The 286,264-nt window shown below is 38.8% G+C and overlaps 16 protein-coding genes and 1 long non-coding RNA gene across 29 annotated transcripts; 10 read left to right on the top strand and 7 right to left on the bottom strand.

Moving 5' to 3' along the window:
* The first annotated feature begins 3,503 nt into the window (after positions 1-3,503).
* Positions 3,504-8,317, top strand: col10a1a (collagen, type X, alpha 1a). Its single transcript, XM_041972939.1, has 3 exons — positions 3,504-3,633; positions 3,989-4,112; positions 5,851-8,317. The coding sequence occupies exons 2-3, from the start codon at positions 4,004-4,006 to the stop codon at positions 7,677-7,679; spliced, it is 1,938 nt and encodes a 645-aa protein (XP_041828873.1). The 5' UTR covers positions 3,504-3,633; positions 3,989-4,003; the 3' UTR covers positions 7,680-8,317.
* Positions 8,318-11,838: 3,521 nt separating this feature from the next.
* On the bottom strand, positions 11,839-14,816 carry marcksb (myristoylated alanine-rich protein kinase C substrate b). The gene is made up of 2 exons (XM_041972968.1): positions 14,432-14,816; positions 11,839-13,300 (listed from the first exon to the last, which is right to left on the bottom strand). The coding sequence occupies exons 1-2, from the start codon at positions 14,525-14,527 to the stop codon at positions 12,782-12,784; spliced, it is 615 nt and encodes a 204-aa protein (XP_041828902.1). The 5' UTR covers positions 14,528-14,816; the 3' UTR covers positions 11,839-12,781.
* A 2,804-nt stretch (positions 14,817-17,620) lies between these two features.
* LOC121631674 (tyrosine-protein kinase fyna) lies at positions 17,621-35,158 on the top strand. Its single transcript, XM_041972672.1, has 12 exons — positions 17,621-17,797; positions 25,226-25,482; positions 27,891-27,987; positions 29,216-29,314; positions 29,546-29,649; positions 29,825-29,974; positions 30,085-30,249; positions 30,521-30,700; positions 30,827-30,903; positions 31,800-31,953; positions 32,983-33,114; positions 33,624-35,158. The coding sequence occupies exons 2-12, from the start codon at positions 25,236-25,238 to the stop codon at positions 33,830-33,832; spliced, it is 1,614 nt and encodes a 537-aa protein (XP_041828606.1). The 5' UTR covers positions 17,621-17,797; positions 25,226-25,235; the 3' UTR covers positions 33,833-35,158.
* An 829-nt stretch (positions 35,159-35,987) lies between these two features.
* On the top strand, positions 35,988-40,266 carry LOC121631545 (E3 ubiquitin ligase TRAF3IP2-like). Its single transcript, XM_041972547.1, has 9 exons — positions 35,988-36,221; positions 36,317-36,432; positions 36,893-37,034; positions 37,176-37,363; positions 37,991-38,079; positions 38,162-38,230; positions 39,161-39,271; positions 39,577-39,651; positions 39,769-40,266. The coding sequence occupies exons 1-9, from the start codon at positions 36,076-36,078 to the stop codon at positions 39,937-39,939; spliced, it is 1,107 nt and encodes a 368-aa protein (XP_041828481.1). The 5' UTR covers positions 35,988-36,075; the 3' UTR covers positions 39,940-40,266.
* A 6,480-nt stretch (positions 40,267-46,746) lies between these two features.
* On the bottom strand, positions 46,747-61,512 carry LOC121631394. The gene is made up of 3 exons (XR_006008731.1): positions 61,432-61,512; positions 47,961-48,063; positions 46,747-47,276 (listed from the first exon to the last, which is right to left on the bottom strand). It is a non-coding gene; the product is annotated as an uncharacterized LOC121631394 (long non-coding RNA).
* On the top strand, positions 53,897-68,624 carry grhl1 (grainyhead-like transcription factor 1). Of its 4 annotated transcripts, none has more exons than XM_041972273.1 (16): positions 53,897-54,080; positions 56,156-56,345; positions 56,601-56,674; positions 56,990-57,123; positions 57,223-57,443; positions 58,022-58,098; positions 58,461-58,614; positions 58,749-58,860; positions 59,630-59,724; positions 61,451-61,703; positions 62,339-62,466; positions 64,303-64,331; positions 64,539-64,624; positions 66,268-66,353; positions 67,034-67,098; positions 67,285-68,624. In XM_041972273.1, exons 1-16 carry the CDS (start codon positions 54,061-54,063, stop codon positions 67,397-67,399), a joined length of 1,839 nt encoding a protein of 612 aa, XP_041828207.1. In that variant the 5' UTR covers positions 53,897-54,060; the 3' UTR covers positions 67,400-68,624. The 4 variants fall into 4 exon arrangements, with proteins under 4 accessions (XP_041828207.1, XP_041828205.1, XP_041828206.1 ...); XM_041972271.1 differs by having other exon boundaries at positions 57,208-57,443; XM_041972272.1 differs by having other exon boundaries at positions 53,898-54,080; positions 57,208-57,443; positions 61,451-61,694.
* Positions 68,625-76,713: 8,089 nt separating this feature from the next.
* LOC121630973 (Krueppel-like factor 11) lies at positions 76,714-80,566 on the top strand. The gene is made up of 4 exons (XM_041971544.1): positions 76,714-76,921; positions 77,708-77,998; positions 78,351-79,308; positions 79,532-80,566. The coding sequence occupies exons 1-4, from the start codon at positions 76,883-76,885 to the stop codon at positions 79,831-79,833; spliced, it is 1,590 nt and encodes a 529-aa protein (XP_041827478.1). The 5' UTR covers positions 76,714-76,882; the 3' UTR covers positions 79,834-80,566.
* A 3,404-nt stretch (positions 80,567-83,970) lies between these two features.
* Positions 83,971-86,860, top strand: dnaaf2 (dynein axonemal assembly factor 2). The gene is made up of 4 exons (XM_041971542.1): positions 83,971-84,019; positions 84,126-85,647; positions 85,696-85,950; positions 86,293-86,860. Exons 2-4 carry the CDS (start codon positions 84,160-84,162, stop codon positions 86,704-86,706), a joined length of 2,157 nt encoding a protein of 718 aa, XP_041827476.1. The 5' UTR covers positions 83,971-84,019; positions 84,126-84,159; the 3' UTR covers positions 86,707-86,860.
* On the bottom strand, positions 86,861-91,052 carry lrr1 (leucine rich repeat protein 1). 2 transcript variants are annotated; one of them, XM_041971546.1, is made up of 6 exons: positions 90,816-91,052; positions 90,489-90,699; positions 89,747-89,845; positions 89,085-89,337; positions 87,709-88,183; positions 86,861-87,620 (listed from the first exon to the last, which is right to left on the bottom strand). In XM_041971546.1, exons 2-6 carry the CDS (start codon positions 90,669-90,671, stop codon positions 87,365-87,367), a joined length of 1,266 nt encoding a protein of 421 aa, XP_041827480.1. In that variant the 5' UTR covers positions 90,672-90,699; positions 90,816-91,052; the 3' UTR covers positions 86,861-87,364. The 2 variants fall into 2 exon arrangements, with proteins under 2 accessions (XP_041827480.1, XP_041827479.1); XM_041971545.1 differs by having other exon boundaries at positions 90,489-91,052.
* A 3,789-nt stretch (positions 91,053-94,841) lies between these two features.
* On the bottom strand, positions 94,842-99,004 carry LOC121630972 (transmembrane protein 151B). Its single transcript, XM_041971543.1, has 2 exons — positions 98,364-99,004; positions 94,842-96,802 (listed from the first exon to the last, which is right to left on the bottom strand). The coding sequence occupies exons 1-2, from the start codon at positions 98,475-98,477 to the stop codon at positions 95,180-95,182; spliced, it is 1,737 nt and encodes a 578-aa protein (XP_041827477.1). The 5' UTR covers positions 98,478-99,004; the 3' UTR covers positions 94,842-95,179.
* Positions 99,005-99,580: 576 nt separating this feature from the next.
* Positions 99,581-101,739, top strand: LOC121631236. Its single transcript, XM_041972004.1, has one exon. The coding sequence runs from the start codon at positions 99,583-99,585 to the stop codon at positions 100,624-100,626; it is 1,044 nt and encodes a 347-aa protein (XP_041827938.1). The 5' UTR covers positions 99,581-99,582; the 3' UTR covers positions 100,627-101,739.
* A 655-nt stretch (positions 101,740-102,394) lies between these two features.
* Positions 102,395-108,539, bottom strand: LOC121631233 (cleavage and polyadenylation specificity factor subunit 3). 2 transcript variants are annotated; one of them, XM_041972000.1, is made up of 18 exons: positions 108,354-108,539; positions 107,784-107,847; positions 107,266-107,363; positions 106,983-107,111; positions 106,705-106,882; positions 106,513-106,602; positions 106,252-106,402; positions 105,876-106,051; positions 105,618-105,776; positions 105,279-105,425; positions 105,013-105,165; positions 104,202-104,310; positions 103,904-104,002; positions 103,719-103,813; positions 103,489-103,576; positions 103,331-103,397; positions 103,104-103,200; positions 102,395-103,012 (listed from the first exon to the last, which is right to left on the bottom strand). In XM_041972000.1, exons 1-18 carry the CDS (start codon positions 108,422-108,424, stop codon positions 102,911-102,913), a joined length of 2,073 nt encoding a protein of 690 aa, XP_041827934.1. In that variant the 5' UTR covers positions 108,425-108,539; the 3' UTR covers positions 102,395-102,910. The 2 variants fall into 2 exon arrangements, with proteins under 2 accessions (XP_041827934.1, XP_041827935.1); XM_041972001.1 differs by lacking the exons at positions 107,266-107,363; positions 107,784-107,847; positions 108,354-108,539 and having other exon boundaries at positions 106,988-107,078.
* On the top strand, positions 106,525-112,364 carry itgb1bp1 (integrin beta 1 binding protein 1). Of its 2 annotated transcripts, none has more exons than XM_041972003.1 (7): positions 106,525-106,610; positions 110,204-110,318; positions 110,399-110,477; positions 110,566-110,696; positions 110,800-110,892; positions 111,116-111,265; positions 111,387-112,364. In XM_041972003.1, the coding sequence occupies exons 2-7, from the start codon at positions 110,247-110,249 to the stop codon at positions 111,456-111,458; spliced, it is 597 nt and encodes a 198-aa protein (XP_041827937.1). In that variant the 5' UTR covers positions 106,525-106,610; positions 110,204-110,246; the 3' UTR covers positions 111,459-112,364. The 2 variants fall into 2 exon arrangements, with proteins under 2 accessions (XP_041827937.1, XP_041827936.1); XM_041972002.1 differs by lacking the exon at positions 106,525-106,610 and adding an exon at positions 108,630-108,893.
* A 2,602-nt stretch (positions 112,365-114,966) lies between these two features.
* asap2a (ArfGAP with SH3 domain, ankyrin repeat and PH domain 2a) lies at positions 114,967-168,064 on the bottom strand. 3 transcript variants are annotated; one of them, XM_041972012.1, is made up of 29 exons: positions 167,486-168,064; positions 151,670-151,742; positions 143,694-143,839; positions 142,845-142,919; positions 135,906-135,955; positions 130,479-130,608; positions 130,067-130,152; positions 129,913-129,988; positions 129,747-129,833; positions 129,357-129,365; positions 127,715-127,818; positions 127,279-127,348; positions 126,838-126,925; positions 126,019-126,067; positions 125,566-125,732; positions 123,801-123,934; positions 123,209-123,303; positions 122,619-122,808; positions 122,419-122,504; positions 122,151-122,266; positions 121,526-121,593; positions 121,316-121,423; positions 120,806-121,040; positions 120,062-120,214; positions 119,495-119,600; positions 118,978-119,036; positions 118,784-118,863; positions 117,670-117,789; positions 114,967-115,377 (listed from the first exon to the last, which is right to left on the bottom strand). In XM_041972012.1, the coding sequence occupies exons 1-29, from the start codon at positions 167,609-167,611 to the stop codon at positions 115,303-115,305; spliced, it is 2,961 nt and encodes a 986-aa protein (XP_041827946.1). In that variant the 5' UTR covers positions 167,612-168,064; the 3' UTR covers positions 114,967-115,302. The 3 variants fall into 3 exon arrangements, with proteins under 3 accessions (XP_041827946.1, XP_041827947.1, XP_041827948.1); XM_041972013.1 differs by having other exon boundaries at positions 117,670-117,786; XM_041972014.1 differs by lacking the exon at positions 129,357-129,365.
* A 12,497-nt stretch (positions 168,065-180,561) lies between these two features.
* On the top strand, positions 180,562-218,274 carry mboat2a (membrane bound O-acyltransferase domain containing 2a). 2 transcript variants are annotated; one of them, XM_041971233.1, is made up of 13 exons: positions 180,609-180,828; positions 196,278-196,423; positions 200,436-200,513; positions 206,285-206,380; positions 208,459-208,514; positions 210,982-211,036; positions 212,729-212,915; positions 213,259-213,451; positions 214,044-214,147; positions 214,296-214,360; positions 214,517-214,649; positions 215,378-215,529; positions 216,116-218,274. In XM_041971233.1, exons 1-13 carry the CDS (start codon positions 180,745-180,747, stop codon positions 216,291-216,293), a joined length of 1,527 nt encoding a protein of 508 aa, XP_041827167.1. In that variant the 5' UTR covers positions 180,609-180,744; the 3' UTR covers positions 216,294-218,274. The 2 variants fall into 2 exon arrangements, with proteins under 2 accessions (XP_041827168.1, XP_041827167.1); XM_041971234.1 differs by lacking the exon at positions 196,278-196,423 and having other exon boundaries at positions 180,562-180,828.
* Positions 218,275-219,715: 1,441 nt separating this feature from the next.
* kidins220a (kinase D-interacting substrate 220a) lies at positions 219,716-266,331 on the top strand. Of its 4 annotated transcripts, XM_041971229.1 has the most exons (32): positions 219,716-219,858; positions 223,401-223,559; positions 224,039-224,137; positions 224,802-224,900; positions 225,979-226,077; positions 226,333-226,431; positions 229,489-229,587; positions 230,989-231,186; positions 231,313-231,411; positions 231,749-231,847; positions 232,121-232,219; positions 232,329-232,506; positions 232,657-232,821; positions 232,941-233,120; positions 233,498-233,663; positions 233,920-234,071; positions 235,509-235,609; positions 236,030-236,215; positions 236,418-236,558; positions 237,591-237,828; positions 237,961-238,052; positions 241,531-241,675; positions 241,827-241,989; positions 253,720-253,898; positions 256,519-256,730; positions 258,323-258,436; positions 261,056-261,088; positions 262,223-262,339; positions 262,459-262,557; positions 263,573-263,791; positions 264,568-264,789; positions 265,169-266,331. In XM_041971229.1, the coding sequence occupies exons 2-32, from the start codon at positions 223,428-223,430 to the stop codon at positions 266,051-266,053; spliced, it is 5,109 nt and encodes a 1,702-aa protein (XP_041827163.1). In that variant the 5' UTR covers positions 219,716-219,858; positions 223,401-223,427; the 3' UTR covers positions 266,054-266,331. The 4 variants fall into 4 exon arrangements, with proteins under 4 accessions (XP_041827163.1, XP_041827165.1, XP_041827166.1 ...); XM_041971231.1 differs by lacking the exon at positions 258,323-258,436; XM_041971230.1 differs by lacking the exon at positions 261,056-261,088 and having other exon boundaries at positions 219,717-219,858.
* Positions 266,332-268,264: 1,933 nt separating this feature from the next.
* id2a (inhibitor of DNA binding 2a) lies at positions 268,265-270,446 on the bottom strand. The gene is made up of 3 exons (XM_041972663.1): positions 269,964-270,446; positions 269,611-269,671; positions 268,265-268,747 (listed from the first exon to the last, which is right to left on the bottom strand). The coding sequence occupies exons 1-2, from the start codon at positions 270,315-270,317 to the stop codon at positions 269,615-269,617; spliced, it is 411 nt and encodes a 136-aa protein (XP_041828597.1). The 5' UTR covers positions 270,318-270,446; the 3' UTR covers positions 268,265-268,747; positions 269,611-269,614.
* Between the last annotated feature and the right edge of the window lie 15,818 nt (positions 270,447-286,264).

Below are 286,264 nucleotides of genomic sequence, written 5' to 3'. Positions count from 1 at the left end.
CTGTGCCTTTGTGACTGGATTCTTCATGCCATGAGGAAATGTTTTCTGTCGGTAAAAGGTCTGGACTGCAGGCAGGCCAGATGAACACCTGGACCCTTCTCCTTGCAAAGTCATGATGGATGCAGCATGTGATTTCACATTGTCTTGCTGAAATATGCAAGGCCTTCCCTGAAAGAGACGTCTGGGTGGGAACAGATGTTGCTCTAAAACGTCTATGTTCTTCTCTGCATTGATAGTATCTTCACAAATGTGGACATTTCCCACTCCATATGCAGCTGTCTGTTAATAACAAGCTGGATAGTCACTTTCTTTCTTAGCCTGCAGGACATCGTGTCCAACATTTCCAAAAAGTAATGCAAATTTTGATTCATCGGACCACAGTAAAGTTTTCCACTTAGTCTTAAACTATTTTAAGTTAACTTTGGCCCAGAGAAGCTAGCAACATTTCTGGATTGTGTTTCCATATGACTTGTTTTTGCATGACAGAGCTTGTAGATCATACAGTCAAAATCTGTGCTGACAGACAGTAAATTCTGGAAGTGTCTCTGAGCCCATGGAGTGATTTTTCTGACTAAGGGCCTGAAGATCACAAACATCCAGTTTTTAACATTTGATATGTTGCATGGGGAATTATGATATTTGCAAATGATTGCATTCTGTTTTTGCATACATTTTGCACAGGGTCCCTTTTTTTAACTGGGGCTGTAAGTAGTACAGTATTTCTCTCACCCTACAGAGAAACCACTAGAAACAGGGATTGTCACACAACCCGCGCATAAATTAAACTGTGAAATCTAAACGCAGAAGGCTCGCCATCCTTTGTTTGCACTCAATGACTTTGGGTGTGTTTGTAATTAACCACATACTCACTTTAGTAAATTCAGTAATAAACATTTAATGTCATATGTCAAGTGTATGAAGTGTCATTAAAACTGAAAGCATGTGTGTGTTTTACAGTGAGGCGCTCGTGACAATATAAGAGCAAAGCAACGTCACTGGCTTCAGTTTAAGGCTGTTAACCTAATTTCTAATGGTTATTACAATGAAGCTTGCCAACCACATCAAGCTGTGGTGGTGCTTTAATAAGCAGAGCAGAGAGTGCTCTGCCATGGACTTTCACAGCCTTCAATTCAGACCTTTCTGCACATGGACACAGTCTTTCTCAAATAAGCGCAGTGGCGTGTTTCGAAAATACAAAATATGCTGTGATGTTATAAACAACATCCAAATTACACTGTTAATTTAAGTCTTCCTCAGGCCAAAGTATACTCTGCTTCCAAGACTCAACATGAATGTTTCTGTCTTCTGTGTTCACAGAGTGGCATGCAGATGCAGGCTGCTGTTTTTTCTGCATAAAGAGATGAATCATTGTTCTCAGAATATCTAACTAAAAACAGAGAACCTCTTTTCAGTGGTTTATTCATATTTAAAAAACATAGATAAGCTGAAATTATCTGAACCTATAACCAAATAAAATACAACCTCCACCCTCTTGCTCTGTCATTTCATGTCAATATGATTAAAGCTGTTAAGGCTGGGCCTCTTCTTTGGATAAAAGCATAAAAATGTATTAAAATAATACTGCATAAGTAAAAATGATAAAAACTGTTGAACTTTTGTCCTGCATCATCAGCAGTTTAGCCAGAACTGAAAAGCTGCTGAATTTTTTTAATTTTCCACAGATGATAAAGCAAAACCAAGCATGCATAATCAAAGTGAAAAATATGGCTTATACTGTTAACATTGACTTCACATGTCATGTTATGAGGCATATGTTGCACATGCAACTTTTCTGGATACTTTTCCTCCCATTTTGGTTATGAACAGAATTTCAAACATTTGACAACTAAGATCACAGATTGCCTTGTTTTTTATTTGACAGGAAGAGTGAACTTAAACAAAGCTTGTGAAATATGATTAAGTGTTTTAATCCAGGAAAGGTAGCACTTTGGAAAATTGCAGATAATTTGGTCTAATTTCCGAGGTTGGGGGGGGGGGGGGGTCAAATGAGCCATGTTGTAGAATCTTTAATTAAACTTGTGGTGAAAGATGCCTGTCACAGTCACGTGTGGTATAGACGCCCCATATAGAAACCTGGTGGAGCTTTCAGTCATGCAAATTATCATTTCTGCAAATATACACATTGCTAACATGATATATGTACATTTAAAGAACACAGGAACACCATTTATCATAAATGGATACGTGGTCAGAAAGATTTTGGGATGGGACATGAACTTCCCTACACATCGTTTATGGCAGCTTGTGTGTTTTAGAACATGTGATTATTTGGGTGTATGCATTTCCTATGTGGCTGAAGAGAAATTGAGAAATTACAGTTGGAAGAACTCAGAGTAAGCAAGGCAAAGTGGAGGGTGAGGGAGGATAACACTAGAGGAGAGAGCTGACTGAGGAAATACAACATCATGACAACCAACAGCTTTAATTCTAGGTATAGGCCTTAAACCTCTGATGATGTATATGCGCCGAGGGGGCCAAAAATAACTGATGACCACAGGGGTACAACCGCTTCTCTACAGCAGCAGCAGAACCTAACTTCATGTCATGTTGAACATCTGTAAAAACCTGCCCTCTGGTGTTTAAATTTGAGTATTGCATGTCAGAAGTGCAACACTGGATTGCACTCAAAAAGGCTGCAAAGAAACTAATCTAAATGTCTTCCCCAGTGCCTCTTTATATAGCTTTATTAGCTATTTTGAGGTTGAAGCACTTAATTATGCAGGTTAAGAAAAACTGTTTACCCTGAAATAGAGTGAAATCAAATCCACTTTGTCACCAACAAGCCACAATTTCTGTCTGAACAAATAATACTCAGGAAACTGATCCTACTCTAAATATTTGACACAATATTTAAATATCTTTTTTCATTTCTAGCTTAACGTAAGTTATAAACGCAATTATTTTATTCTGTATAAGGTAATTATTCTCTCGGTACCATTTTATCTATAGGAACCTGTCCCCCTGCTACTCCTGCTGCCCTTGTTTATTTTATTATTACAAGCATCGAGGGGCCCAGACAGTCAGGAAGGTAAAAGCAAGTTTCCTCCTGACTGGACAAGATTTAAATTTGGAGACATGTCTTCAGAACGTTCTCAATGCACGCTTTGTGGAGCAGCACAGGTGCCACTATAAAGATCAGATTTGAATATTTTCAGACACTTGTTTTCAAGCATGGAGGGGGGGCTTTAACCAAAAAATAAACTGTCGTTACTAAATCTTTCTGAAAATCTGAAAGTGAAAATGTGTCATCAGTGTATCCCTTCTACAAAGCTTGTTATTGTGTTCTTTGTAAATATTTATTTGATTTGCTTTTTTTGGAAGAAGACTGACAATCATGTGTCTGGATATGCAAGACATGGAGGCACCGTGATGTGACATGCCTGCTTTGGGCAGATCTGTCTGCTAATTACACCCTAGCTCTGAGAAGGGAGGTACTTGTGTGGTAGGGGCTTTCTTTTTTTAATGATGCGAGGGGTAGATATAGTATAAATACCCACATCATTGTACTGGAGGGCAGCATATCCTCAGTTGTGCTCCTACCCTAAGGATATACAGCAGCACCAGGAGCCCACTGGTGCTGAAGAAATTTGGTTTCCCTTTCTTTGGATGCTGGTATGTGTGATTTCTCTTCCTGTGTAAATAGTTCTATCTGTAGAGGAGTGTTCAAGATATAGGCTTGTTCAGGCCTTGATCAATCCTATGGTAGATTTTCGTCAGCTTGGTGCATTATAAAATGTTATTTATAATGCACCAAGGATCCATGATGCTCTCACTAAAAGAAAATTCGGAATTTACACTTTGTGACTCTAATGTAGAGTCAAGCTGACACAAACAATTCTTGCTTGCTGGCTATTGAATTTTGGTAATAGCCTGAACACTTAGATGAGGGTTGTTATACCTAAAGAATTTAATCTTTCTGAAAATTTGATCTTTGAGATGATTAACTTTGGTCTTCTCTCTCCTGCAGGTTTGATCCTGCAAGATGGACATTCGAGTGGCGAGCATCCTCCTCTTCATTGTGGCCTCTGCAGCAGCCCATGGAAAGGGTTATGTGGTGAAGAAGGTGATGGCCCTCCCTGTAAAAAGCCATGGTAAGAAAATGCAGCCGCTCTATAAAACTCTAAAAATATCAGCACATGCATAACTTACAAAGTCAGGTTTTCTACCATAAAGATGATCTTAAGAAGCTTTGTGTGACAGTTTAGTCATACCTTTGATTCTTAAGTTAGAAAATAAGGAACTTTGTTGTGGCTAATAGAAGCACCATATGGAGCCAGTAAGATGCTGGTCACAGCTGCATAAAAAACTGAACTCCACCTTACTCTGGAATAGTCTTGTCTTCTGATTGGCTGCAGCATTTTGCCTGCTTCTCCAATCACATTGTCCATATATACTAGCTACTGAATAACAAACTTATGCAGTGGAGATGTTTTCTAAGCTTTTCCAAAACATTTTTTTACTGATGATTCTTTTCCAGTAATTAAATGTTACTGTTTGAGCAGCTTATTCTATTTCAGGATGAGCACTTCTCTTAACAAGTGTATTTTTCCTCAATTTATTTTATCAGACGCATGCAGTTTTCATTACATTTGCTTTTTCTAAAAGATTCATTTTAGTCATTTTAGCAAAATGTTACTGGTTCATTTCACTTAAAATCAAGGCATTGCTCTGTCCATTTAAGTAACTGTGTTTATAAATATTCCCTCTGCAAAACAGAGCTCAACATTTCAAATTCAGAGTGCTGCAAAAACACCTCAAAAATGGGGATGTGGTTTTGACTCTTTCTTTAAAATCCAGTTCAAAATACAAACTATTATGCTTGTGTGAATCAACACATTCCTATATTTATTTGGGAAAGTAGCTCTTAGTGGATTATTTTTAGTTTGACACTGACAATTAGAGTCCAGTCACCCAGCAGTGTGGTTTGTCTGGGTGTGCCTGCTTAACACAGAAGTAGAAACATCTGTTTGGCTTTATCCAATTAAACTAGAGTTTGCCAAGGAGCAAGCCTGTTACACTCAAAGACGTGGGACCACATTAAGAGAGCAAATAAAAAGCTAAATAATAAAAACAACTCTTCATGTGTAGTTGTACTATTTCACAGTCAAGTTGCAAACTTGTACTTTGCATTGAATATAGCTGTAAAACAGGTTGCACATAATCTTTGTATGTTTTGATTTTTTTTATTACTGCTAAATATAAGCCCAAGTAGATAAGGGACATAAATATAAAATGAAATACAGTTGTCTACATTAACGCTCAAGAATTTGCTGCAAAGGTTAAGTTTTAATTAAGATCAATTCAGTAAATCAACATCAAGCAGTGACAACTAAAACATTAGAAATAAAGATGCCCCTACTCCAGGAAATAATAAAATGTTGCCAATCAACAAATAGTGTCCTATCCATGTTTACCTTTTAAGATAAAACAACCAATAAGAACATTTATATCTTAAAAGTTATAGTTTATTTCACATTTCATTGTTGAGCAGCCATGTTGTGAGGCATGATACTGCTAGAACTGACCAGAACATTCACATTATTGCATTTTTTTAAAGATAATTTGCCTAAAAGTACTGGAGTTACCAAAGAGACTTTATATGTTGCTCCACAAATGTGATGCACAGACAATTTCTGTGTACAAACAAATTAACAAAGATGTTTTGAATATCTACTTCAGCATATTCATTATATTGGAGCCAAGCTGTACTACACCATGAATATACTTCATGATGTAACTGAGAGTAACATGCAGCCAAATAATGGAGTTTTAGTTACAGCCTGCATTTTGCTTGTTTACTTATGATTGTTTCTTTTTTATTCTTCACAGTGGTGGCAGGTGAGCCTGGCATTCCAGGTGAGCCTGGTCCTGAGGGCCCTGCTGGCCCACCTGGGGCCCCAGGTGAGAATGGTGTGGGTCTGCCTGGACCTCAAGGACCTCCTGGAACTCCAGGAGCTCCTGGTCGCTCAGTTGCTGGCAAACCTGGAACGCCAGGTGGACCTGGCAAACCTGGCATTCCCGGAGCACATGGTGAAAGGGGGGATACTGGACCCACTGGCCCTCAAGGACCTAGGGGAGCCCCTGGGACTCCTGGAAGCCCTGGACCTGCTGGTCTATCTGCTACTGGCAAACCTGGACCTTCAGGTCTTCCTGGACCAATGGGACCTAGAGGAGAGTCTGGTCTGAAAGGACATCCAGGTGTGCCTGGGTTGCCAGGTGCAAAGGGTGACAGAGGGGTGGGATTTGCAGGACCTCAAGGTGAGACAGGATCTCAGGGACCTGTGGGTGCACCTGGAGCACCAGGTTCACCAGGAGTTGGAAGGCCAGGAAAACCAGGGGCACCAGGTGAGTCAGGAAAGTCAGGTATCCCAGGTAGAGATGGTGAACCTGGTCCCATGGGACCACAAGGACCTAAAGGACACACTGGTGCCCCAGGTGTTGGTCTTTCAGGTAAACCAGGTGAGAATGGTGCCCCAGGTCTGCCTGGTCCTGCTGGGCCAAAAGGCCACCAAGGATCTGCTGGAGCCCCTGGTGCCCCTGGAGTTCCAGGTTATGGAAAACCAGGTGCAAATGGCGAAAAGGGAGAGAGGGGAGCTACAGGTAGTACAGGTGCCACAGGTGCAAAGGGTGAGCAAGGTCCAACAGGATATACTGGTGCTACTGGTGCAACAGGCCCCATTGGTCCTACTGGACCTCAAGGTGAGAGAGGTTTCTCAGGTGAGCCTGGTGCTGTTGGCCCTAAAGGTGATGTAGGTGCCACTGGAGCTCAGGGACTTAAAGGACATAAGGGAGATCAGGGAGCACAGGGTTTCCAAGGTAAACAGGGATATCCAGGTGCAGCTGGCCCTCCTGGACCCAGAGGGGCTACTGGACCTTCTGGTGATAAAGGTAATGTAGGTGCCCCAGGTATTTCAGGTGCCCCAGGTATCCCAGGCCCTGCTGGACCAAAAGGTCATCCCGGCCGTCCAGGTGAGCCAGGTGCTTCTGGATCTGATGGTGCCCCAGGTCCCAGAGGACCTGCTGGCACACAAGGTCCCTCTGGTGCTCCTGGCCTTAAGGGGCACCCAGGTCTCCCTGGTGCTCCTGGCCCAGCTGGTTTGGCTGCTAAGGGTGTCCCTGGACCTCAGGGTTCCCCTGGTGAGCCTGGTGAGCCTGGAGTTGATGGAGAACCTGGCCCCTCTGGCCCTCCTGGTCCACCTGGTCCTCCTGGTGAGGTTGTGTTTGAGAAGGGCATGGGTCTGAGTGAGGTTATGGTCAAGGCCCCCATGTCTGCTTTTACTGCCGCTCTGGCCACCCCCTACCCTCCTGCTGGCAGCCCTATCAAGTTTGACCAAATAGTGTACAATGCTGAGAATCACTATGACCCAGAGACAGGCATTTTCACCTGCCAAGTTCCTGGAGTTTACTACTTTTCCTACAGCATCCATGTTAATGGAGCTCATGCCCTGGTGGCTCTGTACAAAAATGGTCAGCCCGTTATGTTCACTTATGATGAGTACAATAAGGGCTTCCTGGACCAAATGTCTGGCAGTGCAGTCCTCTTGCTTGATGTGCAGGATACAGTCTACATCCAGATTCCCGATGATGAGGCCAGCGGTGTCTTTGCTGCCGAGAATGTCCACTGCTCCTTCTCTGGGTTCCTCATCGCTTCAACGTGATACGTTGATTCAGTAGTTCCCAAAAGCCACCAACTCATTTTGCAATCTATTTCTCAAAGTTAACTCCCTGTTTATTTTCCTCAGTCCAACAGACAGGCAGTACAACCACCTTTGAGGAATAGTGGCATCTCGACTTGAAATGACAGGAAATAGGTGCTTTGAAGAAGGAAAATTAATTTATAAAAACAGGTGATCAGGGATGGGGAAGCAATCCACAATGGTCCAGTGAGCTTTTGTAACAGACAGAGACAGCATGTGAAATTGAGGTGTTATAACTGTGTTGTATCCTGACTTTTTATTTTCCACATTGTTCCTTTTATGCTGACTTAAACTGGTGACTCTTAATTTAGTGTTTGTCTGTTTTTGTTTATTTTTGTACAACCTTTATTTTGTTGTTTTGAGTGACCAATAACCTTGTTAGAAGTACAGCAATTCCTTTCTGTGCAACATGTTGTAACTAAATGTGACTTGAATATTTTGTGAAATGGTAATGGTCAAATTGACTGTTGTAATGAAATAAGTCACCTGAATACTGTTTTGCAAACACAAACTGTTTAACAGCAACATTGTTATAACCCTGGACATGCATTGTGTCATGTAAAGCAAAATGACCAAATTAAAATGATGTCTTAATGAAATTTTTGTTTCAGATACATTCTTTAAATGGGACTATCAGAAATTGAACAGATATTTAGAAATACAGACAGATAAATATGATGTGGTAAAATTCAATGCTAACCAATAATATTGTGAAAAGGAGAAAAGACAGCATAAAGTAAGTTTTAAATATATATATTTAAAAATCCATAGTAAATAAGATTAACAAATACACTAAAACCAAAATAATAGGACACTTTTTTAAAATCCATGCTAAATAAACTGGGTTTCAGTGTATGTTTAAAATATAGATTTTTTTGTGCCTCTCACATTCATTGGAAGGCTGTTTCAGCAGTCTGGAACATGAAGACTCAATGCAACACAAAAAGTTTTAATTGGGTTTAATGCAGCCAAACACAGTCAGAATAATGCATGCACATTCACTCTGACTGAAACCCATGCAACCTTTGCATGTGTTTTGTCATAGGTGAGATTACATTGCAAATAATATATATGTAATCATTAATGATAGAAATTAAATGGCAAACATAAGAGAATGAGCAATGAGTGAGTTCTGTAGGTAGCAAAGATAAATACCCACTTTTAATAAGATATAAAATCTACGAGAGAAAAATATGGGAAACCAGATTATATAAAGTGTTACTATGAGCCCCTTTCAGTGGGAGTCTTATTTTGTATGTATGTTCTCCAACATATAAACAAAAAATTAATTACAAATCTTTCATTTAAAGCAAATACTAATTGTTTATTTTGGTATCAGCTTCCATTTTATATTATAAAATTATATATAACAGCAGAATCAGCATATTTTTGTGACTTAATTAATCTTTAACTGCAGAAATGTACTAGTATGATAAAATTTCTAATGTGAAATATAGTTAGAGTAGTGTAAATATGGAAACAGAGAAATTAGAATGAAAACTGCTTATGTATGTTTGTTCCTATGCTTTACATCTCTTTACACTGAAAACTTCCAACTCTGTGCAGACCAAACAGATTGTGCAGGTTGTTGAATTGAAGATGGCATCCTTCCTCTGAAAAGCCCTTCTCTTCTCCCTGTTATCACTAAATAAGAAAAAATTCAACTGCTTCAGGAGGGCAGAAGATAAACACTCAAATGTGATTTAATAAGATTGTATTGTCCTGGATTAAAGAAAGACTGAAACCACAGCTGGAAGGGCTGTAAGACACAGACCTGTCTATAAGAGTTTAGTGTAACCTCGTTCTTGCAGCTTTTAAATTCTCCAGAGTCATGAGTCCAGCGTCCGTAAGTAAAGTGCAATTATTAGCTCTCACTTTAGACTATCTGCAAGTAGTTCCATAGCCAGGGGCAGGTTGATAAACATTTTCATGGGAAGGGAGGCTAGGCAGGGGCACAGTGTTATTCTGCACTGTATGGCTTTATCACTTCATCACTGAAAACTATTAAACTTCATTGATAATGAAAAAAAAATCACAAGTTTTATTAGTGTTTCTTTAGCATTACTGGCTATTTGATTTTGTCACATCTGGTGGTTTTATGGCTTTTACACCCTTTTCATAAAATGTAAACAGTTCACACAATATAATCACATAGTCAGTGAGATGAAACTATGGTATGAGTGCATGCATCATGATTAGTGTTGATTAATAACATATAGAGCACGGGGGCATTGCATGCTGTATTCACTTCCATGTGGGCGTCTGAGGTTCACACAAATAAAAGTCAGTTTACACTGAATATTTGTTAGAATTTGATTGTCTATTCTTGTGGTAGTACCTGGAGGGCCAGTCAGATTTTGGGGGTGCCCTGTGCCATTGTCCATAAAAACAACAACAAAACAAAACAAAATTTAAATATGGCTGTAAAAACCTTGTAGGTAAGTCTATGTATCCAAAATTAAACTCATGTTTGCACCAGTTTTGAAAAACTGGATTCAGCACAACTAACCGAAATTAGTCTTCCATCACAACAACAAAATAACCCAGTATTTTACTTCACCAAAATGAACTTTTCTACTTTACTTCAGTGAACCTTAGTTGTCATTTACTTTAACAAAGGGATATTCACTAGAAATTTATGGAGATTTGGGACTCGAAAGTTGAAAAATGTATGCAACACCTTCCCATAATTCAGTAAAGAACATAAATAAATTTACCTGGTTACAACAGATCCTTTATAAAAGCTACGAGGGAGGAGATCAATAAAATCTTTCTCCACTGATGGCAAATGGTTGTCTGCACTGTAGCCAAAGTTTAGAAAGGCTACTCTACTGTACAAGTCTAAGAGTGGGTGTGCTGAAAATAGCTTGGGTGTGGGATGAGGGACAAGGATGGTCATTGGCAGGGCAACATATGTTTGATCTTCCTTGGGAGAGGGCGAGACAGTGGTTAGGTGAGAGGCCCAAGGAGCAGAAAAGAGAGGAAACTGGTTAAAAAAAAACACAGGGGATTGCCATCTAAGGGCTCTAGAACTCATAGATGTGTTGTTGTATTGGGCTGTGGTTGGTGCATGAGGTGGGACAGACAGGAGCACAGATGGTGAGTGCTGCTTCTGGTAGACAACTCCTAAATTACCTAGACTTCTAAATACATGAGACATATATTAACTTAAAAACTCATGTTATATCAGTGATGAATATGTTTATTTGGAAAAACAGACTCAAAACAAAGAAGCATCTGGCAGTTTTGAGGATAGAGTGGCATGTGGGATAATGGCATATTTTAGAAAGTGCAGCACACTGGGGGACAAACTGAGCAGCAAATGCCTCAACAACCTGACCCAGCTTGACAACCAGACCAGGAAGCAGAAATAGAAATATTATGTGTAAAGCACACCCTTTTTGCGGTGGCCAGAGCTAAAGTACACAGGGTTAAACTGGGTGCAAAGGAAATAGATGGTTTGCAATGAACATGAATACAACTGCGGACCACTAAAAACACCCTGAAGAAGTCTGCAGCTATCCCCTGGAATTCTTGTGATTTCTTTTTTTTTAAGTCTGGTGTTTTATGGGGTTTTGAGGTTTTGTAAAGAATCCAAACTTGATGGTGAGCACAGACATCAGTAAGGTCTGCACTATAGTTGTTTGCTATACATAATAAACCTCCCTAGACATATTAGAAATGTCTTTTAAAAACACCATCATATCCCGAGAAGAAAATGTACAATTGAGTGAAGCAACACATTCTGAATCTATTAGCATAATTATTCTGCAATCCCTCAACATCTCATTTCCTGAAGAGGTTTTCTTCAGTAAGAATCAGTTAAATCTGATGCAGTTTGACACTTTATATTTGATTGATGGAGCAGAAAATGAGTACAGTTGCATCACTACTGAATAATTTTGGGACATTAGCGTTACAATTTCTAGATACCTGGTCCTGAGCATAATCACTGGTGGAAATCTTTTCATTCTGAGGTGGTCCACATGAGGGTGCTGTGACGCAAATAAAGAAAAGAAGATCCACCATGCTTATTTCCATCACTGTTTTAATTTTAAAAGAAATTCAAAGGAAGGTGGCTTGTTTTACTTCAAGAATAAATTAGCACATGGTACTGATACACATTTCATTGCTTTATTCGCCAGCAGAACTCAGAAATAAACTTAACACCTTGTCACCAGTATGCAGGTATTGTTACATTCCATATTGAATATTGAGCCTCATTGTATACAGAAGGAAAATGCCATTGAAAGACTACCTCTGACATGTGCTTTGTGTAGACTTGAAGTGGTTTCATAATCATCACAGCTTGATGCAGAATCTGCTTAAAACATCTCCCAATTTTATTTAATCTTACAAATGGTGAAAAAAAGAGAAAAAAAACTTCATTTACAATGGGTAATCAGGTAAAAACTTCAGTCATTAGGTACATCTCAGTCATAAAACCAGTAATATCAAAGTCTATACAACGTGCATTACTACAGAAATGAGATGGTGGAATCTATGGAACGTGATGAGCACCTATTTTTTTTTTTTTTTTTTTTTTAACCCTTTTTTGACAGTTAACTAAATCTAGTTCAGGAATGGTTTGTGTCCACAGGAGCATTGAGCTTAAAAGAGTTGTAAACAACTGTGCACTGCAAAGACAACATTTAAGACTTGGGTAAGGAATTTCCCTTTAAATATCACAATGTGTCAGATCTTGCAGACACAGCTTTAGCTGCTACATCCAATTGCCCAGCACCAAATACTTTGATTAAATATGTTAAATTCACCAACATGTTATGGTATCATGTAGAAAAGAAAAAAAAAAAATCCCACTCAAACTTGCACTCACACACCCACATCACACATGCAAGCACCAACACGCAGTGAGGAAGCAGCACACACTCTACTGCACCTCCTGTCCATCACTGCCAGGGTCATTGCAGTCTCTATGGATGAGATGGTTGCGGAGTAGTAAACAAAATGAAGAAAAAAAAAAATCCCTGGTTTTAGACAAGTCCTCTTATTCCTTCAGATGGGCTACATCATCCTTCATTCCGGTGTCTCATTGGGCAGGATTACTCAGCAGCAGTTGTGGCCTCTGCTGTTTCTGGCTCAGTAGGTGAAGCTTCAGCCGGTTTCTCCTCTCCAGCAGCAGCTTCCTCTGGCTTCACCTCCTCAGTTGCACCCTCCTTGGCTCCCTCCTCACCACCCTCAGCTGGCTTGGCCTCTTCAGTAGCTGCCTCCTCTGATTCAGGCTTCTCCTCTTTGGCTGGCTGTGCAGCTTCTCCTTCCTCTGCTGCCTCTTCAGACTCTTTCTTGGTCTTCTTGAAAGAGAAGCCGCTAAGCTTAAAGGAGGGTTTCTTGAAAGAGAAACGCTTTTTCTTCTGCTTGCCATCCTCACTGGTGGTCGGAGTGCCTTCCTCCGCCTTGGCTGAAGACTCTCCGTTCGTGGCAGCCTCTGCGTCCTCTACTTTTTCACCCTCTTCTTTTGGCGCCTCTTCAGTAGGAGTGCTTCCATTGGCCTGTACATCAGCTTTATTGGCTTCCTCTGTTGCAGGAGAAGCATCTCCATTGCTTTTAGCATGCCCATTCTCCTAAAAGAAGACAGTAAGATGTCACTTTAAACATGAGCATCATTGTGCAATGCAAAAGTTTGATGCTCTTGCTTGTGTTTAGACAGTTGAAGCCTACAAGGCTACCTTTGCAAGATATGGAGTACTGTAATACTTAATAAAATTCACAGAAAAGTAGTAACCAATAGGAAAATAGCCCAAAAACTGCAGCATTTTCTGTTACTAGGAGAATGACGACAGATCCCTGGCTTTCAGCAGTAGGCTAGTGGTTAAGACTGCAGTACAGTCAGAATCCACTAGGGGGCGGTTGTTTGAGAGTCGATGGAATCACAGGAATTTATTTTTTATTTTTTTTCCCCCGTTTCTTTTCTTCGTCTATTTAATCTGTCAATGTGAAATATTCTGTTTGAGACATGTCTTTGTTTATTTCTAAGGGATTTTTAAATTTTCTTGATTTTATGGGCCGTATCTGTGCAAAACAGAAGAAACGTGGCTCATTTCTTGAAACTGGCAACAAAGGCGTGGTACCGTTTTTAAAATGGCCATGCCTGTGAGGGCGACTACAAACCCCTGCTGCACACATTTCAACCGAATGAGCGAAAACAGAAGCAATATTTGTCCACTAAACAACAACTAAGATATCATTACACTCATAGCAAAATTGCCTTAATCTTACTTAGCCTTACATGTTAAATCTGTCCAGTTATTCTCCTAATATTGTTTATTGACTGCAACATTCCCTATAAAACCTTAAAATATGACATATGAGGGCTAATAGGGCTAACGATGTGTTGATTGTGAGAAAACATTTGAATCATTCAGAGATAAAACTAAGCATCTGTAGAATTAGTTGTGCAGTCTAACTCGTATTTCCAATTCATAAAGTATTTACAAAGTATACGTTAAGTCACACGCTTTTAAGTTAAGTCTTAAACCATATATTGCGATGCAGTCAGAGAATTTCAATGCAATGGAGAAATTTCTATTTCAATGGAGAAATGTGGATACATGTGGCCACTTTCCCTGAATGCCGGTGAGCGTGTGGATGCGCTACAGGGAACATGAGGCACGCCATTGACGCAACACATTGCTAAACGGAGACGAAATTATGATTATGCAATTAAGACTTAAATAATTAAACCCGCAGTTTACCTGTCCGTTCGTCTTTGACGCAACAGCTGCACCTTCTGCTGGCTTTTCCACCGCGGCTTCCTCTTTTCCAGTGGTTTTGGAGATTTGCGCTCCCATGCTTTTGTTCCAACAAAGGAACCCAACCGATCAGATGAATGAACAAAGACCGCAAGCTTCCTCCCAAAAATTCAAGGAACGCCGACGCCTCCTTGTGCGACTGAAGCCGAAGAATGGGCTCGAAATCAAAATGACCGCAAAGACACTAACAAGCACTTTAAAGCTTGTGAAGGTGCGAAAGAAATGCGAATTCCTCCAATTTTTTTTTTCCTTTTTTTTTTCTTTTTTTTCTTTCTTCGAGCGGAGCTTGTAGATGGAGAAATTGGCCCCGCCGCTAATGAGATGCGGAGTACAACGCCCAAGTCCGCCGATGAATGGGCAATGTGGTTATGACGACAAAGCCACACCGTCTCCACCAATCATAAGTCCGGATTCTTAAAGTGGGGAGGTCACGGAGCAGGGGCCGCGGACAATAGGAGAGACACAACAATATGGCCTACAACTTTGTGTCCCCATGTTAGTATACCAAAACACGGTTTGTCATTTTGTTTTATGTTTGTTTCTTGTTTTTATTTCACATAGCTTCAGACCTTTTCAGAATTAGATAAACAGAAGAATCTGAAACGCTGACTTCAAGATGAATTAGTAATTTGATTATCAGATTATTTTAGTCTGTTGGGGTCTTGTGGTGCAAAACTCTGGATGCAGCAAAACAACAAAGTGTGGCTAAATGTAAAATATTTCATTATTAACAAGGGAGTAACAAATCTGAAAACACAGCAAAACCAAACAGATAACACTTTAGACAAAACAATGTCATAAATCTTTCTCTTTTCTGTTTTGATGTCTTATGAGATGTATTGTGTGTCCTCCTGTTTTATATTTTGTTTGGCATCTCAACACCAATGCATTCAATGACAAAAATGTATGTATTTATTTATAAAAGAAACAAAAACCTTTTAAAAAGTGTTTGTTTTTACATCTAGTTATCTATCACTTTGTAATGTCTGTGTTTTTGTGGCTGTATACATAAACAACGTCATATGAAAAGACAGCCTTTCACAGTGGAACCCATAGTTTGTATTTCTATCCAATTCAAAATGTGTTTGACTATTTAAATTTGAGTTGTTCATGACAATGTTTGATTTATTATACGCCAACAACATGCTTTTAGGTGGCTGAGTTAAGCACAGTTCAGCTTGTCTCATGTTATATTATCATGGCATCATCCTGACATATGTGCCACTGAGTTAAGAGACCCCCCCTGTAACTATAAGCCCCAGCACCCATAACTTCTATCATCTCTCTTCTTGCATAATAGTGCCTTGTCTGCTTGTTGCAGCTGGAACATCCCAGTGACCCAGATATAATGAGAGTTTATGGCTCTCTACTGCTTCTGCTGTCTGCTCCGCCAGCCTGCAGTGTTTTTACTCCACCACCAGCCACAAGTCGCCTCTCTATTCCATCACTGCATGACCCACATCTCCGTGGCTACCAGTCCAAAATGGCTGCAAGGAAAGAGCTGCATGTTTGCTGCTAGGGGCTTTAGCGTTCATGACTTCTGATTGAGGAAAAGCAGGGTGAGCATGAGCTTCAGACTGCACAGCAACATTCACAACAGACTGAGGATTTGGGTGACTTCGTTCAGTCCCTCCCTACACTCAGCATGCTAACTAGGCCACGTTCATTGTTATGATATTCTGATTACATGCAAAGCTGTAATTATTATGGTGAGCTGCAATGAATATGTTAACCTGGGGACAAAGCCAGTGGGGCATGAAGTGGTTTCTAATAAAAACAAAAAAGATCAAGTTTGCTTTCATTGAGGTGAAAAAAAGACATGTTTTTAAAATGCTATTTTTAAACTAAAGACTTTTAAATTTTGTACATACATAAACACAAAGCAATACTAGGATAATTTGCAATAAGAAACTCACCAAATTCAGAATTAGGTAGGGCATTTTATAGCAGTCTTGTTAAGGCTGTCTTTGGACCACAAATACATAAAACATGAGATGGTCTACAGAGGACACAAACTAGGCACTGGAGCCACCATGCCAAAATGAACAATTATTAGTTCTCAGTTTTGGAAATGCGAAGACATGAATTAAAAGGTTGAGCTGTTAAATAAAAATGGCAAACATTAAAGGGCTTGTGACTTTTTTAAAAAATCATTATTATTTGACTATCTTCACATGAGGAATTTTAAGATGTTGCAGTACACTTTAAGGGGAAAATTTCCAGTGAGTAACAAATATTACATACATTTAGCTACTAATTTAATTCAAAACAACTTCAAAAGTGTAGAACATATGTTGGGGCAGTATCAAATTTAGTATTTTACCCATACTTGACATTGTTTAAAATCAAACCAGAAATCTGCCAGTTAAAGGTCCTAAGCTACACATGAGCAAAATAAAAACCCTGTAATAATCCTGTTTCTTTCAACTGTGTAAAAAATGTTTCTTACGTTCAGATACAAATATGGCACCACACTAAATGATCCATGACTTGAACAAAAACAAATAGTCAACATTGCCCCGTTTTTCAGCACTATCAAAGACAGGGAGGTGCCCCCGCTATACATTGTAGTTTAACATTGGAGGAAAGTGGTGTCAATCAAAGCAATCGGTCGGTTTGGATCTGCATCAGCCGTACGCAATAACATCTGCGTCAAAACAACGTGAGACGAACCGGATACGGCGTCTGCTCATCAAAACAAAAGCTTCATCTTTGCCAATGTAGTGTGTATAGCATAATGCTATAATGATAGCTTTAGTTGAGCAAAACTATTCTCTTAAAACACACACACACACACACACACACACACACACACACACACACACACACACACACATATATATATATAAATATATATATATATGTATATATATATATATATATATATATATATATATATATATATATATATATATATATATATATAAATATATATAAATAAATATAATATATATATATAGGCCTATATAACATTTATAAAGAAAAAATTAATAAATAAGTAAAAAATCCTCTTATTTTCACGCAAATTATGTTCACAAATAAACTGAGAAACGATGGCTTGACTTTGAAGTTGTTAACAGGAAGTTGCTTGTTGCTATGGTCGCCAACTTGACGCTGTTCGCCGTCGTCATCATCTGTACACACGGCGGCGACAGGCGCTCCGGAATCGGCAGGGACGAGTCTCCAACCGCTATTCTCCCTCTTCGCAAAAAGAATAGACAGTGGGGAGGGGAAAAATACACACACATCAGCGAATTCCTCCACAAAAGTCCCCCTGGAAACTCCGATGGATTAATCTGATTTTCTGTGGTAAGCATGATTTTTTTTTCTCTCTCTCCCTGTGTTGAATTCTAAGCGGTGCACTCGCCTTGTCCCCTATTTTGCACTGTGGGTTGAATCCATCACGGTAAAAGAGCAGAGGGAATAGAGAACACATTTGAGCCATCGCATTCAAATCATTCGTTCATGCAGTCGCTTTGCATGCGTATTTAATTAAAAGATAACTTTGGCCCTGCATAGGAAATACACAGTGAGAGCGCGGAGATTGTGGGTGATGTTTTTGCAGTGCTGCGATTCTGGAGAGGGGGCTCCTGTGTTGCAGCAGCAGGGATGGATGCGTTGCAGAACAGAGCTGACCATTGAGGCCTCGCTCATAACGCGCAGGACGACCTGCAGACAGCCTTATTTTGATTCACCTCTAAATTAATTATCATATTCTTTTAGCTAATTGCACTGCCACGTTGTTAAATATCCTATTAAAGCCGCTTTAATCGGGTTATCTGTTGTGTCTGGGGGTGCAGCCATCCATCTTGTAGGCAAACAGGGAAATGATGGGCTGTGTGTGTATAGCTGTGAGCTCAGTGTTACCCATGTGCAATAAGTTAGGGAATAGTTAGTGTGCTGGCTGACAAATGTCCACTCAGCACCCTGAAGCTGAGTGTTCAGCCTGTCCATGAACAACTGCGCAACTGTTGTGCGTGATATGTCACATTTGAATGAAAGGAGTTGCATAAAGTGGTTCGTGGACCATATACATTTACCTTCAGGTCTTCTCTGTCCATACATCCCAAAGCTGGCACACCTGAAAAACAATATTATAAAGTCAAAATGTTACTAGATCGCATTTATAAACTATTTATTTACAAGATATCAAATAGGTCAACAAGTATGACATACAGCAGCCAGTAGTGATTTGTTTAGTTTCATTATTCATTTAATTATTTAATAGATTCTGCTTCTTAAGCTTATTTTTAATCAATTTATCATTTAACAATTATTGACGATGCTTGTCAAATGTGAGGAGTTGCAGCTTTTCCTTGTTCTCACATTAAAAACTAAGTTGCAATTAGCAGAAAGCTTTGCTTGGAGTTGGAATTTAATCTGTTTCTTCTGTTTCATGGTAATCAGAAAATTAATCTATAACTTAATCAATTAGAAAAGATAATCTTCTAATCATTTGCTTTATTTATTGATAAACTCTTTGAAGAATGGGATGTCCCTAAAACGCTATAAATTGATCAATCTACAATCAGCAGTGGTAGTTTATTGTTATTGTTTTTAACATGAGGAAATTGATCATGTGATGTTGCCACATCAGAGATCCAGAGACCCTTGGCTTTTTTTTTTTTTTTAACCTAGCAGATTTTTCTTTAAAGCAATATAACGCAGCGACCAAAAGAAAATCTCCCCACAGATTTGTGACAATAATGAACTCAACAATTGTTTAAAAAAATAAGCCCTTTTAATCGTACACTTTGTCTCTCTTGCCCAGGTTTACACTTTTCATCACCTCAAGTGTGATTCAGTTCAACCAAAACACTTGGAGCCTCCATTGTTGCAGAACCACCTCATCAGTATTTCCAGTAGATATTTACACTGACCATTGCCCTCCACTGGCACAAGATTTGGAAAGAAATAATTAAACCTCCCTTTTAGACTCTCAGGCAGAATCCTACCTCTGTCCCTGGAAAAAAAAAATATCTGAATTTTAAACCCTCCCCCCCCCCCCCCCCCCCCCCCCCCCCCCCCCCAAATATGCCGTTTTCTCCAATTCTTCTACTAGGCACAAATCTCACTGACTGAATGGATATTTACAATGGGCTCAGTGATTTAACAACATGACTCAACACACTCAACTGTGAACATTGTAACACTAAAACGCAGTTGGGCTTAAACCCACGTACTGTATAAAGCTCAGCTGTGGGTTTTATAACTGGCTCTGTTCATTCAGTGTATGAAGAATGCTTTGAAAGCTTTAACACTACATTTCATTGTGTTCATAATCTTGTAGCAAAGTGAAATGTGGCCATTGTCTTGTTGTTGATACACTGAATGAACTCAGTTGTTTGACACAAGCAAATGTTGTAACTATTCAGAGAATGGCATAAGGAGGCCATAAGGAGGAGAGTGTCGGTGTTGCACCAAATCCAGTGAACGGAGCAGTGTGCTTCGCAAGTATTCAAATGGAACTGAAAACGATGCTCTTTTGCGCTTGTCTTTGTTGAGTGAACAAAAAGTTGAATTTTTGGCCTGAATAAGGTCGATACAAATGCGACATCAGTGGGAGGGGTGTGGGAAGTTCAGCCTTTGCTTGTGCCATGTTGGTGAAATGAATGTTAAAGGCCCACATCACTTTGAACAGGGCTGCTTTTGTTAGAACTGTGTAGAATTGCAAAATTATCAAATTCCTGAGACATTTCTAAGTTAAATGTGGTTAAATTATTAATATATTCCTAATAATGACCAGTTTTCACCACTATTTGTTTTATTATTAAGTATGGTAATGTAGTCTTATTTGCCCCCACCCTCTGGTATTCAGCTTGTTAGATCTGCAAGAATCCAAGGAGATAAACAAGGACTTTGATTAGTTCATTTGATTTAATTTGATAAATATAGCTTTTTTTCCCATAACTTTTTGTTTACTGTTTGTAAACAAAGTTTTAATCACTGTTGGAAAGCACATTAGTTGGCAAATTAATTGGAAATGAGAACAATTGTTAGTTACAGCAGTATTTCTTATTGAAGTGTTACAAGACAAAATGAGAGTGAAAATGGTTTTCAGGGTAATAAGAAATGCATGGGCAAAAAAAAAGAAACAGTCAGTTACTTTGAAAACATACATCAAAATAAAACCATACATTCTGCAAAAGATGAAAAATATAGTTTACATTAAAGCTGTATTATAAATATGTAAAATATAGTAGTTGTTTTACTGTAGATTATTTCCTTTTTCCATTTTGTTTTTAGTTAGAAATCAAATCGTTTAATCAGTGCAGCAAGTTAAAAGAAGATCCTGAGATTGTTCCAGTGTCACTCAACTTATTGTCCTCTTTGTTTTTCTAATGGCTCAGCCTCAGAGTGGACATATGTCTGGTTCTCAGGCCTGTCTGCCCATCTCCTGTTTAACCCTCTAAGGCCTGACCCATGAAAAAAATGGCAAGAAAAGTCAATTTTTTTAATATGTGGTCTTTATTTGGCCCTTTAACAAACTGTAACAAAAAAATTAACATTTTTTTGTGGGGGGGTATCTACCATTTATTACCATGTGATATTTAAAAAAATATATAATGTAGTTTTCTGCTTTTGGGTATCTATCAGGGGATAGAAGACAAGTATCAGAATGTGTTCAGCAGGATTTTGAGCAAACTTTATGACATAGATTGAAGCAAAATGTCTCAGAAACTGTATGTAACAAATATGTCACATCGAGCTCTTATGGGCCAATCCATTGATTACTCTGCGTGACCCTGATATTCCCATCCTTTTAATTTACTATATTGATCGCCACTTTTCTATAAATGACCCATTCTCTCATTATGGCTCCCAGCATTATGAGTGTTATTATAGATGATTAATCCTTGTGCCTGAACAGCATCAAAAAGCTGTCATTGCGGTAAATTAATTTCCAGTTGAGCCCAGTGGTTGCAGCTTCGAAGCTATCACGTGTTTTATGTGCTTGCAGTGTTGGCTAAGGATATTCATCAGATCAGAAGTAGTTATTACAGTCCTGACTATTTTTATGCCACAGTCCAATCCTCCCACTCTTTCATCACCTTTGCGTTTTACTGTTAACTCTTCCGACACATTTTGCAGCAGTGGTCTTGTCCCTATAGGACAATCTTTCTTATTACACCAGTATGTCCCTTTTTGAGGCAAGCTGTTCATTTGGGTATGAAAATAGCACAACGATTGTCCTCACTAAGACTGAGGTGGTCTTGCAATACCCAAGGAAAGGAACAAGTCCTAAGGCTGCAATGCCATCATCTGCTTTCTTTGGGGATAACGTTGTGCCGCAGGTCAGACACTGAACTGAGCATGCCATGTGTCTGTGTGTGTCTCTGCTACACTGAAAGGCTAAGAGATCTCTGACCCAGAATCATCATATTTCAGAGGTTTGTCTTGACATTTGGATATAATGCATTGCATTGTCGTCTGCATAACATAACAATAGAGTAATCTTCTCTTGGATTTGGTGAAGAATGCTTGTTAGAGTGCATTTATCTTACTGTAAAAACAAATGTTCAGTCTGCTTGATTGTTTCCTGTACTGAAACTTTTTGTCAGTCACAAAACACAATCACTTTCATGTTTGCCAAATGAGCATTGAGATATAGAAAAAGAAACAACAACAACCAAGCACTCTGGATCCTTATGTACGAATGGCCTAGATCCCGTATATGTGTATATGTTAAAGATACAGAAGCCCTGGCCTTTTTACTTGAAGAGCAAGAAGATTTTCATAATCCCTACAGGCAGCACAACGACACGAGATCTCCCCTCATTTACTCCGATCCCTCCAGGAGTGGAGGCAGTGCTATTTCAATCACTGCATATGCACCAGAAAACAGACTTTACTAGTTTAATTTTCAGACGGTTCAGTTAATATTTTCATGCCGTCACGCCACCAAAGCAAAGACATTAATATGTTACAAACTTTGTATTCATTAAGTGAGCGACTACACGCTGTCTGCTGAGTGTTGTGTAGCTGATGTTTGAAAAGGACTTTTCTACATTGATTTAATGGGCTTTTTTTATCAGTTGTAAAACAAAAATGTCTATAAAAGGTCAGGCAATACTATAAATGTCCGTCCAAGCGCTCATTAAAAGCCCACATCTTCAAACTACTTGAAAGAAAGAGTCAATTAATTTTTTTTAAGCTAAAAATACTGAAATTTGCTTATTTCTGGTTTAGGTACTTCAGCTGATTAGTTGAAGGACTGTGCATTTAGAAATTGTAGCCCAAACATGTGTTACCAAGCATTTTTAGTTCAAGTGTATCTGCAGTACTGTAGAGAAGGACTATGTAAACACCACAAGATTGGAAATGTAAATATTAATGTCCAAGCAGATTATTTGGTATCTTAAGGATTACTGGAGAAGCTGCAGTTCTCCTTCTTGTGTTTCTTTCTGCGGTCTCAGCTCTAGTCAGGGATCATACTGTAATGCTGCTGCTATAGCCTTGTTTCTTCTTCTGGGTATTTTATGGGGTTTTATTGGCAGTCATGAATCACAATGATCTCTGCAGTGGTTCCTTGTGTTAGTTAAGCCGAGTAGAGCAAATACCGTCCTGCCTGGAGAAAATGAAATCCTGCACAGGGGGTGATTCTATAGTTTGTAGGCATGCGTTTTCTGTTTCAGATTCCCAGAATCCTTCAGGGTACAGCCTTCTGGGGCTGCAGGTAACACGGCACTGATTTGTACCTGTCATCTGATTCGCCAAAGCCGTCATTTCCTATTATTTCAGTCTGTTGAGAGAGAGAGGAAAGACAACACAGCAGCGGTGGACAAGTGAATTTACTCAACAGTTTTAAGGCAATTGTTTTCGACTTGAATTCAACCAGGGGATAAGAAAACATAATCAAACTCAGTACTTGTTTGAATACAGTCACAACAGTGGAGTTACATCTTCTTAGAGTTATCATGAGAACCTTAAAAGAAGGTCTGGCTTTCAGTTTAGCTACCTTTGGACTAAACTATAATAACAAAAACTGCAAAAAATGAGCCACTATAATTAAACAATACATACTTATTTTTGTGTTAGTAGTAACAAGACATTAATGTCAATACTTAATACTTAATCTTGCATTGAGTGTTGAAAGAAGTTTTACACTTTATATGGGCTTCATCTAGATGAGAAAAAAACTAAACGACTGTATTTAAAAGGCTGGCAAATAAAAAGTGATATTCAGGAGTCCTTTTGAATTTTTTGTGTGTTCTATCTTTTTTTTCTCCATTTAACATAGCCTGTTCTGGCTAAAAGGAATGTTTTGGGGGTATTTTCAGCTCCCAACTAAATGTATTACTTGGTGAAAACCTGTTTAGTTTCCATTTTAATCAAACATGTAGTATTTTAAAATAAAGCAAAAGCATGTAAACTATGCCTTAAGCTACATGTTGTACTTAACTTGCTGGTACCACGAAGCTCACAGTGCAGAGCAGCCGACACATCTGTTCGCACTTTTTTCCTATGTTGGCATTTGCTAGTAAATGTAAAACAGGCCTAAAGGAGTCCAGCCCTATACTCTGTAGCTTTGCTTCTAACCATAAAAATTTATTCCTTCAAAGCAGTTAGTCTGATCCCAGCTCATTTTGGGACACAGAAATAGTTTACTTTGAGAAGGATCCAAAACAAAACATGAACTTTTTTAGAAATGTCCCTGGTTTGCAGTGTTGCTGCAAAATAAAAGGCTGCATTAAATGAAAACCTGTCATTTCGAGCATAAATAATAACTTTGCTTTCATGTCTGCAGTGTTTCCCCTTAGATTTTTGGCATTGGGGAGGAGGGAATACTGTCTGTCTATGACATTGGTAAAATAACATTTTCCACGTCATCATTTTTGAGTCCTGCCCCTGTGAGTCGATCAACAGTCTTAAGCCTTGAAGGGGAGGCATGATAGTTTTCTTTCTGCTGCAGGGCTAGCGTTTGCCACTAGAACCATGTCTCTCCAGCCTCAGACACTGTAAATAAGTATGTTTCCTATTAGCTGTCTCTGAAGTCAGCTGGCTGCTATCACTGATGAAAGACAACGCCGCTGTCAGTGGCCTCTTCCCAGCCGTGTTTTAACAGCCTAAAACCCAGCTTCAAGGGCTTAAAAGGGGTGCACCTTGAGTCTGGATGTTCATTAGTTTAACTGGCTCTATAAAGATGGTAAGGCTCTTTTTAATTGATGGAGCAGATTGCTTCACCCATTAGAGAAACTGGTTTGGCTTCACTTTAGTGTGGCCCTATGCTGCATGAGTCTTCCTCAGTGTTGTGCCAGAGAGTCTGCCTCTCTGGCCGTTTTTCCCATAGTGCTCTGAATCCATTGATGTGTGCGTGGCTTCTTGTAATGTAAACAAAAAATAGTGTGTGCAGTCTTGTATATGCAGTGTATAGGTGTGAATTCTTTTCAAGTGTTGTCATGCAGGTTCACCATGATAAGTAGTGCTGTTAAATTCTTTAAAGGTAAATTAGATATTCCCAGCCTGAAGTATTTAACATCCATAGTTAGGTGTGCAGTGGTCATACACAACCCTTTCACTTCTGTCACATTATGTTCTTCTGTTTAATTAGTAAAGAACTTTAAGGAATCCTTTTAATTTCAGCCTGACTGAAAGATTTTTCAGCAGGTTCTCCGTAATTCTCAAAGGAAACTCAGAAATAATGAAACACTGAATCAGAATTTCCCCAGTGGAGACGGCTTATTATTTCACCTACATGCTAATTCTGTCTCTGTGTCGTTGTCTCTCTCCCTTCAGACAGTAGAGAATGGGCTGTGTCCAATGTAAGGATAAAGAAGCAGCAAAACTCACTGATGACCGGGAGACCAGCCTTTCACACAACTCAGGCTACCGCTATGGGTCTGACCCAACGCCGCAGCACTACCCTAGCTTCGGGGTCACCACCATTCCCAACTACAATAACTTCCACAGCGCAGCTACACAGGGGGTGACAGTGTTTGGAGGTGTCCACACATCCTCGCAGTCTGGGACGCTTCGGTCTCGGGGAGGGACAGGTGAGGCTGGAGGGGTCTGTGCAGGAGGTTGGCTATCTCAGAATCTGTGTAAGATTTGGCTACAACTGGATTTAGTAGGCTGCTGTGATTCTGAGAAAATATTTTGAGCAGGTTTTCATCAGCATGCTTCTTTTCACTATTAATACTTGCCACATTGTGTTCTCCTAAAACTAAATGATATTCAGGAAGTTACATCATAGTTGTATATCTATAGTTTTGAGAGTTTGCAACCAGTCTTATAGCTTGTAAATAAAATATCGATAAATAACAGGCACTGTGCTTAGTCAGGCAATCAGTGGAAATTTTAGAGAGCTATTGCTACTCCTGGAGGAAACGCACTGAAGAAGGTGAGGGGGCAATTTTCAGCATTACCAACTTGAAAATCGGTTGCTAGATTTAGAGACTCCTCAGACCCCTTGACATAATTCTGGTGTCTTTCAACACAGACCTTAGGTAATTCATAGAGAAGATAGGCACCAAAATAGCCCTGCAAGAGCAGGATCTACTCATCTGTGGCAGGAGTGAAAAATAGTCTCAGTTCATGTTCGTGCAGCTAAGCCACAATGCCACCCGCATGACAGAGCAGAGGAAGTGGAAGGCAGTGTTTAGACATCTGTCACTCATAGAAAAGGTCTGAGACATTGTCTAAGTTATCGTACACGTGAATCCAGCCAAAATCACAGCACAGACATTCTCTTTAACTTAATTGGATGATGGTTTTGTCAAATAATACAATGCTTGAGAAAAAAAAGGATTTTATTACAGCAGAGCAAGCCATCTTGGAAGTGACTGCAAGTAAACACATTTTCTTAATGAGCCACATTTCAGTCACAGTTTCAGACTCTGCTTTCTGACAAAAGAAAGAAATGAAATATGAATGAGAGCAGCTTTGTTGGGAATTTGCTGTACTAAGATATGGTGTATTTAAGCACAGAAAGTAGAAGAGAGGGAAACAGTTCAAATCTGACACAATCACAATACAAATGTGTTTTTAAAGTAATGAATACGCTAATTACTGTGTGACATCCAGTGACCCTTTTAGCAGACTTTAGCCACATTCCATTGGAAAAAGTTGGCAACACTGGCTGTTTTCAGAGGTAATGCTAAGCTAACTGGCTATTGGTTAGCAAATGAATAGAAAACAGAGTGACCTGTTGGCAGGGCTCTGTGAGGCACATCTGACAAGCAGAACAGCCATACGCTGCATTACAGAGTGTAAAACTGCATCCAGTGCGGAGGAACTGACTTACAAGCCCCTGCTGAACATATTAAAGATACATATGATGTGCTAAGCATAAACAAACAGTATCTCTTGCTTTGATTGAAACTATTTTAGGCTTTAGTTTATATCTGCAGAGTCAGCACCAGCAATCTGTATGAATAAAAAAATACTCCCAAGAGGGCAGCTCGAAGAAACATTCATGCCTCAGCTTGTGAAGTGAGGTTAAGATAGGACATTTGGATTTAGATTTTTTTATTTGTTTGGACCTTGGCAGACATAATTCACTCACCATTTCTGAAATGGTGTAAAACAAGGACTTTAGTTGAGTGCATGGGTGGATGACTGGATATTCAGTTGTTGTTATTATCTTTTTTCTTTTTTTTTTTTTGGCTTCTGCTTTGGTGTCCCCCAACTCCTGCCAGATATTTTGCCTGTTTAGCAGCTGGTAGCTCCATTCTCCTGGTGTTTTATAAAGGACAATTGGCTTATCAAAGCTTTTTGACTGGAAATTGCTGCCAGCTGTGGCTGAAAAACCAGCACATTAAAGCTGATTTGGAAAACACACAAACAAAAATAAAATAAAAAAAATCTGGTGGTTGTAAATGACAAATAACCAACTTATTTGATTTAAACCGAACAACAGAAACATAACAATAGCAATGTTACTGAACACCACCAACTAAATAATGCATAGTATTTTTTTTCATATGTTTCCAGAGAGAACTCAAAAGCAACTTTATAGTTTAAATATTTAAATGAAAACCATAAACAGTATTAAATGTTGTGCTTTTTTTTTTTTTTTTTTTTTTTTCTAGTTTATTCAAGTCTCCTAAAAAGGTTTCTGTTTTCTTCTCTGAGGGCTGCCTAAATATAATCAATTTATATCTGCAAGTAAGATGTTAGGAAAGTTAAAAAGTGGGTAGTTCTCAGGTTGGTGAGTTTGAGAAGGTTAGTTATGTGGAAATAATTAATTTAGAAAGTGTATATTAAATTGACATTTTTAAACTGAATATGCACATATAGTGTAAATAATGAACATAATGGCAGTTGTTCTTATGCAGATGCATTAGAAGCAGCTCATGTGTTCAACAGATGAACACACTCAAACACAAAACCTGATTTGATCCATTTACTTTGCTTTCACCAACTCCAAACACCACATGTTACATTTTTTTATTTCCTGCAGGGGTGACTCTGTTCGTGGCTCTGTATGACTATGAAGCCAGGACTGAGGATGACCTCAGCTTCAGAAAGGGGGAGAGGTTCCAGATCCTCAACAGCACGTAAGTGTGAAAACATGTACATGACAGCATTGTGAGGGTGGTGGTCGTGTTTTCCAACCCTGTTTTTTGTCTGTCATCAACATCAGAAAGTTGCACTTTGGATGAAAAGTAACAGACAGAGGAGCAGTCTGTGTTAAAAACTTTGCCCAGCATAGATCAGATTTGTCTTCTTTCAAAGGTGCTACATTTAGGTGTCTTATATTTTACTTTGCTTTCTTTTTTTAATCCTTTTCTTAACTCATAGTACTGAAGGCTTTAGCTTAATTTCTCTGATTACCATGTATTCTTATTCTTACCTCAACCAGCCACAGTTTTTTTGCCTAATTCAGAGGCCAGTCAGGTAGCGCTGTCCAGTTTATCCTATTATTTGTCCTTTTTCTGACTTGAAAAATGTAATTTACCCTGCCTTGTCTTGTGTACCTTCAGTGGCATCATCTGCCCCTGTGAATCTCACCAAACACAATTAGGGACAGCCTGAGGCTAGCTGGCAATACCGATTGACCTTTTTATGTTTATTTCAGCATGCATCACAGAGGCAGAATGTTTAAATACGTCAGTTTAATTTAGAAATAGTGACTCTGAAATATGAATTCTCACTTTTTCCTGTAACCATGTACTACAAGGTGTCTGTTGCCATTGTATATGAATGCATTTGAAATGTACAGAGCTCAGGGTAGTGTTACCCATGGCAACAACTGACTGACGTCAGTCAATGTTCTGTCAAGTAGTTACCTGCCAATACATGCTTTTACCAAACATTTAACTTTACCCAAGTTAGTTATCTCTGCTGTGCTGAAGCAGAACCAAGTCCTAACCTCTGCCACAGTGTGTAGGCCATGCAGAGTAATTTCATTTGTTTTTGAACCAGGATGACTAAAGACCAGATTGTCCAAACTCAGACCTACAAAATAGACGAACTGGACAACTTCTGTCTGCTAGGATGTTTTGAATTAAAGTAAACTGTTCTCTCAGTATAGACAAACAATTCCCAAGTTAATCTGTAAATTATACAAAGAAAAGGTTTTAGAGTCCAACTGTTAGTTAAACATCTAAGTGATTATTCACAAAATGTTCAAGCACCTGCTAGAAAACTATTTCTTTAAATGTTAACGTAGTGCTCTTTTCTGGCTCTTAGACGAGGCATTCTGTAAATCTTTTCATCCACTTAAATGGTTCATGTCTTCTTTGCATGCAAATGTCCATCCACCGTCTGTCATCCTCGTTTCAGTGAGGGAGACTGGTGGGAGGCTCGTTCCCTTACTACAGGTGGAACTGGATACATTCCCAGCAATTACGTAGCTCCTGTGGACTCAATCCAAGCTGAAGAGTGAGTAAAAGTTTTTCAAATGAGCACACACCCTCGAACACAGCCTCACTTTGGTACAGCAGCTTCATCAACAGAAAAGCATATCATAAATATTTGAGAACCCACGTCACAGCTTTTCACCCTGTTCAACATATTTGCTTGACCACAGCAGGCTATTTGTAAAAAAAAAACTAAAAAAACATTACAAACAAATATTAGGCTTTACAGTTTGGTACTTTTTTTTCCCTCCAGCTGGTACTTTGGTAAATTAGGTCGGAAGGATGCAGAGAGACAGCTGCTTTCCAACGGCAATGCCCGCGGGACTTTCCTTATCCGTGAGAGTGAAACAACCAAAGGTATTCCAGACTGAGCTGCATCAACACACTGACATGTTGAATGCTTTTAAACTTCAGGAAAACTAACAAGTCTGTTTGTTCACATTGCATTCTATACCCATTAAAAACAATACCACAAAGTCACGAATGGTATAACCACTTATTTAAACAAGGCTATGTGTTGTCTTGGTTCCAGGAGCCTACTCACTCTCCATCCAGGACTGGGATGACATCAAGGGGGACCATGTTAAACACTACAAGATTCGCAAGCTAGACAATGGAGGCTACTACATCACCACCAGGGCCCAGTTTGAGACACTCCAGCAGCTTGTTCAACACTACTCTGGTTCGACGGCTACATTTATTAGTACAAAAACATCCTGAAGTAACACTTCTAGTGCTTGAATTTCTTCCCCTCTCTTCCACTAAAAACTCTGTTTCCATACGTTTCTCCAGCCAGGGCTGCAGGGCTGTGCTGCAGGCTGATTGTGCCATGCCACAAAGGCATGCCACGTCTGACTGACCTATCGGTCAAAACCAAAGACGTTTGGGAGATCCCGAGGGAGTCGCTGCAGCTCATTAAACGCCTTGGGAACGGCCAGTTTGGAGAAGTCTGGATGGGTGTGTATCTTTTGGCAGGAATGAAAAATTCAACAGCTGTGGACAGCATTGCACAACAGCTGTATGTGATAGACTTCAGTGAAAAGAGTTTTTTTGTTTGTTTTTTTTTTATTTTGCTATATGAAACTGTCTCTATCATTGAACAAAACTTAGCAGTTTAATGAAGTGCTTTTTATGTTCCCCATCTGAAAACAACTAAATATGTCTAAATATGTCATGAGTTGAATCCTAAGGTCAGTTTAACTGCTATTACTTTTTATTGTTTTGTTAGGTACGTGGAATGGCACAACCAAAGTGGCGGTGAAGACGTTGAAGCCCGGCACCATGTCTCCAGAGTCCTTTCTGGAAGAAGCTCAAATCATGAAGAAGCTCCGGCACGATAAGCTGGTACAGCTCTATGCCGTTGTGTCCGAAGAACCCATCTACATTGTCACTGAGTACATGAGCAAAGGTGAGTGTTAATATTCCATATCTGCATTCTTGCTCACAATGTTTTGATGATGTACAGATCAGTAATTACGTTAATTACTAAATGAAAACTAACCTAATTTTGATCTATTTACTTCTCTTTTTTTAGGGAGTTTGCTCGACTTTCTTAAAGATGGTGAAGGACGCGGCCTCAAACTGCCAAATCTTGTGGACATGGCAGCTCAGGTATGGTGCTAATTATTCTCAAAATGTTCATTGTGCATAGTTTTTTTTACCAAATATCATCCCTGCCTATTAACATTATATAAATGTAATATCACTTATAATTTTTTTTACATCCATATCTACTTTTGCCTCAATACCAGTTTTTGCATGAGGCAAATTCTTACTTTATCTGCCCAAAATGACAGTATGTTAAACTGCATGTGTTGCGTTGTTGTTCACTGGGATAGTTTGTTTGCCATCTTTATATTAAAACCAAATGGATGATTAAAAGATTTAAAAGTTTGTGACCAAAAACTAGATTAATAAAGGTGTTGTAGCTTGTATCATATCCCAAAACTCTAAATCGTCACTTTAAGAGTTGAAAACTAGTCACATGTGATACTGTAGTTTATTTCACAATAGAGCAAATATGTGATGTTTTTTTTTTTTTTCCAATAAAAGATATGGCCCAATCAGCGATAATACAAAAATTGTTTGCCCAATATTAGGTAAATCCCCATTAAACTCGAATGAGCCCATCAGAGCATGGACCATGGACCTCTGTGCGTGTGGAAAGGTTTCTGGGATGGGCACTTAGAGGTCCTTTGGTGTGAGGTCAACATAGATGTGGTTTGGTAGTTGATTCAGCACCTTTAATTCTTTGTCATTTTGAATGCAACAAGGGGGAAAGATGGGGTACAACTCAAAGCAACATGCACAGGAATGCCTCAGCCCAACATTTCCCAGGACAAGAATTTTATTCCTTCATGTCAGTAGTTTTGATCCTGTGGTAGATTGGTGTACCTCTCGATGTCCTGAATAAAACTACATGAAAAATCTTACTTAGCACAGATCTGATGACCTTGAAACTGTTCAATGATGTGATGTTTAATGAATAAAAGAACTCAATTTCCCAGGTGGCAGCAGGAATGGCATATATTGAGAGGATGAACTACATCCACAGAGACCTGCGTTCTGCCAACATATTAGTAGGAGACGGCCTGGTGTGCAAGATTGCTGACTTCGGTCTGGCTAGGCTCATTGAGGACAATGAATACACAGCAAGACAAGGTAAGCCTGCTGCCCTGAGTTGTACCAGCTTTTCATAAATCCGTCACCAAGTTCTTAACTTCTCGTTTACAAAGAAATTCTCTTGTCTTAACACTGCAAGTAAATGTGTAAGAAACATTTGTAGTTTGATCCAACTATGTGAAGTGCACAGGCTAAATTATATATTAGACTGCCAGTTCTTGTAAGCAACATTTTTTTATTCACAAAAAATATGTTTGCATAATTAAAGCTGTCAGCACCAGGTTTTGGCTCAGTCATGTTAATACTTAATAAAGTTGTCTTTGATTTTGACTCATTCTTGATACAATCCAACACAAACAGATAATAATCCAAAAACAATAATGAAAAAGAGCAGAAAGAAGAAAAATCTTATATAAATGATTAATTATTTTGTCATTTAGGAGAAACTTTTATACAAAGTGACTTGCAAATACACATCTTCGTCTGACTTGAATGTTTCTGTAGTACGATCCTAGTCTTCCAACCACAAAATCCTCTGAAAATGTCATCGTCAGAGGAAAAAGTTGGCGGGCTGGCAGATGGAGAATAAGTGCAGCAAACGAGCATGAATTTGTTTTGTTGAAACCAGTGGAAAACAGAAGTATGTGGTTAGATTATGGCTCAATAACAACTGTATATATACAGAGGCAATGTAGGATTTAAGACTTTTTAGTCACTTTTCTTTTTTTTTTTAAGGATGAGGAACAGGCAGTCAGACTGTGAGCCACAACACGAGGTCTTCCAGGCTCTGTCAACATGTTCACTCATTTGTTTGCAATTTAAATGTTTACTTGTTTAACCCCATCCAAGTGAAAACTGAGATGGGGATAGATAATGGAATTGTTCCGTTATTTCCCCAGTGGGATGGTATGATGTCTGCACTAATGGAACCACAGATGAAAGAAAAAATCTGTACAGTGACGACTGACCTACTTACGCTGCTGGAATCTCAACAGTGAAACAACAAACACGTTGCAGCAGTTTGAGAAACTGTGCCAGATTAAATGTCATCTTTTTGGTTGGTTTCAGGCGCAAAGTTTCCCATAAAGTGGACTGCTCCAGAGGCTGCGCTCTATGGGAAATTCACCATCAAATCAGACGTGTGGTCATTTGGTATCCTGCTCACAGAGTTGGTGACCAAGGGCAGGGTGCCCTATCCAGGTAAGACTGTTAAGCTCTGGAGGTAATGTAATCATATGAAAATTCCAGTTGATTGCATGTGTTTGATTAATGCTTCCTGTGTGAGAGTGTGTGTCTGAAGAGAAAGGAAAAAGAGGGGCATGTTCCATAATATGCTTGACTTTTTGCATTATGCAGAGAAATATTCCCAGTTTGCTGTGCAAGCATGTGAAAAGTTCCTTTTACCTGCTATTCAACACTAGATATAAATCAGTGAAGCATAATGAAATAGGTTATACAGGAAGTGGTTTTTAAAAGATATAATATAGTACAATGTGTGGTGTAATATGATTGTGCTTTGCCTTTGTGAAATTTTGTCTAGTTGATGTAATAACATGAAAATATTTCCCTGTGAAGCTAAAGCAAGATAATAAGGTCATAGTGCCAGCAATAATCTGTGAAGACATAAACTGAATGAACTGCTGAGCTATTAGCAGCTACAGATAGAATTAGACTGATGCAGTAATGTGTTTCTACTTTCCTCTCCCCAGGCATGAACAACCGTGAGGTTCTGGAGCAGGTGGAGCGAGGCTATCGAATGCCTTGTCCACAGGACTGCCCCTCATCCCTGCACGAGCTGATGGTGCAGTGCTGGAAGAAGGACCCAGAGGAGAGGCCCACCTTTGAATATCTTCAAGCCTTTTTGGAGGACTACTTCACTGCCACGGAGCCTCAGTACCAACCAGGGGATAATCTCTGAGCACCGCTTTCATCTCATGTCATTTCACTGGCTTTCCACCAGAGGGCGCAGTGCACCACTTTTTCCTCTTTCATCTGTTCAAAGCTCATTGACAGACTTTCGACTTCCAAACTTTATTCAAACAAGGACGGACAGCAGAAAATTCACAGGATGCTTTCGAGGAAGGGGGGGGGGGGGGGGGGGGGGGGGTTGGGGCTGAGCTTAAAATGACTGTCATGGATTAACGACGTGAATTGTGTTGTGCATTTTGTATGTAATGTAAATATGAATTGCTTGTTTACTTAGCTTTTTTGTTGTTGTTTAATTTTATATTACTTTTGATAATTTGGGAATGTGTGATTTTATTTTATTTTTTTTTTTAATCCAGGGTGAAAGGTGATTCAGATTTACGGCTCATAGAGAAATGTATGATGCTCACAGCTGGTTACAAACCCTCACATAATAATAACTGTTGGTTTGGTAATAGTTAGACATCCAAAGTGTCTCTGAATTTTTCTGGGAAATCACTGGCCTTTTTTTACGCGGATTATATAATATAAATACTTCTCTCCTCTTCTCAAGGAACTTAGCTGTACTATAACACCCGTTCTTGCCTTTTCATGTTTAGTAATATTCTTATACTGCAAGGGAATGCCTTCATGCTTTATACACACTAACTTAGTGCATCATGGACTTGTCTACCCAAACCGAAACTGTATGGCATCTGCACTAATATCATGTGCATTCATAGCATTTCAGCTTCGGCTAATTATTTTTAGATCGGCCTGAAGTAATTTTTAGTTCAGCTCTATGTAGTTGAAAAGGGGGCGGATTTCCCCTCCAGCTTTGACCATTGTTTAGCTGACTGCTTAGTATACTGATGATATTTTAAAGTGTATGTTGCATTAATGTATGGCAGCAGGCTGTGTAAGAATCTGTCTTTTTGCTTAAGCAGCCAAACAAACTGCCATTGACATGAAGAGAATGAAGGATGTGTACTTGTATTTGTCCCTCCATTATGTGTATTTTTAAATAACATGTTGTTTACAATGCCATTTTTTAAATATCTATTCTACCAGTGTTATTTTTCTATTCTTTTTGTTTTGTTTTGTTTTGTTTTCTTATTTTATGCCCTGTGAAGTCTTTGGAAGTCTTCAGAAACATTCTGCCATAATTAAAGATTTCTCTGTGTTCTTGTGTTGCTTTCCAGGGGTGGTAAGTTCATTTTGTATGACTTCTTTTACCCTAATTTATTAGGCATCAGGAATATTTTGTTTTTTTTCCCTTATTTATTGTCTGTCCATTACTTGTACACAGCTGGTTTTAAAATAAATGATCTTGCAATTATTCTGTTGGTGCACTGGTTTACATTGGTTTTAAAGCTTGTCTGGCGGTTAACGCTTTGACACTTCCTCATTTTTCCAGAATGAAGGAAAAGTTCCCATCATTTTGTAAATTCCACTGAAACGAGTGAGTGAGCCTGTAAAATTTTATGTTTTTCTCTCAGGGTATACGCATGAGTACATAGAAGTAACTAAATGATCATTAAACATAAGCTTAAGATTTCTTTTTGGTTTTCAAACAAGTCAATCTAAAAAAAATAAAAATCTAAGTAGCCTTTTGTATGGAGATACTGTTACTTTAAAATGTTTTTTTTTTTTTTTTTTGTCTAATTTCAGTTAAAATGATAAAATTGTCATTCAGCATTTAAAAAAACTGTCAGGGGGTTAGGGTTCTTTCTGATTGGATGGTGCCTAAGGACAGAAAAATTTGCATATAACAGGCTGCAACACACACATACCTTTGCAACCACAGGAGAAAAGAATCCAGCAGTGAACAGGTAGGCCATGGTGTCCAAGAGACATTTTTTATATTTGCATATATTTTCATGTGGCTTGTATTATTGCTGGTTTGTAAATAAGTAGGCAGGTATCTGATATGCTCTGTTTCTTGCAGGACTGTTGCTGTGCTAAAATGTGATGGAGAAATCTGAAAAAGCCCCACAACTAAGAGAGATTTCTACCACAGACAAGTCAGGAAATTTCCATCTACTTAGTTGCCCTGAAGTCTCAGTAAATTCCATATTTCATGCAAATCTGCATCATGATAAAGTTACCCCAACATGTTGTATGGATGCATGCAAGATCTGTCAAATCCCATGCAGAAGCGAGCATATGAACCAAGAGTGGAGGAGACAGCCAGCTCATGCTTTGCAGCATGTAGAGCAGAGGCAGAACAGAGAACCAAAACAACCTTCTGCTTGGATGAATCTTCCTCATCAACCTTTTGATGGCTGTTTACCTCATCATGCAGAAATCATGGAGAGTGGTGCAAAAGGAGAGTGCAGTTACTGGAGCTTTGGACCTGATCAGTGTGGAACAGTTGAAACTACAAACAGAAGTACAACCTGGTACTTGGGAAACCTGTGTTAGTTTTGTTAACAAACAAAGAATAATCCTCAATAGCTAATTAATGTTTGGTTATCTTTTCTTTAATGTTCTGAAGCGAAGATGAATACATCTCTCAGCCTCAGAGTGATGTTGAAGAGGAGCTTGAGCTTCCTTTGCCACTGAAAGCTGATGATGAGTGGCAAAGTCCTTTTCCACTCCCTCACAGCTACAGTAAGTAAATAAGCTTCTCTTTTGCCGCATATTTGCTTTTATTGGTGTCACAAGACTTTATTTTAAAAGTTTGCAAAACAAAATAGAAGAAACATTTATTTGATACATGTGAAAACAGCACTATGTCCAGTTTATTTTTTATTCAAATTTCTTTTGAAAAGTTGTTACTATCTGGAGTAAAAACAGCTGGAAAACACAAAGAACTGTGAGCTTTTCTCATTTTATATTTCTAACGGACCCACAGAGTGAGTGGCAAAGCATTGAGAAGAAGGTTAATAAAGACAGCAAGAAGACCTATTGTTAGTGAATGTTTGATAATGTGAATCAAGCATATGTATATATATATATATATATATATCAGACTTTATCTATCAGTGCTCAACTGCTTCCTCTAATTGTTCAAAGTTGATAGAAAACTCATATTCACAAATGTGTTTGTATGTCAACACTGTATCCACAGATTTTCAGCACATGATGGATGCCAGACATTTCTACTTTTCAGAGGAAGGGCAGTGCAACGTCAACCCAGGCATCACACATCCTCCTCGGTCATTTCGTTATTCAGCTCCATACCTTCAAAAAGGGAATGACCCCAGAAACTGGTAATTGACTTCAGAATTAATCTGAAATAAACATGTCTCACATACTTTAAAGTAATCCCCACCTTACTAGTAAGGGCTAAGCCATGATGAGACAGTTTTTTAGCTTTTGTTTATTTATTTTTTTATTTCTTGCTCCTTCAGGTTACAGCCCCATGATAGCTTTACTAATGATAGGGTGGCTCAGGGTGGTGTCTCAGTTAACGTGCCTCAGTTCTCGGTCCCACCAGTGGAAGGTCTTTCACAAGTTAGCGTGGAAAGGTTGAGCTCAGCAGCAGTAGTCTCAAATCCACAGGAGAAAAGAAGCGCCATCAGTCTGCCTGAGGAGTGCCGTGAGTTGCTTTAATTTTTCATTTAAAGTATTTCAGGGTTTCAGTTAGCCTTCTAAAAAGATGTAATAGCCAACGTTTTGTGGGAGCGTAGGAAATCATTAAATATGAAGCACTAAGAAGTATCAGAGGGGAGTTTTACTGTCATATATTAACCTGTTAAACCTGTTTGTTTTGCTTTTATTGCTGCTGATGGTGTTGATGCTTTTACATCATGCTGATTAAAAGCTTTTGTGATGTCAAAATTAATAGGGTGTTTTATGAGTGTGTGCAAAAGTGACCTAAAGTAATAAATAATACCTTTGCTAGTATCAGAATAAACAGCTTTGCCACCAGTATCTGCTAACAAAAACTGGATTTGTTACTTGTTCTGCAAATTTCTTTATTTGTAAAACAACACAAAAACATTTCTGCAAATTTGTCCATGTGAGTGTGCATACTTTTAGCTGACATCCTTTGGCATTTCTTTAAACTATGGAAAGCTAAAGGAAGAAGCAATAAAATGATGGCTTCACCCACGTTATATGCAGAGTTTCAGAACACAAGAAAAATACTGTAATCATCTCTTGACCCCGTACTATTTACAGATGCAAATTCATTCTTATTTAGATTTTATGATCTCCTTCTCAGGAAACGTGTTTATAACTTACTCTTCGGACGTGTCTTCAGAGATGGTCTCCTTTGTTGAATTCCTCACGAAACAAGGATTTCGACCTGCTGTAAGTTATCATGTCACCTTTATTTTGAAATTACTAAAAAACATCAAGCATGGTACTTACAGCATTAACTTTGATTTTACAGATTGACTTATTTGACAATCCCATTAGATGCATGGACATCAATAAGTGGAGTGACACTTACCTGAAAGATGTAAGTGAATGCCACAGATAGTCAAACTTTTCTAAAGCTTTGTAATCCAAAGGTTGTTTGTTACCTAAAAGCTATGCTAATTCATTCAGGTCACCACATTAGACATTTAAATCAATGGGTCATTAACAAGCTTGTGCAGAACTTAACAAGCAGTTGGAGAACTATTTTGTTTACATCATGTTGCAGCAGGGAGACATTTAAAACCAGCAGGACTGCAGCCCTCCTAGGCCAGGTTTCCCCACCCCTACATTATAGAAACACCCAACAGGAAATTATTCTAGTTGCATGATAGAAATTAAACATACCATACTGCTAATGAGCACATTGAAAAGCCTTTTTATCCAGTTCTTTTTCCTGAGGATGAATAATAAGACTACAGACTATGATGTTTAAAGGGGAATAGTCTGTGTCAGTCCTTTGATGGTGGCTGTCCGACTGGTTTTGGATGTTTCCTGCTATAGCATGCCTGAATCAGATTAATGGGTCAACATGCTTGGGCAGCACTTAACAACAAGGTGTTGAGGAAAAACATTTAATTTGAATCAGGTTATTGGTTCTTGGCGCAGGGTGGCATCTAAAACCAGCAGGACTGCAGCCCTTAAGACAGTGAGCTAAACACCTTTGTTGTAGAAGAAAAAGGTTTTGTGTTTTAGAAATAAAATAAGTACCACTTAATAAAATATGCCATCCCAGGACATCCTTAAGTGAGGCCAAAGTTCATAATGTCCAGAAGAAACCAGGAGCAACATTTCCTCAAAACAGATGAGATATGATTGTAAAATCTCAACTGAAGAATTGCAAAAAAATTTAAACCAAAGTATTAACAAATGTGGATCTTTTCTTATATACTTAAATAATTCTTTGATTTTTGTATAAAGTGTCTATTTGAAAAATGTCTAAGATGTTTCTATGTTTGTTTTTCTTTAAAAGCCATCAACCCTGATTATCATCGCCATCGGTCCCAAGTATAAAAAAGATATTAAAGGAAACAGCTCCACAGTGGATGGCCATGGTCTGCACACTAAATATATTCACTCATTGGTAAGAAAAGAAAACTGGTAAAAAATACTACTACGACTACTGTTACAGTCATCGTCATTATAACAGAGTAATCAGTAAATAAATAAATAATGCTAACAACAAGAACAGCAGTGATATTAACATAATTAGTAATTAAGATAAAAATTGTAACCATTTTAAACTTATCATTTATTTACAGTTTTTATAATAATAAATTCACTATTTTTATGTAGGTTTGTGGGAATGAGTGCAGCTTATGATTTCATTTAAAGCAGAAGTTTTTTGTTTTAAGTCGCATGACAATGAGAGAAATCTGATTTTTTCAGATGCAGAATGAATTCATCCAGCAAGGCAGCTTGAATTTCAGATTCATACCTGTTCTCTTCCTTGGTGCAATCCAGGTCAGAAAACATGCTAAAAATGACAGTAATGTTTGTTTCTCCAAATAGTCTTAAGGAGTCTTTTCTCTTAAACTTGTATTAACTTTATTAAAAAAAAACTCTCTGCACTCTGTACAGAAACATGTTCCAAGTTGGCTTCAGAACACTCACTTTTACCGCTGGCCGCAGGACACAGAGAACTTGTTGCTGCGGTTGCTGAAGGAGGAGAGATACGTCCCTCCTTCTGTACCAGGAGAGCTCTCGCTCATCATCAGGCCTGTGACCACAAATCCTGCCTATATGGTGTGACACTGCTCATGCTCATGTGTGCAGGTGTTCAATATTTTTGTATTTATCTCATTATTTTAGTGCACGTGTTTTTACAAATCTAGCCATAAAGCATCAGTTTTCCAACACGATACAGACACAGGCATGGAAAAAGTCTCCTTGAGGATTCTGAGGAACTGTTTACACAAATACCAGAAAATAAACAAAAAAAATTTTCTAACTTTGAGTCATTTCTCATGCAGTAGTCCTGAGTCTTCCCTCTGCTGTGGATCCAGTTTGTGCAGTCTGTTATTCCTCCAGCCTCTGTTGATATAAACCTATTTCAAAAATGTCCTTTCTCTTGCAAAAAAAAAAAAAAAACAGTTTATTTGCTGTTACGGGCACACTAGCTGTTTAATAAAAATTTTAGAAAGGATGTCATTCTGGTTTTAAATCATGTCATAGTACTCAACCTGCACTTTTATGTTGTTTTTTTTTTTTTTTTTGTCTGTTTGTTTTTTAACAAGGTTCTTTTAACAGGAATTTTTTCTAGGAATTCTGCTGTCAAATACTTTTAGACCTTAGGGGAAAAAAACGGACTGGTATAAACGGTACATGGGAACGAAAAAACAAACTGGATTACTGGAAAAAAAAAAAAATCTTCTTGGCCGTACAATACCCTTTGAAAGCAGACCATCTATAACGACTGTAAAACAGACCCAGTCGTACAAGCAGGAGGCAACCAGTCCAGTCACAGGTGAGTCAGATGAGTCATCAGCCAATCAGGAAGCCAATCCCATTGAAAAGGGGAACAGAGAAAAAGCAAAAATCAAAACCCAAAACATAGGACAACCCACAGATAAAGTACTTCCATCATCATCAAATAAATCTTAGGAGTGATTATTGAGAACTCTTATTTAGAACTTATGAGTTTGGATTTAAATACATATTAAAACTATGTGGAAAAATGAGGATTTTGACCTTTAAAATGGTTCTCAGATTACAAAGATGCAATTATAATATCCAGAATAATATATGTTATAATACTCAACACTTTCTGGTGTGAAAGTTATATCTCTCTAACAGCAGCTGTTAAGATTTATTTACCAGAGGCTTTGATCATGACAGGAAGAAAACTATGAGTTACAATACTGACAGTTTCTGCCAATGTATAACAAGAATGTACAAGCACTGTGATTCCAGATATAATCAGATTTAATGATGCTTGCATCTGTAACAACAGTTGTTAGGCTGCAACATGTTTTTATAGTGTAAGCTTCTTTAGAAAGATCAGATTCTGTTATGGATCTCATCTGGATGTTTTCTGGATTAAAACATCCAAATGTATCCGTAATTAGTTTCAATCAAAATCTTTTATTGCAGTTAGTGAGAGATCTCATACCCAGAACTGTTTCATTATGGCACAGAGGAAATAGTCTAAAGATGCAAGGGTCTGTAGTCAATTATTGTCTAAATCTGAATCCATACGAAAAATAAAGAGTCTTGGAGATGAAGCGTCAACAGAAAAGAGCCAGACAGAGAAAAGATTCCAGGGCAGTGTTTTGCCCCAAACAGTAATATGGCCACAAATCAACCTGGCACTATTTGCAGGGGTGCATTACATTACAAATCTGTTTCTTCACTGTGGCTTCTAGGCTTAAAATGAAGAATATTTTTCTGTCCACCTTTCTTTCTACAAGTGAAATCAGTTGTTTATATTCCACGTCATCTGTCAGAGTTGATGGTAACTGGGCTGCTGCATCACCACAAGATACAACAGGTGCTCAAACAAGCACGAACACACTTCAGAACCATGTCATCTAAAACTAACTTCATTTTCATATAATACTTGCTGAAGCTGAGTTTTTTCTAAAACTAAAATGTCAAATTCTGTTTGTGTTTTTTTATGTAAGCTTTGAAAGCAAAGGAAATAACAAGCGGTGTACTCTTGAGCTAGATTTGTTTGATTATCGTACCCTGTTGTGGGTGGGATTGTCACTAAGAAACTGCTGTGAATGCATTTCAAGCAACTAACATGCTGTTATTTAGCACACCAACATCTTACAAGTGCAAAGGATTGGAAGGAGGGACTATTATGTAAGATTATGTGTGTGTGTGTGTGTGTGTGAGTGAGTGTGGGAGTGAGCAGAAGAGAACGATCTTGTCGCTACACTGTCCTTCATTGTGTCCCGTTTACTGTTTCTTCTTCTATGTGGCCAGGAGGAGTATGTGTTGTCTTCATTTATCTGCATTTTTTTTAAATAGGTTCATGTATTTTCTTCGTCCCAGTGCCATATGTCCTTGTTGGGGATCTGAAGACATCCAGCAAACAAAAAGATGAAAACAGGAGACAGCTTTGTTGAGCTTCTCTGACTGCTGAATAATCTGCTCCTTCCTGCTCATTGCTGTAGTCTGTGTTTATTTGTTTTTGTGGTGATGATGGAGACCAAAATCTGCTTGCACACTTGGTCATAGGGATTTTCTATAAATGTAGAGAACAAAAATTTTCTCCACAGGAAAAAAGAAGGTGGTTTTGATATTTAAAATTTGGTTTAGCATCAGGGTTAGGTTATGGTTACTGTGGGTTTAAGATAATAGTTTGGGTTAAGATTTCAGTCATGGTTAGGGTGAGGGGGTGTGAAATGTATTGCCCCACAGGCATATGAGCCAAATACGTTTGTGAGTATGTATGTGAGACAGCAGCATCTTGCCTGCAGACAGAGCATAGCACAAAGCATGTTAGAACAAATCCCTGAAAAAGAACAATGTTAAACAACCTGTTAGTTAACGTTGAGAGAAGTTTATTGTTGTGTGCTGCCCTCTTCTGGCCATGAAGTCAAACTCCTTCTGAGGCTCAGAGGTAATAATCCATTAATACCCTGTTTTATTAAAAATATAATTAATTAATGGTAATTGACTGTTTCAAAGGGAAATAAAATTTAATTAGCTTAGTTTAAGACACTACAACTCAATTTTAAAAAGTGCTATCAAGTCACAATTTTTTTTTTTTTTTTTTTTTTTTTTTTTTTTTTTGTTTTGTTTTGTTTTTTTTTTTTTTTTTTTTGTATGTTTGTTTGATTTTTATTTAGTTTCTCGAACATCCTGCCTGAGCAGCTCTTTTAGTTACTCTGAAAGTTCACCAGCAAAGTTCACCTCCTGTTTCTTAGTCTGGCATTTGAATCCAACTCCAACTTAGTCTCTTTTCAACCATGGATTGTGGCAGGTATGCTAGATTTAAGAGTTGGATATCTCTCTGTTAACTGTTAAAAATCTACAAAGAAGAAATCTACATTTTTTTCTAAGTGAGTCATTTTTTTTATAAATTAAATGAAAAATTATATATTAACAAACCAATTTGTCAAAACTTTCACAATAAAGGTTAGAGAATGGCCATGAGAGGAGCACTGGAAAGTTTGGTGTGGACCTGTGTTACTGAAATGGAGATGTCACAGTTTAAAATAATGATCTGGTTAAATGTTATTTATATGTGTGGATTGCAAAGATTATCCTAGCAATTTTTCAGACATGCTGAAATGACATGTTATTGTTTATGTGTGACCTCTAGAGGTCATGAGAGCAACTGATAATAATTTGTAAATGCCGGTATTTTAGTCCTAACCATACTAATTTTCTAGCCTTATATATATATATATATATAACAATGATAAGAAGAGGTGTTTTACCTTTGGTCTTGGTTGTGAAACTGTGCTTATTTTGGAGATATGAAGATGAAAAATAAAAAGAACTTGTGTGCAACATGTCAAAGTTGGCCTTTAGCACCCTGTTGTCACTGATGCCTGCAGCTGCACCACTTATTTTCTACACAGAACAGCCAGTCGGTCGTATTTACTGATGAAGGTGACATCAATTCTAGAAGTTGAATTGGACATAAAGAAAAGAAAAGAAAAGAAAAGAAAAGAAAAGAAAAGAAAAGAAAAGAAAAGAAAAGACCCTTCTTATGTGCCAGATGGCCACTTGTCAGCTTGGCATATAAGAGGTTTAATGTAATAAATAAATGAATTGCTATAAAATAAAGTTCTTTATTTTGGAACTTTTGTATGTTGTGCTTTTGTTCTATGAAGTCTAAGTTACTCTCTGTTGCAGCCTCTTCTTAGTTGTTTTTCAGATTCACATTATATGAACAATTTGTGTAAAGTATGAACCTCACTACAACAATCATGTTTACATAGGTCATGTTTACCCCACACCCACCACAAAATTTGGCATTTTAGAGCAGAAGGGTTCCATTTTGATCTGAAAAGTAATTTAAACTAAAAATTCACTAAGTGGTTTTCACATTTCCCATGTTTCCCTCAATACATGCATTTTGCTGCAATTTAACAACTTTTTCTCAATCAAGTTTTGAAACTTCAATAACAGCCATCCTGATGTAATTTTGCTGAAACAAATAAACTATGTGAAAACCTCAAAAATATGTCAGTTAAGTGGCAGAGCAACTTTAGAGCAACTATGGGACAGACTGAGGGATTAATAACAAGAACATCTTTAAATTAAATGAAAAAAATAAAGTGTTCAGGATTCCTAAGATTTTCTTTGGAAAAACACAGTTATGCTTTGTATTTGTGCAAGTAACCCACCAACATAATCACACACGCAAAGTGAAACCTTACGTAAGGATACAAACAAAAACCACAGATGACGGTTTGTCAAATCCAGCTTGTCAACCGTTGTGATTTCTCTGCTCCACCCAGGGATGGACTGAGGACAGAGGTGTTGCTTGTTTAACTGGTCTGCAGATCAGTTAACAATAGACATCCATTTTAAGGTGTTTGAGCAGCAGTTTCACACTCCCACTGACCATGTGCTCCATTCAGTAAATGCTTTGTAATGCATGATGTGAACCAAAATGAAGGTCAGCATCAGGGCTCAACAGATTCATGGATAAGCAGCAGAGATCAAAACAGCAACAAAACCTATTGAAGTTCCAGCAACTTAAATTTGCTTGAGGATTAACGTAAATCGTTGTTAAAATGTCAAGTGAAAATATGCTTTATTTTGACACTCATTACATTTACCTATTCTGTATCTTGTTAGATGTTCAGGTTAATTTGGTGCAATCCCACTATATAACCAATATAAATCCTGTCATGTTACTTAGTGATTCATGTGTCTCAGGCCCTCCAGGCTGTCTTGGCTTTTGTTCAAGTGAAACTCCTTCTCCTGCTCTCTGTCCGGGCATGACGTTAACTTCGCTTGGCTGTCTTCTCTGTTGCCTACAACCCCTTTTTGGAGTTTACAACAAGGTGGGGGGTGCCTTTTTGGCATGCTTCACCAGAATAAATCACAATCAAAACAGTTTCCCCTCAAAAAGAAATACTCATGTGCCCTTGCCAACCATGGTGGATTAGAGAACACAAACCCAAGTGCCTTCACAAGAGGAAAAATTACAGTAAACGGCAGACAGTATTCAAGAAACGGTTGGCTTGAAAACAACAGAAACTCCTGCAGGTACATACATGCCCACTATGATCCTGCTGACTCTATTGCCACTGCGAAATCAAATATGGGACAATATTTGTGTGCATTAGTGTTTGATGAATCAAGCAGACAAGCCCTGCTTGATATTTCTGCTCTGCCCAGTTTTAACATTCTTCATTCATGGCAAGCACAGATAAGTTGGTTTTTACCCTCATGTGCAACATCTGCCCAAGTGGAGCCAAAGTTAAGTGTATAAGTTAAAATTAGGTCAGATTGTGTCTATATTGTCTGCAGAGGCCTGTTTTTCAGAATTGAATCTGTTAATGCAGAATAGCAAAGCTGACATCATAATTAACCAGCCTTGATTATTCAATATGAACCTCTAAAATTAAATCTTAAAGTCTTCCAAACATGGTGGTTGATGGTGGTCAACAGCATTAAGACCAGTTACAATAATATAACTAAGAGTGTTTGTCTTCTGCCAGTGAAACAGGTCTGATGACTCTTTGGCCAGAGTTGCAACATCTCAACCATCCGGAACAACATCATGTCACCTCTGTGAACTTAAGCATTACCAAACATGCGTAGTGTTACCTTCGGTTTCTCCATTCAAGAAGAAGCTGCTTCTTGTCATTTTCACAGCTGAGAAAGCAAATAAAACATAAAACCTGTCAATAGATTTTATAATGACTTTGGGGCAACATCAAGCTAAATCAAGACGTCTGAGTAGATTTTCCAGCAGTCATTTAGCTTTTTTTTTTTTTTTTTTTTTTTTGTCCTGCTTCCTCTTAAAGACACGTTTCAGGTTTGACTGCAGATCCACTCAGAGAGGATTCCTTACTGCTGAGTCTCTGTGACATTTTGGGTGGGTGACGCTAAATGTATGCAGAAGCTTAAAGGTGACCTTTCAGCAAACATGAATCCTCTGCTTGTTAGGCTGATTAGTTTTACAACAAACAAATAAATTAGGACTATTCTCTGAACAGCTTCTTTAAAGTGGACCTTGTATGATCATTTCAACACATTTAACTCTTAGTCTAAGGGACTTCATCATTAGCTTCGCACCTTCATCACTACAAATGGACTGTATTAAGTGTATTTGTAGAGTAGGTGGGCAAAGTGGTGATCATGGTTCATGATTATGTAGGCTATTGTGGAAAATCACTGGATGTTGTAAATGAACAGAAACTATGGATAAACACCTTAAATCCAACAGTATATACTTGAGCCAGAATCTGATCTAGAATGTGAAAATAAAAAGCTACAACAAAGATTACAGCAAGAAATCTCTATTTGGTAAATATGTTTATTGCTATCAGGTGTGCAACATTACAGGTTATGTTGTCTTCAAGTTCTTTGTGGTATATATATATATATATATATATATATATATATATATATATGTATATATATATATTGATTATTCACTCGGCACTGTGCTGGTGAATGATGGCTAACTGCTCGCTTCTGGAGAACAGCCTGAAGGAAACCAGACTGGAGAGTTTTATCTTACAAGGAAATCCAGCAATTAAATGAGATTTTGGACAGGTTGCTGTGAAAAACAGAAACAAGTCTTGCGAGTGAGTGAGAGTCCAAGACTCCTAAGTAAATTTCCTTCAATTCTAAGACATGCTTCTAACTCTTTTCTTGAGCATTAGATGATGTTAATAATAAGATACTGCAGATTTAGACTGCAGAAAACAATAAAACAGTGTGAGCATTTCTATGAAAGAAGAGCTTTGTGCAGTTTGCTTATTTGGAGCATTAAGGTGTGTGTTAACACAATGCCAAACAGGAAAGACATCAGCAATAATCTTGGAGACTCAGCTGTTGACTCATCATTAATTATTCACAGATTATACATCCATGTAAGTGCATAAAGTTGCCAATCCTCCCAAGAGTGGACATTATAAGGTCAGACCACGCAATGATCAGAGAAACTGAAAAAAAAAACAAAAAAAAAAACAAAAAAAAAAAAAAAAAACAAGAGTTACATCTTGACATGACATGACAGTGTAATCAGAACAAGTATGACTTGTTTGGAAGAGCTGCCAGGCTCCTTTCTCTCTCTAAAGACTTGGCTGCACAGCTTTGGTTTGCAAGTTTACATCTGAGAAAAACACAGGACATCTGGAGCAATGTCTTTTTGGGAATATGAGACCAAAGTGATCTTTTTTTGACTGTGATGCACAGCCCTACATTTGGAGAAAACCTATCATGGCATGCAAGCACAAACGTCCCATCACAACTGTAAAGCACAGTGGTAGAAGGGCGATGATTGTTGTGCAGCCACAGGGCTTGTGCCTTGCAGTTTAGTTAGTCTAAGCTAAAAATTGGCTGGAATAGGATCATGGAACAGAGTAATGATCTCACGCACTGCAACCAATTTACAACAGAAAGGCTGAAAAAGAAACGAATCACACTGATGCATCCTACATGGATATTACTGTTGCAGTCGAGGATGTTTGTAGTCAAAGTGACAGGCTGAGATTGCTGCTCTGTGGGTGAGTTATAATCAATCACAGCAGAAGCAAAACTGGACTGGGCAGAATGGGAGGCTCAACCAGGTAACAAGTAGAAGAGCTTGTTTAGCAGTCTCTCACGCTTCCCTCAACAATAACTACCTTCACTGAAGTCACCTCACCGGTCCCATCCACAAACATCTTCTAGCCCGTTCAGCTTCTGTATGAATACATACATTGTTCACTTCTTCTTCTTTAGTTGTACCTGCAATGAGTACAGTGGAACAATTATGGGTAAAAAAAAAAAAAGATGACTTTGTTTTACCATGTTTGTGTGTGTGTGTATGTGTGTGTGTGTCTGTAAACTCTGAAAACTGAGACAATAAGGCATTTGTTATGAAACACAGCCACACCAACAGAACTAGACAGAACACCCGATTCTCATCTTAGATCAGATCTCATCTCAACTGTTGAGCAGGAGAGGTTATTTTGCATAATCACAGTTTCTCACACATCAAGCATCCCTTTTATTAGTGTAGAGTCTAAAAGTACACAAATAGTTTTACTCTTGATATCTAGCAGTAAGCTGCAGTGAGTGGTTCAACCTGACACATTTTTTTCTGAACGTTGCAACTGTTTTGGTTATTTAATGTAAATCTCTGTCTGGATTTCAAACGCATATGACAACATTTCTCATGGTTATGGGAAATTTTAAGACTTATTTCCCATAAGTCTTAAAATAGCATTCTACGTCCATGACTGAACTGGAATGTTGTATATTCTGTTTGCCAGCATTCTTCAGAAACCAACACTGCCTGCACAGCTGACTTTAAAGGCTTTATTAAACAAGTACTAAGTTTTACTGGGAAAAACATGGCAATCGTGTTGGAAATAAGTCAGTTAGATTACAGAAAACGTGCATCTAGGAAATTTGATTCAGGAAAAAGGTGTATAAAGCAATCCTGTGTCCCGAGCTGAGTTTTTGTTTTTGGTTTTTATGGTCTTGTCATGTTTTGTTCTGTTTTGCTTTCTGCTTCTTGTCATTAGTGCACCTGGTTTGGTTTAGCTAACTCACTTCACATGTTTCTTGTTCTAATCTGTGCATATATACCTCTGCCAGTTCATTGTAGTCTTCATGTTTTGTGGTCTCCATGTTATGTTTTTATTGTTATTATTATTATGATTATTATTTTTTATTATTAGGTTAGTTTTTATTGTTATTAAAACTTTTGTTCCTGCACCCATTTGCCTCATCTGCCTGCATTTAGGCCCTCATTTCATCCACACCTCAACCTTAACATCCTGCCCCAGTTTCATTGAATCAAATGTCTTCAAGTTCATTTTGTTACTTGAAAACATCCAAGATTTGCTCTTAGAAGTTTAATGCAGTGTTCTGCTTAGTAAATGTGTGAATATCTCAAGAAAACAAATTGATTGTTGTTCGTAGAAATTATATAAGTTCTTTAAAACTTTAAAGCTGAGGTTGAAATCTGCAAGTGTCTTTAAACATAAAGTATTTTGTATTTAACAAATTTATTGGTTTATCACAGACCTCTCACAGTTCTTTCCAACATTGCATAACATTTTAAAATTGTCTCCCTACATGTTCATCCAGACCAACATTGAGCTCTCGGTTGGATTAATAATTTACTATTAGTATTTTTTTACTGACTCAAATCAATAGGTAATTAACAGACTTGTGCAGAAGTTGATATCAAGCTTTGCACAAATCATACGAGTCTGTATCAGGTGTGTTGCAGCAGGATAACTTCAAAAACCTGCAGAATCAAAATTGAGGATTCCTGGCCTTTATAAACACCCAGACACCATAAACAGCCAGGCAGAAACAAGGTTTTTCCAAATAATTTCTGTTTTCAGCTCCAAGGTAAAACATCTTTGAGTGATATTTTCCTTTAAGTTTATTTAAGATAAAAGCTTCTCTTGATCAAGATTTGATGTTTATATAACAGGCTTACAAGCCTTTGTGATAAGGTTCAGTCTCTACATCACAATTCAAATTACAAATATTTTGTACCATAATAACACCCTCTTTAATTAGACTGAACGCTCACTCCAACACAGCTCAGTTCTAAAACATCAGTAGTGTTGTAAAACACAACACACACACAAACAGTCCAACAAAAATCCCAGATATCCCATCACACCTGGAAAAACCTCTGACTTGCTCCTCTTTTAGTGTGTGTGGGAGTGTGTGAAGATCAGCATGAGTGTTTCAGGAGCTGTGGAGCAGCATGCGGGTCAGCTGTGCCCTCAGAGCTCATGACTGTTTTTACTATAATCAGTGGGAAACAGAATGATACCATCTAAGCCATGCATCAGCAAAACATCGTGTCAATGAATCACCCTTCAGCCTGCAACAAGAAGAAAGATGTTCCTCGGTCAAATCAAGAGTCAATGGAGCAATGACAAAGAATACCAGCTCCATGTGCATATGTGATGTCAGTTAACATTTAGCAAGACCAATTACAAGAGAATCATCTTAAAACACGTCACAACACTGTCCTATTGTTCATCTAGGTTTGTTTACACAACAGCAAGCTTTAACATGAGATCTTTAACACAAACTGACAGTCCAGAGTAAACCAAACAGACCTCAGAACAGTTGCAATTGCTGCCAGCCCTGACAGGTGCTCACATGCCGGACATGTAGGTGGAGATTTGCATCTCATTTCCATCATGGTTATAGCTGTCTGGAGTGAGATGGGATGGTGTCAACTGCCTTCTAGGATGTGGGAGGTAATGGAGTAGGAAAGGGAAAAGGAGTGAATAGGATAAATGTATAGAAGTGACAAAAAGCATCCTTGGATTTATAAGTTGTTGAAGCTGTTGGAAACTGCTCCTAGTGCTTACAGCACTGGATGCTTTTCATTCTTTTTTCAGTGCTGCAGTCACATGAGATCATGTGTTTGCCTCTGGCTGTTGAGCACTGGTAACTGAAGCAAGTCTGGCCTGGGTGTGGGTTCACCTCTGCTGAAGAGGAAGCGTTTACTAAAAGCACAAAACAGCTTGTGGAGGGGACAGAGTGATGTTTTTTCTTTCCCTTTCTCAGTACAATAGATGTCACTATGATTTTTATCAACTGATAAAAGCAGCACCTTTTGTGATAATTAGCATGCACACCCAAGTGTTGTGTTCCTATTTGTGCCATTCTGATCCAAAGCCAATAAAAATCTGCATTTCATCGAGAGTCAGATGGTAAGGAACTGGATACTATTAAAAGTAGTTAGTGAGTTTTTTTTTTTACCAATGTGAAGAGGCAATGGAGATGTAAAACACTGAAACTAAAACAAAAAAATAATCAGGTAATTGTGACTTTAAAATATGTAAATTGACCACAACTACTGCTTTCACATTGGGGTCTTTTTTTTTCTTTACCACAACTCTGCCTTTGACCTCTACTGTTTCATAATCCGCCCAAGTAAGTCTGCAATATTTCTTCAAGCTGAATGATTTTGAAAGATAAAAGAAAATTAAAACATTTTAAGCTGACCTTCAGCATTGCTAATCATTCCCATAAACTGTGTATTCAACCTGTTCTCTAAATCATTGATTTTCGTTTGCTAGTGAGTGTTTTCAGGCTCCTCTTTTTATTTATGAGTAAAATAACTTTAGAACCTGCCCCCTCTGGTCTGGACTAGCTGACCAGAGTCTTTGGATCAAAGAGCTCTGATAGGTTTATATTCTCTGAACATAACACAGATGCATTCTGGGCCTAAACCGTTCTGGGATTTGTAAACAAACCAGAAGGGTTTTAAAATCTATCCTGTGACTGACTGGAAGCCAGTGTAAAGATTTTAAAACTGTATTTTTAACTGTAGTATTGCAAAAGCTCTAGATTTGTGAGATGTTTTGCAGCACAGCACCATAACTGTCAACTTCAGCTCTCCTAAAAGAGATGGTAATGTCTGTCCAGTACTTTAATTTCTTTTTGTTGTTGTTGTTGTTTTTTGTTTGTTTGTTTTTTGTTTTATTTTGAGGAATCTTATTTTAAATGTAAGCTTAAATATTGTATTTGCTTTCTTAGATGGATAATGATGGAGTAAATTGTTTTAAAGGAATTTTGTGGATCTTGTTTTGACTTTTTTCATTTTTTATTTTTATTTAATTTTTTTTTTTTTTTTTGGCTTTTCCCATACTGCACTGAGGATGATTGATATTGATATTTTTTTTCTATCCAAATGAAATCAATCTGTTCAGACACTCCGGCTGACTTTTTTTGCATGGATGCTGGATAAGTTATCTAATTAGTTGTTTGTTTACATGATGGAAAGATTTAGCATGATCAGAACACTTTAAACACATATGGACAGATTTTTAAATAGAAAAAGACGGATTTGAATGAATTTGATCAAATATCTGCTAGAACAATTTGTTGCTTTGAGTTTTTCAACCATTGAGATGCTCAATAATCTCTAACTACTTCAGTGTCCAACTAAAACTTGTCAGTTCTATTTCTGATTCCATTTTTCAAGTCTTACCCCAAAATTTATAATATCACCTAACCCCCACATGGTCCAAGCATTGGCAAAAACAATATCCGTCACAGAAACCATCAGAATGATTGCAGACATATTTTTTCCTGTTGATCAGATCACGTTTCTCTGCTTTGATCCACACTCTTTTTTCCCTTTGTTTGTTTTCCTAAATGTGCATTGTTAAGTCAGCATCTCCACCATTAGCAGACCTTTCACATATTCCCAACTTCCCATCTCAACACACATATAAGAGCACACACCCAGGTATCCCTCCTTCACAGTATTATACCATGTCCTCAGTGCAAACACAAACTCCAGCAGAAGCAGGTGTCCCTCCCCCTCCAGTGGGATAAATCAACAATAAACCAGGATCCAAGAGGAGGAGGTTGTATGTGTATGTTTGCGTGTGTTGATGTGGGGGAAAGGGTGGGGGCTTTTTGCCAGTTTCTGCCAGTCTGAGGAGAAACTTTGAATATAACTGATAGCATCTTTTAAGCTTCCATTGTCTCTAAGTAAGCTGTTTATTTTCACTTTAATGTTTCTATTCATCTCATCTAAGTTTGTTTTATAGTCAGCCAACAGATCACAGCTTATTTCAGAGTATTACATGGTTCAGTGATAGATGTCAGAGCAATGTGCAATATACACATACACAGACAGCCACTGCATGATAACCATTATAAGCTCCCACCCTTCACATTCCCTAATTTGGTTGGATGCAAAAACATCATTTTATTTTATGCTCTTAATGATTCGGAAGGTTTCAGGACTGCTTTACCTGTAACTATGCAGGCTGTTGGTAATCTGTACATGCAAACAACTTTCTGTGTCATCTTCTGGTAGGATTAACACAAGTGGGATGGTTTGTTGTTAGTGCTTCAGTGTTTTATTGGGATGTATTTGGTATTTTATTTTAGAAGGCCATAGATGGTCATTAATACTCTAAATAATTTGTTTATTACACAGAGTGTTTTCAAAGGTTACAGAAAAAAAGACACCATATTTAAGCTTTCTTTTTGTTCTGTTCTGCTGAATTCCCGTTTGCCTGTAGGATTGTGAACATTTTCATAATCTGTACACACACAACAAGTGAGCCAAAATAACAACATATCTATAAGATGGATAAAAATGACTTTAATCCACATATAGTTTATCCTGAGGTGTTTTATTTGAACCACATTGTAAGCATTTACATTATGATATCGATTGTATTTTCTCACATCTACTTACTAAAACTCCACTTAAACTGTTTAAAGCAGCTTCTGCAGAGGTGCACCTCCCACTTAGAAAGTCTGTGATTACATCAATTCAACACAACTGTAGTTGAAAGATTGCAGAACTGGCCTTTAAATCCAGCTTCTTTATCTGTGTGAATAAAATGTTTGGATAGAATACCAACCGGAGTTTTTACACTTTCAGCTTTTTACCTATGTTTTTTCCACTGGTTCATCCTGTCTGTCTTCACAACTTCAGGTATAGGCCACCAGTTAGTCCAATCACAGTCACAGTGAGGGTAATTGACAACAAAGCCCCGCCCTCTTGTCCACCTGTAATCCAATCCGCGGCCTTGTCACAGGTAAAACCGGCCTCAATTTCCAAGCATTCCCCAAAAAAGCAAGAAAAGCCGACAGAACCCGTTCTCTCAGTAGGGGACACCTTGTTTGTTGCCACGTCCCTCATCCAGCGTTAGCGGCGGAGTTTTCCACGTTAAAGAAGACGGGTCGGATTTTCAGTACCAACTAGAAAGTCCAGTTCGACCATCCGAGATGTCACAGGAGCATGACAAGTAAGTTGTCCTGACTCTTCACTTTCAATCTGCACAAAACCTATGCTGGCACTATAAGCTTGTATTCAATTGCCTTAAATAATTTTCTTGCATTATCCGGTTACTTTTGCACTTTTTCTTATTTTATGGCTCGTGCGAACTTTTAAAAGTCGAGGTCACCCTGCGGTCCACTTCTGACATGTGAGATATTTATTAAAAAATGTTCCGGTATTTGTCTCACATTTAAGCGTCATTGTAGAAATACAACTATTAAAACAAAAAGGTAAGTTTTCCCAAACACTGTTTGCCAAGCGCGAAGGTGATTAGATCTCATAGTTTCCCATGGTGTAACTCCGCTTATTTCACCTGTCATGTTCAAGCCTGTACAGGTGTCTCTCCACCTGTCGTGCGAGCAGAGGCGCCTGTAAGAATAAAAACGGTCCTGTGGTAGACATGGGCGGTTTAATGTTTGTATTTAGTTGTAGGCTAATAGTTATGTGGATAGTCTTAATAATGTTTGTTCTGGAATAAACGTCAAGATCAGAGGTAAATTGTCAGCCAAGGAAAACTGTCTCTGCAGGTGATTAAAAAGTTTTAATCAAAAGCTTTTCTGATTTAAAAAAAAAAAATGTGCATACATATATATTATTTTTTTCTGCATGTTTTACTGTCAGAGATTAAATTTTGAGGGCAACGGCAAGGATACTTTTGAAGGGAGTGAAATCGTACACCTGCTAGGCGTTGGCCCGACTACTAACACAGACAATGTAAGCAAGCTACTATATGAGGTTGTGGTCAATTTTGGTATACAACTCAAATGTTTTACTGAATTAAAGGGTGAAAAATTGTAACAAGAAATGCTCTGTCCTCTAGACGATAAAAGGTGTGTGTTTTGTATGTTACAAGTGACAGAATGATGTAATCTGCTGCTGCCTGTACATTTCTATAACTGGCATCTAATTTTAACATGTGTCTGAAAAGCAGTCAACCTCTTTTTTGTTTTGTTTTAATAATGGATTAAATTACATCAATTTTTGTTGCCACAAAATAATGAATATTATCAGGTTGCTTTTACAAATAGCACGGTTAGATATAGGATTACTAATGATCACTTTGACCACAGAGAGAAGAAAGAATGTGTATTTGTTGTAGATACTTGGCATAGAAACTGAACAAGGCCTGTACACTCTATATTATAATAATAACTCAGCAGGTGTATTTTATGGTAGCATCACTGAAGGTGTCCTATTCTTAGCTTTAACACCTTCAAGTAAAACGGAACTGGGTTAACGTCTAAATTTACTGTAAACATGCACCTTGAATGGAAGCGTTGCAGAAACATTGCTTATGTCATACATTTAATTGAACTCTTATTTTAATTTTATTTAAAGGTGCTTACTCAAGTTCAAAAAGTTAAAGCTAAATATTTAGGGGGGAAGAATTTAAAGAGCTTGATGAAACTATTCTTTATTCTTGTATTTTTCTAGCTCAATCTTTAAAAGGAAAATGTATGACTTTTTAAAGAGCTTACAAGACGGAAACAGAAAAGGAGGAAAAAAAGACGCAGGCGGTGGTGGCTGTTAATCAGAACTCGTGATTATTTCTCGCAAACAGGTTCTTTTAAAAATAAGCTGTTGAAACACAGGAATGTAGCCGAGTCAGGTGCGTCACCCACGGTTAGCTTATTAGCCAATGTGAGATCTTCAAACCATAGCTGTCACACTGGACGAGCCTGTAGCGCATCTTTTTCTTAAGACGCCTCTTCAGTGTCATGGCTGAGATTTGTTGCACAATCATTAAAAAGCCTGAACAACAAGTCCTACACATAAAGAACCTCTACACAGACGATCTCTGGCGTTTGTAACCTGTATGACATTTCCTATTAAGGCTGTGATTTTAGTGCTTTGCTTGGAGAATTTACATGGATTCAGATCGAGGAATCAGTGTGATGAGTGATTGAGGAAAAAATCCTAATTCCAGCCCCTGTATCAGCTCTTTTAGTTGTATAGAAAATTTCCACTCTTTATTTGTGAAGATTCTAACATCTTATTAAGTGGTATTTACACAGTAACTAAAATGGCATTTCCTTTTCGCAGTAAACGTGCAGTCCTGGTTCTCCAGAACAAGTCAGGTTATGGTGCTCAACGTCGGCCCTTCACCACAGAGGATGAAGCCTGGAAATCATTTCTGGAGAACCCACTAACGGCGGCCACCAAGGCCATGATGAGCATAAATGGAGATGAAGACAGTGCTGCAGCTCTCGGCTTTCTCTATGACTACTATGAGGTGTCAAAAAACAACATTCTTGACCATACATGACCCGCCCAACTCATAGTTTAACCTTAAGGGACTGGTTCCTAAACTTCTCGATTTTACCTAAGTGATCCTTACTCTTAGTGTCATCCTAGCATTACACAACATCTGTTAGGCAGAGCCTATGTCATGTAACTGATCTAGCTTGCATATAGGCAGAAGGATGACCTGTGTTGTTGGATATGATGTGGTCAGATGCTGAGCGGCTGTGTTTACCCTCACATGCAGGTGCCCAGGGACAAGAGAACAATACACCCACCCAAGACAGAATCACTAGTCTCTGATGTGGATCCAAACAAAAGGTAAGCGGCAGATATGTCCTAATCCCACCTCCCTTTTAAAAAAATGAAAACACATCAGAGGGTAATGGCTTAAAAAGAAATTTCATTTTCAAATTCTTTTTTCACTTTTCCACTCACTATTCTTTTTATGTGTTCGTTTTGGTCAGTGTGTCTCTCTCTATACTGTAAATTCAAGATAGACATGAGATGTAAAGTTATTTTAAGCTATTTCAGGGAATTATAATAATTTTAGCCCTTTTAAAAATGTGTTTTCAGATGTTAATTTTAATGCAGTATGACACACATACAACATGAAATGATTTTTTTTGTTTTAAGGCACCAGATCCAAACCAGACACCCCATAGTTCCCCTCCAGGAAGCTAGCATGGAAAACAGGATCCAAGTCCTGAAGACGCCCGTCAATATTCTTCAGCTGACTCAGGACAAGAGGCCCCATTTCCCTTCACCAGGTCTGTCCACATACAGTAACATAAAGACTAAAGGTAGTAGAAAAAATAAAGCTGGTTATCAGTTTACTCATTTTATTCATCCAGACACAACTGTCACAGTTTCTATCGCCACAATGCCAAACTACCCGCCTGTCAAGACAGAGGTGCCCACCCATGGCTTCACTGTGACTGTGCCAAACAACTGCACCGAAACCGACGGTCATGTGGGCGTCTTCGACCGCCAACTCACCCACAACACGGTCCAGTTCAGCCCTAGTACCCACTCCCGCACACCCCCCGACTCCACCTTCCCAGAGAGTTTCAAGGATGGTTCCCAGGAGGTGAGCGTTTCGATTCCCCCTCTTTCTAAACTCTAACGCTCTGCCTTCCACCCCCCTCTTCTTCCTTGTTCCTCTCGTCTCTCAGATCTCTCCCATCAAACAATGGGATATTCACCTGATCCCATGGAGCCAGCGGTGGGCTCAGCCTTCCCTGGTTTTATTTGAACATGCCAAAATAGTGGCCAGTATGTTATTATGCCATTGTCTCACCAATACAATAAAGTGCTGTACTTTTCTCTTACAATAGCCAAAGCCTTTTCTCTGTCCTCTTTCTCTTTTTAACCTGGAGGGGACGTACCACAGAAAGGAGTAACCCAACAAAACCCCTGTACAGGACAGTGGGGTTGGGGGTGGTACCAGAGCCATTTTAACCTGGAAACTAAATGCAAACAAGGGGAAAAGCATATTAAGAACAGAACAGACTCTTGGAAAAAAGAAAGCTATGGGAACTAGATTAAAACCATGCCCATTTTTTATAATTATATGCTTACATTTAAATAAAACAGATGTTAAATATCCTTTTTCTCCTCTGCTTTACTTTACATACTGTTGATATCTGTTCTCTGTGTGTTCTGCAGGTGTTCTTCCCAGGAGATCTCCAGTTACGCATGGCCATGACGCCCGAGGACTACACTCAGTTTGACACCGTGCCGGGGTAAGTCGCGCTGCCGCCGGCCCACCGCCACACCGTCATTCAGTCCTTAACACAAAACAGCTGAATGGCCTCATTCATCTCAGGCACAGGGGAGACACCAGACTCCCATCCATTGGGAAGACAAGAGTCTGCACACAGCAGTGCACTCATTGACAATACACTCATTTCTGGTCACCGCAAATCCACATCAGCCAAGCAAAGTCCTTTTACTCATACTTTTTCTTAAACTTCTCATAGATGCAAAAAATGTTTGCATTGGAAATGAAGCATGTTTCTGTATGCGAAATATCCACTTAATTTTTATATTGACTAGATTTAGCCAACTTTTTTTTTTTCTTCTTTTTTTTTTGTCTGTATTTTAGGAATAATTTTGAATACACTCTTGAGGCATCCAAGTCTCTGCGCCAGAAGACAGGCGATGGCACAATGACGTATCTCAACAAAGGCCAGTTTTACCCGATCACCCTCAAGGAGGTTGACAACAAGGGCATACAGCAACCCATCACTAAAGTTAGGGTAAGAAAAATGAAATAAAAAAATTAGTTTAAATGAGAAACGACTACGGTTTCTGACCCTAATTATGTGCCAATGGCTATAATTATCAAAAACACAAAAAGTTTTCATTGTGTGTCTGTTTGTTCCCTTGTCAGAGTGTAGTGATGGTGGTGTTTGGAGAAGAGAAGTGCAGAGAGGATCAGCTGAAACACTGGAAGTACTGGCACTCTAGACAGCACACAGCTAAACAGCGGTGTCTTGACATTGGTAAGATCCAAAACAACAGTTTTATGACAAAAGGAGACATGTTAAGTTTATACAAATTATTTTTAAACAATGAGAAATTCATACGTAAAAATAATTCTATCAGCCAAGATGTCAGGATTCGGTGGCTCAGAACGTGCAGTTTTTACCACTTTTATTTGTATAATTAATAATGGAACAGCATGCTAATTAACATTCAGGCAGTCATGTGTCATGTCTGGAAAGCGATGGCATCATATACAACTGAAAACCACAGGCTTTCTGAAGTGTGATTAGTCAGAAGATGGCAGGATTTTAGAGATTAGGCTTAAAATGACAAGAGCTAACTTGGCTTGTTTCAGACAGGATGACCGGATAGGCAGATTATAGGGCCAGCACAAGAAAAAAAAGAATTATATTTAACTGTAAGTCTTACAAAGCTACATGATTGCCCCCATTTAAGCTTGCACGAGTTAAGTCCAAACAAGCTGAGACATTAGAGAGTTTTACCGTGAGACTAGTAGATTAATCCTCCGGTGTCTGGTTGAAAGACAGCAGAGCAGGAAAAGGTGTGTTGTCCTATCTTTGTTCTGGTAATGTGGGATTAATGCAACTCACACAAATGTTAGACTGAAAGTTTTGTGTTCTCCTTGTTTAAATAACCACCAGCAAAAAATATATTCTTATTTTGTGTTTGACTGAACTTTAGAAGTAATTTTGCCTCTGATAGTTATGTTTTTTTCACATAACTCGACTGCTTAGATGCCTTAAAAACTTACATTTGTTGCTCCAGCTGACTACAAGGAGAGCTTCAATACCATCGGCAACATTGAGGAGATTTCTTACAACGCCATTTCCTTCACCTGGGACACAAATGAGGAAGCCAAAGTAAGACGACAAGAGATACGTTTATACACCCACACACAACTTTACAGGAATGATGATGCTGCACTGACAAGGCAGATTTCCATTTAAATGATCTCTCATCATAAGGGCAGCTGTTTGCTCAGACTTCTTCATGAGAAAACATCAAGAATGTTTGGCTTGCAGGGTTACTGGTTATCCAAGATTTCCACAGACGTCCATATTTTACACACTTAAAACTTTAAGCAAGTAATAGATGCTTAAATAGTCACTTTGTTCACCGTGAGCCTCCAGGACTGCTCATTATTCTTGACTGGCCCAACCTGCCAGTTGCCTCTGTTGTAAAGCTGCACATTTCAGTATTTCTGCCCATGATACATATACAACACAAAAAAATCAGGAATGAGGAAACTAAGCAGAGGGTTCCAGGACAAGATTGAATAGTCGACAAATAAAATCTCGTTTAACTGGAAGGAAAGGGGACAGGAAGGAAAGACTCTTTTCTTCAACTCCAAAACAAAGAGTTTTCTTTTTTTGATACTTATTACTGATTTCTGGCATGTTCCCTGCTGGCATGGAAAACAAACAGACAAAGCTACGGCTCATCGCCTGTACCTAATGGTTGTCTGAAGCAAACACTTTACACAAGTCACACGCACAGACCTCTCTTGCACACACCAGGATACGAGTCTAACTGTCTTGTGCCTCGAGGCCAGTGTCTAAAGGATGTTCATCCTTGTGTGTTTTCATTACCTCATCCTGTGTGTAATCACCCTCCCATCACAATGTTTGAGAATCTCATCAATAAGGTGTTAGATTACAGATAAAGACATGTTTCTAGGTGTTAATGGATATATGTGCATTTTTACTTTTAAGGAGTGGAGGCTTTTTAAGTGATGCTTACTTTCTAATGGTTATATGTTTAAAGTTGAATTTAGTGGTTTCTCATTAAGCTGTGAGGATTAAGGTGAAGAAAGGCAAGATGCACAAACATGTATGCCTGAGCAAGTGTGTATATGTGTTGTTCAACCACATGGATACAATTACAGTGGAGCAATAATGTATTTCTTCTGTATTTGCAAAGTAAAGGGCAGCCCATTCTAGTGTTTTCTTTGTTTATTCTTACTGCTTATTTTTGTATTATGTTACCAAAGAGTAAAGCTTCTAATGCTGGACACTTCAATTACAAAGAAAGACAGTGGAGCTTTTAAACACTTTTATCTTCAGTGACAGCTCAAGATCATTATATAATTTGTATATATAAACACTTTAAATGAAAAGCAGAATTTCTTATTCCTTATTATCCAAGCAAGTTTTAATTGCTAATAAAGATGTGAAATTGCAATAGTTGAATACACAAATGCATTCAGTTTACTTTTTGATTTCTTCTGAGTTAAATTTAAAATTAGTCCTGCCAGCTGTCTTCTGAATCCTCTCTGTTAGGAGTTTCCAGATCCTTTGTTATGATTACGTACTTTGTTGACACAATGAGAACCTGTTTTTGGTACAAGCAGACAAAAAAACTTGAAATGAACATGTTATTGCTAAAGTTGTCCAAAAGAGGGCGACACAGAACACAGGACTGAACTGTGAGGCATCTGCCACAGGAGGTCCTCAAAGTCTGAGATTCAAAAGTGAAAGTTATCATAATGAAAACTACTATAATAATTTACTTGAAGGTTAAGGCTGCACATTGAAACTGTGCTAATGCTGCCTTGTTTTCCCCCATACCTCTCTCTTCTCTCCACAGATCTTCATCTCTGTCAATTGTCTGAGCACCGACTTCTCCTCTCAGAAGGGGGTGAAGGGTCTTCCTCTGAATCTGCAGATTGACACATACAGCTACAACAACCGCAGCAACAAACCCATCCACCGGGGCTACTGCCAGATCAAAGTGTTCTGTGACAAGGGAGCAGAGAGAAAAATCCGAGATGAGGAGAGAAAACAGTCCCGCCGGAAAGGGAAGGTGGTCGACCTCAACCCTGGCATGCCTTGTAAGTCATGTATGTGTGATTGAAACTATTGTAAACTCTTAAGCTAATTGGACCTTATGAAGAATGCGGTATAAATCTGAATCAATTTAAGCTTAAAAAGATTACTGAATCTAAACTCTAACCTGCTTTTTTCTGTTGATAAAGTGATTTTTAATCAATCCTTATACCAAATAATACCTTGCACAATAGCTACTTTTAGCTCTTATTTCCATCCAAATCAGTTCCTTTTTTAGGGAAAAATTTAATGAATGAAAGAAGGTCTAATGCATCTATTGGCTGAATGCTAAGCAGCCAATAGATGGAGTTAGTGACCAGCCTAAACATATACTGGAGCATCTAACAGTATCACAAGTTATTACAGTTAGAGGTAATAAGAAACTAAAACCTAGCATGGAATAAATGTTGCACTTATATATGTTAAGTGCCCATAAAATTGTGCAAGTTTTTGCTAGCATGATAACTATAACAGTTTTATAGGTGGTGATATTTTGTGCTCTATTCACAACTTCTTTTTCTGGTCATAAAATCTATTTATGCAAGTTTAAAGAGTTAGACTTTATCCTTTGTTAAGCTTTATAACTTTTTTTAAAATTTTCTAAGTTTTATGACTTACTAATCGAAATCTCACTGTCTTTCACTCTCAGTTGTAGATGTGAAAGTACCCATCCTGCAGAAACGCAATGATGTGACAATCTTCAAAATGATGACTGACCTGGAGACCCAGCCAGTCCTTTTCATCCCTGACATCCACTTTTCTTCCCTCCAGCGCCATGTGAGTGCATAGCTGCAGCTACAAATCTCTTACACTGTTTAGACTAGCATGGAAAAAAGCCTGCCTTCCAAAGTATTTCTAAACATAAACAAGAATTTCTGCAACATTCATGTTCCATTTGTAGAAAGCTTAGGTGGTCCATAAACAGTTTGTTTTTCAGCCTCCGCCCACCAATCTGTTGGCTGGGTTAAGGTGACCTGCTTGGCTGCCAGTTGGCAGGAACACAGAGTTCTGGTTTCCAGCTTTGATAGGAGTCCTACATAGTTATGGCAGAGTTTCAGACTGCTTACATGATGAATCATTCACCAGTTACTCAAATCAAACTGGGGGTGAAGAACACAACTCCTGCACAAACGCCTTAATTCTTGTTTACATATGCTCAAGGCAAAAAAGAAGACAGACTTGAAGGCGAAGCGATGAGTGCAGGTTTTTTTTTTTGGTGCTACGTGTTGCAGAAATGAGATGAAATGCAGATAATAAAAAGATATTCCAGATATTCTGTGTTCAAGGACTGTGGGCATGCGTGCAGTTTGTCAAGTTTTTATCAGTTTGGAACAGCAGCAGTGTGTCCTGTCTGTGTGTGGACTCTGAGCTTTGTTTTCAGCAGCCAGAAAGAACTCTTCACAATGCACGTACAGGATGAGCATGGCACATGGCTCTTTTGTGTGTGTATACGTTAATCTTTTAGATGTGTAGGCATTTAGTGACGTGTTTGAAGAGCGGCATGATTTATAGAAAAAATGTATTTTTCTTTTTTTTTTTATTATTTGGTCAGTTGTTGTTCTTTTTTTTGTGTGTCCATTGAAAAAATTTGACTCCCCTATGACTTGTGGCTGCCCCCTACTGGTTGGTTGTGGGTGGGCCTACCTGAGTGTGGATGACAAATACTTTTTCTCCCCTTTTCATTATACTTTGCCACCAACTTTCTGGGGGAGGGGCAGTAGGCAGGTTATTTTGGGGGATGCTAATAGCCCTGAACTTGACAGAAGCTTTGCAATCAGTTTCTGATAAAACCTAGTTTACTAACTTTGCTCTCAGAATAGCAATCTGTTATCAGTAGTTTCTAATCAATAGAGTCACTGAGCAAAAGGCTAAAATCTAGTAGTTTTTAAATAGTAAAAAAAGTATGCAGTGCTAATCTGATCATTTTTTCAAGCAAACAAGCCATGTATTCATTGAACCTGACTATTATGTTATTATATACTTATAAATATTTGATTCAGTGTTAATTTGTAAACATTACAGAAGACTGCATGAAGATATTTTTCACACTTTTTTTTTCAGGTTATTAGATGAATCTAGAATAAATATTCTGATTTAAATAAATAAAAATTATTATTAATTAAAGTTTCAGCCTAGATGCGTTTTTTTTTTTCACAGAAAAATAAAACTAACTTTAATACCATTTGTCATACATCTCCTATAAATAAATAAATACTATTACAAAGCACAAAAACACCCTGTGCCCCCGGCAGGTTCCAGACCTCCACCTCACCATCTCTCCAGCACCACAGACTTTGTTGTACATCTATTTTTTTCAGGTGATAGAGATAAAGGAAGAGTAAATGGGTCAACACAGGAAACCATTTGGACTTCGATGTTTGCATTGCCTTTGACCTAGTTGACTGGCATAGCTGAAGCCACAATGAGTTTTACTTGCGCTCTTTATATTGTTAAAGTCATATTTATGTGTATTTAAAGTAAATTTTCATTAGTATTTGAAAACAAATGATAAAATATTAATCATGACACCATTAACAACTGATATGTGGCTGTTTTTTTGTTTTTTTCCCCCCATGGAAGTAAAGATCCGTTTTCTCTGCTTTTTCTTTGCAGCCCTTCACCTCAGAAGATGGAGAAGATAGGTAAGTTCACTGATTTCACACTTGCTTTACATTAGTTTTGAACTAAGTCCACCTTTGACCCCTTCTGTGTAACAGCCATACAGGCATGAATATGCTGTTTCTAGGAAATGCTTGTGTTGCATGTGTGCTTATGTTTTACAGCCTGCTAGTTGGTTGTTACAGCCATTTAACCAGTGCTTTTTTGTGTTGTCTATATTGTCACTGCAGCTCAGGCATGAGAAGATTACCTTTCAGTGATGATGAGTTCGGTTCACCACCAAACAAGATGGCGAGAGTGGACGAACCAAAGAAAGGTACTAGATTGTGTGGTTGTGGAATGCCTTTTTCTGGTGCTCTTTTCTGAAACTAAAATTGTTAAAAGTGTTTGCACATGCATGTCCATGTGTGTGTTTGCTGTGATCGGCCTCTGAACCTCCACACACACACACACACACGTACACTCTGGGCCATGTGATTATTCCAGGTCTTTCACAACACACACACACGTGCCTGAGGCCTCCACTGACCCAACAAATACCACTGATCGCTCCGTGCATACGGACAGACAGGCAAACAGGCTCGTGCCCTTTACCCCATTTCCTTTTCATAGAGGATATAGCAGGCTTTGGCTAACCATAAATATGCAAATATGTTTTTGAAAATCTTTTGTTTTGAAGAGGAATATTTTAAAGAGCAAAGCTTTATCTTTATAAAACCATTTGAGTGTAGTCAGTGACTTCACAAAGCCAAGAAGGGATTTTCAAGATAAGCCCTGGTAGCAGGATTTCACTTTAGAGAAAAGCCACAGAAAATTGATTAAACCTTATCAGGTGCAATGCAAAACAATCAGTAAACCCCAGTTAGTTGCCAAGGATTCCTGAAAAATATTGAGTGGCTCCCACCAACACTCCTGTTCAACAAGATAATGTGTATTGTCTCAAAAATGTTCTTTTAGTTCCTAGAGTTGTCAATAATTGGGCATCTTCACCTCTTAAGCCTCCAGAGTGAATCACTCAAGCTGTATGAAAAGGAAACTGGTTCTCTGATATCATACTCAAGTTCGCAACTTGCAACAAGAGGTTGCAAATAGATTCATGTTTCTAAGTGGACATGAGTCAAAAAATTGTAGCAAATTAAAATGTGCTTGAATGCTAATTGAACTTGTAATTAACGCATCAAGTAAATTTATTGTACAAATAATATAAAATGTGGTCAGAGCCTATAAATCTGGAAAATGAAGCTGATATGGGGCTTTAAACTTTTTCAATTGTTTGCAGCAGCCAGCAGTAAAGAATCTAATGACCCATTACATCTTTATATCTCAATAAACATTTGCCTTTTAAGTTTATGGTGTCAGTCAGTAGTTGAGAGTTTTTTCAATCCACACTGAAGTAAATTATCTGAATTACGGTCCCATTAAAACTGCAGAAAATGAAGCAGGGTGTGCTTTAGGGTGGGTCTATCCTGTGATTTGCAAGTTTCCACAGTATGGAGATGCATAGTTTCATAAGTTCTCCCTCCAATCCTTATCTCACTTGTAAGGTCCAGTTTCAAAAGACAAAGTGGTGATGAGTGGATAGTCAAACAGAAGGCTTCAAAACTGCAGTCCACAAACAAGATAATGACAGCACGGTGGTTATTGCCATCATTTATACACATTTTCCATTATTTTTGGCTGCTGTAAGCAATGCGTAAATTACAAATTTGGCCTGAACACACATTTATATCACACTTATATCGTCACTTACCTCACTTTTTTAATACTACAATAAACTAGTTAAAGCTCCCCTACATTGTTTGAGCTTCATCCATGTGAGGGTGGGATGGTTGCAGCAACACAATTCTTCAAAACCTGCACAAATTAAGCTAAGCAGTCATTAAGCAAGTATGACTACCAGTGACTTCTGTCTTAAGTTAGATTGACACCTACTTGTCTTCTTTTTTTTCCACCACACAGTCCTGCTTTATGTGCGCAAAGAAACAGAGGAGGTGTTTGATGCCCTCATGCTGAAGAATCCTACACTGAAAGGCCTAGTGGAAGCTGTAAGTTGCCTCAGTACATATGATTTGTATTGGACTTTATGTTCCTGTTTCATGTTGGTGGTATAAATTTTGCACGTAGCCCATTGAGGCCTAGTTTGGTCAGACATGAGCAGCTGTGGGCGGTTAAGTGAGCCGTGACAGGGACAGGAGTGGATCGTGAAAAGCCAGGAGGAGTGTTTTAGAGGGTCACAGGGGGCTGTAAAGTCAAGTGAGGGGGCAAAATGTACTAGTGGAGGGGAAGGATGGGACAAATGTTTTTGAAGGTAGGGATGGGAAGTGGGTGGAGAAAGAAAATGTTGGGACAAAAAGACTACAAAGCAAAGAGGTTACTTGAAGGCTAATTGAGTTTAAAAAGGACAGAGTACAGAGGTCACACACAGTGGTTGTGTAGAGCAGCTGGGTTTGAAAGATATAAAAAATATATCTATGAACAGATTAGGCTCAAGAACTGATTATTCTTGTTTGTGTATTTGTTTTGCTTTATGTGTGGGATCTGAAAATTGTCTTACTATATTTGAGGGGTCCATCACAAAGAACTATTGAAGGGGCTAAACTTGGTTTTAGGGTCACGGCTCAGTTTAGGTTAAGATTAAGCATTTAGCTTTGTTGGCTAGGACTAGAAAGACAAGGATGTTTGCGTGATAAGAATTTTACACTGACACACTCTTTTTCTTAACTAGATTTCAGAGAAGTATGAGCTGCCTTTGGATAAGGTTGACAAGGTCTACAAAAAGTGCAAGAAGGGGTAAGAGGCAGTCATTAAAATCTGTATATAAGCATATATATAATGTGCTGCCTTATGCATACACACTTGCTGTTTGCTAAATTTTAAGTTAATTCTCCAGTCACCAGTTACATTTGCTTCTGTGAGGTTGAAAGTATATTTGTCCATAAAATGAGCAAGACTAACCAGTCATTTCCATTGCTACAGTATTCTAGTCCACATGGATGACAACATCATCAAACACTACTCTAATGAGGACACCTTCCAGATCACCATGGAGGAGCTGGGTGGCATGTACAAACTCACCCTAACTGAGATCTGACTCGATGATTCTGGACCCAAGGGTAGAAAATAAATGGAGCCATCAAGTTTACACTTGTTGCTATGCAGTGATGCTGGACTTGATCTGAAGCTTAGTGCACCATCCTTGTGCTATATGTTGGTTTCAACCAGTTCTTTAAAGAAGTCCAAAAAGCCGTGTTTAAAAGCCAGAGCTCTTAATAGATAATAATACTGGTTGGAGATGTAAGCTAATGTGATTAAGTGTAACTTTTTTCTTTGTGCATAAGAATTAACAAGTGAGAATGTGTTAATTGTCATGAATTTGTGAAAATATAACTGCACCTCAAATATTAGTGCCTACTTCTGTACATATTGTTCAGGTTTGCAGAGCATTTGTATAGCTGCTATACCTCATGCTATGCCAGCAGCAGTTTTTTTTCTTTCTTAAATTCATGCAAAAACAAAAACAGATAATCTTTCCCTTTGTAAAGACATAGCTCTGATCGCTGCAGTCTACAAAGTTAGATTGTTTGCACACAAAAAGATGGCAACAAATAGTTGATTGAGCCTCAGTGGTTCAGTGTATTAACAAGAAAATAATTATAATACGGCAGTATTTGGAATATTACTATAAGGTTTAGATAGATTATTGTAAATTTTTGTTTGTTTTTTATGTTCAGATATGACAGATTTTTGATGGATGATGAGGCTTAAAATATGTTTTTTTTTTTCTTAAATCAGTTTAAGAGCCTTTTGTAAGTATTACATAATTGTTACTGATACCATTGAAAAAACAGAGCTACCCTTTCCCTGTAGAGCAGTTCTCTGAATGTTGATGAAATAGGTCAAATAAAATCTAGTACAGCTTTTGTAAGCTGTCCTAGAAGTGCAATAATCTTTAGGCTCAGGAACATTAAGAATATCATTTGCCTCTATTGCCATTAATACAGTATAGAAGACATGCTAATTCTTTTTTTTATGGAAATATTGTTTTAAATATTCATTGAAAAAAATCTATGATTGCTCTTTTGTATCTCTGTACTTATTGTGTATATATTTATTAAAAGATGTGGATGTGGGTCATTGCATATATAACCAATTTTCTATTAATCCTAATAATATGTCTAATTCCTTTTTTATATGAAGTTATTCTAACATTATGTGTCACGGGAAAGAAAGGACAAAAGTTGTAATGATTTTTTTTTCTGTCTGCTTTTTTTGTAAAGGATTTTATGCAGAAAAAACCCAATAAAAGCTCTCCAGTAGCTTCTAATTTGTTACAGACTTGTATCTCTTCAGGTTTTCTCATATATATTCATTTTTTGTTTTATTCTTTTTTAAATGGAAACTTCTACTATAATAAATTAGGAAAAAGCATAGATGCATAGTTTAATAATTTTAACTGAATGATTTAAAGCTTAAATGTGGGAAAAATTTACTGTGTCTGTCCACAGGAGCAGATGTCTGGGCATCGATTTGAAGCCTGGAGACAGGAAATGGTATGATAGTACAGACTGTTGTAAAGAAAAAAAAAAGGAGGGGGGGGGGGTACTGTGACCAGATTACAAATTTCCACATGCACTTGTTCATCATCACAATGGTTTATAAATTATAGTAACATTAATGGAGCTCTTTGGATGACACCCCTAATAATTTTGTGCTAAAACTAATATCAGTCTCATAAAGATGAACAAAATGTGAACCAGTCAAGACATTTTGAAAAGATTGATAAACTGTGGAATTGGTAGGTAATAATCTATAAGAGGTCATTTTTTGAAAGAGTCACTCAAATAGAAACTGATTACAAAAATGGAAGCAGAGCACTACACGAGACATTTAGGTTCAGTGTCTTGACTGAGGACAGTTGAACATGTATTGAATCTGTTAGTGTTGAGTTTAGCAGATGACCTGCTTTACCACCTAGGTTATGACCACAAATAATAAGATATTAATAGTAATTTCACACCTTTTCAGATGTAATAAAGCGTCTTTGTTTATTGTTGGATGACATAATAAATTGAGGGTTATGGATCAGCACAAAGGATGATTGAGTTCTTTTTGAGTCCTCACAATGCAATCAATAAAAACAAAAAAATTACTTGTGCATGCTATTCAATAGAGGGTGATATAACCCCATTTCCAAAAATGTTGGGAAGCTGTGTAAAAAATGTAAAGAAAGACTTCAATGATCTGCAATTCTCATTAATCTATATTTAACTTTCCATAAAACATACACAACACATCAGATGCTGAAACTGAGACAATTTACCATTTCATAGAAAATACTTGCTTACTTTTAATTTGATGGCAACAACACTAAAAAGTTGAGTAGTTAATTGATAGTAAAAAAATCAGGTAAATTGACAACAAATCAGCAACATGACATGATCATAAAAGGAGCATTTCAGAGTCAAAGCCTCTCGGATGTAAAGATGGCACCACCAATAAACTGCATCTAAATGTTGTGGATTCATTTCAGAAAAGACCCCACCATCTATATTGTAGAATATAAAATGAGTCAGAAAATCACAAAGACATCTCTTTGTTCTGGGGACAAGGCCAAAGTCATGAATTGGATCCTTGTGATTGTCAGGCCCTCATGCAGCTCTGCAATAAAAAAAAAATAAATAAAAAACAGGCACGATTCTCTTTTGGAAATCATTTCATGAACATGGGGATACTTCCAGAAATCACTGTCTATGAACACAAATGAAGATTAAAGCTCAATCATGCAATAACGAAGCCATATATAAACACAATCCAGAAATGTTACAATCTTCTAAGGACTAAAGATAATTTAAAACTAAAGATCAATTGGACCATTGTTATTAACCAACACTTCAAATACTTGTATCTCTAATGGTACGTGGTTGCTTAGTGCCGACAGTGTGGAGGGCTAACACTTCTGTGAAAGTACCACCAATGCTGAAAAGGACAAAAAGATTTAAGAGCAAAATTTGCTCCCATCCAGACGTCTCTTTCAGGTAAGGCTATGCCTATTTCAGCAAGACAGTGTTAAACCACATTATGCATCCACCACAACAGAATGAGTTTTAGAGACTAGGTGCTGTTTAGACCTTTCACCAGCAGAGAACATCTGGTGCGTTACAAAAAAAAGAACCTGGCAACAAACATCCAGAACTGTTGAGCAACACAAACCCAGTATGTCACAAAAATGGGACACCATTCCTTTCCCAAAGGTTTGCAACTGGTCTCCTCACTTCCCAGATGTGACAGTTGGTACAGTTGTTTCTATTCAATGGTAAACATCACTATTTTCTAACTTTTTTTTTTAGATGTGTTGCTGCCATCAAATCGAAAATGAGCTAATATTTTCCATGAAAGATATCAAACGTTGGCGTTCATGAAGCCCCACCCCCAACTCGCAGTGACTGTGTGGTTAATTGTGTGATATATTAAATGGGTCATTACGCACATCCACTAAATGTAAGGCTTGAAACTATCAGAATCTTGATAAATAAGGAGGATTCGTTTGTTTTTGGTGGATCCGGTTCACCGCTGTAACAAAGCACCTACATGCCCAAAATCAGTTTCTTATACTGACATAATGCCAAATTCGGATTTTTAATATGGCATGAGCAATAATTTATTCAGTATGCATTACTGCATTACAATTAATGTGCTAATTTCACAAATTAATCTCTTCACATTAACGCATTAATTTTGACAGCCCAAATAAAAATAATATATTTATTTGATAAATATAGGCTATATTGTTTTTACAATCATATAGAGAGGCCCTGAAGTTATCTTAGGACCCCCTTGGGGGTTGGGAAACCCAGTTTCAGAACCATTGCTTTATACAATGTTATAGCAATGTATGTATATTGATGTGAGCATTTTTTGTGTATAAATTGCTCAGCCTTTAAACTACCTAACTATTCAATTATTTTTGCTGTTGGTTTAACATCCATTCAAGAAAAGACACAAAAGTAACTCCATGAGACACCCGATCTGCAGGGACATTCAGACTGTCTCAGTTTCCAGGTGAGGTACAGATAGGAAGAGTTAGTTAGAATTTAACCAACTGGCCACGTCACTGTTGTAATGCTGCCATGTCTTCAAGTGTCATCTGCCATCTGTTCTCTTTTAGTCTCTGTCATTCTCTCTTTTCATTCTTCTTTTTTATGTCTGTATTGAAAGCCATAGTTGGTTTCAGGGTACAGTTTCTGTCCTAAATATTTGAAAAAAAAAAAAAAATTCTTCTCTATTTTTTTTTTTTTTTTTTTTTTTTAAAATTAATGAGTTTGGAAGTTGAAAGATTTCAAGGATGGCTTCTTTACTATTTCCTTTTACTGAGAAGTTGCTTCAGAAAATTTACAGATCCTTGCACTTATTTTACAGTATGCCTTTAGAAAAGAAACAGCCTTGAGTTCTCTACAAACTTTTCCTCTGTTGAAGGAATTTGTGAAGCAAACTTCGGTTCTTTCCACAAATTTCTAAAAGAACTGAGAAGAAGTTCTAGTTTAGAATAAAATCCAAAATACTTATGTGTGGAATGAGAAGAAAAAAAGCAGCAGGCCTACAAGCCTGCTTGAGGTTTATTTTTTTGTTTAGTTAGATGACTTGATGTGCATTTAAGAGAATGTACACAACTGTGTGAAGCGCATCTGACCTGGCAAAGATTAAAATGAGCTAAATGTTGTTTCCACTCTAAGTTAGCAACCATTCTACTTATAGGGTTAAATGGCATCTTCCCATAAAATAAAAGAGTCTTCTTCTTTTCTGGCTACTTCATTGGATAAAGAAACTAAAATAATTGTTAAGACCAAACAGAACAAATTCAGAAGCATGTTCATACTTTCAGTCCGGCTTCTTCCCTCTTGAAGTTATCACAGATGACAAAATAGTAAATGTCCATCTCAAATATGAAAATAAATACGAGAGCATTATGATATTCAATGTGGTATAAGGTTTACTCCACCTATCTTTTTAAATATCATGATGCAGTAAAATGCAGAGTTTTCATCTCTGTCACAAATTCAAAGAAAAAGTCTAAGTCAATATTTTATGTGAAATTTGGAAAACCTTAAATTTAAAACAAATAAACCAGTAACTCTTCCCACTGTGTAGTTCTTAACTAACAATGAGTATCATCATCTTATTGTGCTTCAGCCATTCAGTTTCTGAAGCACAATAAGATGAGATTTAGAGACCAATAATAATTAAGAACACACTAAAACTGACAAGTTTATGACTGAAACTACATGCAATAAAGTGGCAACTATTGCAAAAAGAAAAAAAAAACATTTTGCCACACAACCAGGCAGACAGGATATTATTCAAAGTGTACCCTTTTAGGATATCATTGAGCCTTGATCATTAGGCCTCACACATCGTCAAACCGTCTCCAAGGAAGCTCCTCCGGGGAGCCCTCAAACCTGCCTCCTGTTCCTCATGTTGCCAGGACAACAGACAGCGAGCTTGCAGCACACAAGTCAGTCTCTCATAGCAACAGATTGGCTTTAGTATTCCACACCGACCAATCAGAAGCTACATGCTTGAAGAGAAATCCCTGTTGTTGCTCCATGCTGGTGTGTAGGAGGCAAGGGGGTGGAGTCACGTGTTGTGTGGTACACAAAGCATCCTTCAGTGCAGCACTGACTTTCTGAGACAGCTTGTACTACAGGTCATCTGTGGTTTATTGTTGAAAAGACATACAAGAACAATTTTATCAGGAGCAGGAAAACAAAGCAGTGGTGGAGCAATAGCACAGCAGTTTGCCGTTACATGAGTCTTTTCTGAATTATTGTTTCATAAACTTTTCAATACTTTCAAATATCTTTTCTTTATTGAAAATTCATACATGGCATAAGCACAATCAGCATATTTAGAGTAAAGTTGTGGGGGAAAATGCTTTCATAAATCAAATTGTCTATTTTACTATCAAAGAGCTTTAAATTAAAAAGAGAGAAAGCCTCTAGTGTGAATCCACATATTCTTGTTTTTTCTTTTTTTTTTTTGTTTTTGTTTTTGTTCTTAGAAAAATGGTCTCACATTTTGAGTAATATGTTTTTTTTAAAAAAGGCCATGTTTACAATTGTGTTGCATCATCTTTTTTCCAACTATCCTCAGTAAGTGTACGGAAATTGTGGAAAGCAAGAGAAATTTAAAAAAAAAACTGTTTTCCAATCATTGCTAGATATAGAATTTCAGCTGCGCTTTAAAGACAGAACCTGCTGAATGTGGTTGGTGCTGCTTAAATAAGTATGAAATTTCCTGAAAATGGCATTAATCACAGCAAATGTTGTTGCATAATATGTGCATATAGTTTCACATTTAATCTGCCTTCAAAGATTTAAGTTATTTAAATCCCATGCATTAATGTACTCCCCTATGATCACACATGCTGACTTTTCAGATGTTCACTCTTAAAATTTCAGCTGGTTCCTCTCATCTGAAGTCAAAGCCTTTATGATTTCCAACGAAGATTTCACATTTTGTCAAAAAGGTTTTCTGTTTTACTTTCCCAAATACAATATTTGCACTTACTGACATTAGAAACAGAAAAAGACAAGAACAAAATAGAATTTAAAGACTAGAGAGAGAAGATGGGATCGGGGATCCTTCTGTAAAGGTTCACTACTGTACACAACCTTTCTGTGCTATGTACACTGCACCCAGATGCCAGCTTATAGTAATGGGAGGCAGAAGCAACTGATAGACAATGTTTTCCATGAATTACTGTGCACTAATGTTCTGAATATTACAGTTTCACATCTGTTACTAAAATATGTTCAATAAACATTTCATGATTATGAAAAAAATAAAAAGGATTTTTCACATGTATAAGAGCCAAGTGTTCCAACATTATCTTCAACATGAATGGACAAAATGAATCTGGAATGTGCGCTGTATCAGAACATACACTAAAAACAAGACATAAATTCATACCTAAATATCCATCCATCCATCCATCCATCCATCATTTGAATTTATTTTACTGTGACATAATAAATGCCTTTTGAGTCAGACATGTGCCATCCTCAGATTTTAGACTGAAGAAGCACTCTTACATTACTGTAAAACAATCTTAGTATGTTAAGGTTCCCATTTCGGGCCTCACTTTGCTCTTCTAAACAATCTGAGACATACTTTCAGTTTCAATTACACAGTACAAAACAACTTGTAAAAAACTATAGTGTGTTTATTATGCTTGATATGATACACTAATATCTTACCATTTTAATTAATGGGCTTCAAATGGCATTAACTGTGTAGTCTGTATAGTCTCTACCTGTGGCTGACAGTGAGAGCTCTTGGGGTGTAATATAGTTCCTAGTGATATATTTAACCTCTCTAAGGCAACTCCCCCTTTTCTGACTCCTGAAGTTCCTGGATTGGGGGAGTTGACCGGACAGGGGTGGTGTGCATGCTGGGGCCCAGATAGGGCCAATGTAACCTTTCCTCCAGATTCCCTAACAAAGTTGAAGTGGGCTGCCCCACTTATATCACAAACAGGCTGCTATACTTAAGCCCAACTGCTTCTCATGCCTGTGTGCAAACTGGTTTTCCTTGTAGCTCCTCCCTCATCTCCTCGATTCCTGCAAACAGCTGGCACTGAAACTGCATTGCCACAGCTCACAGCCCTCAGTGCTCCCTGAGGTCATGCTTAAGTGAGTCATTCTGAGGTACGGCCTTCCTTAACAAACGGGTGCTGCCGGTGCCAGACTGACACACCTGCTACACTCCCATCTGCTGCAGAGAAACAAATAAACAAGTACTTAAACAAGGTAAAGTGTAATCCAGGTTCAGGTTCTTTCTAAATATGACTTATAAAAATTAAACTTTCTTGGTTAGACTGAATATGTGAAAATGAGTATGCATTGGAATGATTAATCATGCCCTGATCTAAGGTTTGCTGAAACTTATAACAGACTTTTCAATTGTCCACATACAGTTGGTGATCTAACAGTGTATGCAGGTCAAGACCAATCTGAAGTTTCTGACACATGCTTGTGGGAATGAGCTCATCAAAATGGTGGCCAGGCAGTAGGCCACAAGAAAACCATCCCAATACATAGCAAAAGTTGCATAAGGAGATAATATATATATATCCTCAGATGCATGTGGGGGTTTTATGCACATCATCTATTTCTATCTATCATCTCACTTATTTTACTAAAAAAAATTAAACCAGGGCCAAAACCATTGCCACTGAATCCTTATTAATGATTTAGGGCAATACATGGTCACACATATCTGGTTATTGTGAATGAATGTGCATCTAGCTACAATGGTTGTAATAAAACATGTTAGTTATTTTGTAACGTATTGAATTTGTGTCCATACATTCAACAAAATGGAAGCAGGATGATAGTTGAGCACTTATTTATCTTCTTTGTCTGTGAGAAAAACTGCATAAACATTTTCAAAACAAACAAGACAAAAACCCGCGCCTGGACCTGTCTGGAAGTGGTGTTGCATTCAGTGGATACTGGAAAAGTGGTACAAATATTAGTCAACGTTCATGACACAGCTTAAAAAACAAAAACAGTAGTTTCATTCGCATGGATTTTTCCATTACCAGCGCTAAATAATTAAGTAGTCAAGCTAAGGGAATATATTTCATTCAAATATTTACATTTCTAATACCCTTAAATTTGTTCCCTCTTTCACAATAGTAGAATGTAGTATAAGAATATAAACTGTGCAGTGGACAAAACAAAACGTTAAACTATGAAAAAGTATGGATTATTCTCGGTTTTAATATAATTAGGAAAACATTGCCCTCTAAAGTCTAAAAGCACTTTTTTTTTAGAAAATAGATTTTACCCTGCCATTAGACATTTACTATTTATCGTATTTACAACTGTAACTTAATTTTTTGGTTCTTATTTTGATTATCTCTTAGCTAACAAAATCAACTAAATGATTCAGCTAAAAAAATCCTTATTTTTCCTCATATATTGTTATTAAGTACTATCAAATATTATTCATATTCACACTTTTGTATGGTGCATATTCTGTTTTAATAAACTATTTATTCTACGTAACTTGTAACATAATATTCCCGTAGTCATTTAGCAGTCAGGTCATTTTAGCAATTTATTCACACACTCTTTGAACGCAACATAGACCGGATCGACCTTTCGCCTAGTTAAGCGAACGGCAGTTCATCGGGTTTATCCTGACACTGCTGACTCCCGTGGCCACGCCCATCATCGGCCACGCACCCTATTTCCTCCAACCGTCCAGCGAGCACGCGTTGTTCACGCGCTTGCTCCTCTTGCATTGGTTAATGCACTGCACACACTCGATTGTGATTGGCCAAGTGTTGCCACCCGCCACTGCGTGTAGTGAGATTTGTTTTTCCTCCCCCCTCCACTCCTTTCCCCTCCCCATGTTTTACTCACACAGCTGAGAGAAAAAGGGAGCCAGTCAGAGAAAGAAACCGCCTCAACCCTATCCCAGAACAGGCAGCATCTCTGGCAACCGCTGTTTCTTTGTTCTACACAGGCTTTGACAACACAAACGTGTTATTTACATATTTTTTTCTTCAATGACTTCGAGAAATTATAAAGAGATTGACTCACATACGGTAAGGCCATTTTGAAAACTGTCAGTTACAGCTTGATAAACATTTATGTTTTCTTCTCTGTCCTAGTAGGTTTACTTGTTTATTGCCTTGTGTGACGTTTTAGTTTTCTAAAGTTTCATTCTTCTTTTATGCTCGAAGTGTACTAGTTTAATTTTAACTTGCCACTCGTGCCAAAATAAGTCATATATATTAACTGTTTTTATAACGATTTCGTTTATTTAGTATTAAGAGGTATTGAATATGTAACAGTTTCAAAATATAATGCCTTTTACACAAACAAGTAAGGTTGTCAATGCGGCTAATTTAATCAGTGTGGTAGCATTTTAGTGGAGAACCAGTTATTCTATTTATTTATTGTAAAAATGGATAATGAAGTTTTAACTTTAACAAGAGTACTTCCTGACGCAAACCCGCTTTATGGGGATTTCACATGGCTCATCGCGCAGCACGTCACTGTTGGGTCTATATTTGGGAAGGGGAGGTGTCCTGGCTTTGGGCCAGAGGCAGTGCATGTTGGGCTGGGGTGTAGTCACCAACACCCCTCTCCCTCACTTGCAGCATCAGGCAGCTCTGCCCAACCTTAGTTACGGGAACAGCGACTGAGTTGATATAACTGGAGTCCCCCCTCCCAGCTTTCCTTAGTTAATCATATCTGATTATAATACACTGAATTGTCCCAGAGTGTATGAGTAACTAAGTTGAAAACTGCTATCATAATCTGGTGATGTGACAGCACAGAAGAACTAAAATTTTCCTGTTCTTTTTTTGGGGGGGTGTTCCTCATAGACTGAACATATGGATCAGTGTGGGTCTTGCGTGAAGAGAAGAAGGCATGACAGCGAGCAGTCTGTCTCTAGTGGGACCAGCAGCTGTTCCTCTGGCCTGGAGTACACTGATCTGGAGGCAGCTGAAGCTCTGGTGTGTATGAGCTTTTGGGGCCAGGCAATCTTTCTCGGCAGCAACAAGACAAATCCCTGCAAGCCAAGGCCTCTCACGCCAGCTTCAGATTCCTGTGACTCTCTCCTACCACCGGAGCCTCCAGAACCACCAAGGGACTTTGTGTCCCTCTCTTCTCTGGTAAGACATGATCATACAGTGATAGCATAAGGCACCAGCATCACACTGCATTGTAAAACCACAGAGATTACATGTGTTTAAGTAGTAAACATTTCTCACAGTCCAGGTTTTCATGACCTCCTGGGTCTTGTTTTTTTTTACATAAGATTAAAGCAGAAGAGTTTTGCGCAGCAAGAAAAGCCTTGATACTGTAAGGTTTTTGACCTTCAGATGGAGTACTTTCTTGCAGGTACAGGCTCATAAAAAATCTGTGTTTATAGCTTGCCAGCTGGGAGACTTATCTCTGCAGACACGAGCCATTTTATTGTAGTGGTACTGGGATTACACTAATTATTCAACAATCTCTTTGCAGTGTATGACTCCACCTCACAGCCCCAGTTTTGTTGAGACCCCATCAAACTCTATGGTTCAGCCAAGCTCCAGTCCAGCAGTGTCCACACAACGCTGTGGATCTGGGATCCATCAGCCTGTGCTGGCACCAATTGCTGAGAAGACCACCTCCCTCCCCTCTCCACCACAACCCTGTAGAGCCATGGTGACCAGCGTCATCCGCCACACTGCAGACAGAACCTTCTGCCAACAACACATTCCAGCGGCCCCCAGTCCAGAGAAAACTATAGACACAGTAACTGATACAATGGTCTGCCAGCAGGAGCAGGAATGCATTACAAACATTGAGCAGATGACTACACTTCCATCCCCTCCTGTGTTTCTAATACCCTCAGAGAGAAAACAGCCTAGTAGTCCCTTAAAACTTTGTTTGGACAGTGTCTCCACCCCCACCCTTGTCAACGCTCAACCACAAATTAGCCCACCCAGTCCCAGTGTTTCCACAACCCTGTCCCCTCCTCCAGTCACCAGCCCTCAAATCATTTGCCAGATGTTCCCCGTCAGCAGCCAATCAGGTATAATCTCAGCCTTCATCCCCAGTGCGGTTCAGGCCTCCAGTACTGGAATTCGGACTGCCACCACACCCATCCTTCCCCAGCCTACCTCAGCTAACACCCCCACTGTTCAGCAGTCCCTTATTGTGAGCTCAGCAGTGCCCCAGGGAACAGTGATGCTGGTCCTCCCTCAGTCCACAGTCTCTCAGGCCCCTCAGTGCCCTCAGACTGTAATGACTCTGGGCAACACCAAGCTGCTACCCCTTGCCCCTGCCCCAGTATATGTGCCAGCAGGGCCCACTGGCAGCACAACAGCCACAAAGATGGACTTTTCCCGCAGGAGAAACTATGTCTGCAACTTTCCGGGCTGCAGAAAGACTTACTTCAAGAGCTCACACCTCAAGGCTCACCTGCGAACACACACAGGTAAGGGTTCCTTGGATATAGAAGCCTTGGTTGTGCTATATTAATGAAGATGTTTAATGGATGTGGCTTCTCTGTTGTATCCTGTTTGTCAAACACTCTTTCCCTGGCCATGTTATTTTTGATAACAAGACAGTTAGCTCATTGTTTGTGTCGTGTTAAGTTTTTATGACCACAGTGTGACTCACTTATTTTCCCGGTTTGTTCCTTGTTTCCCCTCCCTTAGGTGAGAAGCCCTTCAGCTGCAGCTGGGATGGGTGTGATAAGAGGTTTGCCCGCTCTGACGAACTCTCACGTCACCGGCGCACACACACCGGGGAGAAAAAATTTGTATGTCCTGTGTGTGACAGGCGATTCATGCGCAGTGATCATCTAACCAAACACGCCCGCCGCCACATGACCACAAAGAAAATTCCCTCCTGGCAAGCTGATGTTCGTAGTCTGAGCAAAATGGCTGCCAGTAAAACTCCTTCTTCTAAACCTGGCATTGCCACGCTGAGCATGCTAGTACCTGCTGGCTCAAATTAGATAATGAACAACTGCAATCTTACCCACTCCCAACATACCAGAGGGACGATGGGAGCAGCCAGGCACATGTGACTGCTCCTCTCTTACTCTTGGGAAAAAAGACTAAACATGCACTGGACTCTTCCTGCTCTACTGCTCATTTGTACATCTATTTTCTTTAAAAGATTTTTAGTTTACTTTGATATTATTGATAACATGGATGCACTCTTGCCAAAGCCTTTGTAAAAAGTTCGTCTTAGACATTTCACTTTGTCCAGCTCTCTTACAGATGTTTTTCTTTGTGTGATACTGATGTCTTTGTGAATGTATTGTTTATTGTAGTGTAAAATTATTTCACACCATATTTGTGGGGAAAAAAAATATACTATGTAAATATGAATATTAATCTTCACTACAATGATTATACCTTGATTATATCTCCCTGTCTAAATTTTCATATTATTTAATATTATATTTGTTATAAAAAAATGTTTGTACGAGTCTTTCTTTGAGTATTGTGTAATATTTCCAATAACTAACCTAAAAGTAGTAGGATCAGGGTACAGTCAGCACTCTTATGGCAGGGTGATTCAGTGCGTGGTGTGCGCACCCACCGCATCCTGTGTGTGTCTCACCCTGACTCCCCCTCTACCACTGCCTTCTTTGGTCAGCTAAAACTTGTTCATGTTCTTCCAAATGTGCTTACTAGCTTTTGGGGAGCTTCCTGCTGTGAATATTCTTTTTTTTTTTTCGTGTTATAAAAGCTCTTTTGGCAGCTCATCCGGGAACACTGTGTCCTCTTCATTATCTCAGAGCCAGAATGCTTGATGAGTCAGAAAAGACGGACAAGAAGCTTGCCCTTTATTGGAGTTCATTAACTGATCATTTGAGGCCTTTCAGATGTGCCAGTTAGGAACAAGGAAATGTAGGGGATATGAGTTTGGTATAACAAACCACTAAGAGTTTTTAATTAAAACGTTTAGATTTGGTCATTTTATCTTTTTTTTTTTGCAAACTCCATCAGCCTGTTGGTGTTAGATATTACATGAACTGAATTAGAATTTACACTTCAACTTGAGAAACTAGGAGAATTTAAGTGTATTTTTTGTAAGTAATCACAGATTTATATTAGCAAGATATTAAAGGTCCATGAAAGACTTTCTGATACTTCAGCCCTCTAAATATCTCTGTTACACAAACGCATGAATTTGTAAGCAGTGGTCTCAGACCCAGCTGCCTCCAATCACATAGTGAGAAATGTGAACGGTTGGAGGTGCGACCAATCACCGCTCTCCTCCACGCACCCGCCCATTTGCCTTACTGACCGACATACTCACTGGCCGCGTGCCACCTGAGTTGTGGTTTCCCGCGACACCTGCTGGTGTAAACGTGTCATCACTTCAATAATGGCGAAAACACTGCCCCAAAGTGATGCTGAAAATCTTGTCCATACATTTATCTCTTCTGCACTTAATTTCTGCTATAATTTTAGCTGCGTGTCCAGAGACTTCAGTTGATCCAGAATACTACAGCCAGAGCACTGACTGGCAGAGCCTAGATTTATCAAATTTCACCTCTTTTAGTTTTCCTTTGCTGGCTCCTGGCAAAATTTAGAGACTATAAAATCCTCCTTGTTATTTTTCAAAGCACTTAATGATACTGCCCCATGTAATAACAGTCTTGTTCCCTAACAACCACAATAAAATCTCCTTTCCCAGAGTGCTGACCTCTGTGATTCCTAGAATTTCAAGGACTGAAATAGGAGGCAGAGCTTTTAGTTTTTAGGCCTCAAGATAAACGAAAAAGCTGCAGTGAGGGTTCTGGTTGAAACTAACAAGTCAAATTTCTCCCATTTAGCTTGTCTTTGCTGTCTCCCTTTTAAATCCAGGACAGAGTTTAATGTTCTTTTATTCACATATGAAGCTTTTCACAACCAAGCTCCACTGTATTAAAGATATAATTGTTCCATGTTTTCCCAGGTTTTTCCCAGACTACAGGTTTGGTTACTGAAGACTAAAAATAGAATGGGGGCCAGTTCAGGAAGAAGACACCCTCTTTTCTCTTAAGATTAGGCTTTAAACCTTCCTTTTTGACAAAGCTTATAGACAGGCTTGGCTTAAGTAAGCTTTAGCCACCTTCTTAGTTATGCTGCCATAGACTTTACTCTCCTTGTATATATATATATATATATATATATATATATATATATATATATATATATATATATATATATATATATATGTCATTAATGTCATTAATTTGTGCCTTTCTTTTTCTTTCTTAACAGGTACCCCTGGCTTACAGTTTGTTGTTCTCTCTTTTCTTGCTAGGCAATTATATTTATGAATTATAAATTGAGTTTACATAAAATGTGATGGACTGGCGACCTGTTCAGGATGTACCTTACCTCTAGCTTAGTAACTGCTGGGATAAGCTCCAGTCCCCACAAACCTGCTTTGGAATATTTTACTAGAATAAGAGTACTGATAGCCAACTGCAATTGTTTTACTGTTTGACACATATTTTATAATGCTGCTATTACTATATGATTTTTCTTACAAATTATCAAATAGATCCACTTATGGGCTCACTGATGTATACTTAATTAAGCTTTATTACTTTGTTAAGGGAGGCCTTTTAAACTGGAAAAAAATATTAATCATATTTTATTATTAAACAGGAAGAATCAAAAACACCCACGATGGATTAAAATCTTGTTTTGAATTTCCCTTTGACAATATTTTCCCATCTATTATTTTATTTAACCCAATAAACACTCTTGAGCATCTGTCAGTGATTATTTAACTTTTACATCACGTTACAATTTTAAACTTTTTTTTTTTTCAAATATCGAACTGATTCGAATATAATATAAAATCAAATATCAAAAAAACTTTTTAGCTTCTAAATTTTATAAACCCTTAATATTTAATCCAGTTCAAAAGCAACAAACGTCCTCTTGTCTTCGTTAAGGAGCTCTTGCCATGCCCAAAATGGCGGACGCGTTGGCGTATCCCAGCAACGGGCTGACGCGGTCGATGTCTTTGCCGAAGATAGTCCGCAGTCGAGCCCATTGACTATGGCAAGCCAAAAGGGCCATAATTTTTCACTCAATTGGCGCGTTTGTGATAAAAAAAATACGCCGTTTTGTGGCTAAAGCGGCGTTAAAAGAGCCGTTTTATGTGGCTAAACGGCGTAAAATACGCCGTCATTAAAGCTTCGATAAAAGAAACGAAAAATACGACGTTCTTGGTGGTCATTAAACACCGCTTTTTGTGGTGTTTGATGAACTCGCGTAAAAGGCGCCGTTTTATGCACTTTAACGCTTGTTAAAAACGGCGTTTTTTCAAGTACAGCGCGTGTAAAAAAAACGGCATTTTGTTATATTATAAAAAATTGCTTTGGAGTTGGATGCATTGTTCCAATAAGTCAGTTGTTTGTTAAGCTGTCTGCTCATGTGCTCACATCTGCAACAAAATGCAAATGCACTGCCAGAATACAGACTCAAACATAGACAGAAATACTCTATTTTATTTTTTTAATCATTATTATAAAGGTGTATATATAGCCTATTTAGCATATCGTTGCTGTCGGGCAAAACCTCCTTTGTTCAAAATTCGTGATATTTTTTTTCCTCCATAAATCAGTTCTATTGGTCAGCCTTTGTGTCCTTCTGTAGTTTTACAAATATTTACCAAAGATATATGATGTAAAACACAATACCAAGATTGATGACATTATGTCCAATTATTACAAAATTCATATAGTTTTACTAATTTCTTGAAAAATAAGTTTTGGACGGTTTGCGCCCAGCAGCTATACGCTACTTAAAGAACAACAGCTTTAAGCACAATGAATCAATTAATTATGCAAACTATGATACTCCAGTTATATATATATATATATATATATATATATATATATATATATATATATATATATATATATATATATATATATATATATATATATATATATATATATATATATATATATATACATATTTATGGGTTAAATATGTGTCCTCTGTAGTGGACACTAAGCGTCAAAGAGTTAAAAACAGCTTTTGAAAATTAATTTGAAACCATTGAAAGTTTTCATGAGGGAGGAAGTATTTCGTTGTTACCCACGGTCTCCATGTTGCCATGGTGATATTAACAAACCCGCACTGAAGTTTTCCATTTTGGAGTTTCTTTTGTAACACGAGGTAAAACCTATATTGCTTAACCTAAAACTGACCAATATCACATTTTCGCTTTTACGGACCGAAGTTGATTCTGTGTTAAAACCTAAACTGATTTCTGAACATTTAGGTGTCACCCAAACCACGCTTGCTCGAAAATAACCATGGAGCTCGGAGATAAACTTAAAGAACTAAACTTGACCGCGGATGAATTGGACACTCTCTCTAAAGCGCTCAAAGATGATAAATTCAAGGAAATGCTGCGCGACTACGCCCAAGAAATATCCGACCCCGACAACAAAAAGAAATATGAAGAGGAGATAAAACTTTTAGAGCAGGAGAGAGGAAACAGCATCGAGTTCATCCACCCAACACCGTTTAGAGTTATCAAAACAAGCGAGGGTGGCAAACAGAAATGCTTCATCAACATTTGTACCAATGAGAAAGTTGGAAAGCCCGAATTTAAGTGTGTTGTGTCAGAGGATGGTCGCAGAGGGCAGTGTTGGTCCCTACCCCACACTCTGCATCCTGGGAGGCCAGACACAGATGCTAAAGGTAACAAATTTATGATTTATGATGTCATATACCATCCTGACACACTCTACATAGCAAGCAGAAACACGAAATTTATGGATATAGTGGATGACACAGCCATCCAGGGAATTCAGAAAGCCTTTAAAGTGATGCTGGACAAAAAGAATGTGAAAGAAATGAGAATAAAATACAAAGGTATCCCACAGCCTTGTGTAATCCGAAAACCCATTCCTGGATACAAGGCCAAGGAGCCTCCTGAGCACCCTGACCCACTTGCCTTCCCATTTCCAGATGAAGCACAGCTGAAGACAAAACCTGTTGAGCTGCCTTCAACAGAAAACGGCAACGATGTTGAACCCAAAAACTGCCAAATCCAGCTGCCACAAGCCAAAGCTCCAACCAAGCCAAACCACACAGTAAAATATCGATCTTTCGTTGATTTACAGGACTTCAGGTGTTCCAGAGATTCTGCCCAAAGCCCCAGGCCTAAAGAGATCGTAGTTACCATTGATATGCCACTCCTGAAGTCAGTTACAAATACCAGCCTTGAAGTGAAAGAGAAAAGCTTGCTGCTAGAGTCCAAAAACCCAGCTTACAGACTGGAGCTGCCTTTAGCCTACCCTGTGGATGAAGACAAAGGAGAAGCTAAGTTCAACAAACAGAGAAGACAGCTTATTGTCACGTTACCTGTTCGTCCTCTGAATGTGGCTTTTGATTATGTTGTACCACAAACAAGTGTCGATGGTTTTCAGAGTGACGGTGAAAGCCTGGAGGAGAGAAGAGGGGTTAAAAAAGACGTCAAATGGAAAGAGAGAAAGCAGGAGCAGCAAACAGGTGATGAGGAAAAAGAAGCAGAAGAAAGACAAATAAAAGAGCACAAGTCCAGAGTAGACAAATGTGAACATCAGAAGAGAGGAGCAGAGCAGTATCAAAAGGCATGGGAAGAAGAAGAGACTGGTGTGGAGGAGAAAAAGAGGAAGCAGCTGGAACAAAAAGGCCAAGACAATGAAGAAGAAGGAAGTAAAAGTGAGGTACAAAAAACTGACAAGATTCCTGAAAGTGACATGCAGGAAAAGGATGAGAAATTACAAAAAAAGGTAAATAAAAAGGAAGGTTGGCAGTTGGTACAGGGGAGCAAACAAAACGAAGATACTCAGATACGTAACCACAACAACCCAGAGGAAGACAGTTCTTTTGTCCTGGAAAAGGAAATTTTTGCTGAAGAAAACGTTGTACATGACAGACTTGAGGCGTCCCCTGAAACTGAGAATCAGCACATGTTAATTTATGATCAACACTCCAGTCACACAGGAAAGGAAAAAGAAGCAAGTCCCACCTCAAGATTGGAGTCAGCACCTAAAATGAAGTCTGAATATAGTCAAGAGACTGGAAAGACCAAAATAATACAAGAAAATATGCAGGTGAGAAACCCTGGCAATCATGTTGTGAGTCAAAGTATAAGTGTAGTTGGAAATATATCTATCCTCAGGTGATACCTCTTTGGCTTCATAACAATTAGACCAAGACTATGTGAAAGTTTAATAAAAGCGTCTGGTCAACTTGACCTGATAATTTGGTTAAACATCGTGATATGAAGCATTCTCCCATCATTCATTGTTTATTATTAGTTACCCAACAATTATCTTCAGTGAGATCTTGGTCTGAAGTCTGCTTAACAGATCCATCAGCGACATTCTAAACATACCTTTATAGGTCATAATGCCAAACAGCCATGCCAAGCTTAACCCTTTTTTCTGCATCAGGTGAGAACAGACGCGGCACTTCAGAACCATACATCCAGTGAAGAATCTCAGACTACTGCAGTCACAGCTGCCATAAACCAGTGCAATGAAGGAGAAGTTTGCATTTCTGTGGGGGGTGCAAAGTCCAGCAAGATTTCTACAGCGGATGTAGCAAAAACATCTAACAGTGGAGACCCAGGTAGATGGTTCACCCTTTGTTCTGAAAAACCTGCCCCTGTGTCTGTAAAGGAAAATAAGGAGGATACAGATGAAGATGACCTGTCAGCGGAGCAGATCTTCCAAACTTCAGAGAACAAGCCGCCACCTTCATTATTGAGGGAGATCGATGCAGATGGAAATGAGACAGTGATCAGTGATCATTCAACATCTGCTGGGTTCATTTTTCAAAACAAACTGATGTATGAGCTGGACTGATGGAGTTTGTTTCGAGTCAGCAGTAAATTCAGTTAAAGTCATCAGAATCTTGTATAAAACAAAGCCTAGCCTTCATCTGTTTATTTAAAAAAAAAGTAGTTTGGAATAGTATGGAAAAATAGTTTAAGTATATCTGAATAAACTACTGACAACATGATAATGAATACTTTTATTTTTTCTGCATTTATAAAAAGTGTCAGCACAGTAACAGTCAACTCGCTTTAGCTGCTGTTAATAGACTCTGAGGCACTGTGTTAGAGAAAATTAATCTTATTTCTCTATTCCCCAGCCTTATAGAACTAGGTCATTAGAAAAACCTGCTGTGTGCTCTAAAAACCAAAAGAACAGAAAACGACAAGATACTGTGACCTGTAAGCAGCATGGGAGTTTGTGTACAAATGGTCAGTGGCACTGTGGTACAAATGGAGCAGGTACTAAGTTAAATTTAAGTGTAAAACAAGCAGTTTGAAGCAGTTTTAAAAATAAAGTTTAATAAAGTCCAAACTGCCCTGTCATTTAAAGGCAATCATACCACTTGGCTACTAACTAGAGCAGCTTCCTCTTATCATTGTCTCCCAACATAACTTCTTACAGTGTTTTGCCACACAAACTACTGCAGCATCCACAGCAGTTTTCAGACACTACTTAGTGTTCCTCCTCATCTGACTCCTCTCTGGAGGGAGTTGTCTAAAAATTCGGAGTAGCAGGAGAGCGAGCAGAAGAACTGTTGCACTGGTGCTTCCGTGCCTCCCATGTCATCCACCAGCACAACTGTGTGAGAGACTTGGTGCAGATTCATGCTCACTGCTGTTTTGATGTAGAAGTTGATGCAGACATAACCACAGTCGCAGGTCTTGGCGACTTCGAGGTCCCGGCACAAATGGGCAGGGATAAGGTGGGGTCCGTATGGAATCCTGGAGAGGGAATCAAGGGAGAAAGTTTTGTTGTGTGAGAATTTAGGAATAACAGATTTAAATGTGACAGCAGGTGATTATATCTAACCTGAGATTAGCTACAGCTCTGGAGGCCATCTCTTGGAGTGGAAGGGGGAATGTAAGTTGCATTGTGTGGTCCAGAGGGTTGGGATGGATAAATGGGTTTCCAAACAAGTCTAGGTTCTCCAGACACAGCTTACGGAAGTCACCGGGCAGAACAGCTAGCTGGTTATGTGCAGCAGACAGGAACCTTAATTTCGAGAGTCGGCCAATGTGGAATGGCAAACACAAAAGCTCGTTGTCGTCCAGTTTGAGGTTCACCAGTTCCCTGAACTGGCAGAACTGAGCAGGCAGGGACTGCAATCGATTCTGGCTGATGTCCAGGACCTGGAGGGTCCGCTGCAAGGTGGACAAACAAAGGGCCTCACTGAAGGATTCAAGGTGGTTGTTGTGGAGGATGAGTTCAGAGAGGCAGCTGAGGTCACCAACAGTGGCGGGGAGTTTCTTGATATGATTGTTGCTAAGGTCAAGTTTGCGTAGAGCTGTGAAAAGAAAACCAAAGGAAAACACAAGTATTTAGAGCAGTACTCCAGCTGCTTAATGTACCCCCATAGTTTTACTTAATTAAATTAGTTATTTCTCCTTAATGTCCCTCACCCTTCATTCAGACATTTCTGTGGAAATGTTTGTCATTTGTGTGAGGCTGGTCGGCTTATCCGGTGGTTAATATATAATAACACGTCATGTCCCCACAACTCTTCATATGCATTGGTTTTGTAAAAAATAGTAGCACTGTATAGAAGCAGCTGAAATAACTTTTCCACATGTATGAGATTGTGAACAAAGTTATACACGTGAAGGTATAACACCCAAGGAAAAACATATCTAATTTTACTTTCTTCAGCTTAAGAGTTTTCTCATAGTATGTCCTTGTCATAAAGTTTATATTGAGCTGATAGCAAATATGGTCAGACAGAGCAGAAATTCAGCCTGTCTTGTGCATTTTGATTCAGAAGCAAGAAAAAAAAAAAAAAAAAGACAAGTTGGTGTTGCAGCTGATTAAACCATCGATGAGGAAAGTTCAAACAGAGCTGTGAATTATTTAATAAATATCCTGGCCTCTCATATTGATAATATGTTCATACTGTTGTGCGATCTGACTGCAGCAGTTCAGCCTTGTGCTGTATTGAAAGTAATCCATATGTTTTCCTGGGACTAATTTGATCATTTCCCATCTCAAAATGTTATGGAAAAAGCTCCAGGTGGGTAATTCGCACATGAAACTGCCGACAGTTTAAGGAAAGCAGTGTATGTTTAAAAAGGGCTGTTGTAGCATTGATTTCGTGGTTGTGTTTTGCACCTTAGGACCTCTTTACAGTCAAGCTCTGAAGACCTAAACACCATTTTCAGCATATCATCAGAAGCCCACTTAACCCAAATTACCTTTAAGGGACAGCATGCGCATGTCCACCCGTGACAGTTTGCAGTACGAGACTTGCAGCTGCTCCAGAGTGTAGGGGAAGTTGGAGGTGAGGGGGTAATCCTTCTTGGACATGATGCTGAGCTTCTTCTTTGGTTGCTGTACATCTCTGGCCCGAACAGGTGTAAGTGTAGAGAGAGGAAGGCTGCTGGCATCACTTCCTCTGTCTGCCAGACGAGCTGCTGAGAGGAAGTTCTTCAAGCTGTTTGCATCAGCCTAAAAAACGAATAAACAGATGTGCAAGTTGTCAGTAGCACTTAGAGCAGATACGCTATCCTCTTTTAAGGCCAGTGGTGTTTGACCAGATTCCTTGAAATATCTAACCTGGATTTACTGGCCTAAAATATCTTGACACAGTTCTTTTCACTGAAAAGGATGGACCACACTCCTGGGAATGCAAATGTGAGTAGGATGGAAATTACATGGGATGATAATGTTGAAAAAAAATCTTCAAAGCAATGTAATATAATCAAACACATCTGCAGAAAGAACATTTTTCTGCAGTGATGTTTGTGATCTTCTAAATTAAACTTAAAAACTTCCTTAAGTAAAATTATAACAAGCAATCTTCACATAAAAACACTTTCTTCTTAAGACTGTAATCACACCATGTAAGATGTCATACCTTGCTCAAACAAATGTCAACAGCAGGTTCCTTTAACCTCACAGTTGCTTTGCCTTCCTCTACAAACCAAGTGAAGAACTTCTCTATGTTGCCTTTCAGCTGAAAGAGAAATTAGCAATAAGTACTGGAAAACAACATTTCATCATTTTAAGATGGGTGGGTGTGCATGCATCATGATTCAACCAAGAGTGACTAATTCCTTAAACAAGTTGAGACAAGTAAAAGCACCTCAACTTTTTTTCAACAAGCTCTGAACTTTTAGATCAGTTTATGTTTTTTAATGAGCCCTTTAAAAAAAAAGAAGTTTAAAGGGACATTAGTGATAATTGACTTTTTTTATCATGTTAAAAATAAAAAACAAATCTCCACAACAATCACAGGTTTAGTGTCTGAGTTTCACTGTGTTGTGTATATGACTGTGTACTTACAGTGATTGCAAGCAGGGTTTTTTTTTAATAGCGTCAGTACATTGTGTCAAGCCCTATATTTTTTTACCTAAATTCACACATCCATTAACTTTTTTTAGATTTTCCCCCAGAAGCAAATTAGAGCTTTTTTTCGTGAATCGTCCGACTATTCCTCAACTTTTTGCAACACATCAGGGAATGAGATGTTTATACTATAGATAGCACTGAGGTAGTATAACTTTAATAATTAATTAATTGTGATATCTCCAAATAAATTATATACAATATGTACGTTCCTATGTCAGAAACAAACAGCAGCAATAATTACCACACACCTTATACTTTGATCCTGCCCTGTCTTTGGCTGTGCAGATCATCATGTAAATACTGCTGCGTTGACTCGTCTTGTCCAAGTGTTTCCCGATGGAAAGGACAGCTCTCGTTCCCTTCCCCCGACTTTTCATCCCATATGTGGGGAGCATACGATTTACCACTTCGACATCACACTGGAGCTTCATCTCAGCCGGGTTTTGAACACTGTCCGGCCTAATGCCGCGCCAGAGCGAATAAAGGCATTAAATGGGTAGCAGGGCAACACTTCCACGAAAAGAAAAAAGTTAGGCTAGCAAATCAGAACTGAGGGGAGCTGACACCGTACACACCCGTAATTGTCATGGATGTCAACAACCGATCTGTCTCTTCACAGAGCTGCAGCGGCATCTGAGTAGCTGTTAAATAAACTATACATCGTCTTTAGCATCCCTAAAACTAAGATTGTGGAGGGCAGCAACAGTTCTGTTGACAGTACTTCACGGACTCGTAAAGGTCGAGGATTGTTCTCATCTGCCAGTTGGTTAACAGCTACTGTTAGCATAGCCCAGCGCGCGTGGGAAGTGACGTCAAGAGCGCTCGTTATGTCAGCGCGGGCGCGAGTTTGTCAGGGGAGCAATACCAGACAGACCGCATCTCAGCGGCAGATAACTTTGAAAGAAACAGTTTATGAATGGCTCTTTTGTTGAAAACTTGAACATTAATGCACCTCTTGAATCCAGTCACATTTTATGTAGTTGTTGAAACCGAATCCAACTTTTATCCAACATTTAATAAACTGGATAGAAAAAAACTGCTTATAAAAAAAAAGAGAACTACAACCTCTTATCAGCCAGAGGTCTTGCTGGTTACACAACTTTCTGTTCAGACTCTGTACTTTATGTAGTGATTTAAAGACAGTCAATGAAGGTGATTTTTATAGAAAACAAATATGCAGTGATGACAGGCTAGAACAGGGGAAATTTTATTGGGGGGCTAGGAAAGGGAACAGATCAGGTAAGCGTGGCACGTGAATTAAAACTAAAACAAAGTCTAGAGAGGAAATAAATTATTACAACTGCAGAGGCTATCTTTTGTGAAAACTAAAGCAAAATGTTTAAAAGTAAATAGCCTTTAACTATGATGATTCTGCATTGTATGGCTTTAATCAGTGCTACACAAACACTTTATTGATAATGAAGAAAAACGTCCTTTGAGCCAATATCACAAGTTTTATCAGTGTTTCAATGTTCTTGGTCAATTAACACTGCACAGTCATCACATCTAGTGGTTTTACTACTTTTACATCCTATTCATGAACTAAACAGTTTGGACAAATATCACCCACATAAATAGTCGGCAAGATGATGCTGTATAAATGCTGCATCATGATTAATTATATATATGTGTGTGTGTGTGTGTGTGTGTGTGTGTGTGTGTGTGTGTGTGTGTGTGTGTGTGTGTGTGTGTGTGTGTGTGTGTGTGTGTGTACAACAACAGAAATACATTACCTGCTGCACTGAAATGCACTTCGGCATCTGAGAGTTATCCAGAATTGCCAATTTACACAAAATATTTGTTAGAATTTCATTGTCTATACTTAGGGTGACACCTGGGTAGACCAGTCAGATTGTAGGGGTGGCCCATACACCCCCAAGACCCCCCCCTTGGTACCACCCTTAAAACTGCAGACATTGCATGTCATCCTTGGTGGAGTTAAAGAAACATTTCTCAGGTGGTCATCTAAGATCTGAGCAGATGTGGACTATAGGCCCAATTTCTTCTTTTGTTTTTAGTTATAGTGTTCAACAGTGGTGACACCAGAGGGCCCCCTTTTGTGTAAAATCACACGATCATTTAATTCAATTAGGCACTTTTGTGAAATGGTCATGATTACAATGGATTTTTGATCTTGGACATGGTTTTTGAAAATTAAAAAAATTCATACAGACTCCAGTCATCTGGAATCAGGGCCTGAGTATAATATATTCAAATATTAAGATCACAGTTAAATCATCCATATTTTACCCCTTTCAAAAACATAACCACAGGTTATGTGGGATAAAATCGACTTAAGTGATATCACATAGTGGCCATGAGCTAGGAAACAAAACCTGGTGATGGTTTATTGTGTAAATGGCATCCTCAGTTTATTTGGGACATTTATTTGTATCCATCCACTCATGCCAGCCGATAGGGGGAGACAAACAGGTCTGTATGGGTCTAATATTATCTCGCCCTGAGCCCAGGCAGGACTGTCAACCTGCCTGCATCCACTCATCTACTTATTTACTCATTCATCCATTTTGCAGTTTGGAAAGTAGATGTATCCTGCTGTAATTATTGACTGTGACTGTATGCACTTTACTCGTTCAGCCCATAACTCTGATGTCTTGAGGCAAAGTCCTAAACCTATCTTAAAGCTTTCTTGAAGAGAGCAGACGAATCAATGAACTGTGAGCCTCCAAGTCTGTGACATTGTCTTCTCAGATCAGCATAATTGCAGAACAAAACTTAACTTTAATCTTGTTTTCTTCTCTTGCCTCTATCCTTTTTCATTTTTTACTTCTAGGGTCCAAAATGCACCAATAACAAACTTTATCAAGCCATGTAATGCATATCTGTGCAGATTTTATGTGTATTTCAAAGATTTAATCAAGTCTTTACAGAGAGCAAACCCCAAATTCTATCTTTTCAAGTAGACTTACTAGTTATTTTTAAGCAATGCAAATATTTCCAGACCAGTCAGTCTGGAAAGAAACATGTATGCAGCATACAGGTGAAATGGTTGCTATTCATAATCTTTAAATAAATCTTTATTGCTTTCATGTTGGCATTCAGATATTCGTTTCCTATATACACATCTCCAATTTATATTTTTGAAGGTTTCAATTACACAGTAATAAAAAAAAGACTATTTTTGGTTTCATCTTAATACAAGATAGTATGTTTTGCAGCAACATGCAGTTTTTCATTTTTCATATATATTTCTTTACATATGCATTGTAGGTGAATCAAATTTCCTCACACATATAAAGATGCATTACACACATGGTTACAAGCTTAATTTGTACACAGCTCATTTTGGCACATTTTTGTACACTGTGAAACATTTTTTGGAAAATATGGCAAAACATGCAAAAATTTGGGCACCCAGGTCAAAATTAGTCACCATAATTACCTGGTGAATCTTATTTATTTTAAACAGAATTAGGTCTTTTACTATTATAAAATTAGAAAAACGAGTGAAGCAAATGTCTTTACAAACTCCATTACAAATTGGCGTATTGATACTTGTGCAGGCTTTTTATACATTTTGTTTGGCTGAATTTTCTCACACTGTTCCATCAAAAAGGTTTTAGTTCTGTGAAATTATCAAGCATTCAGAACTATTTTGAGTTCTATCTGCATTTTTTAAAATGATGAAACTGTGAGGACCAGGGCTAAACCGTCAGTTTAAATGTTTTGAGGTAGTGTATCAAGGACTTTGTGTGTACTCAGGATCCTTTTCCTGTTGTAGAGGCCATTCTTTTTTTCTTTTTTTTTAATCAACTTCTTTAAGATGGTGTGATGTTATTCTCAATAAACCATGGAAATTACTAAATTTCATAGTTTACTTAATAAGCAAAATGTTTCCCACTGGCTATGAAATGTATCCCTTCCATGGTAGTTTTTACTCTTTCCTCCAAAACAAATTTTTCTTAATGCAGCCAAAAAGTTCTGCTTCACTTGATGGATCCGCACAGCTCTGCTAAATCTATCTGAAGGCCAACAGGTTTGATTTGACTTTCAATCAATCTTACCAGCATTTCCTTTTGCCCAAACTGTAGTTTGACCTTTTCCAATTCCTGTTAATCTATCTTGATCTTATTTATTGTATTTTACCCTTTTTTACTAGACCCTGCTAGTTCTGCTATTAATGATTAATAGCAGAACACTAAGCACTTTTTTGTCTGTCAGGTTCATTTTAGGTTTTTGTTTCATTAGGGAATGCCAAATGCTAGCATTGATTCTGGAAAACAAATCTACTCAGGGGTATTAATAAAGAAACCTTGAACCATTACAGCTTGGGTTGAAGACTACCCACAAAAATATAGTCTTCTCTTTCAGTAGCATCAACTGTCTTTCATTTATTTTATTTTTATGAATGCTAGGCAGCTGTTTGAGGGGCTCTTGCTATTGACTGGCTTGAAAAGTCAGTCATCTCTGAGCTAAAACCTTTTGGAGTTTATATATAATAGGTAGAATAGGTTTCTTTCTTTTCACACTGAAATTGAATAAAATAAAAGATAAAAAACTAAACTTGATAATAATATTGAAAATCTCCAACTTTATTCTTTGCAGATCAGTTAATCTTCTATTCATTGAGCAAGTTACAGAAATTTTGACAAGTGCATAAACATCTGCATGCTATTGTAGCTGTTAAAAAGTAGCATGGCCAGATCATGCAGTAAGTACAGACTGACATTGTCATGATGGGACATAGTTTATCCCCACACCTGCAGATGTTTTAATGATATAGCTACATATTTAAATGCAATTAAAGACTGTGGCATTTTTTTAAATGTGTTCAAAAGTGGAAATTATGGTTAAAAAAAAGACCATTTTAAAGTTAGTTTAATATAAGATTTAAAGTGAAATCTTTATTAGCTATAAATCTCTATGGTGACCAACCAACGAATGTCAACATAAATACTGACTTTAACATCTAATCTCTTTACAAAGCTGTGTCCCCTGGTGACGACCCTCTTCGTATATAATAGCGCCGAGATTCCCTCCCATCTTCACTGCCCTCGGACCAATGCACAATGAGAGCTGGGAAGAAGCGAGCATCCCTATAAGTGGGTGGACTGTCACTGAGTGCTAGCTGGCTGGAGTCAGACTGGCAGCACTGCTCGTCTGTGCAGCAGGGGTCCGACAGGTTGCTGCTGCGGCTTCTCCACGGAGCAACGGTGCGATGGGACCCGTAGATGCGACAGAGAGAGAACCGGGATGTGTCCAAAGAGAGGTGGGAGTGGAGCAGTGCTCTGCGGCAGGAGAAGATGGAGGAGCAGCTGGAGCTGGCGATGGTTCTCCTCCGGCCTCCTGCAGCTGCTCGCCTGTTCAGCTCACTGCACTGCTCGCAGTCATCCTGGCTCTGGAGTGCTCCATAGCTCTGAGCAGTCTGGTTACTGCTGTCCAACAGAAAACAGGTGGAGGATGAAGCATTGTGCAATGAGTTAGAGTTTCCTGTGTTCATGTTTATTAGCATGGCCTCTGAGTAGCTGGGAATTAGCTGGCGGTTACAGCGTATATGCCACTCCATGTCAGTGCTGTCCAGTGTGTCTACTCTTGGAACAACACAACCAGTGTTATTCCCCACAGGTCTGTGTTCATCTAGAGGAGATGGGCTACCATGGATGTACTCCAACCCGAATAGTTTCTCTATTCTGTAATGCACATAAGCAGTACGGTATTCAGTGAGGACTCTTAGCGGCCATGACAGCATGAGCAGAGCTGCCAGCCAAAAGGCAACCTGGGAAGTGTACCAAGGCATCCTGTCAGGGTCAATGCAGGCTATCAGGTTTTCTCTGAAATCCACATTCTTCAGCTGCATCCCTTCACGGGCTTCCATGTAATCATCCAAACCTTCTATTTCAGAGAAGAACCTGGCTCTCTGGTTAAGGTAATCATTTTCAGGACCTGCCTCTGTGAAGCTGAAACACTTAGTGAAGTGTAGGCGAGTTGCTGAGTGTCCCTCCAAGCCTCTGAGGTCACGAGATACATCTTTCATCCCACAGTGGCTATAATCAAACTCACCCTCTGCCACATGGGTGTTGACCCGCTCATGGTAAACCTGTGTAGTAGTGTAGGCGTCCCCATTCCGGTATCGGGTCACTTGCCGTGTCCGCCGAACAAAATGATAGCTGATGGCCTTCCACCATATGCTAGGTTGGGCCTGTTGCATCCGCAAAACTCTTTCATACACGCTGTCTACATCTGCTTTGGACTGCAACTCACTCCTGGCTCTGCAGTGCCAGCACTCCACCATGTACAATACGTAGAGCATAAGGAGGAAGGCCAGAGGAATGTAAATGTAGCCATCAGAGCACGGGCTGTCATGGTAGATCATAGAGTGCCCTCCAACACCTATCCCAGGGGAAGCGCCTCGCAGGGAAGAGGTGAAGGAAGCTGAGAATGATGAGGTGAGGGCAGAATTAAAGCTGATCTTGGTGACTCGGGTCAGCTGACACCAGGCCACCACACCCAGGCAGCTGTACATGAGCACAGAGAGTAGCAGGCAGCGCCAATGAGTCTCTCGGCAGACACAATCACCCAGGGACTGCTTGACTGGATGCTGCTGCAGAGACACAAAGACAAGAGTAATGAGAAAAAGGCACTTAAAGCAATGAACTCCTAGAAGGTGCTGGTGAGCCCAAGACATGCTGCAGAAATGCAAATGAATTTAACAAAACTATAAATTGCAGAGCTTTTCCACAACTAAGCACAAAGTAAATCACATTGCACCACCATGCCAGACTGAGAAATCCTCCTGAAGACCTTTTACAGTCAAACAAAAGCAAAGGATTACCTTTCATTATCTTAATGACTTTTTTAAAAGTAACTGATTGATTCTCCCCAATAAATACACCAATTAATTAATAACAGAAATGTTAACTCCAGTTCAACATTAATTGAATTATTAAACACTCACTTAATTTTGTTCAGCTGAACAGTGGGACTTTTGATACTTTTTACTTTGCTGTTAATGTGTACTGTGTTACTGTACTGAATGCTCCTTCCATTACAACTTCCACACTAAAGCAACTCTATGCTTTATCTGCTGAGTGCTGAGTAGTTAGCTCAGAAACACAAAGTGCTAACATTGGCAATACTGTTCAGCAGTCAAGTAGACCCATTCAGCAAAGGCATTGACTCCAGGCTATTTATTCAGTAACAGTAAAAGAGGCTGGAACCTTGTAACGCACGAAGAGATAAATCCCGTACTGCAACATTAATTGTAATTAATTTAGAACCATTTTGCCAAACAATTCCTCAAGATTTCTGCATTCTATGAAAAAAATTCTGGCTCTTGTGGTGACATTCCTCCACATGACATCCTGTGTTGTTGACTACCATGGGTGTTTTATGAAGTGAGAGGATTTATGCTGACAACCAGCCATCCATTACTGCACTCGCACAGCGACGCGGTGTCACACACTGCTGCTTCCACCTCAGTCATTTATGGAGGAAACGGAGATACAATTCTTTTGTGCAAGAAAGGATGGACTTAATTTAACTTTGAATGGAAGTTCAATAAGGTCACATTAGAAATTCACAACCCATGTGCATCCTGATTCACAAGATTATGTTTTATGGAGCTAAATTTAATCCGTTGGATTAATATATATATATATAAATTATATTTAAAAAAAAGGCTAGAGTTTGCAGAGGATTATAAAGTTGTGCATGGACTTATTTGATCTCTCCAAGGGTAGCTGCACACAAACACAGACACTGTGTTTTAAGACATTGCCAAGACAAAAAACATCATGCAACAAATGCAGTTATATGAAAGCAAGCACAGCTTAATCAACACTAAAGTAAGGCATTAGAATATATATATGACAATGAGTTTGATGTAATTTCCCTGTTAAAGAAACTGACAACTCTGTCATTTCAGTAAGCTGAAAGGTTTGATTGCAGATGAAAGCAACTGCACTGCGATGGCACAGAGTAAATGAGGTGTTTCCAGTGCGCCAACAGCATAAAAAATCTAAATACTAACTTCAGTATTGAGTTAAATAAAAACAGATGACATGTGTGAAACTGATAAATCATTCTGAGCATCTAACCCCATGTCGTTTGTTTTAGTTAAAGAAAAAAAATGAAAGAAAAATATCTGCCATTTCTACACTTACTTCCTCCGGTACATCACACACAGCAGGTAAGTCTTCCTCGTGCTCCTCTTCCTCAGCATCACTGGGACCACTGGCCGCTGTGTCCGCTGCAGAGCCCTGATCGGAGGAAAGCATTCTGCACTTTTCGCATGTCAGAGGGGAATTTGAAGCTCACACATCTCCATTCGTTTGCTTGGCAGCGGACATCCCTTCGTTTGCTCCCGCTTTTTGAACCTCCCTTAGTCCCACAGAGACTGGGCGGAAGCCAGCAGGCTGCTTATGATGCTGCTGCGGTGCGGAGCGGGAGTCCCGCGGTGCTCCCGACTGACCGGGCGCAGGGGGGCGGGGTTCAGGGAGTTCACCGCAGCAGAGACAGCAGAGGTTGACCATGATGATGAAGTCAGCGGGGCTAGTTTTCAGAGACCGGAGGTTGGCAGTTAAATGTAATTACTGACCGCAATCATCATATTAAAGAGTCTGCACTCAAGCAGTAGTAGCTAGTATGAAACAGAGCAAGCGAAGAAATAAACTACTTCCGGTTTTATTGTATTTCATAATAAGAGCTGCTTAAAGATATATGAGCAAAATTTTGGCTTTTATTATTCATTAAATTTAAATGGTTTATTCTTCATACTGCAAAGGAGAACATTTAGATCGTTTAAAAGCTAAAAATTATTTAAAAGGTTTGAAGGTTATATTCTATCTTGTAGGCTATTTGAAAAGAACATTATTACTATTATTTTTATTATTATTATTATTAACAACAACAACAACAACAACAATAATAATAATAATAATAAATACAGTGTTAATCTTGGCTGCAAATTCCTTATGCTGCAAACCTTATTAGGTTACTGTACTAGTGCACAGTCATGTAACTTAGAAAAGGTCCCCATCAAAAATCTTATTAATAGGGTAGGCTACTACAAACATCTCTTATGAAGAATTGTGCAGTTTATTTATTAATTAATTTTTCTGAAAAAGCGTTTTATCACCATTATTATTATTATTATTATTATTATTATTATTATTATTATTATGCCCTCCAACTAGTATTCAAACTAAATCACATATATTCAAATAAAAACTTAAATAAAAATGCTAAAAACAAAAAATAAAATACAAAAAAAGGGGGAAACAGATGTTGATTATTTTACATCTTTTAAACGCTTTCTTTCTCCTCCGCTGGGGGTCGCTGTAGCTTCTTCAGCATTACGGAAGTCAACTCGTCCATGGAAACATGGCGGAGGTCAGTAAATGTACTGGAAGGGTAGCGCGCGATATTGCGCTAAAAAATTATAAGCGCTATCTCCTGGAGAGCCTCAACAAACACTGGAAAAGGAAAGTACACGCCGCCTCTCTGTCGGTTGGGTTTCTGCTAGATGACATCCGATATTACGAACTTAATGGAACCGAAAGTACCGCGGACAGGGTGAATGTTGGAGGCTCCCAGGACAGTTACACAAGGGTAAAACACCTTCCTGAAGGTATTGATGCTGGTTTAGAAAATGGAAATGTAGTGGAAAACTACTACAATCGTTGCCGCGACGAGCATTTGTTTTCAAAGAATACTCTGATAAAACTTAATGAAAAGAATCTTCCTCGATACCGAAACTATGCCATGTTTTTGAGTACTTGGTTTAACTCTCCCCGTCAACAGCAGAGCTCTTTTAGTCGGCATCTGTACCCAGGACATGGGAACTTAATTTTTATCAGAGAGTACAATGGCAACGGGACCAGATCTGAATTTCTGTACAAAACCAAAACAGGTTACTATGATATCCTGGAGGTGTCACCCACCGCCACCCAAGCCCAGATAAAAACAGCATACTACAAGCAATCCTTCATCTACCATCCTGACAGAAACTCTGATAGCGACGATGCCACTGCGCGCTTTTCGGAGATCAGCGAGGCCTACATGGTGCTGGGAAACAAAGGACTCCGGAAGAAATACGACCGGGGACTTTTAAATTTGTCAGACCTCACCGCCACAATCAGGCCCTCTAAGGACACCACCAGGAGCTCAACGAAACAGCAGGGCGCGGGAAGACAGTCTGTAGCGGGCGCAGACAGCCGAGGAGGTGTCTTTGATTTCGACAAGTTTTTCAAGTCTCACTACAGCGAACAGCTGCAAAGACAAAGAGAAATTAAAGGCCGAAAAGAGGATATGCTGAAGAAGAAAGAGGAAGCTATACAAGACAAGAAACTGGGCAAGATGACGGAGGTTGGAGTTGGGATGCTGCTCATTTTCGCTATGGGAATATTTTTTAGCTTAAAGAGATAAAGGTTATGTGCATTTAAAAAAGCTGAAGAATGCCTTGGCAGATTAATTGAAAATGAAATGGGAAGTTCAGGAACAAACAACCATCCGGTGATGATTTGATGCACTTTCTTTGTCTGATAGTAAATACATATTTGGCTCTGAAACTGTGGGACTTGCACATAAGAAAGCCCACAACCCCATGTTTCATCCATCTGATTACCCTCTCATATTATCTTTTGAAAAACTAAGGTTAAAAGTGTGTGCTTGTCTGCATTTTTGACCCAGTCTCTGTCATTTAGTTTTCTATTTATAATTTTCCACTGTGCCAACACATTTTCCACATGTGTTAAATACACGCTGAATGAGAAGCTTCAGTGGTTGTTTTACAACCGATTAATACTTAATTTAAACTCCTTTTGGCTTTCATGAAGTCATAAGTTGTTTCAGATCTTATTTAGAATGTCATAGCAGGGTTGATTGTGGTTGAATATTTAGCTATTTATTAAATATTTATAGCAATGTAAGTACAGGATGTTATAAAGATTTCCATACCAGATGTTGCAATGATCAGAAGGGTGTGGTCAAATAGTAATTTTAAAGAAAATGCCTTACATGATGTTTATTGTAAATACCTGTGGTTATATTACGAGATTATAATAAAACATGTGCAGCTTTGCCTACCGAATATGTGCACCAATGCTCTTTAAATCATGTGGGAAAATAGCTGAAAGTTCATCAGGATCTGAGCAGAATGCCAGCATTTTTTAAGTTAAAGTACTTGAAAACATCACATTTACAGTATTTTTGGAGAGTAAAACTCCTTATCCTCAGCGAAGATAACTTCTCTACACTACTGGGGAAACCTTTGGTTTGAAATGCTTTTTTTGTTTGTTTGTTTGTTTTACAAATTGAGTCATTGACAAATCACATCACAAACTGAGGCGTTTTTATCAGCTTAAACTCTAAAAACTAAAGAGTTAATAAGTTTGGTGGGAAATTTTTGAAAGATCTTGCATTCTTTGGTTTTGTTTGTGCTGTCAAATGTCTGGTTTGGTTTTTGTAAACATTTGGTAAAAATAGCAAATGCTGTTCATAAAATACTAACTTCAACAGCAGGCTGTTGACATATCAGGAGACCTTGTCAATGTCATGTTTATTTATATTGCACATTTATACTGCCAAATCCTTCGGACTGCTTTACACAAACCATAATGACTAAAAATCAAAGAAATTGTTAGTTAAAAAAAAACAAAACAATAAAACTACCTATTTTTGTACCTTGCTCCATCTCTTCCATCTTTCTGCTGTACCACCATCTACAGCCCACAACACACTACATTTATTTTCATAGGATGTCTAATTTAAACCAAATTAATGCTTCTAATGCTGTGCAGCCTCTGAGATTATTTCAGTGTCTTGTGTCATTTACTTCACATTTTATTTGCACCAATTTCTGTTAAACGTTAAGGTGTTTCAGTGCATTGCAGTTTATGAATGAAAGATTTGTTAGGATTTAAAAAAAAAAAAAGACATGCACAAAATTAAGGAAGCCAATTTCTGGAAAAATAAAAAATCTTAAAAGGGCTTCTGTTGACATAATATTGTATTTACAGTTGCGCTGCTGCTTTAGCACTTGATGTTGACATTTTCTGAGCTTCTCAGAAAAGTTCTGACAAGATTTAGTGAATAAATTTTCAAGAAATGTTTGACTTTTTCTCAAACGTTTGGTTTGAAATGCATTTCCATTGCTTTGCCCTAAAAAAACAAGTGCTGCGTTGGGGGTGGGGGCTTTAATTCTTTACTAAGGCTGAAGCAAAGGTGGATATGTAAAGTCTTTGCCCTTCTAGCTGCATGTTAACCTCTTTCGACGGTGAAATAAAGTAAAACTGACCAAAAACAATGAGTCAACAAAGTGAAACATGACTCTGGAGATTTCTTTTGAAGTAGATCAAACAAACAGTAAACACATGCATTTAGTGCACTCAGAAATTCACAGTTTACATCACAGTTAAAAGTTAACACAAGTGCATGAAATCAGTGCATATAAGTAGCAAAGTCTGTTAAAATCTACAATGAATCAACACACAAATACGATTAGCTTATTAAACATATTCGACCTAAGTGTAACAACACACACAAATAAATATTTAAAAAAAAAACTCTGAACTTAGTTTATTTTCCCCAGTTGCAGTTGTTTTAGTTGCCCAACTATCAAGAAGCCAGACCAGAGTTATTGTTCTGTACTGAACAAAATATCAAGTGTACTTTTCAGTCGTAAGTTTGGCTGGAGACATGTCTGAACACCTCAGATCACCGGGTTTAGGGCATCATAGAGTCGCTGCACTGCCAGTTCCACCATCTCTCTCAGGGAGTCGTCCTCTGCGTTTTCATCCTCACAGCACACCGACTTTAGAAGGGGAAAAAAAACAAACAGTAACAAAATCCAGCACTCAATGCACTACACTTTATCTCATGTTAACTAGTTGAGAGCCTCTTACCCGCGTTTCCAAGCATATGTAAACTGTCTTCCCATCCACTGTCACAGAGATGTTTTTACCATCGCTGAAGTCTACACACTCTACTCCAAACATGTCCCTGAGAACAAAGAGGACAAAAATACAATTCAAAATTAATCAAGCAAATGTTTAAAGCATAGAAGGCTACTGTTGTAAATATTTTTTAAACCATACTTGCGTATGTACTCTAGATTTATTGTTTAACTCACTGCAGCATGACTTCTAACCGGGTTTGGAACACATCCAAGTCCATACTGGCACTCTGGGTCTCCATGACTGTTAATAGAGCAGATAATGGTTTGTGGCATTAACCTGCCACACAAGTACAGATGCAAACAACATACATAGTTGTTTTGGCTGAACTGACCTTTTTGAGCTTTTGGGTTTGACTGGATTTCCAGAACCACAGTGGTGACAGCATCAGCATACATGTCATTGAGAGGGTTTGCGATCCACTGCAACAGGAGATAGAGATAAAAAGAAAAGGTAGATGACTGAACTCCAGCCATTAAAGTCTTAAACTATCTCTGAGCATTTAATAGAAATGTCTATAAAAATCTGCAACATAACTATCAGATGTTTGATTCAGTCTCTCACCTCCAGAAGCACCATGCCGGGCTCGTGGATTAGAGTGACATTTTTAAAAATCTTCAAAGTGTTCTTCTCTGTTCCTTCCAGCTCTTCAACATCCCCTGCATTTACAGAAGGTAAGCTTAGATTTAAAGAAAGAAGAAACAGCTAAACAAAAATAAATAATGAGAAGTCAAACATGGAAGTGTTACCAGTGAGGTTCCTCAGATGGCAGACGAGCAATGAGTATGGCCCAGTGAAGGGGATGGCCTGGGTTTGTTTCACTGTGCTCATGGCCAGCTCTGTGTATGCTGCAGACAGAACAGTCACATAAGGTCATTACGACTCCCAGTAGTGTGGACTAGTACATGACAACAAAGCAGCCCATCTAATAGAAACATCTTCATTTCAGTTTGGGTTCCCTGGACTTACAGAACAACAGAATTTGAGCATCAACAACACTAAAAAAGAACAAACAAAAAGAAATTACATGAAACAACATTTACTTACTCGACAGATCAGATGGATTTAGGATGTGGTAGTTGAAGTTCTTCTTCACAAGTATGCCCGACACCCTCTGACCCTGAACACATTTCTTATCAGCCAAGGAACCCATCACCTGAGAGGAAGAGAAATACTAAATAGCTACACTCCAGTTTTAGTATTATTTGCTAAACATATGTACAATGTACATATACATAAACTTTTTGAAAAAGACTTCAAAGTTTTCTAAAACACAGAAGGTGCAAAAGGAACCATCAGCATTTATAGCATGGATGAGGATGAAGGTGTGAATTTTGGAGAAGCATATGATGCATTTTCTCAGGAAGTCTGTTGTTATTTCTGCAGGAAAACACCACATGCACAATGTCATGTTATGCATGACAGAGTGTGTGTGTGTGCATAAGTGGCCTCCCTGCAGTTTATATCTGTCTGCCAGTGTTCATTTATATAGAGCATCATGCAGAGGAGACTCCCAATAGAACAACCACATAATGTTGACCTATCAAATCTTATAGCCAGTAAGAATGGATCCCAGTTCTTCTTGCAAAACTGTAATAATTAGTTTTCTTATTTCCCAAACCATTAAAAATGTAATTGAAAGAAAGGTGATGTATGTGTCAATTATTCCGTATAAAGGCTAAAATGAATTAATAACAAAAACATAATGTGCTGCAGACTGTGCAGGTTTTGTTGTAATATAGAGAACTTCCAAACTTTTCTGCTAGCAGGGATTGTTGGTAAAATGATCAAAATATCATGAATCTGAAGAAATCAAACACAAAAGCCTGTAAAAAAATGAAGGCAGCATTGTGTAAACCTTGGCCAGCTTCTCTCCTCTGAAGTTCAGTGTGACAGCCTCTGTGTTGCGAGGGTTATGGACTTCAATGTGAACCTGGTCATTATCCTCATACTCTCTGATCAACGCAGCCTTCAGGCGCGCCATCTCATTCTGCTCCCCATGAACCAGGATCTACGAGTAAACATGCACATCTGTTTTATTAAGGAAAGCATTTTCATTAGCACAACTGGGAAAAACATGTGACTTTAACACAAAAAAAGTGTCCTTTCGCCTCCGCTTCCTACCACATGTGGTGGTTTGAGAGCCCTGATGAACTCGCTGGTCTGCTGGTAGTCAGTGTGGGCAGAGAAGGAGATGTAGTCCACCGACATCTTCAGCTGCAGCTTCTGTCCGGACATGGTGGTGATCTCTTCTGGCTCAGACATAATGTGCTGCAGAGTGCACACAATAATCAATCAGAGCTGCAGCTGCAACAAGTATGATCATTATTAATTAATCTGCTCAAATGATCACTGTCAATCATTTATCTGACAAAATGCATAAAAAAATATCATAGAGTTATCTCTTTATTATAAGCTAGCTTTCTTGAGGAAATGCTACCTTTGTTCCTGCTGTGCTCTGACCTTAGCTAGCGTGCCCTCCACACAGTATCCAGCTATGATAACTCCATTCCTCTTATCAGTGCACCAGCTCTCAAAGAGCTCTCTGGAAAGACCGCTCTGCATCATTCCTGGAGATGCCATGACCACACTAGGCCCGATATCATCAAAGTGATCCATGCTCTGGAAAAACACAGCACAGTTATGGCTTTGCAGATATTAGATGATGAGCATTATTTAATTTTTAGGATACAGAATGTGAATGTCTGAAGCACACTTTACTTTTAAATTGCTGATGTGCTTGAAAACAAAAGGGTTATTGATGTTGATGGCCTTGCGGATCTTGTCGTTCATTGCGTTGACATAAGTCTGGTACACAGCCATACACTTCTTGGCCAGGGATGAAGCATAATAGATGGGGATGTCATGGAGCTCTGGATGGTTTTGCCAGTACTCATCTACAACAGATCATGAACCAAAGTCTCCTTTAATACATATATCATGGAGTAAAGATGGAAAAAAGACTAAACTATAACTATTAAAATGGCTAATATCTGTCAAAAATAAATGTATCAGCAACAGCAATGTTGTAGGATTTTGGTGAAATATTCCTTTAAGAGGTATAGTCCAAAAGAGGAGGTCACAGGTGATTTCTAACCCAAGATGAGCAACAATTCCTGGGCCCGTCCCAATGCAAACACAGGGATTAAACAGCGCCCCTCTCTGTTAACAATGTCATGAACTGTGTTACAGAATCGAGCCTCACGCTCCTCCCTCTTTTCATGGATATGAGTGCCGTAGGTTGATTCCTGCAGAAAGAAAACTCAAAGTATTTAGAATGTAATAATCTGAAGACACTATAAAAGGGTGTTCTGTGTGGATTATTATATTTCAACAGATATTTTCACTTTTTTCATACTATGATTAAGATGTCAGGTTTGACACTTGGGATCTCAGCTGCCATAAGATGTCTGTCTTCTTGTCTGGAGAAGTCGCCGGTATAAAGCAGCTTTGGAGGTAAAAAGAGACACAACGTGCAAAAAGCTTTACTTCCAGAAGACTATATTGCTCTTTGTAGTAAAAAGTAATTAGAAAGTGAGAAGGTTTTTACTTTGACTCCAGCTATTTCAATCATAAACATGGCTGCTCCCAGCACATGACCAGCATGGTAGCACCAAAACTTGATTCCAGCCACCTCCTTGACCTCATGGAAGTTGATGGTCTCAATCTTGTCCATGCTCTCCTCCAGATCGGTTTCAGTGTACAGCATGTCATCTGCAGAGATGTTGCTGCAATTAAAAAGATAAAAAAATGTAGTAGATTTTATTGAAATTAAAGGAAGGGAGATGGTTTATTTATTTCTTGTTTGGTTAGCACCTCTTCTCCTACCTTACTTTGACGTAATCTGACAGTAGCCATCGGTAGATAGCCTTACTGGCGTGGGTCATGAAGGTCCTCCCTTTGAAGCTGGTCTTTTGGAGAAACCAGGGCAGAGCTCCACAGTGATCCAAGTGGAAGCTAATGACAGGGCATGTGTGTCAACAAATAGCAAATATTAAATTATGATAATCTACAATAGATCTAAATCCAGAGCGACACTGGTGCAAGAAAATCTTGATAATCTCTTCATTTAAAATAATGCCACCAATAGAAGCAGTGGGAGACAACTCACTGGCTGATGAGCAGCAGGTCTATTTCAGCTGGGTCGATTAAGTCAATATAGGGGAGCGCATCCATTCCCTCTAAGCCAGGATGAATGCCACAGTCCAGCTGTCAAATCCAGGTATTACGTTACTAGTTGCACTCCAGGAGGTGCTACAGAGTCATTTTGACAACTAATACTGAATTTTAATGGTTCATTCTTCAATGTAGCTATTACACAGAGGCTGTTGAACAAACTAATGACAGCCTATGTGAAGAGCAAAAAACTCAGCTTTATGTTTTTACCTTTTGAAAGCTTTGAGATTTATTTGTATTATTTTAATATTGCTTTATTGCATTTTAGGTTAATAACTACAGATCAAAATTGATATAATGAACAAGAACATTACTGAATTCATGTTAGTTTCTATCTATCTATCTATCTATCTATCTATCTATCTATCTATCTATCTATCTATCTATCTATCTATCTATCTATCTATCTATCTATCTATCTAAGCTCCATGTGTAGTTACAGCTCATACGTACCATTATTTTCCTTCCTTTAAACTCCAGGATAATACATGACCTGCCAACCTCCTGTCCAGCCCCACTGAAGCATGGAGAAAATGGCAAATGAGCAGGTGTTGTATTTATTATTATGCTGATATAAAGATACAGAGTTGTGTGCTATGAAGCATGTTCAACAGTCACGCTGATGTACGTCACATCAAGCTCTTAAACTGAAAATAAATGAATAAAAATACGTTAACAAATAACAATGTGATCGTTTTTAGGTAGATAGATAGATAGATAGATAGATAGATAGATAGATAGATAGATAGATAGATAGATAGATAGATAGATAGATAACTTTTAATGTTACATGTAATTCTGACGCTGACCTATAATAATGTGGAAAACGCAATAAGTAATTGATCAAATCGAAACGATTTTATCATTTTTCTAGACATCATATATAACACATATAAATTTCTAGTTTGTGTTAGATCGGATATTAGCAGTATAGAACAAATTTTCTGCCACAACACCAGATAATTTATCAATGCATATATAACCCCAAATATTTAAGTAATAAAATAAAGATTATAAACTCACAGCGGGCGAATTAGGAGCTGGTCGCTCTCCTCTGCTGGGACAATCATATCTACTTTACGTTTTGTAGCCATGTCTTACAAATTTTACAGGTTGATTATTTGGAAATAGAAAAATAATCATGCTCATATTATACTGGACATATTTTCTGAATGAAGGAGAGGGGAGGGTCTTTGGAATGATAAACTTCCGGCAGCACCTGGAAAATACCGTCGGCTAGAATCAGACATGTTGAAGGGAGGTTCCGCAGTAAACAGGCCACGGTAGTCATTAACACATAAACTTTATTTTAAATGATTTTGTGCTAAATCTAAATGTGTATTGAAATAATTTGAAAAGGTGTATTCACAAGCTTCTTTAATCAATAAGTAAGTTTTTTGGGTTAAATTTACTAAGTACTGGGTTGCGTCCCCTTTAAGTGAGGTTGGGTGGAGGCTACTGAACTCAAAGGGAAACTATAGAGACAAACTGAAGGTACATACAAAGCGTATTTGAAGAAAATTAACTCCAAACGGAACATTGAAACGACCTCGGTACGAACAGGTATGTACCATTTAAACGATTTAAGATAATTACTTCATTGCGCAAGTGTTTCTTGGTCTCCGTAAAAGGTTTTCAACTTCGTAAATGATTGGGAGGGGGGATGGTTATTTAGTAGACTGCAATGAGTTGTATCCAAATTTTAGTATGTTTCTTTAATTTAACGGGGTATTTACTGCTGAGCAAGTTGCTGAGCTCACAGTTTCATTAAATAAATAAATAACCTGTTGATACTTATGCATACTTCATTTGATGGGGGTTAATGTAGTTTGTATTTTTTTAAATAGTTACTGTCCCTTCCTTAACAAACATATGCAGTGATAATTAATGCGGTCACGATGGAGCTAGATATGATGTGAATGTATATTAGATTGCCTCGGTTTCCTGTTGACAGTTGTAATGGTAATTGATAATGGCTTAGTAATAAAGGATGTGATTATTATACTGTTAGTGTTATATCGTGTATTCACTGTGGGATTGAGGTGTAAAATGCATTATAAGTGTGTGTGCGTATGTGTGTGTGTGTGTGTATAAATTTGTAAGACATGGCTACAAAACGTAAAGTAGATATGATTGTCCCAGCAGAGGAGAGCGACCAGCATTATAAGTGTGTGTGCGTATGTGTGTGTGTGTGTGTATATATATATATATATATATATATATATATATATATATATATATATATATATATATATATATATATAAGAATATAAAGATAATTAAATAAAGAGTATATATATATATATATATATATATATATATACTCTTTATCTTTTTTAATGCTGCCTTCAGTTATTGAACACAGAAGTGTGATAATGATTATAACTCTAAGTAAAACCTTCATCCTGAAGTAAATCTACATCTACAAAGACAAATCAGTCAGTCAGTCAATCTTAGGAAAAGAAAACAACAACCTAAAGTAAAACATTGCATAGTTTCAGAGTAAATAACTTAAATCGACTTAATTGAGTTTACATTTAAACTATATGTTAACATTTCTTGCAGCATATATTATTGTAGTTAAATGTGTGTGTGTGTGTGCTGATGGCTGTTTGTGACTGAAATGTTATTTGTGTTGTTGGTATGCACTTTATTTTTAGGTCTTTATTGTCAAAAAGGTTTTTTTTTTCAAAGTTAACAATCCAAGTAATTAAAACTTAATTAGGAAACACTTTTGAATATTTAATGTGGAAGAAACAAGTGAAAATTTGTTATTTAAATTATAGTTTGACAATCACTCATTTGTAATCCTGGTTGACACTCGAGGAGACAATCTTACTGTGCATGTAAGACTTTGTGGTGTGATGATCCAGGTTGGCAGGGCTGGGGATCTGAATGCAGTCGTCATGGTGAAGGATGTTTCGGAAAGTCAAGAAGCGCCACAGTAGCAGCAGCTCACAGAGCAGCGAGATCAGCACCAAGAGCAAGGTGCAAAAACATGCACACTCACACTAATGTTACAACCCCACCTCTCACTGTTGTTTAATTCAGCTTTTGTCTCTGTGTAGTCTGTTGACTCTAGTTTGGGAGGACTCTCCAGATCGAGTACTGTTGCCAGCCTTGACACAGACTCCACCAAGAGCTCAGGTCGGTGTGACTCCTGTTTACCTCTGCCAAACCATTATGTAGCCGGCCCTTCTCTTCCATAAAAGATTGTTTGTATTCTTCTCTCTAGGAAACAGCACATCTGACACATGTGCTGAATTCCGGGTTAGGTATGTGGGCTCCCTTGAGAACTTAGAGTTTGAAATGAGCAAGACCCTTCAGGAGCCTCTGGACCTCATCAACTATATTGATGCAGCTCAGGTAAAGTACATTTTAAGTAGTAGTGAATACTTCTACAGCTTCCTGAAGCTTCCAGCAATCAATAGTGTAGAAGATGCTCAAAATATTCAGTTTGTTTTCACAGCAAGATGGAAAGCTGCCATTTGTTCCTGGCGACGAGGAGATGGTACTAGGAGTGTCCAAGTATGGAGTCAAAGTGGCCTCACTGGACCAGTGTGTGAGTAGAAATTCCTTTGCTGAAGTTAAGTGCGAATGATTTATGAACTCAGCATTAGTTCAATGTTTTACATATAAAAACATGGTATATGCTCAAATGTTTCAGAAATCCTCGCTGTTTCCCCATACCCGAACACATGCAGGAGGAGATCTGATGAAAAATGTTGCTTGATAAAATGATTCCAGTGCTAATTAATCTCTGATTTATTGTTTCCTCTGGACAGGACGTGCTACATCGACACCCTCTCTACTTGATAGTGCGGATGCTGTGTTATGATGATGGCCTGGGTGCAGGGAAGAACCTCCTGGCTCTGAAAACCACAGACACAAAACAAGAGGAGTGTAGCATCTGGGTGTACCAGTGCAGCAGCTCAGTGAGTGTCAAAGTAAAATCTTAAAAATTTAAGATAAATATACTGTATATGCACCATCTGTCTGGGATACATCATCACTGAATGCTGCTCCCGCCCTGCTGTTTGTGATTCTTGTGAACAGGAGCAGGCTCAGTCCATCTGCAAGGTGCTGTCAGCTTCTTTTGACTGCGCTCTGACATCAGACAAGTCCTGAAGTTGGAATAACAGATTTCAGCTCAGGTCTTTTTTAGGAAGAAGGTGAAATAACTGCAAAGCCAGCAATCATCCTTGCTGCCTTTCAGATGCAACCATTTCCTTCTTTTTTACAGTTTTGTTTTTGTAAACGTCACTTGTGATGATGTGGAAGCAACCTTCATCCTTCATAGTGATGTCCAGTTCTCTCATCATTCTCCTGTTGACAGAGCTACTGTAAATTTGCCTGAATAATTTCCTGCACTCAGCTGTCCTTTTATGATAAATAGTAAAAACAAAGTGTAGTAAGGAAGCAAATGGTTGCATTTATAAATGATGGATCAGAATTTATATGTGTTAGCAGGGTAAGTTCAATTAATCTTATTTGATATAAATTGTAGTACTAAATGGTACATCCATGTCAGCATTTACTGTATGAAGCAATTGATATGAGACATGAATGAGAGAAACTGCATGGTACAGATTTGAATGATGCTTCTTATCATGAAGAAACCACTGTGTGTTTTGTGTTCTAACAGTATTGGTACAATAAGTGAAGGAATGTTATAAACTGGCTTTAACTGTTCCTCAAATCCTGAATTTTCTTCTCTATTTTCTTTTTATTCCTAAGTTTAATTTTAATATAAACATTAAAGCCTTTACTGGTACCAAAAGGCTTTTTTTTCTTTTTCTTTTGAAATGGTGAAATGCACAGATTATCAAACATCCTGAAAATTATAATAAGCTGTTCTTTTTTTATTTAAAAGAGTTTTGGGAAATAATTTGTTTACAGTTGTGCTTCTTATTTGACTTCACCTTGTACAATAATAACCCAAGATTTTCTCCCTGTCTTTTCCCTTCTGGTTGAACACATAAGGAAATAAAATAATTTAATTTGGTACAATACTGGAGTGATTTTGATACTATTTTTCTGATAAATCTTGTCTTTATAAAAATAAATAAAATATATAAAATGAAATAAATATATAAAATAATAAATAAATAAATATAATAATAAAAAGTGTCTTACATTTTAAGCAGGAATTTCAATAGTTTTTGTCTTTGTGGTGCTAAAAATGAATACTAATGAGGCACATTTTTTCTGTAGTGCACTATACAAATGCACATGTTGAAATATTCTCCATCAGAGGGAGCTCTTGATACATTAATCATATTAGTCAAATGTATTTAAAATGCAGGTTAGTTGCTTAAACAGTGAACAAGCCTTGAATCACCCCATGTTTCTTTATATATTGCCAGAAGAAAACTGGAAAATAGGTGCAGCAATGTACATAATTATGTAAATATAATTGTATTTAAAGCCAAAAGTGTTTTTGTAAACTTAGCCACCTTAAAAGGCAACTTTATTCTTCAACATAGCCTGGTCCCTCTTAGACGAGCTTATTTGTCATTTTCTCAGTAGTCTTCAGGAATAGTTCTCCAGGCTTCTTAAAGGACTTTTCAAAGATCCTCTATGCATGTTTTCTGCCTTTTGTTCTGTTCTCTGTCTAGATGATCCCACACTGCTCCATCAATGTTGAGGCCCAGGCTCTGGGAGACCTGTTGCCACTTATTTTCAGTCTAGTTCCTGTGTGATTTTGGCATATCACAGCCTTTCTACTTGTCTCCTTTCCTGGCTTCTTGACAGCCACCCATCCACGGATTTCTGATCAGGCATCAGTAAACAGCCAATGGTTCAATTTAAGATCCAAACACATCTCTCTGGCCTTGTGGATTCTTGTCTTATCACTTTTTCTGTTCATTTGCTTTATGTTGTGGTTTTTTTTTTTTTTTTTTTTTTTGAGCCCATCATTTTTTCTTTGTCATCTAAATATCAGGTTTCTTCAAATCTTTTTGAAGGACAGACTGAACATGTTGCGATAGGATTTAGTATGTTTTTTGCTAACATCTTTAGCATGCAATTAAAGAAATGTGTGAACATTTGTGTGAAAATTGGTGGAAAAAGCAGGAAATATCTTTGATAGACTTTCAGGGAACCTACTGCTAAAAGTTCCTTTCAAAGACTGCAAGGAAGTTTGTCTCAGAAAGAAAAAGAAATGAGGGCTGGATCAAAACTTTGCACCACACTTTTATCTTTAACAGATAGAGGGAATGATTTAAAAGGAGGTGCCACTACTTTTACAGCCAAATCATAGCATAATAAAACAACAACAAGCCATGTAATCTTTTTTCATATTTTATTATTCCAGTTTAATTTTCCCATTTACTTGCACAAAAGTCAATGTAGTGATCCACAGACGGTTAATGAGAATGATTCAGATCATTTTCCCAGTTGTGTGTTCACAAGTGTCTGCTTTTATGTTTACAGCACCCTCCCTCACAGGTCCAGCTGAGGTCATTTACTCATCACCACAGTGCATTTAAAAGACAATTGCTGCCTCGGTTATCGCTGCTCTCCTTTACATTTAAATATCCACAAACAAACCCAAAACTATTTACATAAATAGACTATTAAATCCTCTGTTTCCAGTGAGTTAATATTACACATGATGAAGAGAGAGCATTCACATGCTTCTCTTTTTGTCATTCACAAATCCATGGAAGGCTCTGATTTTAAGGTAAATACCTAGATACGAACAATATGGACACAAAGGAAGTTGCTCTGCAACTAAACTGTTAATTACATATTTAATATATACCTTAAAAGCATCTTTCTACATCACAGGAGCACAAATTTGCTGATACGAGGCCTAAGCTGCAAAGACATTTCTTTCGCTGCCTGGTTGTGAAAACTGTCAGACTTAATTTAGTTTTAAAAAAAAAAATGGAAGAACTAAATTAGACTGTCAGTGTGTGTGTGTCTTCCAAAGTGTGAGGAAGCAACATCAGTCAATGCTACAATAACTTTTCATGCTCTCAACTTTTATTTGCAGCTTATTCTGACCAGACAACACCTACCCTGACACACAAACTTCCAAGTCCTCAAAGAAGATGGCTGGGCTGCTGTAGCTCCACTCAATGACAGAATTAGAGTTAAAACAAATCAGAAGGAAGAATGAGAGAGTTGCTGTTGTATATGATCCTCCCACAATAAACTCATACAGGCAGTGTGTGCATGGAAAAGCATTTGCTGAAGATGAATGATGGTAAATTCATTACACACACCCAAAACAGAAAGAAAGTGGTTCTCTCCCAGTTGTGATGAGTTGGAAGCTATTTTAACCCCCTTTCAGTGCCAGTCTGTCACTGAAACGGGGACAGGGGAAGCGCTAAGTTGGGTGCAGCTTCCAGCATATTTCAGAGTAAACTTAGCACCATTAGAAAATCCTCCACACAGGAGGGCTACTAGAGATGTGGAGGTCTGCACCTATAAGCTAACAAGTAGGAATTACTCAAGGACCGATGTGGAATGTAAGCATGTTGACTTAAGTTCACATTTAGTTGTTAGTACATTAAAATACATCGCTGTAATCTCATAATTTAGGAAGCCTGTACACTGCAGCTGAACAGAAAACGGATGACATGAATACTGCACACGTGTGACCTTCATAAGTTGTAACACGGATGAAGACGAGAAAAGTGCATTTATTGCCAAAGATCACTCACTACAATCATTTCTTATGTTATTATAGTCTGTGTCAGTAACAGTAACAGCAAGCATCAAAACCACACGGTCCCGCGAGTCCTCTGTGACACGCAAACTTGCTGCAATGGTTGCCAAAACAACACCCACACAAAGCTGCAGCCACAATGACGGCACAGCAGTGACAAGATGCCAGGGGAAGACAGAGATGAAGATGGCAAAAACTTGGATGATGACAGATGTTTCCATGGCTGACAGACAGAGATGGGGTGAATGGGGGACGCCTCGTCCCGCGACACTTCCTGAGACCCCGTGTAGCCTTTCAGTCAGCTATGAAGTGTACAAATGTAACAGGGAAGGCGCCTCTTCTCATTGGGTCGCCTTCGATGTGGCCCAGCTGTAAAAAAAAGGAAAAAGGCGAGGTTAGAGTGGGATTATGGGCAGCATCAAAATAACCAGAATAAGAAAAAGTTTTGGTGAAGACACACTAAATCATGTGACTGCTTTATGTAAAACACAAATACACAGCTATAACCCACACACAGGACTGAGCATTTAAAAAGAGTTTAGGAATGAATTGCCATTTGAACTCAGATGATCCAATAGTGATTCTTAAAATGCAACAATTTATGTTTGAATGAACACTTCGCGTATGGACATGTTGTTAATTTGACCAAATTTCTAAAGGGGCTAAAGTCAGAGATAATACATTGCTTTAGTGGTTTTGAGCATTTCAGTCTTTGAAAGTCTATAAATGACAATTTATCAGGATTTTCACTTCACTAATCTCACACATGCTGCTCCTCTGAGGTCTGTCAATAGATTTTTTGTCTGGGAAAGTGTCAGCCATGATAAAGCTTTAAGTTTGGACCTCTTGAGGATTGTTTTTTTTATTTTTATTTTTTTAAGGATTATTTAGGATCATCATTCTATTGTAAAAGCCATATTCTTTTAATCCTCAGTTGTCTTTTATTTATCTACTTTTTGGTGATGTTTGATTTCAGAATATCTGGAAGCAATTCCAGGTATTCCATACATACTAAAGCAGGTATATTTTGCTCACATATGCTTTCAGAAAACCTGGCAGACATAAGGGATTTAAAAAAAAAAAAAAAAAACATTACCTGGAGGTCAAGTGTTAAACTTCTTACTGGCTGTAACATAAAGCCAAATAATGACTAATCCACCCAGCAGCTAGAGAGGCCATCTTTTTCATGAAATATGTGGCACTTCTTCAGACATGCATTTACTCATTGCAGTCAAAAAGTTAAATTTGAACTCATTTTAAAAATAGATCTGGCTCGTTTAGTTGTTCATTTGTAGACTTGAACGATGAATTCTGTAACAAGGATGTGTCAGTAGAGCAGCACAGCAGCACTTCAGAGAGCTAAAAGCGTCCTATGTGGTCACACACTTTTTTTTTTTTTCTTCACTTCTTGCATTTTTAGCTGGCTGTGGATTGTTAGGATGATGTGGAGGAGTGTGCATCTTCTCTGGTCTAGAAATGACTGAACAAGGCACTGTAAGTGACTCAGGGCCAAAAACTGTGGTAAAAATGATCAGACCTGCAATATTCAAGGATGTCCAAACTTTTGCAGGATGCTCTTAAAACTGCTCAAAAGAAAAATAATCCACTAATCCTGCCTGAAATGTTGAAAAGATTTAACTGTCGCCTTTATGCCTTTGGAAGGTCAGCTCATTTATTTTTGGTGCCAAAACATGAAGGCGTAGGTGACACAGTTCGGAATTTTACTTTGACATTTACATCAGAATGAATCACAATCGGGATTTTCTGAAACAAAATTGAATCAAACTGAGACTGATGACAATCCCTTCTAATTACCTACAGCTAATAGAGCAGAGAATTTAATAGACTACATCACAACAGGCATCTCAGTAACAGATTCAAAATGACTTCCCTCTTTCAAATTACCTTGAAGGATAAAGACGACAAACGATTTTATCTCCAATTAAGTCATTTTAAACGTCATCTATACCTGAAAATGAAAAGCTGGGACATGTTTCTGCTCCAACAATGTCTCACACAAAGCTACAAATAAGCATGGCTAGCCACTAAAGGAAGAAAAATACAGATTAATATCAAGTGTTATCTGGATGTAACCAAAACCACATTTACAACCCTACCTCTACAAAGGAATCCTGTTATAGTTGCTTCTCTTATTCTCAGTTAGAGGTTTGTTTACTTAACAGCAGTCTGCAGGGCTGTATTTTAGATATTTTAGAGGCAGAGAGAGTGATAAGAGTGGTGAATGAAGGTCAGAGAAAAGGCATTGCAGAGACCTTGGGGGACTTATGGTCCATGAAGGGACAGAAACTGACTAAATACGGTAATATCTGCAGGGGCGGCTCAGAGGAAAACAAGTTGCAGCTGGTCGACGTTCACACAAGAGGCTCCACAGAGGAAGCAGCAGCAGGCGGAAAAAGAGAAGGAGGAGGAGGTGGTTGGGGGAAACTGGCTAGAATGAGGTCATAGCTTTTTTGTTTTGAACCACTGTGGTTGGTAAATGCCCTGACTATCTATGATGAAGACCAGAGTGGACCAGAGGGATTTACTTGAATTGAGAACGCTTTGTGCTCTAATCTAATAACAGATGCATGTATAAAAAAAGAAGAAGACAAACAAAAGAAGCAGCATGCATTGTGAGGGTAAAGCTTAAACGATACCGACCCACCACTCCTGGTCCTCCTCGCCATCCACCACAATCACCTCGCCCTCAGAGAAAGTCAGCTCATCTGGGTTGTCGGCTACACAGTTATAGATGGCTTTTACTCGCTTTGGCCTTTGCTTCTGAGACATGCAAAAAAAGAAAAAGGTTGGATCAAGTTCAGAAGTGTTGAGGATTTAACTCTACTGGTATTTTTTGGAGGGGAGGGGTTGAATAAGCCAATCACTGGCCAGTGTTTTAAAGATAATGCACTGGAAACTTGAATAAATCTACATAAATAAAAGTGACAGTTTTTGCCCCAGACCACGATGCACCCTCCACCATGCCTTACAGCCAGAGGGCCTTTCCTTTTCCTTTTCCACACATGTATTTTCCCCAGGGTTCATTACTGCCAAATGGTTAACCTATAATCTCACCTGCAGACAGTTCATTACCCCAGATGTTTTGTGGAAAATCCAGATGTCTTTGGACTCCTTCATGGAGTTCTTCCATTAAGATCATTTTCATTGAGTGCTTTTAATAAAGGTGACTTATGGCAAAAAGGTTTTAGTTAGTCAGTATGACTTACATTTTTACATATGTAAAAAAAAAAAAAAAAAGTAAACAAACAAACAAAAAATTCCTGGTAATTCCAGAAAAATCTGCATCCGTAGATTATTTTATATCCCTAATCAAATTATTCCAATAAACCAAACGGATTTTGACTTAATGAAAACAAATAACTAATGGATGAATAACAGCTGCAAGTACTGGAAAATGAAACATAAAAAGCAACAGATTCATTCATTATTCACGATGTGAGTACATCACTGGCTGTCATCTGCCATTATCCTAAAACTCTAAGCATCCTCCTCTCCCAACCAGAAACAAAGCCAAACTGCTTCTCAATGGAGAGAAGAGGCTCACGGCTAAAGCCCAGACTTGGACTACAGGAAGGAAATTTATTGCACAAGTACACAATGGAAACACTGAAACAACAAGGGAGGAATTACACAACATGAGTCAGGGAATAAACTATTACTAGTCAAATAAGGAGCTAATTAATCAACGGAGCACAATGAATGAATAAGCAAATTATAAAGAGCATAGTGATAAAAAGAAGAATGAGCAGCTTACAGGATAGGCCTTCCTTGGCATGGGGGCTGGGGGCAGAGACTGACCCATGGAGTTCTGGGGGCATCCTGGCACTTCCTTAGCTAGAACAGGAAAAGGAAACTACATCAAAACGACAACAAAACTTTCCATGCTTTTCGAAAAGAAACAGGATAATGACAGATAGTAAAACAACATGCATGCGACAGTTTACTCACCTGCTCTTTCTGTTGATTCTGTGCGATTCATAAACCCTCGGTTGAAGCTTTTATCATTGCTGGAAAAAGAAAAGAAAAGCTAATCAAAAATTCCCCTCAGCAGAGTAATAGTCATATAAAGACACTCTCTAAGGCTCTCAGTAGTGCTGATTTAAGCCAGCACTACCAGACCTTTGGGAAATAAAAAGGATAAAAAAAGAGGAGAGTTTTGGTTCAAAGCAGATCTTAAAATGGGAGCTAATGGAGCTGCTAGACAGCTGCTGAGTATGAGAAAACAAACAACACATTAAAAGATACAAGCTCCAAACACCAAGATGCATGACTGTGAGGTAAGACACAGAGTTACTGTGAATGTGTAGTGTTAGATTAATCATGTGAATTTAGTGTTTCTGGTGCAGTTAATGACGCAGAAAAAACAAAAGTGTGTTTAAATTTTGCAGACCTCTCATCTGTAGGAAAAGAAAAAACAACAAAAAAGAAGAAGGAGAAGCTTTATGTAGAGTGTGTGTATTCTTACCCAGCAGGAGATTTAGGAGGCCCTGCTCTGGACCCCAGTGGACCCTGACCTGACTTGGACTGTACACTCAACGCCTCCATCTTCGCCACAGAAGGAAGACCCAGACCTGCAAAGTAAATTAAAAAGTGCTTACTTTTGTCTGTAACATACATTCAAAATCTGAATAAAATTTTGTTTTTTGGACTATTTCTATATTAAACCTTCAGTATGTCAATGCAACACCAGGTTTAAGATCCAGTTTTTGGCATTAATATACATGTAGTCTTCTTAAAAGGACTTTAAGGCAACAGACAACAATAAAAAAAAAAAAAGAAAATTAAATGTAATACTCCATCTGTTGAGTAGGAAAAGTAAGAAAGCAGAAAAAAAATCCTAATCAAATTAAAAATCAGTTTCATGAGAACAACCTGTCCAAGATGGACAGCAGCCCAAGTATAAAGACAGAAAATGGGTTTACTGGGGTCCATTAAAACCAAGTTGTTTCCACACATCATAGATCCAAAGCTATTCAGCTGAAAAGGTCAAATTTAATCAGGCAAATGGATGATTCTAAATTGGAGTCCTTACCTCCGGTTGAAGCGAGCCTCATTGGGGGGACAGGGGGGTGCATGTTGGGGGGGTCTGAGGACGACCTCTGTCGGCCAGCCAGGTCTAAAGAACCTGGTTTCCAGCTGCTGGAGGCAGAGGACTGACTGATCCCTCCCATAGAGGTAAACTGGACTATAAGCAACAGACAGGACAGATTATTAAAATGAAAAAGGGAAATTAAGGAAAAATGGGGGATGCACTTTTTCAGAGCCAGCATCCTCCCATCCCATTAAAGTCTATTTGTTTTCATTTTTGTGTAACTGAGAACAGGAGATAACAAGGAGAGAGAGACGGGCAACATCTGGTTGTTTCTGCTCTGTTGTCATCTCTATACAGCCACTAATGCTATTAAAGCCAAAGAGTGGTGAACTAGTCACACACCACTTAACTATAAAAACTTCCATAAATGTTTATTATCAAGACATCCAGCTGTTTCGAAAGTAGCTTGTCTGTCTCCAAAGTGACATCTGTTGTGTTTAAACAGGTCAAAATGTCAGTCAGACATTTTGACCTGCAGAGTAAATGAGACTGTTCCTCAAGGGAATCCTCTACAAATAACTTCCTTGACACAGGAAAGAGGGCATTTTCAGGTCAGACAAGTTATCAGGGTTATCTGTATTGTGATAAACATCTTTTAATATAGACCTATAAACCTAAATATTCTCATAAATGACAACAATATATGTTCCACCTTTCCCCGTCCATTATTGTGTCTGATCTTACCCAAGTTCCTCGGGGGCAGAGGTGGAGCAGAGGTGGGGGTAGGTTGAGAGGAGCCCGTGTTGAGGATTGTGCCATAAGTCTCGTTGTTGACCAGGTTGGGGATGTAGGGGCGCTGCTTGTCCTTAACGTGGCTGGCAGCATCCCGGCCTGCAGATCCCAGGCTGGACTGGAGGTGGGAGTTACTGCCGGGGGTGTAACAGCTGACCGGACGCTCATCTCTCCGGTGAGGGCTCGGCTGCAGGGAGAGGTCAGAGGGCAGGTTAAAGATAGGGCTTACGTGTAAGGGCATGAGTGTTGTAAGTGAATTACTATATATTGCGTGTAAGTAGCTTCAACATGTGGAGGTGCTGAGGATTACTTCGCTGACCATCTGAAACTTTCAGCTCATCTTTCGCAAGATGTAGACTTTTTCTTCAATCCTCATCATCCTCTCTGTAGGTTTTCTACTTTCTAATCTCATCTTTTTCCATAAAAGCGTCTTACAGTGTAATCACCAACACAGAAGCTCACCTTCTCATCCAGATCCTCGTCACTCTCATCCAAGTCTTCGTGCTGCAGGCGCCACTCGTACTCGACATGGACGTGGGCGTTGAATTTTCCCGCCAGCGCTTGGTTCAGCTGTAAGTACAAACAAATCAATGCACAACTGATTGACAGTTCTAATGAATCAGGGAAGCGATGCGCTCACAGGAGTAAGGCAGGTGTAAACAGCAAGCTCACCAGCTCTTCACACTGTAGGTGCTTGAGCCTCCGGGCGATATCCAGCGGCGTCTCTCCGGCCTCATTAGCTGGAAGGAGAAACAAGAGAAACATGTAATTACTGTTATATTCACACACCACATGAGAATAAACACACAGCCCATTTTCTCTCCTTTTTCCACAGTGACATGAGTGATGTGTAATTAAACTGTTTCCCACACTGAAACTCAGCTTTCTTTCTGCCCTCATTTGTCTCTGAACTGTTATCTGGCTGTTGTGAGATGTTCAGAGTGCCACACAAAGATTAGTGTTGTGAGAAAACGCAGCCATGGTCTGTGTTTAAGAGCCAAATGTCTGGAAACTAAACCTAAAGGAGTTGAAAAAAGAGCAACAGGATAAAAAGTTGTGTGAGACAAGTATGCATATTAAATAAAATAAAAAATCCATTCAAAAACACTCATGTTTAACATTAAACTTTTACCTAAAAATATGTAGAAGAGTTAAGAAGTAACAGGCTTGGATAAAAAAAAAAACAATCACTTAAAAACTGTAACTACAGTATTTCCAATTTTTTTTTAACTGGTGTAAAAAGAAGATGGACAGTGAAGGCATCATGGATGTACTGTTTCCTGGTGTGTTTCCTCACCGATATCTATGGAAGCTTTTCCTCGCAGCAGCAGCTTCAAACATTCGCTGTTGTCGGTCAGGCAGCAGTAGTGCAGCGCTGTGCTGCCTTTGGCCGTCTGTTTATCCAAATTTAAGCTAAACACAAAGAGAAAAACTTTCTGTGATGCAGTCAAAACAAAACAAAAACAAAACAAAAAGCCTCCATCTTTTACCGACTAATGTAATCTATTTACTGCACCATATCATTAAATCCTTAACCCTTTTTGTATTTCTCTCTCAGCATTTACCTGTTCTGAGTGAGGAAGTCGACGATATGAAGAGACGTTCTATCCACCAGCCTGACTGCTAGATGAAGGGCGGTCTCCCCTTGCTCCTGAGGAAAAACACATTTGTATGTACTTCCTGTATATATGAAGCGTCATGGGAGGAGGTGAATAATGATTAAAAAATTATTCAAAAAGTCACAAAAACACACTTGTGCACTCACATGTCCATTAGCGAGAGGTATGGGCTCCATGAGGTCGACTCCCTCGGCGTACACCTGGATGAGGGAGAAGATGTCTCGAGCCTTCACAGCATCACACAGCGTGTGGAGAAGAGACGTTGCATCAGGACACTTCTTCCTGGCGAATCGTTTCTCTGTGTATTTGGCTGTGATGAAGTCTTTCCTCGCCTGCCTAAGGAAGAACACAAGGATGCAAACAGCTGTACACCCTGTGGCCTTGACAGGAGTGTGTGGCATACACTTTATTGAATCATATGATTGAGAAAAGTCATGAGGTTTTTCTTCACTCACAATATTGTACATCATAACCAGCAGAATTATTCCTACAGTAGGTGCAGAAAAGAAATCGTTCTTCTATGTTACGTCTACAACTTGTTTACGAGTTCTAGCACTTTGATAGACAGGATGGAAAGGATTTGAACTGCTGTTAGAAGAATGTTAATAGTCACAGCAAAGTATCACAAGACGATCAGCTGTGGCCAAGCGTAAAGTTGGACAGAAAAAAAAACAGAAGGAGGGGTATGGAGGTGAGCGGAATGAAGCTAGAGGAGACGGTTTTGGGGGCAACTTACATGTCGCTTGCTGGGTTGGGTTTCACCACATTTTCAGCACTTAAACAAGCCTCCATGATTTCATTAAAGCCTGCATTCCCCACATTCTTGGCCAGCTGTGAAGCACACAAACACACACACACAGATAAATTGAAATGGGTTTTTAAGTCATTTTCTGTACCACACTAGTTAATTCAAAAGTTGTCAGTGCAGCTAACACACCCACTGGGATGCGGCAGACATCCCAGACTGCAAGTGTGGAGCCAGTCGAGTCTAACTGTGGCCAACACGACTGGCGTCTTAACACCAAGGAAAGTAATCATGACTGGAAGCATTTAATCCCAAGTGTCCCACAGACTGTAAATCTCTGCACCAAACAGTGATTAAAAAAAAGCAAAACAAAACTCCGAGCCATTCTTAGTGTGGAGACTTCCAAGGGATGAGGAGACTGAGGCCAAGGAAGCTTCAGTCTCCTCATCCTTTGCCTTTCCGTCAAGCCCTCTTTAATCCCCACCACCTTTCATTCCTACCTAAGGATCTCAATAGAGAATCAATATGACGTGATGAGATGTGTCATGTTTCTGTGGAAAGACAGACACTAAATATGATTTACCAAGAGCTCGGAGGTGCTGAGTACATCCAGAGTGAGGGACTGGATTCGGGAGTAGTGCACTCCCAGCTCCCTGTGGATCCCTGAACATTCAATACAGGTGAGGATGCCCAGATTGGTGGACAGCCATGTTGGGTCTGAGACAAATAAAAGGAAAGACCGTTAAGAAAAGTAAAAAATTAACAAGAGAGACAAAATGTAAGTTGTTGAAACCGGTAATGGTGGGGTCATCTCAGCAAAATTTGATGTGTTGTCGTGGAAAGATCCAGAAATGCTGGCTGTGAAGCTGTTTGACATCTCACATGAGAATTAACCAACCTGAACTGTAACTGATGTGCCTGGCCTAGATACTCCCCACTGTACTATGTAAATACATGCATGTATGTTGGAGGAAATTCATGGGAATTGTTGAGGGACTCCACCTATTTAAAAAATACTCATTACAAAACAACAGTGTCTTTGCATACATTAAATTACATACTGGGTATACTTTATAATTTTATTGCATATTATTTCCCAAAGCATAGCACACATATTTGTTTTATTTCCAGGCTATAAATAGCTTTTCTTTTTCTTTTAACAAAATCAACAACTACAAGTAAACATCAAGTTGTTTCCTTCTTGTAATGAGGTCACTCTTTTCCCAGGATTTGTGGGATTTTTCACCATAAATGAAAATTGATTGAGACTGTAGAACCATGGATAATTATACCTTGATCCTGCCCCTGTGCCAGGAAACTAAAATTATTAATGGTGCAGTGTTGTCATGTTTAAAATGTGCACTGCATCTCTCATTTTGGAATGTTTAGGTTGCAAGTATGCAAGTCATGAGTATTCAATGAACTCAAAGGATAAAATGTTTTAAAAATAGTGAAAAAAGAAAATCATTCTTGATATTTATGCAAGGAATAACACTACACTGAGTGTTATGCAACACTGTAGTTAAAATTCAAAACATTTAGCTGCTCATTACATATATTAAATATGCTTAAATAGGTGTGTAAATATTGAGAATTATTGCATTTTCAGGTCTACAGTTATGCAATAATGTTGTTTTAGCACTTAATCTTCAGTATGTGAACACATATCTTAAAACTCTCATGCTCCCTGTAGGGGCTTCTCCAGGGAAATGAATGCAGATACTGAGGAAAATACCAGGAAATCCTGAGACCTCAGTTTTTTGGCATCCAGCACAAGCCTGGACTCTTTTGCATTTGAAATGTATGGCTTGACCAATAAATTAATGACGAGTGAACCTGGTTGTCATAAGAGAAGAATTTCCGTACAGAATTCGTTGCATATTTCAGAGTCCATCATCTCTGTGGGCAGTTGTGAGCGGTGTTTAAATTTGTGAAGTGCTGCCTAAAAGAATATCCATGCATCTGTTTTCATTGCACATCCCTGAGCTGCTCAGTGAGATCTGGATGTGGAAGCCAAGTCAACACCATTGGACTGGTCCATATCAGCTAGACTTCACTCCCAACTCCATTTTACTATTCTGTTATCTTCACGTCAATATTTCCACCTGCCCATTTGTCCAGTTTCCACCCCCATCAGTGGTTTGAATGTTGTGGCTGATATGTGTATTGATAATAAAAGTGAGACAATAGAAAGAGAAGGAAATGTTTACAAAGACATTACTTATCATGACATGGCACAGATGAAAATGACCACTGTTTTCCATTCTCCAGAGATGACAGAATTTGTTTTAACTCCGAGCTGTTAAACCTTTATGAGGTTACGTTTTCCCACCCTTTCTGAAACTCACTGGGGGCCCCGCAGTCACAGCAGACGTCGTTTCCAGTCATCCTCTTGACTTCCCCCAGTATTGCCTTGGTTAGCTCCTGCACAATGTTGTTCTCACCAACATGATGGTCCCCCTTAAAGGCCTGATTCAACGCCTCCTCTTTACTGTTCTGCAACACCGAGATCCAGCTGGAAGAGAGAGGAAGACCGACAGAAGGGGACGTGAGAATGGATAAAACTAGGCTAATAAGAGAGAAGAATGTGGGTTGAGAGGGTTGACGTATACTGTAAGAACAGAAGTTACAGCAGAGAGGAAGAAGTGAGACTTGAGAGCAGTTAAAGGACAGGAGGTGGAAAGTAAAGACAAGGCCAAGTGTCTGGGTGTTAGGAAGTGTGTGCCAAGAAGTTGAGGTGGTAAACAGGATGTGCTAATGTGAAACACTATACATGAGGAAGGAAGGAAAAGGACACTTACATCTGACAGTCCTGGTCGTCCTCGGCTTGAAAGTGATACGTTCTGTCATCTAAAATAAAAAAGATGCCTCTGATTTTTATGTTTTTTAACTATAAAACATCTCATTTCTTTCAACTGGCATTGATTAAACCCCTAAAAACTGGCAGCTGTAGCTCAGGAGGAAGAGCAGTCGTCTTTCAACCGGAAGGTAGGCGGATCGATTCCAGGCTTCCACTGACTACATGCCAAAGTGTCCTTGGGCAAGACACTTAACCCCATGTTGCCCCGATGTGCCTATCGGGGTGTGAATGTGTGTGTGAATGGGTGAATGTGATAAGTAGTGTAAAGCGCTTTGAGTGGTCAAACTGACTGGAAAAGCGCTATATAAGTACAAGTCCATTTACCATTAAAATACTCATCTCTGTTCACAGTTTATAAAGAGTATAATACAAAAGGAAGAAATTAATGCACAAATTATGTTTAACACTTAAACATTTTCCCCACCACTTGCTGGGCTGCTGCTGATTAAGCAAGCTGTAAACAAATATCTGCAACAATCTTTCTGAAAACTGAAGCTAAACATCCAGTGTCAGTGAAAGCTACTATTTAGCTCATTAGCATTTCTGCTGTTTTTGATGCAGTGAATCCATTGCAATCAATTCTCTCACAATCAGCTCATAAAGCAAAACTAAAATCCTCACTGCTGTTGAACAAATCTTTAGTCTTTCTCTCTGGAGCTAATTAAAATTACAAATTGACTGCAATTACCACAGACTGGAGGGAAATAAAAGGCAAATTAATGCAAAAAAGATCACGAATGTCAAAAAGGGTTTAACTTACGTGATATGAGGTCAAAGCTTCGCTTCTCTTCAGGATTGTGTTTCACCTGGCAGGTGAGCAGGTTGAGTTTAGCTGGTGGTCTGTTAGCCTGCCAGCGAAGAGAGTCACAAAGCAAAGGAGGGCAGAGAAAAAAATATATAGAAAAGAAAATTTTTTTATTTTTATGTGTCTGAATATGTGAGATGCCTGAGCTAAATCTAAATAAGGAAATGAGCAGAGTTAAGAGTAGCTGAGGAAGTGATGTGAGAAGAATGCTAATGTGTAAGCTGTTTCCTTGATCTGACGTTTCCTTTATATTCATAGCAAGTGAGAAAATCTGTAGTGGACACACTCAGTCATGTACTGTATAAAGGCTACTTATGCCTGTCAGCATCAAAGTGTGCATTAATAAGGCCAAACACATTGATCCAGTCCTCCATTTCTTTTCAGAAACACACTTACAGTGCCATGTGAGATGGTGAGGTATCCGTTCTTTGCTGTGCATTTTCTCTTCTGCCACACTTTCCTCAACCTGCAACAAACAGAGGACACTGACTAATAAAAAAAAGACATTAAAAGATAGATGCATATTCATTAATCCATGCTGAGCTGTGTATTCAAGTGTAAAAATGAAATAAGTGCTGGAACAATTAGTCAAGAAACCAATAACAATACATTTTAATAGAAAAATAAGCTGCACTGATCAGTCAGCGTGTCTGATATGGAAAAGTTCTGCTGTCATTGCCATTCTGATCTAAAGATTTCTTAAAAATAATAAAAACTATAACTGCAGTTCTCTTTGCTTATAGTGGAAAAAGCTTATCTCAGTGCATAACATACACATCACATGCAGCTACAGTCCTACATCTGAGTGCCAAGCACCATTTTATAAGCTCACCCATCACTCTTCTTGTAAAGAAAACCACTACGCTCGGTGCCGTGCTCCTTGTTGCCCTGCGGCTGGTGCAGGCTGTAGGTGGTGCTCTGTCGCACCTGGGAATCCTGGGAAAACACAAAGACTTAAAAATAAATAAAAATAAATAAATAAAAGGAAAACATAAAGTAGGAGCTGTAAGTAGGATTTGCAAACTACAGTCAAAAGGGCTGTAGCCTGAATGATTTGGTACAAAAGAAAGGACAAATAGAGAAAATCATGTTTTAAATGTAACTTGCCAAAAAAAAAAAAAAAAAAAAGATCAAATTAATTTTTTTTTTTTTATATTTTATAGTCCAGAATAAAGTTTGTGCACCTTCCACGCTGAGAACTTAGTAACACACCTCACTCTGTATCAGTCTTGATTCTTATTTACTGGTTTTTCTTCATTTACTTCCATCAGAAGGCTTACTGTCTTGAGTGCACTGAGATGTACGCTCATATTTAATCCTTATCTCATGCTCAGCTGTTTGACAGATGGTGCAGTGTTGGCCTCCAGATTTTACTGGTATTTAATTGAATCCATTCCTTCCTCAACCACGGAAATGTTCCTCGTGCCAAAGTCTGCAACACACAGCTGAAGCAGGACTGCTTCACCTTCGTGTGCTTTAATGAACTTTTTATTTCCAAATGTTTCTTTTTAAACCTCAGTCCACTGAATTTTTCCCCCCAAAAAAATGCTTCATGTTTGTTTAGTTCATGTACAAAAATCCATCTCTGAATTTGGCACCAGCACTCTTAGTCCACTTAATCTTCTTCTAAAGTAAAGTCTGCCAACATCTCTATAACTGGGTTTTCTTGGTTTCCCCAAACTCAGCTTGACTTCCATGACCGCTGCTTCTTAATTAAATGATGAAGTGAGTAAACTGTCACCTGAACACACTGACATCTCCTGCTTTCTAGACATCAATTATTTTCATTTGGAGCCAAGTAGCTGCTTGGAGGAGCCAAAGTTGGAAATTTGCATTTTCTGACCTTTTCTAATGGTGACTGTAAATGAACCAAAAGGCCTAACAATCTAACAAAGTTGTCCCCTTTGTGTAAACTATTCAAGCAAATACATCCCTGAACCATGCCTCATTATTTCTTTTCACTTCTACCGTCTTGAAAAACAAAACTAAAGCAGCAAGCACTTTAAGTGTAGAAACAAATGTATAATTTCCAACATTTTCCTCTTAGAGCTCAGTTAAAACTTCTCCTGAACTATTTACAGTAACAAAAATTTTGATTTGGGATGTCCAAACATTTCCATGCAATGTGAACCTAGATGGATCAAATCACATTTTGGTGTTTCATTTTTGAATGCAGTATTATTAAACCTATCCTTTAAAAAAAGGAGCAAAATAGACAGATGTATGTAGATGTGAAATCATTCTTCTAAAAAAACAAAGAGGATTACTTTAAATGGCTCAAAAGGTAAGGAATTATGTGTGCTGATATCAGCAGATGCTCACAACTAACAGGATAATTGTGGAAAAAAACAGTAAAACATGACAATCTCATATAAACTAATTAGAGATACAGCTATGGACAATAAAATTTAAACAAGACTGTGAACAAAAAAAGTCTAAAGCCACAGAAAATGTTCTTTAAGGAATCCACTTACTCTTCTAGACTTGTTTTACAAAACACGAAGGCAGCAAAGGAGAAGAAGGAAACAATCTTCAGAAAAAACAGCAAGTCATGCACAAACTAACAGAAAAACTGGAATTCTTTTTTTAAAATACAGATTTATGATGTTATACCAAAAGAAAGTGCCCGTAGAAAGAAATTATGCTTAAAATAGTTCACAAGTTAAATGGCTCAGCCCTAAGTAGAAGTTATACCTGACAGAAGCTGTTAATAAATCAGGTTTAAGGTTGGTATAGACATTAAAATATACAGTATAATCTGATTTTACCAAGAATTACACGAGGATAAAAACATGATAAATGACTGGTGGCTCGTTTAGAACTATCAGGAATTTAAGAGTTGTGCATTTGCATTTGCGTCTTACCTCCTTCTGCTCCACCTGGAGCGCTGACTTCAGGACGTCTCGTAACTGAGTTAGCTGCTTCCTTTCCTCATCCTGCACCTGCTTGATCTTTAAAGGGAAAAGAGAGAAGTAGTGTGCAGTTCAAGCAGGAAAAGTCAGAACAAAAAGAAGAGGCAAATGTTCTCACTGTGTGCAGATCTGTGGCCAGCTTCTCTATGGAAGGTTTGAGGTTGTCTACAGCTTTTAGACCATCCTGAAAGAAACTGAACAGGAAACAATAATACAATAAAACAACAAAAAAAAAAACACAACAAATGGCTTAAAAATGGTTTATGACTTACTTGCACTGTGCGTGGAAATACTTGATGAGGTTCTGCAGCAGGTCCACCCCCTTCTTGATTTTGATCTCATTGACTTTGAGGAGATACTGTAAACAGAGTGAATACAGATCAGGGTAGGAGAGCCAGGCCTAGTTCAGTAAGAAGGAAAGGCAACTCTCAAGTCTGTTTATGCTTCATCTCAGATACATGACTTTCATCTGATATAAAAACACTTCAAAGTGAAAAATCCTCATTTTCCCCAAAGAAGGATCATTAAAGAAAAAAGATCAAAAAGGCACTGATAGCACTTATGTAATCTAAGACTTGTATTCTAGCATCTAATCTGAGCAACCTGCAGTCGATATCTGATTATCCGCTCTGGAAATATTCCCTTCTTTTTGGGTGAAATCAGTCAATCTGTTGTCTGACTCACCTCACACATCTGCAGCTGGAAGAATCTTCTCTCCTTCTCCATCTCTTCAGCAATTTCCGCCCCGCTGATTTCGGTCCTTATCATCCCATGCTGTCTCGCATGCTCCTTCTTCTCCTTCTCTATCTTGGTGCTGGTAGGAAGTAACAGTACAAGGGGTCAAAGAGCACACAACACATCTATAACAGCAGCACAACCACACAGAAAATGTCAAATTGTGTGAAAATCAGCCCTACAGCTGTCAAGGGGAGCTAGGCACTTAGGCTTTTATGGTTTCACAAATGAATGGTTATGGATTATAGATGGTTAAGCCGCCAAAAAGATTAGAAAAGAGGAAGAGTTTTGGCGTTTTTCATCTTGACCATAAGCCTAAAGGATTTTTCTTGAGGGCAAAGTCAAGACACAACATGCTTTTTTCTTTTTAACACCATCATGACAACACCTAGACTACTCTGCCAAAGTTTTAAACTTCAAATTTTTTTAAAGCTTCTCCTCCAGGAAGGCATGTGATGTTAAATTAAATTTGTTGCAACATAAGGAACACCAGCATCTCCAGCAACAAGAAGTATGAAGAGACATGCAAATAATGGTTTGATCCCCAGAGAACTCTGATCTCATCCCATTAATCTGTGGTACCAGAAAGAGACAAAAAACAAAGAGATCAACTATTTGTCTTTAGATTTCACCAGTTTGAAAGGCTACAAGTGAACCAAAATGTGTGTTTGTTTGTTTTTTATTTATTTATTTATTTAATTTAATTAATTTTTTAAAATTATTTTTTTTTATTTTTGAGTGCTTAAAGTTTTTGTATCAGGGTGTATGTCAATGCAAACTGCCCAGAAATATGCATTACAGTGTACATGCAGATGCATCATGTTTTTTTTAAGGGTGCATGGTCTCTAAATTAGTGATTCCCAACCTGGGGCCCCTGACACAGAAGTATTTAGAATTACCTTCATTGATTATTAATATGCACATTCAACATAACCATAACATTTATTGGATTGTTAAGTCAGTAAGAGGATGAGGCACTGCTGGTACACACAGACGTGTGTTTTATAAAAATACAGAATACGAGACCTACGAGCAGATGGAAGGTCCTGAATAAAATAACATTCATTGAAAAAATGCCTTCAATGTGCAAACTGGAGAAAAGAGTTGGAAAAATTTGAGACACAGAGCTGCAACAACATCTGCTGCAGATGTAACAGTCTGGTGGCACTGTGTGTGTGTGTGTGTGTGTAACTTTATTTACCTATTTATACACCAATTTTCTCACATACTTTGGGAGGAAAATAAGTCTTATTCTACTGGTGTTGATGTGTATTTATCAGGGGAGTGCTGAGGTTTACATTTTCAGTCTCAAATACGTGGAATACCTCAGCTGTGATGATACACTTGTTCACCTTTAAGCTGATTCAGAGTCAAGGGGACACACTGTTGCACCCAGACTAGCCAGATATGTACTTTCAGGTTGTTTTTCCCCACTCAGTATTACGTTTTTGTTGGAGATGGCCTTTTTGTGCCATCAGCAATGGGGGAAAAATCACACCTAAAGTCTCATACCTGCAAGGGGTTTGCAAGATGACAGTGCCCAGCAGTTCTTTGTGTTCTTTTTTTTTTTAATAAAGTGTGAAGGCCAGCTCGCAGGGAAATAGTTTGGGAACCACCACTTTCAAGGTTTAAACAAGCATTATTTGGTTTTCCCACGTCAATATGTCAGCCAACCAAACTATGACATATTTCATTATGTGTTAACATTAAATCTATAAGAAGCTACAAGTGTAAACCATAGGCTGCTTTGCATTACTAATGGCATTCATAAAATATACTAAGTCCACCATCACACAAGCTCTTTGTCAGCACAAGAAAAAATTATGGCTCAATGCAATGATTTTAGTAGGAGAAATAAATAAAAAATATATATGATAATAATAACTCTAGGAAACTGAGTTTAACTGCAGCAATAAGGGAAGGCTTCCCTTATTTACAAAAAGCTTGCACATAAACAGCAAAACACTTGTGAGACCAGTACATAAAACAGAAGGAATTAGAAAGCAGATGTTAAGCAGTGAGAGCAGTTTAATTCAGTGATTTGCATCTTTATAGTCAGGTGTTGAAAAATTACCTCCCCAAAGAGAAACTTGGTCCTACACATAAAATAATTAGTGAGATTTTACTGTTAACATGCAAGTTTTCTCTTGTTATAGATTACAATTAAGGGTAGTTTCGTGACAGTCAGTATTCAGGGCTGATTTTTTCACACAAATTCTGCATCTCTCACAGGTGAGACGGGAAAACACACCACACAAAGGAGAGAAGGCACCATTCCATGCAGCAGGTCAGTCTTTTCCATATGCTGTACTTTCTGCCAGCATATTCCCTGCAAACACAGTGCGGCAGCTTGTTCCCTCAAAGGAAGACTCCTGGATGTTAGAGGAACTTCTTTTAAAGAAGTATTTTGAGAAATTAACTTGATCTAATTCCTACCACCAAGCAATGACAAGATGCCTTAATACAATGTTAACATTTGTCCATTACATTCAAGTCTTTGCTGATTGTCTTGAAATGTAACCATGGCAGCACGAAAGGACAATGAAATGGGAGGTAAAATTCCTGATATTTAAAATATTCTGCTTAATCCACTGCAAAATCCTGATTTTGTAATTTTTAGAAACTGTCTTTGAACAGAATGAACAGGAAGACAAATTATGTATAAATGAGTTTTGAAGCTATGAATGGGCTGAGTGTTTGTTACCTCTGCAGAGTGCACCAGATTGGATGTTTAACCTAATTTCTAATCTTTACTGTTAGCTTAAGTTTCCCGTCTTGTAGCTTCCACACAATCTTCCACAATGGCAAAGCAAAAATCTGATTTATAAAAGTTTATTCTGACCCTTCTCTCAGTACTCCAATAATGCACATTTAGTTGCAATGGCAGCTTCAAATGAGATCTAAGCTCAATCCGGTTGGATGGAGAGTGTAGGTGCACAGCCTTTTACAGGTTTAGAGGTTTAATCTGCTAGATTCAGATTCAGAGTTTGGGAGCTGGGTGGTTGTCTTGATAAAATGTAAATTTTCGCCCTAGGATGAGATCTTGATTGCAGTGTTTTTCAATCCAGGTCCTCAGGACCAACTGCCATGCATGTTTTAGAGGTAACCCTACTTTAACACAACTGAATTAGATGATTGGGTCATTAACAGGCTTGCAAAAAACTAAATTAAGTTTATTAATCTGAATCAGTTGTGCTAGGAACAAGTCTAAGACATGCAGGGCAATGTGTCCTGAGGACCTGGATTGAGAAATACTGCTCTAAAGAGCATTTCCACTTACGATTTCTACATATTTTTCTGTTTGTTCACCCCATCATTAAGCTTTAACAGATGGTACGATGTCTGTCTTGTATTTCTAATATAGCTAACTGTTAGTAGCCTAGTAGTAGTTTTAGAGGTTGCCCTGGGTTTGGTGAACCCAGGTTCCAGTCCCCAGAGTGCCAGCAGAGGTGACATGTGGGCCCTTGAGCAAGGCCCTTAACCCCCACAATTGCTGCCCGTGTGCTGGAACATGGCTGCTTACTGCTCTCTAGTACATCTAGTGATGGGTTAAATGCAGAGGGATTAATAAAGTAAAAATTATTATTTTTGCTTTGTCATTAAACTGATTGTAGACGAAAGAGAAAAAAAATGAGCTGATTTAATTTAGAGATGACTTTGAAACATAAAATGTAGAAAACAAGAGAAGGTCTGGAGACTCTCCAGCACTTTCTCATCAAACAAAAAGCAGAAAGTGGAAAGCTGTCAAACCCCTCTAACATGTTCTCCTCTAATACATATTCCTATAAAGCATATATATCAAACTCCTGTCCTTGAGGGCAACTGTCATGCAGGTTTTAGGTGCTTCCCTGCTCCAACACACCTGATTCAAATAAAATGGATCCATCAGCTTGTTGTCAAGCGCTGCCAAACGCTCCATTCATTTGAGTCAGGTGTGTTGAAGCAGGGAAACATCTAAAACCTGCAGGACCTTGACCCTTGGGGACCAGAGTTTGAGATCCCTGCTGGATTAACATATATACATATGTTGACTAAGCAAGTTGTCTGAGTTTTAAACCTGCAGTGGTTTAGCTTGTGCTCATGTTGGCCAGAATATTAGAGATAAAAATAATATGTGACACATTCTTAAAGATCACAATGCAAAAAACAAAAATCGTAAAAAGTCACAACCACTTTTCTGTCACAAACCTGTATTTTGGGCTTTCTGGATGTGCTAAACTTTATTTCACTGAAAGTACTTTTATGGCCTTTGTCAGCAAATGAATCATCATCCCTGACAACATTACCGCATCATCAGGACTGAAACTAATATGGAGGCACATGTTAGCCAGGCTGTTTGGCCGCCAGCCAAACTGACAGTTGTTTGACTGATGAGGGGGACGAGAATCAATTTACTTACAGTACTGTCAGTTCAGGAAGTGATGCATCAAAAAGAAAACGGACTTTATTTTTCCCTTCATGCACTCTGTATGCAAACCTCTCATATAATCATTGATCTCTGCTGCAAAACTTTAACATCAATCACTTCTTGAATGAACAGCATTGAATGGGAAATGATTATCAACATGGAGACTGATAAATGAAACACAGGGAGCTGGATGCAAAAAGCTCAGAAACAAAATTAGTGAATCAGAAATCAAAGCCAAGTTGAGACCAGATAAGTTACTCTGTGTCTGATACATAAAAACAGCTTGTTTCTATTACAACAGACAGCAGAGAGATCAGAGACAACCAGAGGATCACCGACAAAGCAGAGCGGCAGGATACATAAAAAAAAAACAGACTCTATTGATGGCTTCTTTTTGCCAAGAGTAGAGTCAAATAATAAGTCAGAACAGTTGGGAGCAGTCACACAGCATCCATATAAATTCTGTTTCAATACAAAGCCTGTACTGCACGATCGAAACGGTTTGGAGAGAAGAATTATTACCCTTTCAGTAAAGAATGTCCTTTGCCGCTTGTAAAACATATGAAAGAGATATAAAAAGTCCTGCGTTCTCTGCATGCACAAGGGGAGTGAAAACGAAGTCTCAGTATGGAGGTGGAAGGTTGACAGCAAGGGTGGGTTATTCACAAAATCAGGGATGTGTTGACACATTAATCACAGAGAGAGATTAGACAGGGGGGCACGGTTAGTCAAGTCAGATGAGAGAGGACAGATGCAGCACATTAATACTGACTGAAAACAGCAAAACAAGACAATGTTAAACTGTTACACTGAATAACTCCACTTTCTGCAGACTGACAGAGTTTTAATACTGGATTAGTCATGAAGTAAAATTGTAATAAATTAATTAAAAAACAGGTTAATCAAGTGTCTGATCATATAAACGGAAAAAAAAACAGGGAGTTGTCATGATTAATTCAGATTCTTACACTTTTGTTTCGTAGTCCTTCCAAGCTTTGTCAAAAGGCTTTTTTAGATCCTGTGGAAAGAAAAAAACAAACAAAAAAAAAACAAAGAAGAATGAGATGTAAACGACAGTCAAGAATGCATTTCTGTAATGTTTAACCATTTATTAACTGCAAATATTTCAACATTATATTTCTTTTTTAAAAGAGAGCTACTAAGCACAAAGATTACTGCAGTTCCATTCACAACATCAACAACAGGGTGGATCCAGTCTTTAGCGATATGATCGCTGGAGCTGCAAGACAAAGCTCAGGATTCTCCAACTGGTCCATGTTTCTACCCTCATTTGCTTCTGAGCGTAGGAGAATGACTGCAAAGGTTGCAGATTTAAGGGACTAACGTTTATCTCTTCTGCAATGCTCTGTTTACTCTCCAAGGTTCTACATTTTTGGAGGAACCGGCTGCTCCTTCACATTAAATGGGAATTGAGGTGTTTTAGGCTCATTATTTGCTTATCTTTGTATTTTATGTCATTGAAATGAGGTTGCTTTTAGAACTTGTTACAGGATTTAAAAAAAAAGAAAAAAAAAGCTGATTGAATCCAGGTTGTAAAATATTCTTGTTTAGTTTTCTCACCAAAAGCCAGATAAGATCATCCCTGGTATCTAAACGGTGAATGTGAGGGTGCAGCCGGCAGCTGATTCATTTAGCTATCATGTCCAAAAGCAACACAATCCATACAGAATGACCTCAGAAGCTTTAATTAATTAACACACTTTACTAACTTACTAAACAATGAAAACAATCTGTGATTTTATGAGAACTAATTTTACATATTAGGCTTTCTGGCTGTCCTTAGTGACAGTAAACCTGAGAAGGTTATTAGAGGCACAAATACTATTACTCCCTATTTCCAGTCTTTATGCTAAACCACAGTAGCGTAAGGACTAAAATTATATCAATCATCCCTTTTAACTAATGAAAAAGAAAGGAAATGCACAAAAAGCTTTTTTTTTTTATGCATATATCCACGTGTGTGTGCAGGTCACGACCATGTGAATCAGTATGCTGAATCATCCTCCTCACAGATGCCGAGTAGCCCACAGCTCCAACACCGGAGGGAACTGGGCGAGGCTACGGTGCTTTTTGGGAAAGCAGGAGCATGACGCAATCGCTTTTGGCAGTCATAACGTCATTCCTTTGGTCAAACAGCCAACGGGTGATTTCTGATGTGTGTGTGCATGTAGGTGTGTGCTTTCAGCAGCTGCTTGAGCAAAGCGCTGCACTGAACAACATCTACACTGCTGCAGTGCTGAGTAAATGGCAATTAGGACGGACAAGAGCTGGCGTTAATGGGTGCAACTGGCCATGTTTCTCGCTAACAGACTAAATTAATTGTTGCCTATTAACAGAGCCAGGATGATGGGAAAATCTCAGCATGCAACAGTGACCAATAATTAGAGGAATTAAATAGAGTCACATAAAAAACAACAAAAATCAGACTATTCCTCAAAGAAACTCAAACCAGTCCTTACAGTTTAGGGTATAAAATCTCAGGCAGCTCTCTTTTTACTTTTACTATGCATTTCTGTCTATAAATGTGCAAAACTCTCAGTTTTTTTCTGCTCTGCTGAAGGCAGGTTATGCTTTAGTGCCATTGTTTGAGCTTCTGAGAGCTCTGATTTCACTGTTGACATCCATTTCTACAGTACAGGGGTGGCAGGTTCGACCTGGCAGCCCACAGAATCTCAGGGTGGGCCAAGCCATTGAGCACTCAGCAATTCTTTCAAGCAGCCCAAGGGCAGAGACCACCGGAGAGCATAAAGGACTTTTTAAAAAAGAACAAGACCGAGAAGAACACTGCAAAGCAAGAAAGGAAACCACATAAAGAATGAACCGTAGGACTAAAGACAGCAAAAGAGGGAAGAAAAAAAAAGTGGAAGGAAATGTCAGAGCCAGAGAGAGGAGGAAAATGGTAACAATAGCTAAAAATACCAGATACAGGCATTGCTGTGCTGGGAAGGGCAGAGCATAGTAGGCCAAAGAACAGGGCAAAACACTCCCAGAGAGAACAGAAAACCCGTAGTGCCCTGTTTTCCTGACTGAACCTAATGGATGGAGAAAGAATGTCATTTACAAAACCTACCTCCTCTTACTATCTACAACCGCATACTTCCAGAAACAGCATTCCCAGCTACACTTTCCTCTCACCTTTTCCCACAACGCTAGCTCTGTGGCACCTTTACATCATATTTAAACTGATTTATATAAAACTAAGTTTCAGTTCATGTGTTTATCCCAGCAGAGGTGGCCATAGTTCAAACACTGTCTGGCTTTGGAAAAACTCAGATGGATAACCCAAAATCTTCACTGCAAACTAAAAAGAAATAGTATCTGGGTAAAAATATACCATCAAAGAAAATGTTTCAGAGTTTGCAAACTCGTAAAAGATGCCAGCAATCAGGAATGTGTTATCTAAAATCTCTCAATAAATGTGAGGGCTTTGCACAACCCATTGAACCTCAATGAGGAAGAACACAGCTACACCAGCAACTCGCACTCCAAACAAACACAGCGGATTTAACACAGACTATCCACATGATTTGACCGAATGGTGATGGGCTGATGTGACTCATGGTGTGCAAGAAACACAAACTCGTCAATAAGCAGAGGATGAGAGGGCCGACTGCAAAGGTGACATCATGCCGGCATCAACTCTGAAAGTACACTGTTAGCAAAATGCTCTGGCAGACTCAGCACTTTTCAACTTCCACTGAGTGGGAGTTTGTCTTCAGCAAAAACACTACGAGGTCTTTCATGAACTCCACAGCAGGCATTTTTGCTAGTACTTTCATAACTGGAATGTGTCTGGAGTAAAGCTTTTTACAGTCATTTTCCATCCGTTATTCATTAACTACAGAAACTAAAAGGGTGAGAAATGTATCAACCCCAAAAGTGACTTATTTCTACACACGGAATCCTCATTTTTCCTCTGTGGTAGGATGGATATCAGGATAAATGAAGTGGAAAATTGTGGGGGTTTAGTCTAAAACAGCAGTGACAGGTTGCTGGGTAGAATCACTCTAATCTCTTAGCCATTAGCAGCTGTCTCCCTTGGGGTCAGTTCATCGCATTCATTGCCAAAAACAGCGTTTTTAGAATATTAACGAGCTTTGAAGGAACAACAATCACCAAAAAGCCAAATTAAAGCACTAGTAATGGCAACAGCACCAATACATTAGAAGTGGAGCGAACCACATGCACTCTTTCCCCATAGAGATGTTCTTGTGTGTGTAAATTTGACTTTTTTTTTAGATCAGTGACTCCATGTTGCTTTTTAGTGCTGGGGAAAAAACTTCAATGACGGGCATTGTCATGGATTATAAAAGCTTTGAAGTAGGAAAGACTTTTTTTTTTTACAATACATTAACAGCCTGTGACTACAGAATGTTTGGGAACTGATTTCACTTGAAATATTTTATTGTTGCTCTGCTTTAAAGTTTTACCACTGACAGCTGCCTGCAGGCATTTTGCCATTTCCCTACAAGACTTGATGCATTTTAGCAAATACAAATGCAGCACACTGAAAATCTGGTCCAAAATATGGATAAACACAAATGGATTGCTGTTGTTCTCTTTAAAATGAGCCAACAGCTGCGCCTCACTTTCCAAGTATTCATGTTGAACTCTAAAATGACTGTTTTGACCAGCACCTAACTAAAACCAAAAGAAGCCTTGAACTTTTCATACATCCTACAAGCGTTCCTTTTATGTGTGTAAACAGAGCTAATTTATTGTATTGATCTTATTGACGGCTGAGAAATAAAAACAAATCCAATATAGAATAACAAATTTCACAACAATGCAGGTTTGCATGGACAGCTTTTTAACTCCCAACGGGAAAAAAAAAATCTCTCCAGGTTGTGTGTTACTTTAGGATGCGACAGCCAATCATCAGTCTCCATCTAACGCTATCCTCTGCATCGTCATCTCCTCTTTGATCTTCTTCCTGCTTGGTAGTTCCAACCTCCGCATCCTTCTATTAATATATTCATTATTCTTCCTCTCTTGGTCTGACCTTGTCTCCAAATCATCTAAACGTGTGCTGTCCTTCTGATGTACTCATTCCTGATATTATCCATCTTTGTCACTCCCAAAGAAACCAGCAACATTTTATTCTCTGCAACCCCTAGTTCCAACTATGGTTACCAATCCTTCTTGAGTCTCCAAACTGGGAAAATTTGGACATTTCTGCTGAAAAACTGATGTTAAATATTCCTTTTTTTGGTGGTCTTGTTCATAACTCTTAACAAAATCTTGGTAAGTGGTTGGACTGTTTCCCAGTTTCCAGTTATAGTAAACTGTGCTTGTGTACAGGAACTCTTTTTTACAGGAAAATAAATGTAAATAAACTTCTTTACTGTATAAAAACTTTTACAACTGAGTTGCACTTTCTCACTGTTTGGGAGAAATTTAAACACTATTAACATGAAGTGTTTACACCCAAGGTTTCAAAGGCAGCTCTCAGTTTGTTTTGGGTACATATTATACATGTTTTTTAGGCAGTTTTTATTATAATAAGTTCATTTTGTGAACTTGTACATATGTGTGTAGAAATGGTTAAATGTTTTATTTCATATATAAATTAAAGCTAAATCGACAAACTTGAAATAGGACTGTTTTTTTATGGGCTGTATTTACAAGCAAAAAGAATATAACTATGATGCTACTTGTAGCTCATTAAATAAACACTCCTCACAAACACTGAAGTTAATTTGACTCCACAGCTGTCTTTGATCCTTTAAATCACCCATAGCAAGCTATTACTTAATGGTACTTTCCTCCCTCGTCTCGCTCAAGTCTCAACACTTCGCCATGCAGGTCTGGACTCTTTCCTGCTCCCCTCCTCTCCTAACAAGTACTTCCCCTGAGACATGACAGGAGCGAAGGAGCAGTATAATGACAGTAGGTGAGGAAGATGATGAGGGGTAAGAGCTAGACAAGGGCAAGCCTTTGTGTTATGGTGCTTTGCAAGGGTTTCAAGGTTAAGAGGGGCGTGGATTCAAGGGGTAACCAGTCACTTTCATCCTTAGTTTAATTTTTCAAACACTCATGGCTTAATTCTTGGGTTTAGTTACGTTTTATCCGTGGTGACATTTTCAAGAGTGTGTGTAACTATTTGTGTGTGCCAAGTTTAAAATCCCCAGCAGCTCATTCGCTCCATGTCGATGAGGGTAATGAGAATCATCTGAGAGCTAATGAGCAATAAGTGGGTAAGCATTACAGATGTGACTGGCTGCCATGGTCAGATAAAAGAGGTAGGGGGCGGGGGGCAGAGTGCAGTTGAGGGAATGGAAGAATGGGAGAGAGTTAAAACAGAGACAAAAAAACAAACACAGGAAATCAAGGAATGAGAAGAACAGATAACAGCTGAAAAGAAAACGCAGAGAGAGGCACAGAAAGGACAAAAGGAGACAGTTTAGGTGGAAATGCAGCCAAGTGACCAAGGGTCATGGGGACAACTGGCGTATCCATATTAACTGGGCTCATTAGACAGCTAACTTTAATCGCATCATTCCACAGTGGAAACCAAAGCCAATCATGTGGCTCTAGAGTGAAAGGTCACAAACTGCTGTGGACAGTAATGAGTCCTGATTGCATTACAAAGCTGCAGAGACTGTTGACCAGTGTTTGTCTGGGATTAGCCAGGTTAGTTACACAAAACTAACTAACTTGCCCCTTTTCAGAAAACAGTGATATTAAAAACAACTTTGACATTAATATGTGTCATGGTTGAGCAGATCTGCTGTGAGGCATAGAAAGTTATTTCTGATCAAGATGTTAATTCTATTTACTTGTTTTAATCTCAAACCACAATCCCATCAATGAAAAAGCCAGGTAGGAATATTTGTTTTATTCCTCATTTCTTGCTCTCCCTTGTTTCCTACCAACTGTCATCTTTCTAACTAATAATCTAAATATCAAATTACGTGTAATTGGGAACAAAAACAGTCTAAAATGATTTCTTTTTAATTAGTTTATAGTTCTCAAGAAAAATGCTCCTTGAAAACTTAAAATACAGAGTAATCTCTGGTCCAGTATAAACACAACTTCATTCCTTTGACAAAAAGAAGGAACATGAATGTTGAAGTTTCACAGTTTCATTAAATTCTGACTCTTGTCAATTCAAAATTAGCTCAATATGATTCCATTTAAAAATCAATTTTTGGTTCAGTACTATCTGATCAACGCCAATCCAGCATGAAGTGTATGTATAGATTCTAAAAGTATTTTATTTGTAAGGTTATCTCATGTTAAAATATGGATGGATAAATAAAGCTAATAGGCTTAGGTTATCCACCTTAACCAGCTTAAAAAATATTCTCACCAACAGTCTGAGGAATCAGCTGTTTCTACTGCAAGTGATTTTAGTTGTATTTTTGTGCAATGAAAACAAATCTTCTTACCCGTGTTTTATTATGTAATGTGATTTTGGAGCTATGAAAATAAGAATCTCAATTCTCATGTGAGACTGAGAATTGACAACCCCTGCATGCATTATAGCTCTGAGTGACTGTGGGCTCCTTCCTGATAGTTCTGCTAAGCTTCCATCACGACACTCACACTGGTTATTGATAGGCAAATAGAAGATTACATTCCTTTTGAGCTAAGAATACATTCTGATGTAGATCAAAGCTAATTTGCAGGACTGCAGTAGTTTAAAATATTAATGACAAGTGTCTTCAATTAGCTTTGAACAAACTTTGAGGCCTTTTAGGACGTTAAGTCACACTTTATATCTCTTGCTGCCACTTTTCTTGTGGAAATCAAACCAGCACAGGATGAGAATTTCTATCTAAGGTCCAGTGTCGATGATGAAACAACAAAACCCAAAATAGTCACTCATATCACATTTCCTGTTTACTGGAGTAAGAAAAGACCATGCTAATGAGCTGCCTTACCCCTTTGACACCCTTCAGGTCTCCTTTCAGCAAGCTGTCCAGAGGGAAGGTGATGATGTTGTTCATGTTCTGGAACTGGAGGAGAGACAAATAAGAGCTGAAACGTTGCATTGGATGATTTGGAGCTCTGTGTGTGGCAGTGTATCCACTCAAAAAAGAGCTACAAAGAGAATCTTGCAGAATTTTAAGCTATTTTTTTATCTTTAGTAAATGAATCAAATTAGGTAAACGTAGTAAAATTATGTCAGACAATTGCATCCCATTTGCTTCTTATTATAAGAACTCAAATGGCTACATTGTTAGAGAGGAATTCAACTCCCCTGATACTATAATTTCAGGTTTATGTAAGTAAAGCTCTACATGCAATCTAGGAAATAATGCTAAAATCTTGCAGAGGTTTATGTTTCTTTTACATAAAGTGATGGCACATTGCAAATGCCAAGCTTTTGTTTTTGGTGTGAGTTCATAAAGTATCTGGGGGGAGCGATAAAGCTCATTTTAAGGTGCTTAATATTTTGTTTGTTTTTTTTTTCCCATCAAAACCCCCTATATAATATTGGGCTTTAACAAAGCAGGTTCAGACTGAATAGGATCCAGGGGATATTTGGTGTTATACCGGCTCTTTGGCGGCTTTGATGGAAAACTTGAGCTGCCTCCTCAGGGCTTTAAGTTCCAGCTGGACTTCATATGTGCTCAGACTTGTGTGTGTTAAAAAGAAACAAAGTGACTCAGGGGAATACTGACAATTAGTGACAGCATGGAAATCTTTCTTTGTCCCTGAGGATTTTACCCAACTCCATCGGCTCTAAACACACACAGCACAAAAACCTATATACAAAGTTTACTCACCAGGTTTTTAAAAAGTGCAGTGAGCTCCTTGGTGAAGACTGAGAACTTCAAGAAGGCTGAGCCCAAGTCAGGATCGTCTCTGTAAACACAGTTTTCTCCAAATTTCTCCAGGGCCTGAGTGTACTGCTCCTCATTCTCAACGTGGGCTGAAAAACAAACACACACACAGCTCAGCTGTGACATGCTGGGAACAAAACTGAGGTCTGTCACTGATTGCTACAAGTTAAAAATCAATCACTTGTATCAGTAATAAAAGGTGGTTGAAAGCAACAATTCACTCTCCCTTCATTACAGTTTTCTGTCATTGTTCACCACTGACTGGGTTGTTTGTCACAACATTCTCAATGTGAATCAGACAGTCTTATCAGAGTGTCACTGAGTACAATGGAAACTGCTATTTTAACCTCCTAAAATTATCTTATTGCAGACCTAAAATAGCCCAAATGACTATATTGCAGGTGCTGTCAGTGTTGACTGGTATTGGAAAATCCAATTTTTACAAATTGTGCACCTGGGATCTTGTAAAATGTACCTTAATTTATTTACCCTAAATTCAAGTTTTACCTTGTGTCTTAATTTGGTGCCCTCTATCATAGGTCAGACCTCACTGATTCCAGTTATTTGTCAACAAAAAGGGCAAACAGAGGTTATCAAGAAATGGTAAATTGATTAAAATACCCCTGAAATGTTTATACAAGCTTTTTCTCCCTCACTGCCTCTCCCCTGGCCCTCAGTTGAGGAGCTTGTGGATCATTTCAGTGGTAAAATTACAAGCATTTTTGATGTCTTTGCTCCCACCAAGGTGAAAGTGACCGCTGCCAAAAAGAGAGCTCCATGGAAAAATGCCACACTGGTAAGAGCTGAAAAACGAGAATGTTGTTTCTTTCTCTAATGAAAAAAATTCAGAAAACCAGACAGTTAGTCAGTGCTTCCATGCCAGGGGCAGGACAAATGTCCCTGTGTCCACTCAGAGGAGACAAAAACCATGACACACTTTTCTCCAATCAGTCCTAAAAACCTGGATGAGATCATTGGCCATCTGAAAACCACCACTTGCTGACTTGACGCCCTGCCAACCAGTTTTTTTTTAAGAATGTTTCAGGATGCATGGCCTTAGATATCTTACAGACTGTAAACACGCCTCTGCCTTCAGGTGTCTTCCCACAGACCCATCATCAAGTCACTACTGAAAAAGAAAAACTGACATAGACAAATGTCAAAACTCCCCTTTCTTAGTATGATTATAGAAAAAGCTGTATTTCAACACCTACATAACGTCTTGACACTGAGTGTGAATCCTATTTAAAAGACAGGAACCATTTTGTCTATATTAGGTAACTATAAATCTGAGCGAACAAAAGTAACCTGTGGAGTTCCCCAAGGCTCCATCCTTGGGCCACTGCTGTTCAACGTGTCTTTGCTGCCACTCGCTCAAATTATGAAAGACAAAATAAGTTGCCACAGATATGCTGATGACACACAAATCTACATAACCATCTCAACAGGAGACAACAGTCCGATCCAAACTCTGATTAACTGCATCAAATTAAAAACTGGGTGGGTCAAAACTTCCTTCAATTAAATGAAGAGAAAATTGAAATAATAGTTTGTGGAACCAAGGAAGAAAGATTAAAAGTCAGTACTCAGCTTCAAACATTAAGTTCAAAACTAACAACCAAGCAAGAAATCTAAGAGTAGTCATGGACTTAGACAAGAAATTCAGCAGTTAAATTAAGACAATTGTGAAGTCAGCCTGTTATCACTTATCAAGGATTAAAGAACTTTTGTTTTAGCAGGATTTAGATAAACTTGTCCATGCATTATCTTTAGTAGACTAGACTACTGTAATGCTGTCTTCACAGGTCTCCCTAAAAAGTCCATCAAACGGCTGCAATTAGTCCCTAACATTGCCACTTGAGTCCTCACAAAGACCAAGAAAGTAGATTGTACAATGCGGCACGGAGTTCTCTGCGGCATGTGATGTTTGTACAAAGAACCACAAGCTAAGCAGAAAAAAACAAGCTGCTGAATAGCCTCCATTGTTGTTTGTTCAGTACCGTCACGTTTGCTGTTGTCGCACTAGTATGACGCCATGCTAGGCATTTGGTCAAAACACCGCCGCCCAGTGGCGGTCCGACTTGCAGTGGAAACGCTCACCTGAATTGGCTGGACCATTCAATGGCGTACCGGACTGTACCGAACCGCTCAATGGAACAAGTCCTCAGATCTTTACACTGGCTTCCTGTCTGCCAAAGAACTGACTTCAAAATCCTGCTGTTTACAAAGCACTGAATGTTTTAGGACCAAAATAAATTCAGGATCTTCTGGTTCGTTTTGAACCAACCAGATCCCTCAGGTCATCAGGGACAAATCTATTTTCTGTTCCCAGACTCAGAACTAAACATGGAGAGGCAGCGTTAAGCTTTTATGCTCCTCACATGTGGAACAAACTCCCAGAAAACTGCAGGCCTGATGAAAGTCTCTTTTTTTAGTTTTTCTATTTTCATTTAATTTCTTTTATTTCTTGTAAAGTTTGTTTTTAAGGCACTTTTTGTTGCTTCCTGCACCCCGCTGTAATGCTTTTAATGTTTTATGCAAAGCACTTTGAATTGTCTTGTACGTGAAATGTGTTAAACAAATAAACCTGCCTTGCCTTGCCTAACACACTTCATGCTAGACTAGGCAGCTGATGACTACCAATGCCACTGGGACACTGGTGGAACAAGAGAAGGACCGCAAAGGACTGTTGCTATGACAACACAGAAAGCAGCAGCGATGTAGGATGGGGTGGGGGTATGGTGGGTTAAGAGAGGGATGGCCTTGGGGAAAGACAGAATAAAGGGCTGGGCAAAAATGTGAAGAGGGAGACTAAAAAAGACACCTGCAGCCACAAACATGACTCATCTTTCTAGCTTTAAGAAGCCAAACACACACGCACAAACACACATACACACACACACAGAAGAGCGCAGCTACACAGTTTAAAAGATGTGGCAGGTTTATAGATGAAGCTCAATAAGCTCATGTCTCTGCTGTCAAGATATCCATCATGTCTTTAAAAGGGAAGAGTTGAAAGTCTGAGTCACTTCCTACAGGCGTCCACACATGAAACACGTCTAATTTCAGCCACAAAATATCTTCAGGTATAACAGATGAGCTGGATGATAAAACTTATATGACTAAATTTCCACTTACACAACAGCTTCCGATGTGTGGAGCTGTGTCTCTGCAAGGCTCGGAGCCAACAGGGCAGTGGCTTGTTGATGTTTTTGAAGTGGCACATGAGAGTGCCGCTATTCAGAGCTGACACATGGCACAATCCCGACAGGGCTGCCAAGCGAGTACACGTGTAATTGTAGTAACATGACCTAAACACATCACACATACCGACTACACTGCAGATAAGTGTAAGGGGGTAGGATGGGGTGGGGGAGGAGCTGGTGATTTCGGCAGGAAAAGAAAACCAGGAAATGTCACCTTAGTCCCTTTGAAGTTTCCACTGCAAACATTTTCTACCAATTTGGTATGGGTCTGCATATGTTGCCTAATGATTCCCAATGCATTAAAGTAATGTTTAGGGGATGTAGACTTCTAGGAGGAGGACACTAAAGCCTTCCTCAACACATACTTTTATTTAAGACTGCTGCTGAAGAATTATATATATAAAAATAAAACAATTATATGGCATTAGCAGATAAAAACGTCATTTTTCTTCTCCTGTGACTGGGATGGTGCAGCGGGGGCATCTTTCTTAACCAGTGCAGTAATGAAACAATAATTTATTCTCATATTCAGCTCACAAACACAAACATATTCTATTATTAATTAATAGAGGAATGAGACTGTCTCACAAAATGATGAAGTCACTGATATTGCTCTTGTTGGATGTAGATTCATTTAATTTTCATTATTGCCTTGTAACAAAAACAAAAACAAGACCATGTTCACATTTATTTTGCCTGGGTGTGTGTTGAGTTCAGCTTAAGGCAAAAAGATGGACACAAAGAGTTTGTTAAAGAGTTGTTTAGAGGAAATTAAAGACATTACTTATGGAAACCTTCACATGAAGGAAGCTGTGATCCCCGAGAGTCTCCCCCCCATGCAGGACTCAGCTGACTGTCAGATTCCAACAAGAACTTTGATTCGTCACATTTTATTTACATCAACAATGCAGAAAGTAAACCATAAAGTTTTGGGGTTTTTGCCCTCTAAAACCCACAATGCCGTTCAAACAAATACCTTGTAATTACTGCATACAATAAGTGTTACACGCTTTAAACACTCAAATGCTTACTAATTCTAGTAGCATTTGCTCCATCTTATCTCACAGCATACATGCAAACACAAAAAAGGAAGCATGTACTGCTTCAAGGCTTCAAGGATTATCTAACATCCCAAAGGTTTGTTTTGCAGCTTCTTCCAACAATCTTTCTTAGGCAAACACACAAGCGCACACAAGGTTTAATCATCAGACAACAGACGGGCCCCTGCTTCCGCCTCTCCCACACTCTGACCGTCTCACTTGGTCTGCTGACACTCGTAACACAGTGTGTGACCTTAGATCAATTCCCCACCTCCTGTGGTACACATTTTTATTTCTGTATTCTCCTTCATTTATTTTAGACTCTCCTTAAGTCCTTCCTTATTAATGGCTTGTATTTACAAGTACATAGAAGCTTAAGGGAGTTTTTTGGGGGTTCTTTTCTCCAGAAATGTGTGTGTGTGTGCATACATGGGTGACCTTTAGGAAATGACCAGCCAAGACATTATAAGATTGGATGGTTTTTCAGATGCCCACCTACATGTACAACATTCGTGACATGGAGTTCATCACCGTCATCTGCAGCTTTTTCTGGCCGGTCCTAGCAGCTCTGCTCAATCAGCTTCAGCTTCTTTAGAGGTCTGAGAGGCTGCTGCTGGTTTATTTATCAAATAAATCCAGTGGGGTTGACACCCTGACAGGTGCCTGCAGCAACACAGGGCTCTCTTGCTCATTTATAGGCTTTCCCTGCCCCTCTCAACTCTTTTAAGCTGTTTCCCATCTTTTTTTCTTTCTTTTTTTTTTTTTTTTTTGTAGCAGCTTGCATCGCTTACTCAGTTTCCCCAGTTTTCCCAGGCTATGTTAACTTTTACATTATTGTTTATTTTCCTTTCACTATTGCAAGCAAATGTCCTACATTCCCCCCAGGCTCTCCCTCTTCTTCATATTGCTATTCATCGTGTCAACGCTGAAAGTATCTTTGCTGAGTTTTGGACTTGCTAGTCAGTCAAACCAGCATGTACTTGAGGCAACCACTGTAGAGCCCCTATGCTGTTTTAGAGTTCGGCATTTTCCCCACAGCCTCCCTGAGTAACATCAAAAACACTTTTCATCCAGTTTTTATAAAACGTGGTAGAGGGTGATACAGCAGCTTCCCTCTGTGTAGTTTACAGAATCTAGCTCAGCTGTGTTGTTTTAATGAAGCTCTTTTATGCGTTTGATCTTATCTCCATCTATTATTTGTGTATAAGATACTGGGAATCTTTGTGCCTACATTGTGTTTCTGAAATATGACTTTTTTACGTAAAGTATTCACATCTGGCTCATTCTAGTTGCAGTTTTTGCTGTGTACTAAAATCCTATTTCCTTACTAGACATGACTTTTGCATAAGTCATTACTAGCCCCTTCGCAAAGAGGTAATAAATAATTTCTGTGTAACAGAATTACTTCTGCTAAATTCAGACAACAGAACTTCTACATGATGGTCTGCATAACTCATGCAACTATTGTTAACCAATTTGAAAAGGACACTTATGGCTTTATCCACTAACTTCTAGTAAACTAGTGTCCCGGTAAGCTGACAAATGTTAAGCCCTTATTCAGTGTACATAGGCCCTTTTCTGCTTCTATTTTAGGGTGCAGTACACATTAGTGCTATTTTGACTGAGGGGAATCTCAGTCAATCTTTACTAGTTGAACTCTGAACAGATACCATTTGTGGAAAAAACAGCAACATCTTTCCAACAGCATCATCTACTAAAAAGTTATCTAGCTGACACAACAAACTGCAACTCAGAAACCATCTTAGCGCCCATCCTCATGCTTTTGGTGGATCAGACGCATGACAGTGTGTCTGTGTACCATTTACTGCTGGGCAGAGGGCACAACGTGGCTGTATTAGATAGCAGCAACTCAGTACAGCCAAGAAAAGAAGGCCAGTAGCTTTTGTTTTGTTTGTCAAATTCCAGGTAGATGAGAGTCTGATGAAAATGTTTTATATTGATTTTATTGAATCTATCATTTCCTTTTCAGTCATTTGTTGGTATGGAAACCTTGCCATTAAGAAAAAACTCACTGTGGAGAACTGGGCATGTGGCTTCTAAAGTAGCAGGGTTTAAATTCAGCAGTCTGGATGACATTTAACATGTGAAGTTGATTTATATGGATGATTATGGATGGTTATTTCCTTCAGGTCTGTTTCCCCAGATACTAAAAGCAGACACAAGTTTTCTTTTGTGCCTCTCTCCATCCGGGCTCTGAATGCTATGGAGAGGAAACGGTAACTGTACTGTGCTGCTGCTAATTTGCACCTGTACTTATTTATGTTATTAATTAATTAACTATGCACTTTGTTTTTAGATGATTTCAGACCAAGTAGTTGTAACTTCCTGCTCATTTCTTATATTTTATACGTTTATTGTTTTTTTATGTCCTATGTTATACGTGATTTGACTGCTGAACATGTCCGTCTGCTGCAAACCAAATTCCCCTTTCAAGGGACAAATCAGTGAAATGAAGTGAATCAAAGTAAACTATACATTAAAGTAGTGAGCCATTAAACTAAAACAAGATGAAAGAAATCAACATGCTCTGAAAACCTGAGACTTAAGTGAGCTAAAACATATTTCATATATGTTTCTTCATTATTATTATTCTTTAAAAATAAGTTGGAAGCTGTTGAGATGGAAGAAAATAATAATAATTTTGCTTGCATCCTGACCCGATGAGTGTCTGGGCAGCTCTCCCATGATGACAGTTAATAATAGGTGACCTTGGTTAATGCTAGCTTCCTTTCAAAAAAGCGAATAACTGTATTGCCAGAGGCTTTTCCACAGACCAGCCACAGTTTCTACTGTAAACACTGATAGAAATCTAGACTGGCTTCATGCTTCAAGGTAAAAACAAAAGGTTGATTTGCTTCCTCATAAGCTTTACAACTGCAGATATGTCTGCTGATTACAAAACTAAAATGCAACTGCCTGAGGCAGACCCATCAAGAGTAGTGAGTCAAATGAAAGTTAATCTTCTACACTCATGATATCAGACTTTCAAAGTCCTCTGAATTTCCCCTAAACAGACAACATGTTTGTTGTAAACACATTTTTAATGACATAGTGAAGCGAGAACACAAGTTTGTCCATGCTTCAGCACCCATACATAAACACAGAGTGTGCCCCTCCCCAGCTGTTCCTTTTGGGGTCTGGATCAGACAGCTGTCCCTCTGGCCTGAACAGAGCTCACACTGTTCTGAAAAAGACCCGCTCAGCACATTGTTCTGAGGTCTCTCTTCTCTCTCAGCAGGGTTCTGTCAGGCAGGCCAAACAAAAGACACTGAAAACACCCAACACTGGCACAGCCTTCCACAATGACCATGGTAATAATAACAGACACACATACAGAGTAGCCAGAACTCTGCTTTGGAGGTATGTTTATTAAACTTGTTAAAAAATATAGTGTGAAAGAAGAAAAACCATCAGCCAGACTTGAAGTTAGGACATTCTATTAAATAACCATTAAATTGCTAGATTATTCAACCTCAAACATTCATACCTTTGTTTTCAATGAAAAAAAAAAAGAGATTACACTTTGTTATTTTCACTTAGAGGGTTCACCAACGTGCAACCGTAAAATAAGGCTAGCGTCTGTCTAAAACAAGAGCCACAAGATAAAAAAAATTAAAATCCTGGAACTAAAGAGTCAGACAGGAAAACTCACCCAGACCAGATGCGTAGATGGCCTTGACTGACTTCTTCATTTTGTAGAGGACGCTGCGATCCACATCCAGAGCCTGGACAGACACACACACAGTCGGTTAAGCAGTCAAAACTCAAGATAGTGGAGATTTATGAGCGTATTCTGGATGCATTTTGCAGTCATTAAGCAGATAATGATATAATTACTTAGGATACTTGATGTCAGTCATTCTGCCTCATGAAGATGCTCCTACTCTCTAACATGAGCATTTTATAATGTGCAGGAACATGTGACTACATTTTGATTCCTGAATTCTGTTGCTGGGCAGGATGTGAAAAGATGACATCCCTGTTCATAATCCCATGGTATGAAGTCACACTGGAAGTCACACTGCTCAGGCTGGAAAACACATCTGTAAAAGCCTCAAGTCACTTCTGGGGCAGCAGGTGCGAATGATACTGTACAGAATTGTGTTAGTTTACATTTTGTATTCTTTAGCCTCCCTGCTTTTTTTGTACAAATCCAGAATGCTTGCTTGTGTTAGGTACAGAGTTGTGTGTGTGCGTGCCATTCCTCTTCTTGCTTGTGTTATGCATTATTCAAGGCAAAGCCAAGAATAGACCCGAGTTCTCTCATTAGTAATTGTGCTTGTGAGTGTGTGTCTGTGTATCAGTATAACAGCTTATAGGACAAAAGTAATGAGAACCTGAGATCCATTACATTAGGGAACAGTTTCCCCAAGATGCACAACTCTGCACAGGTAAAAACCAAGTTAACTACAGTCAGATACACTTTCCTCTCTAAAGCATTAAACCCAAACAGTAACCAGAGTAAACACTTGAAGTCCAAATGAAACAATACACCACTGTACCAGAGATGAGCACGGGAGTATTTTGGGATGAGGGGGATTTTAGGAAATTAGTTTTAAGGAATTTTATTAAGTACGTCTGTTGGAGTGAGCCAAGACTGGTGCCACTATTCCCCTTTCCCTGTCCTGCTCCCCATTTGACTGACACACATCAGATCCCCTGGACTCTCTGAAAACAAAAAGAAACACACAATGGCTCCCATTCAGAAAAAAAGCACTTACAATGTCTTCACACATACAATGTTCTCTTCAACAGCACCATATGTAGTGAATAAAATTAAATTAAGGTCATTAATCAATAATGGTTTAATTTCAAAGCTATGAGCGGTTTGGTATTGCAACATGATCAACGCTTAGTTTCCCAAGAGCTCATGCTTGACCCACACAAATGTTAATTTAAAAGAGAGCTCAAAAAGACTGAAGAGACTTTAAAATGGAAAGTGACCGATAAATTAAGTGTGGCTGGTTGAAGGGCAGGCAGAGGAGCTCAGAGAAAAGACAAGAACACTGACAATGTGCTCTTTCACTCCTCAGTCAACAGTGGCTCAGAGGGACCACCTATTAAAGAGGGAAACACATTCAGCATGTCCGGGTATACAGTTACACTGGATATACTCTGACGGGGAGAGAGAGTTTTGTGAGGATGTGTTGTGTTTTACCTGCCTTTCAATGGCTACATTGACATGCACAGTGATATTTCAATATTAACCCCAGTAAGATAAATGAGATGATATTCACAGCAAGCACTAATTAAGTTAAGCTATGTGGCAACATACACTACTATACTGCCATGCATGCCTTCATCTCCACAATCCCGGATCGACTCATGGTGATCAACCTTACTGGGACAGATGTACGAGTCACCGTCTTCCTTCCACAACTCATGCAAGAATTCAGAAATTGAGGAGATTATTTGTTTTTCTTGGGGAGGTTTTGTGTAACATTTTTAAGATTTCAGGTCGCTTCATACAGCACCCAGTGTTTGCTTTAGGCAAAGCGCCTGATTTGCAGGAGGCCAACTTGAAGGCGATTCATTTCCAATCCTTTTTTTACACAAGGATTGCTTTATATAAATTTGCATTGTACATTAGGGTCTACTGGACCCTGCGGCTTAGCACGTTGGTCCAGAAATTAAAACCACGAGCGTGCAGACTAAATGCATGGTCCTGAATTAATCTCCTTTAAAAAAAACATTTCCAACTAAAGATGAGAGGCAAAACATATCTGTTCAGAGAAAGTTTGGATAATAAACATTAACTACACATCTACATGAAATTATAAAGTTATCCCACCATGTACTCATCCTCAACCCCTACAATAACAAGATAGTCCCTCTAAACTTCATCCTGGAGGATGCAGTGTCCATAACTTCCAGACTCATCACATCACTCGTTTGCCACTTTGCAAACCAGTGATTTAGTCCATCCTAAATCATGACTGGGCCAAGTGAAGTCTACATTTTTATCTACATTATACTTTTTTCTTTGCCTGGTGTCTGTGGATGCTCTGACAACCACTTTCATACATGTTGCTAGGCCTATACAGTGTTTCCAAAAAAGAGTCTCACAACTTTCTAATTTGTTGTTGCTGTCAAAGTCAAAAGGAGCATCCATTTTTCAAAAAGCAATAAAGCCTTTCTGTAACCAGAACCTGATAATAGTAACATATGCTAAGAATAAAATCTACTGCCTTTTACCGGAGGAACAGTGGAAATTAAAAGAAGTCTTTGAGTAAAAGTGGGACTGAAAGTGCTGCGGTTTCAGTTCCTTCAGCTCCTGTTAAATGACTCATCTGGTACATAGGCCATTATCCCATTATCTGTGCCTGGCTCAGACACCCTCTCTACCTACAGCTTAGACCTCACACGGTCAAGTTTCTGCAAAATAATAAAAGCTGGTATCAGAAAGTGTTAAAGCTAAAATCACTCTGAATTCCGCTTTGGTATTAAATCTACTAGAACAGGCTCACAGAAATGAAAGCCTGGGAGAGCTGGTATTAATTTATTTTTCAACATAAATGAGGACTTCTGCATGTAATAAAGACTGACATATCTCTCAAAATTCAAAACAAACCTATAAAACACACTTTATACATCTTCCCAGTTAAGCATCAGCTATTAAAGGCTGTGTCAGTGTGGAAGAGGTCAGTATAGGGACATCCAGTTGGGGCTTTGCTCATTTATTAAAAAGAAAACTGCTAAATGTTGTTGACTATGGCTACATGTGCTCAAAATACTGCTGAGGTGCAAACAAACACTGCTACACCTTTAGTTCCCAGCTCAATCTCTACACATAAAATAATAACATAGATGATAAAAGATATGGTGAATAAAAATGTAGCACTCTGTTAGGCTCAGCATAGCTGGCTGGCAATAATGTGAATGTTTTTGTGGAGGGGGGAGCGAGCCAAATGGACAAGATTTATAACAATCTGTTCATTTTGCAACTAAATCTTTTGGTGCATATGCTGCATCAGTGCAGTCAGATGGTAGAGCTCTGTATTCTGCTCTAGTATCATGTAACTGCCTCAGTTTTAGAGGTTCTTTCACAGCTGCTGCAATGTAATGTCAGCTAATTTTGACCACTTTAGACCTTGTGGTCAAAAATAACCTTGCAGCTAACATTGCAATTTTTTATATATATATATATATATGTATATTTTTAAAAGCCCTCACAACCTTAAGTTAATCATGAAAGCTTGCAGGTATTAAGTGTGGTGATTATTTCTGTGCATCTATAAAACTGCACTGCAGCTCCAGTTTAGATGCAATGGTTTGTGGTTTCGAAACCTAAAAGCCTGCAGACTATAACAGACCAAAACCAAAATGGCCTCACAAGCTGCCAAACCAATGTGTAAAAAAAAGTATCAAATACTTGATTTCCGCCAGCGTTGTTGTTGGTATTCAATGTGAGCTTAATGGGCCGACTTTCTGCATAATTTTATTCAAGTATAATAAGAACATAAAAGCTTAGAGTAGGGCTGTCACCAAACTAAAATAGATAACATTGCTGTCTAAGCTTTTACACCCAAGAGCAAAGCAGAAGTGTGACTGGTAAGACACAAAACACACAAAAACCGAAGACAGCAGCTGAATAATAATGGTATCAAGTGGAAAAAAATCCAGACAGATTTTGTTGGTAATTCTTTTCCTCAGAGACTTTAAAGACCGTTAATGTATAGTTTAATCCCTTAATTGATTGATTGCGTTGGCTGCTTGTGCAGAGGTTGGAGACCATGCAAGCTTTCCCCATCAGACAGCCAGAACTAATTATATGATCACAGGCTGAGATGAAAGGAAACTGATTCAAACTGAGAATTGAGATTGTACTTTAAAACATCATCATATGATCTACTGGCGCAATCACCCACACCTCATTAAGGATAGACAGTTTGCTAATGTGTTTAAGCAGGAGCCAAGTCAAAAGGTTTCCAGATGATGGCCACTACTACATGTAGACAGACTGGTCCATCTGAACCCCTGGTTGACCTCCACATCATATCAATCAACGGACATTGAATCAATCCACCCTGCTGAAGCCTCCTTTGGAATGGACATCTTCCTCCCTGTCACATGAACACACACAGACACACAATATCACGCTCCAGCAGACCTTTTCAATCACCACAGAGTGGTTTGATGGGACAACAGACAAGCAGGATAATAAACCAGCTGAACTCAACAAACACACTCCTCTAAATCACTGTCATTCTCTTAAGTCATCAATCATTCTCCCACATTTCCATTTTGATGTGCTCTGCAGGGTTGAGCATCACGCCACCCGTTGTATAAGCCATGATATTTATAGCACATGCTGCTCTAAATTGGAGCATTTCGACCAGGACAAAAAAGTAAATAAATAAATAAACATTCACAGTGAGAGTGGAGTTCCACCAGCATGCACCCTTTCTACTGAGCAGATTGAAAGCTGACAGCTGGCACAATGGGTCCAGGCAGCCTCTGATGTCGAAGCCGCTTCACAAGCACACCTCATACAACATAACTGCCATGTCAGCATTTCTCTTCCCCTGCTAGCGGCTCACAGTAAACTCGGAGTGGCTGTTTTCGGCCGCCCTGCCAGCCAAAGCGGGAGGAGATGCCCAAACTGAATTAAATTAGTCCTTGTCTTAAAGCATGACATCATGAAAACCATTGTGATTACAATTGAGCACCATCTGCAGCAGCCATTCTACACATGCAATCACACCCCTGCAGGGTCATGGAGGTTGTCGTCATGGCGATCCATGCACTTATGTACTTGCATTTCCTGAACCACTGAGTATAATGCATCGGGTTACTGATCTTATAATAAAATCTACACTGGGTTCAGAGGCAGATATGGTAGAAAAGATGACACTGTAAACCTGATTCAACTTTACACCACTACATGGTGCAGTGGTGTGCATAAGTTTAGGCAGCCTTGGTAATTGTTTTTCCCTTTCTTGTTAAAAACTGCACACCATAAGATAATTGAGCTTTCAGAAATCTTATATCAAAGTATTGCATTTGAAATAACTTGCTAAGCTTTCACTCACAAAGTTTGCTGGGTCTCAATGTTAAGACTTTTCAAACCTTGGGTCAACAATCAGCAGCCATGTGCTCCTCTAAACAGCCATCAAGCAATATTGATCAGAAAGACAAGGAAAACCATAAAAAAAAGACATGTTCTTAGCATATAGGTGATGGCTGTTTCTTCAGTTCATTCTGTAATTAAGACATAGAAGTAAACAGTAAAGCTGGCTGGAAGCTGGAAGTCAACTTGAGGTCCAGAATACCAAGAAAATTTCCCTGTAGTCTGCTAGAAAAGCAAACCAAAGCCCCCCAACTTGATGCAGTAGATCTCTAGCAAGATTTAGCAGACTCTGCAGTAGTCCACTGTTAAACTGTGTAGCTCCCCCTGATTAATTATGACAGTCACGAGTTTAATTTGCATCCTTAGCACAATATTCAGTGTCATAAGTTTATAAACAAGAACATAAAAAAAAAACAACTAAAGGTTTTGCCATGACTCTCACAGTCCCTCAACCTAACAATCAAAAAGTGCATTGAATGGTAAGATTTTCTTACAAAATAAGAAGCAGCTTCTACAAATGTATAAACTTTATTGGCAAGAAGAATAGTTTCAACAAAGAAATAATTGAGCAAAAACCAATTCCCGTAATTTCTGTGGTAGACTTATTTTCTTTTAAGCCTAATATAGGGGAAAAGCCTGCAAGTATAACACTGACTAACCAGAAATCACTAACTACAGCAATAACTACTAGAAAAACTCAAGAAAACAAATTTTCTGAGTTCTCTGCATCAAATGTAATAAAAACAATCCCATTCAACACACATCTATTTTTTTTTGACAAATAACAATCTAAGCAATCTTCCCAGTCTGTAGTATTACTGTTACCATCACTCCCCCCCCGCCTGCCTCGGTACAGTCATGTGAATAAACAGTCTGGCACATACTGTGGAGAGAATAAGAATAGAGCAGTTGGGATTTAATTATCTCATTTATTTGCTGCATATGTGGGTATAGTATCTGTGACAGGGGGCTGTAATCCATCTTTCCTATGAGAGACCATATGTTACAGCTAAACAAAGCAGACCGAGTCCTCAAAGAAAACGGTTAAATAAAAACAGTTACATGAAAAGAGAGTCCAGATTTTAATAGGAAAATGACTGGTCAGCTATTTACTGGTTTGACGGTTGTAACATATTTGTCTTTAGCCATTTGTAAATCAGTAGCATTGGTAACCATCCTTTTGCTCCAAATTCCACAAAGTTGATGTGGTGATGTTGATGCTGATTGCTCAGTCCATAACGTTTATGTAAACAGATGCTCACTAAAGTTGGTTACATTAAACTATATCAGAAAAAAAGAACAAATGCTGGTAAACAATATTGAAATGGTAATGTGAAATTTCTGTTCACCCTTTTAAGACATTTTTATGCCAAATCTAAGAAACCTCCCCTGTAGCAACATCTCTTCTAAGTTAGAATTACCTGAAAGTAATGGCTTTGCTTGAATACAAATAAAACATGCATGCAATAATACAGAAAAAGTTGCATCAGCTTTTCTGCAGGTGTGCTGTAAAAGTGCATTTTGTGGTAGCAAGCCCTCATCCAAACACAGCTGCTCCAAATGTGGCACAGTAAAGGTAAACAGTGAAAGGGGGTTGTCACTCTGGAAGGAAAACTATGACTCATTCAGAGCATTTGTAAAATAGTGGATATAGTCCAACCGAGCAGACATCTAAGAGAAGGCACGATTGTGAGAGAGATAGGTATACAGGTACGTTAAAAGCAACTGTGGGGTAGATCCAAAGCTATGACTCTACCGGGGAAAAAAAGAAAAACATACTCTCATTTCTTTCATTCACAACTTTTCTCCACACAGAGTATGAAAAGTCAACATTTGGACAGAACTGGGTTCACTGAACTGAGTCCTAACAGGCCATGGTTTTATGGTTTCTGCTCTCAGACAGCTGACATGTGAGCAGTAGTCAGTCTGCCCCGGGCAGCATGGAGAACTCCACGCTGAAAGTTCACTAATACGGGACAGAGAGCTAAGGGAAGGGAGGGGGGGCACTTTTTACAGTGTCATGACGCTGTTTGACATAAGCTCATTAACACAGACGCATTTTAGGGCTTTGGAGACAGAGCTGCTGTACTTAGAAGCTACACAAAGAGTGACGTCTTTTTGTGATTCAATATTTACCACCAACTCAAGGGACCTGAAAACTTCTCTTGTTGAACCACTGATCGCTATGTCTGACGACTATCGAGCCGTAGCAGTTTCTGTTAGGTTTTCTGCCTGACTGCAAGTTACCGAAACCTTTTCCACCTCTAAGTCCCGTGGTATTGTACAATCCACACACTTGCTGCTTAACAGCTCCTGTGTGAGCACTACAAGGAACACTAGTGGACCAAAGTTTTGGCTTCCAGCTGCCAGAAATCACACTGGGCTGACAGCATCAGCTGCAGTAGTTTCTGTGTTAGAGAAAACAAACTTTCAAGTTAACTGCTGAGGTGCTTTCGGGGTCTTTTAAATTTTACAAGGTGAGAGCACTTTTGTTTCAGCTTGGTTTTCCAGACAGCTGCAGTCCCTCATGGTGATAATACTGCTGCCTGTGGCAATGTTTTTGTACTTAAGGTTTCTATCCCTGTTATCATTAACTTTACTGCATTCATTCTTCATTTACAATCAAAAAAATTATTTTTTGTAAGTAACACGAGCTGATATAACACAAGCTAACAGCTATGAATGATGAAGAAAAGCCTGATGGCTCCACATTTAAAACTACTTAAAATAGTCTGTCTAAAAAAAAAAAAAAAGCTTGTCTGGCTTCACCTTGGAGTTTGTCTGATTCAAACAGATGTTTCATGCTGGCCTCGTGGTGTCCGAGAAGTGATGCCAAAGACAAAACGCCCAAACCGTTTGGAGAAATATTATCATTACTGCAGAACACAGTGGGGAAATTACCTGCTTTCCCATGGAAAACACCACAGTGAAACACTGAACAAACTGTGTGCATCTGTATGAAACTGAAAGCACACTTCAGACGTACAGAAGACCTGTGTTTCATACAAGCCTCTTTGAATTCCACTGGGAACAAGAGAAGGGCTTCAACTGATTAAATCCAGTCCCTGAAAACATCTGAGGCAATCCGAAGAATCTTAAACTTCATGAAGAGAGAAAAAAAACTACTTCACTAACAGTCTACAGATAAAACTTCCCACATATCAAGGTAAAACAAACAGCTTCCACCTTAATTTAGCCTAAAAGAAGTAACTGTTCATATAACATCCATGTCATTATTCTCAGTGACAAGTTGGAAAGTTGTCTTTAATGACTTTTCCAACTCCAAATAACAAATTTAAAACATTAGTTTTTAGTATACATTTCATATACACCATTCTTTCAGTAATTTTCTATTCACACTAACACAGATATGCTAATTTGACTCGACAACCTCCATTCCTCACCTCACATAGATAAAGAGAATCATTTGACCCAATCTGAAAGGACAGAATTTCAGAACAACTCTGATAAAGGAATTATGTCCTCCACCTATGGCACAGATACACCAGCAACACAGACCACAGGGGGAAAAAACATGCATTACAATACTCAACCAACCCCTTCCCCGACTGCGCACCACGGGTGGTAAAGTTAGAGGAGGGAGCAGGACAGACAAAGCTAGCATTAACAGCTTAATACTGGCAAAGTGCACTGCCTCCACACATCTACCAGCTAGAAGTGAGAATCTCAGATTAACTGACCAGACTGGACCAGTGCTTAGCTTTACTGGCAGTCTCCACTGTGAGAAGATATATTTTGCATACATGCAAAATGAGTGTGTATAGAGACAGAAAACACACAACAGAACCAGCTTTATCTCCAGCACATGAGGTGCATCTGGATCAAGATATTCACACATTTGAATTTCTTGGATGAATACCTCAAATAAAACAACCCAAGAGCTGGAGAAATAAGGTTGGTGTCCATGTTTAGATGGCTGAGAGAAGAGCTGACAGAGTATTAAACCAATAAGAGATCAGACAAAATTATTTAGCAAATGTAAAGCTACAATAAGCTGTAAAGTATCAACAAATTAAAATCTTTAGAACAATTTGAAGAAGCAAGCAAAGGCTGGAGTGGCAATAACACAGTGTGCGTAACAAGCCAGCAGCCTCTGCTAGCTTTGTGTAAAAAAATATATTTAAATAGGTCTGTGTAGTAACATCCGAGGTAAAATGCCTCAACTCATCTGTCTGACTCAAGCATCGCATAGCTGATCTTTGTGAGTCAGAGGTAATGAGACTTCAATTCCCCTGAGAGTCACGAAGGAGTTTCTTCAACACAGAAGAAGTCTGGGTCACTTCTCTGAGTGAAAGTGACAGCCGGACAACACAGCTGTGAGGATTCACCCCTCCCACCACACCCTGGCCCCAAGCAGCACGGAGTGGCCAGGACTAGAAATCAATAGCAGAGTTCATTAATGAAGAGGCACGGCCTGTCGGGGAACAAAAGCTTCAACAGGAGCTGTCTCAGACAATCTGGCCCGGCACACTTTGATGGATGAGATGAGCTTTAAGTTCTCATCTTCCCCCAGTGGGCCTAGTGTGTAACCCACTAAAATTTAAGTAGGGCAAAGAGTAACCAGTCTCGTCTTTAACCTGAGGCCTTTTCACTATCCTGGGCTGTTTTCTTAAGGGAACAGGACACACGAGGATCACCGGTGACTAACAAGCCCCTGTAAAATGTGATAAAAAAAAAAACACGATTAAATTTTTAAATAAGCACATACTGAATGTCACTACATTCAACAGTGGCTATAATCGTATCACATCCTTTTTTTGGGGGGAAAAAGTGAGATCATGCCTTTGAATCGATTGGAACATGACTGTGACCCTTAACCCCGGGTAGATCCATGGGGAGAGCTGCTGCATAATAATGAATCCTGGCCAGAGCCTGTCAGTGGATGATAACATAAATGCTCCCTGCACAGGAGGCTGGACAAATACCTTAATTCAAATACATCTCCTTGGAAGCATTAATGAAGCAGACCCATCTAAAGGATGAAGATCTGAGAAAGTAAATAAAAACAGTCTAGCATGGTAGTAGTACTATGGCAGTATCTACTGTACACTAAGGCAAAGTCAAGGGACAGCCGATGTAGCGTAAGGATGACGACAAGAGACAAGATCCTGACAGAAATCCCATTTCAATTATAGGAAGCAGTAAGCTCCTTAGGTGGTATACCAAAGACCGGCCAAGATGGCTGCCGGGTTCAGGCTGCTCACTTCGGCCAGACAGAACATTAAGGTCATGTGTGCGTGAGAGCTCATCGATCCCTCTGTCTGCCTCTAAAGCTATTAGATGTGGATTGCCATTGATAATCCTACAGTTTGAATGCTTGTTAAAACTTTCCTCCAGGCCACCTGTTTCCCCAGGCGGAGGGGGCAGCTGTTGTCCCTGACCAGGTCACAGCTTTAAAAGCCAACCTTGCTTGGAATGGGGGGGGGCATGTCTTCCTTTGCCAGGGAATCACTGAAGTGTCAACACAGGTCAACAGACTGAAAGAATTACAAGAGCAAATTTGCCTTCACATCCAGTCTTTAATCTGTGCACTTTACATAAAACACTTCAACACAAACATTAACAGAAGATGACAAATGTTTGTTTTGCTTTTTTGCCCTGGAACAACCAGTTACACAAAGACAGAGTAGTCATAAGGGTGTATGGAAATAAGTCAGATATTTTCTTAATTAAGTCATGAACTGCTGGAGAGAGACAAAAATTTGTTATTCTTTTGATTTTATTTCATACCAGCATCAGTAAAGTCAGAAACAATAGGTGAGACCCAGACTAATCACCGCATTGGCCCACACAGCCAGTACCAACGGTTGCCTCCGCATGCTATAATACCGTTTCTCATCAATTATCTCTCCACAAAAATCAAGCGGCGATCCAGGCAGCCTTTTACAATGCATACCAGTCTGCTGGATGAATTACTGTAATAGCCAGGTGGAAGAATAATGACACTAACTCTACAGACAGTCACCCCCAAACACGAATATGAAGGACGGCCTATGAGAAGCTGAGTTGGCTATAAATAGCGTTATTCATCGGAGAAAAATTAGCAAACTGAACAGAGCAGAGGGAGAAGGCCAGTGGGGGACAGGACACTGACAATGCAGCAGCTCTTTTGTTTGTACTGGTTTTGTGCTCGTCACCGGAGAGAGAAAAATAAATGTACATAAGCTGAATGAGTGTGAAATTAAGGACATCAAGTGCACAACTTGTAGTTGTATGACTTAATGCAGTAACATTAAGGGGGGGTGCACTTGCAAATACAGAGCTTGTCTTGAATATTAAATTGTGTCTGTGTTTTTTCTGCCACAACCTTCAACATTCTTCAACATTACATTCATCTTAGAGCCTCCACATGAAGTTCGACAACACTGTGAAGGGCTGCTGATCTTATGTGGAAAGCACTTTGTGCTGCATTATTGTATGAAAAGTGCTTGACTGACTGATTGATGTGCAGTGTTTACCTGAGTATTAATACACCAAAAGCTTTAAACATCTTCCACAACAGATCAGTGAGTCACAAGAGCAACCCCATGACACTGCACAGATCCTACCGGGTTCCTGAGCTGGAAGCGAATGCATTTGGGGTGTTTTTCCAAGCAGTGAGCTCCCAGTCCACAGTCAGTACAAGATGGGTGTGCTTCTTTAATTTTTTTTTTTTTTTTGCATTTGCATTTGCACAGGCCAAACATGGGACAGGTGCAAGAATATCTGATCCAACCTGCCCTACTTTTTTGGGGTCTTTCCGTTTGGGTCCCAATCTTACCAATTTAACCCAAAAGGGTGGAGCTTGACACACTGTAATCCCTTAAGTGGTCAAAAGAGTCATCACTTCCTGTACAGCTCGGCACAAAGTGACAAAAGTTTAATTATCCCATGGATATTTTTTTTCTTTTTTTTTTAAACCCCATCCCAAGAAGAAAGAGCAGAAACTGCTGGACGTTGCCATTCTCCTCATTTGTTTCTGTCTCACGGTCATCTTTGTTATAATTCAAGGACGGCGTTATGCCGCTATGACATCATTATTACGTAGATGATGCATCTATCGCTATCTGGCTGATACGCCGCCTACCGGTTAAAGGCACAGTTGGTTGTGGAAACACAACAAAGATCAGGGTTTACCCAACTGTTCCATACCAACCCAGACCTGTTGGGTCGAAACAAGGCTGGTGTCTGTTTGCCTGACACAATTTAGTAACTGGACCAATAAAAGAAAGAAAGAAGAGAAAAGAGAAACAGTCACAGATGCAAGAAATAGATAAAAAAAATAATAATAATAAAAAAAAAAAAAAACACCATGAATGACGTCTGCCAGGTTTTGGTTTAGCACAGACAACCTTAGAGATTTTTCCTTGGGGAGACACAAGCAGAGAGGCATCACCAGCAAGCCCAGTACTTAACACAGAGGTCACAGCCCTCAGGGCCAGGCACTCCCATTAACACAACATGGAAGTTTTTAGTTTTGAGTAAAAAAAAAAAAAGGGATTAAAAACATCAGCACATGTTGAAATTAGGATCATGCTGAAAAGCAACATAATTCTAAAGGGAAAAACAAATACTGGAGAGTTTATTTTTGAGAGGTGTACACAAAGGGAAGTCAGTACAAGTGTTTTAAAGAAGTTAAAAAAAAAAGGGGGGGGGGGGGGGGGGGGGTCATGACACAAAGCTCAATATCCTCTTACAGGATAAACAGGTTTTTATTGCTGTGGGTTTGCAAATGAAACCAACATGCACACACAAGTTGGCAGAATGGGCCCTTGGTAGCAGGCAATTTTAAACTACTAGTCTAATTAAGCTTGTGTCAGATGCAATTATGTTTAAAAGGAAATAAATGAACAGTGTAGTTAAGCCATTAAAAGAAACTCTTTCTTTTGTAGTCCTTTGAACTGTTATATTTTTAAAGCTTTTGGCACCAGAGGTGAGACTGTAAATCTATTAAATGTTCTCAAATAAAAAAAAGATCTGGAAATACAGATAACAGATGTGGCCTGTTTCATTTATTTGACTATGAGGGATGTATTCCATCTACTGTATTAGCAACACACACCTTATCGAAGTTATGGGTCCATGCTCACGTGTCGACTGGTTTATAACACCAAAAAATTTGTCTTATCATGTTTTTGTTCCATCCTCATTGGTAACAGGATTAAGAAGCGGATTTATCAAGAGCAAACCATCTGGAACAGCAGATTTCCACACTAATAATCACACCCATCTTCGAATAAATATATGTCCCTTGTCAACAAGTTCCAGCCTCACCAACAGTGAACAAGTTTCAACATATAAGGGCCCGGAAAAACTATCTCACTGTTCTGTAGCACCATCAATTCATTTTCTGAGTTAGTTTAAGCAGACCATTTCATACAAGTGGATGCAAAATCCAACTCTGAAATGTTTAATAAAAATGTATCTGGATTTGTTGCTGATGCCAACAATAGCCTGTGTGAAAAAGTCTGTGACAAACCAGCTCATTACCAAAAGCTGCAGGTATAAATTCACAAAATACAAGGCTTCCTCTTAAATGATACGCCAGCTGCTCCCCTCAGCCTGTCCTCAGCTGTCAGCTGAAGGGTGAAAACTAAGAAGTGAGCACTTATTTTTGAAATTAAAGAAAGCCAGAATCAGCACGTTTGAACTCAACAGCAGTGTTTTATACAGTATATGGATGCATTATTATACTCCGTAGGAAAACAGGATGCAATCCACATGTGGATATCTACGTTTGAACATATATAAATGTATGATATTCCAAACAGGCCAATAACTAGAAGTGTTCCCAATCCTCTACAGTGTTTAACTGGTCAAACAGACCAAAGTTTGCAGGGTGTATTTGTCCCAACAACAACGTTTTGTGCTCCCTCATCTTGAAGTGGTCAGTATAAAACAACATGCTTGCTCTGCAACAGCAAAAAGCAGATACCTAAAACAAAGCAGCTGAATTAGATTCTCAACCCAACAATTCAACCTCACAAGCCAGCAATTACAGCTGACCTGTTTCTTAAAGAGAGTAAAACCCACTCTTTTCGCTTGCTCCAACCAAACAACACATTCCTCTCTAAGCAGAGCTGAAATCGTTCCCAGTGGCAGATTTTGGGCTATTTTAAAAACAAGCAGCAGGAAAGCTTGAACAAAAAAAATGTGTGTAGCATGATGTCTGTGGCTGAAGTGGAGCACCTGTCAGTGTGAGCAGGTGTAAGTCTGTCTACTTGGCTCATTCTTCCAAAAACACAGGTTTAAAAATAAGCTGCTTCCCTCTGAGAGATGTCCAACATCAGACGGGTTAAAGTAAAGCTCACAACAAGCACAGTTGAGGATTAACTCTGTAAAACTGACACCAGCTGTTGATGACTTAGCTCACCTCCACATACATTATATATTAAGCTGCACGAAAAATGTGTGAGACATGAAACTGTTTGAGTGGCTGCTAACACTCTTCAGTGCAAAAAAGACACATTTCCCTACACGTCATAACCCAGCGTCCACAAGCATCCCCTGATTTACAAAGCAGGGACACACTAACACACATAACACTCTGAGCTACTCGTGTGAGAAATTCTATTTTTACCGGCAGGCAGGGCGAGGCTCTACCATACAGTACACAAAGTAGGGAAACTATAACAAGAGAGGGAGGGAGGCAGTGGAGGGCAATCAGGGAACAAAGCGGAAGTGTCCTTCCTCCTGATGACCTGCAAGTTAAAGGAACACAAAGTGCTTTCTGTGCACAGAAAGTGCAGTGCAGCTGTAAACTGGGGCACTGGCATAAGAATTTTTACGTCTATTACTGAAGGAATTGGCATTTTTAGCCAAAACCAATGTAATATAGTGGATTTAGTTGATCGATTTGTTTCTGTGGCTGCATGATTGCTCTGAATAGAGCATCAGCTGCTTGTCTGCTAGAAAAAGGAACCTCCTCTGTTTTTTTTTTGTTTTTTTTTTCTTCTTTTTCGGGAGTCTTTTCTCATCTTAATCTAAGTATAAATGTTGAACAACCCACATCTTTAGCGAGCTGTATATCTTTACTGCTTTGGATGTACCTTTAGTTGCTTGCTAATACTCGGGGGAACAGGAAAAAGATTTTAGAAAACTATTGATTAAATAACCTATTGCGTAAAACTGCTGCAATAAACCAAAACACAGACACATAACAGTACGTAAAACCTTTCTGAATAAAGATTGAGCTTGTTTGAAAATTAATATGGGACATTTTAGATGTATACAGCTAGGTTTTTGCACACTTTAAACACTATCAGGGACATGCATCATTGTCTTTAGCTAATAATAATAATTTTTAAAAGGATGTCTGTATCATTCTTTTTTCTTTCTTTCTTTCTTTTTATTTATTTATTTCTTATTACAAAGCCCAGTTCCAACAGACTCACTCACCTCCTCCAGAGCAGACACTGTATTCCTACAGTGGGACATCCTGGTGGTGAAATTAGAGGCAGTCGGTGATTTATAATCTTCATTTGTCTCTGCCACAAACTCCGAAACTGTGATTTGGTCCGGCATAATTAATCCCTTTGCTTTAGAGAAGAAGGAGAAGCACTTTTCTTAACCCCCTTTGTCGTCTGTACAGTTATAGCACAAAAAAATTTCAAAGAAGCAGTAGCAGCAGAAGTGTCTTTGAAGGTCCCTGCGGGTAGCAAACCATCTCCAGGTGTGTTTATGTCATTCCCCTGTGTATTCCCAACACAATCCAATACTGCGGTGTCGCACGCTGGCGCGAGGAGTTGCTGTGCTGTCGCTCTCGCCGCGCTGTGGTACAAGGTGATGGATAGGTTAAATATCTCCTGCCTTTTAGATCGCTATTATCCTCTCTCCGTTTAGTTCAACAGCTTATCCTCAATGCAAAGTTAAAGGGATGCTTCCGTAATGACGCTTGATATCCTCTTTTGGTGTCCCAAACCTGCAAGTGATCGGAGATAACTTCTCTCTCCACCAAGCCCCGGGAAACAACAAGCGAGTGATTCAACGGGAGCTGTAGAAATTGACAAAGGTAGAGGAGGGGATTCATTGAACCCACACCAGCCAATGGAGAACGGCAGCTGGGAAGAAGAGCCAATCGAAATCCAGAGAATTATGCTGCCTTCAAATGCTCCTCGTACGCCACCGCATCCTAGTAAAATTGAAATTTCTGTGAATGCTGCAAGCATTCACAGTTGTTGTTGCATTGTTGCAAAACAAAATTGTACAGAAGTTGCACCTTAAAAGTTTCATACAGCATTAAATTAAATGATTAGTCAGAAGAAAATCTCGACATAAGCTGAACATTTATATAAGTAATATAATAACTCATTTAACATGGTTTAACCATCTGAGTCCTGAGGTAGTTGGTTAAATTTACAGTAGTTACCAACTACTGAGCTGGGATTGTAAAAGTCTTAAACTATTTAAGGTGCATAACTTAGATGGCGTGTAGGCTTGTTAACAGAAACTTCTGGTAGCCTACTCAAATATTATGATCGTGATTTCATATGACTTTGGTGGAGTTACATTACTGTCAACATCTGAAATGCTTTAAATCCAATCATGACTGTTTGCAGGAATAACCTACACAGACTAGTAAGAATATAAGGCTGTGATTGAACTAATTCTAAAGGAAAGTAGTTCATTAGAATAAACAATAGGCTGACTAAATATTTGATAATACTATGTGTCAGCTCTTGGCTGTACTGATTCTGTGCTCAAAAAAATCGGAATTTTTAACTTTTTTTTTTCTTTGTGACTAATCCCAAAAAAATAGCCTTTTATTTTCATTGGTCCAACAGTCAGTGAACGCAGCATTTTGACTACAGAGTCACTGGTAGTATCTTCCTTAAGGTGGAAACTGGATAAACAAGCAGGTGTGTGGAAATGTCACACTATCAAAGTGAATAAGCAGTTTAATACGTTTTGGGTGAATGGCTCTATTTTTATTTTCTTTTTATAACATCCAGAGCAAAATAAGGGTCTACACACATCAGTTCATTTGTTCAATGGATTCACTTGTTCATTGATAGGCTACCTTTAGATTAACTCTAAAATTAGTTGAATGTCCAAAAGTGAAAACAAGTACATTTAGGAGCACATAAACAAATTTCCCACACAGTATGGTACAAAAATCTCCAATTACCCCTAACTTCTTTTTATCTTTTCAGGAAAACATGAAATCAGTGAAACATCTACAAACTTAAATATAATTTCAGAATATAAGCCAAAAGAAATTGAACAATACTAACAAATTCAAAGTCAACATTTCTTTCCGTTTCTTAAAGTAATCTTTAATATTTGTTCTCCAGGCTTCTTGAAGGATGTTTCAAATCTCATCACTCCATGAGACTTGTTGCCACTAATTTTTAGTTCAGTTTTTGTGTAATTTGGCATACCTCAGTCTTTTCTCTTTTTTCCCTCTGAATGCCATGTTGACAGTGAACCTTCCATGGAAACCATTTCTGATGAGAGTTCGGTGAGCATTAGACGGTTCACCTGAAAGTCCAGATCCATCTCTCAGATGCTGTCAGGAATTTGTTGGATTTTGTTTCTTTTTCTTTCAGACATCCCTTTCAGTTACTGCCCGTTTCCCCTCAGATCTTAAGGATACACTGCATACCATGTTAAAAAATGCCAAGTTTCTGAATAATAGCTCTTTGGGAATCACCTTTTTGGTGCAAAAAGAACAATTAATGCCTCCGTACGTGTGTTGCCTTTAGCATTTTTTGTAGATGTGATTAAATAAATGAGAGCAAATTGTGTGCCAACGGGCTGGTGGTAACAAAGTTCCTATGATTGCAAATGGGTTCTTTGCTAAGTTATCTGTTATGTGTAGACACAACAGTTTATCATTTAGGTCAGGTTATCCAAAAGTGAAAGACCTTCAGAAACTGGAAAGTCTAAATAACTGTTGCTTAAGATTATTTTGAAAGAAGTTTAAATCCTTGAAAGGAAAATATAAAGAGTGACTTCAGATCTTTGCACACTGCCATATATGGCTAATGATATTCTGTGCTGTAAAAAATAGTTTTCACATTGAAAAATTTTTGCAAAACCTGCTGTTCTGCATTGTGCTTTCACAGTATAAACATATAAAAAGATCAATAGGAGAATAGACAACTTTTCCTGAGTGTATACTCTTGAGTTTACCTGAAAACAAGTTTTGCATGGCCTTTGTGTTTGAGACATTTTCATTATTCATAATCCTGTTTGGAAAAAACAAAATGCAAAAGAAGGAAGAAAACACTCTCTATTAAAGGCATTTTTTTTCCCCCAACCCTGAATTTTTGTCAGCAGGAGCTGAGAAGAACAACAGCATTTACTCTTGGAGCCAGTGTGATTACCTTGGTTTTGGGATGCGAAACCTGCTAAAAATTTCCCACCCCATCCAGGCTAGGCAGGGCAGTGGCTAGTATAAATAGTGTAGCGGAAGCAGAGGGAAAACCCTGGGCAGCCTTTAAATCACAAACTGGGCAGTGTTCAGACATTCTTTCAACTCTGCAGCGTCTCCTGGCAAGCGGCTAAAGGACGAGTCTAAGACCCAATCTGACCCTGAATGGCTATAGGCCCGAACTAAACGCGCTTACAGCAGGCATGTGCTAGAAAGACACAGCAGCTCAGTCAATGAGGTCAGCACAAAAAATTCATTGATCAGGATTGATCCTTAAAATCGGGACATCAAATTTAAAATCTTGATGAATGATTCATCAGTTTGATGTTTCTATTTCTATTGCATCACACAGGAAGTATTTGATGCACTGGAACATAATATTGAAAAAAGTATAAAACAGTGCTTCGTTAGAACCTGTAAAAGAGCAACTATGCATATCAGTGAGGCAGATAAAACAAATGCTGTTAAACATTGTAAAATGGAGCCTTTGCACAAATAACTTAATACCATTAATAATAATTCTGTTTACTTCTTTGTATAATCAACAACATTTACATTTTACTACTAAGTTGCATTTGTTGCTGGCCACTGGGAAAAAGGTTGCAAAGCCAAAGCCGTTAGCTGCCTTATTAAACAGAACAAAAGGCTCATTCACCAACAGAGCCCATCCTCAATATAGACTTTGTTTGCATGCAAGCTGCATGTTGCCTCGAGTAACAAGTGAGAAATGAAGTTGTTTAGATCTGCTTTGGTCACGGCTGGCATATTTAAATGTCATCAAATGATTTAATGAAACTGAAAATGTCCTTATTGATAAAAAAAAACTTTGGTTAGGAATGTGTAAGTTTCCTGTTTAAGCAAAGCTGATTTGGAAAAAAAAAAGAAAGCCAAATGAAACTAGACAGCTGCAGAAAGAACAATCGCCAAAGCAGATGTTCCGCCGTCCAACTCATAGAAAAGATATTTGCAATTTGTTTTGTGAGCTGTGGAACACAGGGTGTGTCACTGCACTCATTCCCTGGTCAAAATGAACCTCAAACACCCAATTCAGCATTAGCAGGAAATGTTATTTCAAGAAATGGGATTGATGTGTAAGTGGGAGTCACTTTTTCCTAAATGCACTGCCATGACATCATTATTATGTAGCAGGTGGGACAAATTTACAATTCAGCTTTGTGTTTCCAATTAGGGGAATGAATGACTTCTTTGTTTGAAATAATATGCAGCTAATTGAAACAACATATTCTGAGCCAGGCTTATGTGCACTAATGAGACAGTGTGATGTGGGGAACTCTTCTCATATATCATAGACTGCATCACTGACTAAATCTCCTTTAAAGATAAAGTTGATGCACAAATTAAGCTCCTGCTTGAAGGCAAAAACTGGACAAGCAGTGCCTGTTGAAGCGGAGCAGAACCTGGGCCTGGGATGAACAGAGGATGGAAGAAGAAAAAGAAGAAGAAGAACCCTAATACAACAGTTCTGCACTTATTTCTTGCTTCTACAGATGGGTGTATTGGATTCAAATAACAGTTATATATATAAATGTATAAATAGTCCCACAAAACGGGATCATGTGTAAAACTTAGATAAAAACAGATGGAAAGATTATAAACTAATTTGGTTTATTAGGAATAAGTCAGAAACATGGTTGTCTATTAAGTGAGGATTCACTATTCTGAGACTATATGAGAAAAAATAAGCAAAGTCAAAATGGGGAAAAATATTGGGGTTCAACATAGTTGATGATATTAATCAAAGGTTTAGAGAATCAGGAAAATAGGTCACTTTTCTTCATTTCAGGTCATACTTGTTCTGTGTCTGTTCCTGTTGTGGTTCATACTTTGCTCTGCAAGTTATCTGAATTGTGTGTTTTGATAATTGCCATTTTAGCACCTGTGATTGGATGGTTTCAATTTATTTATTTGGATGAGACAATGCGAGTAAATGAACATTACATGGAACATAATTGTAAATGTGCTCAAGGCTAATTTCCATCTGTTGTCCCCAAAAGATGATAAAACATGATAATAAAACAACAATCAATGAAATAAACAATCCAAAAATACATATTAATAAGAGTCTAGTTGTATAAGAACAAGGGCATTGACACATCCTACAATACAATACACCTAAAATGCCTAATAAATAGACCCCACCTTTACTATCATGGCAACCTTTGCATATCAACAGGATATCTGTAAAACCATATCATGCACTTTTTTATTTCTCTGAACTGAATAGCAAATGGCTGAACATTAAGAAAATGGACTTGATTTTCATAACTCATTAAATTCATCCCTGGACTTATTTCTTTATCACCTAAAGAATCGGGGTTTCCATTAATATCCACATCACAACATTCCCACTCATTCCAGGCACAGGAATGCCAGGGCTCATGATTTTCATTTAACATTGCCACCATGAAGGACAACCAAGAAAAGAAGTCTTCTCAGAAATAATTGCATGACATATTTAGCCAATGTCAACCATACATGCACGCACGCACACACACACACACACACACACACACACACACACACACACACACACACACACACACACACACACACACACACACACACACACACACACACACACACTCTTGTACTTCATTATATCCTGACAGGCTGTGTGTCATTGTGCTTCAACTTCACTCTGCTTCCTGGTTACCGTACCCTAAGATGTGTAGTTTCACTGGTACACTTTGCAAGCTATCCAGAAAGCTCTCCTCTCTAAAGGGAAGTACTTATTGTCTGGTATCCTGCAGTAAAAATGATACCAATCCTTCCTTTTGGAGTAACATCCCATTATTCCACATCTCCTGAGACAACGCAATGCTACTGAATAAATAAAAGGACAGTGGGTGTGTGTATATTGCTGATCTCCTCTTGTCACACAACACTATAATGTAAACCACAGGATATTAGCTGTTAAACCACAGGATGAAAACACAACCACACAAAAAACAGAGATAATGATCTATCAAGTCTAAACATTTCCCTCACTGTATCTGGGATGGGAAGATGAAAATTCTCATAAGTGTGCAGAGGACTCTCATGAGAAATGCATATTATGTGGACTCTTTTCTTGGCTAGTGCAGACACTTGGATATCTGCAGCAGTATCATCTTATTTTAGTATCTGCAGTTAAAAATTCATTTCCACTGAATAAAGTACCAGGAGTTTTCTATTTGCTGTGAAATGTGTACTATGGAGTAAATGGAAGACAGTTGCAAGAATATTAATGAGATTTTTCAAGCACGAACCTATGAAACCTCAATTCCTGCATGTGCACCCTTTCCTGGGTTTAGACTATTTGACAGTAGTGAGATGGCTGCTTGGGGGGCTGTCAGGCTCTGGAGCTCCATGTCTCCTTGCACCATCTCCTCTACACAAATGTAAGATACAGCCTCTACAAAGGGATTCATATTTTTTGAGCCATTCTGCAGTCATTTTGTTTCTATCAGTACTCATTTCCAGCTATTCATATTCACGTTTCAGCCCTTATTAGTCAGTTCCATATTTTTATGTTTTTTTTTTTTTTGTAGTATTTTGCACTTAGTAATCAGTTCATGTCTTTTGAGTGTGTTCTGCATCAGTTTCTCCACATTTACCACATATGTGCCTCCATATTTGTTTGCCTGTCTTTGTAGTTCAAGTTGCTCTGTACTTGTTTTGCACTTTGATGGCCATTGTTAATCTCCTTACAGTCATTTTTATGTCAGTTACATCTTTGTTGTTGTTGTCTTTGCATTCACTTAATTTCTGCTAATAAATCTGTTTTGTTGATTCCATCTGTTTGTTGTAATAACTTTCTACATATCAGTGTTTGTTTATTTCTGTTTTTGTGGTGTCATTTTGCATCTTCTCTTTCAGCGTCTAGGGTTTCTAAATTCACGGTGATAAAATGATCCATTTAGCAACCTGCTTTTTTCCTTTTGAAGATTCACCATGCGACCGCTGTCATGGTGCAAATTCCCAAGCACTTGTTCTGATACAACAACAGATGAGTTGAGAGCATTTCAAGTAGCTGCATTAAAGAGTGATGGAGTAATGGCAGGAGACCATGGTGGATGAGAGTGCACTATGTCACAGCAATTATGTGATTAATTTTACAAACTTAAGAAAGTGCTCACTGAGTGAAGAGGGGATGAAGAGTCAATGCTAAAGCACAGTGCAGCTCAGCAAAGAATAAAGGTAGAGCAAGTTTGGATGGTGTGTCAAGTTATTTTGTTAGTATACCCTAAGGAATGCTAATGCAGGGTCCGTGAGTTCAGTACATGGAGCTCAGTGACTTTAGAAAACTATTATATTCATCCATCTTCATCCATCTTCTGGACTAAGTGGAATTCCATTAATAAAAGAAGATGATCATAGAAAACCTATCATACATAAAGCAATAATATAAAATCATCTGTAACGCTGCAGGAATGTAAGAAGGATATCTTGTCTGTGTCAGATCAATAATCAGACCAGTTTGGATATTTGCATCCAATGTACTCTGGTTATTAAATCATCTATAATGGGTCACGTCATTTAGTTACTCAGAAGATTAAGTTATGTGACTGACATCACTCATTGCCTTCTTTGCTAGCTAAAAAGTCATACAGCTTTTATTCATGAATCTTAATCTGTTCAGTTTTTTAGAATAAGCCTAAACTAACCAGCTGCTGGTAGATTTTTTTTCACTACTTTACACTCGTGAAGCACCATTGATGTTTAAAATTCTTTGAAGTCAATTCAATACCTTCAGGTTAATATGTACAGTATGTGATTATCAAAGACAGTTTCTTCCTGACACTAAAAGCATGAACAAATGTGAATCTTGAAAGGCCTCCTTAAATTCTGCTGTTCTCACTCCCAGTACACTCCCACTCCTCCCACCCGTGAAGCCTTTATTGTGTGCCCACTTTGCATGCTGCATTGGTTTGTGCAGTGCTGCTGAACTTTGGGCCGCAATGACAAACATCTTTATTCAGGTTTTTTAAAGGAATAAATAGATAAATACTAATTAGAAAATCATTAACACTTAGGGTGAAACTTCACACAGCTGTACATTGTGTGCATTTATTGTAAGTAATTGAAAAATACAAAGAAAATTCACTTTAGAATTATTAAAAAATTAAATGCAGGTGTTTTCTTTGCATGCATGAGTTTGTAAACCTGACATCTTAATGAGCTTATGTAATACCGATGAGTAAAATCTGTTATGTCCTGAATATTTATTCAGCAAAGGTGGCTGAGTGAGGAATGAGGCAAACATGGGGACAACAATACAGTCAGACTGTAAGTGAGGGGAAGGGAACAAGTGCCCCACCCTGTGCAGAAAATTAAACAAAGAGCTGGAGCGAGCTTGTACTTCTCCCGCTGAAGTAGATGTTGCTTACAAATTTGACTCCATGTTTCCCAAATGGCCTATTGATGTGGGAGAAGGACGGATTTGTGTTTCTGTACTCAGCACTTTAGCTGGAGGATGTTGTGCCACTGAAGTGGTTTGTTGCTAAGTTTGCTATCTTTTGTACTCAGAAGACTCTGTACTATTGTTATTGTAAGACACACAGAACCACATACAGAATACGCACATACATGTATTTTTTTCAGATTATGTTACATTTTGACCAATTATATATCAACTTTAATTTGACCACAAGATTTCCAGAATACAGAAAACATTGATTTTTCAGTTAGTTTGAGCTAACTGATTGGCTAACACTGTTCATTGATTGTAAAATATGGCCCCAGTCTTAAGCAGCGCCTCCGTGACTCCCGCAGGTTGTACAGCTGGGCTATTTTGAGCTGGGATGATGATGTGCTCCCTAAGAATTCCCACTGGGGTCACAGAACCATTAAAACAGCTTGCCAAGTAAGATTTCTGTGTCTGCAGGCACTGCTAAGCCAAAATGGAAAGACAGGAGGGGGGAAAAGAAAAGATCTTCAGACACTGAGGACTGTGGTGGTGCATAAACAGTACATGCCCATCTCTTAGGATTTGTTCTATTTCAAAAAGGCTGGTCCAGACTGACCCCCAAACACAAAGACACTTCCTTTTTGATCCATAAACAAAGCCAGCATGTCCCTGGATGAGCAAGAACATGTAGTGAAATCTTGGACTACTGACTAAATATGGAGCTTAGACATCAGCTATAAAGCTTACTTCGTAAACAGCTGCCATTCACACTGTAACAGCGAGTAATCCCAGAACAAAAAAATGAAAGAGGACTGAATGTAAAGATTATCACATGTACAAGTGGGTTGCACAGCCTGGTTTTCTTTGTAAATAAGTACGAACTGTTATCATTCAAATGCTGTTACATCTTTTTCAATTAATTACTGGGGACTTTTTCCTTTCCCAGGTCTTTTACTCCATTTCTTTTGTTTCCTTTTTCCTTACCCGTTAAATGGAAAATCAGTCTAGGAGACAGATAATGAAGAAGAGAATAGGGTGCCATGATGATACCAACTTAACTGCTACTGCTTTGATGATTGTGAATTCAGTTGGATGTCTCAGAGTTGGAAAAGTTATTCAGTTTAACAGAATTACATGAATGTAATGAATCCCGTTCCATCCAGCAGTCTGTCTTAATGTTAAACCTTTTCAGCCGTCTTTGTGTACTCATGAATGATTAATGGTGATTATATAAGATCTGTAGTACATGAAGTGCATGGAGAGTGTTTCAGGAGAGCAGGGGTGTAGTGATGGCATCCATCGAGGAAAGGGGAAGAAACTTAAATAGATTCCTGGTATGAATAATTAACATGCAACAATAATACCATATTCCCTTTAATCGTACATGTTTTATGTTAAATCTTTTCATCAAGAGCTCAGAGTACAGAAGAGAAAATCAGTCTTTACATTTCTTTTTGCTCTCAAATGTAAAATCATTTTCTTTTCCTGAATTTGCAGCTTTTGGTGGGATCCTTTTGCATTCAATATTGTGAATGGTCTTCAGAGCTGTAAGATAATCTTGTGATGGCTCATTAATTTAAATTAGTCATTTCTAACAGGAATACACCCTGGTTGTTTTTTTTTTATGTGTGTGTCTTTGGTTCTTTGGCTGTTTTTGTGATACATCTTGTTGTTGTTATTGTCTTGGTTATTTTTTTTAGGAACTCCTAATGGCTGTCAGCTTAGTTTACTTGTAAAAGTTGTAGGAAATTTTCTGTTGTGTTTTTCTGTACAGGTGTAGCAGTTGGTTGTCTGGTGTTTGGATTGAAGGGTGATGGCTTCTATCTACTGTGTCTCTGTCTCCTCTTCCTTTTTTCCACTTTCCTTTTTACTTCTCTTTATTACTCTCCTTTTTTCTGTCCCCTCTGGTCAGGTCCAGCAAGATTACATAAATGCCATAATACCAAATAAATAAGCTAAAACATTAAAAAAAAATAAAGAAATAATAAAATTTGTTTGTCAAGAGGAGCCTTATACCCATAAAGCTCCTCTTGGCATAGCCTTTTTTCCACATGCATTCGGGTTTTGAAAGTTTAGGTCACAAAGGAATCATGTTGATCTCCCAAACAATTAAGTCTTTTTCTAACTTTGAGATAATGAGTCCACCATCAGAGAACAACAATGGGCTGCAAGGAAAAAGCCACAACTTGCCAAAAAGAACATTGCTGCTTGTCTGCAGCTTAACTTAGATTATGTGGGCGAGCTAAACAGCTGGTGGAAAATTGTTTTGTGGACTCATGAGACTAAATTAAAACTTTTTATTTTTAAAATCAATGTCCTTGTAAAAGAAAGACATGACTGGTTATAGTAGACAAAAAAACAACAACATATTTTTAAGTTGCTATGTTTATAATCTTGACCTTAATCCAGTAGAAATTTAGTGAAAGGGTCAGATGTGAACAATTTATGTGATGAAAGTTAGAAAAAAAATAGGGAAGAACAGCATCAGATTTTTAGGAAATAATTAATAGATCGTTACAATTAATGTGGTTAGCTAATGTTTTAAAAAAAAATTAAAGCAAAGTTTATTAATGTTCAATGAATATGAATGCCCATGCTTAAGCACTAAGAGCCTCTTTTAGTCCCTGGTGTTGCCAGGATAAAACTCATATGAAATGGGCTTTATGTGTAGTTTTGCCTTTCAACTTAAATACATAAATAATAAAACGGCTAAAGCCCATAGTAATGTGACAGTTCAGCCTGAATCAACTTGTGAAAATATTATATGGATGGTGCAAATTAATATTTATTCATGCTCATTAACCAAGAATGAATGAATGAATGAATGAATGAATGAATGAATGAATGAACGAACGAATTTTATGTTATATAACGTAATGTAAGATCACAACAAACATAAATACACTTTTTAGATGGTTTTGTATAGCTTGGGTCGCCCTGTGGCTGGCTTGCTGAAAATCCAGGTATATCCATTAATTCTTTATGCAGGAAAGCTTCATTTACTGCTCAATTTTCCTGTTTCTCCCCTGTTAAGAAGTGCACGAATAACTGAACTAATAACCAGCCTGCCCACTAGGACAATCAGGTTACATGGGATACTGATAGTACACAAATGCTGCCCTCTATTGGTCTGTCCCATCAGTTGCAAAAACTATTGCTGTGTCACTACTTTCAACAAATCTAAGGAAACTATTTTAGTCGAAGAAAGAATTTAGAAAATATTTTCTTTATTAGTTTAAGTATTATATAATAAAATAATTTATGCTAAAAAAGGAAATCAATTATAATCTTTGGATAAATGGTTTTTCCAAGGGAAATTATGGCATTCCACCAGATGGTGCTGATTGACAGTAGAGAATGAAAAGCTGCTTACATAGTGACTCCCTCAGGCTATTACATAACTACGAGCAAATAAAAGGATGCTGATTGATCACGATGGTTGAATTTTCATAAACAGAATACAGCATTCCTGTCTTTGAAACAAAAAACAAAACAAACAACAACAACAACAACAACAACAACAACAAAAAAACAATCTTGGATATTTCTCAGTGAAATGTATTTGTATTTTTTTTTTTTATTAGAAACATATTTTAAAATGGACCTTGCCAAATTTCCAGTTTGTTGAAATTCCTTGTTAAATTCCGTTTAATCTTTTGATTACAGTGCAATCAGTATTTATCACACAGGGAAGGAGAGTTTGATGGCACCATGTCCTTAAAAAGCCATTTTGTTCTTTTTGCATCCCACAAAAACAGTCACAGTAAGGCCACAATGCATAATGGAGATATATTTAAGAATCTGATTAAGGAGGGGGAGAAAAGTTCAACATTATCAACCGTTCAGTTAGAAACAGATTGGTGCCCTCTAATGTGATAACTTTCATGTAGATCTATGACATAATGTACCACATGTAGTAATTTAATTTTCCTTTTAGGCTTGAACCAGATCATACAGTGCAGTTGCAGACTTTTTTGTTCACTTTTCAAGCATCACTGACCTCTGTGTTTCAGTTTTTAACACCCCTCTTACCTCATTTTCACCCCCCTCTTCCTTCACATGTGGAATGCCGTACATGTGAAAGGGGAGGGGGGCGCAAACAGTATAGTTCAAACTAAATTCCTGTTACCTTGAAGTTTCAATATTAAAACGTGTAACGCTCTTACAGACGTGGGACTGAAATATGGAGTTCTGTTTCTTTGCACATTAGGTCAAAATTGATGGTTATAGGACAGAGGGCTGGGCAGCTATATCTCCCCCACGCTACCATTTTTTACTGTCGTCAAAGAAACTCTGTTTTTTAAGATAGTTCACCTCCAATTATGTAAAAAAAAAAAAAAAAAAAGTCTCATTCTTAGTATGAAAATAGCACAGACATGTCCATGATATCCCATTTTATGTGATAACTTTTATTCCCAAGAAAAATCCAATAAAGCATTTTATATACAGCTAATTGCGTGATTTTCTTTAGACGACGACGCATGCAGACAAGAGGAACGCCCACTGAGTTAGTGGAAATTTAACTTTTTTTGTAAAGTATACTCATAATAACTAAAAGCTATAATAACTAAAAAAGGTATAATTTTGACACAGATTAATTAACTGCAGTAATAATTACTATTAACAGTAACGTCCTTTCGCAACTAACAAACTAACGTCGCGTGCAGGCCAAACAGACAGAGAGAGCTGAGGTAGCCACTCTCGCCTTGTCTTTGTACTCTTTGTTGAATGTGTGCTGTGGATGACAAGCGTCCAGCTCGTCGCAAAAACAGCAGCAGCAGCGACGGAGAGGTATTTATCACCGCAGCAGTCGAGGGGAGTGAAGCGAACCGGAGGTAGGAGATTGGAAGGATTTACGGACACCATCCAAGCATGGATACCCAAACGACAGCATCATGCACTGGATCTACTTTGTTGCAGCCAATCAGCGAAATTATCAATCTCCCTCTTGACCAGGTATGTGTTTGGATGGTGAAAAATACTGGTCCACCAGATGTCTGAGTTGGGGGCAAAATTTTTAAAACGACCTAAAATAGCATTGTTAGCAAGCACAACGTTAGCAAGCCCAGCCTGATGCGCACCGCTGTCCTTAGCTTAGCCTGTAAACACTGCGGGTATGAGTGCAAAAAATTTCTGATGGTGATTCACTGTCACCGTCATTTAGTCGCTTTTTCGAGCTAATGCCCTTTGTCTCCTTTAAAGCCCAAAGCCTAATCCAGAAGGTTTCAAACAAGGATCCAAGAACCATCTGATATATTTGATCTGCTTGCCATTGGGGCGAAAAAAATTGAAACCAGCCTTTACTAATTAAATTAAACTATAATAATCACTAGAAGTTAGCTCCATAATGTGTATATTAAAACACCTCGGGGTGAGCCGCTTTCCTTGCTTAGAAACAGAAAAAAAACCAAAGTTGTGCTACAAAAATTGAGCAGCAAAATACAGAGAATAAAATGTCATTCTTCCTACTTTTGTATTGGGTTGGATTCTGGGATTTTCCTTAATTTGATGTCATTTCAAAGAGTGAAGAAAGTCATCCATGTTATAATGATGTAAGGCCTTTTCTTTAAAGTTAATAAAGAAAGTTCAGCTACAACCCAAAACCCTATCTGGATAAGTTTAGGAGCATATGGTTATAATAGAGATCACAGCAGCTATTTGAGGCAGTGTGGGAATGTGCTGAATAGCTTGTATAGGTGTGGTATGTCTGAAGTAGTCAAATCCTGTTTGTTAGTTTATATTAAATAGTTTTCTCAAGTGGAGTTTAGTGCTTTATGTAAACTACATTTACACTTGTACAAGCGTCACACCCACTGCATGCATGTACACATTTAAAAAGAAGCTCAGATAAAAGAATTATCTTGTGGGTGTGAGTACAAAGCTTTGACCAGTCATGTCAGATTGGCTCAGTGACTCACGGTATTTTAAATGGGTTCCTATTAAAAAGTACATTTCTTCTCCTCTCTACACATTATTATGTGAGTTGCTGAAGTGTTACAGTAGCTCGTCTGAGTTAAGCTGGGAATATCCCCTTTTAACCACATTGGTTTGTTCCAGTTTCACTGTTATATTATTGTTTTTACACACGAGGTATCTCTTATACATATAATGATGAGTCTGTTTCCAAGCATCCTTTTTCATATCTGATATAACTTCTCTACTTTGTTGTAGATACATGATATTAGATGAGTGTGTTTTGGAGGAAGTTTGTTTCCAAAGATTTTGGAATCACATAAAAACAAAAAACAAAATCTGAAATCTGACTCTCTAAAGAAGTATTTTATTCTCCCAAGCTCTCTTGTCCTTTAAGCATGTGCTAAAATTAGTTTTAAGATTAAGATAATGTATTTGACCCATGTATGCTGATGGGAACTTGTGATTTAATCCTTGATGTGGTGCAGTCAGCCTAACCAGCCATATTTTGCTCCAGCCAAACTGGAATTTGTTAGCCTTTGATCAGCACCCTGCAAGTTTCCAGTTTAAAGAAACATGGTGCAAAGTTACACAAGTCAGGCAAGTAGTGCACGTAAGCGACATCCTTGTGTACCCTTTTATAATTTACCACTGTTTTCGCTCCCATCTCTTAAAGACCTGCTACCTTAAAGGCTCAGTTTATACTGATATGTTAGTTGAATGGATTAAAAAACGGCAAATTATATGTAACTGCTTATTTTTTCTTTGGAGGAGGTCAGATTTGTCACAATGTAGGAATTATGCAAATAGCTTACATGATGAGTAGAGGCAGAAAAACCTGATGGTCTTTCTGCCAGTCAGGGAACAGTGTCTCTCATGGGATAGAAAACCTTCCTTTGGTGCAGACTTAAGTCTTTGTAATTTAGCAGACCTTCCACATGAGCAAAAAGTAAAGAGAAACCTTAAACAACACAATTTGACCTCTTTAAAGGACATAATCAAATGCAGCAATTATTTTGATTTATCTTCCTCATGCCCTGCAGTATTTGTTATGAGCTAACCTAAAAGTTTCAAATGGCAAGGATAATCTGTTTTTTTAACGGCACTGCTAATTCTGATAACTACCTTAAAAGAAGATTGTAATCATCAGTGCAGACAGTAGTCACATGGTACTTCCTGTCCTGACCGTTTCCATTCTGTTACCACTGGCGCAGCAGTTTTATAAGGAGCATGAAATGAGAAATCACCCCCATTGTGTGTTTCCTTATTGAAATATCGGAGGCCTCTTGTACTTGGTTTCCCTGTATTGACAACTGATGCTGTAAGATAGAAGGATGTCCAAACAGGACACAAAGTCAAGCCCTATCATGGCCCACATTACTTTGTTGGGCAGGTGTCACTATTGTGACAGTGTTATTTGTAAGCTTCCTGCCAACCGGGTGCTCTATTGTGCCAGCACTGCCATCAGCACCACATAAATCAATACGTCCACTTGGATGCAAAATGATCTGTGTAGCGGTAGCCCATGGAAATTAATGCTCATTTTCTTCTGTATTATAGTATCATCACCTCACTATATGTAGTTAGGACTGTGTGCATTATATAGACTGGTCTGTCTGTGTCTCACGGTCTTTCCCCTGTTAATAACATGATGATACTACATTGAATAAAACTTTGTACTGCTTTTTTTTTTTACTCCCACACAAACACCAGTCACCCACCCTGATATGGAAGATGTGATACTTGTTCTCATAACACTGATCCTGATCTGTGTCTTACCTGGATTTAGCTGCATTGCTTGCCACAAAACTGTAGAGTGAAGACATGTAGAGGACATCATCCTGACAGCGCATTACTCTTATCTCCACCTCAGATATCCACCTCTTTAGTTGTGTTTCATGCCTGTTAGGTCTACCAAGCAACTATTTCTTCAGATAAATGAAAAGATGCTAAAGTTTTGTCTTGTTTTGCATCAGTATGCAGCACATGACTTGCAGTTTTGTTGTTTTAAGATGCATTAGTTGAGTACTGGTCTTTGTTCTTCCTTTTGGATCAGAGCTAACTTGTTGAATAGCAAGAAGTGCTTTGCTATCATCAAGTCGTGGTGAATAAAATCATAACCCTCTCTCAGAAATTACTTTATTTTTTGCTTAATGTTTTATGAAAACTTTTCATTTAAACAGGTTTCCACCACACCTTTACCTGAAGGGACCAGTAAAAAGCAGTTTATCTACACTAGACGGAGTTTGATAAGAACTTTACAAAGAATCACTCCTAAGGCACCTTTCGCTGCTTCTGATGTTCGGCAGTATTTTGAATTTGCATTCATGTTAGTATTAATAGAACTGGATGGTATATTTTCACTTAAAAGAGTGAATGTCGTTCTTTCCAGACATACAGCACAGTATTAGTGGCATTTTGGTCTGTGCTGGTTGGTGGCAACTCATGGAAATGAAAGATTTTGTAATCCATTAGATTGTAGCATCAGCTGTAAAGTTCCAGCTGCAGCCTGAGTCGTGGAGCATCCCTCCTGTGGCTCACACAAAGAATTTAGGCGAGTTGTTTGTACAGTGTTTAATTTTTTTAGGTTTGAATTTATAACAATTATCTATTTGGCTACTGGCTGTATTAGAAAAATGTATTTCTTCCTCATGATGCAGACAAACTGATGGCAGCCTCATTCCTTTCTTGTCCTGTAATTTAATGGCGCCATAAAAGAAATGAAACATGTCTCATCTTTGTCATTTCGTCCAGCACAACATAATTCTTGAGGAATATGTAATCAGTATGCAGGTTTTGTAACTCATCAGTCTCTCCAATGTACAAACAATGTTTCATGCAAAGAGGGTGTCTTTTAGGTACCGCCTCCCAGCGTGCAGGCGGTCTGCTGCTGTGCGTCATCATAACAAAAGACCCAGCTGTACAATCAGTCTTCTGTTTATTGGACATATTGGATTGTAGTTTGTCGCAGTCAATGGCCTCTTCTGTTATCTCGATAACAAACCTTTTGTTGTTGTAGCTGCTAAATGTTCTACCAGGGGATTGCACTGTAGGCCTGTGAGGCCACACGGTGCAGTCAGGTTTGATTCCTGGTTTTCTTTTTATCCCCTGGCTGCTCCCTGCTATCAGTGACAGAGGTCACCTTAATATAACAAGAGGATAGATCAGGATGTGTTTAATGGAGGATTGAAAGCATATATTGTATGCTATAGGATTCTAAAAGATTACTGATGAGATCTGCAACGTCTTGTAAAACCATCCAAGTGTTCATTTTGTTAGAGCTATTGCCATATTTCAGGTTTTGGTAAGTCTTTTTTTTTTTAAAGCTTTGCCTTAAGATACCCATGCTGACTCTCCTTTAAAATATCTCTCCAGAGACCTCAAAGCCCCTGGCTTGGGACTGTTATTTGCCTTTAAGCCCTCAGGTCTTGCCAGTTTCTCCCCATTGTTTTAATTTGCTGCCCTCTGGTGAGTTTTATTCCCTCAATTGATTTCCCTCCCCTCTTTTCCATGTTATGGAGTGCTCCTGGCTGTGGCCTTTTATGATGGCGCAAAATCATCAGTACAAGCATGTGTGATTTCTCTTGGGGAAGGCTTGGCTTTGTTAACACAGCCGGGTGGTTGATAAGAAACTATGGAGTCATTACATCAATCTGGCAGTTCTTCATAAACAGGGTTAGGCTTTATGATTATGTGTTTAACTGTCTGTAAAAAGTGTAAAATATAATTCAGGCAAGTGGAACAAGTGCCACAACTCAAACTGCCTTGCGTAATGCATTCTTTTGGGTGAAGATAAATATTCTGTGTTGATGCGATAAACTCTTATCACATATTATTAGTGTAGATAAATTTGTACTTTGTCAGTACTTAAAGCTTCTGTTTTGGTTTTGTCAATGTTTGTAATGGCTCCTAATCGTTTTTATAATGGGTTTGCTGCTTTATAGAGAGCCAAAGTCCAGACATCACATCTGGTGGACCCTCTCTTCCATAAAAATATTTCAGTAACTCCTGCTGTAATTTCTAATTCCTGACGGCATACCAGTCAGGTACCTACACCATTGTAATCCATTCATTCGTACCTGTAGATGTAGAGCGTCTCCTACTAACAAATGTGCCAAATACTTGTACAAGATCTGTGTATCCAAGATCCAAAAGCAGTAGTATACAGATAAAATGTCTTGTTTCCCCCTGTAATGCTTTTACTAATTTTGTTGTCTCATTGTTTGCATGATATCACAAAGCACAGCGGTGGTTAGATACAAACAGGCGGGGCAATCTGTGCAGCTGTTATTGCCTTCTGTCTTGAGCGTTCACAGGGACCACAAGCATTGATGTCCACATGATTCAGCTTTACCAAGTCATTAGTTCCATTTGTTTTGGTTCAGTGTTTTGAGGTTTGATTTGGTTTCTGCTGTAAAAAAGCCCACACTCTCGGGCTAGAAGTACCAAGCCTAAGCATTTGCATGTAGTCAGCACAGAGATCATGCTTTCAGAGTCACTCAAGCAGCTTCAAGCACATTTAATGGAGATTGTAAATTAGTGCTAACAAGTAAACTCCCAACTTAGAAGCTTTGCCTCTTGTTATGATAGTCATGTATGTCTTAATTTTATAGGTGTTAATCCATTTTAATGTGTGATACAGCTTTAAATATTATACAGCTTGGCTTTTAATTTTGTGTCAAGCCAACAGCATCTGTGTGAACATGGCACTGAGGTGTATAATTTTCACAACAGTTATGTGCAGCAGCTGTTCATTTCCACTTTATTCGCTGAGCTTGGCCAGGAGTCCAATGGGATGGAGGAAGATGTATCCAAAATAAAAAGGAAGCTATGAATATTTATAAGTGTGACTTTGCATTGCTACTTGAAAGTTCATTGAGGTAAGTCAGCAAGGGAATCCAGCTGATTCACCTTCGTTGGAGCAGACAGACTCAAGCCTCAGTCACTTTACTTCTAAGTGGCTTTAGGCTCCAGTAAATAGTCAATCTGAGTATCGATCTTTCTGGAAGCACAAGTTGCGCTGTCATCTGAAAAGTTCTGATGCTAAATGCGGAATTGATTATCAGTGGTTCTTCCCTGAGACTCTGAGACTTCTGTGTGACTCAGGAATACCTGGCTGCAACCTGACGAAATGGAGCACTGAAGGTCAATAGTGAAAGTTGCAACCATGTTACACTGCATTGTGTTTTGCATAAAGCTCAATATCTTGGTAGCAAAGGTAACAAGCACTGGTAGTAAACAAATAACTTGTGTGAGGAGATAGTCATGTCCAGCACCAATGTATTAAGTGTTGTAGGAAGTGAAGATGAGACATGGAAGGATATTTGTCCAGAGAAGCTGTCAGGAGAAGCCAAAGATTTGGAGAAAAGGTTTGGATTTGGGCTGCATAATGTCAGAAAAATATTGGATTTGTAATATGTTGATGCCCTGCAATATATAATGACATGTTTTAACAAATGGTGCCACTTTCACTTCTGCACATGTTGTTCAAATGTAGAACATGCACAAAAAAACCTGTCAATTCATTAATACACCTGCTTTTCTTATAAGCCAACACGTCTTTGCGATATTGCAGACACTTTTGCTATGTTCATGTTGCATGTAGATACTAATAAGTTATTGGCATGCTGTTGAACATCAGCTGGAATCTACACAAGACCCTGGGTGGACTAATAACCCTGACTCGCTGAGTCAGTTTCTGATGCATTTGGCCTTCACATCAGTTTACAGAGTTTAAAACCGCACTGTTAACAATGTTAGAAGGGACATGTTTTTTTTCGAATGTGCTGCATTTTATACTCATTAGCTAAGGAATGGCCTCAGGTGAAACAACCTTCAGTGACAATTAAAGAAGATGATTCCATAATGATTCCCGTAGTTTAATAGTTGAACATCTGTAGCAGAACAATCACACAACATTCACCCAGTGAACAAATGGCAGTTACTTAACGTGCTTATGTAACAATAGCTTAGCAATTACAGTCTTTGGTAACTTTACAGAAAACCCGCTTTTTGTCCTGTACTTGCATGAGCATGAGGCTTGTGGTCTTAAGTGGATTTTTTTTTTTTTTTTTTAATTTTAATTTGATTTTTTTCAATCTTAAGTGACACTTTACCCTGACTACAGCTTCTTGTGCCAAGCCTTGGTTATTTCAAAAGCTGTGTCATTAAGCTTAACACTCCTAGATCTTTTACATGTACAGCGCAGTAGTATAACAGCTACTGCGTAGTGGCAGCTGTTTCCCTCTGCATTTCTAAAGTACGTCATTGCAAAAAATGCTGAGTCAGCTTGAAACTGGAACACAACAATATAAGAAATATAATTGAAGAAGATGAATGCATTGGGTTTGAGACTTACGATGTCTCTGAGATCATATCAACTTGTTAGTTGCTATGGAAAAGCCTTAAGGAATATTACTGAAACAAGACTGATCTTGTAAGGCAACACACCCTTCCTCTCAGCATTTGTCTTGAAACATTACATGCACATAACTACAGCTACCCTGTAAGCACAGGTGTAGTGGCTACAGGCCAGAGAATACTGGCTGTTCTTTATGAGTAAGTCCCACGACAGCACTGTGGGAATGACTGTTTTTACCAGGATAATAACATGTTTTTCTTGCACTCACTTAGAAAATTGTCACTTGATGCATTTTACCTGCATTCACACCACATCTATGAAAGTTTTTATCATATTTTAATGAAGAGTTTCCAACATTGCATTTAAGTATCAGAACATGTAAATAGAAAAGCAGCTGCAAAGATCAAGGTTACTGAGTGGCTGAGATTATTCCTCAGATAAGATATAACCAGTAGCTTTGTGCAGCAAGGGGATGTTTTTTTTTTTGCTTTTCATCATGCAGTTTACATAGAGACATGATCCTTTTTTCCAAGTTAGAAAAACTTGAATTAATGTAATTCTTTCCTTCAGTTATTGTGCACCATGATCACTTACATTATCTCAGGTTTTTCAGTTTAAAATCTGTTTTGATTTGTTTTTATACCACATTTTTTACATTTTAGACTTGCATGCAGACAGATCATTTCTACCTGGATACTGGAACACTTATTTCCCTCTGTTTTTTTTTTCTTTTTTTCAACACTTAAGTTTCATAATTTCTTACTGACGTGGACAAACCTCCCATTTCACTAGAAGCAGACTTTAAAAGCAACTGTGAATCACTTCATTAAGACATTCATCCACAGGCAACAGGAACGAATGTAATTAATTGCATAATTAATCAACAGTTATTACAGTTATTATATTATTATATCTGCTGGAAATTAGTCAGTGTGGAGCATGCTGCAATTTGTATTTTCTAAATTCTACAGAAATCATTAAACTATGTCAGTTTCTGTCTCTCTGGGCTGCTTTTTGTAAAAAAAACTAATAAAACTCCTTTATAGATTATTTGGCTGACAGCTGTTTGTGAAGGGTTACAGTACATATGTTAAAAGGGGGAAGTGTTGTCTATAAACAAAACAAGAGGGGGAAATGAAAGAATAAATTATCAGTTTCCTTCCTTGTGCTCTTCTGTTGCTCTGGTCATGTGTTGGTAACACAAAATATACAAACAAGCCTGACTTTACCAGTACTACACAATTACTACACTACTACACAGGGCTACACAAATATTGCAATCATGGTTCTGTCTCTGGCTTCTTGCTTTGTGGAGAAAGACCGATTGTTTGGCTATTAATAGCCTGACTGTTTAGCCTGACTACAATCTGTGGATCAGGTCTGAGAAGAGAGCACCACACTGCAGGCTTTAAAACCTCCTGTGTGCTTTTGTTGTTCAGTGCATGCATCCTCCAGGATGTTGTCACCCACATGACAATGTCTTTTCATTACTTCCAATATCAACACACTTGCTAATTCAGCCCTGGGTGGCGAAGTCTGTCAATGACATTGTTTTCAAGAATGGGTTTGGCTGTTGTTGTATAGATAAAACGAACAAGAACATTGTTGTTCTCATTCTGTACTGTACTCCATCTTCTAGTTCTAGTTGCACAGCGCTAACACCCACACACACAAGTTAGTTTGTGTCTAGGAGCTGTGACCAATTGTGCTGCATTTGTTGGCTAAGACTTAAGTAGTCATGACATTAGCAGTGTCTTAGTCTAGCTGCAGAGATGGTGCCTGCATCCATAAGTGTTTACTTGCAAGTGTGTGTTTGGATGTGGGAGAACATTGGCACACATTTCACTACTGTCATTTTGCTTCTGCCTAGGATGGGGCTGCAAGGCATTTCACTGCTGCCTTCTCTCATCAAACTGTTCTGTGTATCTGATATATATATATGTATATATATATATATATATATATATATATATATATATATATATATATATATATATATATATATATATATATATATGTATATGTGTGTGTGTGTGTGTGTGTGTGTGTGTGTGTGTGTGTGTGTGTGTGTGTGTGTGTGTGTGTAAATGTATGCCTTGCATTGTACACTGTGCATTACTCTTTCATGCTTTCATGCTTAAAAAATCATCAGCTGTTTTTAATCCTCATTGGGAATTGGACATAAATGCTCTTACCAGCTCTCACCTAACATAAAAACTAATGCCAGCTGCTGTTTGGGGGAGAGTTTTCTGTAAAGAGGATCAGGACAGTATAGCTATATAAAGTGTGCCACATATAAGATCCAAAGCCTTTTTTTCTCTACCTTTTTTCCCTGTTTTTCCCTCCCTGAAATTGTGACACTGATTTAGCTTTAACACCCTCCATTCTGGCAACAGTGGTATGAATCAAAGAGGGTGTATGGGTAGACGAGTGTAGGGAGAGTTTGACTTAAAGACATGTGGGGTGGGTGGGATTTTAATGCTAATGACAGTCTAAAATTATCTTCCTGCTTTGTGTAGACGCTCACAATCAGCTACACAGCAGGGGCCCACCAGTCGCTGTGGGTAAGGCTGGGATAAGGGGGCATGTGTTGCTCTGTGCAGAGGTACTATTTTAGTCTCTTGGTGTTAAACATGGGCAATGCACAGGGAGGGGAGGGAAAGACACTATTTAAGAAAAGTGGTAGTACCACAGGTGTGTGTGGTGGTGGTTGTGGTACTTATGTTTATTGTACAGTAAAAGTCATCCACGAAACAAGGAGCTTTCCCATGGGAAATGTGTCACACGCTCTGAGAGAGCAGCTCAGACTCAACTAGCCAGTTTTATTAAAATAATAATCTGTCTTCTTGCCCCATGAAAACCACATGTACTGCATTTCTCCAGCTTTCACGTCAAACACCATTTAACACAGTTATATAAACATATTTTCAACCAGTCCAGCTGGATGCAAATCTGATGCCTGTCATTCATGCTACCTGCTTGACGTGAACATCCCTTGAAATCTAATTAAACTAGCTCTCAACAATTGTGATCGATCTGCCTGTTATGCTAACTTAACACTGCATTTTGCGCTTAAGAATTTACTTGTGTATGAAACAAAATGTAAACTAACATGCTGGAGCTCTATTTGCTCACTCTCTGGCTGGCTGCAGCTCCTCTCCGGCATGAAAATCTCCAGCTGATGAGTTAGATTTAAAACACAAGCAAAGGCAGGATGGGGGAAGATGCATGTAAAGATGAATTATTTTATGGACAATTGACATAGTTGTATTGATGGCGAGAGAATGACAGAGTATTAAAAGTGATTAGAGAGAGTGTGCAATGCTTCAGTTTGGAGCTTTAATATCATGTTCTCTAACACTTCCACAGACACAAAGACGTGTATTTTGCAAAAAAAAAAAAAAAAAAGAGCTTCAGGAAGCCGGCTTTGCTCCCTCCCACCTTCTTTCCTTCTGCCTGTCTGTTAAAGCTGAGCAGAGACCTTTGCTCCAACTGCCAGGAGGATCGGCCTGACAGCTTATTGCCTCCAAGCGCTAATCGCTCACTAGCGCCTGCCAGCCATCAAAACATTTGCATGTTGTCCGTCTTTCTTCCTGCTTCCCTCTCATCTATACCCTCATTTATAATATGGAATCAATCCATAATTGTGACAATAATTGTGTTACTGAGACAAAGTGGTGTTCACAGGTCTTTTTATTACCTTAAGATTGTACTTACATCAAGTATATTGTGTGAGGGATTTGTTAACAGGACGGATAAAAGAAAAGGAAGGAACTAGTAATTTTCTCTTTCCTCTGCTAAGAACACAAACATTTCCTGGCCAAAATAAGTCAACACCTTGCTGTAAGTGAGCAAATCGGTGAGAGTACTGCAGTTCTTAATATGTTTAAGCAGACAAGTAGTTTAGCCTAAGTGAAGCATTATTTAAGCAACCACGTCAGTTTTCTGTGCCTGTGGCAAAATGTCGCTCTGTTTCAGACGGATCAAATTATTAGTCTGCACCATGTAGACAAAACAACTAAAGAGACAATTAAAATTGGGCTGAGAACTGTCCAATTTCTGATTAAAACATGGAAGTCAGCTATCATCTTTGATGAAGAAATGCCCAAGAAAAATCTTAAATGACCGTTAAAAGAAATCCCATAATTTTTTTTTATCAAATCAATTTGGAAGAAATCAGCGGTAGATATTGGGACTAAATGGCTGCGTAGCCTTGAGTAAACCACTTATCAGTGAGGCTAATTGAAGACTTTGCTCAGAGTTGCTACTCGCCCATCATCGATGCAAGATGATGGATTTTTTGTGGTGAAAAATCAATGCAGCTCTTGATGGAAATGACTGTTGTGATGTTGCATAACCTTAATAGACCGAAGCCGCCACAAATGTGTGCCACAGTCGAAGCTAAAGGTGGTCCAACAAGATATTTGTTCCTTTTTTTTTGTCTTTCTGGCCTGCAAGTTATTTTTCTCTTCAGGTACTTATTTAATTCTGTTTATTGCAGCACATTTATTAAAAATCAGCATTACATTGTGGAACAATAGGACCCACAGTGAGTTTGACATCAGAGGGAATCAATAATGGAAGACCGGATCCTTGTATTATGAACGGGGAAAAAAAAACAACATGCTCTAGTGCAGGCATGTCAAACTGGTCCAGCAAAGGGCCGTGTGGCTGCAGGTTTTTGTTCCAACCAAGCAGCAGCACACCAGATTTGACTGATTCAATCAACTGATCTCAGTCTTCAGACAGCTGATTGGTCAAACTGTGTGCTCTTGGCTGGCTGGAACAAAAACCTGCAGCCACACGGCCCTTTGCTGGACCAGTTTGACATGCCTGCTCTAGTGCATCCTGGGACTGTTGAGACTGATCATACATAACATGACAAAAAAAAAAAAAAAAAAAAATGAAGTTTAGAAAGCAACCTTAAACATTTCACTGATATAACTTTGATGCAAAGTTCAGGATGTAATCAGGTAAGAGCTGATACTATCTTCATATTCTACAGTTCTTTGGATATAAGCATCTTCAATGAATGACCAAAATTGTAGACATGATTACCGACAAATCACGTCTTTCATGCCAAAGAGTTATTTCTTAGCTCTCACCTATAATGACTGTCCTTCTACAGAATATGTGTATTTCTAGCTAGAGATGGGCTGTAACTAATGTGAAATTGTCAGGCATATTGAACACAACATCAGAGTTGTTAAGTGTTCAGAGAACAAAATTAGACCTTTAAGTACTGTCTTTAAAAGCTTTCCTGCTTATTAATGAGTAAAGTTTTCTGTCTAGTAGTTTGGAAGTGATTAGGATCCAACAATCAGACTTTTTAGTGAAAAGACACAATTTCCGTCCATTAAGTCCTATTCATGTATTATCAGTTGTAAGAAAATAAAACTTTTGTAGGCTCTTTAATAAGGTTGATTCACACGACTCACCTCTTCTTGCATTATATAAGTATGAAAGTAATGTGTACTCTCAAACTTCTCACAAAAGGGCATCCAGAAGTGCTGATTTCTCCACTTTCTTTTTCATCATCTCCCTCTAAATGTTCATCTTCTGTTTTTTATGGCAGTAATATAACCTTTCTCCTGTGTAGAAGGACCACACAAATGGCCATAATCAATCATTTTAAGGCAATTAAAAACATAACGATTAATTTGGTAGATTTTAACGACATAATCATCAACTTTGATCACAACGTAAGTTTTTTTTTCCTCCCTCAAGTCACTTGATATTTTATAATTCAAATGCTCCCTAAATTTGTTATAAATTTTCCACAAGACCAGCTTCTTACAGAGGATGGTTCATCTTGACATAGTACTTTTTAATGAAGATTAAATAACATTAAAGCTTATTAAACATGAATTTTTTTCTTACACAATCAAACTTTAGCTGCTCGATAGGTGGAAAAAGAGGTGGTTTTGAAGTGAATATTTACTGATCTGAACATAATAAAGAGGCAAACGTTTAGAGTTCCACCCACATCACTACATGGCATGAAAAGGTCATTTTCATAAAAAAAAACTGTAGTTTTGAGGAAGATGGATGGGTTTTAGAGGGACATGTGGAATAGGGTATTACTTAAGTTCTGTTCTTTGAATCTTATAAAAAACTTAAGAATTCATTATTGATAGTGTGTCAGATGTTTTGCCACACAGCTCAAATTAGCCGTTTCCTTGAACAATACAGTTCCTTTGTTATACTGTTCCACTCTCCTACATGAAATGCCTTCCCTACAATGCAATACGCTGATTGCCAGGGAGTGGCTGATTTCACACTGTTTGACTCAGACTATTATAAAGACAAATGTGATAGATGTTTACTCTCTGTATGAAGTCATTTTACTGCCTTGTAAAACATGTTGGCTTTAGAAGGCATGCACATTAAAATGCTGAAATGCTTCTGAAACCGTCAAACTTTCTGACGTTATTGGTTATTTTTGCCTCTCAGTATGTCGGCTTTTCATTATTTTTTTTTCCCCCCTCCAAGAAAGCCATGTGAAGTAATCAAAGCATGAAATGACACCTGAAGCTGTTGACTCGGCAAACACAGTGAAAGTAAAACAAAAAAAAGAAGAGGTGTTGGAGAGAAGGAAGTCAGAGGTGATGTGTTTTGTTGTCATTTTAAGGCATCTGTTTCTCACTATGTATATAGGGGGGACCTGGGACTAAATAGGGGGACCTGATTTAGTTTGATTTGAACATTCCCTGGGTATATCACAATGAGTTATTTACATCACTTAGGCTATGACTTGGATTAAAACCTGGCATGGCTCTTGTATTATTCATAGCTGAAGCATAGAAATAGCAGATGGTCTCAAAAATCTAATCCTTATAGACACCTAGGTTGCTTGCATATGATGAGTATCAGACATACGCAAACACAATCAGCAGCTAAAATGAAACACTCTTTGATTGAATGTAGATTTTGTTTGTCTTAACTTTGCTATTGGGTCAGACTCTGCAGCATCAGGACCGTTTGTTGTAACTTTTCCTGCTGGATTATTCATCAGTTATCCCCAGTTCTGTCTCTGTTAGGTTCCTCCTCTAAACAGTAGTACCTATGACCTTAGAAGAACATAGAACATCCTGCTAAGTTCATGCACTTGGAATATGAAGCAGTCAGACTAATTCTACAGATGATTGACTGGTCACATGCAACAAGTGGACCTTAGTACATAGGGCTATATCTGTCCCTCTCCATTTCATTCTCATTAATCATGCAAGATCCATAGATAATGGATGGTGCTCATGGTGTCTCTAGCCGTTCAGTACTCATGGCCAGACGGATCTGTTAACATGACCTATATACATTGCTGAGCTGTTGTGTATTCAGGCATGCATCGCTTAACGTGACACGAAACAAACATGGGCTTACTGCATAACAGCGTAAGTGCCCATTTCACCTTTTAAAGTATTATGGTAACAGCTGTCTGCAATCAGTTTAGTGTCTGTGGTGCGTTCCCAGTGTTTGCATCTCTAGAGAAGATTTGTGAGCAAAAACATTTTGAGGTGTGTGTATAAGTGTTGTACAATAAAAATGACAGATAACCAGGCCACATCGGACACTTAATAGTCAAACATCATCCCTGAGTCATCCCTGTTTGTGCTGTGAGGACATATGCCAACAAAACACTGCAGAAACATCAGGAAATGTGAATCAATCATAACTCGACAAGGTTTGACGGGCTGTGGTGGTGTCAAGCCTCAGCATAGTAATCACATCAACAGGATATAATGTATAGTTCTTTTCAATCAAACCCCATATGGTTAGTGTTAGTAATCAGATAGAGAGGTTTCTATTGTCTCTTCCTGAGGGATTCATTCAATCTCCCTACCTACTGGAGCAAAGCTGCTTTGCTGTGCCATTTAGAGACATTATGAGATGAAACAAGGTCTCAAACATCCAATCCAGCCCAGATTTAGTCTGACCTGTTTGACTCAATGTGTTATCCAAAATATATCTAAAAAAAAATACTCCTATGTTCATATCGTTTTAAGTTGGATTTTCAGTCAGTTGTGTTGGGTGGACCACATTTTTGTTCCTCAGTTCTTTTACAAGTTAGAGAACCTCCTGCAAAACTTACACAGGACAGTCTTTCTTTATTCATTCTCCTGTCTTTGCTCAGGTTAACTTTGTTGCATGTCAGCTGTTTGCCCTGCTGATGGCCGTGTGGTTTCGGATCTACCTCCACCCCAGTAAGACCAGTCCCTTCATCAGACATGTGGTGGCGACTCTGCTGGGCTTCTACTTGGCTCTTTTCTGCTTTGGCTGGTGAGTCACCCCTCTGTGTCCTGCAGCTCTGTTCTTGCCATCAAGTCTGTCCTTTTATACCCTACCCCCTCTTTCCTTCCTTCCTGCATCCCAGCCTCTCTCAGAACATCATCCTAGAGTATTATGTTAGCAACGTTGTTTTCCTGCAGACAGTCTCTGTATTAACTTAATTCTACTGTTAATATCTTCTGATTGTTGGAAAAGTACTTCTCCTCTTTTCATGGTTCAATAATTGGTATATGATATGTTATATAATACCATGTTATGTAATGTGGTATTCACTTCTGCCACATTGTTTTCTGATTTAATACATCCCAGTGGATTTACTATAGCATAACCCCTATATGATGTACATATTTCAACCTCTTTCTGACACAATCATGTCACAGATTGATGATCGTATCACTTTCCTTTCTCATTCTTCCTCACCCCTGCCTCATTCTCCATCCAAGACAAAACAAATCAGTTGATCAGATAGTAACTAATATCCAATCAGAGACCTGTTACTCTGTAAAAAACAGCCCTCTGGATCTCTGGCTCAGTTCCTCTCCAAGTGTTGCTGTTAGTGTACATAGGAGAGCCAACCAATGACAGGGAAGCCCAACCAGAAAAAGTGTAAGTTGGTCATCACAGACATGGTGGTACAGTTCAGCCAGCTGGCACAGGACTGGAGTTGGGTTTTATTTGTTGTGGAAACAATGCTTCATGTGCCCCGCTAAAGCAATGACCGATTAATGAAAACAGATTTGTAATCTTTTGAGTAAATGTCACTGTTGTTCCGTAAAGATGATCTACAAAACTGTTTTTGAGTTGCTGATTTTCTGTGGCATTTATTTAAACTTTTAAATACAAATGTTTCCATATTTGTACTAATATATATTGTAGATTGTTTAATTGTAGGTTTTGTGAAAATAATACTAAAATAAAAACAATTGTGCAAAAGAAAGACTTAGAAATATACATATATGTATATATTTATAAAGCATATAAAAGACGTGACATTGACATATGTAGAATAAAGATACTGTTAAAAACTTGAATCTTTTCCAGATTGAAGCTTCTGCTGTCTCTATTGACCATTAGTACATTAGGGCAGAAACCCAGATAGCAGGATTCATTAAGCAAACTGTACTTTAAAGCTCTTTGCATAACCTGACACACACAATCTTGTCCTTGTTTGATTACTGTGTTTGCACTGGTTTTTATTGCACTGACCGCACATCTTGATTGAGTTCATTGCTCATTATTTGAACCTTTACCACTATTTGAAAATCACACAATGTTCAGCCTGTCACCTCCTGCTTAACCTTCAGCCAACATATCTCTCTGTTACCACGGCTGACTTACTGAGACATCTAGGATCTGGATAAGCAGTACGATGAAGCTGGTTATCAACTCGGCAATTCAACCCAGGGTTTTCCTATCTTTAACCGTGCGTGCTTACATAAAAGGGGTGGTGTTTGCAGCTTCTGACCAGTCGCAGGGAAACCCTGCAGAGCAGCATACTTCACCATAGAGGAGAAAACAATTATTTTTTCAGAAATATAAAGAATTCAAACACATCATCCAGGCCAAAAATCAACACCGTTGCTGCAGCAACAGCCAGGAAGAAATATTGACAGAAAACTGCAGATTCTGTGTAAATTTGTCAGATTATACAATATTAATTCATTGGACAGCGGTCCGATCAATCAGTTTGACTTTATTGTGGCCCAGACGTTTCCGTCAGAGTGCTTCCTTAATTTCTTTTGTATTGTGTGTTAAATGGACAGATTTTGATTAGATGTTCAGTAAATCTCAGAAATGGAAAAAGGAACAAGTGATTAGATTTTGGGGGTGATCCGGATCACCTCCTGATTCAAGAAAATTTTAATAGATGCTTTACTATGGGGAGGAGATGGGGGTAATTTTGCCATTAGAGCTTCTAACTCAAAAATAATGCCTACAATCACTGACAAAAAAAAAGTTATGGCGGAGATGTGCACTCACTGCTTCTCGTTTCCAGTGAGTTCTTTTGCGGCTCAGTGCCCCATGTGATCGTGTTTGTGTTGGAATATTAACTATGTGACAATACGAGTAGTTGTGGTTCCATAAATTTGGGGTTCGGCAGTTCTGCAATGTGTGAGCATTAATGATGACCTCAGTATTTTAGATGCAACCCTAGTGGAAGTAAACGGACTTGGGAACAAGTCAAGAACAAGTACAAAGACATACTTCAAAGCGATCAGTCACAAGGCTTAATTTCTTCATCAAAAGGGTGCAGCTATCCCTAAAAACTCATTCTCTCATGATCCACTCTCCCGACAGAATGGGCAGGCCATTTTCTAAGAGAACTGATTGGTCAGGATCATTGATCTTTTATCCAAAAGATAACCTGCTCCTGAGCAGGTTAGCCATTCAGCATAAGCTATACCCCGATGAGAAGTGAACTAGCTTTGTGGTACAGACAACCCAGGGTTAAGTAATCTCAGTAAGAGAAAATCCAGCTTCGTTGCACAGGTTTCTGGCCTCAGTGGACCAATGTAAAGCATATTAAGGTCTGTGTGATATTATATATGAGCATTGCCTCGCTGCAAGTGGAATAGTTAATTATAAAAGATACAAAAGCAGTTATCTGTGGTTGCCAGGACAGCTGTCTCTCTTAGTTCAAACTTAGCCCAGAAACTTAGTAATTAGCTAATTATTGTTAGTTAGTAGCCAAGCATACTTTAACTAAATTGATTCTCCCTGCAGACCTATTTTAACAAAGTTGCGTGCCACATTTAGACTTTGGATGAGACCAACTGCAGGAGCATGCACTGTGAATGTAGCAACTGTAGCCAATTTTTCCAAAGTCAGCTTTCAGATGTCTAATATCTTCAATTTTCAAGTGTATTGTGAAGTTACTTTGACATGCAGCAACATTTTATTCACTTTGCTGCTTTAAAAAAACCTCTTGCAGAGTAGAAACACATATGAGAAAGTTTTTCCATGACTGCATAGCTTCATCATAGGTTCATCATCATCAATAGAGAGATTTAATTCCGGTTACATAAATACTGATGGTGGCATCATTTGTCCTGGAGCCTATCAATACTTTAGTATAACTGGTACTAATTTAGTTCCAGTTTGCTGCAGCCATGCCTACTATTAACAGGAGTACAACTGAATGCATCTCTGCAGGCACTCTTTGCTGAAGTGCACACTTTAATTCACATGCACACACACATATCTTACCTTTCATTATACAGTGTACTGTTCCCACACTAACACGGTTTCTTCTTAGAGGACACCTGACTGCGGGTCCTTCAGGAGTTTCATTACAGATGGTGCAGTGTTGGTTTATTTTAGGATGTATTCCCATTCTGCACAGACAGAAAAACTTGTCTCTGAATGGCAACTGGTAAGAACAGTTGCCGATTGTTAAACTTATTACTTATTGAAATGATTAATTTCTTTAAAAAAAAAGAGAGATTAGATTTTCATGTTTTTTAATTTATTCCAGACATACATTATAAAGGTTTCAGTGTGTCATGTGGAAATTTGATTACCTGCCACCCTACACTACCATATTCTCTGTTAGCCCTCGATGCCCTTGTCCTTTTTGTTGACTCACTACTAACACAGTGTGGCATCGCTCCTCGCCTGGAGGGCTTGACGTCGATAGGATCACACACAGCGCCTTTCAAAGACCCATCTGCTGCTGCTGTTTAGTTGTGCATTTGTGCACTGTGTGTACGTGGTTCACAAGAAAGGCGAGACATGGATATATATGGCAGAATCCATTAACATGTGCACATTAATTTAACATAATGGTGTGATATTGCCAATCTTGCTGCTGGAAGGCATGGGGATATATTAAGAACCCAGTGTTATGATAATCACCACTGACTGGCGATGATACACTAGTGGTTACAAAGGTCTTGCCCCACATGGCTGATGGCATGACTGTGGAAGAAGGAATAGCGTTTTTCAACAAAAGGTAACCTTTTAGTAGTGTTTCAAATGATTTATGGTTTTTGTGTCTCCACAGGTATTCCCTCCATTTCCTGGTACAGAGTGGGTTGTCCTATGGTGTGATGATCTTTGCTAGCCTGGAGCACATGCACAAGTGAGAGCTAAGCTTATTTTTAAATATCAACATTTTTTTACTATTTCTTTTTGTGTATAATACTGGTTTATATAAAGTACATATGAGTACTACCATGTCACCTCTGCATCAGACATTTACCTTTTCTCAGCTGTATGTCATGCAGCAACTTGGTCCGTGACGTATTCAACGACAGTCAGACAGTTTGTATTGCGATACAGTGCAGTAGCATGTGTCCCGTCGATGCTGACCCAGCCTCTGTAGCTGAAGCAGAAGTGAAACAGAAGTGTAAATGTCCACTACACGGTGCTCTTTTGAACGACTTCTTCCTTCTTTTAAAAAAGATTGTTTTAGATGGCTACAAATTAAGTTTTTTTGTGGACTCTTTTTAAGTAGCTTTAAGCTTTTGCTTGCCTGTTAGGAAAATAAACCGATTCTCCAAACACTGACAACTGTCTGTTATAATTACTACAAAAAAGTAGGGCTGACACATATGATAACTAATCGTGGAATCACAGTTATTTGAGGTAATCATGGTCGTTGTTAGAAAATTATTATAATTTTCTTGGTTTGAAAACAGCTTGGTAAAAATGAACAAATGCTTGTTTTTGCCAGATTTCAGGTTCATGACTGCAGGTGTGTATGTTTTCCTCTTAGTTTCCTCAAACTAGGTGACAGAATGAAAATAACATTGTGACCTCCAGCTATGTTTTACACCTTATTTTTTTGTAGTTTAATTCTTTACAAGCAGCAGTTTTGACCTTTAAGACTGTTGTTCGGCCTTTTTGTCTAAGAGAATTAAAGACAATTTCTTTTGTGGCCAAGCCAACAGAAGATATCGTCATTGATTCAGAGGTAAAATTCACTCTGCCCTCAGATGAATGTGCAGCTTCAGGGGTTGGGGAGGAGGAGAACCATAATGACGGGGCACACTGACATTCTGATGTTTGCTGAGGCTGTTGAACCTTCTGGCTCAGATTTTTTGCATAGCAAATGGGTGTCCATGACAGAAACGGGTTGAGATTTAACCACTCCTCTGTGCTTTGCCGTTACCCTATGACCCTTTGTCTTTGAACTGCATAAGTAGTGGTAGCTCTACTGTAGTGCTATTAAATGTGTTTTCTAATCTGCAATTAATCTATAATTGAGATGTCCCTTCCTTGCTTTTGATCAATAATAATACTACGACTGGATATATGAGATCTAAAATGTATACCTTGCTTGTTGAAGGCCATACTTTACAAATGTAACAGACCTCAGTGACTCTGCGACTCAGTGTCTGAACTCCTGTCACCCTAAGGCACCCATGCATAAAAATATATCTGAATTCTTCCTGTCAAGTTGTCATGTACACAGTTTAAAATAAAATTCTGTTAACAAACTAGCCATTTTGTGTGCCTCTCTGTGCCTGCAGACAGACAGCTGTGGAACAGAGAGCACAGGTCAGACATTGCTGGGAAGGAACTTCACTTCCATTTACTCACATCTTACTTCTGCTGTGGATCCCCAGTCAGGCTTGGTCAAACTTTAACAAAAAACTTTGCCCAGTGCAGTCCAGCAGACTGTGTTATGACTTCTCTATTTTTGTTCCTCTACTCAAACACCAAGCCCTTGGGGGAGGCAGGGGAAGGAAGGGTTGTGTGTGGTCAAGTATTACAGTTTTATGGGGTTGCAAGACGCTTTTTTCTTTATTTTGTGGTTATTCTTGTGAATGTGGGCCTGTGTGTGTTTAAACTTACTATAACTCTATAACTTATAACTGTAACTTACTATACTCAATACCATCACAGACGTGAGTGAGATGTAAAAAGAAACACATTTACTGTTAAAGCAAGAGCAAGATCTCTGCCGTCTTTCATTCCAGTTACTTGTTTCTTCATATCTCTCCTTTTCTTTTGTCCCTTCAATGTGTTCGGTAAAACTCTGATCTCTGGTTCTTCTTCTTCTTCTGTAATTTTTTTGGCAGTTGGCAAAAATGAATTGGTGCATTACTGCCACCAAGTGGTCTGGAGTTTGGACAAAATGTTTCTAAGAGCCCAAGTTGTCAAAATATTAGTTTGTCTGCTACATTCCCACCCCCCTGTCATGTTGCCACGCCCCCCAGTTTGAGAACCACTGCTGTACACTGACAAGAGGTGCTTTTTTTTAGGCCCGGTTTACTTGACACAGTTTCTGCAAAAATATTTTTCAGTTAGTTTTTGAAAAAAAATTAAATAAATGCATTTACATAACAGTGGAATGAAGACTATGTCCATGCAGGAGAAAATGCAGAGGACCAGAAACAACCCAGGTGTGCACCACATCCTCATAAGACCACAAAACACAAGAACAGAAGCGTTACGTGTCAACTGGTAGTTATCTGGTGCATGTAACCCATGTGTCTTCACTGATGGCATAAATGTTCTACCAGAAACAGGTTTTGCTTCAACAAACCAAATAAATTAAAAAGATGGAGCAGCACAAACATGACACGGAGGTCCGCCATTGTTGTTGTTGTGCTTCTCGCAGGGTCTGAATGCGAGATGTGCAAGATGACGGGAAAGACGTCATTGTCGCCAAAAGATTCCACTTTTAGTTTATGTTGATCGGGTTGAGAGAAAATTTTACTCTGGAGGCCTTTGTCAAATGTCTACAGTTTTATCCACCCAAAACTCCGCTAAACAAGAGGCTAGAATGCAACAAAACTGTTGTGTTTTTCTATCTCAGCATTGTGGTGTAAACAGGGCCTTAATAGGTAGGCATTGTATTTCCATATCATTTACTCCTCCTCTCCTGGCCCGTTGCACTATTTCACAGCTCCCCTGTTGGGCGTGGTAAGGAGAGTGGAATGTTCAAGATGCTTACTTTAGCTTCAAGTGTGAACAGAGCACCCCCTGCTGGTTGGGGGCATAGCAGAGAACCAAGAAATTTTTCAACAAGGTGGAACCAACGAGGCAGGATGTGACAATAATGCAGTCATCCTTTTTGAAAATGACACTGGTGCTATAGATAAGCAATGGAAAAAATAATGCAGACTGCTGAACAAAACAAGCACAAATTCAACTTTCATAAAGCTTGAAAGGTTTTCATTGCACTTTATCTTGCAAAGAAGAAAATAAAATAAATAATCTATTATGTTTAAGGCATTACATCTCCAACATGAATGCATGTGAATTACTGCTTCGCAGTTGCATGTAGGATGAGATAGAAATTTCCTTTAGATGTGTGTAAGCAAACAAGCAGTGTGCCTCAAGACATTTAAATGTGCCAAGCTTAGAGCATGTTCGGATACTTTAATTCTTTTTTAGTTGTAATGTGCTTTTGTTGTAATTTTTTTCTGCACATTGTATATTCGTACCTGCAGCTCCAACTGTCTACCACCTTCCCACAATGAGAGGCCTGCTTACTGAGCTTCCAGGCTCTGTCCAGTTTGAGTTAAAATGAAACGCCCCCTCCAAGCTGTGAGTTGCACCAACACAAATCAGATGATGATAAAGGCAGTATCCCTGCTGGGCTCGCTGCAGATATAGCTGGTGCAGCACATACAGCTCATATTCTCTCCGTTAACTGCAGCAGTGGAGAGAGCTGAACTTTATAAAAAGGATCAGGCCGGCTGAAGCGAGGGAAAAACTTTTGTAGCACATACATGGGTATTTTATGTTGCACAGTGACGCCTTGCATTTGTGTTGACCCTTTAGGCACTGGACTTTTTAATTCTTCTCCAGACTAAACATGGAGAAGCAGCGTTTAGCTGTTATGCTGCAAACAAGTGGAACAAACATCCAGTGGAGATTAAACTTTCACCAAACGCAGACATTTTAAAATCCAGTTTTAAAAACAGTTCTTTTCTCATCATGCGCCTATGCACAAAATCTGCACGTTAACTTTTTAACTCATCATGTTTTTAATAATTTTAATGTAATTTATGATTTAATTGTGACTTTTGCTATTTGTTGCTGCCTTTTACTACTTCTGAATGCTGTCTTTGCACCATCTGTAATGCTTTTAATGTTTTATGTAAAGCACTTAATAATAGACATAGATTTTAATATTGTATACTTAAGCTCTAGTAATGTCTGGAAAAAATTCTTTAAATGCATTTCAATTCAAAACAGTAGAAAAAGAAATAGAAAATATCCCTGGCAAAAAACGAACAGACCTAAAGTTAAAGCGCCATTTTAAATACTTTAACCTAACTTAATTTCAGAGCGAGAGAGAAGGGGAGAGAGAGATGCACAGTGCACGAATCAGTGTGGTAAGATACAGTAAGGACGTAGAGAAGAGAGAAGGGGTACGTCGGAAAGTTCACCGCTACAAGCTTTAGAATAAACACCACACAGTTCTTCTAGTTCCAGCACAGTCTCCTTCACCACTGCTGGGTAAAGTGAATCGATTTGACTGCCTAGTCGACTTAAAAAATCAACTAGCTATATATATATATATATATATATATATATATATATATATATATATATATAATAAAAACTCTCCTAAATGTTGGAGTTTTGCCTCCCTGACCTCGGCTAGGTAAAGCCTCTGAGTTTGTCATCTTCCACGTGTGTTGATTCAGGTAGGTTATTATTATGGACGAAGCATCACTTTCACTGACGCTAGATGACCAATCATCATCCTCACTAAGCACATCTTCCCCTCCAGAATCAGAGTTTGCTTATAGCTAAAAAGTACTTCTACAACTTGCAATATGTAGCATGTTTCCTCTGTAATCCACTCTGCATCACTGACTATCAGCGTTTCCTCATCAGCTTTGTACGGTGTCTTTCAAGCATGATTTCCTCATAAACTTGGAATAGACTCCCCCCCCCTTGCCTTCTAGTGTTACACTGAACATTCACATATCTGCTATCTTGCAGTGGAAAGTGGTAACAGGTTTAAACTCTCTTTCTAGGCAGTAGTAAAAGGCAGTAGTTAGCAATGCAGACTAAAATACACTAAGCATTTCCTGTGTAGCCATATTAACTAATTTCTTTATTTAACCAGATAAAAACCTCATTGATATTAGAAATCTCTTTTCCAAAGTGACCTGTCCAAGGAGGCAACGCAAGTTTATAATATACCACAAAACAAGCAGACATCAACCATCAAACTCAACAAGGAATCGATTAAACATACATTGTAAATCATAATTGTATCCATGAAACAGTTCAAACTATGCACTGTTGCTGAAAGGTTGATCTGGAAATAGGATTTCCATTACAAAGATCCTCTCATATGTGCATGATAATGTGCAAACCACTATGCCCTCGGAAAAGATGCAAAGTGTGGGCTGGATTCAAACAGAAATCTCAGAGCACATAAAAGGTTGCATAATGATTATCTCCTGTTTGCAGAGGGTTTTTTTTTTGCCTTCTCTTAGCGTTTTGTGATTAGTAGCAGCGTGCACGTTTTATATTTTGAGACAAATTTCTTGAATGCTCAGAATGTAAACTCCTGGACAAATTTGAGTTCCTTTATTTAATTAGGTTTTATAATTGCTTGGTGGATCAGGTTATGTCTGGTTTGGATACAGAAATCTCACATGAACAAGAGGTCCTGCTGTGTCTTTTTACCTGGGGGGGTGTGTATGAAAGTAAAAAAAAAAAAAATCAAAGAGGTGTCCTGTCAAAAAAGCCTCATTGTGCTGATTAATAATGGAGAACATATAGTGGTGGTATAGTAGAGTTTTTTGGTGTTTCAATTCTTTTTGCATCGATGTTTCTGTGTTTTTTCATGGTTTTCTTTCTCTCTTTTTTTTTTTTTTTTGATAAAATATTCATAGTATTTTTCCCCGTTTCTTTTCTCTCTTTTCTGTGCAGGTACTGTTTTGTTGTGACACTTGGCTACCTGATACTGTGTCAGATTACCCGAGTCTATGTTTTCGACTACGGCATGTACTCTGCAGATTTTACAGGGTAAGCTGCTTTAACGCCAAAATTCACTTTGATATTGAATTTGAATCACAAATGGATGTAAAACAAGCTTAAAAAATGATCAAGTCATTAAAAATCAGGATGCTGGATATAGACAGCCTGAGCTAAACTGTAACAAGAGTGTGTCACTCTGCTCAGTGCCCAAAGATGGATGTTGATAGCGACTATAGCTTCCTTATGGTGGGTTCCCACTCCTCCAGACTGTCTGACAATTCAGACAGCCTGCACTCCCAGCAGGGTGGGGGTGGCTAGTTGCTAAGCAACCTAATGCAAACCCATACGGCCTCTGTGAAGCCAAAGATTTCCCTCCTTTAGATGTCAGCTGTTCTTCTGTTTTGCTTGAAAATGTGAAATCAACATGCTTTTCTAAATATCAGTGTGCCAAGGAGCCATATTCAGTTATTTAATCTGTTTAAAGAGCAGATCATCTCCACCCTGTGATTTGCTTTTATAAGGACAGCATGTTTTAATAACACTACAAAAAGACATTATTGTGTTAATCCGACCAACATCATGCATTTAAAATGCATGTAGACATGTCGGTCTGACTGATCGTACAAAACTGAAGATCCTAAAACCAGACTAAGACGTTTACGATGATTACGTTGGGCTATGTATACACTAAACTAACAACAAATGGACCTAAGCACACCACACATGCTCTAAAGTTTCCTATTTCGCCTTTTTTATGTAAAGAAACAAAAAGAAGGCAAAGCATCAGTGTAGATTTATAAAGACAAATTTTTAATAAAGTTGCTTTTGTTCACATATTTGTTTCTTGTTGCTGTCAAACAGTTAAAAGTGTCAAAAATTCCAATTAAAAGCAGCACACTGCAACCCTGTGCCAGCTTGTGTTTGTGTAAACACTTTTAGCTTGAAGCTTTGATCTAACAAAATCACATTTTTAAATGTGCTGTCACAAAAGTCACCATACTTACGCATATAAGTATCTTTAACAGGTGAATGTCTTGATTTTTTTCCCATACAGTCATTCCTCTATCAGGCATACTTTTGTCAATAACTTTTGTCAATGTGCATGTAGACTGGTACAAGGACAGTGGTCCAGTTAAATGGCCAGGTGGAGCTGCGAGTGTAACCACAGTCTGTAACTTATGGTTTATTTCATTCATTGAACTCAGAAATCAAAATTTTGACTCAGAAAGTTGAAGGTATCTCATCAGTCTCAACTTATAAACACACATAAAAAGTGATAGCTGCAGCCCTTTTGTCACTTTTATATCATTAAATCAGTTGCACACTTGGTACTGTCCTGTCCAGTCCAATTTCTACAGTCTGTGTGAGCAGAATGCAGCATATTAATAAAAAATACTTTGTTCGTGAGCACAATATAAAACCCAAACTTTTTTAAAATTTAAAACTGAAACTTGGTCAACTTGGGTGTGATGTCATTCCCAGCTTCAAATGATATCCTCCAAGGCAAATCTAACCCAGCTCAGATTTGTTGCTACCACTTGCAGTTTTCATGCATGAAAACTTGCTCTTATAAAGATTAAAAGATATTAAGATATATAATAAGACATATTTAAATTCAGACCAGATCACATATGCAAACTGCACAATTTACACTTACCCTGCATCTTATATGGAATGATTTCAGGGCGAAGAGGGCTGACTTGCATACGTGTGGTCTGAAACTTTTAGTATGGAGAGGAAGAACAGAAAGAATAGCTACAGGAACTTTAAAAAAAAAAAAAGAAAAAGAAAAGAAATAGCTTGTAATTATCCAGAAGTGACTTTCTATTGTGATTACTCTGCTGCAGCTTTACTGTTATTGTTATTACTGGATAAATTGGCATTGAAGTCCATTTGCTGATATAATTAAAAACAATACTTTCTTAATGAAAGGTTTAAAACCATGTAAAGATAGAATGCAAATTTTTGCAAATGTTTGAATGCTTTTATTTACAGTTTGTGCAGCTTTCTGAAGGTGAAAGTGTGAGATATACCCCTCTAAATATGCTTTTGAGATCAATTAAAACAAGATTTGATGACCTTATTCAATGTGCTGTGCATTTATCCTTCTCTTTGTTCTACATTAGGCCCATGATGGTTATAACACAGAAGATTACCAGCATGGCATTTGAAATACATGACGGTAAGATGAGTGTGAGTTCTATGTGTGTGTGTGTGTGCGTGCATGTGTGCATGTCCTCTAGAATCAAAGATGCCAGATGTGACAAAAGTGAAATTACCTATTCAATTCCCCTGGGAGTTAAAAAACAGATCACATGGCCATGTTTCAGAGGCAGTTCTCAGCTCTGACTGCAGACTAGTGGACCAGAAGGAGAGCATAAGCATAGTTATGTAATGCATTAGTGATGGAGTGAATTTAACTGTCAGATTTAGATGTCTGATTTAATCTTGACTGCATAAGGTAGAAAGCCACCACAGAGACATTGCAGACCCTTTGACTTTAAAGGCAGAACAGTTTTAAGTCCACACCAATTTACACTGACTGACCTGATTTTAAAACCCACCTTTTTCCTTGTCTAGCTAGATCACTAACTGGTTATGAGAGGTAATTAACAAGTGTGATTAGCTGCAAAAAAGGCTTAGAGACTGAGAGGGTGATGAGAATTGCTCACAGCTCTTTAGCTCCCACTTGGAGCCTTAAATCCCCTCAGGATGTTCGAAAGTGTGCACAATCAGCAGTCTAATGAAAATTTGTAAATTGGTGTGTATGAGAGTACATTTCTGTGTGTAATGTAGTTTAAATTCTCCTCAGGTCACTTCTTTTTCTTGCAGTGGTGTCTAATGATATAACTGTAATTCCCATCCTCAGTGGGCTGTCACATGATTGTACCTGTCTGTTGTTTATTTTTCCACACATACTCTTTGCACAGTTTTTTTTTTCCTTAATTGTTATAAAAAACGAAATTCCAGCTCTTTTTTTTGTTCTAGGGATCAGGGGTTCAAAAGTGGCCAGAGGAGCACCTAAATTTAGCTAAGCACGGCTTTGTTTATAAAGCCTTTTGCTTATGTGGTCTAATGAGTTGCATAGCTACAGGTCTTTACTGCAAAAGAGCCGACTGAACAGTAGAACAACCTGTATTGGATGGTGGCATCTTCTGATAAGGTTATGCACACAACTACCTGCTTACTCTGTTGCATCATCCTGCCTTTTTATTCTTTGCTCTTGAATTGTTTACATTGAACATCCCTATGAGTCTCTGAGCTTACATGTTGTAATGCTTCTGCAAAGCTTTGCTTAAGCATTTTGTCAGAATATCCATAATGTGCATGCTGTATGTTTGCATTTACACTGCCTGGCCAAAAAATAGTCATCACCATAAAAAAAAAAATTAAAAAAAAGTTGTACACTCTAATATTTTGTTGGACTGCCTTTAGCTTTGATTATGACACACATGATCTGTATTGTTTCAGTAAGCTTCCGCAGTGGCGCAAGATTTATTTTCATCCGTTGTTGCATTCATTTTTCATCAAAATCTTGTATTGATAAGTCCGACCACTGCCCAAAGCCTTCTCCAGCACACTACAAAGATTCTCACTGGGATTTAGGTCTGGACTCTGTGGTGGCCAGTCCGTGTGTGAAAATGATGTCTCATGCTCCCTGAACCACTGTTTCACAATTTGAGCCCAATGAATCCTGGCATTGTCATCTTGGAATATGGCCGTGCCACCAGGGAAGAAAAAAATCCATTGATGTTCATTCTCTGTATTCAAGGAATTAACTGATCTCATTCTTTGGACACATAATGTAGCTGAACCTAGACCTGACCAACTGCAGTAACCCCAGATCATAGCACTGCCCACACAGGCTTGCACAGTAGGCGCTAGGCATGATGGCTGCATCACTTCATCTGCCTCTCTTCTTACCCAGATGTGACCATCACTCAGGAACAGGGTAAATCTGGACTCATCAGACCATATGACCTTCTTCCATTGCTCCAGAGTCCAATCTTAATGCTCCGTAGCAAATTTAAGCCTTTTTATCTGGTTAGCCTCACTGGCTAATGGCTTTCTTAATATTACACAGCTGTTTAGTTCCAATCCCTTAAGTTCCCTTCACATTGTTCATGTGGAAATGTTCTTACTTTCACTATTAAACACCGCTCTGACTTCTACTCTTGATTTTCTTCGTTTTGATTTTACCAAACATTTAAGTGATCCCGGATGACGATCATTCAGAATTTCTTCTGACCACATTTCTTCCTGGAAGATGATGGTTCCTCACTGTCTTGTCTTTCCAGTTTTCACTAATGCATTGGATAGTTCTTAACATAGTTTTAGTAGATTCTGCAGTCTCCATAGGTGTTTTCTTTGACTGATGCATGCCAATGATTTGACCCTTCTTAAACAGACTACCACAACCACGGGACGTGTCTTTCCACATGGTTGATAAAGAAATGAGAAGCTACTCACTGCATCAGTTGGGGTTAAATAACTTGTTGCCTGCTGAAACGTAATCTCCCTGCAGTAATTATCTAATAGGAGGCACGTACCCATTTGCTTTGTTAAATCCAGGTGACAACTTTTTTGGCCAGGCAGTGTATTATTTACTATTTATTTATAATTATGCGGGTCTCTGCATCCTCCTGTAGGTTTGACCAAGCGAGAAGCGCAGCTGACTCCCAGTCAGAAATACCTAGCTATCAGGTATGTGACTCAGGTATGTTTTATTGCTTCAAGTGATGAGTTCGCTCAATCAAAGTGAATTTAAAAAAAGTTGACAATTTTAATTTGTGTTCATGAGCTTAGCCTGAGAGGAACACTGGTCTTTTCATAAAAGCATTATTGCTTTCTGCATTGGCAGTCATCATCCCCCCACCTCTTTTCAGTCTCTTTCTGGTGCTGTGAGGCACTCTGTATCTAGGAAACCACACACTGTTCTCTGCTGAATAATATTTTGGGATTGCCCATAATCCTCAATCCATCCTGCTCTATAACTGTGTTTTTTTTATCCTCCAGCCCCCACTCCACTGTAGGCAGTAATGCAGCCAAGATGCAGCAAAAAATGTAGAAGTAGGAGTTGTGCATGAGGGGAATGTACTGAGCAAAAAGCCTTGCAGACATAACAGATTTATTCTGATTTATTCAACACAACACCCCATGTGAGCTTTGTAGATTCTTCAGGGGAAAAAAGAACAGACAGCTATAAAGAAAGTAGATAATGTTAGAGGACTGCTGTGTATACTTGAAAAGTATTTAAAAGTGGACATTTTTTGCGTTTTTTCAGGTTTGGATAAATATGGAAAAAAAAAAACGAAACGGTATGAAGAAACATCGTACAAACCCCTTACATGAAAATGAAGGAATGAAGCTTTAAATTCTGCGTTTCAAAGTCCTCTGTCTAAAATGCCTCACTGTGCTGGTTAATAATTGAAAACATAAGGATCAAAATTTCTGAGTTGGTTGGATGTTTAAATTCTTTCTGCAGCTGCTTTTCTGTGTTCTTAAAAATGTTTTAAGATACAGACTTACCATTTTAGTGTGCATTTTGACTCTTAAAAATGAGTGGGCAGGTTATCTGACAAGAAACTACTGAATTTTTGCCCACACATGGTAGCCACTGGTCACAAAATAATTCTGAAAGAAGCACTCAGAGAGCGCAGACCTCCGCCAAGTCTTGTATTTTTATTTTTAATTTTTTTGCCAATAATTGTGGGCATTATATTTTAGTTAGAAGCTCTAATGGTAAACTGATCCCTATCGTCCAATAGTAAAGAATCCTTTAAAAAGATTCCTGGATCCAGGAATCTAATAAATTGTTTCTTATTCCATTTCTGAGATTTCCTGAAAATCAAAAGCTGTCATAACTGAGTTTTTTTTTGCTAACATACAAACCAATGCTGGCAAATACATGACCTCCGCCTTGGCAGAGGTAATGAAGCCACAGTCTGAGACAAATTCACCCAAAATGTCATGAGGTTATGAATTAAAACAAACAAAAATATAAGCAACATAGACAGAACTAGTGAGTTTACCTTTAAGGCCCTAATTATACAGATGTTTATTTGTTACACAAATAATGTTTGGGATACTATGAGTCGTTCGCTAACTCTTATATTGCTTCTGGGAAGGTGAGGAATTAACAGTCGATACGAGAGATCATGTCTAGGCAGTAGAAACGGTGTGGAAATAGCACAGGTCAGAAGGACGTGTCAAGGTCTGCTTAGTTTTAACACACTGTTTTCAAGTTGAGAACATAACCTCATAGCTTTGAACATTTTAGCCAAAGCTAACCTATTAATTGGTGAACACTTTCCTAAATCATGCCTTTAATTCTGTTTTTATTCTTTTTATTTTTTCCTGACAATCTGACCTTCTCTATACACAATCATCCTGAAGTCGTATGCCCAGCTTACTGGAGTACCTGAGTTACAACTGTAACTTCATGGGCATCCTGGCAGGGCCCACATGCTCCTACAATGACTACATGGCCTTCATCGAAGGGACGTGCTATCAGCTACGCCACCAGGAGAATGCCAATGGGAAGGAAAATGGAAAGTTCAAGCAGAGTGAACCTTCCTCAAAGGTACAATACACCTCCTGTAGAGATCTGTACTTTTAAATTCAATGTTCTTATCCTGGTTTTCATCTCAGAGATCGCTTTTATTTCCCAAAGGCTTGATTATCGTATTTTATCTTTTTTCCTTTGCTGTTATATTGGTGGCAGAACACTGAGCACTTTTTCCTTTTCTTTTGTTTTTGTTGTAACAGTTGTAATATGTTCAGGGTAATTCAAATTTGTTTAGTTCCCTTTATTGCACTCCTGTATTGAAGTGCATTTGGATTTTTCTTACAGCTAGGAAAGAATGAGAAGTCAAGCCTAGATACATTTTTATGGAGTTCCACTCTTTTCTCTCATCCCTACTCAGAGTGCTGTCATCTCCAAGCTGTGCACATGTGCCATCTCATTGGCCACCTATCTGTCGCTCTGTAAGCTGCTCCCGGTGGAGTACTCCATAGATGATGACTTCATCAGCACAACACCTCTCCATCTCCAGGTCATCTATCTTTACCTGGCGATGCTGGCTCTGAGGCCCAAATACTACTTTGTTTGGACTCTTGGTGAGTTTGAGGTTACACATTTTATCCCACAAATACGTTATTTGTTCCAATCTGTGTGTTTTTATGTAAAAGAAATTGTGTTTTTCACTCTCACTGTAAAGTGATTTGTTCCATATTGAAGGATCAGTCAGTTTCAGGATGTTGGGCGATGAAAAGACCTTAGAAATACTTTTCTAAATGAAATATTTCATCAAATGCTCATTTGACAAACACAGAGACAAAATTCACAGTGAGACAATTTGATGACAAATTCTAAAAACTAATGTGAATTTTATATATGGGTGTTACAGCTTTTGGTTTTATTTGCCATTTTAAATTGAATGAACTCATTGAGTTTTTTGGGTTCAGAGAATTTGATTATTAGTAAAGTAGTGTTGAAATGCAATCTAAGAAAACAAAAAACCTTTTATTTAACAGCATTTCTTGATACAACAGTGCCATCTAGTGCTAAAAAAATAAAATGAAAAAAGAAATCTGCAGTTAATTCATTCATCATTCTTTCATAAACACACATACTCCAAGGGTGTCAAGCTGATTCTAGTTTGTAATGTTGTTTGGATAATACTTAGAAACTTTCAACTTTGTCCTGCAGCTGATGCCATCAACAACGCTGCAGGGTTTGGCTTCAACGGATACAACAAAGATGGCTCCCCACGGTGGGACATGATTTCAAACCTCAGAATCCTTGACATCGAGGTTTGTATTTGTCTGCCATTCATTCATTCATTCATTCATTCATTCATTCATTCACTCACACACTCACTCACTCGAGCTCTTTCTCATCCTCACTGAAAACCTTTTCCTACTGAAGTCTGAAAATAAATTAATCTGGCTCTTATTTCAGTTTGCCACGAGTTTCAAGTTGTTTTTAGACAACTGGAATATTCAAACAGCTCTCTGGCTCAAGAGGTAAGAGCACTAAGATTGTAATATAGTTCATACATGACGAGTTCTGTCTGTTGAGGTTTTCTTTTTTGTTGCATCTGGGATGAAAATGTGTTAATTTATTTTATTTATTTGTTTTGACTGATCACTAAACCTGTACCACTCTGGTTTCCTTTGCAGAGTGTGCTACGAGCGCTGTCCTGTTAACCCCACAGCTGCTACCTTCCTGCTGTCAGCCATGTGGCACGGGGTGTATCCCGGCTACTACCTAACATTCCTTACTGGCATTGCCATGACCATGGCTGCCCGTGCAGTGAGTATATGCATTGATTTAGTCTGCACAGTACCGATGGTGGCAAAATACAGCCAACATGTAAACATCTATGTATATTTATCTTTTACATCTTGGGAAATATAATGTGATGGATTTACCAAGAAATTCAGCTCTTAAAAGGTCCTCTTTTCCACTTCCCTGCTAGAGCACAAGAGCACATTTATTACAGTTACTAAAAAACACCAACAAAATCCAATCATGGACAGTGAGCAGATAATGAAGTAGTGCAGAACTTTAACTGCAGTTTAAATGTGGGGCCATTAACACTAATCTCTGCTAAGCTAGGCTTTTTCACTCTAGTGAAAAGGATGTTAATTTAGACACAGTAGAGTTATAGCAGAAATGCACCACAATGCTGGATAATATACTAAAAGAGGGCTGTTTGAGTGAGTTATTTGTGCAGGTGAGTTCCTGCGGGCTCTTTTTCCTCTTTATCTGAAAGAGGACAGAGAAGACACTGACCCAGTTGTGCCATAAAACTAATGGCCACTGCCACACAGAGTCACTCGGGCAGATTTCTCTGAAGACCTCTTAGATGGAAAGCACAAAAAAAGAGAGATGGGTGGATAAGAAGCAGAAGCAGGCGGTAATGCCTGCTGCCATGCAGAGATTTGCAAAAATGGGTCAGTTAGTTTGACTTTAGTTTACTGCACAACAGAATGAAGCGAATGTAATTTAAAGTTTTAAAGCATGTTTTTCTCTTGCAGGTAAGGCACAACATCAGACCGTACTTCTTGGTCTCTGATTTGCACAAGTGCATCTATGATGTCATCACATGGGCATGCACACAGGTTGCTATTAGTTACACAGTGGGGCCATTTGTCCTACTCGCTGTTGGACCGTCACTCAAATTCTACAGGTAAGATTTTGCCTATTGATGCAATAAACACTGGATTATAGGACAAAATACTACTTTGTCTTTGCATTGTTATTAGTATAGTGACTTGTGTTCACTTCATTGTAATAAAAAATCTGAATTAAGTCTCTGCTCACATTGCACAAAATTAACACTTTTATTAGTCTGTCTGTTAAAGCTGTTAGGCTTTAATGGTTAACAAGACTGTTTAACGAGAGTGGGGTGTGGAGGATTGATGAGGAGGAAATAAAATGTGCAGCCCTAACATCGTCCAGTCAATGCCATGAAATAAAGATCCATTCTTCAGCAAGTGGCTGCCAGACAGCCAGTATAAAGAACTCACTTGAAAGCCAAAGAGTTGGTCGCATTAAACTTTTGGCCTGATTATTGCACTATATGAAAGGTTAAACAATCACCAGGTTAATTTTGTTTAACTAAAAAAGTCAAATAAATTGTGAATAAACAAATAATCAAAGCCAGTAGGATTCCTATCAGTTGAACTGTGGGCTTTCTATAAAATTTGATGCAATTTAGATCCAGTGTGTGGGGCCAGCACCATAATAAATTCTCAATTTGGATGTCTTTGCAGTTCTTGGTACTTCTGCTTACACCTGTTGTGTCTGCTGGTGGTACTGGCCCTGCCTGTCAAATCGAGACGTCACCAGGCCAAAGAGCAGCAGGACAACATGCTGAAGGATGTCGCACAGGAGAACCAGACGGACCACAGCACAGACAACAACTGCAACCAGAAAGAAAAAGCCACATGAGGCTCGCTACGCTGATGCACAGTCCTGTTGCTAGCAGGGCTGACAACCCTGAAAGATGGAGTGTGTGGAGTGTGTTTACCTGACAATAAACCAAAAAAATCTGACAACCCTTTCAGACAGAAAACACAAGTCCTGTCAAAACTTCCAGTAGCAAGGATGACAGCAGTCACACTTCTGACATGGATAAGAGACCAAGACGAAGCAATGGCCACGGTGTTAACTAACAAGTGATAGTGGTAACTTTACATTAGTGAAAAAAAAGACTTCCATGCTGCCTTAAACCCTCTATGTACTCTGCAGGTGAAACGGAATAGTATAGCAGGCTGCAAGAACAGAAATACATTTACACTAGTGTGGTATTATTCAATCAAAACTGATATGCAGTATGTGGAGGGTTTTTGTCATTGTCTGGATATAAGCCTCCGTTAGATGAGGAAGAGAAAATGTGTACATGAAAAAGAGACATAACCTTTATCATCAGCTGCCAATTTCAAACAGGCCTTAGGATCCTCAAGTTATTGTTTAATTTCTATGTCTTTTTTAAAAATTATTAAAAAAAAGAAAATCGTACATGTCAAGTTGTACATGTTTTGTATTTAGATGTTTGTGACACTGAAATGCATTCTCAGTTCTTAATTTTTATTCTTTTTTTTTTTGAATAATTGACTTAAAACAAAGAAAATAAGAAAAGATGTTGTCCATCTCCAGTCAGTAGATTCCTTTTTATTTTTATATTTTTTCATATCCACTGCTTCTTTTTTCTTTTCTTCTTTTTTTGACAAACATGGCTCATCACATAAACATGTTTCAAAGGGATCTTTCTTTCTTTCTTTCTTTCTTGATTAATTGGAATTATAATAATAGGGAAAAGAAAAAATCATTTACATCTTAATTAAACAACTGTACAGTTTTAGTCTTTATGCATTTTGCATAAAGAGTAAAACTGTGCAAAACTTATGCAAATGCAGTAGCGAGCGAAAGGTATTGTGGCCATAACTGTTAAACCAATTCACATATTTTGACTCCAAATTGTGTCAGTGTGCAATTTGCATTTGCTCGTAAGAAAATTTGATGCATTAGTTTATGTATGTGACATGATAGTGTAAAAACATAAACAATTAGAGCAGCTGTAATGGTAAATGGTCTTATTTCTAATTGTGTGCACTTAACGTTAGACTAGGGTATATTTCAGGGTGCATTTACTGTATGGTATGACACACTGGTTCCTCTTGTTGTTTTTGGTCCATGGCTCACCGTAAACCTTTCAGATCATCCTGTTTACTCTTTATAACACATGGGAGTACAAACAGCTGCCCCTTTGGTAGAATAAGTAGAAAAAGTGGAGCATAAAGGGTATCTCATGTTATCAAAATAGTGAAAGGACACATGTTTATGTATCTGTTAAAGTGGACATAATCTGGAGATGTTAATCTGACGTTATCATTACACTTTTGACATTTTTGCATTATATAAGTATTTTTATTTGAGTTTGTGTTATTGTTAAAGTAATAACAAAGCAGCAGTGGTGAGCGCTGAAGTGTGGATCTCTTTTCATTTCTTTGCAAGACTTTCTAACACGTGCATAATCCTGCCATAACTGTGTGTTCACCAGTATTCATATGATCCATTCATGTTGGTGTTATTTCAAGGAAACTGTTGTAGCCTGGACCATGTGTAAGCGAAGGCGGCTCACCTAAGAGAAAGGGATGTCATACTACAAACATAGCGTTTATTGCACTGCATGGCCACACAAACCAGCAGATCAATGCAAACTGCTCCATGTGTCCAAAGTGCCAAATCACAAATGGCGCATTTTGTTTCTGTGTGTATGTGTGCCTGCGTGTGTGTGTTTGTGCATGTGTGTGCGCCTGTGGAACATAATGGTTATTTTTGTGTCAGAAGGAAATTTATTGAAAGATTTGTATAACAATACATTAAAATTCTGATTTATGTGGCAAAATAAAGAGAAATTATTTTTAAACACTACTGTTTGATTGTAGATATTGTAGAAATGAATGGTAGAATATAGATCCAGAACATTTCAAACTAATTTAGCAACGCCAAAACATGTGATTTTCTTACAATAGTATGTACTGTCTGTAAATGTCTGGAAAATGAAGAGAGCAGTTGCTGAGGTTTTATGAGATGAAATTTTGGCCCATTCTTGTCAGGTGCAGGATTCTAGCTGCGCAACAGTCCTGGGTCTTTGTTGTCAGATTTTCATTACATGACGTTTCAAATGTTTTCTGTTGGTGAAAAGTCTTGATTGCTGACAGGCCAGTTTAGCACCGGGACCTGTATGTGGTTAAGCATCATCTTTCTGAAAATATGCAGTCTTTCCTGGAGACATTGTCTGGATGGTAGCAAATGTCTTTGTAAAACCTTAATGCACTTTTTGACTTTTTGGCATTGATGGTTCCTTCACAGACTGTCCCACAGGTACTAATGTATTCCATCTGAGATGCAGGTTTATGATTTGTCCCCTGATAACAAGCTGGGTGGTCCTTCTCTTATTCTATGGGACACAGCTTCCTTTTTTTCCAAAAGGAATTTCACATTTTGATCCAAATGACCACAGAATGATTTGCTGCCTGAGGGCCCAAAGACCACGAGCATCCAGTTTTGACCTTCTTTCTTGTCCCGTTTGCTGCACAGAAATTCTTCCTGATTCTCTAAATCTGTTGATGATCTTATCAGCAGATGGGGGGGGGGGGGGGGGGGGGGGTCTTCAAATTCATTTTAATTATATCTGGTGTAACATGATTCTGACATTGATCCACAATTATTAACACAGTTTGTTGTAGATTTGTGAACCAACTTTACGTCTTGGTTCTGCTTCTCTATGATGCTTCTTTAATACCCAGACATGCTACTGAGCTGCTGCTGATTGACCAAATTAATTATCAAATGCTCCTCCAATTGTCCTTCTTATTCTCTAACCTTTTGTTGCCTCTGTTACACCTATTTTGAGATGTGTTGCTGCCATTAAATTTCAGCCAATGATTTCCATGAAATGGTAAAATGTCTCAGTTTTCAATTTCAGTTAATATATTTTAATGAACTATTGGAAATATAATATGGCATTATGAGATTTGCAAACCATTACATTCTGTTTTTATTTACATTTTACACAGGTCCCACCTTTTGGGAATTGTGTTTGTACTATAAATAGCATCTTACTGTTGAAAATGGAACTCGACACTTTATGTTCTGATGAAGTGTAAAAGCATACTTTCAACATTTGTAAATGTTTATTTGCAATTTAAAGCTGTATGGTAACATTTTTAAACTACATAAGTGAATCCCACTCTGCCCACAGTCTTTAATCCCGTTAGGGCTTTTGTGTTATCAAACTGTGGGAGGGTTTTAGATCCCTTCTTGCCACATGTTCCGCAGCTGTAACCAGCTACAGTGGGAGGGGGAGGAGCTACATTGACATTTCTGTTGGAGGCTCAGTGCAGGTTACAGTTGTTTTACAACACTATGGCGTGAAAAAACAATATTTTTGACAGGATATTTTTGATCCAAATAATTGCAAAAACAAGTACAGAGCAGTCCGACCAAGGTAAGGCGACCTTAAGGTTTCAACTGTACTTTTTTATTCGCTTTTACAGGTGATAAAAGTGTGCGAACCTGTTGGAGAGCTAGCCACTCTGGGCTAACGCTAGCCGTTTAGCTACTGGGAGTTTGGTTAGCTCGTGTTTTGTTGTTGTTGCCCCCTCCTACAAAATGATATGTACTTGTAATATAATTTGATATGAATATTCACAATTTATATATTTACTTTTCTCTGCGTTGTGAAGTTTGAAACCATGCGATACATATGAGTTCTATCATCTACAGCATATCATGTAGATGTTTACCTTAATGACAATCTGAGGACTTGTAGCCACATACGCTGTGCATCTTAAATTAAAGTTACCAGTGCACGCAAAAAAACAGCATAAAACAGTAAATTCACTGTATATAAACTGACACTGTGCCTTGGCTCTTTTTCTGACTTTTAACTTGCTCGGTTTGAAGAGCCACACCGTGACGCCTCTGGTCTTTGAAGGCATAGACTAAAACTGTCCAGTTCCAGGTAAACTTATTAAAGTTTTCCAGGTCATAAAGTAGTTTGGAGCAGACCCTGGTATGTACTGTGGAAGTGAATCCTCAGCGGTTTCATACCCACATGACTTGCCATAAAGAGCTGACTGGTTAAATTTAGAGATCCTATCCAGTGTTGACTGTTACGTTTCCTTGAATGTCTTCAGATAACAGCACAGCTGACTAGGACTTAGTTTTTATTTGTTTGTTCTTTTTCAGATTATATGTAGTGGTCTGTGTTTGTACTGTACATAAATACTGCACTATATCTGACTCAAGAGTAGCTCTTCTGTCCTCTTATTAATTTAGTACTTTGTATTGTTATTTCTGTTTGGGGAAAAAAAGTGAGTTAGGCTGTGATTATAGTTGTCATATAACTGAATTTAAGATTTGAGTTATTTAGCAGATCCTCACATCTGAGCAGCTTTAACCAGGGTTTGTTCAGTATTCTACCAAGACCGTTTCCATGGACTGATTAACTTGTTTTTATTAAATTCTGTTTATTTTTAATCATGCCATTATATTTGTCAGGATTATAACAGTTTTATGAGATGAGAGAATTAAAAAACAAAAAGTGAATATGTAATCTTACATTATCAATGATTTGGATTATAGTCACCATTCACTTGAATTTAAGCCAAATGTTAATGTTTTGCAAATTTGTCACATCTTAATTGCTTTCATCTTCAGTTTTTTTTTTTTTTTTTTTTGCATCAGTTGGAGCCAAAATATTGCAGGTCATGAATGGATATTAAGGTGGCATGTGTCTATTGTGTGTGGAAGATATGGGCGTAGGCCTGCCCCCTCATCTAATATTCAGCTGTTAGTAAAAGGGGGGATGCTGAGCATGAGCCGGCAGTGCTTGTTGATACTCTGTAGGACTGAGCAAGGAGTCAGTATTGGTGTTGAACTGGCAAATTTACAGTGACTTTCCCCCAACGGTGAGGTAAGGTTTTCTTTTCTAAGCATTTTTTTATGTTTGCATCATACAATCTTGCGTCCTTTTTAATGTTTCAAAAGCTTTTTAAAGTATTTTTTTTTCTTTTGTTTTTTTTTTCTTGGTTTTTGCAGAGAATGCACTTTGTTATAAGAAGTTTGTAAAAGGATAACTGATTGCTGCTGAACAGTGACAGAGAGCTAAGTGTTTACTGTGCTATAATCATCCACCCTTTGTGCTGTGAGGCAGGGAGCTGAGGAGGGTGTGTCAACAGGCTCAAATTGCTCTCAATGTAAACAAAGGATTTTTTTTTTATTTATAGTTGTCCCAGAATTATTTGGGAGAATATTTAGCAGGTGATGCTTTCCTGAAGAAAGAGGGTTAGACTTTAGAAAATAAAAAGACAAGCATTGATTGGCTTCTCTGAATCTGTCTAAACTGTTGGGCCTTTGTACTGACAGCCCAACAGGCATGTGACATTTAAGTGTTTATCGACCTGAGCCTGAGCAGCTTGTCTCAAGGATTATGATGAAATATTGAGCAGTATATTTGTTTGCCATTTTGTTATACTTATTACCAAGGCAACCTGCACACAATAAATGCAGCTCATTAATTTTCTGTTTCTCTGGCAGGAAGTAAGTCTGACCATGATGGAAGAGCTCAACTTAATGAATTATTAATGAGTTTTTATTGATCAGCTGAATCCCTAATAGGACAAAGGCAATTCTAACTGGTACTCTGTTGTCTGGTGTAATTATACTTTAAATATCCAAGAAAGCTGCTTTGGAACAAAACCTGCCAAAAAATTATACTAGTTAAGGCTAATAAAGTTTAAAAAAAAGGTTAATACGGATGATGTCCCAGAAATATGTGAAATTACTTTTTCTGTTCCATACAATCCACGCAACAAATTAGTGTGTAGTTTTTCAGCCAGTGTACTTTGCCCATTGGCTGTGCTAAAGCACATTGTCCAGTTTCTGGCAAATGGAGGAGGGCTGAGCAGAGATGGGCCTTGATATAATTGGAGCACACGGTTGAGTGAACGTATTGTGAGGGTCATTATTACATCAAAGAATCAAAGTTTAATGACTGTTGTCGGACTTCATTGGTATTTGATGAGTTGGTTAACTATCTTGAGCAGAGGATTGGGATTTTTCTTCTCTCATTATACAGAGAAGCCAAATTTCAGTTCATGTTTTCTGCGTGAGCAGACAAACTAAACAAAACTGAAAAGGACTATGAGCCCCTGTTAAGCCCTTGTCTAATGAGCATGCTCAGTGCAGTAACCATATATAAACAGCCAACTAGAAAAATATGATTGCTTCTGAAATACACAATAAATTTGTTCTAAAGTTTGAATTATGGACATCCACCAGAAGAAAACGAGAAATCAAATCTGGGAGAAGAGCATCAGTCACAAGAGTGTATTGTTTGCTGGGTCAGACTAACACAGTTGTTGATTTATGTTATTTAATCGTTGCCAGGCCAGATGTTGTTTACTAAAAAGTTTACATATTTCCTAATGCACATCAAATCTCTTTAGAAACAAGAAACAAACAAAACAACTCTAGTGAGCATATAAACTTTTTTTGTGCATTACTGTTTTTTTTTTCTTTAATTTTTCTTTTACTATTCACCTTTTCTCATTCACATCTTTAAAATGTGGATCAAAAAGGCCAAGGTAACCCAGCTAACGAGTGAATGCACACCTAGGTGCTGTGGCATATAAATTATGTGGAATCAGCACATATTGACACAAACATACTCAGAAATAAACAGAATAAATTGCAGTGTTGCTGGTAAGTCTATTTTTATACCTAATGCTAAAATAATATACCTTTCTCTTTGATTGGATGTGCCAATATTTATGGCCCTTCTTCCAGTTTTGTTTGTGTATATGTTAGCTTGTGTGTGTGAGCAGGGCTTTCACTTTACTTGTTTATTCCAAAGACGTACCACACCTTTATCACAGACACATGTTTAACCTTTCTGTCTTTTAGAAGTTCTGTACATGTATCTCTACAGGCCAAAAAGATAATGTTGCTGTAAAAATGCTAATCTTCCTTCCCCTTGATTTACAGTGGTGTGCAGGGGATTCGCGGTCAACCATGGATACCACCACTTCCTTGAAGATGACCTCTCTGGCTGTCCAGAGTCTGTTCAGCTACGTGGAGGAGGAGAACCTGGCTGCCATCAAGGCACATTTGGACAAGTTTAGAGATGTGGACAGCAGGAGTGATGTAAGTCAGCCACATCCGAACAATCCTGCTGTTGGCTCAGGACAGTCAGGGAGGATTATGGAAGAATAAAAGGCTCTTGAAGATTGTGTAACAAGTGTTCTGTGGGAAAAGGGATTTTAGATTCAGAGCTGCAGTATTTATTAAAATTATTGACTCCACTTGTACACAGCCTTTCATGTATAATTATCTTGATTACTTTAGATATCTTTGGAGCAGGTGTTTTTTTTGTTAACGGTCAAACAAATTCCATATATTGAAGCAAAATAGAACATAAAATAGTGTTTAACTTATTCTTTAATCTGACCATTAGAAAAGCTGAGTATTCTGCTTTTTTCAAATATTAAATCATTAGGAAATGTCAGTGCCTGTTGTTATTATCCCCATGTTTTCTCATTGGTTGAATAAAAAGTAATATAACCAACTGGCTTGTCGATATGTAAAAAAATTATTTCAGTTCATTCTCTTTGTCCTTCTTTCAGAATGGACAGACTCCCCTGATGGTGGCAGCAGAACAGGGCAATCTGGAGATAGTGCAAGAGCTCATTAGGAGAGGTGCCAACGTTAACTTGGATGACGTTGTAAGTGTTCAAATGTACACACAGAGCACAATATTTCAAACCGTCTTATATGAGTGCATCTCAGCACAGGTGAAAAACAATGCGGTCATTGTAACCACATCATCCATTTAACAAAGAAGCCCCAACTAGAGGACTTGATATTCCATCATGCTAAACTCACCACACTCTGGTCCAGTCCCCTGCTATTACAGTATGAGTCATAATGATGCCTTATTACACACTTTTACCTCGGCTCTTTTGACTAAATGATAGGATCTGCTCACTAGCCAACACCCTGTGTCTTCTGAAGCCAGCCCCCAAACACGCACATACTCACGCATGTTAAGTACCCTCCCACTTAGCCACACGCACGCATAAGCTCACACACCTCTTATTAACGTCTCATGTACGTGTAACCTGCTATCACCCACAGTTAAACTTCTGCTTACTCTCACAGAAAAAGAAGATATCTTCTGTAGTCACTCTTGTCTGTCGTATTCTCTGATTCTCTTGTCTATCAATGCGACACTGTGTTCCCATGAGCATCTGGTATGACCAGCTGGTAGGTATGGTGGTTTGCCCATTCCTGGAAAGGCCATCTATTGCTCTGACTGGTGCTTTATGAGCTAGCTGGATTTAAAGTCTGATGGGAGTCTGCAGAGTAACAGGTTGTCACTGTGCGCAGGACCGCTGGACAGCATTGATTTCGGCAGCTAAGGAGGGACACATCGAGGTGGTGAGGGAACTGCTGGAGAATGATGCCAACTTGGAGCTCAGAGACATGGTGAGAATAAAGAATATTACTGGAAAGATGATCTTCGTTTAAAATCTGCTGTAGAAACTTTTCCTATACATGAAACACCCCTAGTTTTACTTAACAAGGAAACACAAAGTAACTTTTGTTTGGTCTTAAATAATTTATACTACCAACCTGATGTCATGCTATTCCCCAAATACAAGAAACGTGTTTGAGGTGGTGCCAGTACTAGCTCTTAAATCCTTAGAACCAACATGACTTCACAATTAACATTTATTAGAAAAAGAGTGGCAGTGAATTACATGCTGGCCTGGGGTTTCTAAATCCTGATGGGTTTAGATTTCAGAAATTTTAACTATGATGCCTTTTCCTCTTGCAAGAGTCGCAGTTCTGGTTGAGCAGGACAATCCATTAGCTTGGAAATGGACACATAATTAAATTACTTTCTCTGTGATGGCTCTTCTCTAATGGAAAACCCATTTACTGAGCTCTGGTTGTCTTGATATTGGCTGAAATTGTAATATAGTCATTTGACTCAGATTTGTCCGAGGCAGACAGCCATCGGTTATCAAACCATAATCAAATTTTCATGATAAAATATATGTATTCCTACTAAATAGTTTGATAGATGGAAAGGCAGAAACATAGAAAAATAAAATCGATCATGATGAGCAAAAATATTTTTTGTGTAGAGTGTAGTAATTAAAAATTTTCTGTATTGGTATTTAAAGGTGAAAAGGGGACTCAGGAAGTGAAGTGACTCAGTGTAGTTCAGGGTGTGCTTAAACCGCAAAGAAGAGGTCACAGTCATCGCAGCTGGATTATAATAAACCACATTGTGTGCGACTGCTCACTCACTGGAAAGTGTGTCAACCATCCATAAATAGCACATTTTCCTACCACAAAATATGCTTAAATTAGATTTAGTAAATTTAATATTGTTTCTACCCTTGTAACTTATTTGTACTTTGTACTATTTGTACCCTTGTAAGTATTTGATATGTTGTGTATAAAGCTGTTTTATTTATTTTTTTTTTCCTGAACATTTCCTCTCATTATTATATTAAACCCCCATTCAAACCTAACTCCATTTCTTTCTGCACAGGGAGGATGGACTGCTCTTATGTGGGCAGCCTACAAAGGTCGAACAGATGTTGCCCAGCTGCTTTTAGAAAGAGGTGCTAACCCTAACATCACTGGACAGGTACTCAGATTAAAGCCCTAATAATAGATCCAAAACATTTTATAGGTCTATTTTAAAATGGAAAGGGAAGTTTGATAATTATAACGATGTGTTTATATTTTTGTTGTGGTTGGTACTGTAAAATGTAAAACATGAGCAATTTCACTGGTTTTAAATAAACTGTAAATGTTAAAACACAAAAAATGTTAGCATCAGCACAACCTTCATCCTTACTTACTGTCAGTGTGACATTGCAACTGTCCTCTGACCCAACAGTACAGTGTCTATCCCATCATCTGGGCAGCAGGTCGAGGCCATGCAGAAATTGTCCATCTTCTGTTGGTGCATGGAGCCAAGGTCAACTGCTCAGACAAGGTAAGCACCTACTGGCAGATGATCACGCAGAGATATATGATGACACATACAATAAATACATTGTTTGGACAACATCAACCTGCTTTCCTAAGTTTTTCCTCTTTTCTTTTGCTTATTGTCCTGCCTTATAATTGCTTCTTATTGGATTTTATATATACATGATACAACATATTACTTTCAGTATGACTTTGTATACATTCATTATTGTATGTCCATTATATTCCAGTCCTTACTGTTCCCTATTGTGTCAAACAAATGTTCTTTGCAAAGAGGAGCCTTTTGAATCTTAAATGTTATCCTTTATTAATTTATTTTAAGATTTTTTTAAATATGTTTCTTGGCAATTTTACTTATAACTGCTGAACCGGACCAGAGTAATAACAGAACAAAGAAGGTGGACAGAGGAAAGAAGGGAAGAAAAAATAAAGGGAGAGCAAAACAAAAGGTAAAAACAACTAACAACTTAAACAGAAAAACCAGACACCAGCTGCTATACCTGTAAAGAAACAGTAAACATCCTAAGGCCTCCAAGAAAATCCAACGGACAGTCATCAGAAACACCTGCGAGAAGAAAAACTGGAAAAACCATCAACAATGAACACAGCAGCAACATACGTGTGTGGGTATGTTTGTGTGTGCAGGGGTGTGTACAAAATATTAGGGTTGAGCTGTGTTAAGTGTTTGTGCAAATCTAACTGCGCTCCCCCCAAGAATCAGAAGCAAACCAAGAGAGCGCCAAGCACCGGGCAACCAGCAGCCATCACAAAGCACAGAACCGAGACAGCCCACCACAGGGACGGCCATGTGCCCACCCAGAAGGAGGCAGAGGAAGGCTATAGCAAAAGTCCTCGCCGCCACAGAGTGCAATCCCCAGGGACATTGGGCCAGTGATCTGCCAGCCCTTCCAGGAACCGGTCTCCAGAGCATGAGTAAGGGAAAGACCCCAGAGGCCCGAAAGCCACATACCACCCCGGCGAAGGCCCCGCCCGACACCTGAGAGGGCAAGGCTGGCCCAGACAGCCACTCACGGCAGGTTGGCACCTGCCCCAGTGCCAATGGCCAAGCACCAATTATAGCCTGTACAGGGACCCCATGCTTTGTATGAGCTTCAATTTCGTCCCATCTGTCCAAATATGAGGGATTGCATAGGTTTAGTAATGGTTTTATTTGTAGACCCTGATAGTTGCTCTTTAAACATAGGAGTTCTTATATATAAATATACCAACATATCATTGGCAAATAGTGCTACCTTCTGTACCCTCCTACTTCTATGTCTTTTATGTTTTCATTCTGTCTTATCCAGTTGCCCAGTGGCTCAGAGAAAATGGCCAAGAGAAGAAGGCTGACTGAACAGCCCTGTTTACAACCCCTTTCTAGCCCAATAGAATTAGAAAGACTTCCGTTAACCTTGATTCTGGCAGTCAGTTACTTATAAAGTCCATGTATGGTCATAATTATATAAAAAGTATTATAAATTAAACTGCTCTAGTACTCTATATCAAAAATCCCAACTAACTGAATTGAAGCATTTTTCCACATGAATTCCTGCCACTATTTTCTTCTGTTTTTTTTTAACTATATGCTGCATTATATGCAGTGTATGCCTCATGTTGTCTTGCGTCTCTCTGTGTTTTATAAAGCCTGTCTTATCTATATTAATTATATCTGGTCATAATTTTTCCCATACATCTGACTAAGATTGCAGTAAATAGTCTATAATCCTGATTAGGTATGTTTACAGGTCTTTAACTAGAACATTACATCTTATCCTTTCTTTTCTTTGGAAACACTGAAATGATAGCTTCCCTCTATGAATACAAGCTTTCCCCTTCTAATTCCAGAGTATTTAGTCTCTTCTGTTGCATTATTTCAGGTGTGTTAATCTGGCACTTATTTTCCCTCTTGGCGCTGCCTTGCATGCATCACACAGCACAAATACCTGCTCATTGTCATTTTCCTTTATATAATGCATATATTTCTTTTGTAATTTCTTCTTTCATTTTTCTTCATTTTCTTCTATACTTTTAGTATATTTGACTTTAGTCTCCAGTGTAGTTTTTTCCCTCATTAGTCAGGCATATAGTTAAGTAAACAGGCCTATGATCTGACAGATCCCTGACTTCTATATGGCAGTTCTCTGTCCTTGTTATACTGTACATCAGGAATAATCTTTTCTTGAGTAAGTTAGATGTGGTGATGAATAATTTATATAATCTTTTCTAGTGGGGTTTGATTCCCTCCAAACATCCATAATACCCCATTCAAATATCATCCCCTTAATTTTTTCCCCTTTTTTGAAAATCTTTGATTTTTTTTTTATTCCTTTATTCAAATTAACTCCTCTAATCACGAATCCATCCCTCCATGATGATGGTAAATCCAGCTTCTCCCTCAGGAGGGTCTCCATGAAGACTGACATTCTCTCTGCACTATCCTCTGCTCCTTCCTTCACACCATAAATCCTGAGGTTCTCTCTTTTTGAGCAGCCCTCTTGAGCTAGCATTCTAGCCTCAAGTTGTTTTTGCAATGTCATAAGTTCCAGTGTTGCATCCTCAATATTTTCATGTGATCTTGTGATCAATCCTGTCATTCGTCTTTCCAGATATCCTTCATAATGTCTTTTAGTCTCTTCACGATGGAACTCCCATATCTCCCGTAGAACTGTTTCCACGTCTGCCATACCTAGATTTGGTTAGCTCTGTCGACTTACCTGCTTGTTCTGTTGGCTCTCCTGCTACTCTTGTTTGCTTGGTTTCTTCGGTTTTCAATACAGCGTTCCTTGCCGACTTTCTTGGTTTTCCTCTGGTCATACACGATCCCCCTTCCTTTCATCCTTCCTTACTTTCATTTTGCTTGTCTTGCTTCTTATGTATATGGGATATTCAGTAAACAGTATTTAAATTTTCATGTTGGGGAGCTCCAGTCCTTTGCTGACACCATGTTCAAGGTGCATTTAGAACTCTGCTGTCCTGCCTTAATGATTATTAGAAAACATTCTGGCTTAAACACCCACTTCCACCCATGTTTTAAATGTCATTTTCTTCTCTTTTTTTGCAGTATGGGACCACTCCTTTAATCTGGGCTGCAAGGAAGGGCCACCATGATAGTGTGATGCACCTCCTAGCCAATGGTGCAGATGTGGACCAAGAGGGAGCTGTAAGTTTTTCTTTTAGAGGCATTCAGAAAATCCAGTGTTTTTAACTTATTTTTTAACTCTCTGCGTTCGGACTTAACAAATCTAAGTGTATATATTATGTCATTTTGCTGCCATTTGGGAGCAAACACAGAAATATTTTGGATAAACTGCTTAGTTTTGTTGGTGCCATGCTCTGCTTTGGAAAAGACAGAAATCAAACTGGACAAAAATCTTTGTGATCAAATGAAACCAATAGTTAAAATTAAAAAAATGACCCCAGTGCACATGTTGACTTACCTTTTCACCTGTGCTTTGTTCTCTTTATCTCTCATTCCAAGCTCATTGTTGACCAGTCAGCACTCAGCCTTACAATAGCATTTCAAGGGTTAAAGACTGTCAGCCTTTAGGAGAACTGCATGCCTGTAAAAACACAAACAAACAAACAAATCCTCCACTATGTGGAACTGATTGACACAGACAGACTTTACAGAAGACTGTTTGCCTTCTGTGTGACTTGTAAACTATTTTAAATTGCATTAAATTTGAAATTGTGCATTACTTTATTTTAAAGTTAAAGTTAACATAATGACAAAACAACACAGTAAAACTGTTTAAACTGTCACAGCTTAAATCAGTGTAATGATTTAAGAGAAATGTGCTTGAATACGGGTTGACAGTTAAAAAGGCTGCAAGTGTCACTACTTTTTATGTGTTTTTGACTGAAGGGAAATTTGATAAATAAAATAAAAATAAGTGAATCATTTAGTTATTTTCACCAGAGGTTTTTCTCTTGCTTGTGTGGGTAGCTACTTATTCAAAACAAATGAGTAGACATGTCCAAACTGGTGTACTTGAAGGACCTGAGTGTAAATTTACCATTACTAGTGAAGTGAGAGCTACTAGGTAAATTTTAAAAATAATGCTCAAGTGTTATACATACCAAACTACCACAATACCATAAAATGTTTAATAAAAGCTTTGACCATTTCATTGATATCAACAATTGTGAAAAGGTCACAAAATATGTTTGTGCCCAAGAAAAGCTACAAACATATTGGTGAACAGCAATATTGAATAACTGATTACCACAAAGATGCAGGTCAGCTGGTCTCTTTCGAGTCATGTGGACTCTGTGCTAACACAAGGTGACAGATGTGGTTTCTTGCACATGTAACATCAATAATCAGATGGATTTAGTAGTTAATGTTGCAGGGAGGTTTACTGTGTGTGATTAAGAACCCTGAGTTTCCATAATAAATTGTAACAAGTGTCCAGTCTGTCCAGTAGATGGTGATGTAAATAAAAAATGTTTATTACCATCATAATTAGTAATGTTATGTTAATGATTGTCATTTGAGAATTTGAAAACAAACACATCTTCTGCATCCATTAATGTAGAGGACTTTGTTTTTTCTTTACAGAACTCAATGACAGCTCTTATTGTGGCTGTAAAAGGTGGCTACACAGATGTTGTCAAGGGACTGCTGAAGAGGAACCCGAATGTTAACATGACAGACAAGGATGGCAACACAGCCCTCGCCATTGCTGCCAAGGAGGGACACACAGAGATTGTGCAGGACTTGCTTGATGCTGGCACTTATGTTAATATTCCAGATAGGGTGAGGCACAGTGCCATATCATTACAAGCCTCCTGTTTGAGACAAATATGGTAGAGAAAATGAAGCATTATTACTGTTGAATATAAGTCATGTGTTTGTGTCTCCTGTTTTCCTGTACTCTTTCAGAGTGGGGAGACAATGTTGATAGGAGCAGTGAGAGGAGGTCATGTGGAGGTAGTCCGAGCTCTGCTGAACAAATATGCTGACGTTGACGTCAGGGGCCAGGTAGGCACCCCTGTACCACTTTCTTTTCTGCATTTTTGAGGTTTTAAAGTAGGCAGGAGGCCTTCTTGTCTTTCCTATGTGAAATCTCACACTGCCACTCAACTGTTTACTTATCCATGTTGTTTCTTGGTAAAGCGAACCCTGTTCTATGGAATAGAATTGTTAAATAAATAAACTCTTAAACCCCAGGTAAAATACTAAATATAATCTGGCACAATACAGAATAACACATTATATTATCAGCTATCCGACCTTGTTCATGTGCTTTGTTTTGTTTTTCTCACACTTTTAATTGCTTCTAAAATGAAACAACCACCATTTGTGTTTTCCTCATCAGGATGGAAAGACTGCCCTCTACTGGGCAGTGGAGAAAAGTAATGCCACCATGGTGCGAGACATCCTGCAGTGTAACCCAGATACAGAGAGCTGGACTAAGGTACACAGTCAGTTGTACATGAGTTTAATGCAGGTTTTGTTTCTCTTCTTTTTATCTTAATATGCTCCTTTCTACATGATACTTAATTGCTAACAGCAGAGATAAGACTCACTCAATTTGCAGGCAAGAAAACAAAGACATTTCTATTTGTGTGTGTGTGTGTTATGGTCAGGATGTAAATTTTTTTACTCAATTAGTTGGGAATGTAAAGACAATGTGCATGAACTTTTATAATAAGAAGTTCTTAAATTGAAATGTTTGGTTTTTTTTTAGGAAGGAGAAACACCACTCATCAAAGCCACTAAAATGAGGAACATAGAGCTAGTTGAACTGTTGCTGGACAAAGGAGCCAAAGTGTCTGCTGTGGACAAGGTATTGTTTAACTAGTACAGTTTTACTATCCTGATGTTTGTTTTTTTTTTATACAGTGTTTTCTATTTTTCTCTGATCCTCACTTAGTTCTGTGTTTTTATTCACTCAGAAAGGAGACACGCCTCTTCACATTGCCATCCGTGGACGTAGCCGAAAGTTGGCTGAGCTGCTGCTCAGGAACCCTAAAGATGGCCGCCTATTGTACCGCCCCAACAAAGCTGGAGAAACGCCTTATAACATTGACTGCACCCATCAGAAAAGCATCCTGACACAGATATTTGGAGCCAGTATGACCCATTTCTGCATTTCTCTTTTAAAGAAATGTGACAGAATAAACACGCAGACTTGTTTTTAAAACAAAAAATGTTAAATGGCTTAATTTGAACCTCTCTACTGTCTATCTTTTCTTTAGTAACATCTAATTTTTCTTCTCTCAGAGCACCTATCCCCCTCTGAGTCGGATGGAGACATGTTAGGTTATGATCTGTATAGCAGCGCTCTAGCAGACATCCTCAGTGAGCCCACCATGCAGCCACCTATCTGTGTTGGCCTATACGCTCAGTGGGGGAGCGGCAAGTCTTTCCTCCTTAAAAAACTTGAGGGTAAGTAATCACACAGTAAAAGAAAATTTTGTTTGTATAGAAATGTAGACTTATTTAGAGTAAGATTTGTGTAATTTTCTTTATTTCTTCTCCTTTCGTCATCACCTTTTGTTCATCAGATGAAATGAAGACATTTGCAGGCCAGCAGATAGAACCACTGTTCCAGTTCTCCTGGCTGGTGGTTTTTCTCACGCTGCTTCTTTGTGGCTCAGTAGCCATCATCCTCGGCTTTACTGTGGATCACAAGTTGGCAATTGCTGTCTCCCTAAGTCTCCTTGCCCTGCTCTACATCTTTTTTGGTGACTATAAATTGTGTGTTTTCCTATTGGAAGAGCCAGTTTACATTTGATTTGCCACATATTGAAATAGTGGTGAATATTAACTAAATCTCATTGTACTTTTCATTGAAATATCCTGCAGTTCTATTGTATGTATCTTTTGGGCTTGGTAAAACCCTAAACAACAGTGTTTATATCTGTGATGCTCACTAGATGGCACTATAATATAGCTAATACCAACTTGTTTCCCTATTTGAAAATCTAAACCGACCTGAAGGAAGTTGGCCTGTTAATTTATGTACAGAAATAGAAAAAACTCAACAAATATTTAAAAAGTAGAAGATAAAATGTGTTTTTTTTTATGTTACTATGTTAAGCACATGTGTTTTCCTGTATAGCGTTGGTGTACTTTGGAAGCAGACGTAAGAGGGAAAGCTGGAACTGGGCATGGGTCATCAGTACCCATCTGGCTCGTCAGGTCGGCTACCTGGAACTGCTGCTCAAACTGATGTTTGTCAACCCTCTTGAACTTCCTGAGCAGACCACTCGAGCCCTCCCAGTCAGGTGATAGACACAGAAAACGACTCACTTTCATCACATAAGTATTCTGTGACAACATTAGCATTTTATTCAGGTTTGAAAATGTCTCATCAAATAAATTTATCAATTTGTTGACTTAAACTGCTAGTATGGATTCTAGCTTTTAACAGTTTTTCTGTGTTGCGAATCATATTGTAGATAGTTCTTTTTCAGTTCCTAATGCAGGTAGATGTGTAGTTGAGCAAGACAAAACATAGTTTCTCTCTACTGTGTTATACAGGTTCTTGTTTACGGATTATAACCGTCTGTCCAGTGTCGGAGGAGAGACCTCCTTGGCTGAAATGATTGCTACTCTGTCAGATGCCTGTGAGAGGGAGTTTGGCTTCCTGGCAACCAGGCTGTTCAGGGTTTTTATGAATGATGAGATCAAAGGTAACATCACTGTCTTTGTTTTTGTTACTTGTGTATTGATAGTTTTGCCAGCACATAAAATCACATTGAAAAGTTTTACTGATAGTATTAAATTTACAAATGATGGCTGACTTGGCATACTGTGCCAGACAAGGTCTGAATGTTTAATGGAGTTTATCAGGTACTTGCAGAATTGTTGCTCTTATTTTATTTTTTATGATTGTTTTCAAAAGGCTGTATTGTGTCCATTGTATTGGTGTCTGATATATATATATATATATATATATATATATTTTTATTTTTTTTTAATTTTTAAAAATGTTTAATCACTATTTATCGAATGAAATCAATCACACTGTTACATTGAAAATGGCCATTTTCCTTTAAAAGTATGGCTATATGAAGAAAATACAGTAAATTTTGGTTTACAAACAATAAATCAAATCAGTTTTTTTCATGGAATAATTGTGTTGAATTTCCACAACATAATGACGCGAAAAGTACAAGTAATAATACTAATAATAATTTTGTTATGTTTTTTTTTTTTTTTTTTGTCATTGTCAAGTTGGAAAATATGTTTTGTTTTTTTTGTTTACATAATATTCCACAAATATTTAAATCCCATAGAACGTCCCAATTTAATAATTAAAAGGTAAAACGTCAGCAGGATGAATTTTAAGCTGTGTGAAGCTTTTTCCTTCAAAAAACAGTTTAGTTTAATCTAACTATGACCAAGATTGACCGAACCAGAGGCAAAAGAAGGCCCAATTTCTGCTTCACGTTTGTAAAACATAATCATAAAATGTCTTACCTTTCTGTCTTGCTTCAAAACTTACACCAACCAGGATAACACTGCATTTAGTTAAAAAAAAAAAACAAAAAAAAAAAAAACACTTTGTTTCTCATTGTGCTTTTGGAGCAGTTTCCCATCCCCAAAAAATTACAATTTGCTGCCCGAACAAAGACAAATGTCTTTCTTCAGTGCCAGACAGAAAACGTCTTTTCATTTTAAAAAAGCTGCTCTGTCCTGTTTACATGAGACGCCCTGCTGCAGCAAGACATGAAGGAAGAAACATTTGACTGCAAGCCTTTGCATAAGATTTTTCTGTGTTTGTAGCCAGTGAGCAAGAACTTTGAAAAACAAAACAAAACTGCATATTAATGCAGTTTTGTTAATACAGTAAAATGCAGTTAATGCAGTATATTAATGCAGTTTAGTTGATAAAAAATTAACTGTGAATTAATGTGTTAACGTGATAATGTGAATAGCTCATATATATATATTGTATATGTATATATATTTACTCTATATAAAAATATAAACATGTAAGCTAGTGCTTTTCATACTGACTACATCATTGTTCAGATTATATTATGTGGATTTATTGGAAACATGAAAAGGTTGTTTGGTGCCCTCTGTGTAGCATTTTATTATTGGTGTGTTCCTTCTTCCCCCAGGTCAAAAATGGAAGAAAACATGCTGTGTTCCTTCTTTTGTGCTGTTTTCTTTGACACTTGGTTGCCTGATCACTGGAGTAGCACTGTTGGCTATCTTCAAGGTGGGTTAAAGACATTTAGAAAAGCTTTTTAATTCTTCTATTCTATTCAACAGTCATTTAGCAGATGCTTTTATCCAAAGCGACTTACATTTGAGAGTAAGAACAAGCAAGAATTCAAACAAGATGGGACATCATAATTAAGTGGTTTTCTGTGTCTGTGAACATGTAGAGTTATATGGCCTGTACAGCTGCACTCTTGTGGTATTTTTTAGCTCTTAATGCAGAAACCCAATTCATTGTCCTATCAGTGGTAGCTATAATTCAGTTGTTGTTAGACTGAGTTGTCCAGTGTGAAATGTTAAAAGGTCTTTAATGAAATTCTTATGTTTTTTTTGTAATTAAAAAGTGCATAGGAAGATGACAAGATAGATATAATAGGCCTTCTTTTTTTAAATTGTATTTGCTTTTTTACTTTTTTAGGTGGACCCTGAGAATCTGACAGTAAATGCAGTGCTGATTGCTATGGCCTGTGTGGTGGGCCTAGCCTTACTGTTCAACTGTAAGACTTGGTGGCAAGTGGCTGATTCTATCCTCAACTCCCAGAGGAAACGCCTGCATGGAGCCGCCAACAACTTGCATAAGCTCAAGAGTGAAGGATTTATGAAGGTGGAATAATACACTTAACCAATTCTACTTAATCAGCTATGAATGGAAAGCCTTTGACATCCTGTTGTCATAGCTATTGGAGCATTCCATTGGCTGATGAAGTTATGAAGTTGTACTTTTCAATACAATAATTTACCTTTTGTGGATAAACATTGAAAATTGAATTGCTTTGGATCATTGCTTATAATTTGTTTTTCAACAGGTTCTGAAGCATGAAGTTGAGATGATGTCAAAAATGGCCAAAACTATTGATGGGTTTACCCAGAACCAGACCCGCATGGCTGTCATTATTGATGGGCTAGATGCTTGTGAACAGGACAAAGTGCTGCAGATGCTCGACACGGTCAGTGTTTACATATACTTGAGTGTGGCTGGTAAAATTATGATAGCAGCTTCCTCTTGGCTGATAACTAGTTATTGAAATCATATCAGTTTTTTTACACCTGCAATTCAAGATAATTTACAACCATGAGACGGAGGGTTGTAAAGCAGCTGTCATTTGACCTTAACTTATATCAGGTCTTTGACCTCAACTCTCAAAGCCCCCACATTTCTAATACAACACACCCACCTTGGTCTTCCCAGCTGCCTCAGTTTGCCTCCAACTTTAGATTCTTCCTCCCAGCTGCTGTAATATAATTTCCTTTAGCTAAATGTTATTATTTTGTGAATTATTCCCAGTGAAGATGGCAACCTCCTGTGTCTTAATGCAATCTTTTAATCTCTGCACCTCCCAGTCACTCTGAAACTGTCTTTTATTAAGAATGTTTCAAACAACACTCTGAAACCTATTTTGGTGTATGTTTATTTGCTAGGTACTTATTTGCTAGTTGCCCATTTGAATCATCCCCACTCTATGTACTTTACCTCCCATTCATTAAAGGTGCAGACATCATGTGATGGCACTTAGTTGATGGTGCTCACCAGCTTCTTTAGGTAGGAGGCTCATCGTCCCGTGAGGTGAGCCTGAGGGTGCTGGCCAAGGGTTAACAAACCATGAATGCATGTAGCACAAATCAATGTCCTGTGACACTTGGACAATGTTCTTAGTTAGCAGAGAGGAAATCCCCAGCCCCATGTGCTGTGGACAGTCAGTTCTCACAGGAGTCATTAAGTTTAAGTACTACAGCTGACTGTTGCCTCGAGCTGTTGAGTTGTGGACTGATTAAATTGTACCTTTTTTACATTAAAGTTGTAAACACTCCAGTGAGAAATTTGCTGTGCTAAACACTCTGTGTTTCATATAATTTAAGAAAATCCAGTTAATTTTCGAAATGATCTCTCTGAACTTTGTTTAGGAAACATGCAAAACAGCATAAAACAGTGAAAAATTCTTATTTGCATGTTACTTAAGTTTTTTTTTTTCTCATTTTAGGTGAGGGTTCTTTTCTCCAAGGGTCCTTTTATTTCCATCTTTGCTAGTGACCCCCATATTATCATCAAAGCTATCAACCAAAACCTTAATAGTGTGCTGAGAGACTCAAACATAAATGGACATGACTACATGAGAAACATTGTCCACCTGCCAGTATTTCTTAACAGCAGAGGACTCAGCACAGCCAAAAAGCTGTGCATGGCAGCCCCGACCAATGGAGAGGCTCTGCCTGCTGAAGGTAAAAGATGACACATTTTATACACACACATATACAGTTTCCAAAATCATTGGTGCAGATATGTTTTAATTGTAATACTTTCATAGGCTTTACCCTTTTTTATTGTCTTCTCTTCTTCCTGCCTTTCTCCAGGATGGCATGAAGACATGGATCGGAAGGTGTCTCAGAACAGCCTGGCCCAAGACCAGGGCAAGTTTGGCAGCAAAAACACCCTAAACCGAAGGGTAAAGTCTCTTCAAGTCAATGTTATTTCTATAGGCCACTATAATCTTATATCTTTTTGAGGTTTACAGGCTCACATCAGTGGATCCTGACCCAACCCAAGCTATGCAGACAAAGAATAAACATTAAATGCAAGGAACCTCTGTATCAGTATTTTAAGATACCAAGTGAGAGGACAGTAATAGAATCAGAAATATATGTGTACAGTACAGTAATTCCAATTTAGAAACACTTTATATATATATATATGTTTACTAGATATGTCCCATCACATTAATCAGACATAATTAAAATTAATTTTCCCACTTCATAAACAGAAAATATTTGAATTTGGGGAGAAATGATTATTTAGTACCCCCTCACGGCTCCATCTTTTCCACCCCCTCACTGAAAGGGGTGCTCAGCACAGGCGTTTTGTTGGCAGGCAGTGCAGAGGCCTTAAGACAGAAGGGGGACACACACAGATGAAAACAGAGAGGTGCTCGGTGTGTGGCCAAGGTTCCTGGTGTAATTGATGTAATGGCTGTTTATCCTTCCTGCTGTGTTGCCACAACCTAATGACAAGGCCTAGCAGCAGTGGGTCCCTGTGACAAAACACTGGCACCAGGTCTGCTGGCAGGAGGCTAAGTGACTCTGCTGCTGTCGCTGATGCCTTCCTCCCGCCTGTGAGACCTTCCTACTATCCCATGTTTTTTCCCATCTTCCTGCCTTGTTTGTTTGTTTGACATTTTAGTACAATGGATTGATTCAGTATCCTCAATAATTGGTGTTGGCCTTTTTAATCCCCCTATTATCCTTGGGGTCAATTTGACCCCATTCAATATTTATCATTAAAAAAATAATATTTAGCTTTTATTTATTTATTTTTGCTTCGTATTTCATGTCCTTTACCTAATTTGATGGGTACAATTGATTAGGCATAAAGTTATGATTATACTTTTTCAATGTGCTGAACTCATATTGCACGTATTGGTGAACAATTGGGGTTAATTTGACCCCAAGCTGTTTTAGCTGTGTGAAACTTGTCTGTCTGTGTGTGACCCATCTAACATTCCCACACCTGCAGGTGCAGAGATGATACTTTTGAGTTGATACATACACGGAGGAGGGGAAACAATATTCTTATGAGAACTTTGCTGGACCATTGACATGCATGTGTGTGTCTGTGTGTGTGTGGCCTACTACTTACAGCTGCAGTAGTAGGAATGATATTTCCCCGTGCTATGAAACGTGGGGGTATTCCCGCAAGGACATTGATAGTTCATGCAAAATAATGGAGGCGTTTACATGTAAAAGTTTGCACGACAGCCCTCTATCCAAATCATTCCTCAGTGTGCTCTGTGTATACTGCAATTTCTGCACTCGGTTTCTCTCTCTCTTGAAAATGTCCCCTGGGAAAAGGTTTACTGTCATTGGTGTTTGGAACAGCTCTTTAACAGTAATATTGACATAGAAAGAATGTGTCTGAAACAGAGGAGGACACTGATTTTGAGGCATTCTCATCTGATGAAAATGAAGGTGTTGACCCTCCTGTTGTCACTCAGCCACGAATAGACACAATCCTTTCCAAAAATGGAAGGATTATATTATCCCTTTCCCTACTTCAGCAGCAGGGTAGATTTAGCACTTCTGATATTATTTAAGTGGTTCCAGGTCCCACCAGATAGGCAGTCAGCCATGTTGAAAACATCAAGTTAGACCTGATAGTAGCGCTGCAGGAAAGGTCATGTCATTACCAAAACCAACAGAGTTCCTATTCTTGTGGTAATTAATGTTGTCAGTACATTTGAGAGGAATTGGACAAAAACGTTTCAAGATAAATTAATTCTAATTTAAATGTTTGGCCTAATGGTGGCACTAGAGGACATGTCAAGGTTTAATTTTCAAGAGGTTATTTATGTATTTAACAAATAAACAAAACTGACCAAAAGGACTTGTATCAACAATTTTCTGTAAATGATTTTCCCTTTCCATTTCACCCAAGGGTGAAATGTGTTAGTAATATTTGAGGATAAAAGGAGGGTTAATATAGGGCACAGTTCTTTTTTGTTGCTAGCTAGATCTTGGCAGGAAGACCTTTTTTTGGGCTTAAAATGAGGGCTGAAGGGGAAAATGAATTAGTAGCTCGCTATTTTCATTTGGCTTTTCAAGTTGTGAATAACTAGAGTATCTCTACATGTTATTTATATTAAATACAGTGATATTACGCTAATGATTTTAGATTAAAAATCAACACATTTAAGTTTTTATGACTTCAAAAACAATTATCAAAATCTGATGAAACTGTGAGAATACTGTATAAATCAATGTACAGTATCTCACAGAAGTGAGTACACCCCTCACATTTTTTTCAAATATTTTAGTATATCTTTTTATGAGACAACACCATAGAAATGAATCTTTGACATATTGAATATCAGATTTAAGTTTCCATAGTTTGATTCTGTATAACAAAGTTTAATTTATATAGTGTTATCTCATGTACTAAAATATTTGCAAAAATGTGAGGGGTGCACTCACTTATGTGAGATACTGTATATTGGAAAGTAAGCCACATAGGGTTATATGTATGTTTAGACCTTTGCAGCTCTGACTGAGTGGTAGCCATATGTCCCATCTCTGAGAAAGAGGTCATGATACTGGTGTTATAACTTCAAAGTCAACCAGAAGCCTCGCATTGGCTCATGACCATGACAGCTGTCTTATGTCGTCACAGATGTTCTGTAGATCTGTGTCAATAGCTTGACTGTGTGTTGTGACTTTTCAGCTTTGGACAGTGGCTCTTTGGTGATTTGTATATATATTTAACCATTCAGACATACACTTCATGGAAGGGTAGACTCCATTAATAATCACTAGGATCCAATTTAGGGGGTTAGGGTACAAATCTTTGCTGAATTATCTTGACAATTCTTGCTAGTGACCGGTTGTAGGTTGTCACCATTTTTTTTATTTATTTTTTTTGAGCGGAATACTTCATAAATGTGTAATTAGGTTGCCTGTAAGTATGATGGATGCAAGGGAGGTTAAGATTACATTACTTTGAAGCCTCCATCTATCCTCAACCTGCATGTATTCCTCAGTCTATTCAAGCTTGAAATGACATGGCCTGAGATCACATGGTGACCCTAACATATCTCATGATGCAGCGTGTGGCTGTGAAAACACTTAAATCTTCTACAAGAGTCTGCTGTAAATTCTGTTGTTTGACATGTGCTTTGTTTTGGACAGTTCATTTAAAAGACTCATGACTTCTGTGTACAATGCATTGGTTTTGTGTGGCTCTGTTGGGTTTGCATGTGAAATGAAACAATTATTTATGTCTTTCTTTTACTGTCAAATTTTAATTATTTATATTTTTAGCCACAAGTAGAACCAAAAGGCTAATAAAGCTGTGAAGACACGTTGACCTTGTCACATGGAAACATTTTGAATCCAGACAGGAAATATTAACAACCTTATGCTGATTTCTCTATTAAGGACACATACCGCCGTCGTCAGATGCAGAGGACCATCACCAGACAAATGTCTTTTGACCTGACCAAGCTGCTAGTGACTGAGGACTGGTTCTGTGATATCAGCCCACAGACTATGAGGAGGCTGCTCAACATTGTTTCTATAACAGGTAAAGACAGAACTACAATATATTAGGAATCTGAACAGTAAGATGTGTTTATTTTTGTTGTTTTTTTTTTTTTTTTACTTAGAAAAGCAGGTAGGAATATTAAGCAAACCAGTGTCCAGAGGTCCCTAATCCTCTGCACCATTGTTGACAGGTCGTCTGTTGCGGGCCAATCAAATCATTTTCAACTGGGATCGTCTGGCATCGTGGATTCATCTGACAGAGGAGTGGCCTTACAGAACATCATGGATCATCCTCTTCTTGGAAGAGGCTGATGGAGTGTCTGATCAGGTCACTCTCAAGACCATCTATGAGAGGTATGCACTCAAAAGCAAACATCCATTCATCAGTTACAGTTTCATTTTTATCTTTCTTTCCTGTCTTTATATTTTTTATATTGCCTTTTCAAGTAAAGGCCACTACTGACATCATTGACATAATTTGAAAGATCTTCATGGAAACTAGGTCAAAGGAATTTTTCTGAATGACCCAGCTTCTGTTTTTTAAAACATGTACATTTCCCTGAGGATATCGGCTAGTCAAAACAAATTTGGAGTGAATAAATAATAATTTATAGGTTCCTTATGAATAAATAAATTAGCTGTAACCAGCAGGTGGCAGTAGAGGATTTCGTGTTCTGCGGGAGTTTCACATGATCTGTGCACATTTAATGCCAAAGGCTGGGAGTACCGCACTAATTGGTATTGGTACCTAACAGACAGACTTTATAACTGATCGTAATTTTCAGGACAGCTGGTGACTGAATACCTGGACTTCTTGAAATACATAGAAGAAAGCTTAAAACTGTAAAACCTGCAGCTTCTGATCAATTATAGAACTATAAAGGAAAATTAATGTGTCTGTGTGCAGTATGGGAATTCTGTCTATGAGATCACGAATGCTTTCAGGCATGCTAGCTGCAGACAAGAGGAGGAGGCCGACCGAGCCTGAGTCGCTGGGTTTGGGTGCTGTTGTGCATCAATCGCTGGCCTTTAAAGGTTGCACTCTGTCACAATACACTAGCGCCTACGACTCCTGCGGCAGGGAAGTGTCACAGACAGTTACTGTCAGCTAGGCAGCCAGCTAGAATCAGCAGACAGCTCTCCATCCCCCATCTTCAACACAAACCACTGCCTCATTAGACCTTGTTTTATATATATATATATATGTTATTTTGCTTTTTGGCTCTTACATTAAAAGTAAGGTCAGTATAATCAGTTGAGGTTAAATGTGAATCATCTCAGCATGGAAATTATGTTTTAGTTTTTTTTTGTTTGTTTTTTGTTTTGTTTTTGTTGTTAAACCTGGTTAAGTGTCGTGAGAATCGGAGAGGAAAAATAAATCTTTGCAATAATTACTTTGCAAAATGTAACTGGAATACATAATTATGTTCTAAGAAAGTCATTAAATTCAAGCATGTTTCAGCATTTGACGAAAGGCCTGTCCTGCAGGGCGGGGATATGGGATTGGACACCACACTACTCATTAGCCTTAATATAGCCATCTCCCTGTTTTTTACCAACTGTCCTGTCTTTCTTTATCTTCTTCCTCACTGGGTGTCTTTCCAAATGGCTGCTCTGTTCTGCAGTGGCCATCGAAGAAGCTGCCTTAATGATGATGACAGGAAGCCTCAAACAGGCTAAACACGACGCCTTGTCTAGAGGCCTTATCTCTTGCACCAATCTTCCGCTGATAAGACTCAGACCTCTGTCTGTGTATCTTTTTCTGTCTCTGCTCTTCTCTTCCTCTTTCTTGTGAACCGAGGCTCTTTAGGTCCCTTTTTTGTTCTGGATGAGTTATTCTGTCTTTTTCTGTTAGTGATGAACAAGCACTTGACTGGCCTTTAAGATCCTCAGGGTGTTTCTCTTTACTGTCTTTTTGTCTGAGAAATGGATAGCTACTCCTCTTTGCCTTTCTTGTCAGCAGGGTTAATAATTATGCTCATACACCATTTATGTGCACAGAAGTACACTGTACATTTTATTACAGAACTTAACATTAAAAATCCACCAGCATTCTTGGCCTTATAGTTACTATTGCATCATTTTGTTCTGTTACCACAAGATCAACGTCATTTATATCTGACATGTGTTCTGTGTTCATTTTTAGTAAGCACATATTTGTACAAGTTGTTGCACTCAGCCATTTTTATGCAACAGAACAGCACATCCCCTGAGCGTTACTAAGTGAATATATTAGTGGTGAAGTGAACGCAGGGGTGAGTCAGCCCCTTATAGGTCAACTGTCGCCCTGCATCTAAGTCACAAAGCAACATGCTCTTCCTCTCCTCTCTCTTCTTTGTAAAGCTTAGTATGCCAAAGCACACAGAAAAACATACATGTAATGCATTGTGAATAATTGGATGGATAAATTATAATAGTCTCGTGTGAACAAATCTTCATCAGCACAAAACTGAAGGGGTTTGAACTGTTTTGTGAGGCCCTTCAAATGTGGCTAAATGACAAACGTTGGTCTCAGTGTAGACTGCTTGCTCTGCCTAGCCTGTAAGCCCCCCACTACTGACCTGCAATTAAATACTGTAAAAAAAAAATAGCACAGGGTGCCTGACAGTAAACAAAGTGACAGCCATTCTCTCTGGCTTGTAATTTTATTTTGAGAAAAGAGGGAAAAAATAGAACTCACCTTCTTTCTTATTTCTCAGAAAAAACAGGTTCTCAAAGCACCTACAAGCTTTTTTTTGTTTTTTTAAGCAACTTGCTAGGCAATAACAAGCACCCACAAGTGTATGTGAAGTGTTCATTATAGGCCATGACAAGAAAAGTGTAATGCTAATTCCCGTAGCAGGAGCAGGTCAGTACAGCCTCGTTAATCTGATGGGAGTATGGGGAATCGGTTAATAACTTCAGTAATTTCTGTCATTAACGCAGAGGCGACGGGCCGCCGCCCAGACTAATGCAAGTAACACAGGGAAAGTACTATGTAACAAAAATTGCACAAACTGTAGAAGACAGTTGTTCTCAGTTATGAAGAAGTAATCAAGCTTACTCACACACCCCTTTCAGATAAATTTCTCCTTATCTGTCAGTTTACTTGTTTTAGCTAACATTAGACATTTAATGATTACAGCTAATCATTACTGCCTACTGCTTCATGGTTAACGCTTTAAAGTCTTCTTAAAGGCCGTTAATGGAGACTCCATTAACTGTGCATTTCCTTGATGATTTGAAATACCTCGTGACATTTTGTCATTTATTAGAGGGAGTTCTGTAGAGTAACTTTAAGTGACTGACTAACAACAGGTTCAGGATGTTGCTTCATTCCTGTTTGACACATGCCTGTTGTGTGTTTATGGCTCATAAGAAAACTTGTGTTTATTTTAAGTATTTGAATTGGCCATTTATTATCTGGTTGACTTTTAAAGGGTATGTATCCATCTTGCTTTTTAATATGAGAATATATACCCAATAAAGAAGGCACCTTGGTTAACAGAATGCAGTTTAATTGTGTAGGAATAAAATGCATAGTTTTCTTTAACAAAACAAGACATTTAATTGTGATACACTGCATAATAAATCAGTAAAGCAATCAGTCAATCAGTAAAAGTGTAGTTATAAATTTTCAAGCAGGTTTTCTACTTGTATACTTGACTCAAGCTAACAGGATGGGACCACTCCTGTGTTTCTGCAAAATGTCTATGTTATCCGTTAAAAATCAGACATTTGGTTAAAACTTTTTCTCCTCTACATTTGTTTTCAGTGAAGTATTTCTGGTTGCATTATTTGGACCTAGTAAAGTATGAGGGTGGGTTTAGTCAGGCCATCAGAGAGTTTATTCCTGGAAGTGCAGATCTAGTTTTCAGCTCTAGAAAAAGTGTCACTGGTCCGCTGAGCAGGTTCCTGCACTGCTCTGACATCTGGTGCCCTGTCTGTGCCAGGATGCCCCTGCTGCACTCAGGAGTGTGTTTCTGGCTCTGCACCTGAATCTTCTGTTCTTTACACACCCACACATTTATACACCAAACTATTTCATGTTATACACTTAGAGACGCTCTTACAACCAAATGGTTGGAGATGTAATAATAGATTTAACTGAAAGGGTATTTTTCAATGTTTATGCCTTTGTAGTTGAACTTATGCATGCATACACACCAATTCCACATGCAAAACTAACGCATGTGGTACATATAATACTTTCTCAAGCGCACACACATTTTCACACACCCACAGAAGTAGCTCTCACACCAGTGCATGAACATATGTCATCCCCAACTCCTCTGAGAATCACTGTAATTAATCAGACCCTGAGATGCAGGCTCTGTTTAACAAATACACACTCACACACATGTGCACACAGTGCAGGAAGCAGAACAAGGCAGGGAAATCATTGTTATGTATAACTGAAACGTACCTCTATTTTTCTGATTCATTTTCTGTTTTTAATTGTTTTGTCTTTGCTTATGAGTTTTATCTGTTCCCTTCATCCTTTCTTGTCCTTTGTGTTACTGGTTGACCCTGCATTCATCCTCTAAATAATCATCCTTTCAGACATCTTTGGAGCCAGGCACTTCTTGGACACTTCAAAACTTTCTTTTTTTTTTTCTCCCACTAATCACAATCTGAGTGAATATGTAGCCCAGCAATTCACTCTTAATTAGAGACACTCTTATCCCAAGTACTGAAACATTAAGATGACACTCTCTTCATCCAGGATTACTTTAATTGGCACAATTATTGTAATTTACTTGCAATTATGCACTGGGTTAAAAGTGCCATTCCAAAGCTCATGCTTGTGATTCTCTTTATTTGGCATCCTGTAATAAACTCTTTAATTTCTGGCTGCAAAAAATAGTGTAATCCTATTCTATTCTTTTAATGAACTCTTAATTCCCTGCCCTCAAATAAAAGTCTATATTCTTTGCTACATGAACTGATTGTATATATTCATTCTTGTTCCTTTCTATATGCATAACATATTTTTCTTCCTTATTTCTGGCTTCTTAGAGCCCCCATTTTCTCTGTGTTGAATCGCACTAGTATGTATTTTCATGAAATCCAAATTTAAACAAGTAATTCGACTGCCAGTTGCCTCCAATTTGCCACAGTGCCTAAAAATGTGTATACATTTGTGAAGGTGAATGTAAAGTCCCCTATGTCGCAATAGAGACCTGACTGCATCACTGATAAAACACTAACATCGAGCCTGCAAACCAGTTTGCTGAGAGACCACATGACAGATAAAGACAGACAGAAAAATGTATGGTTGGGTGAGATAACGATGGAAAAGTGAGAGAGGAAGAATACGATAAGAAATAGCATTAAGAGAGAAAGAAGAAAGAGCACAGTCTCAGGATGTAAAATAAGGTAAAGGAATCAAAGTATGTCAGTGCTATAGAGGACTGAAACAGATACCTGCAGGATTACTTTGTGAAAAGTTTTCCATTGCTTGTTAATGTCTTGGGTGCATTCTAGGCCTCAGGTGATGCTGTTGCTCCAAGTGAGGTAGTCCAGGTGGTGGACACACAAAGCTTCATGCACATGTCCCCTGGGTCCCACATGGCTGTATTAGTGAAACTGGTGCTCTGCTGAATACATTTGAGTGTCTGTATGTGGGCTGGTTTGTCCTGTGTTGTCATTCCTATATCACTCAGGTGTTTGCTGGCGGTGACTAACGCATGAATCAGCCTCAGCACGCTCCAACACCACTCAACCCCTGCTGAGCTGCTTAAAATGTAAAAAAAACAAAACAAAAAATAAAAAAAACATGGCAGCCATAGCCAGTGTGCAATGTGTACAGGTGACACAGGAGGAGACGTCTGTGTGCGTACAAAAGGAGTTTTTTTTTTGTGTTTGTGTGTGTCTGGAGACCACCACGTGAGGATGGAAAGAACGTTGTACGGCATTCCTCTTTAGAAAATCCTTAAAGCCCTTTTCATTTCTGCCTCTAAGCCGAGGTTGAAGGATTAGTTTAATTGGTCTGAAACAAGAGAACTTCTCTTTTCTTTTTTTGTGCAAAGCACAAATAATAATTTTAAATGCTACAAAAGCCTCCACTACACCTTTGACTGACCTCTGCTCTTCAGTCAGAAGACTCATTCATCAATGAAAAGAAGGTTGGTCTGATATATAGTTGTGACACTAAGATGAGAAAAAAAAAAGACAGGACAGCTTAAAAGCAGACCTGCATGATACTTGGGAATTTTGGCCGTACTGAGCACCTTCTCTCACTTTTCTGTCTCTGTGTCTCTTTGTGCTGGACTTACTGAAAGGTGGGGCGTTGATTATAAATAGCAGCGCAGGGTTGAAAGAGGGTTGGTGCTGACCTTTAAGCAGACAGTGAGATTCCCCACTCAGCCACGGCGGGGGCCAAAAGCTTTCTTGATGTACACACACGCACATGTCTGGCTCTTAACTGATATTAGCAACCTGGCCCTTCAAAGGCAGTGGAGGTCAGGTCCTCATAGTTAGTGAGTGTATGTATGTGTATTTCTGTGTGTGTGGATAAACCACACAGCCATGAAATGGCAATTCTGCTCTTTAAAAGCAGATTTCAATTAGACATGTGATCTCACTGTGTCAGCTGTGAAGCTCAAGGTTGTTTATTAGGTTTTTCCACTGGGGCCTCGTAAGTTAACTGATTTTAAAAAAATTTCTTAATAATCAGATAAGGCTCCTCCCTTTATTTTCTTTGTCTTCAACACAAATTCATGTGGAGAAGCTTTGGTTTGGTGAAACATTTTTTTCTCACTTTTTTCTTAAACTGCTTTTACACTTCTAGAAAATTAGGTCTGGACAGCATTTACTGTGGACATATGTACTTCACAGCAGGAGATCATCTGCTTGTGATGCCCTCTCACAACAAGACATACTCCAGTGTCACTTGGGCATCAGATGCAGGGTGTGATGAAAAACTCTATAAATTGCAGCGTTATGTCTGCTGCAGGCCCTGTGATGGACTGGTAACCTGTCAGGGCATACCTCATCTCTCACCTGATAGCTGCTGGGCCCCAGCCCCAGTGACCCTTAATTGGATTAAGTGAGTATAGAAAATGAATGGATAAATGTTTACTGCATTATGTCTATAACTGATGAAACTTGCTACCTGTCCATCATGATAGTTGTTTTTTTTTTTTTATTATTATTATTTTTTTGTTTTTATGTTTACATATATTTGAATGTCCTATTCAGGGCCAGATGAATAGTCTATGAAGCAGCCATTCTAAGGACTCATTCTAGGACTCACTTTCAGTAAATGCTCCAGAATATTTGCCGCCGTATTCTTGAATGTGCTCATTTTGTAGTAGCTTTATTGGTGATCAGTGTAGAAGATTGGCTGCAAACACTGGACAAATGTGATTTCATTTGTAGGACCTCTGATACGTATATAATAAAATTCCGAGGTTTCAGCGAATTTATGAAAGGGGTTTTTATTTATATTGAGCTTGTCTTTTCTCACACTTTTATGTGCTCATTGACCTAGTTCCATAGTTTCATAGACTTATTCCAGATGTATAATATGCTGCTGCATATTTGCCTTGACTTTAGCTGCTCACCCCACATTACTTAGCATCTAATTGACTACCTACTGGTCATTATAGCTGTCAAACAACCACATGCGCTGATTTGAACTTCATGGTGCAATTGATGTCACAATGAACAAACCCTGTCATGGCCCTAGTATGTTTCAGACTTCTATCTTGTGTGTAAATCACCAATCAGAGGTTTATAGCTTCACTGTTTGTCAAAAATGAGGCCATAGTTACTCTTACCAGAGAGTTAATTTAAGGTTTTAAGAGTCTGGAACAAGGAGGCTCTGATTTGGCACTACATATGAGTTTAATCAACATTTCAGAGAACCACTGAGTCCTTAGCCTGTCTCGCCGAGAGAGTGTTTGCTCCAAAGCTGTTTAGTTTTTATCAGTATGGTGTGTTTCCCATTACCCTTTTTGCCTCTGTGATTTGCTTCGGGGTTGCACCGGTCCAGTTTAGTACAAGAGAGTTTCAATTACTGGACTAAGCTTTGCCACAAATGTATATCGAAAGCAGATGTTGCCACAAGTTGTCAGTTGGCACAGCCAAGACTAGGACGCAAGAAGAGGAGCAAGTGAGAAAAAATCTGAGACAGCGTCCACAATGCTTGAAGTATTTTATTTAAATCAAGGAAACACGTCTGGATTTTAAGGAGACAAAGAACATGGCGTCATCTAAAGTGAAAACACATTTTTCCTCTCTCCCTCTGCCTTTTGGGTGGTGGAGTCCTTGGCAACTTCCACTGTAAGAATAGCCTCCATCAGCATTGATGCTGTGAGTCCACGCGCCAACTTGCCTGTCCACTGTTTTCCCAGAGAGGACCTCGCTGTTTTCATCCACGCGCTTGGCAGACACTGCCAGCAGCTCTGACATGACTCTGACCGGGACAGGAATGTGCCGGACCCAGGCCTGGTTAACTTCTTCACCCACACTCTGTTGTACTGGTCACACAGTGTGTAACACTGAAACTCTTGAGCTTCTCAAACACGATGTGCACAGGCGGTCGTCTGTTCTCCTGGCATGTCCCTGTCTTTGGGTCCCTTTATGGAAATGTTTGGCAGAGAGACCACGTCTTTGTGGCGTGTTTGTGAATGTTGTCCGTAAGCACAGAGGACAACTGTAAAGCAAAGTCAAGTGGCACATTCATATTTTCTGTGCCCAAAGAGTACGTAAAGGGTAGATTGATGAATTCTGCTCACTCCCATCAGCTGCAGTGTGTGGGAGGTTGAGAGGAGAAGAAAGGCTACGCTCCAGTCAGCTTTGGGACCTATTAGCATTTGGATAAGCTTAGAAGCTCCCAGTAGCCTCGCCACACAGAGTGGTTGGACCGAAGTGCCTGTTCTGCTGCAGTTATAAGCTGAGCCCTGTCAATGGACCTATTGTGTAAAAACTGCTGCTGAGATGCCTGCCGACCTTTATCTCGCTCATCCTTCGTCTGCTTGAAAGTAACACAATGATTTCCTGAGTGCTCCAACCTGAACAGCCATATTATCATTTAGCAAAAGATTGCCGATAAGAATGCAAAGTCTGCAGTGATCTGTGTCAGCTTTTAAAAAACAGGGCCAACTATTAACATTTGTTGACTGGATTTTAAGGGATTAAACCTTTTTTACAAATTTCTCCGCCATCTAAAGGAGTAGGCCCACTACTTGTTCAACTTGCTGGTCAGATTTGCTTAACTTTTTAAATTCTTGATTCATTTGTATTTCAATAATTTTCTTAGAATCTTATAATTGACATAATTATCCTTTTTACATGTTTCTTAATTTATATATATATTTCAATATCTATCCGGTTGTCCATCCATCCATCCATCAATTTAGTCAAAGTACCTACAGTATAATGCCTGCAGACATTTCCGACTAGTCAGTTGGGAACATCAGGAACAGACCTCTGACTCTTAGTGTCTTCTTGTATCTTTCCATCTGTTTGGGTGAAAATCAAGAAGGGATGTCCTTGACTTGTTCTTCTCAGCACCTCCTGGTTGACTTTGGAAGGTGCAGCTGTCTGTTCTGCCGTATGGTTGCAGTGCAAAAAAAAGAAGAGCTCCTGCAAGAGCAAACATGTCAGCAAGCTAAATATGCATAAAGCTAGTTTTTTTTGGGGGGTGTGTAATTAACTACGGTGATATGATACAAGCATTTAGTGAAATTCCTGGCATTTTCAGCACAGGTTCAAATATATAACTCTTTCGACTCTGACAGTTGAATTAAATTAAAAGTTTAAAGTGGCCAAAAGTTCCTTTAAAGTAGTTTCATCACTGCTTTACTCTAAATTTCATCTGACAGAGTTACATTAGCAAGTTCTATGAAAGGACATGATAACATTTCTTAAAAACTCTTTGGAGGATAAAGCAAAAAGATATTCTCTGTGTGTGTGTGTGTGTGTGTGTGTGTGTGTGTGTGTGTGTGTGTGTGTGTGTGTGTGTGTGTGTGTGTGTGTGTGTGTGAGTGTGTGAGTGAGAGAGAGTCACTGGCTCCCGTTGGTCTGTGTCTGCAGACCCACAAATAAACAGCAGTAAGCCAGCTGGAAATGGGGAAAAGCACAAGCTTTTCTCAGTCTATATATGGGTTAATACAGTTCATGAGAAAAGGAACAAACACCCACACATGCATTCGGTACACACACTTGCACATGGGCATAAACACACACTCCACCCTTTAAAGTTCCTTATTCTGAATGCCCAGGTGTCCATAGCTAGAAATACAGTTGTTTTTGTCAATGTTCTACAAATTTGATGTCGTACTGTCACCATGACTGGTGCAGCATATGTGTGTGTCCACAGATAACATTTATGCCTTCACCATCTTTCTCATCCTCTGCAGTAGGTCACATGACTATGGTTCAAATGTGTGCCAATATGGAGCTTCCTTGACCTTTTGGGTCTTCTTAAATGTTCTAATGGAAGTAACAATGAACAGGCTTTGTTCACTGGAGCCAGCTGTGCCTCTTTGTCCTACCAGCTTGCAGCCTGTCACAAAGTCTGTACTGGCTGTGAAGTGAGGACGGTGGTTTTTAGTGTATGTTTCAAGAGGTGAATGGCCACAGGTAAATTTTATACTATTAGAAACTGAGGGCAGGATTGTCTTGTCAGTAATTTGTTTAGCAAAACTCCACCAGAAGATTTACAGGTTGGTTGGGTAAATTGAGCCATCTCTCTAGGACATCCCTATCTCACTATTTCTTGCCAGACCTCTACATTTGGTCTGAGACATCCTGAAACCACAAGGTCAAAGGTTTAAGCTCTGCAGCAGCAGATGCATCCATCACCAACCATCTGTCCGATCAAAATGTCCTTGAACGGAAGACTGAATCCCTACCTGTTCGCTCACTGTAAGCTCTCTGGACAGGCGTGTCAACTACACCAAAAATTAAAGTTATGTAACTTGGAACTGTGTGTTCTGTCTTGTTTTTGTCTACTCTTTACTGTGGAATAAGAACCTCATTTAATTGAAGTGATGGGACATTTTGAAGTGCCTAACTGGATCAAGTTAGCTGATAGTGTTAGTTTACGGTGTGTTGTGATGAGCACAGCCAGATGCTGACCTCATCCTGACTTAGCTAGCGTGCTGTAGCAGCGGCACTAATCATCCCATCAAGCCACAGAAAGACCTGCTTCTGTTCACTGTTAAAAACAGATCAGACTTGGGGAAAAACCCAGCTTTTCTGCACGCCGTCTCAGGAAAATCACAGACTGTGTGATGAGGAGGGTGAGATGGGGTTGGTCTGGAAGGAGTGAAGGTCAAGCAGGATGTAGGGGGAGAAGAGCCTTTACTGAGAAAATGATGAAGGGTTTGGATGACAAATGAAGGCAGGGATGACACAAACATCTCTTCCTGAGTGTAGTCTCCTCATTGATCTGATAAGAGCTGCCTACTCTTGTGATGAATGGCCAGTGTCACGAGCGACTCCACGTTTCATATTTTCATGTCTGAATGATAGAATCAATGAGATGTGATTGGAGTTGTTGGTTGTTGCATCCCTTGAATCTTTGGACCCACATAACTCTGTCCTGGATTTAACTGATATCTTTAACCTTGTGTATCTGAACTTAAAATTTGCTTCTCATAAAATTTTAAAATTCATACTTAAGATTCATGTTAAACCTTCAGTTGCCACTTCAAACCTACAAGTTTAATTTAAGTTTTAGTTTGTGCTGTATGGTGTTTACTTAGGCCTGTGATAACAAACATGTAGCTGCAGTGCATCATGACGCGCTTCCGTCTGCTAGCTAAATTATCCTGATTGTCATCTTCTCAGGTTTCCTCCTCTGCTTCGAAAAGATAACATCCCTCACTTTATCTGTTCTTGAACATCCCCTTTTTACTGTCTTGCATTTTCTAAATCCAGTTATCTCTCTGCTCTCATGATGATGATGACCGTTGGTATATCTTTTTAATCATCACAGTCCTGCTAGCTGTTTCCTCTTTTCTTTTTCCATCAGTTTGTAACACTTTGTTTTCTACTCTGGTTGCACAAGTCAGAATCTTCAATATTTGTTTGGTTTGTTTTATGGGTTATTATAATTCTTGATATTTTTTTTTCCATCCTGCCCTAAAGAATCTCCAAGAATATTCCCACCACCAAGGACATTGAGCCCCTTCTGGAGATTGATGGAGACATCCGAAGCTTTGAGGTCTTCCTTTCCTCTAGAACACCTGTTCTTACTGCAAGAGATGTGGAAATGTTTCTTCCCTGCACTGTCAACCTCGACCCCAAACTTAGGGAGATCATAACAGGTCTGTATACACATACATTTTTTTTCTCTTTCTCAAAGTCAGTGTCAGCTTTATTGTCAATTTTGCAGCATATACAGGACAAACAGAGAACTGAAATGATGGTTCTCTCAAACCTTGATGCATGAAATACAAGAATTTAAGACAAACAAAACGAACCAAATAAGTACTATCACTAAGTAAATAAAACACACTAATAAAAAGACACGGCAAATTTCAGTCAGTGCAATATATGTTTATGATTATAGTTCAAAACTGAAGACTGAATTATCTTATGGTCTGGTTAAAGTGGCTGTGTGCTTGTTCCTGAGGGAGTCAACCTCAGGGTGTGAAAAGTTTTAAGTGTTGATGGGGGTGTCAGAGTCCAGGGTTTGTGTGTGTGTGTGTGTGTGTGTGTGTGTGTGTGTGTGTGTGTGTGTGTGTGTGTGTGTGTGTGTGTGTGTGTGTGTGTGTGTGTGTGGAGGGGGGTAGAGCAGGAAGAGAGTTCAGCATCCTGACAGCCTGATGGACGAAGCAGTCCCTCAGTCTGCTGGTTCTGGCCCGTAGGCCCCAAAGTCTCCTTTCTGGTGGCAGCAGGTTGAAGAAGCTGTGTGACGGGTGGGTTGGGTGTATCACAATGCAGAGGGCTTTACGGGTGAGGCGAGAGGTGTAGATGTTTTGCAGGGAGGGGAGAGAGGCACCGACGATCTTCTCAGCTACTCTCACGAAAGATCTCATGAATTTGACAGATATCTGAAATAAAACGTTAGTTGGGTTGCCAAAACCTGCCGTGACTGGACTTTCTCTCTAGAGTGCTGCTGCAGGGATTAACATTCTTCAAAAAGATATTCCCTCATTTGGTGCTTTGATGATGGTGATGGAAAGTGTTGCACTTTTTTAAAAGTTAGTTGTTGTTTGGGATGTGTAAAAGTGGTATATAAGTTTAATCATGAACTTGGACAAATACAATGGGTCCAACTCTGCTACTGCCTCTAAAGCTTTTACTACAAGTCATGACCTTTGTGGTTTGGCATGTATTGTTGAGCTGTATTTAAAAACAAAACAAAAAAACATTGTCCACTAACATGGACAAATTGAGAAATGTCTTCTACCTGATGGGTTGAGTTCAGTTAGCTCATTTAGCAGTGGCATTAGTCATAGCATTGCAGCAGGGTTTGCTCTAAAATCACCCACTGCAGGGACACAATAACCCACGGCTCTAATTTCTAAACAATCAAATGTCGAGCAGGTTTTCACTCCGCTTCTGTGAAATCAGAACAATGCTCTCACTCATTGTCACAAACCGCCTGTGATGCTGCACCACACTTCACAATTTGAATATACTGTGATGTAAAAGTGCAACAATATTGAACTACAAGCTAGTGCTGCGCTGTACTTTTGCTACCGTGCGTCAGTGGCCATTTAGCCTATATAGGAGTGTCAATGACGCCTAGTGTGAAGCTGCTGCATCATAGTGCTGTGAAACCACAGAAAACACACACTCACACACACAGAAAGTCTGTTCTGTTCTGCCAACATTGAGTCATGGAGGGTGCAGCTGACCAAGTTCCACAACCAGATGTCCAGTCTGTAAATGCAGACTCATTCCTTAAAAGTGTTTAGGTCTGTGTACTGTATGTATCCACAAAACGTGTTTATTTTTGTGTGCGTCCTCATAAAAAAGGTGTCTTTACCTCCACACATGTCCATAGGGAGCAGAAGATGACCATTTCTCCTGCACAGTGACACCCCCCCTTCCCCATGACCAGTTGATACTTTGTGCCCTGTGTCCTGTGGCCAGCTAGTGGGCAGTGTTGTCAGTGATACCCGCCCATGAGCCTGACTTACATCATAAGGCCCCCATTGTGTTCGCAGGCTGGATTGGGTCTCACTCAGCATGTCATTCAGCAGCCACTTGTATAACCAGGAGACATTCTGGTGCCTGCTTCTGTTTCTGGTACTTACTCTCTTACCAGCTACACAGAGGAACTCTGTTCTGTCTTTGGGCTTGTTTAACTTTAATTTGGGATGTTTTATCAAAGCTCCCTACTTTGCTCCTCTTAAAGTCAAATAGATTTATGGGAAAACCTTTGAATTCACATGGTCTGGGTTGTTTGTTTCCACAGGTTAATATTTTTTCTCAGGGACAGCAAGTTGCTACATGTGTCACAGTAATTATTTGGCTAACATATATTTTGAAAAATGGAGAATATCATCACAACGGATGTTTTTGAGCAAACACAGTAATTCAGAAATCAAAGTGGTAATGGAATTCACAGCTGACTGTTGTAGTAATCTCCCATTTTTTCTTAATTATACTTTTTAGCTGTTTGATTGTTGCTATTTAGGATAAGGCAAGCATGTCATAAGCACTGTTCTTGTCGTAATCCCCCTGCAGTGCTTTGAGCATCCCGGAATTTTCCTCTTGCGTACATGAACTGTTTGATATGTATTTTTCTCTTTGTATTCACAACTGTCTGTACTCCCCAGAGATTATAAAATAAACCTAAATTACTGATGCGTGGGTGGATCAGAAGGGTCTTTATAGTCATCGCCAAGACATGATCATCAGCGTCACAGATAAACACTTTCTTCTCTCTTCCTCCGTTGTGCTTACATTTTTTTTTTTTTTCCCGTTTCTCAGATGTGCGTGCGGCCAGGGAGCAGATGCACATTGGAGGAGTGACCTATCCCACGCTGCCCCTGCAAGAGGTAGTGCCCCGTCCTCAGTCAGGGTATGGCCCGCACTCTGCTGCCTGCTCCCCAACAGGCTCTTTCTCTGGGTCACTGCCTCCTCAGCCCCACAGCTCTTACTTCAGTGGGATGACAGGTCCTCAACACCCATTCTACAACCGGGTGAGACACAATATCCAGTCCTCTACCCACTACACTAGTCTGTTAGATATCCATCTTGATGAAATAATGCTAAATCAAAATGTAAAAGACTTGATAGTCCAGATATGGAATGCACAGGGCTTAAAATTTTCCATCACTGTGCCAGATTTCCGGCTTGCAGAGTTTTTGCGGCAAAAAATAAAAGGAAGAAAAAGACAAATTAATAAAGTTAATGTGCCCTAATGTGGACTTTTGTTAGTTTGACTTCATCTACCAGTGTTGTGAGAGGAACGCAGCTTTGCTCTCAATTAAACGCTTTTATAACCGATCAGAAGCTGAGCGGGGCCTTGATAAACATGTGGTTGAGAGACCCAGCTGCAATTTAAATCTACGATAGACCACAGATTGGTACGATAGAGCAGAGAGGTTGATAAAGAGCTGTAAACGTTGAATAAAACTACAATCATACTATGCTACGTCAGTTTTATTGGCAGAATTGAGGGCAAATTTGTAAAGCTTGATTATTAATTGTTATTTATGCCACATATTTTCCCACACATGCGCTCTGTCTGTCTGCTGGTGGGAGTGTGCTCACCTGCGTGTGCATGTGGCTTTGCACATCAAGGTAGAGGAGAATTGTGAACGTGTGACCTTGTAGAGTCAGAAAGGACAAGCAATCATTTAAATAAGGTAAATAACAGGCTGGTTAGTTTTCAAACACCAGTGTTGAGCGTGGATGAAGAAATGTTCAGAGACGCACGCAGCCTGATGTTGTTGAAGTTAGCTTCTGACGTGTAATTAAAAGGGTGATTCCACTAACTTTTGGGGACTTGGGCCAAATTAGACCAGGTCCTGCTGAAAAACTACAAGACTTTGGATGTTCAAATCTGGACTGAATTATTCTACATCATTGTTAACACACAGTTCAGTTTATGATTTGTGAAACCTTTTATTTTATTTGTGAACATGAAAATAAGTTTTACTTTTATGGGATATTTTAGGGGGGTAGGCACCCAGAGCACATTAGACCAGGTCCTGCTAAAAACCTGCAAGACTGTAGGTGTTCATGTATGGACTGAATTTTTCTACAGAGCTAATAGATTAATTGAAACACAGTTCCTGATTTTAGAAACTTTTATTTATGAAAATGCAAATAAGGCCCATTTATTTGTTTGTGTTTTGTTTGCTCCTAAACCATTTAGGGTCAGTAATCCCCCCCTCCCCTCAAAAACAAAAAAACAAAAAAAAAAACTTTTTGCTTTAACCCCTGAATGCATTGTTCAGTATTAGCACTACCTTAAGTTTATTTTCACTTCATGGCTGCTTTCTAGTAGAGACAGTAGAGACGACATCTTTGATGTAGCTGCTCAGTCCTCTGCACATAATCCATATGTACAATTGTTTCAATCCTCTTTGTGTTAATCACGCGGTTTTTCCCGTTAGCAGGTGTTGATTGTACTATATGACCATGAGCAGAAGCAGATTTAACAATTTTTTCACTACATTTTGTCTTGTGTGAGCATGAACTTCCTTATATGATTTTGTTTTTATTTTGTTTATCTCCTTTTCCCTCCCCATCTACATCTTCATCTTCGTTCTTTCTTCCCTTGTAGCCTTATTTCCCCCATCATGTGTATCACCTGCCACGACATTACTCCCACCATGTCCCCTCATCCTCACGCCCTTCCATTAAAATTCCTGGTCAACCCCAAGAAGCCAGTGGACTTGTAAGTAAAGAAGAAGCACTAGACCTGTTTCTAATGTCCTTTCATCTCTCATGTGATGATTACAGCAGCAGATGCACTTGTAACAGTAGTATTTATATTATGAATAAACATTGCGTGACAGGATTTTTTTTTATTTACTAGTTTGAGCAAGTGTCATTGCTCTTACTAGTTATTAGATGAATGTGACTCGCTGTTTAGCCCACAGGCAGGTCCGTTGTGTCAATCTACCGCATGAACAAACCACAAAAGTCTAACTTCTTTTCCTTTTTTAACACTTCCTCTTTGCTGGTGTTGTTTTCCTCCATCTTTCTTAGTCCGAGTCCCTTTTTTATTATAGTATTTTGTTTTTCATACCTCCTTTTGATTCTAAAATCACCCTGTTTTCATTGCCCCTCTACTTACATACAGTCCGGCTTCTGACCCCCCACATGGGGTGTATTTCTCCATTTTAAAAGCCAAACCCAAACTAAATAAGTGAAAGGTTATTCAAAAAACTTCAGTGGTCATGAACTCAGCCTTTCTTAATCTTCCCTCTTGTACAACTGTGTTTCCATTCTGCGTCCATGTCAGGATGTTATTGCAGAGGATGCCAGAGAAGGCCTCCCCTCAAGTCCTTCTGACCCCACCATGGTAACCTTGCTAATATCAGCAGGCTTTTAAGCACGTTTACTGCACCTATACACACACAGTTGTGTAACAGAACTGGTATAATGTAATCTGCCTGTAAACCCGATGTGTTAAAGTTTTACCATTTGTTGTTTTGCATGCATAAAATGCACACCTGTATGTTCGGCAGGCTGTGTTTTGATGTGGCTCAGAAAGGCTAGGAGAACAAAAACAGGTTATCACACCTGGTGCTTGTTGATTGTTAAATTACTTAAGCAGTATTTGGTGTTATATGTACCAACAGACTTACTTACATGAATAAGCACAGTTCATATAATTCCTGGTTTTAGTTGTAGTCTGAGTAACACTGGCCAGTCACATTGGAGTAGGCTTCATTTGGATGCGTTAGGTCACGTAACAAGCAAAAGATGTGGAAAACGTTAACTTAAAACAAAATCAGTTGACTATTGTTATAATCAATGTCATTAAAACATTGATTATTGTTTTCAGAGGCTAAATAAATCACCAGTTTGATTCCAGATTGCATGAGGTGTGATTGTGACCTCCCACTAACAAGCAGACCATAGCACAGTTATTAATATTATTTTAAATCAATTTTATTCTGAGTTACAGTTTAAATTCTCTGAAAAGTGATTATAACTTTCCAAAAGGGTCTTCTTAGCAGTTGGCATGTCAATTTTCTTTCTTTTTAATTTTATTATATATTATTTGGAGAAAAAGAACCAAACTTCTGCATCCAGATATTAACGTTTCCAGAAAGAGCAGCTACTATTTGAACAATTTAATGATAACACTGCTCAGGAGAGCTGTGCTTCATAAAGCCACTTATCAGGGCAATACCAGCAAGCATTGAGAAAAGCTGTATGAAAGATTTAAATATAGATTACTGTCTCATGTTTTTTTTTTCAGTACCGCTTATCTGTCCTTATTTTCTGTCTATAAATTTGAAAAAATCCTGTCCCCCATACCTTCATCAGTGCCTTAGCTGATACCACATTTTGCTCCTCATATCTTCCTCATCCTTCCTTAGTATAAATGTACATATTTTTATCCCCTTTAGGTTCATGCTTAATCTCATTGTGTAGTGCTTATGTCTGTCTGTATTTCAGCAAATCTCCAAGTATGTGTGTGGATGCGTGTGTGTCTTAATTTGTGTGTGACTCTTTGGATATGTAAGCAGTCTTAGCTGAGTGTAATTGCCTAGCTGATGGAAGTGTGAGCATGGATTCCTTTGGCTGCTGGGATTATCATCAGAGCAACTGTTGGGGCTGGCAACACACACATACACACACATACACGTATACTGTACACTGACAATGAGCCCAGCGCTGGTAGAGCTTATCTCCATACCAAGATGCTTCCTCCCTCACAGAGCTCTGTTTCCTCTTCCCCATCCTTCTGCCCAGCCCTGAGCTCAGCCCAGCTGTAATTACACTCTTATCACACACACACATTGGGCGGGTTAACACAAACACACAGATATTCACGCTTTCACTCACGTTCCTAGAAGACACACGTGCAGTCTGAATCAAGGAGCCTTTCTTGAATTGAAATTTCAGCTGTTTTTTGTGTGAGTGAAAGGTGCCCCCTTCTTTTGTTTGGTTTTCCTTTCTGTCTGTCCCTCAGAGTCAGTTCTTTCTGCAAAGATTAGGACTCCAGCAAAAACAAAATCGTCCTGTCTTATAATTCTACATCTAATAGCCTCTACATTTCCGGCCTGACGGTGCTGGCTGGCTGTGTGGCTGCTGTACAGAAGTCGTCTCCTGCCCTGCTGTGAGACGGAGAAATGTCTGCGCTGTTGTCAGTGTTTCTCATATCCCTTGTTGATGAGTTCAACATGTGCACTACTGTCTCCCTACTTGTCTGCCTGTCTTTACTGTCTTAATTCTGCCTTCCTGCCTTGTTTTTTTTCACAGGTACAGACTCGTATTTGTAAAATAAGGATCTTTTCTGTGGTTTTGACTGTTTGCTTCTTTTTGTTTCCTTATCAAGCATTTAAAGTCGCTGCCTTACAAATTGAAGCAGGTACAGCTGTGGTTTCATGGCTTTCATCTCTGCATTTCAGCTTTAATTTTCCATCGTCCACCTATCTCTACCTCATCTTAAACACATTGGTTTGTTACTATTCTGCATGCAGTAGAATGAGACTTAAACACAACTTAAGATCCTGTCCTAGTATGTAGAATCACTAATGTAGTTCCTTTCTAGAGAAAAACCTGTGTGGACATGAACAGTAGTTAAATTTCCTGACTGCCAATGTTCATTCCCACCATTACAGAAAGTTGGCACTTACTTACGTGTACTGTGTTGTATTTTTTTTTCTTCTTTGTCAAACAACCATTCACAGTCCAGCTAAGCTTTGCTCTTCTTTCCCTCTAAACCAGAAACAAAGCCGGGGGGCTTACTATGAAGCCATGTCTTAATAAGTGTTAATAGCCGGGTGGAGCAGGAGGGAAAGATGGGGGAGAGAGAGAAAGAGTGATGGAAACGAGAGTAGGAGGTCAGCACAGGACGCTGAAGGGGAAGGAATGTGAGATGAAGGAAGGAAGGAAGTAAAGAAAAGAAGAAAGGGAGGGTGGGAGAAATGAAAAAAGGAAGGAGTGAGAAGTTTGCTCATCACAGAGACAAGCAGAGCCAGAGGGAGAGGGGTGAAGGATGGATGAAGTTTGTTTGGTTTTTGTGCCAGTGGTTGGCATGCTGGCTGTGTGTGAGGCCTAAGGCTGCATCGACAGGCAACTGGTATTAGTCACATTGAACCTTGTAGCCTCTTAACAGCGGTGGCCACTCAGTACAGCTCACAGACTTGCAGACTCCTTCCTTTAAGTGTTGTGCACACACTTAATGTGCTTATATATACACTGAGAAAGGGGATAAGAGCAGGTAACAGAGTATTTGGATAGGTTGGCTGCTTTGTTTACGTTTACACTTGCACTGTGTGACTGATAGAGTGAATTACTGTGTGTGAGATTGTGGTTTTGCTTTTTTCTGTTCTTCACAGTAACAGGCCTGCATGTCTCTCTGCCAGGAATCATTGCTCGATTTGCACTAATCCATGTTGTAGGAATGATGAGCTGCTCTAACAAAATGTTTGAATTTGCCCTCATAACAATAGAGGATTTTCTATATTCTGATCATGTATTGGTGTGTGCTATTACGCAGGTCTGTCCTGCTGCCCTGCTCAGCTCTTTGAGCACCGATGCAGTGTGTGAGCGTCTCAAACAGATAGATGGAATTGACCCAAACATGTTGCCGCAGTACACAGCTACCATCAAAAAGGTATACATTAAAACAGTTTTTCTGTTGTTTTGAGTTATCTGTTATTCTAATAGTCTTTTCTGTCTTGAATGCATTGTGTTTTCTTTGCATGTTAATAAATTGAATGTTATCCATTGCAGGCTAATATAAATGGTCGAGTGCTTACTCATTGCAATCTTGAAGAGTTGAAGAAAGAGATGGAGATGAACTTTGGTGACTGGCAGCTCTTCAGAGGAATGGTAAGACAAAGTTCTTTACATTTTTTTACGAGCATCTGTCTGGATTTGAATGAATAATTTTTGTTGTTGAGAAGACAACCATAGAAAGCATCACTCCACAGACTCCAACATCAGCAGATCTTCACTGCTCAGAGTACAGGATTCATATCCAGATCATTTTCTGTAGCATCCATCCTCTTCACTCTGTCCTACTTTAGACACTCAGGCTCTGCCGGTTCCCTCCTGTTGATTCATGTCATCCTTGATTTATTCCAAAAACAAAGCAAGACATTATCTCATAAGACATTTTTTTCTGCTTGGAGATATTGGGATGGAGATTTTATAATCCATATTATGAGAGGCACACTAGTCAGTTAACCAGAAGTCCAGGCAGCTGAGCTGCGGCTAACATCACTAACATATGTAACCACCTCCACTTCATCAGTTGTCAGTCTGTGCTCCTAATACCAAAGCAGAGCCTGGGATTGGTTGTTTTTGGTTGGAGATTGGATATAGGACTCACATAGAAGCAGCTGGAAAGTGCAGTGGCCTTACAGCTCCATGTAAAAAAAAAAAAAAATGAAGTGTTGTGTTGCCAGGATGCTGCAAGCACAGCCTTCTTGTTCAAGATGGCTGACTGATATCTGGATGAAGGGAGGTTATTGTTGGGCAGGAGAGGACAGCCGAGTAGCTCTACTTAAGGAGCAGCTTGCAAGTCTCCTCTCACAAGCACATGCTTTTATTGTTGTTGCTGTCTAACATATTTGTTTTGTATGTCACATGGTCTGAGAAAACACAGCCTGCATGGAGGGTAATGCTCTAACTCTGTTTTTTAAAAGAGATCTAGAGTTGCACTAAAATTCAAGAGGCTCTTTTCTTGCACAAGCTCCATCTCTCCACTAATTTTTGTGAAACCTGTGTGTAGAAGTTTTTCCATATTCTTGCAGACAGACAGTACTGAAAACAGAAATTAAATCAACAATATCCTAAAACCAAAATTCAATTATTAAATACTGAAATGTGGTATATTTTCAAGGTGATGGAGCAACGCCATGCTGAAAGCCAGTCGGTGCTGCAGGATGAGTCCCGAGCTGCGAGCGAGCAGGGCAGCAGCGTGCTCCATGGGGAGCCCAGCAGACGCTCAGGAGGAATCCAGCATGAAACACCGGCCTTCAGCCTCAACCTTAGCTTCGAAGAGCTCAGCGGAGTGGGGCTGGAGGAGCCTCCCAGACGCAGCAACAACCCACACTGGCCGGTCAGTCTTTCCACCGGGAGCATTGCATAAATACACCATGGCAACAGATGAGGTTGGATAGACATTAACCATGTGTTTGCACTTTATATTTACAGATATACACATGCAAAAGAGACGAAACGTAGTTAAGCATGAGTGTACAGCACTTGCAAATGGTAATGAAAAGGTCAAATCCACAAACGTGTCCGCTGCAAAAAGCTTGACTGTTGATTATCTCAGTGGTTTCGTATTAACGTGGTTTTGAGTGAGAGAAGAGCATGGCAAGGGAAGCTTATGTTGCTCTTGAATTTGACATAATTAAAAATACATACACACACTGCTACACACCAAAAGGTGTCAAGGGGCCCCCTGTTTGTTATTTTCACCCTCCCTCTACCCAATTTGCAGAATCTCTGAGACACGGGCAAACATTCACACGTAGACAGCTGACTCTGCTGCTATTTTAAATGGTCTCACTTTGTGAAATGTTTCAAATTTAATCCAACTGAAAACAGCACAGCTTTCATTGCCACTCCATCTGTGTTCCGTGCCAGTAAGTTTTTCACTTTATCCAATTCTCGTATCTTGAATATTTCATTGGTTACATGTCAGTTACAGCTCAGAATTTGAATACAGTTATGTACTTTAGGTGACACATTTATGGTATGTTTGTACTTCTTTCTTGGGTAATATCCCAGAATTGTAGAACAGTGAAGCTTAGGAGTCTTTGATACAAACATGTGGCTCAGCAAACTCTGTTTGCATGCAAGCCCAACACTTTTTTCTCATCTTGTCAGGTGGCAAATCACCGCACTTCAAGCATGTCCAGTCTCAACTCCCAGGAATCCTCTAATGACATCTGCAAGCTGACAGACAAGCAGCAGGCTGAGTATCGTGATGCCTACAGGGAGTACATCGCTCAGATGGCCCAGCTGGAGATGTCCGGCAGTGGGGGGGAGAGGCCTGTGCAGCCCCACCCTGGACAATTCCTCCAGGCTGTCAGCTCCGAGGACAAAGGGGTGGGTGGACAGTCACAAGTTCAATGTCACTGTTTTTGACATACCATCACTAATGAAAGGAATAGTTCAGTCATATTAGTCTTAGTCTGATTACAGGGAATATATTGTGGTTAGTGGTCATTAACTTGTGCAGACGTAGCTCTGAAGGTTTTAAAACTAATGTATATTTCTGGTATATGCAATGGCAAGAGTTTAAGTTGGAGCTGGGAAAATGGAGATCACTGCTTCTTGAATTTCTTAATTTTTGGCTTATTCTCTGTTTCTCTTGGCACTTAAGGGAGAGACAGGAATCTCTTCCTCAGAGGCATGTAGGGGGCCAGCAGCACAGAATACTGTATATTTTTTGTTCTCCTCACTGAATCCTCTTCCATCCCCTCAGGCCAAGGAAGGAACTGATCAAGACAGTCGCAAGTCCTTTACCAAGAGAGGCTCCAAAAGTAGCGATGCCACAGATTTTGCCTCAGGGGCAGATGCTCAGCTTCTAGACCCCATCAGTGAAGAGGACGAGAAGCTAGACCATAGTGTGTCTTCCAAGACCTCAGGCTCTAGGAAGAATGGAGCTGGGTCATACTACCACAGGCTGCCCAGCGAAGAAGACTCAGGCCCAGAAGAAGCTGACAACACCACACCTCTCCTCCACAAAGAAGCAAAGACCAGTGCTCTGTCTGCACAAAGAGCCAAGCCTGGCCTCCTTACAGATATCCTCCTAGATCAGAAGGACTCTTCTGATTCAGGGATGCGCTCCAGTGACAGCTCCTCAGACCCCTCCCTGGAGGAAGCTGAAGGAAACACCAACAGAGAGAGAGAAGCATTTGAGCCAAGTACAATTGAACTTGAGCTGGAGGGGTTGGTGAAGAAGAGAGGCCTCCTCCCAAGCAGCCTGAGCGGCCTGCAGGATGCCACGGTGGCACGCATGTCCATCTGCTCCGAAGCTCCATCCGAAGCCAGCCTAATGGCCAGCAGCCCAGATGAGGGGTGGCCGTCCAACGGGGTCAGCAACCTCAACCGCACCGCCAGCAACACCACCCTCAATAACAACACAAGCAGCCCCAATGACACCAACACTAACACCAACAACAGCCATCAGCAGCAGGCTAACATCACAGGCACAGAGTCCACCACCTCCTCCGCCAGCGTCATCATCCCGCCAGCTGTCATCATCACCCCCGGCAGCAGCACTGCCAACACCACGGCTGCCATCATCCACCACAACCAGAACCTGTGCACCATCAGTCTGGGAGACGAGAGGGAGAGTGTCCTCTGAAAAGCTGCGTGTTTGTTTGTAAGATGGGTCATGCAGAGGTTGGTTCTTGATGTTATCGGTAGCAAAATTATAGGTTTGATGTTGTGATGTGTTCCAAAGATTTAGAGAAGATATCTGTGTTCTGTTGTTTGGAGAAAATGTCGGAGGTGTTGCTGCAAATCAAGTGGACAGTATCCAGAAGTTTTAAATATCTGCTTGAAAGAAAAACATTTCCCGTAGTTAAAAAAAAAAAGAGAAAAGAAAGAAAAAAAAAACAATAAAATAACATTTGAATTTTATTGTTGCCAAAAATTCTTTCAGTCAGGTCAAATGGGTACTTTCTCGTGTTATGAGGACGTTGCTGTTTCGTGTTTAAATAGCATGATTTCTCTCCTATGTGAATGTGGTGCTGTTACGTGGAATTGTTGTGTTTAGTGAAGGGATATTAACATTTTCAGAGACATTGTTACTGAAGAAAATGTAATTAGGTCAGAAAAAGCTTAGCAGTGTTACTGAAACCTTTCGCCTTCAAAGTGCATTGTGTGGTGCTGTAATTTATGATTAAAACATTTCATGTAGATGGTGGTGTATTTCATAGTTCCCTGTTTCTGTGACAGAGAAAAAAATGCATGCACTAGACTTCGAAGTGGTGTTTGTCTTTGCACACTGTGTGTTGTAACTTAAATAAACATTTCACTGCATGGATCCTTGAAGTGAATCAGATGGTCATTTTTGCTCCTCTGCTGGAAAATCAGTGGTCGCATAATCAAGTCTCTGTTGGCTTCCTTATTTAATAAATAGAGTAATCTAAAAATGTTTTGATGGATTAATATTTACATGCAGCTTTAGGAGCAATGAAATGTGACTGGGAGGTGGTTACTTGCAGGATTCCTGTTGACCGATAGATGGAGCACTCTCCATGCAAACCTGTAGCAGGCGTGTTGCGAGAAGACTTACAGCTCAGACCAACGGGGCCTTAAGTGGGGAGTCCCAAGGATGGGAAGATTTTTCATTCCTTTTAGGTACTTTTACCTGAACTTAAAGAGTCGTTTCTATTAATCTACTGTTGCCTTATTTTGTAGTTTCATTTGTCATATACTAATTCATGAAGACATCCCATAAATTATTATTCCTGTGGGTAAAACTCCCGTATGCGTCTGCAGATTAGTTGGTGATATGGAACTGACATGCCATGCTGCACTGTAAAAAGTGGAGTTGAATGACAGGTGAGCGTTCACCTGCGTGACACCAGTACTGCAGCCCAATTGAACCACTATCTCTTTCAGTCCCGCCTGTTAATTCTACCTCTGAGTGGACTGTCTAAATTAAAGTTTATTAACTTCAATTCCATTATGTTGAAGTCATCTGTGTATCGCCTTTTACTGACGCACAGAACATGCCATAATCTTTTGACTCCATAGTCACTGAATTCACTTTTTTTTCTCCAAAGTGGCAAACAGGCCTTTTATTTTATCTTTGGACGGATGTGGTCTGTCAAATTGAGTTTGACTAAAGAATAATTAGCGCATTTTGGAAACATATAAAGCCACCTGGATCCACGCAAAAGTTTTTTTTTTTTTAACTAAAGCAATTACTGCCTAAAGTAATCGGTTGAACATTACTTATGAGATCAGTAACGCATGAGACTCAGTTTCACCTCAAGTTAAATTTCCATAATTGTCTACCTTTAAAAAAACAGCATAGCCTCGGCCTGGTGCTTAAATGGCTCAGACTGCCACGCTAAACCGTTTAATCCTATTTACTTTACATAGCATGGCAGAAAGTAAAAGTGCAGTCTGACTGTGTGCCCTAAATAAGCGTTTATGCAACCGTGAGCCTCTAATGTATTTGCCTTTGGGAAGTTTTGGGGCTGTGTCGTGGACCTCTATAGGTCACATACTGGAGGTCTGTTAAGGACACTAGGATTTGTTTTCCCAAGTGTCTCAGATGTACGTTTAGCAGCTCATACCTACACATAAAAATGTGCAAGCAGAAGTAGCTTTACGCACCATACCCCCCCAAAAGTGTCCCCCAATAAAAAATGTTCAAATTGTGGTTTTGATTTATTTTGTATAAAAAAGGAGGTACAATTTACATTACTTTTATAAAAAGTTTCAGCATAATTAAGTACAACATTACACTTTTGCAGAAGTTTCAAGTTCCTGCAACTATACAAGATAAACTCCCGATGAGAGTTCACAAGATTTTTCATTCATTTTATCTTTTTTTTTCCTTTTGATTTAAACATCGTCCAGTCCTTCATGTGCCAACAACTCTGACAAGACAAGACTAAACTTTTTACATTAACTAACCATGTCTGTTTCTACACGTTCCCCACCTTCGCAAAAAAATGCGAAGAGTTCAACAAGGAGAGGGGCAAAGCGGGGGGGAGAGAGGAGGGAGGGGAAATAATCCTTGTGACAATAATCTCGTTTTTCCTCCCGCTGCAGGGAACATAACGCGCCTTCCATTTCCAGAAAGGACTCAAATAATAATAATAATAAAAAAAAAAAGTCTTAAGTTAAATAATAATGAAGTGTCCAAACAGAAAAACACATCACATAAGATTGTCCCATAATAAGCAAAAGTCTCTTGATTTCAGCGTCAGAAGAAAGAGGAGGGGTTGAAATCCAGGGCTGGAGGACAGAGGCTGGAGGGGGGAAAGTCCTGCTCCCCAGGTCCTGTGTGTGTGTTTTTTGCGTCTTGACCAAACACCTGCAAAAGATTGAGAAAGAGAGGCGTGTTTAGAAAACGCAAACAGGGCAGAGATCCGGACAGACTGGCGCCAGGGAGGAAGCCGCAGTTTTTAACATTTAACCAAACACTCCCAATACTAAGCAAACCCTGCGCTCCAGATGTACACACACATGGATGGGGAAAGGGGGGGCCGCGCACGCACACACACTTTTCGCACAACTTCAGCCTACAATCTGGGGAAGAATCAGCGTAATTGCCGCTCAGCTGGCGCCTACCCACTTCTTGTACCAATTATGTGCAGACATCGTAGTAGCAGTAATCCAAACAGCCATTATTTTCCTTTAGCAGATGCTCTTCATTATAGACACAAGAGGGTATAATACAACCCTGACGACTGCTACTTATATACAGTAAACCAAAAAGCATGGCGCAAATATCTATGCAGTTCTTCTGAACGCCAAGACGAAATATCTGCCAGCTAAACGTCTTTCGCCACAGCAAAGTCACGTAGATCAATCTGGGTCACCTTTGTGACACGATGAAGCCTTAAAGCTTTCAATAATGCAATCTTTCTAAGATAAAACTGGTAACTAAATGGTGTTCAACACTGGTAGAAGTCGGCCAACTGTCCGCGTCTTGTCATAACTGACGCCCCAGTGTTGCAGCGCATTCTCATACAAAAAAAAAAAAAACACACACAAAAAAAAAACAACATATTGGGACCATTTACAGCAACATGAGACTGCATTAGCAGGGGAACAAATGGATTAGGAAGTGGTAATTATTGTCCATTCTGCACCAGCAGACTGGGATACAGCCTGTAAAGGAGCCCGAAAGCCCTGGACAGAATGCAGCAGCAGACATGAGGACAGCCTACTTACCGCTTTAACGATGCAGAGTCCGGCTGTCATCTGTCATCAGCTCTGATGGCAAGTCCGGGGACTGAAAACAAACAAACACAGACCAAATGTTAAGTCTTAACGCAGCTTTTGATTGAAGTGTCTGGCATTGCAACAGCGCGATGTAGGTCGAATCTCTTCCTCATCTGCTTCTAAACAAAAGGGCAGGAAAAAAAAAAAAAAAAAAAAAAAACGTTTTCCTTTCCAACAAGCCATTTCACGAGAGTTACGCATTGGCTACAAAAGGTGCGTTGCTTATGCGCACAAAGGAAAAAAAATCTAAACATATTTCGCAACACACTAGACTATGGCGTATTCAGCTACAGCGTAATTACCTGTAATGACAAGATGCTGATATCTGTGTTGAGGGTGGTCAAAGGGGTTCTGGAAGGAGTCTGCCCCGGCCGCGCGGGGTGATGCAGGCTGGTTAGTGCGACACTGGAGTCCAGCGCAATCTGCAGGTCCAGGATGTAGTCAATGACATGCTGCAGGATTTCCATCTTGCTGACGTTCTTGTTCTGGGGGATGCTGGGCACCAGCTCCTTCAGCTTGGAGTAGCAGTCGTTCATGTTGTACAGCAGGCTAAGCGGGTCATCCACCGGGGTCTTGCTCCGAGAGATTCCCAAGGAGTGCTCTGATAAATTCGCGTTGTTTTTCCGGAAGGACCGCACGGGACTTATTGCTTTCATTTTGTCAGTGTTAAGTTAAGCGGAGACGGTTTGCTTGTGTTGATATCTCCCGTCTTGTTAGTCCGTTTTTTTTTTTCTTCTTTTTCTTTCTTTTTGTCAGACGATCAGCGATCAGACTGGATTACTTAGCTGTCAGTGGTTTATATAGGCAGCAGTCTGTGCGTGCCACATAGGCGGGTCAAATGCGCCGATTGGGAGCAGTCGAGGTGTCACTCAACGCCTTTCTGTCTTTCTATTGGCTTTTACGTCTCAAACCTCGCCCCTTCTCCACCGCGTTACTAGTAGCAACGCATATTGGAGGCGTAACCCGGAGGGTGCCTCAGCAGCTCCGGTGGGTAATTTAGAAAATTAAGCCCTTACCTGTTTCTGATCAAGAAAATTAATGATTCGCATGGATGTTAGTTGACAAGGCGATGCTTGGGCACGCACCAGCACCTGCCTGCACGCTGTATAATTGTGAACCAATAGTTTTGTCATTAAGATCAGGTAGACTGTTTTGAAATTTGTATTTAAAAATAAAAAAAGGCAACAGTTTAAAATTTAAGACACATAAAGTTATAAGTTAGGCATATTTCGTTCTTATTAGATTGAATATAAGATTCGTAATCACTCATTTTTCTACTTGTATAAACACATTCAGTTGACGTGTGGGGTGTGTGGGGCAATGATAGGAGGCGCGTCTGTTGACTCTTAATTCACACCAGCCCGGACCGGTGTGAAGGCACCTTTCTGAGGCTCATCATATGCCAGAAAACAGTTAAAAGAGAAGCACAAAACTGAACTATTTGAGATCTGACACAGAAGAAAACGTTCCCCTAAACACAAAACATTGGTGATGTGTTTGATCTCATAAGACAGCTTTTTATCATTCAGAAAACAGATATCTGGTCGCTTCATCTTGGTGCAAACCTGAACTTTAAAGTGCATTTTGGAGTAGCTACCATGAAAATACAAGACATTGTGTGTGAAACGTCAGTGAATTGTTTCCATGGCTCTATTATTTCAAGACTCATGTGTTAGTTCTGTTATCCTCCCCCCCTTATACGTGTCCCGCACACAGTGCAAACTTGTAACCGGAGTTTGTTAGACTGTCAAAATGCAACAAAAACGCATCTTTCATATATGAGAACATGGAGAAATCATTAACAACAACTGACATTTTGTTTTCTGAATGAGCCATTTGTTGGAATTACACGCTCCATTCTTCAGCTGGAGTTGACAGAGGAGGCTCTTTGATACTCCGCTAAGTAATTGCCCCCAGGGGTAGGTGAAGGCTTTTGTAATGTGCTCGTGTTTGGCTTTGCGGATTAATTTTGATGCATATTACTTGAATCGATGCATTTTTTTGGGATGTTAGTCCATAAATTGAACTTGAATTGCGAAGTTACGAAACTTTAGGATAGTATATTTTAAGTTTATTCAAATTGATCATATTTATATATTTGTGTTATTTTATTGGACGACTGAGTTGAACGGTAGAAAGAAAGTGATCTTAAATGCAAAAGATAATCTAATAGCTATTATGGAGAAAAGAAAAGACGTTAAAGACGGGGTGCTCATACATGTTAAGTCGCTCCGACGTGTAATACTAATGTATTTAGCCTAATGGTGATTTTGAATCCAGAGACACTAGTCGGAAATTACCAGAGATGTTTTGCAGGATTATTTATTTATTTATTTTTTAAAATCCAACAAAACACCATCTGTGCCATTGTATTTACGCGCGGCTCCATTCACGGGCAGCTTCTCCTTCAGCTGTTTTTTATGCATTTCTAACATAATCTGGAGCTGCTGCCTGTGTCCACATCTGGTGCGACAGATATTTTCCATTTTGTCCCCTTCTTTCTTTCTCTCCCACAGCTGTGTACCTATTTTCGCCGACGCCCGACTGATGCCTGACAGACAGGTGATGGATTGGCGCAAGAGCACGTCGGTGCAAAGTCGAGGGCTCCACCGGCGGCAGCCTCACCCAACCTCTTTCCTCTTCTTCTCTCCTGTTTCTCCTTGCCTCCTTCTCTCTCTCCCCTCCCAGCTCCGTCTCGCTTTGCCTTTGGAGCAGACTCTCTGGCGTCGGCGCCGTGACGTCACCCCATTCACAGCAGCCCTCGAGCCAAGCCCTCGCGGCGCCGCTAAGGCGGTTTCCATGGAGATGAGGTTTTGGGGATGTCATACTGAGGTGGTTCTCAGCTGATCAACCCGGGACATAACCAGTGAGATACGAACATCGACGGGGACGGGTTTGGGTATATTGGAAGCTTAAAGTCAGGCACCAGTGATGGAATGTCTCCAGATTCACTCATGTATACTTTTAATGCATACTTCTCTAGAGTTCAGAATAGGACAGGCCTTCTTTTTGTTTTATTCTCCCTACTTTGATCTAATATATATATATATATATATATACTGGGATATATGATGCTTTTGAACATTTGAGTTACTTTTTTGGAGATTTATACCAACGTATGTTTACCTGGGTGAGCATTTCTAAGCAGAATTTGAGCAGGTTTGCTTTGCAGTTATATGAGAAACCAGGACCCATGACTGACTTAGTTTTCACCAGCCTTTGTCATGGGACATACATCTTTCATAATATATCCAGCATTTTAATGACCAGCCTCCGTTAGGACTTTTGTCTTACAAAAGCAGGAACCTTGAGCAAAGTTTGTAAAAAGAGATTAACTTAACATATTTTCTAAACTCTCTCAAAAGTTTTAACATTTTACCCCAAAACTCAAAGACATTCCTCCGTCGCAGCAAACAAATAAAAGGCTCTTTATTCCCCCTGCTTTTCTCGGTCACCAGCCTATTAGTTTGGGTTCAGGAGATAAGGTGCAGAGAACAAAGCGGAGCTGCCAGCCGGCTGGAGTGCGCCCTGCAGCCCGGCGTCACACTGTCTGTTCTCCGGTCTGCTTGTTGGTTGTCCTCCATACAGCTGAACTTAACTTTCATCAGGTCGCTTTGCTCATTTCCTCATTGTGGCCAAGTTCTATTAATCAAGTTAAAGATCCAAATTAGTATATGAAAAGAAAATAGTATATGAAAAGAAAAAAAGTTTTCTGTGACGTGTCTTGAAGTTCCGACATAGAGTGGTATTCAGATAGAACCTCTCTTTGTGCGTAAAATGATAAAAGGACGGTTTTCTGTGCGTATAATTTCAATTAAATAACAAAGTAATTCATTTTTGAGCATTAAACATGCAGGGGGAGAAACACCGACGGGATTGAAATAGTTTGATATGTATGTTCTCCCAATTTTAACAATTTCCAACATTTGTGTACAATTCGCGCAGTTATAAAAAAAATCACGAGATACCGCTTCTTTAACTATCCCTCGACGTAACAACTTAGTGGCGCATGTAATGTTTTGCCTCCACGGTCCTAGATAAGTGAAGAGTCTCGCGCTCCGCTCCTCTTCTTTTGCCTACCACGCGCCTGTCGCGTGGAGGAGTGTACACATCTCACAGTGGCACAGGGACTTCTGTAGCAACGTCGACCCTGTGGGGCGGGGTTTGTTATCATACACCCCCAAAACAGCACTGATGTGGTATACGTTCATGCCCAAAAAAAAAAAAAAAAAAAGTATTGGGAGATCAGCCCCTAAAAGCCACCAGTGAAAAATAAAACAAGCATTTCTGCTGGAGTGACTGACTGCAGCACAGTCTGCTAGCTGGATTAGTTTTGTGTGTGGCATTTAGTGAACACCAAGCAAGAGTATGGTGCAAAATAGTGCAAAATGTTAATTTACAAGATGTGAAAGTAGCAAATGAAATTACTTTGGAATATTCTTCTCAAAAATAGAAAATACATCAATGTAAAAAGTAGTTCTGCTTTAACCAGTTTTTTTTTTTTTGGCCTTGTCTGAAACACATCTGGTCTGTTTCCCTGTCTGTCCACCTTCCACTCTCTTCACTCTTTCCTGCAGTCCAGATGGGACTCTCTCTGCTCTCTGAGCAACAGCCATGGAGGCCTGGATCCTGTTGTCACGTGAGAGTTCGCAGCAAGAGCACAGGCAGGCAGGAAGCATGGGTTGATGGGAGGAAGGAGGTGGCCAGATTGGACAGGGAGACAAAAGGCATCGTGGCTGCCTGAGTGCCTTCCAGGCTGGTTGTGGAGTGGCCACTCCAAGCCTCCCTGGCGGCCGATTCCCCTCCTCCAACCTCAAAACACACAGCTGGCTGCTGGAGGTGAGACAAAGGGAGATGGAGAATGGAGCTGGACACCTGAGCCACAGAGATAGTCTGTGATGTCACCTGCATCTGTAACTTAAACAATTCAAGCAACTATCACCAAAAGTTGTTAAAACTCAGATTCAAGGGGATAGCATGACAACCACCAACCATTTGGCATTGTGGAAGAGTTGGCTGCAGTATAACTTTTGGGCAATATTGTCTGTTGGCATACAATCACACATTAACAATGCTATGTCGCCCACCTATCACTGCAGCACAGCTGTGACTGCAGCAAGCAGTCTGTGCCCCTGTAATCAGATATCTGCATATCACCACTTTCACGTACTGAGTATGTGGTTTCTGGTTGAACATACTGTTAGAGGATGATTGTGGAAATCAGATTTTCTCTGTAGCAGAGAGAGGAGAACTGAGGTAGTGTCCGTGTGTAAATTAGGAGCTGGGACAGCTTATCTGTCAGAGTTGTGTTTCAGAATATGATCAACATTAACACTACAGCGTTAATAACCACCGAGTCAGTTACTGTTCAGATGCAGCAGGTGCAGGCAGTAACAGTGTCATGTCGCTGGGTCTGTACTTGTCTTCCCTAACAGACGTTTCAGTGAGAACAGTGATGACACTAGGGTTGTTTCAATCCCAGGGTGCAGTTTGTCAGGTTCCTCTATTCCAAGGGGAATTGAGAATTAGTACATGAGACCTGAAACTAGGCTCTGATACCACCTACCCACAGACTTCTTGGATTCTGTGGTGAAGCTGTTGTGTGCCTGTGTCTGAGTAAAGGCCTCTCTGATGTTGAATTTGATTTCAGGGAATTTATCTTCTGGCTATGCTGTCCATCACACATGTGTTGCTAATTTATCCCAAGTAAAAAACATAAAATCTGCCTTGTGTTGCAATTCATTCTTCACATGGGAAACACATTATTACTTTTCTTTCATTTTATTTTCTTCTGTCTCAGGTTTGCACAGAAGTTTGCACCATGATGAAACCTAATTACAAAAAAAAAGTTTGTTCCTTAAGCTGAAGTCATGATAGAGGCATCTTTAATGGTATCTGATAAATGTAATTATTGCATTGAAGCAGATCATGCCTTCAGACTCAAGAGTAATGTTTGGTCTTACCTTATTTGTAATGTATGTGTGTGTAGAATGTGGATTTTCTTAAGATCATGATCAAGACTTCAGTGGATAAAGAGATATTTCAGTATCTTTTATTTCTTTATTCCTTTTTTAAGACCAGTAGTCAAAAATGCTGATGAGTAGTGAGCATCTTACCTGCAGCAGACAGCAGCCAGAATGCTCTCAGGTTGAACGACTCCTAAAGAGCAAGCCGGACGAAAAGCTGCTTAAGAAGGAACCCATGAAAAAAGTGATTTTCTTTCATTTAAATTTTCTAAATAGTTCTTAACTGTCTTATCATGCCTTCCTTGGCTTGCCAGTCCAGATTTGTTCAAACTGAGAGTGCTCGGTTCTGCTGTGTTCTGCAGGTATAGTTAGTGGATCGATTCTTGGCTTCCCATGTCGAAGTGTCCTTGGGCAAGACACTGAAAGGTCCCTAAAAACAACAGTCTTCATCAGCTTCTGCAGTGTGGACACACACATAAGGTTACTTCCTCCATTAATTATAGGAAATGTAATTTCCAATAATTTCAGAGGTCTTTTCATTTGAAACCAACAAACTGCCGACGTTCCCTTTGCTAAAAATAATAATAAAAAATGTAAACTTTCCAGGAGGCCTTATTTGACTGGAATTTTGCTTTTGGTCATCAGTGAATAAAGGATTGTGATTATTAAATCAAATCAAATCAAACTTTATTAATAAAGCACTTTTCATGCCAAAGGCAACACAAAGTACTTTATATGATAAAAACAGTTCATGCATATTAAAAGAAGCATTCCCACACAAAAATAGATAACAGCAATTTAAAAACACACTCATTTTAGTCTCTTTCACACACAGTCATACACACACACATGCATATACACACATACAAAGCAGTCCCCCTGATACTCCCTACCTCCTCCTCATTGTGCACAAATGCTTGATGCTGTTGTGAGAAAACAAAATCATGGGCATCCGTCCACACCAGGAGTCATTCCACCCTTGTCCACAGAGGTCACTGACCACCCAGATCACAGCAGGCCAGGGTCTACACCACAGCCATAAGGCCGCAAAGCAGGACCCCCAATGATCCATTTAGAGATGATCATTGCCGCAACAACCCTCAGACCGAGCAGGCAAAACCCCCAGCATGGACGATACCCATGAGAAAAACACAGTTAAATTAACTTTTTTTTTCTAGATCAGACTCAGTCAAGGTTACTTAATAGTTGTGATAAAACAAGAAATTTAAGTTTTTTTGCACTTTTACTCCTATTTGGCCATTGTAAGCTCATGTTCTACCACTGTGCAGACTGCAGTTTGTGACTGAACAGAATATGGAGATCCTTTAGGAGATCTGTTTCCTTCAGTCGTATTTCTTTGCTGCAGCTGAGTCTGCTTCCCTCTAACCACAGTCTTCTCACTCTTACTCAATCTTTAGCTATTTATACAACACAGGGGGAAGAGAGCAGGAGAGTTAATGTAGGAAGCGCAGTTGTTTCTGTGAAAATGGAGAACAGGCTAGTTCTGGCTGATTTATTGCTACGTCCTGTGCCATCTCTGACCACCCGTGCTCCTGTTATATCTTATGTGGTAAACTATGTGTCTGGTGTTTGAAAAAAGGCTGCCCCAGTAGGCTGTACGTGGCACATTTATTTAAGTCTAATGTGAGAATATGTTCATAAGTTATTAAGAGATTCTCGAATGAGATTAGGTGATGGAACAGGCCGTGTCTTCTGCGGGTTTTATGGTCACAATAGTGAACTGCATGGAGATTCTGAGGTAAAAACAAAGCAACACAAACACCAACAACATTACTGCCAAGATGCCTTCTACTGTCTTTGAAGCGTTAACTTATTTTTTACAGAACAAGTGTGAAAATATTTTTTACCAGAGATTTTCAAAATAAAACAACCTGTTTTTGTTTTGTTTTTTATTTGGTTCAGGACTCTCAGTATATATACAGCCCCATTAACCCTTTCATGCATAGTTTCCACTACAGTCAACACTTATTTAAAACCTGTTTTCTAGTGTATTCATTGGTCAGGGTCATTCATAGTATGAGATTTTTTTATACATACATACAGTGTAATTACTAAGTTTGCCTTAGTGATAAACAGGACAAGAAAATGATACAGCTATATTTTATTTCATAGAAAGTTATAAAAATATGACAACACATACATATGTTCATAGAACAGATAAAAATAAACTTAATGAAAAGTCTAAGATTAAAAATAAAGAAAAGCAACTGTACATGTAAAATACCGTATGTGAAAAAAAAGTGGCACTTTTTAAATAATTCATCCATCAGAAAACAAACTGAGGTCAAAGTAACTTAAAGAGCTCGCTATCAAAAGTCTACTAAATTTATTTCTTGAATATTTGAAATGATCCTTTTTGATCATCGTAGAAAAAGTAGAAAAATCAACAACTGTCTATGAATTGCCTAAGAGGTTACCGGTTTATTTCCCTCCAAGCACAAATCATTTCTATAATCTTTTCTCTTAGGATCCTTCCAGGAAGTTATAACATAAGGTATTACGGTTTTATTTCTTTAACCCAAAGGTCTAAATGCTGCTGCAAAGTCCTTCACAAGCAGCAAGGAATCATTTCAGCCTATCAATCTATCATTTTAAACACAAAAGGGGGTCATTTGCAGTGACAAACTCTGAAATATATTTTCCAAATCTTTTCAAACTGCTGTGGATGTGGCCCGCTTTGGTGTGCTTAGTTTGTGTTGGCTGCCAAAGGTGTCTTGTCGTTCCTCGCATGCAGATTTGCTTCTATAAGCACGCTGAAGTGGTCAGGTGGATCATTGAGAGCCAGTGCTTTTAACTGATCACAACAACAAAGGTTCTCACGGCCCTAATCCTCTTTTGGCTCTTATCACTCACCCCTCCTCACCCACTACCCATCTCATCGGCTCACATAGGATCAGACCTACCATCACACACTTTCTCTCAGGCCTTTCTCTTCTGCCATGCTTCTAATATCCCTATTACTTTCTCGTTCTCTTTCCCCATAAATGATCTGTCTTGTGGCACAGAGGTTCTCTCTGCCTCTCTCTCCCTAGTTTTGGAGCCTCTTTTGCTTTTACTAGTTTATCTGTTGTTTCTCACCAAGGGCATCTGGGTCTTAAAGGACCCTCTTTAGCCCTTGACTAACAAAAGCTGAGTCACTTTTCAGATGAAGAGCAGAGCCTTTGAATGACACTCACTAAGCCCCATTTGAAGAGACGCTTCAGTCTCTTATCAACAATAGCCCTAGCCCTGTGTAGACTATGATCGAGCATAAGGCGGCTCATTCAGGATGGTGGGAAACTAAGCTGCAACCAGGAGAGTAAAAACATTTGAATCACAACTCATCTTCAGCTGTGGCATTTTTGCAATACAATTACAAATCCTTCCAAACCGGCTGTTTTTTATATTGCCACCAGTTTTTACATCCTTCATATAATAATCTCCACAACAGACTGTCTCAGCCAACAGGTTAATGTGGCCATTTACCTAGAAATCAGCAGAATGAATCAACCTTTAAAGGCTATTAGTGCTATTAAAATTCCCCTAAGGGAGCAGCTACGGTTTGTGTATTTCCTGAGTCAGTCTATGTGTTGCAGTTAGGTTTAGATTATTGGGACTTATTGGAGTAACAAGCTAATGGAATTAAGGTGCTGGATTTCATGCGCCGTTGCCAAGATTCAGCATTAAAAGGATGTGTGCTGAATAAATAGTGCTTTAAGTAGATGAGATTCCGACACTGGAGAGATTCGCTTGTCAGAGCAGCATTGTTTGCTTGGCTCCTGAGCTAGTAAAACTGTCAAGTGTGCTGCTGGCCACGGATAGATGGATGGATGGAGGACTCAGGGAGCGGATTTCTCCTATTCAAGTGCATTTTTAGAAACTGAAGTTGACAAACTCTTCAAATGTTGACAGAAAAGAAACTTTCCTTTTGTAAGAAAGCAAGCACATGAATCAAAAAGAACTGCTGGAAGCGTACCTAAAGACATCAGCACCCTTGATGAAAAAGCAAGTGTTTTCATGCAGATCTATATTTGCCAGCTAATTATGTACATGAAAAGCAGAATCAAAATGAAATCCAAATATTTACCAAAATAAACTCATGTTTTGTCTCATTTCTCCGTCAGCTGTGCCAGCACAGGGTCCTCTCCATTACAGATAATTCATCTGATGTTTGTGTTTGTCGGTGGATTAGCTGGGAGGCGTTGCTGTTGGCCCGCACTGTAAAACGCTCTCATCTGTATTTTAATGGACGAAGAAGCAGTGGGAGGATGTGGCTCTGTGCCACAATTTCACAGTGAAAGAGAGGATCGTATGTAGCAGGTAATCTATTTGTGAGTGTTTTATCCGTATAAATGGAATTAGTGGAAAACATTAAAAAGGCAGCATTGAGTATATGTGTGTGCACGCGTACCCTCATGCTTGAGGAGCCATATTTGATCAACCCTAATTGGAATTTCTATGCAAAGTGTTTTTATGCTTTAATGACGCAGAGCATGTGAGGTTAAATAAGAAATGATAAATGAAGGCATCAGAATTAAATCAGAGCACACACAGACTGAAGTGGTTCACATAATATACATGGCATAACATTTTCAGCAGACATGCAACTGTATGCACAGTCATGGTAAAAAAAGTAAGTACGCCCTCTTTCAGTTCTAAGACTAACATATTAGGACATAATAGAGAAAGAATGTGTGCAAAATCTAAGTGCACCACATGATTTAACAGCTCAAATTTTGTCAGTGATGTTATCAGTGTCTCATACAATTGTGAAATTTTGTCTCAGACTCCTTTTTCAATTCCTTTTAGTTAATCATATTTTATAGGCATTTGTTTATTCACAGCTCCTTGAAGGTCTCTTTGGAGCCTTTTTAATTAAGTTGAGGTCTGGATTTTGACTACACATCACCACTGTTCTTTTCTTTTTCATCTGTTATGACGTAGATTTGCTGCTGTGTTTAGAATCAGTGGGCCTCATTCACCAACAGTTCTTAAGAACAAATTTGTTCTTAAATCCTACTTTTGAACATTTCACAAAAATTGTAGTGTTTACCAAAACCTTTGTATCTTGGATTTGTTTTTAGCTGAGAACAAATCCTACTAACACTCAGGAGTGCACTTATGAACATCTGAAAACTGACATTCCAACAAAATTATGGCAGTATTATGTTATTTAAGATTAATACAACATAATGTAAACATTTTCATTTCTCTCAAGAGAAGACCATCCATCCAAGACTATCTATCTTTAGCCATTTAATTTATTCAAGAACAAGGAACAGTCAAGACTAATCTTATTCTATTGCTGGTTTTCCTAACACCATCAGTGCAAAAGACTGCACACACGCCAGATCAGATCCCTCAACCACAAGAATATCTCTCCATAAATCTCCAAGTGTTGGAGAAAACCTTAAAAATGCACAAGTAGTAACAAGAACAGGTACTTCTTCCCACTATTCTAACTAAGCAGGTACTAAACAGAGACTGTTCCAACCTAATTTCTATTTACCTCTCTTCTTAGGTTATTCTCCTGCGTGTCTGTTTGATGGAGCATGGAGGACAAAACTACTTCTCTTCAGTTAAGAATTTATTGATTACATAGTATGAGAAATGTGCAACAAAGTCTCTGGGTTCTGATATCTAGCCTTGACAACCAGACAGAGATGAGGCCTGAACCCTTAAATTTTACATGCTCCTCCTCCTTTTTATACATGGTTTTTCCTGACTAATGCTGCAGTTGCAGGAGTAGGGCCACATGCATTCACAGGTCGACCACATGCAGATGTCTACAGCCTTATTGTGATCCCCATCCGTTGGTGGCTTCTTGTTCTCTGAAAAGCAGGAACAAAAAGACCATACACACATAAGAAGGTGCAAATTTTATTTGCAATCTGAACTCTGGTCGACCAGGAAATTTCCCAAAAATGCAGACCTGAGATCCCATGTTCTGTTTTACTGGCAGCACAAAATTACTCAACCGGTCACGTGTTCTTCTGACTTCCCCCCTTATGAAGATTCTCATTGTTTTACAAGCATTCACAACATACTTTTGGTAAGTATATGAACTTGTCGTTAAGAGATATTTAATATAAATAATGGGGTAAAAAAATAAATGAAATAAGTAGCACACCTGAGTAATTCCTTGCTTAGTATCTAAATAAATTTATTAACACAAGTCACCTGTGCCTTCCAGATCCAGCTTCTGAATGTGATCTTTAATAATTCAGTGTACTAAAACAGTGTCTTTTTATTATAATATTTAGATTTATTAGGAAATCAAGGTTATGCCCAGGTTAAAAACACCTATCAGACTCACCTGGAGAATTCATCAGATGCATCACTCGCTCTGTAGGTGAATCAAATCTTAAAATGACCACGCTCATGAGTCTGACAGAGAGTTTTCATAAAAAACTCAAGAACAATTTAGAGATTTGTAAGTAGATATTGGTGAATGAGGCCCAGTATTCAGTTGCCAGAGCCAAGCTTTCACTATTGGACAGTTTCACATTTGACTCTAGAATACATACATACAGAGGAATTCAAGGTTGATTCAATGGCTATGATGGGGCATTCACACCAGGATAGTCTGGGGTTTGGTTTGCTTTTACACTGCACTTTACTCAAGCAGACCAAACTACCTTGACAAACTGCTCGCTAGGGACATTATTCCATGAAATGACCACTGACCAACAAGAAAAATGAAGAAAAAAATCCGGCTCATTAATTGTCCAGACCCTAAAACGGATCACTCATCGCAAGCAAAAAATTGAGCAACATAAAGTTTTTGCAGTCTTGGGGTTTCTGTTTTTACCATGGTGGTCAAACTTTATATGGATTTCACAAGAAGCTGTACTTCTCTTTGGTTTGTGTGATGGTCCATTTACCTTCACATTGCAAGTGGACAGCACAAGGATCCACTTGCAAGTGAACTGGAAACCCTGGTTTTTAAGCAGACCAAGGTTTGTTTAAAGGGAATCAAACAGTTCCTGTGTGAATGCCCCAAAACAATCCCAAATCATCACCACTACACCCCTATGCTTGACAATGTGTTTGGTTTTCACTCACTGTGTCACTGTGTTCTATAACCAATCGCCTATATTTTGGTATTATCTACCCAAAGAGCATTATACTAAAGGTCCTGTGGTTTATTGAGATTTAACTATGCAAACCTAAGCCCTGTGGCCATGTTTTTAGCAAGTGAAAGAACGGAGTAGACAAGGTTTGAGCCAAAGGCACAGTCAAGGCTTTCTTCTCGCAATACTTCCAAACAAGTCCATACATTTTTTTGACCAGGATTCCACTTTTATTCCACCCTTTTTCAAGGGTGTCCTGACCAAGAAAGGCAGCAGCAAATACAATAGTTATTGATTATTGAATTACCCCCCAGATTGATTTTGACTTGGAGAGTTCTCAGATTGGATTTACAAGCATCAAATAAATCAACCTAGTCAATTTCCACATTTTGTTTTACAATAAATTCCATGCAGAAGGTGCAGAATGGACGAAAGCCTTTTTCCCAAATGTCAGAATGAATATATGTAACAGATAACAGCAAAAGGTCTTATGAATGAAGAAAGTGATAATCAGCACTTCTCTGAGCAACTAAGGAGCACAAGTAGTTGGGTAATTAACCAAGTATGACCTTACATTAATACTAATACTAATTACAGTATGAAAGCATACCAAGGACTTCTCCTTTGGGTGGCCAGAGTAGGCCATCCAACCTGAAAGTATAAAACACAGCAGTGTATTGACATCTTTGAGTTTGTAATAAACCTTAGGAAGCATGGTACAGTAGTGATTATTTTAAGACACTGAGCAAAAGCATTTATGTACAGAAGATGTCCATAATGCAACACAGTCAGAAAAGTTGCATCAACAAGTCACTTTTTCGCATTCAAAGAAAAACACAGTTTCTTCTCAATGGTCTCAACATGTGGCTTAAAAGTAAGGGAGTCATCAATCTGTTCTCCCAAATAGGTGTGAACCACCTCCATTGTATCTCCCTCTAGAGTATGTACTCTTCCTGGATTTGGGAAGCAGCTTTTCCTTGTCTGAGAATTTGATGGAGTTCATTTGTGAACCTACTGTGAGTCCTGAATGAAGGAGTTTTAAAATAACATGCTCAACAATGTCAAATACTTTTGACAAATCAATAAAAAGTGATGCACAATGTTGCTTTTTGTCAACAGTAACAAAATCAGTTACCACCTTCGCTGTAGCTATGATGGTACTATGTTTTTTTTTTCTGTAGCCTGATTAATATTTTGATAAAATGCCATTAGAATATAAAAGCTCCTTGACTTCCTCACTTTCACTGACAAGAGTTTCAAGACCTTTGGCCAGCACTGAGAGATTACATATTGGTTAATAATAGGTTAAAATTACTAGATTACCAGTTTTAACATTTAACATGCAAACTAGAGTCTGACATGTAGCTCTCGGGTTTTGCATTTTCTCTGAACATTACATGATTTGATTGCAGGATAACTTGTTTTGATTTTTGATGTCAATTTTGGGAATATTGGCAAATGTCCTAAATGTTTTCAATTTGAGAATAATCAGTCTCTGTGCAGAATAGATATACCTATTAATCTTTCACAAATTTATGGGCATCAATGATTGCTTCTTTCAGAAAAATGTCTGATGTCTTTCCTACTGTGTCGAATGGAAGCAGTAGTGATATGCTTAGATTTTCAAACTATTTGTGAATTTTTACCCTAGTTTTTGCTAAAAAAAAAAGATAATGGTACAGTATAATGTCATATGTTGTACATCTGGTGTATTTTCTTACTTAAATGATCTGGTAAAGACTAGTTGATGTTTTTATAATATTCTGATATTCCTTTTCACATGGCTATAAAGTAGATGTACATGAAAATGGTATCAAGGTAATCTTTTTTTTATTGTTTATGTGAGGCCACAAAACCCTTAAGTGAAGATGCTTTAATGCCTACATTTTACAGCAAATGCCTAAAAAGTTGAAAGCGAAATGACAGCATGAGCTCATCACACACTGTCATGCACACACTTACATGTACACACAGAGTTTGCAGATGGTAGGGTCTCTCTAACTCAGATCTTCGAAACCCTGTCACAGTATGAGAAGCAGAAGAAAAGGCTTGTCTTTTATCAGGCTCTCAACACAGCAGTGTTGACATTGGGATGGCACCTAATTAGGTTAGGCCCAGCACAGCATGCATGGTTAACTAGGCTGGCCTAGGCCTCAGGCTCCAAGGATCCCAAGGTGACTGCCACACTACAGCAAGAGTGATACCTCTGACTACTAATGTACTTTTAATGTTATCTAACCTCTAAAAATATTACTACAACAACTAAACACAACAGTTACTTTTCACGTCCCTCTGTAATTAGCAGTAAAGAAGAAATATACTTCACTGAGAAGTATCTTTTCTCCGTGCATCATATTTCGTTTTCCGATGGGGTAGGACTTGTTACCCTGTAACCTTTAGCAGGAGGTCTAATATAACCTAAATCACTTGAAACAAATGAAACATTTTAAGAGACCCCTTTCTTTAATCCTTCAGTAACAGCAGCACCGCACTCATCAAGGTTATTACTAAGAACTCAGGACACATGGGTGGCCTGAAGTTGAGAACAAGCCAAGAGATTTTCCAGATGAGCTGCCATGCTATAAGAAGATAAAACTGAGAGAAAGCACTTTATTATTGTTCAATCCCATATTAAACAGGAAAAGTGTAAAGGAATCAAAATACATAAAAGGACAGCAAATGCAGTAGGCCAAAGTAGGATCAGGAAGTTAGCATAGTTTGAGTCAAAATTTTACTGCTGACAATGGGGCTTTTTCCTTCAGTAAGAGGCAGCAGATGTGACTGAAGCTTGTCCAAAATAGCTTACCGAATAAAAACATGCTAATCAGTCAGATAGTTCAAGAGCCACATTTTTTACAAAGCCTTTACAGTTATTTTCATCCACTGAGTGAAGACCAAATAGAACAGAGTGAGCTTCACAGAAGCTCTGTTTGGGTTCAGTTTTACCCCAAGGAGCTATGCTTTGTAGCATCATTCACAGTTTCCTTATGTGGAATCCCCTTCATTGGTTCTATTTCTGCTTTATAGCCTTTTAGGCTTCATTGAAGGGAGATGATCAAGCTGGAAAAGGGATGTGAGCTGAAAAAGAGGATGTGGTCTCACGGAGCATCCAGTCTTCCTCCTAACATGTGATGATGTGGATAAAAAAAAATTGAAAAACCAAACATTTTGACTCATTGCAATTTAAATATGTGACTGTCCTGATGCAGATGTTCATGTGTCTACTAAAACTGGTAAGAGAGCATCTTGGCCACTTAAGGCCACATTAGCTCTTCACAGGTGTGAGGGAATCAAATGAGATCATTTGAATGTCTGAGAGTGGGCACAGGGAGGAGAGGAGAGTGTCTACTTATAAAGAAAGGAGAGTACTGCAAAAGGAGGAGGAGAGAGCGTAATAGGAAGAGAGCAGGAGGGAAGGAGGAGGAGGAGGAGGAAGGGGTGTCCGGTCATGCTCAAGCACAGTGTCTTTGAGAGAGAAGTGGGGAAAGACACAGGGAGAAAGAGCGGAAAAAAGAAAGGAGAGCGCTTTGCAAACCACCCAGGCTTCATTACCATGTCAATCTG

The sequence above is a fragment of the Melanotaenia boesemani genome, chromosome 20 (genome assembly GCF_017639745.1).
Source record: "Melanotaenia boesemani isolate fMelBoe1 chromosome 20, fMelBoe1.pri, whole genome shotgun sequence".
NCBI classification, from domain to species: domain Eukaryota; kingdom Metazoa; phylum Chordata; class Actinopteri; order Atheriniformes; family Melanotaeniidae; genus Melanotaenia; species Melanotaenia boesemani.
Note: the sequence above shows the minus strand (reverse complement) of the source record. Positions and strands in the feature narration are given on the sequence as shown.

Excerpts from the sequence above, each read along its gene's own strand:
- dnaaf2 (XM_041971542.1), top strand. The coding sequence starts at position 84,160 with ATGGAGCTCGGAGATAAACTTAAAGAACTAAACTTGACCGCGGATGAA. Across the intron at positions 85,648-85,695 it reads TAAATAAAAAGGAAGGTTGG|CACAACAACCCAGAGGAAGA; the intron begins CAGTTGGTACAG and ends CAGATACGTAAC. Across the intron at positions 85,951-86,292 it reads TAATACAAGAAAATATGCAG|GTGAGAACAGACGCGGCACT; the intron begins GTGAGAAACCCT and ends TTTCTGCATCAG.
- kidins220a (XM_041971229.1), top strand. The coding sequence starts at position 223,428 with ATGGATACCACCACTTCCTTGAAGATGACCTCTCTGGCTGTCCAGAGT. Across the intron at positions 223,560-224,038 it reads ATGTGGACAGCAGGAGTGAT|AATGGACAGACTCCCCTGAT; the intron begins GTAAGTCAGCCA and ends TCCTTCTTTCAG. Across the intron at positions 261,089-262,222 it reads TGCCTTACAAATTGAAGCAG|GTCTGTCCTGCTGCCCTGCT; the intron begins GTACAGCTGTGG and ends GCTATTACGCAG.
- LOC121631236 (XM_041972004.1), top strand. The coding sequence starts at position 99,583 with ATGGCGGAGGTCAGTAAATGTACTGGAAGGGTAGCGCGCGATATTGCG.
- mboat2a (XM_041971233.1), top strand. The coding sequence starts at position 180,745 with ATGGATACCCAAACGACAGCATCATGCACTGGATCTACTTTGTTGCAG. Across the intron at positions 200,514-206,284 it reads AGCCTGGAGCACATGCACAA|GTACTGTTTTGTTGTGACAC; the intron begins GTGAGAGCTAAG and ends TTTTCTGTGCAG. Across the intron at positions 213,452-214,043 it reads CTACTTTGTTTGGACTCTTG|CTGATGCCATCAACAACGCT; the intron begins GTGAGTTTGAGG and ends TTTGTCCTGCAG.
- LOC121630973 (XM_041971544.1), top strand. The coding sequence starts at position 76,883 with ATGACTTCGAGAAATTATAAAGAGATTGACTCACATACG. Across the intron at positions 76,922-77,707 it reads AAGAGATTGACTCACATACG|ACTGAACATATGGATCAGTG; the intron begins GTAAGGCCATTT and ends TGTTCCTCATAG. Across the intron at positions 77,999-78,350 it reads TTGTGTCCCTCTCTTCTCTG|TGTATGACTCCACCTCACAG; the intron begins GTAAGACATGAT and ends ATCTCTTTGCAG.
- asap2a (XM_041972012.1), bottom strand. The coding sequence starts at position 167,611 with ATGCCGGACCAAATCACAGTTTCGGAGTTTGTGGCAGAGACAAATGAA. Across the intron at positions 143,840-151,669 it reads CATCTACGCATCTGGTCTGG|CCCACGTTGAGAATGAGGAG; the intron begins GTGAGTTTTCCT and ends TTTGTTTTTCAG. Across the intron at positions 120,215-120,805 it reads TCTGCCCCCGAGGAACTTGG|TCCAGTTTACCTCTATGGGA; the intron begins GTAAGATCAGAC and ends TGTTGCTTATAG.
- col10a1a (XM_041972939.1), top strand. The coding sequence starts at position 4,004 with ATGGACATTCGAGTGGCGAGCATCCTCCTCTTCATTGTGGCCTCTGCA. Across the intron at positions 4,113-5,850 it reads CCTCCCTGTAAAAAGCCATG|TGGTGGCAGGTGAGCCTGGC; the intron begins GTAAGAAAATGC and ends TATTCTTCACAG.
- LOC121631545 (XM_041972547.1), top strand. The coding sequence starts at position 36,076 with ATGAATCTTCCTCATCAACCTTTTGATGGCTGTTTACCTCATCATGCA. Across the intron at positions 36,433-36,892 it reads TCCACTCCCTCACAGCTACA|ATTTTCAGCACATGATGGAT; the intron begins GTAAGTAAATAA and ends CTGTATCCACAG. Across the intron at positions 37,035-37,175 it reads GGGAATGACCCCAGAAACTG|GTTACAGCCCCATGATAGCT; the intron begins GTAATTGACTTC and ends TTGCTCCTTCAG.
- LOC121630972 (XM_041971543.1), bottom strand. The coding sequence starts at position 98,477 with ATGCTTTCCTCCGATCAGGGCTCTGCAGCGGACACAGCGGCCAGTGGT. Across the intron at positions 96,803-98,363 it reads TGTGTGATGTACCGGAGGAA|CAGCATCCAGTCAAGCAGTC; the intron begins GTAAGTGTAGAA and ends GTGTCTCTGCAG.
- LOC121631233 (XM_041972000.1), bottom strand. The coding sequence starts at position 108,424 with ATGGCTACAAAACGTAAAGTAGATATGATTGTCCCAGCAGAGGAGAGC. Across the intron at positions 106,603-106,704 it reads TTGAAATAGCTGGAGTCAAA|CTGCTTTATACCGGCGACTT; the intron begins GTAAAAACCTTC and ends TTACCTCCAAAG. Across the intron at positions 103,201-103,330 it reads CGGTTAGAAGTCATGCTGCA|GGACATGTTTGGAGTAGAGT; the intron begins GTGAGTTAAACA and ends CTTTGTTCTCAG.
- LOC121631674 (XM_041972672.1), top strand. The coding sequence starts at position 25,236 with ATGGGCTGTGTCCAATGTAAGGATAAAGAAGCAGCAAAACTCACTGAT. Across the intron at positions 29,975-30,084 it reads GCTTGTTCAACACTACTCTG|CCAGGGCTGCAGGGCTGTGC; the intron begins GTTCGACGGCTA and ends ACGTTTCTCCAG. Across the intron at positions 30,904-31,799 it reads TTGTGGACATGGCAGCTCAG|GTGGCAGCAGGAATGGCATA; the intron begins GTATGGTGCTAA and ends TCAATTTCCCAG.
- grhl1 (XM_041972271.1), top strand. The coding sequence starts at position 54,061 with ATGTCACAGGAGCATGACAA. Across the intron at positions 57,444-58,021 it reads TCAAGGATGGTTCCCAGGAG|GTGTTCTTCCCAGGAGATCT; the intron begins GTGAGCGTTTCG and ends TGTGTTCTGCAG. Across the intron at positions 58,615-58,748 it reads AACCCATCACTAAAGTTAGG|AGTGTAGTGATGGTGGTGTT; the intron begins GTAAGAAAAATG and ends TTCCCTTGTCAG.
- lrr1 (XM_041971545.1), bottom strand. The coding sequence starts at position 90,671 with ATGAAGCTCCAGTGTGATGTCGAAGTGGTAAATCGTATGCTCCCCACA. Across the intron at positions 88,184-89,084 it reads GCGCATGCTGTCCCTTAAAG|CTCTACGCAAACTTGACCTT; the intron begins GTAATTTGGGTT and ends TTCTTTTCACAG. Across the intron at positions 87,621-87,708 it reads AGAGCTGTAGCTAATCTCAG|GATTCCATACGGACCCCACC; the intron begins GTTAGATATAAT and ends TTCCCTCTCCAG.
- itgb1bp1 (XM_041972003.1), top strand. The coding sequence starts at position 110,247 with ATGTTTCGGAAAGTCAAGAAGCGCCACAGTAGCAGCAGCTCACAGAGC. Across the intron at positions 110,478-110,565 it reads AGACTCCACCAAGAGCTCAG|GAAACAGCACATCTGACACA; the intron begins GTCGGTGTGACT and ends TCTTCTCTCTAG. Across the intron at positions 110,697-110,799 it reads ACTATATTGATGCAGCTCAG|CAAGATGGAAAGCTGCCATT; the intron begins GTAAAGTACATT and ends TTGTTTTCACAG.
- id2a (XM_041972663.1), bottom strand. The coding sequence starts at position 270,317 with ATGAAAGCAATAAGTCCCGTGCGGTCCTTCCGGAAAAACAACGCGAAT. Across the intron at positions 269,672-269,963 it reads TCAGCATCTTGTCATTACAG|TCCCCGGACTTGCCATCAGA; the intron begins GTAATTACGCTG and ends GTTTGTTTTCAG.
- marcksb (XM_041972968.1), bottom strand. The coding sequence starts at position 14,527 with ATGGGAGCGCAAATCTCCAAAACCACTGGAAAAGAGGAAGCCGCGGTG. Across the intron at positions 13,301-14,431 it reads CGTCAAAGACGAACGGACAG|GAGAATGGGCATGCTAAAAG; the intron begins GTAAACTGCGGG and ends GTCTTCTTTTAG.